This window comes from Saccopteryx leptura, chromosome 2 (genome assembly GCF_036850995.1).
Source record: "Saccopteryx leptura isolate mSacLep1 chromosome 2, mSacLep1_pri_phased_curated, whole genome shotgun sequence".
In the NCBI taxonomy this organism is placed as follows: Eukaryota; Metazoa; Chordata; class Mammalia; order Chiroptera; family Emballonuridae; genus Saccopteryx; species Saccopteryx leptura.
The window spans coordinates 75477179-75686828 of record NC_089504.1 but is presented as its reverse complement, the minus strand read 5'-3'; the positions used below and the strand labels follow the sequence as shown (position 1 = coordinate 75686828).

Here is a 209650-nt window from a genome sequence, read left to right as displayed (position 1 = left end):
TTGTTTGCATCTTGTCATTATCCAGTGCAGATGTGAGTTTTTCTTAGTCAATAGTAGAACATATCAAGTAGCTGTTTTTACCAATGAGATGTAGTTGCTTCACCAGCTGTGTTTATTACAATCAGAGAAAAGGACAAAGGTCAGCATCTGTATGTTTGGTATCTGGGGTGTTGTGAGGCCAGGGGCTGCTGCCATCATGGCCATTCACCTGTAGGTTCCCATTAGATTTGAGCAGATGGTAAAGAAACAGTGGAGCCAAAAATTGGTGTGCCATTCCTTTATTCTAGCCTCACACCAGCCAGCGAGTAAACACACAGCGGGAAAACACTTCCCTTTCCATTCAGGGCTCCGAAAGCCACTGACTCATCCTGTTTTTCCTAGAATCAAAGGCCCCCACCAGTCTCAGTCACCTCTGGTTCCCCATCTGCACACCTCTCTCTCTGCACAATTTGTTTCTTCCTCAGCACCCTGCCATCTTGGCTTCTTTCTAAAAAAAAAAAAAAAAATGGCTTTCTTCTTCTGCTTCTTTCTTTTTAAAACTTCTTTGGTGCCAAAAACCTCTCCTCCAGCCAACATTAGTATAACAGTGAGTGGCCCTTCCCAATCAGGAAGGTAATTAGGAGTATCACCTGGGCAGCACCATTCACATGGGCAGCGCCATTTTTAATTGTAAAAGTGAGCAAACTCAAAAATCATACTTTACAAACTCATTTGCCCAACAGGTGTAAAGGAAGTTAAGCTGAAGTTAAAGGAGAATTCAGTCTGTTAAACTGACTTGATAGCACTTTCATGTCTCTGCTACATGCTCACCACTGCCTCTGACTGGAGGAAGGCAGAAGTGGTGGAGATGTGGTCTTTGCGCTCGAGGAGGAAAGGCGAAGGGGAAGCAGTGAATGGTGACAAAAGTATTCCTGTGTTCTAGGCATAGTGCTAGGCTCTTTCTCTATGCCATTTCATAAGAACCTGGTGAATTGTATGCGACTATCATCACTCTACACATAAGAAAACGGATTCTCTTAATTCCTTATTCCACAAAATGAGAATGTTAATTGATTTTACCTCCTTTCTTGAAGATTAAATGAGTTAATACATACTAAGCTCTTAACATCATTGGAACTTAGTAAGTACTCAATAAATGTTAGCAATTATTGGTATTGCCCAAGGTTTCAAAACTAGCAACTGGGAAGAGAGAAAGGATTAAAACCCAAGGCCATCTGATTCCAGAACCCACGTACTTTCCTCTCTGCCTTGCAGCCCACATAGGGATTTAAAACTAACACCGCGAAGCTGCAATAAGAAGTTACGAGATGCAATACATAATGAAATATCAATGAAAGGTAGAAAAGAGGGCATGAGACCTGCACATTTGTACTAAGAGAAAGGAACCATTGAGTTTGGGGCAGAGAATGGAGAAATTAAAGTTCTGGAGATATGGGTGGTAGCCACTGCTGGACCTTGGCTTGTAGTTTGCAGAGGATGAGTTGCCTGCACAGCTTCCTGGAACCTAGCACGCCATCGCGGAGGCCCAGATGCAGGCCATCAAGTATGGGGGGGGGGCAGGCTTGTAGGTAAAACTTGCCTACTTCTCATTCTCAGTGACACAATTAAACTAAATTAAATCCACACTGTTCTTGACAAATCTTTGGCTAATATTATGGTAGAAGGAAAACTAGTGACTGTGGGCTAACAGGTACAGCTGGACAAGAAGATGAGAAAGAGGAAGGCTTTCCCTTATCCTCTGAACTTTTCTCAGCAAGTCTAATAATCTGATATAATGAGACAGAGTAACAAGAGAAAAAGGACCACATTTAATTATGTATGTGTGTATGGGACCTGCCCACAACTGTGTCTATGTGAGGACTTCAAACCTGTGGAGAATATTTATGAGTTTATTTGAGCCACTTGATGACATGCTGGGAAGCAAGATTGCAGCTGCTCTGGAGAAAGACAGTTTAGCAGTTTCTTTTATTTGGAATGAAGGAGGGAACGCAAGAAAGAGTATATACGCAGGTGGGAGAAAGCAAGGTCCAGGATAGTTAGCAAGATCCTTTGAGGCTGGCTATGTCTCTGAGCAAGTCTAAAGAAAGGGAATTATTCTGGCAATTCAAAGGTGTGTGAAGAACGTGGACAGGGCTTGCTTAAGGAAAAGATAAATCTTTTTACGGGCCTGGGATATGACTACTCACCATGACATGCCCAGTTAGGATTTTATCAACAGATCACCTTGTGAAATTATCTTAGGTCAGATTTATTACAGAGTCCCTTTTCCATCCACACATGAGAGTCAGAGGCCCTACATACACCAGAGGTTAGAGACAAAGAGTTAAAAGGAGGTCTTCAGGGCATTCTGAGCTAAGGATGAGGTAAGGCACCTAGGACTTCAGAGTCAGTGCAGGACGATCAGAAGAGCAGATGTTCAGTAATGATGTGTTTGCCCTGCCCTATCCCAGGTCATGAAATGTTATCTCTGGTAATCACCCCTATTAGTGGCAAGGCCTACAATTTAAATTCTTTAACAGAGAAGTAGAAGTTTCTTGGGAGCCTCCAGGTGCTCAATTGCCTTCAGCTCAAAATAATTCACATGCCAAAGCGGCAACCTTAGGGAGGTGTGCTCTAAACCCCTTCAAAGATGGCGACAGATCACCACCCCTCTCCTATCTGCAAACATATTCTTAGTTTGCTTTTCTCTTGTTAAGTCTTGCATCTTTTGAAAATGTGCATGCTGAGTGGTGTGCTGAAGTGCAACACCATTGTCTGAACACTGCCATCATCCTAGTGGGAACCGAACTGGACCTTACAGATGATGGACGTGCCTGAGGAGCTGCAGGAGAGGCTGCCTGCCATCACCAGTCCTCCAGGTTTAGCCACGGCTGGGAGCTCTGTGCTGTGAAACACCTGGAGTGTTGGGCTCGCCCACAGCAACGCCTCCAGATGGTATCTGATGACGCTTTTCCAGCTGTTCTCTCTTACTTCCCATCAAAAAGGAAAAGAGGAAATGCCTGCTCTTGTAAATGTCTGAACCCCTTCTTCCTTGCCCTAGTCCCCGTTGGAAACTTTGTATGAAACTGAGGGTCCTTATGACTTTGATGATTAAATTTAGCTTTAAATCCTAGCTCTAGAAATCACTTCTCTCTCTCTCTCTCTCTCTCTCTCTCTCTCTCCCCCTCCCCCTCCCTCCTTCCCTCCCTCCCTCCCTCCCTCCCTCCCTCCCTCCCTCAGAGACCTAGCCTTTTCCCTGGACAGTCAGCAACCTCGAGGCAGCAGAAGACAATAGCCAGGACCTGACAAATGGTCTGCAGTCTGGACCTCTGGCAGGCTAAAGACAACATCTGACATAAGTTAGGTTTCAGCTCCTGAGCCCTAAGGGAGACCACCGCCTGGCTACTTCTCCATGAAACCAGACAGAGGGACACTGGAACAGACCTCAGAACTGCCCTCAATACCTGAATAAATGATTTATTAACCTCATCCCACTTCCAACCAATGCTCTTTTTAATGATCTCTCAGTATGAACCTGAACCCCTAACCCACGATGCCTTGTGATTTTACTCTGTGTAATCTGTAACCCGAACTCACCATCAGGAAGTTTGGGCTTTTGAGCATTAATTTCCGTTCTCCCAAATGGCATCATTCATCAATAAAAAGCCGGTCTTTCTCCCCTGCAGCTGTCAGTGTGTCGTGTGTGTGCGGCTCTGCTAGCGCAGGGCGGACGAACCCTTTCTGTTCTGTAACGTGTACACTTTGCTCAGAAGTGGGGGTTGCCTTTGTTCTCAATGCCAATTTCTTGTTACAGATTAGTTTGTCAATAAAACTGTTTTGAACCAATCAGTAACTTTAAAGTTTTATTTGTTTAAAGTGTAAGAGTTCAAACTTTCACATTCTATTAAAATTTAGCTCTAAAATAGAAAAAAAAAATCTAGATTGAAGTCGTGCTTTCGCTATGTACTAGCAAGATGACTTTTGGCTAACTATGTCTATTGGCCTCAACTTTCTTCATTTACACAAAAGAGTAATAATAATATACCTATTTTGTGGTTTCTTTTTCTTGCAAAAGTTAAATGTGATCATCTATGTGAAAGGCTATGCTAGCTAAGGAATTAGTTGTAAGTTAGGTAGGGGAAAGAATTTGGGGCTAGGTGTTAAGAAACATGGGTCCTGGACTGACCTGTGGTGGCACAGTGGGTAAAGAGTTGACCTGGAACTCTGAGGTCTCGATTTGAAAGTCCGGGCTTGCCTGGTCAGGGCACATATGGGAGTTGATGCTTCTGGCTCCTCCCCCCACCCTCTTTTCCCTCTCTGAAATGAATAAATACAAATCTTAAAAAAGAAAAAAAGAGCCTGACTAGGCGGTGGCGCAGTGGGGGTCAAGGCACATATGAGAAAGCAATCAATGAACAACTAAGGTGTTGCAACGTGCAATGAAAAACTAATGATTGGCCCTGGTCGGTTGGCTCAGTGGTAGAGCGTTGGCCTGGCATGCAGAAGTCCCAGGTTTGATTCCTGGCCAGGGCACACAGGAGAGGCGCCCATCTGCTTCTCCACCCCTCCCCTTCTCCTTCCTCTCTGTCTCTCTCTTCCCCTCCCGCAGCCAAGGCTCCATTGGAGCAAAGATGGCCCGGGCACTGGGGATGGCTCCTTGGCCTCTGCCCCAGGCACTAGAGTGGCTCTGGTCGCAGCAGAGCGACGCCCTGGATGGGCAGAGCATTGCCCCCTGGTGGGCATGTTGGGTGGATCCCGGTCAGGCGCATGCAGGAGTCTGACTGCCTCCTCGTTTCCAACTTCAGAAAAAAAAAAAGAGAAAAAGAAACATGAATCCTAATGTTGGCTCTGTTATGACCAGCTATGTCACTTTGGGAAACCCCCCCCCACCCCCATGTCCTTGTTTTTAGTTCTCCTTTGTTAAGTCAGATCAGCAGGTAGCAAATTGGTAGGCATTCAGTGCATGTTAGACTATCTTTCTCCTTCTAGTTTCTTATAAAACAAGGTAATTGGAATGAGTTATTGGTATACAATTTTGGTATCAGAATCCTCCATGGAGCTTAAAAACAACAGCAACTTGTAAATCAGACCGTGTGTATTGAAAATCACCGAGGGTTAGGTGATTTCCTTCAAGATTTAATGATATCTTGTTTTTACCCTGATGAAGAAAATATGACTTGCGTTTAATTTTAAATTATTTGTTTATTCTCCTTTTCCTACAAATTATTTGAGTCCATTTATAATGTTATGAAATATTAATAAAAAGGAAAACCTGAGGATCAGGAAAACTTGAAGGGTTTTTTGGGGTTTGAAATGTGAGGATTCTTGGTACGCACTTAGCACAGTGCCTGGTCAAGGTGAGGCTCGGTAAGTGGCAGCTGTTATTTAATGCATCAACTCCGGCTCTCCCTAAACATCACTTTTTAAAACAGGTTTGCAGGAGCATCGGGTGGCTGACTGATGTTGCATTCTCCAGGACACAGGCATTCTGTATACTGACTGAGGGCAACTGGAGGAAGTGGAGGGTGGTGGGGGAAGGGAACACTCTGGGTAGAAGGTCCCAGGTTCTGACGTGGTGTGTCTGGGTGACTGAGGCGAGTCCCTGAGGGCAGCGAGGGCAGCTTGTAGAGGCCTTCGAGCCTGTGGAGAGAGCGTGAATTTGGTGTTAGGAAGGGACCTGTGGAAGCTCCACTTGCTGACCTGATGGCTTTGGCCCCTTCTCATATATTCACAGAGCTCCCTATAAGAACACCTTGTACTTCCATGTCCTTTAAGGACATGAGCAGGAGCTGGGAAGAAGGCAGCAGGAAGCAGGCCCATTTTTATTTTCCTCTGGGGGAAAGAAAGTAGAAAGTGTTCAGGACAATGCTCTCCTCTGACACAGTGTGTACCTAGAAAGGGTTTGATGTGAATTACTAGTCACCTTCTTTTTATGAGTTTGTATTGTTGACAAATCCTTTCCCCATCCCTGAGTTCCCCCAGATTCACAGAAGTCCACAGCTTTTTAATGATCCAGGTGCTGCGTGGGGCAGAAAACCCTGTGCAATTATTGGCTATTTTAAGCTAGCTGTTGGAAAGAATGTCGCTGCTCTGCCTGAGAACCCAATATGACTTGTGACAAACTCCCACATTGACCTGATTGTCCTTAATCTTTAAAATGAAATCCTTTATGTTACCATTTGCACAGCTTCAACTCAAACTATTTATTTTCAAGTGATTTGTAGTCTGTATTCACATCCCCTGCACACCTGTAGGGAGCATCCACTGGGCTTTCCCCCTCCCCCTTCTTTTTTTTTACAAGAGCCTTGAGGTCAAGCACTGAGCTTCACTCTCCTTCACCTGCCACCACCCCTGCCACTAGAGGTACGACAGCCAGACTGTGTGCGTAAATCTGGTAGCTGCTTCCACTGGCATTCTAACGGGGACTTGGGTAGACTCAGTGCAGACAAAACATACTGCCTTGCCATTTGTAGTGAGCACTGAGCTCTTCATTTGGGGAGGACTAAATCTGAATCCGCAGCCAAACTCTTGGGGGTGGTGATTGTATTTTTTCTTTCAAGAGGTTGTTCAGAGCAATGATTTTTCTGCAATCATTACAAATTCTACCCAGAAAGCTAAGATGGAAATCAGAATAGCAAAATGAAGGCATGAATGTGTAAATATGTGTAGGTCCTGTGTGTGCATGTGAATGGTGTCCTGTTTCCCGGCTAAGATTTTGCAAATACGTTGGTATTTTGTGAGTGTGTTGGTCAGAGGGATGGCCAAAACACTCACTGGAACTACTTACTCTTCTAGTCAAACCTTGTTCATTCCAACCCTACTTTGAAATGCAAATTGGAGTGGCAGTAAACATTACAAATGATGCTCAGGCTTTTTTTTCTTCTAAAGCCAGGTGGGATGCTCTCGCTCCTGCCCATGCCTTTCCCTTCCCCTCCCTTCCCCCTCGGCCCAGGCATGCATCTCCTAATATCTAAGGATCCCAATGAAACTCGCAACCAGGGGAGAACTGGGCAGCGGCAGCCTGTCCTGGGATAACCCCGAACCCATCCCCAAGGCCCCCTTCTCTCTGCCTTTCCAGGGACCTGCAAGCAGCCCGGCCTGGGCTCTCTCCTGTTACTCCTCTGCCCTAAGCCCTTCCTTGTTTCACTGTCCCCAGCTTTCATCAACATACTCTCAAAATAAAAAAATAAATAAAACCAGGTTGATTTATTTATGGTATACTCAGGATGATTTCTCTTGATGAACAAACACAATATGTCTCTTATTATGCCACCCTTGGGCAGTTTTTTTCATTTCTGGTACAGGCAGTCTCTACTTTCGTTCATAACATGTTCTTAGAAATGTGTTTTTAAGTTGAGTGCTTGAAAGCCAAGCAACAGACTCACATGCTATAAAGACCATTACATTCCCAGAGGCCTGAAAAATACAACGTTGATGTCAGGGCTTCTTTCCTTGGAAACAGGCAACTGGGCATGAGCTAGAGGCTTTAGGGCCCCTGCGAGGCAGGAAAGGCAGGAGAGGGAAAGGAGACATTGGGCTCAGTCCAGTGATGGACTTCCCAGAGCATGGCAGGATGGGGGCTGAGGGGGCAGAGTAAGCTCAGGGCTCCAGATTTCAGGCACTGTGGGGTCTGTGGTCCCTTCAGACAAAAGGTAGAGACTGGAATGTGATCATGATAAGACGTGGAAGAGGGATTCCTATGTTGAAACCATAACTGAAGGTAAGAAACTCCCTGACACCTTGCCTAAGGCTGACGTTCCATCGTGACAGTAACTTGGTCATTTTTATCATGTAATAGCTTGAAATCATTGGCCAGCTGAAGTAGGCATATGCTTTAGCAGTGTGAGTGTATTAAAGTCAAAGACACTCAAAGGCTGCTGTCTTATTAGTCAGTTTGGGCTGCTATAACAAAATACCACAGACAGGTGGCTTATAAACAACAGAAAGTCATCTCCCGTGGTCTGAGAGGTCCGAGACCAGGGTGCTGGTACAGTTGGGTGAGGGTGCTCTTCTGGGTTGCAAATTTCTCACATGGCAGAAGGGGCAAGAGAGCTCTGTGAGATTTCTTTCTTTTTTTTATTTTTAGTGCATGTGTACGAGTGCATGTACAAAAGAGAGAGAGAGAGAGAGAGAGAGAGAGAGAGAAGGACAGCCAGGGACAGACAGACAGGAAGGGAAGGAGATGAGAAACATCAGTTCTTCATTGTGGCACCTTAGTTGTTCATTGATTGCTTTCTCATATGTGCTTTGATGGGGATGGGGCAGCTCCAGCAGAGCAAGTGACTGCTTGCTCAAGTCAGTGACCTTGGATTCAAGCCAGCAACTTTGGGCTTCAAGCCAGTGACCTCTGGGCTCAAGCCAGCAATCATGAGGTCATGTCTATGATCCCGCGCTCAAGTCGGATGAAGCCTGCGCTCAAGCCGGTGACCTCAGGGTTTCGAACCTGGGTTCTCAGCATACCAGACCAATGCTCTATCCATTGTGCCACTGCCTGGTCAGGCTTATAATTTTTATTTAGTGATTGATTTGAGAGAGAGGGAGAGAGAGAAAGATTTGTTGTTCCACTTATTTATGCATTTATTGGTTGATTCTTGTATGTGCCCTTACTGGGGATAGAACCTACAACCTTGGCATGTCAGGATAATGCTCTAACCAACTGAGATACCAAGCCAGGGTGAGATCTCTCTAATAAGTGCACTAATTGTATTGTGAGAACTTCACCTTTAAGACTTAAGCAACTCCCAAAGGGTACCTCCAAATGCCATCCCATTGAGAAATAGGATTTCAACATACGTATGTTGAGAAGACATTCAGACCATAGCAGTAGAGTTCTTAACATAGTAACTGTTTTAATGCCCTTGTCCCTTAATATCATGTATATAATTTCTAAATCTGTTCCTATTGATTCATTATTTTACTTCTCATTTTGGATCATTTTTTTCTACTTTTTTGCATGCCTGATAATTTTCCATCAAATGCCAGATGTTGTGTATTTATCTTGTTAAAGTGTTATATAATACAGTACTATAAATATTGTTGATCTTTGTTCTGGGACACAGTTATGTTATTTGGAAATTTTGTCATGCTTACGGGTCTAGCTTTCCTTAAAATTTTTTTTAGGTTTATTTATTTATTTATTACTTATTTATTTATTCATCTTAGAAAGAGAAGGAGGGAGGAACAGGAAGCATCAACTCCCATATATGCCTTGACCAGGGAAGCCAGGGTTTTGAACCAGCAACCTCAGTGTTCCAGGTTGGTACTTTACCTACTGCACCACCACAGGTCAGGCCTGGGTCTTGCTTTTAAGCTGTGTTAAGCAGGGCCAGATTGTTTATTAGATTCCACATATAAGTGAAAACATATGGTATTTGTGATCTCTGACTGGCTTATTTCACTTAGCATAATACTTTCCAGGTCCATCCATGCTGTTGCAAAAGGTAAGATTTCTTTCTTTTTTATGGCGGGTAATGTTCCACTCTGTAAATGTACCACCACTTTTTATTCCACTCATCTGCTGATGGACACTTGGGCTGCTTCCAAATCTTGGCTATTGTAAATAATGCTGCAGTAAACATAGGGGTGCATATATTCTTTCAAATCAGTGTTTCAGATTCATTTGGATATATTCACAGTAGTAGAACTGTTGGATCACAGACAGTTCCATTTTAAATTTTTTGAAGTAACTTTATACTGCTTTCCACAGAGGCTACACCAGTCTGTGTTCCCAACAACAGTGCATGAGGGTTCCTTTTGATTTCTAGTTTCATACCATTGTGGTTGGAGAAGATGCTTGATATGATTTCAACCCTTCTTAAATTTATTGAGACATTTTTGGTGTCCTAACATGTGCCCTATCCTAGAAAATGTTCCATGTGCATTTGAAAAAAATGTATATTATGCTGCTCTGGGGTGAAATTCTCTAAAATGATCAATTAAATTTATCTGGTCTCATATGTCATTTAAGGCTGTTATTTCCTTGTTGATTTTTTGTTTGGAAGATCTATCCATTGATGTCAATGGGTGTTAAAATCCCCTACTGTGACTGTATTACTGTCAATCTCTCCCTTTATGTCCATCAAGATTTGTTTTATAGCCTGACCTGTGGTGGCTCAGTGGATAAAGCGTCAACCTGGAAATGCTGAGGTCGCCAGTTTGAAACACTGGGCTTGCCTGGTCAAGGCACATATGGAAGTAGATGCTTCCAGCTCCTCCCCCCTTCTCTCTCTCTCTCTGTCTCTCCTCTCTCTCTCTCCCTCTGTCTCTCCCTCTCCTCTCTAAAATGAATAATAATAAAAAAGTAAAAAAAAAGTAAAAATCTTAAAAAAAAGATTTGTTTTATATATTTAGGTACTCCTATGTTGTGTGAATAAACATTTACAAAGTTTATACAATCTTGTTGAATTGATCTTTTTATAATTTTTTTGCCTTTGCTTTAAAGTCTGTTTTGTCTGATATAAATATTGGAAAGAGCCGCTTTTTCAATAAATGGGGCTGGAGCTATGGGACATCCTTAGCAAAAAAAATGAAACTTGAGCTAAACACAATTCAACCTAATACATAAATTGACTCAAAATGGGTTATAAACTTGAACATAAAATTTTAACTATAAAACTCTTTGGAAAAACAAGTAAAAAAAAGGGGGGGGCTCGCTTCAGCAGTTTATATACTAAAATGAGAACGCTACTGAGAAGATTAGCATGGCCCCTGCACAAGGGTGACATGCAAATTCATGAAGCATTCCATATATATATATATATATATATATATATATATATATAATTTTTTAAGGGAAAAAAATGGTTTTGAGGATCTGAACTTATTGAAATTAAAATATTTGTTCTGTGAAAGCTCACGTGAAGAGAGTAAAGAGATAATCCATAGACTAGGAAATATAATATGGAAGCCTCATATCCAATAAAAGACATGTATCTATAATTGTCTCAGGACCCAAGAGTAAAGATACAGACAACTCATTTAGAAAATAAGGAAAGGCATGAACAGCTATTTCACCAAATAGGAAATATAAGGGGCAAATAGACCCATGAAAAGATGTTCAACATCATTAGCCATCAGCGGAAAGCAAATAAAAATTACAACGAGTTTGACTATATACCTGTCAGACGGCTAAAACAAAAAAATGTTGTCACTCAAATGCTTGGTAAGGGTGTGGAGAAACTGGATCCCTCAAACATGGCTAGTGGAAATATAAAGTGACACAGCTGTCATTTCTCATAAAAGTAAACATCCAATTACTATATGACTCAGCAATTGCACTCTCGGGCATTTAACTCAGATAAATGATAACTTATGTTCATAAAAAACCCGTACACAAGTGCTCAAAGTAGCTTTATCTGTGATGGCCAGAACTGGAAACAACCCAGATCCTTCAACAGGTGACTGGTTAAACCAACCGTGGTGTACTCCTTCCCTAGAATACTGTTTAGCAACAGCAGAATAATGGGATGACACATGCAAGAACTTGAATGAGTCACAAGGAAATTATGTTGAGTGAAAAAATTCACTTCTCCAAAATTACATGCTGTAGAATCTCACTTATATAACATTTTTGAAATGAGAAGATTTTAGAAATGGAAGACAGATTATTGGCTATCAGGGGTTAGGAATGGAGCTGGGTTGGGGTGACCCGCATGGCAGGAAGGTGGGGATAGTTATGAAAAGGCAACATGAAGTATCCTTGTGGCGCTGGATCTCTTTAATATCTTGACTGTGGTGATGGATTCACAAATCTACACATGTGATAGCATTGTCTAGAACAAAATACACACATAACACTCACAAAACTAGAAAAATCTAATAAGATCATTGAACTGTACCAATGCCAATATCCTGAATGTATTTTGTACTATATAACAGTTTAGTACATAACAGTTTGTATATAACAGTTTTGCAAAATGTTACTGTTGAGAGAAACTGGGTAAAGTGTACAGAGGATCTTTCTTAAAAAGGAAAAGAGTGCCCTGGCCAGTTGGCTCAGCGGTAGAGCGTCGGCCTAGCGTTCGGAGGACCCGGGTTCGATTCCTGGCCAGGGCACACAGGAGAAGCGCCCATTTGCTTCTCCACCCCTCTGCCGCGCCTTCCTCTCTGTCTCTCTCTTCCCCTCCCGCAGCCAAGGCTCCATTGGAGCAAAGATGGCCCGGGCACTGGGGATGGCTCTGTGGCCTCTGCCTCAGGTGCTAGAGTGGCTCTGGTCGCAACATGGCGAAGCCCAGGATGGGCAGAGCATCGCCCCTTGGTGGGCAGAGTGTCGCCCCACGGTGGGCGTGCCGGGTGGATCCCGGTCGGGTGCATGCGGGAGTCTGTCTAACTGTCTCTCCCTGTTTCCAGCTTCAGAAAAATGCAAAAAAAAAAAAAAAAAAAAAGGAAAAGAGTGCATAGTAGGGACGTTACTGAAAAGAGCCATGGTCTGAGGCTATTGGTATCAGAAAAAAAAACCCAAATTTTACATTACAGCATTTTGCACTTTGTGATATGGACCCTACATATGCTTTTAGGCTATCTTCCATGACATGCCTAGGTAATTCCAGCATTACCCTTTCAAGATAATCCCCTTTAAACTCCTTGTGATTTCCCAAAATGCTTACTGTATTCCAGTGTAATAGGGAGGGTGTATGGCTCAGGGCATTGGTCCTCCAACCTGGCTGTGTGTCTGATTCCCTCCTTTGTCTCACTTAGTAAAGTGTAGGGATCATGATATTTGCTTGGGTCATGTGATCACCAGGAAGTTGAAGTTCTCACCCTTAATTCTAGTAATTTATCAAAGTATTTTTTCCAAACAAAGAATATCCTCTCCTATTTTGGTTGTCAGTGGTTGAGATAAAAACAAAAAAGTCACTCTTTTTTGGCTTGTTTTATCCGTGGTTTCTCTGCTTGGCATTTCCTGACACCAGCTCCAGCCCTCCCTGTTCTTCTCTTAAAGCTACTTCTGTAGTAAAGATTTTTTGTCCATTCAGCTGCATGAAATTGCTTCCTTCTTTGAAATCCCAAAGCCCTTTTTAAAATATTCTCTGTGTTATATCTTGGTTATTCATATACCAGTTTTATGTTTCCACTCGCTTTGAAGTACTCGGAGTCAGAGTTCATCATCCGTTAGTCCCTCACTTTGCTGAGGGCTGTAGAGACAGACAGTAACATTCAAGCTAAGTCCTTGAATCCCTTGCAACCTGGTGGAGGAGATAGTTTATTTTTTTAAATGTTTATTTTATTGACTTTAGAGAGAGAAATAGAGAGAGAGAGACAGACAGACAGACAGAAAGAGACAGGAACATCAATCTGTTCTTGTATGTGCCCTGAACAGGGACAAAACCGGCAACCTGTGTCCTTCAGGACGATGCTCAAACCAACTGAGCTATCCAGTGAGATAATTTTTCAATAAAACCCTTTATTCTTCACAAACTGTGGAGGAGCCAAAAATCAGTGTCCCATTTCAATTTCTCCTGAGGCCCTCCCCCCGTCACAGTCAGAGGCAGATTAAATCTGCAAGTCTTGATTCACTTCACACATTACTTTGTGTCTTACTGCTTCACTCAAGTAGCTGAAGCTAGAAACTCTCCAAAGTAATGGCTATTGGGAGGAGAGATGTGGAAGGTAAAATGGCTGATTCAGGAGCTTCTTCCCATCTGGGAAGATACCAAAAATCCACAGCACTGATACATGAGGCAAAAAACTAAAGAAAATACAAACATGTACATTCATGTGTGTGCACACGCATGCGCGCACGCACACACACACACACACACACACACACCCCATCAATAAGAAAGGAAACTTCAGCCCAACCAGGGCAGTGGATAGAGCATCAAACTGGGATGCGGAGGACCCAGGTTCGAGACCCTGATATCGCCAACTTGAGCACGGGCTCATCTGGTTTGAGTAAAGCTCACGAACTTGGACCCAAGGTCGCTGGCTTGAGCAAGGGGTTACTCAGTCTGCTGAAGGCCCACAGTCAAGGTACATATGAGAAAGCAATCAATGAACAACTAAGGTGTTGCAACGAAAAACTAATGATTGATGCTTCTCATCTCTCTCCGTTCCTGTCTGTCTGTCCCTATCTATCCCTCTCTCTGACTCTCTCTCTGTCTCTGTAAAAAATAAAAATAAAATAAAATTTAAAAATGTTATATATATATATTTTTTTTAAAAAAAAAAAAAGAAAGGAAACTTCATATATTGTTGAACCATTTTTCTTTTAGATTTCACATTTGGTAACATTTTGCCAATAATCTAAAGTAATCCAAAGTCACAAAGCTTTGGCTAATTTTAGAAGCCTACTGCCATGGCCATGATGGGTCATGGAAGTAGTATATAGCTAAAAGTGTACTGTTTTGAACCTTACCATGCACTCAGAAGGAAGATGGTCCTTTCATGGTAAAGCAAGCCTGGTAGATTTTTATTTATCATTGAGACTTTTATAAAATTTCTTAAATTGTTACATTCTTCACCACAATAGCCATATGGATTATATTAATGTCTATAACACATATTATTTACCTATCCTGTGTCCATTCAGTCTTTTTTTTTCTTCTTGAGCTATGGAAAGAGCAAGGCTGAGTTCTTTTTTTTTTTAAGTTGAGTTCTTTTTTCTTTTTTTCTTTTTACAGAGACAGAGTCAGAGAGAGGGACAGATAGGGACAGACAGGAACGGAGAGAAATGAGAAGCATCAATCATTAGTTTTTCGTTGCGACACCTTAGTTGTTCATTGATTGCTTTCTCATATGTGCCTAGACCGTGGGGCTACAGCAGACTAAGTAACCCCTTGCTGGAGCCAGCAACCTTGGGTCCAAGCTGGTGAGCTTTGCTCAAACCAGATGAGCCTGTGCTCAAGCTGGCGACCTCAGGGTTTCAAACCTGGATCCTCTACATCCCAGTCCAACGCTCTAGCCACTGTGCCACCAACCGGTCAGGCTAAGTTGAGTTCTTGATGTTTAGCTTAAGCCTCTGTATCTAGCATGCCCATTACTTGATTTACCCTGGGAGTTTTAACTTATGTAGGTTACTAAACTTCTTATTTTGCTTAAGCAAACAGAAATTCCTTTGTTCCCATGTAACTAGAACTTTTGGTGTCGTCTGGTCTGTCTATTTTAGGAAATCTTATACATGTTAGGGTAAATCACTAGGTTTGAGCAGTGGACTTGTTTTCCAGGGTGTCAGAGAACCAACTCAGAGACTTCACAACCTGAGACAATGCCCATCATCATGTCACAGAGCTGTCCCACCGTACACACACACTGCAGCTGGTGCCGCTAATGCTATGACGCTAGAAGGACACTGTCCACCATCACTAAGACCGTTGCTATAGCTGCTTCTGGAAATGGCTGGCAGCCTGCTGGTTCATGTACAAACTTTGAATTTATTGGTTAAACCTAGGTCATAATTTGAATCTAGATGCAAGTGAGGCAGAGGAAGCAGGTCTGGCATTTTCAGGTTTTCAATTGGGAGGTAAACTTTGCCTTATATGTGGGAGTTTTCTGATGATAGTTTTAGATGCTGGGTAGCTAAAAACAATGACAGATGTCCCCTCTAGTGGCTCATCCTTCCACCTAGTGATCCCCAAACAGCAGAACTTTACTACAGGATTGAGGACAAAACTTTGTATGCCCTGAAGTTTGTCATTCAGAGAAATGGTTGATAGAAAAGGACATTTATTAAGCACTTACTATGGGCACTTAGCTAGCTATTTGGTGTGTAGTGGTGAATGAGAAATCATGGCTGTCTAAAGTTCTAAAGTTCAGAGGCCAGTACCTGAGGGAAAATTTATATAGGTTCATAAAATAAAGTGTTTGTATTTTAGTTCCTAACTGGGAAAATAGCTATACAGTCAATCCTCATTCTTTACAGATTTGGTATTTTGAATTCAGCTACTTGCTAAAAGTTATCATAACCCAAAAATCATACTTGTGCCTTCCAAGGTCTCTCCTGTGCTTCTTTGGGCCAGCATCACTATTCTGCTGGTTTCCTTTTTAATGAATTAAATAGATTAGTATGTGTTCATGATATATTTGTATTAATTCATGTTTTTAACTTTCTGACATTCTAAAATTACAACTTTAGAATTTTAATGTTATATGTTCCAAATCATAGTGTGCACTGTCGTGGAAAATTTGCATCATCCAATATTCACACACGTGGTGACACTGCCTTCTCATTGCACTCTCATGCTGTAAACCACTCTCTCTTTTGTAGTCTACTTATTGCCATTTTTCACATTTTTGTGCTTTTGTTGGTGAATTTACCAACTAAAATGGCTTCCAAGCATAGTGTAGAAGTCTTGTCTAGTTTCTGAATACAAGAAAGCTATGATGTGCCTTCCAGAAAAAAAAATACATATATAGATATGCTTTGTTCAGGCATGAGTTATAGTGCTGTTGTGAATTCAATGTTGATGAGTTGACAGTATATATTAAATAAAAATGTTGTCGTTAGCCTGGCCTGTGGTGGCACAGTGGATAAAGCGTTCACTTGGAACCCTGAGGTCGCTTGTCTAAAACCCTGGGCTTGCCTGGTCAAGGCACTTATGAGAGTTGATGCTTTCTGCCCCCCCCCCCCCCTTAAGATGAATAAATAAAATCTAAAAAAGAAAAATGTTGTTTTTAAATAGAAACACATAATACAAAAAATGTGACCAGAAGCTCACAGGAAATTAACCCTTTATTTCCTCTATTGGCTAATTCAGTGTTTGTGGCAACTTTATCGGACATAACTACGATGTATAATGAGAATAAACTATTTTTTTTTTTTAATTTAAAAAATAATATGAGTTCATTGTAAACTAACATAAACAATAGAGGAATGCATGAAGAAGATAGTAAATAAACACTCACTCTAAATTTCACCACTCAGAAAACCACTAGTGTTACTATTTTGGTAAAAATTTCAAAATAGCGTTCTATCAAACTTTTGGATCTTAGCTTTGAGTAGTTACTACGCAATTTAAAAAATTAAAAACAGTACTACTGTTAAAAAGTTTTTACAAAAAAAAAAAGTTTTTTCGTATATCTTTGCATGCTTGTCTGCTTATCTCTAAAGATAAGATCCTAGAGGGAAATTACTGGATCAAAAGCTTAGGCAACATTTTAAACCCTTGATTCTTTTTGCCAAACTTTTTAAAAAAGATATGCTAATTTTCTCATTCCCACCTACAATGCCTGAGAAGAAATTACTTAAAAAGGTTGTAAAGAACTTCTTTTCAGCCGGACCAGCCACCAGCGTCTCCCAGTAATTCGCCAAAAGGACTAACACAAAAGGAAAGCGGAGAGGCACCCGGTATATGCTCTCCAGGCCTTTGAGAAAACACGGAGTTGTTCCTCTGGTCATACATGCGAATCTACAAGAAAGGTGATGTAGCCATCAAGGGGATGGGCACTGTTCAAAAAGGAGTGCCCCACAAATGTTACCATGACAAAACTGGAAGAGTCTACAATGTCACCCAGCATGCGGTGGGCCTTGTTGTGAACAAACAAGTTAAGAGCAAGATTCTTGCCAAGAGGATTAATGTACGTATTGGGAATATTAAGCACTCTAAGAGCCAAGATAGCTTCCTGAAATATGTGAAGGAAAATGACCAGAAAGAGGAAGGAAGCCAAAGAGAAAGGTCCCCGGGTTCAGCTGAAGCGTCAGCCTGTTCCACCCAGAGAAGCACACCTTGTGAGAACCAATGGGAAGGAGCCTGAATTGCGGGAACCCGTTTCCTATGAATTCATGGCATGATAAGTGTAAAAACAAATAGAAGACCTCACTGTATTGGTTTAAAAAAAAAAAAGGTATAAAGAAGTAGAGAGCAGCAGCTGGGAAAATACTCTTTGGAATCAGAGTTTGAGTTAGATTCTTTTAGATTTTCTGAAGAGCATTGAATTATTATTATTTTTTAATCAGTTAACTTGGCTGAACACAAACAGTAAACACTCTTCCCCTTGGTGAGTGCCTGCTGACATTTTAGTTCTGCTCTTTGTGTTAGCTGGGCTGGTTTCATCAAGCTCACATGTGCATGCTTCACAGTGAGTCAGAGTCTTGGGTAAGAGTTCATACCCACAGAAGGTGAAGCCCCTGTACCCCTATCTCTCTCTGTCTCTGTAAAAAAAAAAAAAAGAGAGAGAAAGCAATCAATGAACAACTAAGCTGTCGCAACAAAAAACTGATGATTGATGCTTCTCATCTCTCTCTGTTCCTGTCTGTCTGTCCCTATCTATACCTCTCTCTGACTCTCTCTCTGTCCCTTTAAAAAAAAAAGAAATTAAAAAAAAGAAAAGAAAAGGGACTTAATGTGTGGTTTATCCCCACTAAGTAATGACTTTAGGCGAGTGAGTTAACATTCTGGAGCCTTGGATTTCTCATCTGTTAGATGGAAACCCTGCCCAGCTCACAGGGCTGTTGTGAAAGCGCCTAGGAGACAGTGAGCCCTTCACACAAACACAGAATCAGACCGTGCTGCTGCCAGGGGCGTACAGCACAGCTCCTGAGCCTGGCCAGAGGCTCTCTGACTGCGCCGAGGGCCACCACCCTGCAGCCTACTTCTCAATATTTATATAAGTTTCCAGATAAAGCTTTCTGTTGGGAAACAAATGGGGAATTCCGAGTAAGTTGGCAACATCACAAAGAGAAAATAGTATGTAGATAAGCTAAATAGAATAGCATAAATTATTTCTCTTTAAAAGTCTTTCCCCACCCCCAACATATTAGCTAGTACAACATTTTGGGGAGGAAATCACTTAAGATACCTGATAATTTGGGACTACATAAAGTCACCTACTTGGCTACTTCCAGTCACCACACTCCATTCTCGCTCATAATGGTAAATCAATGAGAGCTTTCTTCAGTTTAACTCTGAGATTCCCAGGATTGTCATTTTATAGATTATAACTATACTTTAACTCTCCATTCTATATTTGACAGGCACGCACACAAAAAATGATGAAAGCGCTGAAGTGAATTGTTCAAGATCACAAATCCAGGTCACAAGGAGCTAGGAGATGAGGCTTTATTACTGGTAGTCCAGTATCTGTGCTTTAGTCAGGCTCACTTGCCTGAAGATGTTGGGCAGATAAAATATATTATGCTCACTTTGTTAAAGATGGCGCTGGCCACATGGAGGCCCGTTGCCCAGGTGATATTACTGTGTGTTGGGGGTGGGCTGTGGGCAGGCAGGATCCTTGTAGCCTGGGGCTTGGTTTTAGGACTAAGCCTTTCCCACCCTTTTTGATGTGGGGGGTGGTGCAATCCCATTATGCCTAAAATAAGTGACTTTGTATCAGAGACTTCTTTATTTGTATAGTGGATTAAAGGTTTTGATTTCTACACTATAAAACAGCGCAGACCAGGAGCTTGCTCTCTCAGTTCCTGAGATTAGCATTAGAGAGGAGAGCAGAGAAATGCCACGTGGAGGAGGCCAGGAGAAGCAGCCAAAATGGTGAAGTGCTAAGTGAGAAGCCAGTTTGTGCAGAGTTTGTGCAGGGAGAAGAAAGGAGATGGGGAACAGAGGTGAATAAGTCTGGTGAGCTAGAAACCTTTGATTCTAGGAAACTTGGATAAGTCAGTAGCTTTGTGAGCACTGAATGAGTGGGTTTTGGAGCCCAGTGTGTATTTTTACTTGCCCGCCAGGTGCAAGCTAGGATTAAAGATGATGGCTCATCAGCTTTTGGCTCCATTGTTTCTTTACTGACTGTCCGAATCCATTGCGAACCTGCATGGGCCAGGCTGCTGTGATGGTGGCCGTGGATACTGGCTTTACACTTACCACTTAGGTTGTTACTGGAAGAATGTCAGGGAGAAAACTGTCACAGATTTTCAGTTAGATGGAATGTTAATGTTAAACCTTGCATGCTAAGTAGCAACCCAAGAACACTTCTAGTTTTTTCATCCTGAACTCTTACTGGGTAGGCTATATATACTGCTCACAAAAATTAAGGGATATTTCAAAATAAATATGAAGCGATAAAATATTCCCTAATTTTTGTGGTAGTATATATATCTGGCAGGTAGACTTCCTGTGTCCCAGGGACTCAAGTTGCTTACCATGGTTTAGAGTAGTGGTCCTTAGGTATGGTTCTTGAATTAGTAGCAGCAGCAACCACAACCAGCAGGCTTCACCGAGAGCTATTTTTTTTCATTTATTTATTTATTTATTTATTTATTTATTTATTTATTTATTTATTTATTTATTTTACAGAGACAGAGAGTCAGAGAGAGGGACAGATAGGGACAGACAGACAGGAATGGAAAAAGATGAGAAGCACCAATCATCAGTTTTTCGTTGCGACACCTTAGTTGTTCATTGATTGCTTTCTAACATGCGCATTGACCGCAGGCCTTCAGCAGACCGAGCAACCTCTTGCTCAAGCCATCGACCCTGGGTCCAAGCTGGTGAGCTCTTTGCTCAAGCCAGATGAGCCCGCGCTCAAGCTGGCCACCCCAGGGTCTCGAACCTGGGTCCTCTGTGTCCCAGTCTGACGCTCCATCCACTGTGCCACCACCTGGTCAGGCGCAAGAACTATCTAATCAGAAATTCTGGTGATTAGCAACCTCTGTAGGTGATCTTGATTTTTTTTTTTTACAGAGACAGAGAGAGTCAGAGATAGGGATAGACAGACAGGAAAGGAGAGATGAGAAGCATCAATCATCGGTTTTCCGTTGCGACACCTTAGTTGTTCATTGATTGCTTTCTCATATGTGCCTTGACCGCGGGCCTTCAGCAGACTGAGTATCCCCTTGCTGGAGCCAGGGACCCTGGGTCTAAGCTGGTAAGCTTTTTTTTTTTTTTTTTTTCTCAAGCCAGATGAGCCCATGCTCAAGCTGGTGACCTTGGGATCTCGAATCTGGGTCCTTCCACATCCCAGTCCAACACTCTATCCACTGCGCCACCGCCTGGTCAGGCTCTGTAGGTGATCTTGATGCATGATTGAGATTGAGTTTGAGAACCATTGCTTTAGAGACAATTAGAGCTAATCATGGTAGTGCAAAGTCAAACCAATTTTAGAATATAGATGTTACTACTTACTATGTATATGTTTTAGGGAAAAGGTTTGTATCTGTGACTCTTTTTTTTAGGTAAGTGGAGGAACTGCCTGATATAAATCCAAAGTGTCCAATGGATAGTATTGTAAATATTAGGCTAAAAAGAGGCTATGAGGATAGAATTGCTGAAAGTGACCAAAGGTAATTACAATATTGGTTTACTAAAAGTATTCATGAAATACAATGAGAATGTCATTTTTTTTTTTTTCTTCCATTTTTCTGAAGCTGGAAACAGGGAGAGACAGTCAGACAGACTCCCGCATGCGCCCAACCGGGATCCACCCGGCACGCCCACCAGGGGGCGACGCTCTGCCCACCAGGGGGCGATGCTCTGCCCATCCTGGGCGTCGCCATATTGCGACCAGAGCCACTCTAGCACCTGGGGCAGAGGCCACAGAGCCATCCCCAGCGCCCGGGCCATCTTTGCTCCAATGGAGCCTCGGCTGCGGGAGGGGAAGAGAGAGACAGAGAGGAAAGCGCGGCGGAGGGGTGGAGAAGCAAATGGGCGCGTCTCCTGTGTGCCCTGGCCGGGAATCGAACCCGGGTCCTCCGCACGCTAGGCCGACGCTCTACCGCTGAGCCAACCGGCCAGGGCCTGAGAATGTCATTTTTAAAAAGATGCTAGCCTGATCAGGCGGTGGCGCAGTAGACAGAGCGTTGGACTGGGATGCCGAGGACCCAGGTTCAAGACTCCGAGGTCGCTAGGTTGAGCGTGGGCTCATCTGGTTTGAGCAAAAGCTCACTAGCTTGAACCCAAGGTCGCTGGGGTTACTCGGTCTGCTGTAGGCCCGCAGTCAAAGCACATATGAGAAGGCAATCAATGAACAACTAAGGTGTTGCAATACACAACAAAAAACTAATGATTGATGCTTCTCTTCTCTTCGTTCCTGTCTGTCTGTCCCTGTCTATCCCTCTCTCTGTCACTGTAAAAAAAAAAAAGATGCTAGTATTCTTCAGAATGAGAAGATTATTGGGCTTGTAGGACAATAGAAGACTCTAGCAATGTGAGGGGAAACATGTCAGTAAACAAGGTACAGCAGAACCCAGGGAAAGAGGACTTGGGGGAAGTGCCCTCAGGAGAGAAGGTGTACAAGGGATGCAAAACTGTTCCACGTCAGCTACAACGGGCCAACACTGACTAATTCTAAATGCTTTGGCTGGAATGAGGGAAAAGGTATCTAAGAACCCTGAACATTGGCCCTGGCCGGTTGGCTCAGTATAGAGTGTCGGCCTGGCGTGCAGGAGTCCCGGGTTCGATTCCCGGCCAGGGCACACAGGAGAAGCGCCCATCTGCTTCTCCACCCCTCTTCCTCTCCTTCCTCTCTCTCTCTCTCTCTCTTCCCCTCCTGCAGCCGCAGCTGAGGCTCCATTGGAGCAGGGTTTGGCTGGGCGCTGGGGATGGCTCTATGGCCTCTGCCTCAGGCGCTAGAGTGACTTGGTTGCAACGGAGTGACGTCCCAGATGGGCAGAGTGTCGCCCCTTGGTGGGCATGCCGGGTGGATCCTGGTCGGGCGCCTGTGGGAGTCTGTCTGACTGCCTACCCGATTCCAGCTTCAGAAAAATACAAAATAAAAAAAAAAAGAACCCTGAACATCTGTATACATGTTACAAGTGTATACATTTAGATTTAGGTCTATTTGCATATAACTGATATCTCAATATAACAGTAACTTAAAGACAGTAGTAATTCATTTATCATTCATGTGATAGAATTCTGGAGGTTGGTAGCGAAGTACATGGGGTTAGCTCAACAGTCATCAGGAATCTAGAATCCTGTCTTTTTGTTCCAGTATTCTGATTTATGGTTTCCATTCTCAAGATATTACTTCATGGCCCAATAGGTGGCAGGAGCTCCAACCATCATGTCTGTTCCAGGCTGTGTGAAGGAGGAGATGCAGAAGGGCAAAGGGCACGTGCCTCTGTTGAGTCATTTTCCTTTAAATAGCTTTCATGGAAGTCAAATATACAGTAATATATTTCATTGGCCAAAATCTAGTTACTTTGTTCATTTCTTCTTGTAAAAGAGTCCTTCAAAATGCAATCTTTTAGGTGGCGACATGTAGCACAATATGTAATTCAGTTCTCTTACTAATGGAGAAAAGAGAGAATAAACAGCAGGTGGCAACAAACAGCCCCTACCACAGATTGCTTATTCACTCTTGTTTTTAAATCCTCAACACTCCACTCATGTTGTTTTATATTGTCCAAGTTAGTCTTTTTTTTTAAGTTTTTATTGAATTTTTTTTTCCAGAGACAGAGAGAGAGTCAGAGAGAGGGATAGACAGGGACAGACAGACAGAACGGGAAGAGATGAGAAGCATCAATCATCAGTTTTTTGTTGCAACACCTTAGTTGTTCATTGATTGCTTTTTCATATGTGCCTTGACTGTGGACCTTCAGCAGACCAAGCAACCCCTTGCTCGAGCCAGTGACCTTGGGTCCAAGCTGGTGAGCTCTTGCCCAAACCAGATGAGCCCGTGCTCAAGCTGGCAACCTCAGGGTCTCGAATCTGCGTCCTCTGAATTCCAGTCTGATGCTCCTTTCACTGCACCACCACCTGGTCAGGCAAAGTTAGTCTTTGTTTTGCTTTTCTCTTCTTGTGTCTCACTTTTCTCATCTGAAAAAGTGAGGTTAAAGTACATAGTAAAAACTAAATATTAAAGTGATTGAAAAGATTGTATATATGTATTTTTAAAAAGTGAACAAAGAACTGATAAACAGGGCAAAATAAATGTTTACCCAGGTCCAAATGCCTAGAACAGAAATATTCTTAAGTGAGGATTTCAGCCTCCACTAGATGAATCCCCCCCCCCCACCCAGCATTTAAACCTCTCCCAGGTATTTGAATTAATCCCCTTTAAGTCATTGAAGGACCTCTAAGTGCTTAGCTCTTGTATAATTCTGCAAAAATGAGTAGGTGTTAAAGATAGTAATCATGCTTGCTATATTACCCTAAGAAAAATAGTGTTCATTTTTTAGACTCTATGTAACTTGTGTTCTTTAATCTCCCTCATAACTAGTGGTTTTGGTCTGTTTTAAAAAATCATTATGCTAAAGCACTGGCATTCCAAGATCTAAACAACATGCTCTGTATACTATGAACTTTTTAATAGTTCACTAATTCAATCAATATCTATTTATTAACTATTTATTACATGTTGGGCACTGTGGTTTTGTTGTAAACACAAAACACAAGGTTCCTTCCCTTACGGAGTTTACATTATAGTATGTGTGTGTGTGTGTGTGTGTGTGTGTGTGTGTGTGTGGTGTTGTTGTTGAGGAAGATAGGCCATAAACAAGTAAACAAATAAATGAACAAGATAGTTTCACATAGTGATAAATCTGTGACGGCAGCTGGCAGACATGGTAGCATGGGATTGAGAGGGAGGAGCCATTTTATTTTATTTTATTTATTTTTTATTTAATATTTATTTATTAATGAATATTGTTTTTTTTTGTTTGTTTTTTTTACAGGGATAGAGAGAGAGTCAGAGAGAGGGATAGATGGGACAGACAGGAACGGAGACAGATGAGAAGCATCAATCATCAGTTTTTCGTTGCGACACCTTAGTTGTTCATTGATTGCTTTCTCATATGTGCCTTGACCGTGGGCCTTCAGCAGACTGAGTGACCCCTTGCTTGAGCCAGCGACCTTGAGTCGAAGCTGGTGAGCTTTTTGCTCAAGCCAGATGAGCCCGCGCTCAAGCTGGCGACCTCAGGGTCTCGAGCCCGGGTCCTTCTGCATCCCAGTCTGATGCTCTATCCATTGCACCACCACCTGGTCAGGCCAATATAATAAACCTTAAAAAAAAATGCAAAACCTCCACAAAGCTATTGGTGTGTGATTTATAATGAATACATACTTTATGCATATGAACATCTGAAAATTTTCATTTCTAAATGTTAAACCATTCTTTCTCCACTGCACAGATGATGAAAATGCAATTTTTATTTAAATCAAATATCAACAAAAAACCTTGCATTTGGGAATACTAAAAATCAGATTTTTGCAATATTAGATTTATTTTGAAACCCAAACACCCAGTAGGTGTGCCTTCAAAGAAAAAAATTCAGATATCACTCATGCTTAATCCCTGTGCTAGTTACTTTTGGGAAATGGAATATTTGAGTAATCTACAATGTTTATTATTAGGAAACAGGCAAGGGAAATTCTGTTATAAAAATGAATCTATCCTAATTGTTCTTGGAAAAAAATCTATTTATATTTGTGATTCATGATCTTGTAAAATCACACATGTGCAGGAAAAGAAAGTTGGCATTTACCAGAAGAAAAGCAAATTTGATTAGATGTTCTAGTGGCTAGCACCCATTTATTCATTCAGTGTTTATAATCGGCTTCCTCAGAAATATGAGTATTGCTCATCTAGTGTTGTGAATTTAAAACACACAGGGCTTCATATTTGATTCCTTTTTTTTATTAGCAAATGAGAGAGAGGGAGAGAGAGAGATAGACAGACAGACACAGGTAGAGGCAGACAAAAAGGGAGAGAGATGAGTAGCATCAATTCATAGTTGTAGCACCTTAGTTGTTCATTCATTGCTTTCTCATTTATGTCTTGGCCAGGGGCTCCAGCTGAGCCAGTGACCCTTGCTCAAACCAGCAACCTTGGGCTCAAGCCAATGACATTGGGCTTCAAGCCAGCGACCATGGGGTCATGTTTATGATCCTATACTCAAGCTGGCGACCCATGCTCAAGCTGGATGAGCCTGCGCTCAAGCTGAGAGGCTGATGCTCTCTCCACTGCGCCACCACCAGTGGTCAGGCCAGATTTGATCCCTTGTAGTAAAAGAAATAAGATACTTCCCTGCCTGGGTAGGTTGGTTGGTTAAGCATCGTTCTGAAGTACAGAGATTACTGGTTTGATTCCCAGTCAGGGCACATACCAGAACGAATTGATGTTCCTGTCTCTCTCTCACTCCCTCCCTTCCTTTCTCACTAAAATCAATAAAATAAAATAAAATAAAAGAAGTAATACACCAAGCTTCATCTATAAGAATAGATTTTTGAAAAATTAGACTTTTTTCTCATAACATAATCATGATAGTAATTAGAGCCAAGGTTCTTTCTCTTCAAAATATCTCTTCATATCGCTTCAAAATATGACGAGATGAAATTCATAAGTAAGAGAATAACAAAGCATCTGAGGGAGAGAGAAGCTACCAATGAGATGGTTTCATGTCAAAAGGATGTAATATTAACTTAAGAACCAATGAACTTTATAAAACAGAATCATACATGATTAATATAGAGTAGAATCTGGACTAGACAGGAAATCTGTACTCACAAAGTGAAGCATAAATAGGAGATTGTGGGGAGAAATAAAAACTTTCAGAGGCACTGGAATTAAATGATCTCTAGGTCCCTTCTAGCCCCATATAACTGATTCTAAGAGCACCCAAAGAGTGTTTTGACCAGTTTTGTTTTTTTGTGGGTTTTTTTGTGGCAGAGACAGAGTCAGAGAGAGGGACAGACAGACAGGAAGGGAGAGAGATAAGAAACATCAATTTTTTGTTGCGGTTCCTTAGTTGTTCATTGATTGATTTCTCATATGTGCCTTGACCGGGGGCTACAGCAGACCGAGTGACCCCTTGCTCGAGCCAGAGACCTTGGGTTCAAGCTGATGAGCCTTGCTCAAACCAGATGAACCCGCGCTCAAGCTGGCGGCCTCGGAGGTCTTGAACCTGCATCCTCGGCATCTCAGTTCGATGCTCTATCCACTGCGCCACCGCCTGGTCGGGCATTAACCAGTTTTTAACAAGGCTTTATTGAGATAATATACATAACCATAAAATTCACCTATTATAAGCATGCAATTCATGATTTGTGATAAATTCACAGAGTTGTGCAACCGTTACCACAATCTAACCCATTTTTAAAATATGTTGTTTATAGGGTAGAACCATTTTATTTTCCAGTATAAAGGTACATAGCAACTCATTAAAATTGTAGAGCAAGTTTCAAGGATACAAAGGTGATTTACTGAAAATATGTGCAATAGACATGTGCAGACAGAAGGGGAAATTCTTGAGGAGCTAAGATATGAACTTGAAACAAAAGACATTGCTCTACTGAAGCAAATAGGGAGAAGAGAGGGAAGGCGGCTAGAGGAAGTGCAGAGCAGTGGTTACCAGCCACACCCTTGAGTTAGACCAGTGGTAGTCAACCTGGTCCTTACCGCCCACTAGTGGGCATTCCAGCTTTCATGGTGGGCGGTAGCAGAGCAACCAAAGTATAAATAAAAAGATAGATTGAACTATAGTAAGTTGTTTTATAAAGATTTATCCTGCCAAACTTAGCAAAAATCTGACATAAAGTACTTGGTAAGTAATTATTATTATATACTTTAACTTGCTGTAACTCTGCTTTATAAATTTTATAAAGTAAAATTATTTCCCTACTTTATAAATCACCATTACTGTGGAACCGATGGGTGGTTAGAAAATTTTACTACTAACAGAGATACAAAAGTGGGCTGTAGGTATAAAAAGGTTGACTACCCCTGAGTTAGACTGTGGGGGTTCAGATTTGGGCAGCCCTATTTGCTTAATAGCTGTCTGACCGCAAGCAAGTCATTAAACTTGCTGAGCCTCAGTTTTTTCATCTGTAAGTTGATAGTATCTACTTCATGGGCTTATGGAAAATAAATGAGATAATATATGGAAGGGATTTAGCATACTCCTGGCACATAGAAAGTACTCAAATAAATGTCAGCTATTTTTGTAATTATCACTTGATGACATTAGTCTTCATGAGCAGACACAAAAGACCACATTATCTATGATTCAATTTATTTGAAATTGTAGAAAAGGCAAATCATGGTGGCAGATCAGTGGTTGCTGGAGGTCAGGGACTAGGGATAGGAAATTGAGAGCAAAGATGCACAGGTAATGTTTTTTTTTTTTGGTTTTATATTATGATTGGGATGGTGTTTTGTAAACAGTTGTCATCCAATTACACATTTACGTGGTGAACTTTATGGTATGTAAAATAAAGCTGACAAAATATAGCTTTATTTTGTATTGAAAATATAGCTGTTAATTTACCAGTTGGATAGTTTATTTTACAGGTTAGAAGCAAGAATCAATTTCTAAACTTAGGCAACACATATTTGTTGAGCACCTACTAGGTGCAGGGGCATTGTTCTAGGTGCTGGGGATCAAGCCTTGAAGTAGACAGACAGAATCCCTACATTTACAGAGCTTACAGTTAAAGCACGAGTAGACACATATGTTTGCAGTGACAAAAGGGGTCAGTGTGGGATGCTGGGGGACATAGTTCACAAGGTAGTAGCAGGAGCTCCAAGTAGTATAAATATCTGTCCTGTGGTTTTTCTTTGAGTTTTCACACATACACAAAAGGAGACCACAGGCCCTGGCTGGTTGGCTCAGTGGTAGAGCGTCAGCCCGGCGTGTGTAAGTCCCAGGTTGGATTCTTGACCAGGACACAGAGGAGAAGCGCCCATCTGCTTCTCCACCCCTCCGCCTCTCCTTTCTCTCTCTCTCTTCCCCTCCTGCAGCAAAGACTCCATTGGAGCAAAGTTGGCGTAGTCGCTGAGGGCGGCTCTGTGGCCTCCACCTCAGGCGCTAGAATGGCTCCAGTTGCAACAGGGCAACGGCCCAGGCCCGCAGAGCATTGCCCCCCTAGTAGGCATGCTGGGTGGATCTCCGTCGGGCACATGAGGCAGTCTGTCTCTGCCTCCCTGCTTCTCATTTCAGAAAAATAGGAAAAAAAAAAAAAAGGCAAACACAGCACCTCTGTGTCTGATGATGATGCCCCTGACTGACCTAGTGTCTGGACAGGTGTTATTACAGAGGCCTCTGGGTGACCGGTGACAGTGACACAAGGCACTCTGGACACACCATCTGTGAGATGTGGTGTCTACCTGCAAGGGAAGAGGACTGGCATCAGCCCAAGGATTAGGTGGACATTTTGTAGGCCTCAGGGGTAGCATGGCTTTGACCTTGGCCTCGTCAACCCAGCACTCTCTTGGGTACAGGTGATCACCAGTCCTCTGCAGAACTAGGGAAGCGGGGACCTTCAGGTACGAGAAGGTGGGCCAGCCCTCTATGTCTTGATGTGCAAGGTGACTCCGCTCACTGGATGACCCCGCCCACGTGGGTGAGGGTGGCGGCAGACACTCGGTTGCAGGAACCTGGTTGGCTGAACCAGTCTGAGCCGCGTGGGGGGGGGGCGCGGGGGCGGGGCGATGCCTGTGGGGGCGGGGCTGAGGGCGAAGAGGGACCCTGGGCGCCAAGTGCTCGCTTAGCAGCGCGCTGGCCCCGCCCGGAATCCGGAGCGAGGGCGGGGCCGCCTCTCCTCCCACACTGCCGCTGGGCTGAGCCCAGAGCGGAGAAACCGAGTAGCCTCTAAGCTGCAGGCTTGGTTTTCGGGTGGCGGCAGGCAGAGGACTAACATGGCGCTCGTAGGCAACGGAGCAGAGCTGGAAGCGGACGAGGTACTTGTCGGTGGGGGGTGTGGGCACTGTCCCTGGAGCACGGAGGGGATGGCCAACGTCCCGCCCCCTTGGTCCCAGTTTGGGACCGGCAGCCTCCAGCCTGCAGAAGAGGCTGGGCTGTGGGTGGGTGTTCTCGTCCTTGGGCGGGAGTGAGGAGAAGAGCATCTCCGCGGCGCTCGGAGCGGAGGTTCGGGCGCCGGCCCCTTGGGGCTGCGGGGATGGAGGACCCTACGTCCGGTCCGCGGGTGGAAGGTGCGTGGGCGCGGTAGCGCAGGACCCGCAGCACTGAGCCATTCCGAGCCTTTCCAGGGACATCAGGCTTTCTGAGCTCTGATCCCGGAGCCCCGACACTGCCATCCGGGTTTGGCGCAATCGTGTCTTGAGCTGGGAGTCAGTCTCACCTTCTTTGAAAGTTTCCTGTTGGAGAACCGAGAGGCTTATAGTCGATGAGAAGAGCGGGATGGCCGGAGGAAGAAGGAGCCCCAGGGCTGTCTTCAGGGGCGGGCGGGGCAGGGGCTGCCGTGGGGACCGGAGCAGCCGCCCATGAGTCCCCGGAGTTGGTGTAATAGGCTGAAGGAAGAAGCTACGACCGACTCTGGCATCCTGTCATCTCAACTGTGTTTAAGTAATTAGCCACTTCCTCCTATGGCAGGCGCACCTAGGTCTGGGCACCATCGGGCGGGCGCGCCGGACCTGTTGATTTATAGACTTTCTTTCTGTACTTGGCATTTCCCGGGATACCAGAGACGCTTTCTCTTGAGCTTGAAGTTGAGCCCGGCGGCAGCGCAGCAGCACCCACAGCTGCTGCTGCTTCCATTTTACCTGACTTGAATTTTACAAGTCGCTGCCTGAGGAGGCTTAGTTTCAAATGATGCAATAGTGGAAGATCTGGAGGAGGCGGGTTAAGATTCCCATCCCTCTCTTCAATGTCGGGAAACTCCTGACAAATGAACACTATGTTTTAAGTGTAGCCCATAAAGTGAAAACAAAACAATAGCCTAACTAGAGCTTTTACAGGACTGGCAGGCGAGAGGGCAAGCTGGGAGGTCCAGAACCTTCCTTAAAGACTGCCCCTTGCAATGAAGGCGCCAAGATCACAGACCAGTGAACTAGTGCTTGCTTAACTGCATCTATTTACTGTTGAAACCTGTAAACTACCCATAAAAGCAAATGATGCAATATTACACTTGTTGCTATTGTGACAATCTTTCTTCATCTATAGCTTCAGGCTGTCTTATTACTTTGTGATGAAGCCAGCTCTTTTTTTTTTTTTTTTTTTTTTCCGGCTCTTTTTCATTATTTAGTTCTTTCTTGTAATCAAGTTAGTAATACTTTCATGGTGCTTTGATCATACAATCACTCCATTCCTTAAAAGTTTTAATGACTCCCTGTTGTATAGTGAATTAAGATCCATGTACCTGGCTCTGTACAGTTTGGGCTCAATCTGATGTTCCCGTCTTGTCCCCAGCTGCTTCTCTGTGTGTGACCATTTAGTTTAATCTGTGTTATTCCCATATTATAAATGAGGAAACAAGATAGGGAGTAGCTAGTAAATGTGGAGTGAATTTTTGAATCTCTAGTCTGCTTGTTGAAAAATATAATTTTGTTATACTTAGGGCTATATAATTGTCTAGATCAGGGCATGGTTGAGAGAGATGCTATTATTAATTAACACTTGAACAACAGGTGTAAACTAGACTGTCCTGGGCATATTGAGACATATGGCCACCCTATCTATGCCCACTGCCTGCAGGATGAACTGATGTATTGACATACATTAGCTAGGGAGAAGGGCTCTAGCTCTGGGGGAAGTTAGGTTTGAGAGTAGCAGAGAACCCGGCACACAGATATTTCATGAATATATATTTGTTGAATGAATGAATGAATGACTGCAGAAAAGATGTTGCATAATAATTTCTCAGCTTTTGCCATATCTTTCATTCACCTTTTTTTTTTTTTTTTTTTTTTTTGCTGGAACCATATTTTTTTTTTTTCATTGCAGTAATGCTCATTCTTTTTCTTTTTCTTTCTTTTTTTTTTTTTTTTGTATTTTTCCGAAGCTGGAAACGGGGAGGCAGTCAGACAGACTCCCGCATGCGCCCGACTGGGATCCACCGGGCATGCCCACCAGGAGGCAATGCTCTGCCCACCTGGGGTGTTGCTCTGTTGCAACCAGAGCCATTCTAGCGCCTGAGGCAGAGGCCACAGAGCCATCCTCAGTGCCCAGGCAAACTTTGCTCCAGTGGAGCCTTGGCTGTGGGAGGGGAAGAGAGAGACAGAGAGGAATGAGAGGGGGAGGGGTGGAGAAGCAGATGGGCGCTTCTCCTGTGTGCCCTGGCTGGGAATCCAACCAGGGACTCCTGCACACCAGGCCGACACTCTACCACTGAGCCAACCGGCCAGGGCCTCTTTTTTTTTTTTAATCTCAGGTATTTATTCCTCTTTAATTTTTTTGTCCTTTTTTTTGCTTAATCTTTCATTCACTTTTTTAATTCAGTAACTATTACACACACCTATTTCGTGTTAGGTAGGTATTATACTGGTCCTAGGAGATGAGCCAAGTGCAAACAGAATTTTTTGTTCGTGCCAAATCCACTTTTATCCCTCGTAATATACCATTTCTATTGGTATAAGTTTTGCAAACATTTACTGAACATTTGCTCTGTGCTTAAACTTGGTAGATGCCTTAGAAAGAGAAGCCAGTTTTGGCTCTCTAAAATTCTCAGTCAGGGTAGGGAGATATGACATGTGTACAAGAACTCTAGAAAAGAGCTCAAGGCAGGTTAAGCAGGTGAGAAGTAGTGCATTGTAGACTGGGTATCATTTGTGGAAGTCCCTAACTTTCAATGGGCTGAAGTGCTCTACACACAAATGAACAAGACTCTGCTCTTCAACTTTACTGGTTGTGTGAAGTAAATAGCGTATTTCAGCTGGGAAGTTTTTCAAACACTTAATTTACATTTGGTAGTCTCTGTGGCCACTCTTTGATATTCCAGGAAAGTAAAGGGGTGTAGTTGGAAAAGTAGAACAAAGTGCAAAGTGGTGAAGTTGGAAAAGTAGTAGCGTAGGAATTAGGTGAACTGAACTATTAGCTCTGTTTGTTCCATAGCTATTCATTATGTGTGCAAACATTTGACTGTCTTATGTGCCAAATCCAGTGCTAGCCTGGAGAAACAACAGTGAAGTAGAGAGACAAGGACCTTGTCCATACTGGTGTGATTGACCAGTTTTCTCAACCTCTTAGGGCTCTTCTTTTAAAAGTCTTTTAAATAAGGGGGAAGGGATGCTCCTTTTTTGGAGAAGGGCTAATAATATGGGGATTCCGTCTGACCAGGTGGTGGCGCAGTGGATAGAATGTTCACCTGGGATGCTGCAGGCCCAGGTTCCAAGGTCTTATGCTTGAGCATGAGCTCATCAGGCTTGAGCGCAGGCTCCCAGCTTGAGCACAGGGTAGCTGGCTGAGTGTGGGATCATCAACATGATCCCATGGTCATTGGCTTGGCTGGAGCACCGCCCTTCCCCCATCATGGTATATGAGAAAGCAATCAAGGACACCTAAAGGGCTGCAACAATGAGTTGATGCTTCTCATCTCTCTCCCTTCCTGTCTCTCTGTTTATCTCTCTCTTTCTCAAAAAAGAGAAAATAATAATGTGGATCTCTTTTCTTTCAAAGTAACCAAAGAGGAGAGGGTAGTAGAAGAGCTCTCACAGTAGCTGTGGCATGCAGTGTTTCTTAGGTAGTCTGATGTTTTCTCTCTTTTTTTTTTTTCTGTTTAGGTTCTAGGAGGATAAATATGAAAACACAGAGGTTAGGACTTGCAATCTCAAGGATGGCAAAAATTGATTCTGGAGGGAGACAGAAACATCTTAGATTTTACAGTGGTGTGTGGCCCTTCAAAGCTTGGTTAACCAAATCTTATTTCTTAAGATTTAAATTTACCTGCTTGGGTTTTCTTGGGAATTACACAAGCAACATTGCCATCAAGTTCATGAAAGGTGTACAGAAATTGTACAAAGTCAATACTACGAACCTATAGCATATAGGTGGCTGTGACTGAAGGACCATCAGTTGCTTGATCCTAAAGTTGCTCTCTGGTGAACTCTTATATTTGTGGCATTGGCATTGCCTTTCTTGCTTATATTTGCCCCTCTGTGCTTTTGAGTGATTTGAGATTCCAGAATTAAATAAAAATAGTTTGTTTATATTTTATTATTTAATTCTATAAATACTATTTAGTTTAATAATAATTATGTTAAGAAGTACTAAAAAGAGGACATGTCGACAATATTTGAATGAATATCTAGCAACTAGTTAAGTTAAAAATTATTTTCTCATGTGGAATGAGTTAATTTCACTAAAAATAACTTTTAAGAAGATAATTTTTCAGTTATTTTCCCTTTTCAGGAAACATACAGCTTTGAATATCTTAAAAATTTTGGCTATATTTCTATTAGGTAGAAATTGGTTATTTGCATATGTAAGTTGATACATAATATTTTATATAAAATTCCATTAAAAGTTATTCAGCAAATATAGTTATAAAGTTAAATATTAATAGCTTAAAATTTGAATTTAAATTTTTATTCAGTTATTTTGAACCCATTATTGAACAAAAAGTAAATTGCACTTGCTCTTTTTATTTATTTTTTGCGGGGAGGGGGAAGGGAGAGAGATGAGAAGCATCAGCTCATAGTTGGTGCATTTTAGTTGTTCATTGATTGCTTTCTCACATGTACCTTGACTGGGGGGCTCCAGCTGAGCCAGTGACTCCTTGCTCAAGCCAGTGACCTTGGGCTCAAGCAAGTGATCCTAGGATCATGTTAATGATCCCACACTCAAACCAGTGACCCTTGTGCTCAAACTGGTGAGCCTGCACTCAAGCCAGATGAGCCCATGCTCAAGCTGGTGACCTTAAGGCTTTGAACCTGGGACCTCAGCATTCCATGCCTACCCATTGTGCTACCACTGGTCAGGCTGTAGTTGTTCATTTCATGTATATATAAAGCACAGATATGTTTCTGTGCCATTAACATTTCATGGGGGAAACATAGGTAGGAAAAAAATGTCTAAATGGGCTTCTTGGGGGCTTTAATGAAAAGAAAGTTGAGAAACATTGGGTTTAGCAAGGAAATGGCTTATGGAACAGATATTTTCATGGCCTGCTTTTTTTGGCCCAGGATCTTTTAGGTCTATTCTGATTTAGAAACTTTTTTTCATTGGAATTTTAGATGAAATTTAGATAAAATTGATTGCTATGGTTTCTTAGAATCAACTTCATTCTTTCATTCTACCAGTGTTCCTTGAGCACTTCTTAGGAGCTAATAACAGTCTTTAGATGCTGGTTGTGTACACCAAGGTAAGACAGCAACATAGCCCTGGAAGAACACTCTCTAGCCAAAGACACAGTTGCACGCGTAACTAACTCTGTCTTTGGGCCAGGGTAGGTTTTAAGTAGGAGGGCCACATATACATAATTTATTGTCATGGTAGGTACTATGAAAGTACATGGAGTGCTTTCAGTAGTTACTGTGGAACAACGGGGTGCGGAAAGCAATGGTTGACCAACCTAGTTTAGGGGCTGGCAAGACTTTAAGAAGAGATGGTATTTGAACTGGTGCTTGAAGGGTGATCAGGATTGTGATGGGAAGAACAAGTGGGATCAGGCTCAGACCTGGCTGGGAGCTGAGATGGCGGACGTGAGGGTGCAGTGGGGCTCAGCAGGGTATTCAGCCATAGGGAGGAGAGCTGGTGAGGGCTGAAACTGCACAGCCCAGTTTGGATCATGTGGTGCAGTGTCTGGAATGTCATGCTAAGGAGTTTGGGTTCTAGCTCCTAAAAAATAGGAATCTGGACTTTTTTTCATTTAGTCAAAGGTATCTATCTATCTATATCTATGTATATATATATATATGTATATATATATTTTACATTCAGTGTTGTACTAGTTTCAGGTGTACAGCATAGCGGTTAGACAATCATACATAAATATTTTTATAAAGTGTTGCCCCCGATATTTCCAGTACCCACCTGGCACCGTACATAGTTATTACAATATTATGACTAGATTCCCTGTGCTGTACTTTACATCCCTGTGATGGAAGGTTTTTTCACTAGGCAAGAGGAGGAGCTATTCAGTGACAATTCTTACCTCGGAGGAAGTGAATGGTTTAACCTCGCCCCCCTTTTTGGTGGGTGGGAATGGACCTCACTCTGCATAAGCTCACCCCTGTGGCTCTCTGTGATTTACAGAGAGCATGGCCATTTTATGTTAGTGGATGAAATAGAAAAAGTTTTTGTAATTGGTCGTGTACATATTACAAAAATTAGTGGGAGGAAATAATAGTATCAACCTACCATCAGCCTCAACTACTGCTTAGGTTAACAAACAGGCAGTTTCCCTGAAATGTTCAATCTTGAATCTCTGGGAGGCCCATCTATTCTTGGAATGCTACTTTCTCATCGAAAGTTGCTCTCATACCTCCTTCCCTCCCTCCATACTTGAATACCCCCTTCCTTCTTGTCAAGTCCAGGAGTGCAGGGATGTTTCTCAGGCAGCTCTCAATTCTCCCTTGAGTTAGCTGGTTTACCTTATCTTTGTTCCCTGCCCTTGTCTGCTGTTACTAATTATCCACAGTGTAAATCTGATACTGTGAATTCTGTGAGGCCCATGGTTTCCATCCAGCCATCTCCCAGCCCCCAGTCTCAGGGGCTCCAGCGGGCATCTCAGGTGTGCTCATGTTGTGGAGGTTGAGTACCTGCGGGCTCTTTGGACACTCGTGAGACTTCCTGGGGAGAGTTTTTCTTCATCAAGCCTGTGTTGGTCGCTGGTGCTCTCCTCTTCCACTTAGGAGCTTAGTGGAAATTGGTCATGTACTCAGAGCCGCTCTGGCCAGTGGGCTGAATTGGTTAGGTCACCCACCTCTTTAAAGGGACTCCTCAAGTGGTGAATGCCTTGGGAGTTCATCCTGCCATTATGCTTCTTACGTTCTTTATTTAAAGACTGTGGGTGTGTAGTAAATGCGTTTCTGCTGAGATCTGGGGACATATCCCCTTGAATGTATTGCTGATATTATGTGGATATATAAATAAGGTCTACATATTTTAAAATATTTCAATGAGATGATATATATCAAATATATCTATTTGTTGGGTCTGATTGTAACTAGTCAGTGAGAAAAATTATTGAGTCTAATTTAATGTGTTGGATTTTGTGCTAGGTCCTGGAGAGGTGACTATAGCTCTCGCCGTAAATTATGGTCTAGTTGGGGATAGGGACAGGTGTGTAGACAAATTGCTGTAATACTCAGTGCTGGGAATCATAGAGGAGGGATGCCAGGGACTTTGGGTGCACAGAGTACGGCACCTCACCTGCGGGTAGGATGGGTACTCAGGGATGGTTTTCTGGAAGAGGCAATGTTTAGAAATTCTGGATCTTGCAGGACGGGCGTGAGGGAACTGTTGAGGTTTGTCTCAGGGAGAAGAACTAGCAGGCAGAGGGAGAGATTGTGGTGCTAGGAGTGACAGGGAACAATATTGGAAGGGCAGGAAGGGCCATTTTACATCTTTCTTCCCAGATTGTGAAGATCAAGGTGTGTATTTCAGGTTTTCAGCTCAGGACAGTGGAGAGATCAAGCACTGTAGTTAGGTGGCTCTCTGGCAGTTCGTGGAAGCTGATTGGAGGGAAACTACACCATAGGTGGTTTTCTTTGTCCAGTGACTGTTAACAGCCCCCTGAAGGCCCTTTATATGCAAGGGTAGCTAAGTACTGGGATAATACGATAGGTAGGGTATTATTTTAATCCCTCTGAAGCTGATGGTCAGGAATGTGGACACAAACAAACAATGGTATCTTCAAGTGTAGGGGAGAGTCTGGAGAGAGGAAGCAGGCCAAGTGCTCCTAGAAGAAGAAGAAAGAGAGCTTTCACAGGGCTGCCACTGAAACATGGTAGGGTGTGCCCTCCCCAGGTCAGGTGGCTTGGTTTGCAGACCAGGTCTCTACTGCTCCGCCGTGTGACTTAACCCTTGTGGGCCTTGGTTTCCTCATAGGTGACAGGAAGGAATTCACGTTAATGATCTGTTTCTGAAGTTCTTCTCACCTTTGACATCTGTGATCAGAAGGTGACATTTGATCTGGACGTGGAGGGGTGGAATTTCAGTAGGCAGTGATGGAGCAGGTCACACCTCTGGTCCCTGAGGCAGTCTGCCCCGGAGGACACGTGCTCAGGCGCGGGTGAAGCCTGACAGGCCCTGGTGCTGGGGCCCCATGTGTGGGGTGTGTGGCCGGGGCTAGAGGCAGCGCTGGCTGTGTGCCCGCAGACTAGGTGGACCTTGAACCCTCAGCTAAGGAGCTTTTTTTTCTTCTTCTTGACAGTGGAGAGACATATGTAATCTCCCGTATTTGTGGAATGTTTTTCCTTTTCTCTCTCTCGCTCTCTTTGGGTAAAGAAAGCAATCATGATAACAGTTCTTGGTTTCGCTTTCTCCTTGCCCAACCCCATTTCCAAAGTACAGGTTTACAATGAGGACTGTGAACTGCAGTGCAGTGGTTAAAAGGACAAATGAGTCAGACATTTGCACAATTTTCTTGGCTTATGTTTTCATCACATAGACTTGTACCCTTGGCTATGTCCTGAGAATCAGAACCACCCGACCCAGCGGTCTGGTGTGGTCAGCGAGACCAGTCAGGGTTTCTCTGACGGCTCCTCAGTCCTCCTCTTCTCCTTTCCTGCTTCCTTAGACAACTTCTTGTTAGAGTTCTGTGGCCTCTGGTCCTTTTTTTTTTTTTTCTCATTGATTTGAGAGAGAGAAGGGAGGGAGAGAGCGAGATTGAGGGGGAGAGGGAGAAGAGAGAAAGAGAAGCATCAACTTTTTCACTTAGTTGTTCCATTTAGGTGCGTACTCATCGATTGCTCTCGCATGTGACCTGACCGGGATCTAACCCGCGATCTTGGTGCGCCAGGATGATGCTTTGTTCACTGAGCCACCGGCCAGGGTGTCCCTAGTCTTTTCACTCAGAACTGAAGGAAACTTCAGATTTTCACATCATTTTTCAGGCCACGTGGGTTACAATGTTTTAGAAAGGAGGTGGGTAGACAGATGACAGTGAGAGTCCTGAGGAGAGGATGAGGGAATGAGGTCTGACTCCAGAACATCTCCCAGAAGCACTCTGATGCCATCAACTGTGCAAAATCATGGACCATATATCGGTTGGCTAAGAATAGCCCTGGCACAGAGCAGTATTGAGCTTCTGAGGAGCGGTCGGCTTGGGTTCAGGTCTTAGGTTGTCAATTGCGGTATGACCATTGGTATTTTATTTGACTAGTCTGATGCTCTTCATTTATAAAATGGGAATACAGGGGGGTCCTCAGGTTACAACACAGTTTCGTTCCTACAACAGTCACGTAACCAGAATTTTGGTGTAAGTCAAAGCACACCCTAGCCTAACACAAACAGAACACTTGTGGTTTTAACAGTCCAAAATGGCGTAGGTAAGCGTACTGGGGGACGCCAACTCCCTCACTCACATGCCGCATTACTGTGTATTCTTCCACCATGCTCAACCAAACTAGTTCGCCCACGTAGTCCATAAGTATGATGCTAACCTCATAAGCTGAAACACTCATGTTTCAAGTTTTTAGTTTTTATGGGAATGAACATCGTAAACTCGAAACATCATATGTCAAGACTGTCCTAACCCGAGGACCCCATGTATACCTGCTCCACAAAATTGCTGATGAGGATGAGATACAATTCTATTTTACAAAGCTCCTGGCACATAGAAGTACTTTTCTTTTTTTTGTACTTTTCTGAAGTGAGAAGTAGGGAAGGCAAAGGGACAGACTTCTGCATGCGCCCTGCCAGGATCCACCTGGTAAGCCCACTAGGGGGCGATGCTCTGCCCATCTGGGCATTGCTTGGTTGCAACCGGAGCCATTATAGGAGCCATTATAGTACCTGAGGGGGAGGCCATGGTGCCATCCTCAGTGCCTGTGCCAGCTTTGCTCCAGTGGAGCCTTGGCTGTGGGAAGGGAAAAGAGATAGAGAGAAAGGAGAGGGGGAGTGGTGGAGAAGCAGATAGGAGCTTCTTCTGTGTGCTCTGGCTGGGAATTGAACCTGGGACTTCCACATGCTGGGCCCACACTCTACCACTGAGTCAACTGGCCAGGGCCCACATAGAAGTACTTTTGTGTGTGTGTGTGTGTGTTTTGTATTTTTCCGAAGCTGGAAACGGGGAAGCAGTCAGACAGACTCCTGCATGCACCCGACCGGGATCCACCCGGCATGCCCACCAGGGGGCGATGCTCTGCCGCAATCAAAGCCACTCTAGCACCTGAGGCAGAGGCCACAGAGCCATGCTCAGCGCCTGGGCAAACTTTGCTCCAGTGGAGCCTTGGCTGTGGGAGGGAAAGAGACAGAGAGGAAGGAGAGGGGGAGGGGTGGAGAAGCAGATGGGCGCTTCTCCTGTGTGCCCTGGCCGGGAATCGAACCCGGGACTCCTACACGCCAGGCTGACGCTCTACCACTGAGTCAACTGGCCAGGGCCTAGGAGTACTCTTAAAGGCCAGTTCTCTTTCCCCTTATGCTTTATCTTAAGGTATTGCTTTTACTGCTCATTAATTATGGGTTTGATGGAGAATCTGCCACAAGTTTTTTAGTGTATGTATATATAGTTTCACCTTATTTTTGCAGTCATTTCAGAAGAAAATTTTGCAGAAGTACACGTCCTGGAAGCAGTCAGGAAATGACTGGCCCAAAGTCACTCAGCTTGCCCAGGCACAGAATCAGGGTTAGCAGCCAAGTTTCTGACTCTCTATATAGTGCCCTATCCACTAGGTCAGGGGCAGTGAACCTCACAGGAAGGCCAAACATAACTTTCCTACCTCTTGCCTATTTTTGTAAATGAAGTTTTATTGGAACACAGCCCTGCCCATTCATTTAGGTGTTGCCTGTGGCAGCTTTCACGCAACAATGGCAGTGATGAGTAGTTGGGACACAGACTGTTAGGTCTACATAGCCTACTAAATAGTTATAGGTCCTTTATGGAAAAAGTTTGCTGACCCTTGTACTAGGTGATTTCTAAGGCAATATGTAAGTTTGTTTATAATATGTTGTAAGCCTTATGAATTAATTTGCTTATTTAATACTCATATAGGCATCAAAAACTAGGAGAAAATATAAATCTATTTGCCACATCTCATGAAGTGGTATCGTATAAGTTCTGGAGTCAGATTGACTCCCTGCTCCTCCATGTACAGCCTTGGGTAAATTAATCTCTCTAAGCTTCAGTTTCTTCATCTGTAATTGGAGATACCAGAACCTTCTGAGCGTTATGGTGAGGATTGAAACCCTGTAACATGTTTAGCATGTGGGATGCAAATGTTGGCTCTTAGCACTATTATTAAGGATGTAGGAAGTGGTTGGTTGACACTGTTTTTCTAACTCTGTAAGGAACTGGCATTCCATAAAGGTCAGCCCATCCGGGGTCCTGCACAACTCCTCTGGAATCTGGGAATATAGTTGAAGATACTTCTCAAGCTAACCCCAGACCCCCAACTTGGTCAAGTCTGCAAAATTATACCTTTTCCTCCCTGAGGGGAGATGGGAGAGGGGAAACCACTTAATACAAAAGACAATGGTAACAGGAGCTTGTAGGGTCACCTGTTTAAACAGAACAGTGTTAGTATTTGTCAGCAAGGAAAGTGGCAATATCAATAGTATTTTTTGAAAATGGCTTTTGCCCACCAACACGTAAATAGTATGTGTGGTAACCTCTGGTTTCTCCAAATGTTTATTGTGTCAAAGGCCCCCTTGTTAATATTAGTGAATGTAACAATAGCTCTTACAGTTTTTTCATGTATGACCTAGACCCATGATGGCGAACATTTTTATAAAAACCGCCCACTTTTGCAGTGCTGGTCAACCTGGTTCCTCCCACCCACTAGTGGGCGGTCCAGCTTTCATGGTGGGCCAATCACAGTGCCGTTTGGTTGCTGGGCTAACGCCCACCATGAAAGCTGGAATGCCCACTAGTGGGTGGGAGGGACCAGGTTGACCAGCACTGCAAAAGTGGGCGGTTTTTATAAAAAGGTTCGCCATCACGGACCTAGATGTTAGTTGGAGACTTAGACTTATAAAAGGTATGTTTGTGTTCAGTTACTTAGTGTGAGAGGTTAAAAGGTAGAGGAGATGACAATGTATAGTAAGTGCATTTATTTTTTTTATTTTTTTTTAAAATTTTTATTTTTTTCATTTTTCTGAAGCTGGAAACAGGGAGAGACAGTCAGATAGACTCCCGCATGCGCCCGACCGGGATCCACCCGGCACGCCCACCAGGGGCGACGCTCTGCCCATCCTGGGCGTCGCCATGTTGCGACCAGAGCCACTCTAGCGCCTGGGGCAGAGGCCACAGAGCCATCCCCAGCGCCCGGGCCGTCTTTGCTCCAATGGAGCCTTGGCTGCGGGAGGGGAAGAGAGAGACAGAGAGGAAAGCGCGGTGGAGGGGTGGAGAAGCAAATGGGCGCTTCTCCTGTGTGCCCTGGCCGGGAATCGAGCCCGGGTCCTCCGCACGCCAGGCCGACGCTCTACCGCTGAGCCAACCGGCCAGGGCCTATACTAAGTGCATTTCTGGGCCTTGGAGTGGGCTCTGCCCCAAAACAATGTGCATTCCAGCCTTTGAGGTTGTATGCAAACACCTAAGCATGTACGTAAGTCCTTGTTTAGGATCTAGCTTAGTGGATCTCACATGTTGTTGAGCATAGAGCAGCTGGTTAGGGGATTGGGTTGCTTTGTTAAGATGTATGTCCCTAGGTCCCACCACGAGCATTTCTGTATAGTAGGTCTGGGGTGGCTCCCAGGAGTTTGTGTTTCTAATATGACCTTTAACATCAACCATGCTTGTAGATGCCCATCCATACCTCATTTCCCAAAAGGTCGGTCCTTTCCCACTTCCCAGCTTTTTTATATGTTGCTCCCTCACTTGGCCAGTTCTCTAGCATTTAAGACCTCCTGTATGGCCAGGAGCCGCCATTGTGGCCATTCACATGCTGGTTCGCATTAGATTCGGACAGATGGTAATGAAACAACGGAGCCACGAACTGGTGGGCCATTATCTTTAATCCTAGCTTGCACCCAGCAAGCAAGTAAAAACATACACTGGGCTCCAAAACCGACTGATTCAGCGCTCACAAAGCCACTGACTTATCCGAGTTTCCTAGAATCAAAGGTTTCTAGCTCACCAGCCTCATTCTCCTTTGTTCCCCATCTCCTTCTCTCTACACAAACTCTGCACTAACTGGCTTCTCTTTCTGCACTCCGCCATCTTAACTGCTTCTCCTGGCCTCCTCCATGTGGCCTTTCTCTGCTCTCCTCTCTAATGCTAATCTCAGGAACCAAGAGAGCAAGCTCCTGGTCTGCCCCAGTTTATAGTGTAGGAATCAAAACCTTTATTCCAATATACAAACAAGGAAGTCTCTGATACAGAGTCACTTATCTGAGGCATAATGGGATTCCTCATGAGAGTGCACCACTCCACATCATGCAATCGGTCAAGGGTGGGAAAGGCTTAGACCCAAACCAAACCTCAGGCTACAAGGAGCCTACCTGCCCACATCCCGCCCCCAACACACATTAATATAATTACGCCCATTCCAAGCATAAGGGCAACTAATATCATCACCTGGGTGAAGGGCTTCCACGTGGGCAGTGCCATCTTTAACAAAGTGAGCATATATATTTTATCTGCCCAACACCTCCCTACAGTACCACCTGACCCCCAGCCTATCCGGATAGTTAGGCCTTACTTCCCTCCCTTGCAGCTGCTCAATAACTATTGAACATTCTTGGCTGCCTGGCAGGAGAAACATTTCTCTTTTGGAATACGTGCTGTGACACCTGGTAGGACTGGGATCTAGGCACCCTCGTGTTCCAGAAGGAAGGCATGGCCTCTCTTCTCAGTCACAGAGGAAACTTTACCTCCATAATCTGTTAAAATTATCTCAGTGTACTTAAAAAAAGCTGTGTTGAGGTATAATTTACATGCCATACAGGTGCAATTCAGTGATTTAAATGTGCAATTCAGTGACTTTTAGTAAATGTACAGTTATGTAGCTATCACTACAGTTAATTTAGTAGCATTTCTCTCTCCCCATTAAGATTGCTTCTGCCCACTTGCTCTCACCTCAGTATACTTTCACAGTTGAATTAATTGAAAAATTAAAGATCACCAGGATAAAGTAGAATTTCACAGGCAGAAATAAAAGCAAGCAGCCATGATTTATCATTAGAGGGATGAAGCAACAGTTAGGTATCAAGAAGCAATACTGGAGAGCAGGGTACATTTGGGTCAGTGCATGACTGGGCTCTTACACTGTGAGCTCAAGAAGATAGGTTTAAGAGCTATGTGAATTACTCCCGTCCAAAGGAATAATTTGTCCTATTTGCAAGAAAGCAGATGTGTAGTGTATAGATGATGGTTTTTCCTGATTTTCTAGTTCATTCCCCAGGGCAGTTGCTACTTATCTGATGTGTTCTAGCTTCTTGCTGGAAAGATATACAAGCAATTGCATTTCTAAGCCATTAACAGTTGAATAAAAGAGACCATCACCATAGCTAAAGTCTCGAGTAGGACAAAAGTCAACAAAATCAGCTTCTTTTCCAGCACTCCTGAGTTTCAGATGTGTTGTTTCTGTACCTAGGAAGGCATGTGGGAGAGAGAACATGGGTGTGCTTGCAGGTTAGCAGATATGGGTTGGGTTCTGCCACTTGCTGGCATTGTGACCTTGGACAGGTTTTTTCATTTCTTTGTGAACTTCAGTCTCTCATCGGTCAAATGGGGATTCTGATGCTTGCCTCATAGAGTCCCTCTGTGTAGCCCTGGCACCTTAGCTGGTGCCTGCCATATTATAATGCTTAGTTGCAACCATTAATTTGAGAAGCAACTATATACAGATATTTATTTTTATTAGTACATTCAGATGGCTAGAAAGCCATCTGAATAGTGAAGGAAAGAGTCGTAGTAAGATTGTATCAAATGCTGTAACTAGCCATGCTGAACATCTTTTTTTTTTCCCCCCTGAATTTGGAAATGGGGAGGCAGTCAGACAGACTCCCGCACGCGCCCAACCGGGATCCACCCGGCATGCCCACCAGGGGGCAATGCTCTGCCCATCTGGGGCGTCGCTCTGCCTCAATCAGAGCCATTCTAGCACCTAAGGCAGAAGCCACAGAGCCATCCTCAGTGCCCGGGCAAACTTTGCTCCAATGGAGCCTTGGCTGTGGGAAGGGAAGAGAGAGACAGAGAGGAAGGAGAGGGGGAGGGGTGGAGAAGCAGATGGGCGCTTTTCTTGTGTGCCCTGGCCAGGAATTGAACCTGGGACTCCCACACGCCAGGCTGACGCTCTACCACTGAGCCAACTGGCCAGGGCCCCTGAACATCTTGATATTAAACATTCATTTGCTGATATTAATTTAAGGTCTAATTTGGGGATGAAGGTTCTGTTTTTAATTTTCAAAAACAGACAGTGGTAGATGTCCTTTCGGAGAACTGGCTCAGGACAGTTTGCCCAGGGCAGGGCGCTTGGTGCCATAGCTTCCTGACTCCTGCCATGGGCTAAGTGAAGTAACTGACTCAGTCTAGCTGGGGAGCGTCCACAAAGTGAGGATGATTGTAATTTATTCATGCACTTAATGTAAATTCTGAAGTATTTACACTTCTAATAATTTGCTTATTTAATAATAATAACATCTGGTTCCTCCCAACTTTTCAAACTAGGAAAATTGAGATTCATGGCGTTCTTTTTCATCAGACATAAAGCAAACCCCCTCTGATTTCATAAATAGTAGGGATAACTTGAATAGGGTGTGAGATCTCACAAGTCTAATTATATCATTATTTATATTTATAATTTAAGAAGTAAAGGTAATAGCTTAGAATCTTTCTTTTCTTCTTAAGACTTACCTGTTTTTACTTCCCTTTGTACTTTATGAAGGAGGAAGTTACATTTTAACTTAAATAAGAGTCTCCTTTTTGATGTACACAAGCCCTGGCCAAGGCAGAACCTTAGGTCTACATGTCTGGGGGAGCAGGATTCACTTGAAAATAGATTAGGCTACTCTGATGGACAGGTGACATGCTTATGTGAATTCTTGTCTCTTTGTTAAAGACTTTAAAAGCATTACATTACAACTGTGGCAATTTGGAGACAGTTGTCCTTCCTATAATTATTTCAAGAGCAAACACAATGCTTTGGGGAAACAATTTAAAACAGTGTTGCTCAACCCAAAATGCCCATCCCCCCTTGCCTCCTTGATTTTCCCTTTCTCTTTCCCTCAGCTGATCCTCCTTTTGCTCCACATCTCTGTCATCAGCTAGTCCTGTCAAATCTACCTGCACAACGTGGCTCCCTACTGCGTACCGGTCCCTTCTGTCTACGTCCACCACCAGCTCCCCAGTGCTCACCCCCTCCTCCTGCCCGCAGCCCCGGGAGAGTATACTAACTGGTCTCCCAGGTCCCCTCTGCCTTCCGCAACTTCTGCAATCCACTATTCTATAGCCCAAATGCTGTGTACACTGATACAGGTTGCTCCCCTGCTTAAAACTGGTTAATGGCAGCCCTGTCTGGGAGGCTCAGTGGTTAAAGCATCGACCTGGCATGCCAGAAGTCGTGGGTTCGACCCCCTGTGAGGGCACGTTGGAGAAGCAATCAGTAAGTGCACAACCAAATGGAATAACATGTTGATGCTTCTCTGTCTCTCTCTGTCTCTCTCTCCATCAAATTAATGAAAAAATTAGGAAAAACTGGTTAGTGGCTTTCTGTAACATTTAGAATAAAACCCACACTATTTCCTGTGGGCTGTGTGGTCTGGCTTTGGCTTCCTTCTCCAGGGCACCTCCTGCCCTTCTCCCCCTCGCTCCGTCTGCTGTAGCCATGCTAGCAGCCGGCGGGTTTCTTGAACATGCCCGTTCCTTCCCACCACAGAGCCTGCACGGCTATTTCCCCAGCCTGGCAGACCTCACCAGCCCTTCACATGACTGGCTCCTTCTCAGCTTTCCGTCCTCACTTTAAAGATCAGGTTCCAAGTGCGGCTGTCCTCGGGTTCCATCTTCAAAGCAGCCTGTCTCTTTTCTCTGTTACACATCCTGTTTATTTCCTCTTAGATGTGATCACACTCTATATTATCTCGTGTGTTTATTTTCTTCTCTGTCATCTGTCTTGCTCCATCAGGTTTCAGTGCAGGAAGCGGAAACTGCTATACATAGTTTAAATCAGAAGAGTTTAAGTAGGGAAGCTGGTGTACACAAAATGCATGCAAAGGCTGAAGAGTGGTTCTAGGCTGGGCCTCCTGGAATGGCCCTTAGTCCCGTCCAGAACTGACCCACTTCAGGGAGGCGCTCTTACACTGTGGTTGATTGTAAAGCTGAGCTTTCACAGCACTTTGCAGTAGCTGTGATTCAGGGACCCAGAACCTGGAATTTAGAAGCTTCTGCAGCCGCTGCCTTTGTGTGCAGGACGTGGAGAATGGATGTTGGAGCACTGCTGTTGGAACAACTCGCTTTTCCAACCTTTCTTGACAGCAAGAAAAGGCAGGAAAATGACCTCAGCCTTTCAAATCTCGCACAGGTATATATCTCAGAGGGTGTAACCTAATTCTCACTCAGAGTCAACTCACTTCCTCTAGTCTACAGCCACAAATCTTTTAGGCTCATAGGAGCCCCTGTCTTTGTGAATTACACTGAAGTTCCTCAAATTTCTGTTGTGACTGAGTGTTGGGCAGATAAAATCTATTATGCTCACTTTGTTAAAGATGGCGCTGCCCACGTGGAGGCCGTCACCCAGGTGATATTAATGTGTGTTGGGGGTGGGCTGAAGGCAGGCAAAGATCCTTGTAGCCTGGGGCTTGATTTTAGAACTAAGCCTTTCCCACCCTTTTTGATGTGAGCTGGTGCAATCCCATCATGTCTCTGATAAGTGACTTTGTATTAGAGACTTCCCTATTTTGTATATTGGATTAAAGGTTTTGATTTCTACACTATAAAATGGGGGCAGAACAGGAGCTTGCTCTCTTGGTTCCTGAGATTAGCATTAGAGGAGACAGCAGAGAGCAGAGAGATGCCACGTGGAGGAGGCCAGGAGAAGCAGCCAAGATGGCGGAGTGTTGAGTGAGAAGCCAGTTTGTGCAGGGAGAAGGAAGGAGATGGGAAACAGAGGTGAATACGTCTGGTGAGCTAGAAACCTTTGATTCTAGGAAACTCGGATAAGTCAGTGGCTTTGTGAGCACTGAATGTGAGTGGGTTTTGGAGCCCAGTGTGTGTTTTTACTTGCCCGCCGGGTGCAAGCTAGGATTAAAGATGATGGCCCATCAGTTTTTGGCTCCGTTGTTTCTTTACCGACTGTCTGAATCCAATGCGAACCTGCATGGGCCAGGCTGCTGTGATAGTGGCCGTGGATACTAGCTTTACACTGAGCAAAACTCTGTTACAAGTGACTTTCTTTCTTTCTTTCTTTCTTTCTTTCTTTCTTTCTTTCTTTCTTTTTTTTTGAGAGAGAGAGAGAGAGAGAGAGAGAGAAGTATGAACTGAGAGTTATGTCACTTTAGTTGTTCATTAATTGCTTTCTCCTATGTGCCTTGACCAGAGGGCTCAGGCTGAGCTGGTGACCCCTTGCTCAAGCGAGCAACCTTTGGGTTCAAGCCAGCAACCTTAGAATCAGGTTGGTTATCCTGCTTTACTCAAGCCAGCGACCCCGTATCAAGCTGGTAAGCCCGTGCTCAAGTCAGATGATACTGCGCTTAAGCTTGTGACTCCGGGGTTTCGAGCCTGGGACCTCAGCATCTCAGGTCAGTGCTCTATCCACCGTGCCACCACTGTTCAGGCACAATTGACTTGTTTTGTTGTTTCTAGCTGTTTCTCTACTTCTTACTGTTGGCAGTTCTTTATTTTCATTATATCCTCATTTTATAAAGTCCATTTTGTAATGCATGTTGGTGGGTCAAGTTATGTAAGTCAGTGGCTACATACCTCATTTTTTATTAGGGGAATTAGAAAAATAATTGAGTCTTATTGTGAAGGTTAAGATATGCCTTAACCTTGTAAGATTTTTTGGCAAATGGAGTTCTTACAATAAGCAAGTTCTATGATTAGAATTTGCACAGAGGAGTAGGTAGAAATTTAGAAGTTGCACAGGCCAAATTTGTGATAATTTGATCATGAAAATAATTAAGGACAGTAATGTATAATAGACCTTAAAAAAAAACAACACAACAGGAATCCTTAAAATCCATATTGATGATAAGTAGATAGGTAAGTGGGGAAACTGAAGAGCTCTTCCTTAAACCAGTTTTCAGCTATCATAGTAAAGATTGAGTCAGGCGGCCAGCATCCCAGGGGCTGGCTCCAGGGGCTGGTTGGGGTGAGGGGCATGGTATTTACTTGGCCTTACACTATCTCACCACAGATTCCTTGTTACTTGCAAGACAAAAATAGTAACTAGGGCCTGGCCTGTGGTGGCGCAGTGGATAAAGCGGCGACCCTAAAACGCTGACGTTGCCTGTTCAAAACCCTGGGCTTACCCGGTCAAGGCACATATGGGAGTTGATGCTTCCTGCTCCTCCCCCTCGTGTCTCCCTTCTCTTTCTCTCTCTCCTCTCTCAAATGAATAAGTAAAATCGTAAAAAAAAATAATAGTAACCAGGAAGTAGAGAAATTGAACAGCACTTTGACCACGTAATCAGAATTGACATCAGCAGTGTGAGCAGCTGAACATGTCTGCCTCCAGATAGAACGACCCGGCAAGGGCACTGTGTCCCTGCTGTAGGAGTCTCACCTGACTCTAATCACAAGGAAGCAATGGAAAAACTGTAATTAAGGAAGGTTCTATTTTTAAAAAAAGGAGAAGAGGGCTGTACTCTCAAAAATTGTCAGTGTCCGAAAAGACAAAGGAAGGCCATGAAAGTTTTCTGGATGAAAGGAGGCCAAGGAGAGAGACCCACAGCGAAGGGCCGCGCTGACCCCGGCTGAGCTCCTGTGCCTTAGGGGGAAATGCCAGCGCGGAGAATTGTTAGGTTAGTAGATTTAATTGGAATATGGACAGTTGTTTAAAGTAGTTAAATTTACTGAACTGGTTATGTGAGAGAATGTCCTTATTTTTAGGAAATACATGCTGAAGTATTTAAAGATAAAGTGCATGCAATTTGCTCTCCAGCAGTTCAGAAAAATATAGCTAGCTAGCTACTAGTTATAGAAGAGAAAGGGAAGTGGAAGGGCGAGGAAAGAGCAGATTATAAAGCAGATGAAACAAAATGTTAACAAAAGAAGAATCTAGGTAAATGAAATATAACTGTTCTCCATACTGTTCTTATTCTGGTAACTGTTGCACTCGCCAGGTAAAACAAACACTGGAGACATTTGGAGAGTTTTAGACAAAGTTTTATGGCCAAGAGAAAAAGAAAAAGAAAAACAAACCTGCGCAGGGGTGAGCTCAGGTGGTAGTCACCAGAGTCACACCGAGCGCCTACAGTCTAGGGGTTTTTATAGCGTAGCAAGCAAGCAGTTCATACAGAAGCGAATTTTGCATTTAGCAATTGGCTAGGGAGGTCGTGTGCAGTTACGGGGGGGGGGGGTATTACTCAGTGGAGAATTTCAAACATAAACTTCTGATAAGGGTCTCTGACTCAATGCAGGATGTTGCTGAACTCTTTGTTCTCAGCGTCACAGGGACCTTGTACACTCTTGGCAGCCCCAGCATGTCAGTACTCCCTGAATCTAACATTTCCCCATCTCTTTTGGGCATAAATCAAATCCTTGATTCTTCATCAGTGGGGAGAATGGTATAAGACTGGGGCTCATGAGAATTTTCTACTTTAGCTGTAGCTATAAGATAATTAGGTCAGGGGTCCTCCCTAGTATGTGCTGGCACACTGATAGTGTGTGCCCTTAGTACTACAAGCTTTACAGACTAATTTCTTTCTGCCTTGCATTTTTCTTCCCTGTACTAACTTCTTAAAACTTGCACAAACCTTCTGCAACTTACACCCACCTTCTGCAACTTACACAAACCTTCTGCAACTTAAATAAACCTTCAACTTTTATGCACTTTCTTATCCAGAAACAACTGGCCTTCATAACAACTTGCTTTTCCTTTACTTTTCAAAAGTACCTACACCTTATACCTTCTATTATCAAAACCATACAATTCCTTTCTAATTTATCAGAATTCTTAATTCCTAAAAACCTTAACCTTCAGCAAAGACTAAGTTAGTACTAAGTAATCCTTTTTTAAAGATTGCTTTTTGGAGGTGTTCTTTTCCTAAGTAGCCTATTGGACACATGACCAATATTCACAGATTATTCTATAGTGGTAGCTATGAGCACATACATAACTTTCATTTACCTTGTAGCTTCTCTCTCAGCCAAAGGACCTACACCCCCTTTCTGTATGACTCATAGCAGTACATGCATCAAACCTTAAGATGACTTACTTGGCTTTCCTTTACCTTAGTTTCCCTCCCTCCCCAAAGTCTCCATGCGTGGACCAGTTAACTTCTGGTTTGTGGCTGAAGCAGGGCATGCGGTCCTTCTCAGGGTCAGCTTACAAGGGTTGGCAGGGTCAGTCTTCGCTGTCCACAAAGGTGTTTCTGCTGGGACTGCAAGCTTCAGCCGGCTGCGGTGGACCCAGGCGGGTATGCCTTCTACCTTGGCAGTAGTGGGAGTTGTCAGGATCATGGTGTCTGGACCTGTCTACGTGGGAGTCAGTCCTTGGGTGGTGTACTGCTAGAAGTGCCTCTTGGACAGTCTTTGAACAGTTTGCTGAGTAACCTATAAAACCTGTAAGTACTTAGGGAAAGGGTGTTACATTTCTACACTTTGCAGTTAGAGTTTAAGTCCTAGTGACCACTGCTTCTAGCTGGAATTAGCAACAGGTCCCAGCCTATAATAGGCATGGGGCATTGAGATAAGAGAAATAAAGGAGACACTAAACATAAAGCAATAAAACCAGACTGTCAATACCCACAGTAGAGATCTTTGAGGGATAAATAAAACTTAAATATTCAAGCAAGGCATAGTAGATGGCCCTTGTGTCTACTTGGAAGAAATACCTTAGGCTCCTGAACATGTCCTTGGGCCTTCAGTGGCAATTCCCAGCATGCTGGGCAAGGTCAGGTCACAGGTAGCTGGAGCAGGGCTAGAAGAGACTGAACCCTCCCTCCATGGAGCAAGGGGGCAGCTTACCTTCTTATGTCCCTCTTTCCACAGCACAGATGTGTCCCTTGATGGGGCCGGGAAGCCTGGCAGGCTTCAGTTCAATGACCTTTCTTTCCACTCTGGAGCAGGGCCTTGATGAAAGCTATGAAGCGCCTTAGGGCGCTGGAGCCAAAAGTTGGTATTTCCTGACTTATTTTGGGCCTTATTTGCCTTTTCTGTTACTTCCTTGGTCGTTTAGACCTTAAAAGCCATGCTCAGAAGATCTCACTGAGGGGCTTGACTAAGAGAGCAAAACTGGGTATCCTGTATTTAAAGAAGCCTAAGGCAGTGGGTTTAGAAGGGGCTGTATTCCCTAAATCTTCTCCTCGGGTCTGGCTTTAGATAGGAGGCGGGGATTCCCCGGAGCCAAAGCAGAGGAGGGCAGGGGCTGTAGCAAAGTGATGATAACCTCTAGCTTACTGTACTGTTATCTTTTGCCTGACCAAGCTGTGGCTCAGCCCTTGAGCTGGTGCCCAAGGGGGAGGGGCAAGTGCCTGAAACTGTGAGGGGAGCCTGCCGCTTCTCCTGCAGCTAGCTGCAGCCTGGCTGCCTTTTCTTTCTCTACCTCTGCTGCTATACTGGGCTGCATACTGACTGTGCCACCTGCCTGCAGGTGGGTGCTGGCGATAGTATGCTAAACTCTCTATGTTTTCTATGGGTCTAGCAATCCTTGGTTTGGCCAGTCTGCTCTTAAGTTGGCCATTTTAGTAGCAGAAAAACAAACCAAATATGCACACAAAACAAACAAAACTTCTAAACCAAAACCAAAGGGAGAAGGCAGCGTCCTGCGTTCCCCGACTGACCAGGTGGGGAGAAATCAGGTGGCGTCCCGCCTACTCCACTACACCCTTTTCTAACCAGAGCTCTGTTTCCAAATATTCAAAGAGGAAGCTTCCTTACCAAACAGTCTCAAGCCTCCAAATGTTTCAAAGAGGAAGCTTCCTTACCAAACAGTCTCGAGACTCCAAATGTTTCAAATCAGCCAAATTCCGTTTCAAACGGCAACTGCCGGAGGCTGGCCAGCTACCAACGTCTGCTGCAGCCCACTCCGTGAGGAGGGGTCTTACACGGCCAATCTCGGTGGGACCTCCATCTGTTACATCCCGGCGAGAGAGACTACAGCAGACCCAAAGTGAATTTTATAAGTTTTATTGTAGACCTGCACAGGGACTGCAGGCAACCCATGCAAGGGAGCACTGCAGCCCCCCAAACCAGCGCAGGGATGCAGGTAACCCACACAGGGGAACACTGCAGCCCCCCAAACCTGCGCAGGGACTGCAGGCAACCCACACCTCCAAAGAGACTGGAGCACTGCAGCCCCCCAAACCTGCGCAGGGACTGCAAGTAACCCACACAGGGGAACATTGCAGCCCCCCAAACCTGCGCAGGGACTGCAAGTAACCCACACAGGGGAACATTGCAGCCCCCCAAACCTGCGCAGGGACTGCAGCTCCGAGCTTCTAAAATGGCTCCTTTTTATAGGGTGGCTGTCTAGGATGAGCAAGCATCATACAGAAGCTGATGTGGCTGTTAGTCATTGGCTAGGGAGGTCGTGCGCAGTTACGGGGGGGGGGTATTACTCAGTGGAGAATTTCAAACATAAACTTCTGATAAGGGTCTCTGACTCAATGCAGGATGTTGCTGAACTCTTTGTTCTCAGCGTCACAGGGACCTTGTACACTCTTGGCAGCCCCAGCATGTCAGTACTCCCTGAATCTAACAGTAACTTCTCTGTAAGTTTGAAATTATTTCTGAATAAAAAGATTTTGCAGGCCCTGGCCGGTTGGCTCAGCGGTAGAGCGTCGGCCTGGTGTGCGGGGGACCCGGGTTCGATTCCCGGCCAGGGCACATAGGAGAAGCGCCCATCTGCTTCTCCATCCCCCCCTCCTTCCTCTCTGTCTCTCTCTTCCCCTCCCGCAGCCAAGGCTCCATTGGAGCAAAGATGGACCGGGCGCTGGGGATGGCTCCTTGGCCTCTGCCCCAGGCGCTAGAGTGGCTCTGGTCGCTGCAGAGCGACGCTCCGGAGGGGCAGAGCATCGCCCCCTGGTGGGCGTGCCGGGTGGATCCCGGTCGGGCGCATGCGGGTGTCTGTCTGACTGTCTCTCCCCGTTTCCAGCTTCAGAAAAAAAAAAAAAAAAAAAAGATTTGCAAAGAATTTTTTTTTTTTTTTTTTAGGTTTTACCACTAAAGACTGAATAGATAAGCGCTCTTCACTTATAGTGGGTATGAAAGGATTTGGGTTATAAAATAAATTTAGTTGAAATGTCACCTTTCTGTCTGACCAGGCAGTGGTGTAGTGGATAGAGCGTCGAATTGGGATGCAGAGGAACCAGGTTCGAAACCCCAAGGTCGCCAACTTGAGTGTGAGCTCACTGGCTTGAACGCAGGGGCACTGGCTTGAGTGTGGGATCATAGACATGACCCCCTGGTCGCTGGCTTGAGCCCAGGGTTGTTGGCTTGAGCAAGAGGTCACTGGCTCAGCTGGAGCCCCCCGGTCAAGGTGCATATGAGAAAATAATCAGTGAGCAGCTAAGGTGCTGCAACTACGAGTGGATGCTTCTCATCTCTTACCTTCCTGTCTGTCTCTGTCTATCTCCCCCACCCACCGCCCTTGCTAAAAAAAAAAAAAAAAAAAAAAAAAATGTCACTTTCTTTACTGTGCTTGAGGTATGTTGGATCTGCTTTTCCTGAAGTATGTTGTAAAGCCAGTGGCCACGGCCACTATCACAGCACCCTGGCCCATGCAGGTTCGCATTGGATTCGAACAATCGGTAAAGAAACAATGGAGCCAAGAACTGGTGGGCCATTAGCTTTAATTCTAGCTTGCACCTGGCGGGCAAATGAAAACACACACTGGGCTCCAAAACCCACTCACATTCAGTGCTCACAAAGCTACTGACTTATCTGAGTTTTCTAGAATCAAAGGTTTCTAGCTCACCAGACTTATTCACCTCTGTTCCCCATCTCCTTCCTTCTCTCTGCACAAACTCTGCACTAACTGGCTTCTCACTCAACACTCCACCATCTTGGCTGCTTCTCTTGGCCTCCACATGGCCTTTCTCTGCTCTCTGCTCTCTAATGCTAATCTCAGGAACTAAGAGCGAAAGCTCCCGTTCTGACCCCATTTTATAGTGTAGTTTCGTAACCCTTAATCCAATATACAAAACAGGGAAGTCTCTAATACAAAGTCACTTCTCTGAGGCATGATTGGATTGTACCACCCCACATCAAAAAGGGTGGGAAAGGCTTAGTCCTAAAACCAAGCCCCAGGCTACAATGATCCTGCCTGCCCACAGCCCACAGCCCACAGAGAGACACATTAATATCACCTGGGTGACGACTTCTGTGTGGGCAGCGCCATCTTTAACAAAGTGAGCATAATATATTTTATCTGCCCAACATATGTATTACTTTAAGCTTTTTATATTCAAATTGTTCATTTTTTTTTACATTAAGCAAATAACACAAAAATATTATTGTAGTAAAAGATTGAAATCATTCAGAAGCCAAAAATGATCTTTTTCTTTACCTTTTTCTCCCTCCTCCTCCTCAGAAGAAATTGGCATTAACAGTTCTTATTAATATAAATGTCATCTTAGACCATATACCTTTCCCAGGACTAGGTTTTTCTTTTAACATATCCTATAGATGTTTCCATTACTTGCTTTATTCTTTTTATAATGACTAAAGAGAATTGGGTAATACAGTTGTACAATAATTTATTTAACTACTTCCCTATTGAGGATCATTTGTGTAGTTTCTAATTTTTACCCAATACAATATATGCTATAATAGATGGATCCTTGTGCATGAATATTCTATAGTACAGGATCCTAAATGTATATGCACATAATTTTTTTTTATAGATACTGCTGGACTGGTTTCTAAATAGACTCAGGCAATAGTATATGTTGACTTTCCAGAATCCCTATTAACTATGGATAGTAATGAGAATGAATATAAATCACAGATTCTGAAGTTGGACTCTGTTGGTTCAAATACTGATTCTGCATTTAGATGCTTTGTGGGCAAGTTACCTAACCTCTCTGGGTCTCAGTTTCACTATTTGTAAACTAGAGATCATTTCAGAGGGTTGGTATGAAGAGCAAATAAATTAATATATGTAAAAGTGTGTAAAACAAACAGTACCTGTAGAAATGTTAGCCATTAATTTTTATGTTTACTTTTCCCCAAATTCTTTTAAAAACAACTTTATCAAGTCTTAATTTACATGCAATAAAATGCACCCATGTTAAATACAGATTGTTTTGTAAATGTATTTCCATCCCATTTAACTACCATTATCAAGATATTGAACATTTGCATCAGCCCCCAAAGTGCCCTGCTAACCCTCTGGTGTCACTGCAGACTCTTTTTAATGCATTTGCTTTATCAGAATTCTAATAGTTGTCTTTTAGCATGGTTAGAATTTTTACTTCATATTTTTTGTTTTAAATCTGTAATGTCTATTAAGTTTGAGATATTATGATATAATTTATTAACCTAATCCCTTTTGGCAGTTTCTTATTTTCTGTTAGTTTTGAATGCTTCCATGTTTAATTTGCTTCTTGTTAGAAATCAAATGTCAGCATTTCACTTATGATGGGACTGATTCAGTTACTTTGTCTTATAGTATAAGGTTTATTCCTCTACATAATACAAATGTGTAGACATTTAGCTTCTGGCTGAAAATTTCTTGCTCTTGGGCAAGGAGAGAAATGTTGGTGGGAGTGGAGGAAAATTAATGTTGACAGAAATGAATTTATCAAAGTCGTAGCTTTTTTTCCTTTAGACTGACCCAAAAAACATATTAGAGTTCTTCGCATCTCTGCTTTGCTGGCACCTAAAGTTCTTATGAGGGGAGAATGCTGAAAGGAAGGTGTTGTTTTACTAGTCCAATATTTGGACATACAATTCCATGAAGTAGTAACAATGAAAATAATAATTTAGTGAGAGCTGACCTTATCCAGTACTTGCTATGGACCAGACACCATGACAAACACTACATCCATCTAATTTAATTCTTTCAACCCCAACAATGAGTGGGAATCTTAGAGAAGCTAAGTAACTTACCCGAGACCACACATAGTTAATAAGTGATGGTGGTGATGGTGGGACTCGACACCCATCTTCTTAGCATTATCTTTGTCCTTCAATTTAACGACTGAAGGCCATTTTTTAAAATAAATAATTTGTTTTACATTTATTCACATCTGTTTCTTTATTCTCAAAACATCCAGTTGGGTTAGGGAAGAAAATTCAATGTTTTATCCATTTGTGCAAAGGTAGGCAAACTTTTTATGTAGAAGGCCAGATGCAACTGCTCAACTCGGCAGCTGTAACAGGAAAGCGCCTCAGACAGTGTTGAAGTGTTGAACGTGACAGTGTTCCAGTAGAACTTTATTTACAAAGACAGGCAGCAGGCTGGATTTGGCCGGTGGTTGTAGCTTGCTGGCCTCTGTGGTGGCAGAGTAATCTATTGGGCACCAGCGGGGCGTGCCGCAGGGGAGGCAGACTGTTAGTGCCCAGTGTTTGCCCTGTCCACCACCCGGCTTCTCCAGGCTGCAGCACATGCTCACCGGTGCCTTCAGGAGACTCAAGTCCCAGGAATACTAGTGAGAATTACAAACATTTTGCACTTGATGCTTCCTTTGTTCCATGTGCTTTTCACATGTGTCATTTAATCTGTGGACATGCTTCTGAGATGGTAAACTGAGGCACAAAGAAGGTTAATAGCCCAAGGTCACAAACTAGTGAGTGGTGATACTGGGACTTGAACCCAGGCAGGCTGATTCTGAGCTCAAGTCCTTTTACCTTCTCTCTGCTGAACTGTGAGTTTTCTCAGCATGAGGTCACCTTTGTATGTATCCTTAGTTGTCAGGAACTGACTCTTCGAAGCACTTGTATTAAGAGGCAAGATTTTATACTGTATTCTGGTTTTTATTTTATTTTTTTTCATTTTTCCGAAGCTGGAAACGGGGGAGGCAGTCAGACAGACTCCTGCATGCGCCCGACCGGGATCCACCCGGCATGCCCACCAGGGGGCGATGCCCTGCCCCTCTGGGGCGTCCAGAGCCATTCTAGCGCCTGAGGCAGAGGCCACAGAGCCATCCCCAGCACCCGGGCCATCTTTGCTCCAATGGAGCCTCTGCTGCGGGAGGGGAAGAGAGAGACAGAGAGGAAGGGGGGGGAGGGGTGGAGAAACAAATGGGCGCCTCTCCTGTGTGCCCTGGCCGGGAATCGAACCCGGGACTACTGCACACCAGGCCGACGCACTACCAGTGAGCCAACCGGCCAGGGCCGTTGTATTCTGTTTTTAAGACATTTACTTCGGAGCAGAGCTACAGTAAGGGAATGCTAACTGCCAATTTTCTGTGACAGCTGGAAAGATGATGCAAGAGGTTTCTTCTTGCTCATCCTTGGGCTGCACTGGAGCCTTTTAGCTAGAGAACCACTGTAATGATAGCAAAGAAATTACTTATTAGTTGTGTCATTACTATGCTGGGCAGTACATCATCTCATTTAAACCTCACAACAATGCAGTAAGTTAAGTGATAGTATTTCAGTTGCAATGGAAAAACTGAGGTTCATCTACGGGGTGGTGGATATGTTAATTAAGTCTTTATGAGTCTAAGTTTCCTTATTTGGTCATAACAGTAGTCTTATCTCATAGGATCATTATGAAGATTAAATGAGTTAATGAATGTAAGGGTTTGGAGCAGTTTTTTGCACTCCATTTTGTGACCTGTTATTATTATTATTATCATCATTATTATTATCAGAACACAGTAGTAGTAGTAGAGGTGAAATGCTCACTTTCTATGATTGTGAATTAGAAATAAGCATCTAAGTTTCAAAATTAATGCCTGGGTGTTAATAAATTGAACTTAGAGTTATTTATTCACAGGAAGAAGCTATAGGCTCTGTTCATTTTAACTTTAAAATACCTTTACTACCCCTGGCTGGTTGGCTCAGCGGTAGAGCGTCGGCCTAGCGTGCGGAGGACCTGGGTTCGATTCCCGGCCGGGGCACATAGGAGAAGCGCCCATTTGCTTCTCCACCCCCCCTCCTTCCTCTCTGTCTCTCTCTTCCCCTCCCGCAGCCGGGGCTCCATTGGAGCAAAGATGGCCCGGGCGCTGGGCATGGCTCTGTGGCCTCTGCCTCAGGCGCTGGAGTGGCTCTGGTCGCAATATGGCGACGCCCAGGATGGGCAGAGCATCGCCCCCTGGTGGGCAGAGCACCGCCCCTGGTGGGCGTGCCGGGTGGATCCCGGTCGGGCGCATTCGGGAGTCTGTCTGGCTGTCTCTCCCTGTTTCCAGCTTCAGAAAGATGAAAAAAAAAAAAATACCTTTACTAGTGACTATTTCAAAATTACAGTTTAAAGCAGTCTCTTGGTTCTGTTGCTGTTTGTTTTGTATAAAATTATTCTCTTGCAGAAATGGTGTTCCCTAAATATTCCTCTGTTAACTACAGATTAAGCAGAGTTGGCACTAGAGGACATAAGTGCTTGACATATTAAGTGATTGCCAACGTTCATTTAAAATTTTTTTTTGATTTTTTATTCATTTTAGAGAGGAGGGGGAGAGATAGAGAGAGATAGAGAGAGAGAGAGAGAAGGGGAGGAGCAGGAAGCATCAACTCCCATATGTGCCTTGACCAGGCAAGCCAGGGTTTTGAACCGGCAACCTCAGTGTTTCCAGGTTGACACTTTATCCACTGCGCCACCACAGTTCAGGCGCCAACGTTCATTTTATAACCATAAAAAGAGTGGCAGAGGAATATGTACAAGGGAGTAAAATAATTCACTTATTTATGTTAAACAAATTCAACAATACACAATTATAAAATCTTGTGTATGTACTCTTTATTACACACCATACACCAGCATACACATTTTATGTTTATACTTACCCATTCCTCCATGAGGTTGTATTTAAAACCATTTGTACTCTATTATAATGACAATTTAAAGTTTTTGTTCAATGTTAACTTTGATTTTCCTTTTAAGTATTAACCTCAGAATTTACTTAATCCCTGCCTTAAACTGAAACTCAACTCTGTATTTATAACAAAATGCAGGAAGAAAAATGTTTTCCTCCTTCATAAAGTTAACCATTTCATTTTCCTAACACAAGTTATCTGTGTGTTGGTTGAAACTAAAACAAAGCTGTCTAATGTAGTTGTTTTTTTGTGAGAGTGACATCTGGTGGTTCCTTTTTTTATTTATATAGAGGTGGGGGAGTAAGGGGGGTGGGAGGGAAAGGGAGAGAGAGAGAGGGAGAGGGGAAAGGGAGAGGAAGAGAGGAAGGGAGAGACAGAGAGAGGACTGAACCAGTGGCTGCAGGCTCAAGCCCGCAACCACAAGATCAAGCCTGTGTGGTGGTTCCTTTCTAATTCTCATGGTTCCTCTGTGCTTAGCTAGAAGTTGTTGCAAATTCCAAAGAATCATTTTGTGAACTGCTTTGCTTGATACCTAACACACTAGCTAGCTATTGAGGATCAAGTAAGTACAACTGATATGGTTTAAAATCTGAAAATTTTAGCAGTCCATTTAGATGAGATCAGGTGCGTTCAGGGTGGTATGGCCGTAGACTTTAGCAGTTCATTTAGATGCATTCTGTCTTAATGCCAGCCTTTTCCGAGTGTTTTTATTTTAGCATGTGTGATGGACAAACAGTTTTCTCATTGGGGATGATTTATGTTTAATTCAGAGATTTAGGTTTTGAGTAAGGATGGTAACTATGCCAGCTTGTCTGCTTATAAGGAGGCTGGAGCTCCTAGCTATTGGGTGTCTTAGCCAAGGTCACATTGTGTTTGCCAAGGTCACTCTGGTCCCCATTGAGCTGAGGACCTGGGCTCTGTGCCCACGGTTAACGTTTACCATGCTGGGTAACCCACTGAACAAGAAGGGTCTGGGCATTAAAGAATAAGAGGTGAAGGCATTTTAAGATAGAAGTAAAGACAGTTAACATTTTCGAGTACCTATTGGCTATGAATATTTCCGAATATTTGGCGAATTTTATGGTTTGTAGTTTTAAAAATTAAAAAAAAACCTATATTTGAATAATATTTAGAAATCTCCAGTTTTTTAATAAATGTATCCAAAAAAATCAGACTTTACAAATCTGGGCAGGTCAGCAGATGAACTCTGTCTTGCTCTTTTTTCTGTCTGCTGTATTTGAGGATTTATGTCTATCTTTTTAAACCCTGGGAAGGTTACATTATGTCCCCTGCACGGGCCATGTGGGGACTTGGAGTGTGAGTGCTATCTAGTGTATAGACCCCACTTGTGTTCCTTCCTTTTGATGAAGAGCCCTGTGGGCCAGTTGCAGTTTCCCAGAGTATGTGCTTTGATGTTACCCCACTGAGGGGAGACGAGTGGAGTTTGCTCCCTGCAGACCCAGTGAGGGTGAGGCTGAAGCTGAGTTTTCCTTGTGACTTCAGGGAGGCTCAGTGACACCCCATCAGACAATATGAAATTTAAAAAATGTAGCCTTACCTGTAAAAGGCAACTGGTGGAGCCCGAGGAGCTAGTTAGGGAGTTGAAATGCTCCAGAAGGCCATGGGCTGCTTTTGAAGCATCGCAAATAGATCGGACAGCTCCTTGACAGGTCAGCTCAGGGCAAACATATCTTTTAGAGAAAGTTCTTTGCCCAATCTTTCTACTAAAAGTAACTCCATGGACACATAACAAAGATGTATTTTAAATTAATTAATCCTGATTTAGAAAAATCAGTACTTTATGGAAGTTATAATGGGGAATGATGTCATTTAAGTTGACGTGTTTTTTATGTGATTCCTCTAACCAGCCATGTGCCCTCTCTTTTTATGTATGAAAGGGCTTTCAGCCAATATTTGAGGGATCTTCCTCATGTGACCCTATAATAGTGATGAAGTATAACCACTGATGTCAGTCTGGCATCCCATTTGCAGTCCTTAGGGCCCCAACATCCCTGGCTCTTAATCCCTGCCCTAGTCCTGTGGGAGTCTGGGCACTCGCTTCATGTCTCATCTCCCTGGAAGTGGTCCAGATGTGCCCCAGAGTCAGGAGTAGAACCTGTGACTTGTCACAGAGTTCTCAGTAGCTCCGGAGTTCTTGGAGCCCACGGAACCAAACACACAGCATCGTTGGGCAATAGAATGGAATGTTGGATGAAAGCAGTGAGGAGGGTCTGGGGCTGTGGGGGGGTGGGGTTCTCATTGAGGAGGAAGGTGTCTACAGAGCCCCATTAAACTTTGTCATCCCTTCCTAAAGAACAGTTAAATGAGAACATGGTAACATCGGCTCATAGACCCCATTAAGTCATCCATATGAAAGAGGGAGGAATGGAGAAAGAGACAGAAGAGGAGGAGGAAGAGGAGGAGGTAAGGGGAGAGAGGAAGTGGCTCTAGGGAGGGAAGTGAGTTGACTTTTTGAATTTTGGACCTGGTTTTAATTATTTTTTTTTGTTTTAATTTTTAATGGTGTTTCTTCCTACTATTTCTTCCTTCTTGGAATAATACTTACTATACATTCCTTTTCATACCACAAAGTGACTTAAAATTCAGATGGGGAGACCTGAAAAGTTTGTAAATCTATTTTGTCTCTGAAAAGTAATACAGACTGCCTGACCTGTGGTGGTGCAGTGGATAAAGTGTCGACCTGGAAACACTGAGGTCGCTGGTTCGAAACCCTGGACCTGCTTGGTCAAGGCACATATGGGAGTTGATGCTTCCTGCTCCTCCCCCTTCTCTCTCTTTCTATCCCTCTCTCTCTCCTCTCTAAAATGAATAAATAAATAAATAATTAAAAAAAAATTTCTAAAAAAATTAATACAGACTAATTAAATTATTGTTAATAGCATAGTTTTCATTTTATTCTTTTTTGTGTTTTTTATTTTAAAAATTTTATTTTTCAATTACAGTTTTCATTCAGTATTACTTTGTATTCATTTCAGGTGTATGGCATAGTGGTTAGACATTCATATACTTCACAAAGTGGTTCCCCCAGTATTTCCAGTCCCCACCTGGCACCATACATAGTTATGATATCATTGACTGTACTCCCTGTATTGTACTTTACATCTCCATGATGTCATTTTTATTCTTTGCCTTTCCCCCTTTGGGATAAAAATAATGTAAATATTTTTATCATTAGTATCTTTATTATTTAAGATTCTTAATTTAATTAAATCTTTATTAAGAACTTGCTGTCATTTCAATGTACTTTTTTGCATTTTTTTTTTTTTGACAAGGACAGAGTCAGCTAGAGGGACAGATAGGGACAGACAGGCAGGAAGGAGAGAGATGAGAAGCATCAGTCTTTTGTTGCAGCACCTTAGTTGTTCCCTGATTGCTTTCTCATATGTGCCTTGACTGTGGGGCTACAGCAGAGCAAATGATCCCTTGCTCAAGCCAGTGACCGTGAGGTCATGTCTGTGATTCCCATGCTTGAGCCAGCAACCCCGCGCTCAAGCTGGTAAGCCTGCGCTCAGGCCAGATGAGTCTGCGCTCAAGCCGGGGACTTTGGGGTTTCGAACCGGGGTCCTCTGCATCCCAGTCCAATGCTCTATCCACTGTGCCACTGCCTGGTCAGGCACTTTCATGCATTTTTATACTCAGAATATGACCAAGTTAACCAATTATCATGAAAATTGTTCAGAAAAGGTTTGATAGTGAATACAGCACCCCTATCCCCTTTCCTCACTTCTCTATTTTCATGACCAGGGTCCTCTATCCACCTGGGGGCAGGCTCTCCACTCAGCAAGGAGCAGGCCTGGGGTGGGGGTGGGAACTATCCTTGTATCCACAAGGTCTTCCAGGGAATCTTTCACCTAACAGGGTTAACCCATTTGCTAAATTGCAAAATGACACTGCTCAAGGTAAGGAGCATCCATCTCAAGACAAGGGTTCTCAGCTAGCCAGTCAGCTGCGGTTATTTGCTAAGAGTCTGTGAAGTTCACAGTACTGTGTTAGATTATAAAGTGGATTCAAAAGGAGTATGATAGCTCTTGACTCTACCCAGAAAGTCAAGATAAGCTCTTGGAAAAGGTAGCATTTTGAGGCAATGTATGATCAGTAGCCAGGTGTGGTAAGTTAAACATTGATTTTAGTACGCCCAAGGGAGCAGCTCCTCAAGGTTGTTTGGCCCCAGCATGGGGAGGGCAGGGCAAAGGCAGCTGCCTTCCAGGGAAGAACTACCCGTGGAGGCTTCTCTGTGAGCAAAGCCCAGTGCCACAGCATGCGCTTTCCTGTCTTGTGTTCCTTAAACTGGAAGGACTCTGGGAGCTTCTCTGGCTACATATATTTCATCTGGAGTCCACATGGTGTGCCTACACAATTCTAGGTGGTTTAAGGGAATCCAGTTTATGGTAATCATTGGGGAAATGAAATCCAGCACCGAGAGTACCGGGAAGTTGATGGTGATTATGGGGAAGCAGATAGACCAGAGGTAGAAAATTCTAGTTATGTGATGAATATATGCGGGCATACTTAGTGCCAGGCTAAGACTAGCACTAGGAGGGAGGCTAGACTATCAGTTCACTGCAGATCAAGTGTCAGACCTGGGCATCCTCTTGGGAACCCACAGAGGACAGGAGCTCCCCGAGGCCGTGGTAGGAAGGGGTAGAATTTGAGCTGGGTGTTGGGACCTAGTGAGTCAGAGGAAAAGGAAGCGTTGGTCCCTGGGTATATGTATTAGAGGTATGAGCAGACAGTCTCTTTTTGACTTTTGGTATTTCATCCCCCAGGTAGACCCTCATCAGTTTCCCCAAGAAGCTGGGAAACTGTATTTGCAGCTATCCAGGGAGAGAGAGTATGTTGTCACTATTAATATCAAAGCATACTTTTAAACAATTAGAAATATGACTCTCATAAAGATATAACATTTTACTTAGCCCATCAAGGCGGACACCAATGAGTTGGTAAACGGATTCAAAGTGTATTTGAGCAACTAGGTATTTATAGGCTTGAGAAAGAAGAATGTTCTATTAAGATTGCTAGGCTGGACATGAAACTGGGCAATATAACTACAACCTTTGCGGTTTTGCACCATTCAGAAATCTACACATTAACCTGTAACCTCACTGCTTCTGGGTTCTAATCTGATATTAAGTAGCAAAGTCAAACATAAGCACTTTCTCCTAGAGAATGAAACCGTTCTTGGAGGGCTGTTCCAGCAATGCCTCAGTGTGGCGTAAGGGGGTACGCCGCCCCTTCTTTCTCACTCCCTTTCCACTCCTGCCAGCGGCCACAGCTCCAAGCTGTGGATAGTTTTATTAACACTTAAAAACTACTTTGGAATTAAAGAAATCTGAGATTGAATGATAATTCCTTCACTTTTGCCAGTTGTGTAATATTGGGCAAGGTCATTACCTGCGCCTGGATTTACTTGCTGTAAATTGGGAGGAGCAAAGGAGATAGCTTTTGTAAGGGCACTGTACATAATAGGAAATCAGTAAATCTTAGTTCTGCTCTTTACCTTTCCTCTTTTTCTTTTTCTTTTCTTTTTTTTTTTTTAAGAGAGAGGGATAGATAGGGACAGAGAGGAACGGAGAGAGAAACATCAATCATCAGTTTTTCGTTCTGACACCTTAGTTGTTCATTGATTGCTTTCTCATATGTGCCTTGACTGTGGGGCTACAGCAGACTGAGGAACCCCTTGCTCAAGCCAGTGACCTTGGATCTGAGCTGGTGAGCTTTGCTCAAACCAGATGAGCCCGCGCTCAAGCTGGTGACCTCGGGGTCTCGAACCTGGGTCCTCCACATCCCAGTCCAATGCTTTATCCACTGCGCCACCACCTGGTCAGGCTCTTTCCTCTTTTTAAAATGAACAATTTCACCTTTCATCTGGTCTTCATAGACAGAGTCGTCCCTCCCTCCCCGTTCCTCCTTCCCTTTTGTCCTTCTTCATCTCCAGTTGGTTAGACTAATGTCCTAGACCTCCAGGGATTTTCTGCATTACTATTTAATTTTCATATAAATAAAAACAATAGACTTGAACATCTTTTAATTAAAAAAATTTCTTAGCTTTATTGCAATAATTAATATAAAACATTGTATAGTTAAAGGTGTATCACATCGTGGTTTGAGATATGTATTACAAAATGATTAACATGATAGGGTTAACACATCCATCACCTCACATATTTATAGCTTTTCTTTTTTTGTGGTGAGTTTTTAATTTATTTATTTTTTATTTTTTACAGAGACAGTGAGTCAGAGAGAGGGACAGACAGGGTCAGACAGGAACGGAGAGAGATGAGAAGCATCAATCATTAGTTTTTCATTGCGTGTTGCAACACCTTAGTTGTTCATTGATTGCTTTCTCATATGTGCCTTGACTGTAGGCCTTCAGCAGACCGAGTAACCCCTTGCTGGAGCCAGTGACCTTGGGTTCAAGCTGGTGGGTGCTCAAGCTGGCGAGCTCTGGGTCTCGAACCTGGGTCCTCTGCATTCCAGTCTGACGCTCTATCCACTGCGCCACCGCCTGGTCAGGCGAGTTTTTTTTTTTTAAGAGAGAGAGAGAAGGAGGGAGGGAGAGAGGTAGAGAGACAGAAAGGGAGAGAGATGAGCAGCATCAACTTGTAGTTGCAGCACTTCAGTTGTTCAGAGAGAGAGAGAGAGACAGAGAGACAGAGACGGACAGACAGGAAGGGAGAGAGATGAGAAGCATGAATTATTTGTTGTGGCACCTTAGTTGTTTGTTGATTGACCCCTTACTCAAGCCAGCAATCTTGGGCTTCAAGCCAGCCATCTTTGGACTCAAGCCAGCAACCATGGGGTCATGTCTATGATCCCATGCTCAAGCCAGCGACCCTGTGCTTAAGCTTGTAAGCCTGTGCTCAAGCCAGATGAGCCTGCGTTCAAGCCAACGACCCTAAGGTTTTTCACCTGGGTCCTCTGTGCTCCAGTCTGACACTCTGTCCACCGTGCCACTGCCTGGTCAGGCTCATTGATTGCTTCTCATACATGCCTTGACCAGGGGACTCCAGCCAAGCCAGTGACCCCTTGAGTAAGCCAGTGACCTTGGGCTCAAGCCAGCAACCATAGGGTCATATCTATGATCCCACATTCAATCTGATGACCCTGGGGTTTCAAATGTAGGTTTCTCAGAATCCCAGGTTGATGCTCTATTCACTACGCCACCACCTGGTCAGGCTGTGGTGAGAACTTTTAAGATCTACTCTTAGTAACTTTCAAATACATAATGCAGTGTTGTTGGCTATGGTCACCACCTTGTATAGTATGCTTTATTTAGAGAACCTTCTGCATATGAAAAAATGGAGAGCTATTACCTAATTAATTAAAAATGATTTCTTGATAATCGTATTTTTTCTGAGGGTAGTGATGGATTTATTTTTTGTTTAAGTGTAAATGTCAGTCTGGTCTTCTTTTAAGTGGAGAGCTGGCTTCCTAAGTTGTCCTTTCTGAAGTCCACTCAGTATTCAGTGTCTGCTGTGTGCCCTGCTCTGGGATGAGGTTTGCAAGGAGGGGGACGGATGCACAGAAGCCTTTTGAGCCTGTTCTTCACATTGCTCCTTACTTGGTCAGGGTCCCCGGAGTGGGATTAATAGTGATGTCAGAAGGATTGTGAGCAGGTGTCTGGTATAGGTAACTGATCATCACATCTGGATTTGGGTTTCGGGAAGACGGACTCTCCTCTTCTCCACACCCTTTGCACAAGAACCTGTGTGCTGGCATGTGGGTCACTGACATGTGATTCAAAAAGGCAAAGCTGTGACATCAAGAGCGTCTTCAGACTTTTGATTTGGAGAAAAGATTCTTTTTTACTTAGACATTTTTATAGAGGCTAGAGAAGCATCTTTTTATTTTTGGCTTAGGATCGTTTACTTCAGGACTGGTTCACTTCTCTGCTGGCAGATACTTGATGAGCTTCTGATGTTGCTCCAGGAAAGTGGGAATAAGACAGAACTACCAGCTTCCCTTGCAGAACATAGTATTAATGTAGATGAATACTATGGGGTCAGGTATCCCCCATTCTAAATTCTGTTTGGCCACCATTTGTCATATTATTTTTTCTTTTTAGTATTTATACAAGTTTTTCCTGTCATGCCTAAATGCAAAATGCAGTGTAGTTTAAACATTGTTCAAACTTAATGGCCACCCAAGGGAAAACTTCTGTTTCCTCATTTCTACATCGTCGCTCTCAATAAGGTGGTAAGATCAGTGCCCTGACAGTCTATGCTCAATTTACTCATTCACTAGGCAACATATATTCATTGTGCACAACTCTGTGTCAAGCCCTGGCAAGTTTTCTTTGAACACGATAAATAAGAACCTGCCCTGATGGAGACAGATTGTAGCCAAGTAAACAAGATGATTAGGGATTATGATAAGGTTATGAATGAAATAAATCGGATGATGAAAAACTATAAGTAAAACTGCTATTTATTTATTTATTTATTTATTTATTTATTTATTTTTAAGTGAGAGAGAGAGCGGGACAGACAGGCAGGAAGGGAGAGAGATGAGAAGCAACAATTCTTTGTTGTGGCACCTTAGTTGTTCATTGATTGCTTTCTCATATGCGCCTTGACCCGGGGCCTCTAGCTGAACCAGTGACCCCTTGCTAATTCAGTGACCTTGGGCTCAAGCCAGCAGCCATGAGGTCATGCCTATGATTCCATGCTTAAGCTGGCGACTGCGCTCAAGCTGGTGAGCCCGCACTCAAGCCGGCGACCTTGAGGTTTCTAACCTGGGTCCTCTGCATCCCAGGCTGATGCTCTATCCACTGTGCTATCTTACCTGGCCAGGCTAAACAGCTACTTTTAATAATTTTAATTAGGGTTGTCAGAGCCAGTCCTTGAGGAGGTGGCTTTTTGAGCTGAAAGCAGGAGGAGGGAGTGAGTCAGCCACAGGAAAGGGATGAGTGAGGAGCGTTCTATAAAAGAGAACAATTTGGAGAGGTGTGGGATGAGTTTGGCTTGTTCAAGGAACAGAAGGTCAGACCTGTGTCTGACATGGAGTGAGGAAGGGGCAGGTGGGTGGAGAGCAGGGTTCCCTAGGTCATGGGAAGGAGTGTGGGTTTATTTTCAGTGCAGTGGAAAGATCTTAGGTATTGATATAAAGCAGTGGATGGTATGTGCTTATTCAAAGAAGAGAAAGAAAAGAATAACCATGGCTGTTGTGTGAAGAATTGAATGAATGGTCTCAGCGTGGGTGTAGGGCAACTGGTACAATCCCTGTGTTTGGTTGTGGTGAAGGTGGGAGGGACGTGACAGAAGGATGCTCTGACGAGCGGACCAGGTTATGGTGGCTTCCAAATACCAGGATGAAGAACTTCGATTTGATTTTTGCAGCTATGAGGGAACTCTGTGTATGTTTGAATTATGAGTGTGTGTATGATTTTGAGTTTATGTGTGAGATTGTGGGTGTGTCTCAGTGTGTATGAGTATGGGGTACATGTATGGATTTGTGAGTGGATATAAGTATGCATTTGAGTTTTTCTCTTGTAGCTTTTGAACAGGTCATTGGCATGTTCCTTAAGGGCTGTCCTATGTCAGGTTTACAGATTAAACTAGGGGAAAGGCTGGTGGCAGTAAGACTAGCTAGGAGGTTATTGAAGTCAGGTGTGAAATAAAGGCCCAGAGGATGCTAACTTGGCTAGCTTTTGGAGAAAGAGAAGACTGAAGTGGGTAAATCCTGTTTTTTGTTTTATCCTCTATCTGGGATGAATGAGACAGAGGAGTGAAAGATAACTCTGTTAAAGAAGTCACAGTCTTTTAGATAACCCCACTTTGATTGCTAGCCAAGTATTTTACCAGTCTTAATTAAAAACATTTCTCCCCATTGATTTAAGCGAAAGAGAGAGAAAGGAAGTAAGGGGGGGGGGGAAGAAAGAGGTAAAGAGGAAGAGGGAGGGAAGAGAGAGAGAGAGAGAGGGATAGAGAGAGGGAGAACCATCAACTTGTTCCACGTGGTTGTTCCATTTAGTTGTGCACTGCTTAATTGCTTCTCGTACGTGCCCTTACCAGGATCGAACCTTGGTGCTCTGGTACGATGTTTTATCTACTAAACCACCTGGCCAAGGCCAGTTTTACTGATTAAAAAAAAATTAAACCTCACTTAAATTCATATGCTTGATTTCTCTGAAAGACATTTCTTTAGTGAGAGTTGGGTGATTCTACTGCATCCCACCCAAACTGCCCTGCACACACACTCACACTCACACTCACATTCGTGTTTACCTTTCACACTCCTTATTCTCGAGGAACTTACTGTATTTTTTGTTCCCCCTCAGGACGTTTTTGAAGATGCCTTGGAAATCATCTCTTCGTAAGTAGTAACATAATAAAAAGTGTGTAGTAAATAAAAATTGATGGCTTTCTTATGGAAGATGTAAATATTTCATTTTTGTTTTTTTGAGATTAGTGACCACTGTCAGAAGGAAGTCACTTTTCTGTTATTCAAGAGTTAGGATATGATTGTGCTTAAGAAAGGCTCTATCTAAGGTTACTATCAAATATATTGTATTTTTGATTATTATTCCTTATGACATTAACTAAACTAAAAGAAAAGAAAAGACAGTTGTCTAGCAGATTAAATTTTGTTTGTACCTAGCCCTTTTACAGGTTTCCCCCACTATCTGAAAGTAGAGATTTCCTGTGAGCCTTCTGTAAGCCAAAATGGCAGAAAGCAAAGAAGTAGTTACCACTAATTTATGTTGGAAAACATTTTGAGCATGCCCAGACCCCCAGAATAATCTACCAGTTCATACAAAATAACACATAAATATACTAAACACCAAAATAACTCTGATAGATAGTAAGAAAAGGAATACACAGAATGAATCCCAGACACAGCTCAGTGCTGAGAGGCCAAGTGTGGTTCCCGGGGAAGGAGCTCGCTGGGGCTGCTCTGGGTGCCGTGGGCGCATGCCGCCTCTGGAAGGGCTCGCCGGGGCTGCTCTGGGTGCCGTGGGCGCATGCCGCCTCCGGAAGGGCTCGCCGGGGCTGCTGTGGGTGCCGTGGGCGCATGCCGCCTCCGGAAGGGCTCGCCGGGGCTGCTCTGGGTGCCGTGGGCGCATGCCGCCTCCGGAAGGGCTCGCCGGGGCTGCTGTGGGTGCCGTGGGCGCAGGCCGCCTCCGGAAGGGCTCGCTGGGGCTGCTCTGGGTGCTGTGGGCGCAGGCCGCCTCTGGAAGGGCTCGCTGCAGAACAGACACTGAATGCTATTTCACTCTGCCTTTTTTTTTAAAAAGTGAAAATTCTCTTCTTTCTTTAACATTAGTGAAAACAATACTTTTGTACAAGTGAAGTGGTGTAAGGTGAACTTTTGAAAAGCCGGAAGATTCCTGTACATGCTGCTCATATTTACTTACATGATTCACTTCATATTGTAGTTTTTTGCTTTTGGTTCTCACTTAATTTTATTATAAGCATTTTCCATAAGCCTACACAGTTTTGTAATGTTTTTAAATGACATATTAGGTGAGATGGAACATCACAAGTATTTACGCATTTCTCCATTGTTACTGGTTTAAAACTTAAAACTAAGTAATGAATATTTTTTCATGTGTAGAGCTTTGTCATGTTTTTGAATTATTACCAAAGATTAGCTTTATAGATATAGAATTACTGGATTAAAAGCGATGAATATTTGTATTATTTTTTATATGTTCTATCTCAAATTGCCTTTCTCAGGCTACCATAAAAAATATCACAGACTGTGCTGCTTAAACAACAGAACTTTATGTTCTCACCTATCTGGAGGCTTGAAGTCTGACTCAGAGTGCTGTCTTGGTCAGGTTCTGGTGAGAGCACTGTTTTTGGCTTGCAGACGGCTACTGTTGGGAAAAAGGGAAAGAGATGTGAGAGAGAGGGAGAAAACACACTAGCTCTCTGGTATCTCTTTTTTTTTTTGTATTTTTCTGAAGCTGGAAACGGGGAGAGACAGTCAGACAGACTCCCGCATGCGCCCGACCGGGGATCCACCCGGCACGCCCACCAGGGGCGATGCTCTGCCCATCAGGGGGCGATGCTCTGCCCCTCCGGGGCATCGCTCTGCTGCGACCAGAGCCACTCTAGCGCCTGGGGCAGAGGCCAAGGAGCCATCCCCAGCGTCCGGGCCATCTTTGCTCCAATGGAGCCTTGGCTGCAGGAGGGGAAGAGAGAGACAGAGAGGAAGGAGGGGGTGGGGGTGGAGAAGCAAATGGGTGCTTCTCCTATGTGCCCTGGCCGGGAATCGAACCCGGGTCCCCCGCACGCCAGGCCGACGCTCTACCGCTGAGCCAACCAGCCAGGGCCTGGTATCTCTTTTTATAAGGGCATTAATCCCATCAAAAGGGCCGATTCTCAGGGTCTCATCTAAACCTAATTATCTCCCAAAGTCCTCTCTAACTACCATCGCATTGGGGGTTAGGGCTCCAACATGTGAATTTGGGGGCACACAGTTCAGTCCACAGCACTATCAGAAGAGTTTTTATCAGTTTACGTGACTAGAGTACTGTATAAGTGAAGTGGCTTAAGATGTAGTGTTAGCATCGCTGGGTATTATTTGAAGTTTTGCTGCTTAAATGATAGATACCTAATTGACTTAGTTTTAAAATATTTTGTTTATTATCATTGTTTGTTTAGTGCATTGCTTTTCCTTTTGTATCAGTACTATTCTTCTTTCCTCTGTTAACTTTTTTCTCAGTGTTTTGCATATATTTATGAAGTGTAAAATATATATACACTTTAATATTTTGTCATAATTGTTACAAGTATTTTCCCTTAGTTGTACAATCAATGAACAACTAAGGTGCTGTGACGAAAAATTGATGCTTCTCATCTCTCTCCCTTCTGGTCTGTCTGGTCCCTATCTGTCCCTCTCTCTGACTCTCTGACTGTCACAAAAAAGGGGGGGGGAGAGGATACCAGGGCTGGAGAGAAGGGTGAGAACAGGGAGTCACTGCTCTAGAAACTGCCACAGGAACCAATGCTGGGGTCGGATACCTGACCTGCGACTGATGGATTGTTGAAGGCTCAGTGTGGGCAACTCGGAGAGTTAAAAACCTCAGGGGGAGCCTGGCCTGTGGTGGCACAGTGGATAAAGCGTCAACCTAGAACACTGAGGTTGCTGGTTCGAGACCCTGGGCTTGCCTGGTCAAGGTACATATGGGAGTTGATGCTTCCTGCTCCTTCCCCCTTCTGTCTCTCTCTTTCCTCTCTAAAATGAATAAATAAAACTTTAAAAAAAACTTCAGGGGGACATAAGGAGACATAGTCACAGCGCAGAGGGTGTGCCTGTAGTATTGTGAAACTTACCTTCAGGAGTTTGCCCAGATATTCCCATTTGAAGCATAGGAGAAAACTCTCCTCAGGCTTCCAGTAGGGGAAGTAAAAAGGAACCACTTTGAAATATCATAGAATATACTGTTCTTTAAAAAAAAAAATTTTTTTATTTAGTTGGAGGAGGGGAGGCAGAGACAGACTTGGGCATGTGCCCTGACTGGGATCCACGAGGCAAGCCCACTAGGGGGCGATGCTCTGCCCATCTGGGGCCCTTGCTCCGTTGCAACCGGAGCTGTTTTTTAGCACTTGAGGTGGAGGCCAAGGAGCCATCCTCAGTGCCTGGGGCCAACTTGCTCTAATTGAGCCATGGCTGCAGGAGGGGAAGAGAGGAGAGAAGGAGGGAGAGACGGAGAGGGGGAGAGAGAGTATGTGAGAGAGATGGAGAAGCAGATGGGTGCTTCTCCTCTGTGCCCTGACCGGGAATTGAACCCGGACATCCACATGCTGGCTGACGCTCTACCACTGAGCCAACCAGCCAAGGCTAGAGTATACTGTTCTTAACAAGGCTTGTTCTCAGAGGAAACTAGTTAATGAGAATCTAACCGGCTAGGGTATTATCAGAGCCTAACGGACCTGGGTAAGAGAAATAACCAACTTCAGCTCACTGTAGCCATCTTGCCCACCAATGGGAGGAGAGAAAAACTGACAATTAACGTAGTTCACAGTCCAGAGGCGTCAGATCACTAAATGACTGAGACCTAATCGTAGGACTATAGAACACTTTCTCCACCCCCACCCCCCACTACGGACTACAGGCCTATTTATAGTAGTTTTCTTTCCTCTGTACATCATGTCCAGCTAGCAAGAAAAACTAAATGGTATACCACAAGGGAAGAAATACAATTTGAAGAGACAGTGCAAATATCCAAACCAGATATGGGAAGAGTTTGGAATTACCAGACTGGGAATTTAAAACAACTTTGAGTAATATGGTGAGGGGTCTAATTAATAATGTGGACAGCATTCAGGGACAGACGGGCAATGTAAACAGAGAGATGGAAATACTAAGAGAGAAGCAAAAAGAAATGCTAGAGGTAAAAATAACACTGTTAACACAAATAAAGAATGCCTTCCTTTGGTGGGCTTATTAGTAGACTGAGCTTGGCTGAGGAAAGAATCTCTAAGCTAGAGGACATATCAATAAACTCTTTAAACACTGAAAAGCAGAGAGAACTAAGACTGAAGAAACAGAGTAGAATATCTACGGTGGGACAACTGCAGTAACTGTAATATGTGTGTAATAGGACCACTGGGAGGAGAAGACAGAGAGAAAGGAACAGAAGAAATATTTGAAACAATAATGACTGAAAATTTCTCCAATTAATGTCAGATTAAAAAAAATCATAGCTATTATAGCTCTAGGAAGTTCAAAAAACAAGCAAGAGAAGTGTTAAAAAAAAACCTATATATCAGCATATCATGTTCAGGCTACAAAAAAAATCAAAAATAAAAAAAATACTGAAAGAAACCATGGGGAAAAAACCTCAGTTTACCTGTAGGGGAGTGAAGTTAAGAAGAATTACATCCAAGGCCTGACCGTGGTGGCACAGTGGATAGAGGATCGACCTGGCACACTGAGGTCCCAGGTTCAGAATCGTGTGGTTGCTGGCTTGAGCCCAAAGGTCACTGGCTTGAAGCCTAAGGTCATTGGCTTGACTGAAGGTTCCGCCTCTCATCAAGGCACATATGAGAAGCAATTAATGAACAACTAAGGTACTGCAACAACAAGTTGATGCTTCTCATCTCTCTCCTTCCTGTCTCTCTCACTAAAAAAAAAAGTTACATCTAACTCCTCAGAAACCAAGCAGAAGGGAGTAGAGGGAAATATTTATATTTAAAGTACTGTGAAACAAAATAAAACAAACACCAACTTAGAATTCTGTAGTCTGAAATTATTCAGGTGAACAAAAATTGAGGGAACTTGTTGCAAGTACCACATGCCTTGGAAGAAATACTTTAAAAAGTTCTTTTTTTTTACAGATAGAGTCAGAGAGAGGGATAGATAGGGACAGACAGACAGAAACGGAGAGATGAGAAGCATCAATCATCAGTTTTTCGTTGTGACACCTTAGTTCATTGATTGCTTTCTCATATGTGCCTTGACCACAGGCCTTCAGCAGACCGAGTAACCCCTTGCTCGAGCCAGCGACCTTGGGTTCAAGCTGGTGAGCTTTTTGCTCAAACCAGATGAGCCCACGCTCAAGCTGGCAACCTCGGGGTCTCAAACCTGCGTCCTCCGCATCCCAGTCCGATGCTCTATCCACTGCACCATCGCCTGGTCAGGCTAAAAAGTTCTTTAGAGAGAAGGTAAATAATATCAGTCAGAAGTTTGGATCCAATAAAGAAAGGAAGATCATCAAAGAGGGAATAAATGAGGCCCTGGCCATTTGGCTCAGTGGTAGAATGTGGGCCCGGCATATAGGAGTCCGGGGTTTGATTCCTGGTCAGGGCACACAGGAGAAGCGACCATCTGCTTCTCCACACCTCTTCCTCCTTCCTCACTTTCTCTCTCTCTCTCTGCTCCTCTCCTGCAGCCATTGCTGGAATGGTTCAAGCGAGTTGGCCCCGGGTGCTGAGGATGGCTCCATAGCCTCTCCTCAGGTGCTGAAATACTCGGTTGCCAAGCAACAGAGCAGCTACACCAGATGGGCAGAACTTCGCTCTGTAAGGGCTTGCCCGGTATATCCCATTCAGGGTGCATGCCTGTCTCTCTGCTTCCCGGCCTCCCTGCCTCTCATTTAATTAAAAGAAAAGGGAATAAATGAAAGTAAAATAAAGTCTTTTTCTTATTCTTAATTTAACAAATAACAGTTTGTTCAAAATAATAATACCAACAATAAAACCAGTCATATATGCATCTTATATGTATATGTCTGTTTATATATTAATTAAATGAATGACAGCAATGATGCTAGGGATGGGAAGGAGGAATTAGGATTATTTTGCTATTACAGTGTAATCACACTGTGAAGTGGCATTATACATATATTTGAAATTGGTTTTGGATTAGTTGTACATGTGCATTTTAAACTGGGGCAACCACTATAAAAGGTAAAAAAATGAATATCACTGATATACTAAGAGAGGGGAGAAAATGGAATCATATAAAATGCTCAGTTAAAATCACAAAAGGCCGGAAAAGAGTGGAAAACAAAAATAGGAACAAAGAACAACAGCAACAAATAGAAACTTGTAATCCAAATGTATCAATAATCACTCTGAATGTCAGTGGTCTAAATGTGTCAATTGAAAGACAGACTGTGAGTGGATCAAAAACACCACCCAACTATAGGTTGTCTCTAAGGAACTTACTTTAAATATAAATATACATATAGATTAACAGTAAATGAGTGGAGAAAAATACACCCTGCTAACACTAATCAAAAGAAAGCAGGAGGTAAGCTCTATTAACTTCAGAGAGCAGAATTCCAAGTAAAAAAAGTTATCAGGGATAAAGGAGGACATTACCTAATGATGGAAGGAACAGTTCTCCAAGAGGATTTAACAGTTCTTGGTGTGTATGTGTCTAACAGCAGAGCGTCAGACTACATGAGACAAAAACTGATAGAACTACCAGAAGAAATCGATGAACCTGTTATCATTCCTGGTGACCTCAACACAGCTCTCAGAAATGGTCGGATCCAGCAGGGAGAAAATCAGTAAAGGACAGAGTTGAATTAAAAAACAAACTAACTCCTGAAATTGACCCAACTGAAGTTAATTTAGATGCCTTTCTCATGCAAATCCTTAACTTGCTAACCCACTTTTCTAATATCATTTGCTAAATCTGTGAAGGAAAGAAAATTTATGTATGATATCTCCTTTATCAAATGATTTCATTAAAATAATAACACTCCTTCTGGACTTCCTATTTTGTTCCTTTGATTTATCTGTCTATGTTTGCACAGAAATGACTGGAGTATATTTACCCCATGTATAAGACGCTTCCATGTTAAGAGGCACCTTAATTTGGGGGCCCAAAATTTGAAAAAAAAATGTATTATATAAAGTTATTGAACTCAAGTTTTTTTTTTTTCGTTTTTTTTTCCCTGTGACTGAGACAGAGAGAGAGACAGATAGGGAAAGACAGACAGGAAAGGAGAGAGAGAGAGAGATGAGAAGTATCAATTTTTCGTTCTTTCAGCTCCTTAGTTCATTCATTGTTTTCTCCTGTGTTCCTTGACTCGGGGTGGGTGCGGGGCTACAGCAGAGTGAGTCCCCTCTTGCTCAAGCCAGTGACCTTTGGGCTCAAGCCAGCAACCATGGGGTCATGTCTATGATTGCACACTCAAGCCAGTGACCCTACGCTCAAGCTAGATGAGCCTGCTCTCAAGGTGGCGACCTCAGGGCTTCGAACCTGGGTCCTTTGTATCCTAGTCTGATGCTTTATCCACTGTGCCACTGCCTGTTCAGGCAAACTCAAATTTTATTCATCATAAAATTCATACAATTTCTCATCACCGTCAAATGCAAGTAAAAAAAAAAAATCTACAACCACTGTATAACACGCACCCAGTTTTTAGACCTCAAGTTTTTTAAAAAAAAGTGCATCTTATACATGAGGAAATACGGTACTCTGTTCAGTGGTTTTAGGTGAACAGTATTAAAAAGTGGCTCCTGTGGTGGAGATGTTTTTGATTCGTGACTGTCAGAAATGCTTCTTTAACTTGAAAATGCAGAATTCTTGTGTCCTGGCTACTTTTAGTCTAATGTCAACCATGTTACAGTTTTTCTTATTCTGAAAACAGTATCATTAACGCTCTGTCACTTTCTAGTTTCCTAACATTCTCTTTCCCATTCAGCGCCTCTTTCAGTCTCTCTTAGGCTGTATTTATCTGCTGTTGACAACATTGTCTTCTGTCTTTGGATTTTAACTTCCTGTTCTGCTCTGTTTGAAAAACCAAAGGTTTTAAAATTTTCTTGCTCTTTTAGGTTTCCGAGTGCATTTTTTATTGTGTCTGTTAAGACTTATCTCAGGAACAGTTTTGTATTTCTTTTTATGTGATGCCAAAATGTCCCTAGTATGTGCTTTCCTCACGGTGGTTGTGGCAACACGTTATAGCAGCATTCACCCAATAGAGAATCTCACGTATTTGAAATAGAGCCCAAAGCCAAGGCAGGCAAAGTATACTGCTCACAAAAATTAGGGGATATTTTAAAATGAATATGAAACGATAAAATATCCCCTAATTTTTGTGAGCAGTGTACATATTAGTGTCCATGCTCTAAAATCTTGTTCTTTACTTGCAGTAGAGGCCTCCATCCAGAGGCTATTTCTAATTGATTCTGATCTGATTCTTTATTTGTGGCATAAATTTTTCAGAGTTTTGACGTAAGGTGAGGGGGTGGTTTTAGAAGCCAATTTAGTTGATAGTGGCAAAAATGCCAGTGAAAGAAAAAATGACATACAGTCATAGAACTCAGTACCACAGCCACATGGTTTTATTTTATGTAGGTACACACAACTGGATGTACCTTCCTGGAGACAGGTCCTTGGACTTGACAGGTGGACTTGAGCTGCAGTCCAGCCACTATTTACTGGCTGGGAGGCCTGTGACCAGTTTCTCTTGGGTCTCAGTTTCTTCATCATCTCATAGATTTATTGGGAAGATAAAATGAGATTTAAATGTGATCCATTATGGGAGTAAGGCATATAATATTTGCTCAGCAAATATCGGTACTTTAACTGTTTCTCCCACGCCAATCGCTGTCAGTCTCCACTGAGAAAATCATGTTCATGATGCTGTCTCTGAGACACTGGGAAAAGGTTAAATTAAATTATACCTGGTATATTTCCATTTAAAAAGGTAGAGAATTGTATCACATATGTTAAAAAAAAAAGTTTCAGAATAACCACAAATATTTTAGAATCCTATTTTGAAAGTTAGTAAGATACCCTTCATCCACAGGAGAACTCACTGGGGGGTTCCCCTTCTTGCCCCAACAGAGTGTGTCCTTCCTGTGTTGATGCCTTTGGCATTAGTGACCTAGTTTTGGAAATAAAAAAAGGTTGCAGAAATAGTCTGTTATTCAGTGTTTTTCTTTAAAAATTGTGTATGTTCTCTGTACATATTCATTGTAAAAAATTCTTGAATTGTTTTTCTGTGGATTTTTAGTTTGACCTAGTTTCAGGGTTTGTCAGTATTTCTTTTTCATCTCTTCAGCTTGTGATGCCACAACATTCCCCTTGTGATCCATTAGCTGCTCAGCTCAGCAGGGTTCTCTTTCGTTCCACTCATTGAACCACATGTTCTGGTTTTGTGTTTCTAGTGCAAATAGCTATGCTGCAACTTCTCTGTAGCCGGATACGGTCCTCTCACCAACCTAATGATTAATTTCTTACTGGGAATAATTTCTCCTGAATTTCTAATGAAAAGATGTGAACTAACAGATGAGGGAGGCCTTAAATTGTTTCCACAAAACAAAACTATTTCCTACTGTCTCATTCTGCTTAATGGATTTACCACTGCAGACGTAATTTTTTTTACTTCTGAACTTTGTGGTAAGCACTAGGTTATTTTAACTGAGTATTTTGGAAAGTTGCTAGGTTTGCAAACTCTGATAGGTCATACAAACTTCTCCACCATTTAGAACTTGAGGGAAAATGAGATTTTTCTTTAAATGGTGACACATGAACCTGTCCTTTATTAAAATTAAAAATTTTTATGAATTTTCTGACTTGCTGGGGAGAGGAGGTGACCTGTAAATTAGACCCATCTCAGGAACTATAGAAATTTGCCAGATTAGCTGTGCTGTTGGCCTTTGCTTGCTCCCTCCCTCCCTCCCTCCCTTCCTTTTCTCCTTCCCTTCCTCCCTCCCCCCTTCCTTCCTTTTCTCCCTCCCTCCCTCCTTCCCTCCCTCCCTCCCTTCCTTTTCTCCTTCCCTCCCTCCCTCCCTCCCTCCCTCCCTTTCTTTTCTCCTTCCCTCCCTCTCTTCCTTTTCTCCTTCTCTCCCTCCCTTCTTTTAGAGAGAGAGAGACAGACAGGGACAGACAGACATGAAGGGAGAGAGATAAGAACTATCAACTCATAGTTGTGGCACTTCAGTTGTTCATTGATTGCTTTTCATATGTGCCTTGATGGGGGGCTCCAACAGAGCTAGTGACCCCTTGCTCAAGCCAAGGACCTTGGCTCAAGCCAATGACCTTGGTTCAAGCCAATGACCTTAGGCTTCAAGCCATTGATCTTTGGGCTGAAGCCAGCAACCATAGAGTCATGTCTATGATCCCACACTCAAGCCAGGCATCCCGTGCTCAAGCCAGGTGAGCCTGCGCTCAAGCCGGGCAACCTTAGAGTTTTGAACCTGGGTCCTCCTCAGTGCCCCAGGGCAACACTCTATTCATCGTGCCACCTCCTGGTCAGGTGTCCTTTGCTTTTTGTTTTAATAACTCCATGCTGACATGGAATTCTTGGTGCTGTATTGACTGGGTATCCTTCTTTCTCAGTGTTTGTGTACAACTCCCATTTCTGACTGTGTTGGCAAGTGTAAATGAAGTATGTTTAGAAACTAACTGTGATAGACATATGAAGAATAAAGAACATGTTCAGGGGTTCCAAAGAGAGCTCTTTCTGGTTGGGATAGAGGAGCAGCTGGCATTGGTTTTGGGTTTTGGTGGGGTGCCAGGGTTACCTGGGATATGTGGAAAGAGTAAAGTTATGTCACAGGATTCCTGGCCTTCATCGAGTCGAGAAAGCGGGCTACCCACTTGGAATCATTGTGACTTAGGAGTGTTTTCAATGAACCTTTTCCCATATAAACCACAGTAGACAATGACACAAAAATCTGATTAGTTGATGGGCCTGGTTGGAGACTAATCAGGATTTCCTTTTTATGATGGTTTAGACCAGGAGTCCCCAAACTATGGCCCACGGGCCACATGCGGCCCCCTGAGGCCATTTATCCGGCCCCCACTGCACTTCTGTAAGGGGCACCTCTTTCATTGGTGGTCAGTGAGAGGAGCATAGTTCCCATTGAAATACTGGTCAGTTTGTTGATTTAAATTTACTTGTTCTTTATTTTAAATATTGTATTTGTTCCCGTTTTGTTTTTTTACTTTAAAATAAGATATGTGCAGTGTGCATAGGGATTTGTTCATAGTTGTTTTTTTTATAGTCCGGCCCTCCAACGGTCTGAGGGACAGTGAACTGGCCCCCTGTGTAAAAAGTTTGGGGACCCCTGGTTTAGAGAGTCAGAGGAGACAGGTTGAATTTATGTTCCAAGATTGGTAGAGCAGACACAGGTTTGATGTTCTCAGCAGTGCTCTCTCATGTTCCGTAGCACCTTATCCAGTTTTTGAATTTAACCTAACATGCAAATTTGTATTTGTTTAATTCAGTCCCAAGGTGGTGTGAATGCAATGGGGATGAATGTGTTTTTTGAGCAAGAACTATGGTGAACTTGTCTTTTACCTCTAGAAGTTGAAAAAAGTGATAAGGTGACATTTTGAGCCAGGTGGTAAAAAGCTTACAATGAAAGTAAAAATATTTTGTAGTACTGTATAACATTTCTCATGGACTTTGTCCTTCTTCATACCTTCTATTGTGGACCATATATTGTAGATTATAATGTGATAAAGCTTCTAAGGCCAGTTCCACCCCCTCATCAGCTTAGATCAATTATTTATGATATAATAGTTTGTCCTGTTTTAAGTTTATTTAGAGTGAAAATCAGCAAATGATAGTTGAAAAATATCTAGTTAATATTTTTCTTCATACTGGTTAAATCATGAAGAGTAACTACTGGCAGAGTGGATTTATTTTCATTTTTCTCTGAAAAAAAAACTTTGGGGGGGGGCCAGCTTCCCTCTCTATGTAATTCAAATGTTGCTTAGGTTTGACGAGAGACCCTCTTCACAGCCCCTCCCTCACCCCCAACCTGACTTTTTTTTTTTGTATTTTTCTGAAGCTGGAAACGGGGAGGCAGTCAGACAGACTCCCGCATGTGCCTGACCGGGATCCACCGGGCATGCCCACCAGGGGGCAATGCTCTGCCCCTATAGGGCATTGCTCTGTTGCAATCAGAGCCATTCTAGCGCCTGAGGCAGAGGCCACGGAGCCATCCTCAGCGCCCGGGCCAACTTTGCTCCAATGGAGCCTTGGCTGCGGGAGGGGAAGAGAGAGACAGAGAAGAAGGAGAGGGGGAGGGGTGGAGAAGCAGATGGGCGCTTCTCCTGTGTGCCCTGGCTGGGAATCGAACCCGGGACTCCCACACGCCAGGCCGACGCTCTACCACTGAGCCAACCGGTCAGGGCCAACCTGACTTTTTAAAAAAGTGCCATTGACAGTGTTATCTCATATACCACTAAGAAAGCTAAAACACAATGGAGAATGTTTTAGGAGTCCTTTCATAAGAGAAGGGGAAATCAAACTGTCATGCAGGAAGACACAGAAAGAAAGCTTGTATAGGCCCTGGCCGGTTGGCTCAGTGGTAGAGCGTCGGCCTGGCGTGCGGGAGTCCCGGGTTCAATTCCTGGCCAGGGCACACAGGAGAAGTGCCCATCTGCTTCTCCACCCCTCCCCCTCTCCTTCCTCTCTGTCTCTCTCTTCCCCTCCCGCAGCCGGGGCTCCGTTGGAGTGGGGTTTGCCCGGGCGCTGAGGATGGCTCTGTGGCCTCTGCCTCAGGTGCTAGAATGGCTCTGGTTGCTGCAGAGCGACGCCCCAAGATGGGCAGAGCATCGCCCCCTGGTGGGCATGCCGGGTGGATCCTGGTCGGGCACATGCGGGAGTCTGTCTCACTGCCTCCCCGTTTCCAACTTCAGAAAAAAGAAAAAAAAAAAAGAAAGAAAGCTTGTATATTTCAATCTTGGTACTAAGTGGAGGGAAGAAACCTCTCAGGAGATTTTCTGCCCTGAGAATTTTTATATATATAAAATTATATTTATTATAATTTATATATATAATAATGCTATATATATAGCATTAATTTATAGCCCTTAAAATCCCTGTTATAAGTTTATAATTCATTGAAGTTTAGTATATTTACAGAATTATACAACCATCACTACAGTCTAATTTTAAAACTTTTTATCGCCTGAAAAAGAAACCTGTGTCCCTTTACAGTCACTTTCTTTTTCCACCCTCACCCCTACACAACCACTAATCTAATTTCAGTCACTACAGACATTTCATAAAGATAGAGACATTTGTGTTCTTTTGTGTCTGGCTTTCAAGGTTCATCCACGTTGTACAATGTGTCAGAACTTTATTCCTTCTTATGGCTGAATAATATTCGAATATGTGGACATACCACATTTTGCTTATTGATTCATAGGTTCCTGGACATTCAGGTTGTTTCCCGTTTTTGGCTACTGTGAAGAATGCTTCTGCAAATAATTGTGCACATGTCTTTTTGTGGATATATATTTGCAATTCTCTAGCACGCATGTCTAGGAGAGAATTGATGGGTCCTATAGGAAGCCTATATTTAACTTTTTAACATTCTAAAATTTTGAATTAGAAGCAGGTTTATGGTTTGAATCTTAGTTACCATTGTGGCCCACATAGCTTTAAGCAAGTTATTGAATGTTAAGTGAATCACTTTTTTTTTTTTTTTTTTTAATTTTTTAAATTTATATTTATTTTTTACAGAGACAGTGAGTCAGAGAGAGGGACAGACAGGGACAGACAGACAGGAACGGAGAGAGATGAGAAGCATCAATTATTAGTTTTTCGTTGCACGTTGTAACACCTTAGTTGTTCATTGATTGCTTTCTCATATATGCCTTGACCGCGGGCCTTCGGCAGACCAAGTAACCCCTTGCTGGGGCCAGTAACCTTCGGTCCAAGCTGGTGGGCTTTTTGCTCAAACCAGATGAGCCCGCGTTCAAGCTGGGGACCTCGGGGTCTCGAACCTGGGTCTTCCGCATCCCAGTCCGACGCTCTATCCACTGCGCCACGACCTGGTCAGGCAAGTGAATCACTTTTGTGGCTCTCTCAGGTAATCGGTATGGAGATCCTTTCCCCAAGAACTTCACTTTGATCCAGATCAGTCAAAGTTGCTGGCATTTTAAGATATATTCTGGTTTTAGGGATATTACATGATGAAAACTCTTGTGTCATAGTGAAATATAGTAAAGGGAAATACAGTTCTCTTTTCTTTCTCCCCTATTACAAATTAACTCCAGGTACTTTTAGATTTTGCCTGGATTACTCTAGTAAAAATTTTTTTTATTGATTTTAGAGAGAGAGGAAGAGAGAGAAAGAGAACCATTGATTTTTATTTTTCCACTTATTTATCCTTTCAGTGGTTGAGTCTTTCATGTATCTTGACCAGAATTGAATGTGCAACCTTGACATTTATCGAGATGTTTTAACCAACTGAGCTACCTGGCCAGGGCCTTTGCCGCGATTACTTTAAGAGCAGCCTAGTGTATTTTCTTTTTTTTAATAAGTTTTTTTTTTAAAGTATTTTTTTATTTTTATTTATTCATTTTAAATTTAAAAAAAATTTTTTTTTTTTTTTTGTAATTTTCTGAAGCTGGAAACGGGGAGAGACAGACAGACTCCCGCATGCGCCTGACCGGGATCGACCGGGATCCACCCGGCACGCCCACCAGGGGGGACGCTCTGCCCACCAGGGGGGACGCTCTGCCCACCAGGGGGCGATGCTCTGCCCCTTCGGGGCGTCGCTCTGCCGAGACCAGAGCCACTCTAGCGCCTGGGGCAGAGGCCAAGGAGCCATCCCCAGCGCCCGGGCCATCTTTGCTCCAATGGAGCCTCGGCTGCGGGAGGGGAAGAGAGAGACAGAGAGGAAGGAGGGGTGGGTGGAGAAGCAAATGGGCGCTTCTCCTATGTGCCCTGGCTGGGAATCGAACCCGGGTCCCCCGCGCACCAGGCCAACGCTCTACCACTGAGCCAACCGGCCAGGGCCTATTTATTCATTTTAGAGAGAGTGTGTTTGTGTGGGGGGGGGGGAGAAAGAGAGAGAAAGGGGGGAGGAACAGGAAGCATCAACTCCCATATGTGTCTTGACCAGGCAAGTGCAGGGTTTTGAACTGGTGACCTCAGCGTTCCAGGTCGATGCTTTATCCACTGCGCCACCACAGGTCCCTAGTGTATTTTCTTGCTTCATTTGTTCTCTCTCCTTTCACATTCCCAACTGTACCCTACTCATTCTTCACACAGCAGCCAAAGTTATCTTATGTTAAAAGAATTTTAATGTGAAACATTATAAATATATACAAAAAGTAGCAAGGGTACTAAACTAAATTCCTGTGTATTCATTACTCATCTTCCACAGTTGTCAACTCAAGGACTATCTCATTTCATCTATAATCCACCCCTAGGGTATTTGGAATCATATTTTATACATTCTAACTTATTTCTACCTCTAAATATTTTAGTATGTACTTCTTAAAAATGAAGGTCTTCTCTGAACATAATTACCATACAGATATCAAGGTTGGGGAATTAACATTGATATAGAACTATTATCTGGTCTATATATCAAATATGCATCATTTTAATCTGTAGTTTAGTATGTAAATGTAAAAGGTAGGTCTCTCTTTTTTAGTGTGTGTGAGAGAGAGAGAGAGAGAGAAAGAGAGACAGGTGGGAAGAGAGATGAGAAGCATCAATTCATAGTTGCAGCACCTTAGTTTCTCACTCATTGTTTTCTCAAGTGCCTTGACTAAGGGGCTCTGGCCAAGCTAATAACCTCTTGCTCAAGCCAGTGACCTTGGGCTCAAGCCCGTGAACACGGGGTCATGTCAATGATCACATGCTCATGCTGGTGAACCTGTGCTCAAGCTGGTGAGCCTGTGCCCCAGCCGATGACCTCGGGGCTTTGAACTTGAGTCCTCTGTGTCCCAGGCCAATGCTCTATCCACTGTACCACTCTGGTTAGGCTCTCCCACCCTTCTTAATGACTCCTCCTAAATAAGTTATTCCTCTTTCATTTCTCCATCTTGGCTCCCACTTCGTTCACTGCATTTCTCATGTTGTAGTTAATTGTTATTTGTTTTTTGACCATCTATTCTTTTGGGCTTTAAGTTCCTTGGGGATGAGACTTGTCTGTGCTGCTCATGGTGTATCCTGCATCCAAGCACCGTGCTCAGCACATAGTAGGTCCTCAGTATATATTTGGATTCATTGAATGAATGCACTGCTCAGAAAATATAGATGAGTAATCAAAGGGTTAAGAAGGGATGGGATCGCCTGACCTCTGGTAGCACAGTGGATAAAGCGTCGACCTGGGAACACTGAGGTTGCCAGTTCAAAACCCTGCACTTGTCTGGTCAAGGCATATATGGGAGTTGATGCTTTCTGCTCCTCCCCCTTTCTCTCTCTCTCTCCCTCCCTCCCTCCTCTCTAAAATGAATAAATATAAAAAAAAAAAAAGAAGGGATGGGATCAAAAAAGGTGAAGGGATTAGCCACGCTATATATACATAACACACAGATAGAGACAACATGGTAGCAATTCCCAGAACAGGGGGGATGGAGGTAGGGGTAGGGGGCAGACGGGTAAAATAGGAATGGAAAGAGACTTTGCATGGGGCATGGAGGGCGCTGTGCGGGGGGCAGAGGGCTTTAGGTTGAGTGGGACATTTGAAACCATATCAACACAATAAGTTAAAAATAAAAATTAAAAAAGGAAAAATGGTAGATTACAAGAATTTGTGGTACATTAAAAAAATTCAATCATTTATTACTTATTAAGTATTGCTTATTAAGTATAGGGCACAGTCGTAATGCTGTGATTGTTCAGAGGGAGAGTGAGATAAAGGATCTTTTGGGATGTGTATGTTAAAAAAAATGATGTTACAGCTAGTTGTGCTAATCAACCCGAATACATACATAATTAGGTAATGTTCATTTGTTTGGGCCTAGTAAACACTATTCAGGATTTTGGGTGTCTCCTTTACTATTTCTCAACTAAGGGCTGACTCACTTTTTATCTGAAGTTTATGTAAATAAGCTGTCAGAGTCTCAAAGGACATAGTGAGCTTCACTGCCTTTTTTTATTTTTTAACTTTCTACCATTGTTTTTGCCTTTTTTTGTGATACCTTTATCTATCTCTTAATAAAAATAGCCCAAAATGAATAATGAAACTTCCAAAAAGCAGACAGTACTTGGGAGCTTTGTCTTTAGAACTATGTCAAACTTCTCCATTGGTTATACTTTGAAAATGGATCAATCTCTCTGCTCTCTCCCCTTCTTCCTGCTCTCCCTTATTTGTGTCATCATATTTGGAGAACATCATGGGCAGAACTTCTCAAAGATGGAGTGATATTTGGGTTAGGTACATTTATGAATAATGTGTAATTCAGTAGCATGTATCACATGCATTTAATTTAATAAATAACCTCAAGACTTAATAGCCTCTAACAAATCTAAGGGCTCTGAAATGCTTAAAAGTGAAGTGGTATTTGGGGGTTTATGTATGACTTTTATTTTTATGTAAAGTAATTTTTATGTTACTTATTTTACTTTCATTGTCCAGAGTGAAAGTATTCAAGCCAGCAAGGAGTATTTTTTTTTAATTGCCTATAAGCAGAATGTTATAACTAGAACTCAAACTGTTAAGGCTCCATGTAATTCTGATTAATTAATCTTTTTAGAGGGATAGGCGTAGTTTGGTCTCCCCCACAAGCAATACAAGTTATAAGCTATGGTTTCTATTTATTTTGGCATGTAAGAAAGTTTTCTACCTGTTTGACTTTATTTTTATGCAGTTAAAAAATTTTATGTGTATAACTTTATATAAAGTTCTGCATCAAATCCCCCAATGATTTAAGAGATTCTTTGCCATTTAAAGATTTGGCCCTGGCCAGATAGCTCAATTGTTTAGAACATTGTCCCACAATGTAAAGATTGCAGGTTCAATCCCTGGTCCGGTCACATACAGGAACAGATCAATGTTTTGTTTCTCTCCTTTCCTTTCTCTCTAAAATCAATAAATTCATTTTTTTTTTTTTTTGCGTTTTTTTTTTTTTTTCTGAAGCTGGAAACAGGGAGAGACAGTCAGACAGACTCCCGCATGCGCCCGACCGGGATCCACCCGGCACGCCCACCATGGGGCGACGCTCTGCCCACCAGGGGGCGATGCTCTGCCCATCCTGGGCGTCGCCATGTTGCGACCAGAGCCACTCTAGCGCCTGGGGCAGAGGCCACAGAGCCATCCCCAGTGCCCGGGCCATCTTTGCTCCAGTGGAGCCTTGGCTGCGGGAGGGGAAGAGAGAGACAGAGAGGAAAGCGCGGCGGAGGGGTGGAGAAGCAAATGGGCGCTTCTCCTATGTGCCCTGGCCGAGAATCGAACCCGGGTCCTCCGCACGCTAGGCCGACGCTCTACCGCTGAGCCAACCGGCCAGGGCTAAATTCATTTTTAAGAAAAAGAATTTGGTGCCAATTAAGAAGAAGCTAGACCAAAATGCATTGTTTGCTTTGATTGAAATAATTCTGTGTATTTACTACAAGAAAACGAATTTCATGGTCAACTATTAAAAGCATATATATATATATATATATTTTGAAAGAACATTCTCATTGTCTCAGTACAACTGTATTGTTTGGCTACATATATTTTCAGTAGAACTTAAAATAGTATAATTATTTTGTAACATGTCTTCATGAAAGTTTTTATTTGAATGCATTTTTTAAAACTGCAAAGTATAAGCAGGTTTAAATGTACAATAATATGTACACCAATTAATAGAGTACAATGTCATCTTGGGAGCATTGCTGTTTTTGTAAAGGCACTATTCCTCTCAAGGTACAAGAAATTTTGATAGAGTTATTTTCATGCAGTCTCACAATGGCTACCTCAAGATATAAAGCATTAAAAAAAATAAAAGTAAAAACATAGTAAAAAAGAAAAGATTTTGTCAAGTTAACATCTATTTGAGATACAAGAGTACCTATTATCCTTGGCCATTTCCCTGTTTCTGAGACCTACCTCATCAGCCGAGGGATAAGGTCAGCATGTGTACTTTGCATGGTTTAACAAATGTTTGTTGAGCATATTTTCCACATCAGGTGTTAAGTTAGTCTGAGGGGAGAGGCTTGAGAAAGGGAGCGAGTGGGTATGCGGGAAGTCTCCAGTCCCCTCCTGAGCACTGTTATTCAGCCACATCTTGGTGTTAGTGTTGGTCTCGGGGCTGTAGGGTGGAGGGACACGTGTGGAGATGTGTGGCTTTGCATGGTTTTTCAGTAATAAAGGAAAAATAGTAAAGATTTTATTGCTTAAATATTAAAAGCCAACTAAGGCAAATAATTCTGTATTCTTTGGGCTGGAAATTATGTATTAGGCCTGACACTAACTGGAAAAGAGATGAATGGTTTTGACCATTTTAACAACACCCTTGTAAATCCAGTTAAAAGACAATTAGCTAGAAAAAAACTTGAGCATCTATGAAAGAGGATTAATACCGGAAAGACAGATCAAGAAAGGGAAGAACAAATCGGGAAAAGGATATATTTAGGTAACTGAAGAGAAGAAACGCAGGTCAGTATGACTGCTGCCCTGGTGCTCTGTGGCTGCTGTGCAGATTTCCACGTACCTGGTGGCTAGGGCAACACACATGCGTTCTCTTACGTTCTGGAGGCCAGAAGTCTGAAATGGGTTTCACTGAATCAGAACCAAGGTGTCCCATGACCACGCTTCCTTGGAAGATTCTAGGAGAGAATCTATTTTCTTTTTGATTTCCAGCCTCTAGCGCTGTACTTTGCATTCCTTGGCTCATGGCCCCTTCCTCTGACTTCGAAGCCAGCAGCAACATTATATTTTCAAATGATGCATATTTGATACATAGACTAGATAATAGTTCTATATCGATGTTAATTTCCCAACCTTGATATCTGTATGGTAATTATGTTAAGAGAAGATCTTCATTTCTAAGAAGTATATACTAAAATATTTAGAGGTAGAAATAAGTTAGAATGTATAAAGTATGATTCCAAATACCCTAGGAGTGGATTATAGATGAAATGAGATGGTCCTTGAGTTGACAACTGTGGACCCATCACCTTTTGCTTTCTCTGTGCCTCCTTGTTATTAGGATGCTTGTAATTGATTGCATGTAGGGCCTACCTAGATAATTCAGGATAATCTCTCCATTCAAAATTCTTAATTATACCAGTAGAGCCTCTTTTCTGATATAAGTTGACATGGATAGGTTCCAGAGAGAGGGAGAAAGAGAGAAGTGAAAGAAATTATTGTTCTGATTATTTATGCATTCATTTGTTGATTCTTGTATGTACCCATACTGGGGATCGAACCCGCAACCTTGGCATATGCAGATGACACTCTAACCGACTGACCCAACCAGCCAGGGCTGGAACAGTTTTAGATTTACAGAAAGTTGAGAGGATAGTACAGTGAGTTACCGATATCCAGTTTTCCCTGTTATCAACATCATACATTAGTATCATAATTTATTATATTTAATGAACCAATATTAATACCTTATCACTAACTAAAGTTTATATACTATTCAGATTTCCTTATTTTTTTACCTAGTTGGTTATGACAGTTTCTATCAGGCTTTTTTTTTTTCCCTTTTTGAAAGTTTTGAGGAGTACTAAGATATTTTGTGGGGTGTTCTTTTAATGGATTTTGTCTGATGTTTTTCTATGGTAAGTCTGGGTTATAGGTTTTTGAGGGACAGAGCAGAAAGATAAAGTGCCATTTTCATCACATGTCAAGGGTGTATACTATCAAGATGGTTTATCATTGTTGATGTAGGTCTTGATCACCTGGCAGAGATTGTGCATCTCAGGCTTTTCCATTGTCAAGATACTTTTCTTGGGGTGGGGGGAGTTATGTTTCTGCTACACGAGGGCAGGGAATCTGCATAAATTATTTGGATGTTTGGTGTGGTTTTTTTTTCTTTAAGATGTTCATGTCTAAAATCCATGTCAAATTGTTATGTGTATTTCTTTCAACATTCTCATAGGAATCTTTTAGCTGTTATGAGATTCTGAGCATGGCTAAGTTCATTACAGGTTGAAGAACCCTTGGAAATATGTGTTAACTCATAAGGGATATCTGAAATTACTTGGGCACCTACCTTTTGTAATTTCTCAAAGATTTTGTTCAAATACAAGTTAGATAAATTCTCTGACATACTGCACATTATTCACAAAAAATATAGCTGGATTTAAAGTTTATTTTGATGTAGGAAAAAGAGTATTAGATAAAAGATATTTATGTTAATGAGAAAATATATGTGTGGAATATACTGTACTGATAATTTTGCAGTTGGCCTTGCCGTTCTCTTTTCCTTCCTTGAGAAACCCTGACCTTTGCCAGACCAGGGCTCACATATTTATAAGTGTGCTGTAGCTCCCCTTTGAAGTGCAGAACCTATCACGTTTGGCATCATTTGGTGAATATCTGGCTTCCCCACCGGGCAGAGAGCTCCCTGGGAGCAGGGACCATGTGTGCTCTGCTCACTACTGTATCCCCGGTGCCCAGCGCATAGTAGGCACACAGATACCTGTTGACAGACTGTCATATACGGTTTTGAGCACTTTTAGAAATACACGTTGTTAACATTGGGTCACATTATGCTGTTCGAAGATGATGCTGTTTGAAAAGGTAATATACAATATAGAATTAAAGAAAGATGGATATATAGAGACAGAGGAAGAGATGAAGTAAATATTGCAAAATACTTACAGCGGTTATCTCGGTTATAAGATTTTGGCTGCTTTCAATTTTCTTTGTTGTTTTTCTGTTCTCTCCAAGGAGTTTATTATTTTATAATCAGGAAATATCAGAACACATCCCCTAAAACTTGTAATCAGATAAAATGGGAGCTCCATCATAAAAAAATGGTTCCGTTCCAATATGCGCAAGAACCCTTAAGGCAAACAAGAAAGTTGCCAAGTCACTGTCCATCTCTAAGGCTACTTAAAACAGTTTCATTAAGACCAGCTCAAATATTGTTTATCGATGATTAATTTCAAAGTGCTGTTTCCAGTGGTATCAGTGTGACTATATCATGTGTATTTAATTCAGTCCACAAATTTAACTTTTGTGCATTTAACCTGTTAGACTAAAAACTTCAGAGAATGTGATTTTCCCTTATTTTGTGTTTTTTTTTTAAAAACTCCATGGGATATAAAATCCAAGTCAAACTGGGAGTATCAGCCTGCTTTTATATTTTCCTTGAAACAAAAGAAATTCATTCTATTCTGCAACTGGCCCTTTTTTTGGTGTAGGTAAATCCCTGGATTATTTGAAAAATCTTTAGAAGACCCTGTATATTTTATAAATCCAGGTTATTTGTGTTTTTATTTCCTGTTTCCCTAGGACAATTAAACAGTGATGGATTAGCATTAGGGTGCAGCAGAGACTAGGGAGAAAAATCTCCCGGCATCCCTCCCTGCAGAAGCATCAGCTCTGGGCAGTGAGCGGACCTGCCACTTTAACTGACAGGTCTTCAGTTCTGCCCTGGGAAGCTCTGGGATGCTGTCAGCCACCTCGGCAACTTCTTTTCTCCTGCCTGGTGATTGAGAGTCTCACTGGAGACCAGGAAATAAAAACAAAATTGAGGATTTTTGTTGGTTTTTATATTGAGGACTGCCTCTTCTTTTTGTTGGCTTTTTAAAAATCTGGTGGAAGAGAGGGAAAGGCACCTTCACAGTGAGGCTAGATTCATTCCTCCAAAGTTACAGCTGGTCTAAATCTGTGAGTATGTTGCATTTATTTAGCTGTTCCTGGGGGTATGATAGCAACGTTCTCTTTAGATCTGTGAGGATTTAATTCAAGGAAAGCGATGACCATTTTAAAAATCGGAGTTAAATTTCATTGGGGATCTGCAGTTTTTGTTAGTTGACTTTATCTTCATTGAAGGCTTCCTGTCAAACTTGCCAGGGTTTTCCTGCATCCTCCCCTCCCCCCTTTAATCCCCTAAGGGCGAGCGCTGAAATCAGAGAAAATAACAAGTCTGGCTGCTGCAGAGACTGCGGTGTCCCTGGATGCCGTGGCTGGATTATTGTTGCTGCAAGGTGTGCATGGGGCTGCAGAACAATGGAAGGTTTGCAGTGACTCACTTTGTGTCCGCTGTGTTTGTCTCGTGTCCTTTGTGGGCTTCATTACAGGTTTTGTTTTGCTAGGGTGCCTAAAACCTTACAGAAAGATTAAGTATAGGGTCATGCTCTTGGGTTGATAGACTGCATCCCTCGCCTTGCTGTGTCAGCTTCAGCCTGTCTCTTTGTAGCAAGATTACAGGAAATGGGAGTTACGGAAGAGTGAGCTTTGCATGATCACCCTTTTCTAATTGTGCATTTGAAACTGTGCCATTTTTTTTCTGGTGACGCAGACCCTTTAGTCTAAACATCTGCTCTTAGTCATCGTGTCCCACTTTTCCCCACTGGAATTCACAGGAGGCTAGAACTGTAACCTTGCTGAGTTATTACGATCAGTTTTGAAAATTTTGTATAAAGGTTAAATTATGGTTCCCACGTAACCCCCATATGTTCTTGATTTGCCTTTGTTAAATGAAAGTCTTTAGTGAACTGATTCACATTGTTTGGTTGCTGATCTCATTCCTTTATCTTAAAAACACATTACCTAAATCAATTTCTAAAAGTTGATATGTTCAGAGACCAGTTGTCAAAATACTTTAAAACACCAACTGGTAACAGTCATCTTTGTAAATATAGAATATATTTAACTTATATGAGCTTTGTGGGTGCTAGTATTTTGGTGGATTTACTGAAACATAAACTAAATCAAGGATTTTGAAAAGAAACTCCACCACACAGAGATGAAACAGCTGCTGTTTTTATTTTTAAATCTTTTGTCGTACTTAATTGCAGAAACTTTCTATTTAATTAGGAAAGATTCCTAAAATTGGAAGTTCTGCCTTAGCTAGACTTGTAAAAATTTATATTCATTCATTCATTCATTAATTTCATTCATTCATTCAACAAACGTTTAAATTTGCTGTGAAGCTTTTGCTAAGCTCTTGGATATGATTCTAAACAAGATATTATACCTGTCTTCATGGATCAGTTATGTTTGGCAGATGAGGGGGCATTCAAAAGCTACCTAATTATTTCATTGCAATTGTGGTAATTTTTCAACTGTAGAAGTATAGGTACTTTGTGGCCAGACATATTCAGAACGTACAAATACTTGCAACTGATTTTGTCCCTGATCTAAAGCCACAGATCCTTAGAATGCTTGTGTTGGAAAGAGATTTTGGAAATTATTTAATTAGTGTAATAAGTATGTGATAGGCTATCTATCTATCTATCATCTATCGAGATCACATCATAGTTAAAGTGGTTTCCTGATTTTCTAGTCACTGTTCATTTCATTACAGTACCTTAGATTCTAAGGCAGGGATCCCCAAACTTTTTACACAGGGGGCCAGTTCACTGTCCCTCAGACCATTGGAGGGCCAGACTATAAAAAAAACTATGAAAAAATCCCTATGCACACTGCACATATCTTATTTTAAAGTAAAAAAACAAAACGGGAACAAATACAATATTTAAAATAAAGAACAAGTAAATTTAAATCAACACACTGACCAGTATTTCAATGGGAACTATGCTCCTCTCACTGACCACCAATGAAAGGGGGTGCCTCTTCTGGAAGTGCGGTGGGGGCCGGATAAATGGCCTCAGGGGGCCGTAGTTTGGGGACCCCTGTTCTAAGGCTTAGAAGACTATAAGACACTATAAAGCCAATAGCTGCATCCACCATCATAGCCTCCTGGCCTGTGTAGGTTCGCATTTGATTTGGACTGATCGTAGAGAAACAACAGAGCCAAGAACTGGTGGGCCATTTTCTTTTATTCTAGACTCATACCGGCTAATGAGTAAAAACAAACACATGGGCACCAAAACCCATTCTTTCCGGTTTTTCCCTAGAATCAAAGGCTTCATCAGCCTCATTCACCTCTGTTCCCATCTCCTTCTCCTGCACAAACGGGCTTCTTCTTCAGCATTCTGCCATTTTGGCTATCTCCTCTCCTCCACATGACCTCCCTGCCCTCCTACAACATGGGCTCCTCCTCTCTACAAGAACGTGGTCACTCTCTCCAAAATGGCCTCCTAGATCCTCCTTTTAAAACTTTTCGGTGGGACAACCCCCTTCTCCAGCACCTATTAGCATAACCAAGCCTTTTCCCCAGCATGAAAGGTAATTAGCTGTATCACGGGAGAGCATCACCACAGGAGAGCAGCGGCCATCTCTAACAGAGTGAGCATAAAATAACTTATCTGCCCAACAGACACCCAAAACAGAACAGGAAGCAAACAACAGACCAAAGTCAACCTACCAACCAAACCAAACCAAACCAAACCAAGCCAAACCAAAATAACAGCAACAGGAGTCTGGATCGGTAAAGGTATTTGGCTGGTCTCGGTTCTAAAGAAGAAACCCTGGCAGACCTCCCCCGCTTGCCCTGACATCCCCAATTTAGAGTCTCCCTCAGCTGCCCGGTGGTTATTACTTGAGAGTGAACTGGTTAGGATTTTTTTTTTTTTACAGAGACAGAGAGTAAGAGTAAGTCAGAGAGAGGGATAGACAGGGACAGACAGTCAGGAACGCAGAGAGATGAGAAGCATCAATCATTAGTTTTTCACTGCTACACCTTAGTTGTTCATTGATTGCTTTCTCATATGTGCCTTGACCACAGGCCTTCAGCAGACCAAGTAGCCCCTTGCTGGAGCCAGCGACCTTGGGTCCAAGCTGGTGGGCTTTTGCTCAAACCAGATGAGCCCGCACTCAAGCTGGCAACCTCGGGGTCTCGATCTCCTCTGCATCCCAGTCTGACGCTCCATCCACTGCGCCACCGCCTGGTTAGGCTGGTTAGGATTTTTTTTTAACAAAGCAAATATCTTGGCTTATTAAGTAATATTCATTCAGGCTCCTACAGTTTGTTGGGGAATACAGACAAACTGTCTTTGGTTCATTAGTGGGGTAAACATTGTGGTATGGAGAAGGTCAGGGTTCTGTGGAAGCAAAAGGCGGGCGACCAACCTACTCCTGGGTAATGGACAGGAGTCTGGTGAGATGCTCACCTCCTGGGGCTTTCTGGAGGAGGAGATATCTGAATGTAGGCAGATACTGCTAGATACCTGTGCAATTGGGTCTAGCGGGGTGGGGGGGTTATTAGTAAGTATAGAGACCCGAGATATGAGAGACCGTTGTAGGAAAGGAAAAACTTTTTCCTCTACTCTTAGGTTCATTTCTTGGGCCCTGCAAATTAAATGCACAGAAGACAGATTAGCAAGAGAATACAAAAACAAGTTAAATTACATACACACACAAAGTTAGCAGAGTTCCCAAAGAAATGTGCCTCATGGAAGTGATTAGAATTTGGGACTTATATACCATCTTAACAAAGGATGACGAAGCCTGGAGAAGAGGCTAGAAAAGAAAAGGGCTTCTGGGCTTCTGGATGAGGTAAGCTATGGGAAGGTGACTGGGAAATGTACAGCACATAAGGATTGTTTAGTAAGGTTTGTTATACAAATAAAAATCTTTTTCTGGTGCCTTGGTCATTCTCTTCCTAGTAAGGGAGAGGGGGACACCTTTATAAAGGGAAATTTATCCCCTGCTTTTAGATAGAAAGGGGGAAGGCAGAAAGCTAATTGGCTTCAAAACAATCTTTCTGTCCAAATGGCATATTCTGGGGGCACATACTCTGATGCCCACTGCCACCATCTCTTCAGTGTTTGCCAAGAAGCTTGGGAGGTCTGCAGTTCAAATAAGGATAGGCAGATGCCAAGGGTGCCTGTCAAGAACTGTGGCAAGGGAAGTGACAAGCTGCAGAAGTATTTTCATGATGAAGATGACATGGATTTGTACTTAGAGAGGACTTCCTGGCCACAGTCCAGGGGCTGGTAGAGGGGAAGTATGCCTCAGTCCTGTAATATGATGCCTTGCTCCTGGCTCTAAGACTTAGGCCAAAATTTTTAATAATTTAGGTCTTAGATAGGCTTTTGTGGCTTAGGTTGAGAATTTAGCATGTTTGCATATTTATATGCATGTATGTACACATAATATGCATGCATCTGTGTATCTCTGTATCTATCTGTAGACATGTTGGCAGTGAGAAAATGGCACTGGATGTTAGACCGGGGGAGTCAGACCAGACTTCGGTTCAGCAACCTCAGTTCTTGAGTTCTGGCTAAGAAAGAATTTAGAGCCAAGACTCAAACTATAAGAGAAAGTTTATTTAGAAAGTCACAGAGGTAGCCTGACCTGTGGTAGTGCAGAGGATAAAGCAGCGACCTGAAATGCTGAGGTCGCCGGTTCGAAGCCCTGGGCTTGCCTGGTCAAGGCACATGTGGGAGTTGATGCTTCCTGCTCCTACCCCTTCTCTCTCTCTCCCTCTCTAAAATGAATAAATAAATATTAAAAAAAAAAAAAAAAGAAAGTCACAGAGGTAGAAGAAGTGAGCTGTAGAAGAAAAGAGCTCAGGAAACAGGTTACAGAGGCCAAAGAAGGACCCTTTGACCTTAGGAGAAAGAGAAAGGTCAGGGCAATGCACCTAAGGGGGAGGGGAGTCATGGCCTGCTCATCAGAGGAGTGCTGGGTCTTCTGTCCCTAAGGGCTTCTAAAGGGTGGGGACTTCAGGGGAGGTCCCAGGGAAGGCTCTTAATATTCATCAGCTTTCCAGGTGTGTTTTTTCAGGGTCATGGTCTCCATTGATTGGTTGGCACCAGGACAGATGGTCATTAGTCATTGCAGCTGGTTCTGCTATCAGCCATGGCATCATTTGTCTGGTTTTGCTGCCTTTCTGGGCCTGAAGCTGAAATACAACTGCGTCCTTGATGTATTCAGTGTGGCTCAGACCCTCATTGTCTTGGGGCTTACTGCTGGCCCCCGTGTGTTCTCTAAGGGAATTGAACCTGCTTGGCTAGCAGCACGCCATGGAGGAAAGGTCAAGGGAGAATCCAAACGGCCTGAGCAGTGACATGAAAGTTCAAGGGGTCTAGACTGCATGACCCAGGGATATTCTTGGGAAGGAAAGATCACCTGGGGCTGAGGTCCCTGTTTCCCAGTTTTGCCTGTTGCTAGGCAACCAGGGCTTTCCACCCTGGGGACCTTCCATACCTGGCCCATTGTCCATGCTCTGCTCACGTGTGCCTAACTGCCTACCACAGATATATTTCAGTTATTGTTTTCATAGAAAATATGCATCAACTAGTAGTTGTGTCTCATACATGCCTTGACCTGGATGCTCCAGCCAAGCCAGTGACCCCTTGCTCAAGCTAGTGGCCTTTGGGCTCAAGCCAGCCACCATGGGGTCATGTCTATGATCCCACGCTAAAGCTGGCGACTGTGCGCTCAAGCTCGTGAGACTGCACTGAAGCTGACGACCTTGTGGTTTTGAACCTGGGTCCTCAGCTTCCTAGGCTGATGCTCCATCCACTGCGCCACCACCTGGTCAGGCTAGAAGATATGTTCTGATTTCTAACCAAGTGACTGATAAACAAACTTATATAGAAAATACCCACTTACAACTTGTGTAGTTTTTAATCTCTCATTTTCTTTTTACATCAAATCTCTCATTTGATTAGCAGAAGCCTCTGAGGCCTCTCATGAGATAGGATATTTTGAGGCTCTTAGCCAGTGGTAGTCAACCTGGTCCCTACCGCCCACTAGTGGGCGTTCCAGCTTTCATGGTGGGTAAGTAATTATTATTATATGCTTTATATGCTTTAACTTGCTGTTAAAGCTTTGTAAATTTTATGAAGTAAAGTTGCTTCCCTACTTTATAAATCACCATTACTGTGGAACCGGTGGGCAGTTAGAAAATTTTACTACTAACAGAGATACAAAAGTGGGCGGTAGGTATAAAAAGGTTGACTATCCCTGGTCTATGCAGTTTCCTGAACAAAGCGGGGAGGGGAGGAGGCTTAGCACCCTTTAGCTTTGTCGTCATTTTTGTATCTTAGTTGAGAAGAGCTGGAACTAGAATCTTTCTAGAATGTGTTCTGTGCCGGGCCTAGCACCTATGGTAGTCTGTATCTTCTATAACTGTGCTAATTGGTCTTGTTGCTCCCGATATGGATGAGGAAGATGAGCGCACAAAGGTTGAATCAGTTGCCCAAGCTCATTCAGTGAGCCGACTGTACCCCATTGTGCTACAGGTTGGCAGTTCTGTGCCTGAGCTGTTGTATTGTGTCCATTAGCCACAGGTTGACTGGGGGAGTATAGCCCCCTGTCCCCCTTTTAAAATCCTCAGTGCACTCCTGGAATCCTGTGTCATAAAAAATGCTTAGTGTTCTTGGGCTTCATGTCCAGAGGTCTTCCTAACATTTTGCAGTTGCTTTCCCCTTTTTGACACCATATTTACACTTACATCTTTGGCTCGAGTTAGAAAGGGCAGGGCTGCATATATGGGCAAAGTACATGAACATGAATTTGGTATGGATTTCCTGCATGGGTTACTTTTCCTCTGGTATTTCATCAGTCTGCAGCTGTGGAAGGCCTTTAGTGACTATTTGAGTGGTCGGAATGGATTTCTTTGGTGATTGTTTTAGAAGAGCATGTTACAGAATACTTCATTTCAAATCATTGCAGGTGACTATGTTTTTGAAAACAGGGAAGTGTGAGACCAAGACTTGAGCTTCTCTTGTGGATTTGGGTTATAGCCATTATCTTTTTAGTTAGTGGATGAAGCAAATTTTGAGCCTTTCCAGTATCCAGCACACCAGGCCCCATAGAACATTTATGTGCCGTCACCCCTCCTTAATATTAGCTTAGGTGTTTGTTGTTTTCTTTTCTAAGCAATAGCATCTCGGTGTAGCAAAAACATTTTGTGTGTCTTCTAGATATCATAGGTTGAATAAACACAGCACACCAACTACGAAAACAGCTGCACATTGATGATCCACAGAAAATTAAAGTTCGGCATTTAACTACTTGAATATTTTTATATGCTTCCCCTTCTCTTTTGTTTGTCTGACCTAATAGGAAGGGAAGTCCTTGTGTTTACTGAAAGCTGCTTGTGGCCCTGGCCGGTTGGCTCAGTGGTAGAGCGTCGGCCTGGTGTGCAGAGGTCCCGGGTTCAATTCCCGGCCAGGGCACACAGGAGAAGCGCCCATCTGCTTCTCCACCCCTCTCCCTCTCCTTCCTCTCTGTCTCTCTCTTCCCCTCCCGCAGCCGAGGCTCCATTGGAGCAAAGATGGCCCGGGCGCTGGGGATGGCTCCTTGGCCACTGCCCCAGGCGTTGGAGTGGCTCTTGTCGCAACAGAGCGACACCCCGGAGGGGCAGAGCATCGCCCCCTGGTGGGCATGCCGGTGGATCCCAGTCGGGCACATGCGGGAGTCTGTCTGACTGTCTCTTCTCGTTTCCAGCTTCAGGAAAATACAAAAAAAAAAAAAAAAAAAAAAAAGCTGCTTGTTTGTAAATGAAGGATTCTGTGATAATATATTCACGAGTACTTTCCATAATCAACATATACCACATAAAATGCCAAGTATCATGACTGTATTTGGCACAAGGGTGCTTATATAGAATCAATAAAAATGCCATTCATTCATTAAAAAATCATTGAGCATGTCTCATCTGAGCCGGAGTTTCTCTCCTTAAGAGGCTCATAATCGATTCACCACAACTGAAAAGTAATCCAGTCATTATACTATGATGAGTTTTAAATTCTGACCAAGGAACCCAGAGGAGATGCACATTATCTAACCAGAGAAAATGACTTAAGTAGCCTTTATTTCGAGAAGTAAATGGAAGGAAAACTTATTTTTAGCACTGATTTTTGTTTTTTGCTCCTCTTTGTTTTAGGTTTCTGATGTTTTAAAAGTAATGATACACCTGTCCAAGGCACATATGAGAGTTGATGCTTCCTGCTCCTCTCCCTTCTCTCTCTCTAAAAAAACTGAATGAAGTTAAAAATAAAATATTAAAAAAAATAAAAGAAATGATACACCCCCTCCCCCCTTCAGTGTCGCACTGCAAACCCACGTTCGCACTGCATTCCTCCTTTGGTGGACTAAGGAGAATGGCACAGTGCTGCTTACGCGGCCTCTGCTCGGGACTGCAGGGAGTGCTGGCTTACTGAGCAGCAAGAATATAATAGTCTGTCTAATGGGAAGGTCTTGGCCTCAGTCACTTAAACTATTCAACAACGTCAGCACCACCTTTATGTGATGTTTCAGTCTAAAAGTGATTCTATTAAATAGAATGCATTTCCTCTCATTACATCCCTGTGAAGTAAACAGGGCGGCATTGTTATCCCTCGTCTGGCTTGTGTGCACTCCACCCCCCCCATTTCTTTTTTATTGTGGTAAAATACACATAACATAAACTTAACCATCATGTCCGTTTTTAAATGTACCATTCAGAGGTATTAAATACATTTATAGTGAGCAACAATTGCCACTATCTACCTCCATAAACTTTCTCCTTGTAAACCTGAAACTCTCTACCCATTAAACAGTAACTCCTCCAGCCCCTGGCACCCTCCCTGATATTTTATTTGTATCTGTTATTTGTATCCTTTCTGTTTTTGCAGGCAAGGACACTTAGGCCCATAGAAGTCCCCTGCTTGCCAGTGATGGGCTCCCCTACGGTAAAAGCCCAACATTCTGCCTTGTGTCCCAGCACGCTTGCATTTCAATCACACTCCTGTAGGTTAGTAAAATAAAGACAATTCATAAATTAGATAGAAGATTTCTGTTAGAAATAAGAGAGCCCTCTAATAGGGGAGATTATTTTTTAAACTAAAAAGAATCAGCAAAGAGCCTGACCAGGTGGTGGTGCAGTGGATAGAGCATTGGCCTGGAACTCTGAGGACCCAGGTTCGAAACCTTGAGGTCACCAGCTTGAGTACGGGCTCACTGGCTTGAATGTGGGGTCACTGGCTTGAGCATGGGATCATAGACATGACCCCATGGTTTCTGGCTTGAGCCTAAAGGTCATTGACTTGAGCCCAAGGTTGCTGGCTTGAGACTAAGGTCGCTGGCTTGAGTAAGGGGTTACTGGTTTAAGCAAGGGGTTGCTGGCTTGGCTTGAGCCCCCTGGTCAAGGCACATATGAGAAAGCAATCAATGAACAATTAAGGTGCCATAACAAAGAATTATTGCTTCTCACCTCTCTCTTTTTCTGTCTATTTTGTCCATTTCTCTCTCTCTCTAAAAATAAATAAATAAATAAATAAATAAATAAATAAATAAATAAATAAATATCAAAGAAAAGCAGAAAGTGAAATAGGAGCTGTACCCACTTCTTGCCAATCTAACATCCCATTGTTACTCATTTTGAATAATGTGAGGAGTCCAGTTTGCTTTGCCTAAGGAAGGAATTTGAAGGGCAGAGGCTCTGGTTTTATTTTCCCCTCCGTCAATGATTTGCTGTGGCCGTGGGCAAGACAAACAGCATCTGTTGGGATAGTTTATTTTTTCCTAAGAGACTTGAATCCTACTCCTCATTTTTTTTGTAAGGTTGGAGACACACTATATTTTATACATAATGAACTTTCATTCTTTTCAGTTCTCAATTGGCTCTGAAACTCTCATCCCCATTAAGGACGGAAGAAAAAAACATTGTCAATTAAAGATGATATGATCTGCTCAAATTTCAGTCAGTCTCTTTTGGAATGACTTAGGTTTTCTTGGGGGAGTGGGAAAGGCAAGTGCCCAGTCAAGTAAATCTTTAAATTCTGCAGCGGGCCTGTATCACCCATCTCAAAGGTTTCTCCTCCCTCCGCCTTTCCTTCCCAGGTGCCGCCTGGTGGGGGCGGGAGGAAGGGGTGTGTGACGGAGCATGGCTCTGGGATTGCTGTCTGGTTGATGGCTGTATCCTGTTGTGTTTGTATTCATCTCTGTCCTTGCTGCTGTTACATAGGACAAGGGTCTCAAAGTCTAGCAGTTTTTACTAAATGGTATTCTGCTAAAAGTTAAAGTGTAGTATAGTATTTTGCAGATGTAGCTGTAACTGAATGAACTTAACCAGAACCCAACAGGGATAACTTTAATCAACTTCAAAGAAGAAATCAACATGTAATAAAACATATAGTGTTGTATAAGCAATGCCTATGCATCCCTTCAGGTGGACAGAACTCTTAATGTGAATCTCCTCTACTTGCTGCAAGTAATTAAAACCACCTCATGACCACATGTCTCATCCTTGAATAGAACACCCCAAGCACCAAACCCATTGTGTTTGGTTCCCTGCCTCTGCCAGCCACGCACCTGTGATGGCTGGACTTGTTGGTGTGTCCGTGATCCTCAGGGATTAGCATTCTCCGCTGGCATTGGCTAGTTCAGTGCTTGAGGCCCAGTGACCACTCATTTGATCCCTGTTTCTGCCCTTTGCTAGAGGGACACCTAATCTGTCTTTTAAAAACATTTTCTTACTTTGTAATAATTTCAAACTTAGTGAAAAAGTGTGAGAATAATGCAGAGAACTCTTACTCCATTTTTAACAATTTTGTCACATTATTTTGTTCTCTCTCCTTATACACGTTATTATGTATTTTATGGGGTCATTTGGATGTAGGAGCTCCAGAGAAGGTGGATTAGAAGGATGAATTAGAGAGGGAGATGTCTGGAAATAAGTTCCATGTTCTTTTCTTTTCTCTGCTTTCTTCCAACTCTTCCTTTCGGGTTAAGCTTCTCCACTTTCTTGAAGTCCTCCTTTTGTTGATCTGGCTGTGAGTCTTTCCTCTTCTGGCTGTTGGCTTCTAGTTGTATTTCCAGTTGTTGGTTGTCTTAGAACAGTATGTCTAGGACATCAGATAGTCCAGGTGGTTGATCTGACCAGACGAGAGGAGGGACAATTCCTTCCAATGAAAAATAAAGCAGTGCTGTCCCCCATTCGCTCCTGGTCTGTCCATTTATTCAGTCAGTCAGTCAGCAGTCTTATGGAAGGCTTCCACTTGTAAGGCAGGCAGATCTGCCCAGGTGGACACTTGGCAGGTGGCTTGCTGATGTCACACTGGCTTGCTAGGAGCTGTGATACAATCCTGCCTTCCAGGAGTTTATACTTTGATGGGGAGAGAAACTACATATTTTAAAAAAGTCAATAAAACGAAACTTAGGACAGACTATCACTTTCTTCTATCGAGATGTTCTGCATCTATTAATACAGCTTAAGTTGCCTCGGTTAATATCCTATTATATTCATAAGTTCACTTTTAAATAATTCACCATTTTTTACTGCCATATTGCTTTTTTTTTTTTTTTTGAGAGGAGGGGAGATAGTGAGGCAGACTCCCAAATGTGCCTCAACTGGGGTCCATCTGGCAACCCCTGTCTGGAGTTAGTGCTTAAATCAACTGAGCTATTTTTAGTGCTGGACCAACCTCAATGCCCAGGGCCATGCTCTAACCAATTGAGCCACTGGCTGTAGGAAAGGAAGAGTGAGAGAAGGGGGAGATGGAAAAGGGGGAGAAGCAGATGGTTGCTTCTGCTGTGTGCCCTGACCAGGAATCAAACTGCCGTATTGTTGACTCATATCTTTTTTATTCTGCTTTTAATTAGTTTTGTGATCCAAATTTAGGAATTAATAAGCAGGATAAAAATAATGTGACTTAGCAACATAGTAGTAAAAAGTTGTGAATGATTTAAAGTTTACATTTTACCTTCAGGTATCACCTTTGAGAGCATGAACTGAGTGATTTCATGTAGCTAATGCCTGATACAGAGTCTGTAATATGGCATTCCCAGGTGTTTGTGAGTGAAAATTATACTTTCGTTTACTAATTTAACTCATTCATTTAGTATATCATCTTTTAAAATTATGGTCCATTCCCAGCTTAATTTTTTCTCTGCAGAGTTGATTAGCTTGTTTTTTCTATCTTAATCTCAGTTTCTGATAAAAATATAAAATTGGACAGGGTAAAGGGAAGTCCCTGGCATAAAGCTGTTTAAAGAGTTATGAACCCGTCTGTGTTGACGGACCTGTCACTCCTCACCTTCCGGGTAGGGCTGGGAGAACTCTCGCTGGCTGACATGCACGCAGGCCCTGGTCTGCCAACACTGCTAACGGGGCTGGTGTCAGGAACTCAGAGTGTGCCTGCTCACTGCCACCTGCAGCCCCTGTGAGGGCCACTTCCTTCCGATAAAAAGAGAAAATCTCAGTTCATTTTCTGCAAAGGTAGATACATTACAAATCAGATTGAAATTATAAATGTATGTATAAAATAATTTTGAAAGCAATTCAGGAATTTAGTATTACAGCTATTTTAGATTCAAAACAAAATAACATTGAAGTGTGTTTTCTATGTAGGAAATAAAAAGGTAAAATAAAAAAAACAAAACACTTAAGACATGACTTTTTCAAAGTAGTAAATATTTGGAAGTGTTCTAAAACGTCTAAAGTCACATTAGAAACACATTGGATAGTGATGTATTCTAACTTATACACCTAGAAAGGACTAAAAATAGTATACTGTTCTTGTTTTTTTTTTTCTTTCTTTTTTTTTTTTTTACAGAGACAGAGAGTCAGAGAGAGGGATAGATAGGGACAGACAGACAGGAACGGAGAGAATGAGAAGCATTAATCATCAGTTTTTCATTGCAACACCTTAATTGTTCATTGATTGCTTTCTCATATGTGCCTTGACCATGGGGCTATAGCAGACTGAGTAACCCCTTGCTTGAGCCAGTGACCTTGGGTCCAAGCTAGTGAGCTTCGCTCAAACCAGATGAGCCCGCGCTCAAGCTGGGGACCTCCGGGTCTCGAACCTGGGTCCTCCGCCTCCCAGTTCGACACTATCCACTGCGCCACCGCCTGGTCAGGCTGTTCTTGTATTTTTTTTAGGAGAACTATTTTAAGTTATGTGTGATATAAAATGATGATCAGAAGGTGTTTTCTTAAATTAATATTTGAATATTCCCTTCACAAATTTGAACTTAAATTGTTCAAAATATATATTAACTATATTTTATCCTGATTATAAAAAGTAGTGTATGATCATTTTTGAAATTTGCAAAAAACATAGAAAAGCACAAAGAATATAAAAATCACCCAAGCCCTACAGATAATACGGAGGTTTGTAGTTCTGGTTGAGGAAGTCTAAGCAGAGGGTATTTAGGGGCAGGTTATTTAGTTTGTGAATTGAGAAGTATTTCCTTAAATAGAATAATTATATCATTTGTTTGTGCTGGTCCTTTGTCCTTTGCCAGCTTTTTAATTCCCACCTTCTGAAGGAGCAGGATCGGAGTGGTGAGCAAATGTTGAATTCCTTTCCTTGGATTCTGATAGCGCTGGTGAGAGGCCTGGGCTGAAGTTGAGAGTAAGAAGTGTGTGTGGAGTACCTGTTAATTTCTGGCTGTTCTTGCTCTCCCAGCGACAGCTCCAGCATGTCCACACTTCCTCTGATCAATGGTCATGAGAATGGCTAATTGAAGCCATTGCCTACTGGGCAGAATTTGGTCTGGTGAGCAGCAGTTTTCTTTAGTAAGAAAGACTAGCTGATCATATATGGTCAATATTAAGCAATAGATTTCTTGGAAACCTGGTGGTAGTATCACTGGAGTCCTATGTTCATAACTCCGGGGGACACCATTCAGACTGTAGATTATATAAGTGGTGCCTCTCCTAGCAAACAGCTGGCCTAGCTCCGGGCATTCCTTTTCTCCCTTTAAAGTGAGATTTTACCTTTGATGAAAAAGCTTGAAGGATACTGGTTTTTATTTATTTATTTATTTTTTTAATCAATTTTGGAAATTTTACTTCACTTTCTTTTTTTTCAAGATAAGCTAGCTTTTCATTGTGCAGGAACACAGCACATGGTGTTGAATTTACTTGGGAAATTAACTTTGAATTGATTCTGATGACTATGATTTGAATGAGAGAAGAAATTTAAACAAAGAGCGGAAAACTTTTCATTGGAAAAATAGTTCTACCTTGTGATTAAAAATTAGAGCAGTACAAAATACAAAAATAAAAAGACAACTCAATTAACAAATGGCCAAGGAAACTGAATAGACATTTCTCCAAAGAAGGTATACAAATGGCGAATAAAGACCTATACAGAGGCTCACTCTCATTAGTCATTAGGTAAATACAAGTCAAAACCATAATAAGATACATTTACATCCACTCGGATGGGCAATAACAAGTGTTGGCCAACCTATAGAGAAATTAGAACTCTCATATGTTACTGGTAGGACTGTAGAATCACACAGCCACTTTGGAAAATGGCCTGACAGTTTTTCAAAATGTTAGCTATAATAGAATAATAGCATAGATATAGAATGTCAGTAGCAGCATTACTCATAAATGCCAAAAGGTGGAAATAATCCATATATCCGTCAACTAATAAAACAATAAACAAAATGTGTTATATCCATATGATAGAATATTACCAATAAAAAGGAATGTAGTACTGATAATACAATGACATGAATTAATCTTGAAAACATCATGCTAAGTGAAAAAAGCCAGTTATAGGCAAACTATAGATACAAAAATTGTATTAGTGGTTACCTAGGACTATGGGATTGATTGCTCATGGTTGAATACAAAGTATCTTTTCTGTGACAAAATATTTCAAAGATTAGATTGTGGTAGTCGTTGCACACTGCTGTGAATATGAATATATTTTATATTAAAAATCATTGATTGTATACTTTACATGGGTGAATTGTATGTTCTGGTGAATCGTACCTTGATAAAGCTTTTTTAGAAGCTTGAGATAATTAGAGCAGTGAAAACAAGGCCACGTAAGGATATCTTTTCCAGCACACTAGCACCTATAATTGAAATAACACTTGTTTTCTTTAGCATTTAACAACCAAATAATATTTTTCACTAGCTAAAAATACATTTCTTTTAATATCTCAGTGTAATGTCTTGTTTATGTGTAGCTGTGGAACAGACTAGTCATTCTATTTAAATTTTTAATAACTGCTTTCTTTGGTGGTAAAGATTCTAAAACTGAAGCAATACAAGGTACGTGTAGCATGGCTGTTGTGCAAAGATGCATGGACCCCAGTGCCGCCAGCGTTCCATATATTACAAACCTTTATTGATGGAAGGAAGAGAAGACCTGAATAAAAGTGTATAGATGTGAAAATGTAATGTTATAAAGACAGCAATTCTCTGCAAAGTTTGCTAAAAACCATGGCAGGACTTTGCTTGTAACTTAACTTACTCTAAAATTTATAACTAAGAATGAGGGTAAAATAATACCAATCCCTTCCCAACCCCCCCAAAAGGAACATTTAATAAAGTAGAGAGCTTGCTCCATTGGCGTCTAAAGAAAGTCATGATAATGAAAATCATGTGAGGGGCAGAGAGAGGCAGATATACAAGTAGAACACAAGAGTGCCTGGAGACAGACCTGCACACACGTGGAAACTTCCCTGTGTTATAGTGATAACAGTGTTATTCAGTATGTCGCGTATAAAAATTCCAGCATGAACAAATGTCAAACATCTATTTATCAATGAAGTAATCAGCAAGGTGGTAAAACTGGTTCCAAGAATTTTTGGGGAACTGAAGAAAGAATGTTAGAATAAGACTTGTTATATACAAAAACTGGTTGGTCTCTTACAAGGCAATAAAACCATAACCTTACTAGACAAATTATTTGGATATTTACCAGATAGAAAAACCTACAAGTTAACATATAATTTTACAGAGTATAGGCCTCAGTCGAGAGTAAATAGCAAATCAGGCCCTGGCCAAGCAGCTCTCAGTTGTCTGGAGGGTCACCCCCATACAACAAGGCTGCAGGTTTGATTTCTGGTCAGGACACATACAAGAATCAACCAATGAATGCATAAATAAGTAGAACATCAAATCAATGTTTCTCTCTCTCTCTCAAATTAATTTAAAAAATAGTAAATAGTAGATCAAACAAAGGTGTATACCTTTGGCTGGGCCTGTTAGACAGTACTCCATGGTGACATTGAGAGGACACTGGTTCTCTTGTCTTATTTCCAAGCTAAGGCGTAGCTGAAGAATGAGTTATTTATTGGTGTTGGGCTAATTTCCTGTCCACGTGGGAAACAAATATGTGCAGCTCACACTGTACACAAAAATGAATTCCAGATATACTTGCATGTTATATTATTTTCTCCATGTATTTGAAACATTTCTCATAAAAAAATTATTTCTTTTTTTTTTGTTTGTTTTTTATTTTTTAAAATTTTTTTACAGAGACAGAGAGAGAGTCAGAGAGAGGGATAGGCAGGGACAGACAGGAACGGAGAGAGATGAGAAGCATCAATCATTAGTTTTTCATTGCATGTTGCAACACCTTAGTTGTTCATTGATTGCTTTCTCATATGTGCCTTGACCATGGACCTTCAGCAGACCGAGTAACCCCTGGCTGGAACCAGCGACCTTGGGTTCAAGCTGGTGGGCTTTTTGCTTAAACCAGATGAGCCCACGCTCAAGCTGGCGACCTCTGGGTCTCGAACCTGGGTCCTCTGCATCCCAGTTTGACGCTCTATCCACTGTGCCACTGCCTGGTCAGGCAAAAAAAAAATTATTTCTTGATGAAACACTAGGTAGTTGTTTAAGTGAGTGAATTAGAACTATATCAAAATACTACTAAATAAAATCTTGGTTTGTAGCATGATATACTTATTGTGATATTAATATAAATTTAAGATACTATAGAATTTCTAGGACATTGTATACATGTATATAAAAGCATAAAGGACTAAAGGCATCTAGCCCAAACTGTTATACCTCAGAAAAGATGTATAAAATCTAAAATAATTTTATTAATAATTATTAAGTTCTGTTAAATTCAAGTCTATTATGCCAGGAAAAGACATTAGACATAGCTTTGAAACATGCAACACTTAACTGGCACAAGATACTTGATTTTAGCAGAAAAGATGAGGGCTTTTAAAAATTATCTTGAGAAAATGACCAGAGATTAAGAAACAAATTTATAGCACTATCTTATGCTGTGTGCTCAAATTATAAATGGATCAACAAATTAAATATGAAAAAGTAACAAAATCAGTACAATGATATTAGATAATCTTTGCGCAGGGAAGTTTCCTTAAGTAAGCCCTCAAAACCAGCAATGTTGAAGGAAAGAATGATTAATTAAAAAAAATCTTTTTTTGATTTTATTAATTCATTTTTAAGAGACACAGAGAGAGAAACAGAAAGAGAGAGAGAAGGGGGAAGAGCTGGAAACATCAACTCCCATATGTGCCTTGACTAGGCCAGTGCTGGGGTTTGAACTGGCAACCTCAGGGTTACAGGTCAGTGCTTTATCCACTGCGCCACCACAGGTCAGGAAAGAATGATTAATTTTGATTAAAAAAAAACAACTCAAAAATTTCAACACTGGAGAGAATTTTATAATTAAAGCTAAAGACAAATAAGAAACAGAGACATCTTTTACAGTACATTTCTCTCTTTTTTAAAATTTTTTATTTTTTTGTGACAGAGACACTCAGAGAGAGGGACAGATAGGGATAGACAACTAGGAAGGGACAGAGAAGAGTAGCATCAATTCTTCGTTGTGGCACCTTAGTTGTTCATTGATTGCTTTCTCAACATTCTCTGCATCCCAGTCCAATGTTCTATCCACTGTGCCACTGCCTGGTCAGGCTACAGTACATTTTTGATACCATCTTTTTCTTGTCCTTATAAGTGAATCTATAAGAGAACAGATGGGCAAAAATGGTCCAAAAGGGTAGACGGCCTCTTGAATCTTTATTTTTCCAAGTCTGTGAAAAGAGATGGCAGCACTGCCCAGAGTCTTGCTTATGTAGTGCTTGGTGCTTCCTCTGCTCCAGTAGAAAGTTCTTGTGATGGAACATAGCCTGACTTCAAGCTACATTCCCCTTTATCTGTGGTATTGTTTTCCCTACCACCACTCACACCCAACCACTCTTAAGAAGTATCTTGATTTTCCCCTATCCTGATGTGTAAAATTTAGGGAACTTGATCTATTCAAGGTAAGATGAATGTTGAATGTAAAAGTTAGAGGGTACTAGGAAGCTTGAAAGGTGGAATATAATCTTACTCCACTTAATTGAAGGCATTATATATTTTAGAATTAAAAAAAAAAAAGCCTGACCAGGCGGTGGCGCAGTGGATAGAGTGTCGGACTGGGATATGGAGGACCCAGGTTCGAGACCCCAAGGTTGCCAGCTTGAGCATGGACTCATCTGGTTTCAACAAGGCTCACCAGCTTGGACCCAAGGTCGCTGGCTCGTGCAAGGGGTTACTTGGTCTGCTGTAGCCCTCCGGTCAAGGCACATATGAAAAATCAATCAATGAACAACCAAGGAGCCACAAAAAAGAATTGATTTTTCTCATCTCTCTTCGTTCCTATCTGTCTGTCCCTATCTGTCCCTCTCTCTGACTCAGTCTCTGTCACAAAACTAAAAAAAAAAAAAAAAAAGGTTTCCATCCAAGTACTAACCAGGCCCAGCCCTGCTTAAGTTTCAAGATCAGACGATGCCAGGTGTGGAGGGGACTTGGGATGGTGAACACACAGTGCAGATGATGTGTTAAGGAGTGGTACACCTGAAATCCGTATGATTTTTTTTTAAGTGAGAATATGGGAGATAGAGACAGAGACTCCTGCATGCACCCTGATTGGGATCCACCCGGCCGGCAACTCTGTCTAGGGCCAATGAATGAATCAACTGAGTTATTTTTAGTGCCTGAGGCCAATGCTTGGACTAACTGAGCCACTGGCTGCAAGAAGGGAAGAGAGAGAGAAGGGGAAAAGGGAGCGGAAAAGAAGCAGATGGTTGCATCTCATGTGTTCCCTGACCCAGGATCAAACCCGGACTTCCTTATACCTGGCCAGTGCTCTATCCACTGGGCTAACTGGCCAGGGCCAGAGATCTGTATGATTTTATTAACCAATGTCACCCAATAAATTCAATAAGAAATTAAACATATAAAAGAATAATAAAGCTTCCCTAAAGGGATAGTCAATAATTCATTCTTCTTTATAGGAAGTCTGCTCTTAAGGTGAACGAAGCAGGAGATGGGGCTTCTGTTGTAATTCAGGGCAGGCTCCTCTGTGGACATTTCCTTCTCTTGAGTGGCTCTGGGTTAATCAAGTAGCCTAAGGTTCTGGAAACCAGATCAGTGTCCGCCTCATCTATGTCAGTTCAGTACTTTGTGGTATATAGACAATCGGACACGAAGCACTTCATTAAAAACAAGATATCTTACAAAATATATGCCCTTTAATTCAACAATTTCTCTTCAGGAAATACTCAGGCAAAAGTGTGTGAAGGGACATATTACACTATTGCTTGTAGTCACAAAACATTGGGAGCAACCTCCATGCCCCCAAATGAGGCTCGGGTAACAAATTATGCTACTTCCTTCCATTCAACAAAATGCTGTGCAGACACAAAACAATTCTATTTATTGAAAAGAAAAGTTTCAGGATAAAATAAGGTCTTAATGAAGGAAGTCAGCGTATGTCACCCCTAAATATGCCTCTTTGACATAAAAATTATTTTGAACTGAAGGCAATTAAGCAGTAAAAGGCAGAAAAAGCTCTCTTTCTGCATTAAGGCAGGAAATAAATTCTTACACTGGAGACAGATACTTATCAGACCACAGAATCTGCCAACAAACCTTATTAAAGTAATCATTCTGTTCCTGGTTACTTCTTCACCATTTACTACTCCTAGTCTAAAAGGTATAAAAGCCTGCTCTTTGCTCATTTGTTTGGGTCTTTATTTTCTTGTGAAGGCTCCCAAGTACCTGTAGTAATTCAATAAAAATTTATATGCTTTTCTCTTGTTCGTCTGTCTTTGTTACTTTTGAGACCCACTCAGGGTCTAAGCCCCCCCTCCCCAAGAGGGTCAAAGAAAATTTTTTTCTCTACTATAATATTCCATTTTAATAAAATATAAAAACGTTATGTATAAGTTTATTTGAGAAAAGATCTGGAAGAATATATACAAGGTACAATGCTGTCTTTGGGTAGAGAACTATAGAGGGTGATTTCAGTTAATTCCTTTTTTGTGTGTATGAGAATAAAAGAAAAATAAGTTTATTTTGGAGGGGCTGTATTTCAGGAATATTCATCGCATAACAGTAGATTTTTGTTATTACTTGGTTTTCCAAATTGCTAAGAAATAAATGTGAGAAGTACCAAATAATTGAAGGGCTGTGTGGTGTGCTTAAATTTATGTGGACTTTTCCCTGTAAGACAAAGAAAAACCTCACTTTGTCTTTTTTTTCTTCTTCTTTTTATTATCAGGCCTTTCTGCGCAGATATGGCAACAAGCAGCCATCACTTAGCATCATTAGATACAAAACGAGCCTCTGGACATCACCGATCATCGAATGTGAGCAGGTCAGAAAGGGTGTACGAGCATTCCTGGGGGCACCAGCGCAGCCCACTGGCGAACTGTAATGCTGATGTTAGAACAGGGATCTGTGTTTTATGGCTTGATGGGGAGGGGAGAGGCCCAGGCGGGGAGGAGAGAGGCCCAGGTGGTAAGGTGTCCGTTTCACAAATTAGGGAAGGAGGCTGAGGGACTCAGTGAATAAATGTCACTGTCACATAAAAGCAGAAACAAAACTAAATTCAACTTTTGGGGCACAGCTCTCTTTGTATCTTTTTTATCTTAAAATTTTTTAACCATTAATTTTTTAATAAAATAATATAACCACATTGCCAAGCGTCGGGGAAAACGAAGGACAGGAGAAACATAAACTGTAGTTATGACACGTTAATGCGACTGTTATGGTGTATTTCATCCCAGTTTTTTTTCCTAGGCATGTGTTTCTTAAGATGGATATAACCACAGCGTTTTCAATCAAATTTGTATTATGGTTATTTTCCTACTTATAGTCTTCTTGTTATCTTGGGTTAAAAAGTACATTTAAACATGTTTATTGTAGAAAATTCAGGAAATATAGAAAATCATAAAGAATAAAATATATATTACTATCACTATAACTATCATAACTATTTTGAGGTGTGTATTTGTTTTTCTCTTCATATCTAGAGATACTTTTTAAATCATTGCTTAATTGGGATCATATTAAATATGCTATTTAGTAACTTGCTTTTTAAAATTTAGTAAAGCATGACATTTTTTCTTTGCATTATTTTTTATAATATCACATTTAATTGCTAAATATTGTTCCTTTCCTGCCTATTCTGGAATTCACTAGTTGTTTCTTTTTAAACATGTAGGGTATTTCTTTATCATTTATTAAGGCAACTCTATTAAAGCTATTTTTTTTTTTTTTTGTATTTTTCTGAAGCTGGAAACGGGGAGAGACAGCCAGACAGACTCCCGCATGCACCCGACCGGGATCCACCCGGCACGCCCACCAGGGGCGAGGCTCTGTCCACCAGGGGGCGATGCTCTGCCCCTCCGGGGCATCGCTCTGCCGCGACCAGAGCCACTCTAGCGCCTGGGGCAGAGGCCAAGGAGCCATCCCCAGCACCCGGGCCATCTTTGCTCCAATGGAGCCTTGGCTGCGGGAGGGGAAGAGAGAGACAGAGAGGAAGAAGGGGGGGGGGTGGAGAAGCAAATGGGTGCTTCTCCTATGTGCCCTGGCCGGGAATCGAACCCGGGTCCCCTGCACACCAGGCCGACGCTCTACCGCTGAGCCAACCGGCCAGGGCCTGCCTATTTATTTATTTATTTATTTTTACTACCACAAGAGAGTGGTTTTCATTATCCTTACGGGTTTATTGAACTTTAAATTATATAGCAGATCTTTAGCATTTTGGAATTTGCATTTGAAACTTTAGCTATTTATGAGTTTCTCCACAATATTCATGGACTTGGCAGTTTGGCAGTGTCAGAAAGGGGTGCGGTAATATGAGGATTGAGGAATGGAGGTGAACTTGAAAATAACTTGAAAGGCTCTTAAGGCATTTATTTTCTGCATTACTATTTTACTCCATATGTCCCTGTTCATGGAAATATGAGTTTTCTTCAGAAATGTGTGTCCCTCTTTCAGAGGTATCTTCTAATTTATCTGATAGTTTCCTAGGTAACTACTGCATCAATATTTATAACACTGAGTTTGAAAGCTGTAATAGAATAGCTAAAAAAAGGTATTGAAAGCAATAATAAATAAAGGGTATGATATTTAGAGAGAGCTGTGAGCTGGATATATAGACTAGGACTCTTCAGCGTCTGTGTAGTTTTGAAGTCATGAACCACAAATGCTATTTCTAAGAGAGAGCAAAACAAATAGGAGAATGGAGGAGGGAACCTTTGGGAGCACAGACCTGAAGGGATGGCTGAGGGGATGAGAGTGCAGGCAAGAGCTAAGAGAGAGATGCGTGGGAGAGAGGCGGCCTCCATGGGACGGTGGCTGTGGGGCGGGCAGGGCTTTCAGGGAGGGGTGATTTGGAAATTCAGTCAATAGAGCCAGGTGTCGCAGAGGTCTGCGTACATATAGGTTGAAAAATATCTTTTGCAATTGCAGTTAGTTATCAGAGACCTTTAGTTTGGAGGGTTTCAAGCAAGTTGGGGCAGGAGCCAGGCTGTGCTGGCTGAAGGTGAATGAGGGGGTGGGGCAGTGAAGAAAGTGAGTGTCAGTTCCTTTTTGAAGCTCTGGCCCACAAAGAAAAGGAGCAGGAGAAGTTGTGTTTTAAGAGAGAAAACAAGAGTGAGGGAAAGTTACCTTTTCTTACCAGTTTAACTTTAAAGAGAAATAATTAAGATCTGTGTGAGTTTCTGAGTTGAAAAGGGGTCAGAGAAGAGGAGGTTAGAGATATATAAAGGAAGTTCCGGTCAAGATGGTGGAGTAGGTAAACTGTGCTTGCCTTCTCCCACACCACATCAACATTATGACTGCATTACAGAACAGCCACCCTTGAGAACAACCTGAGGTCTAGCTGAACAGAGGTCATGTAAAGAAGGCTGTAAAGAAGCAGCCAAGTTGAGGCTGGCAGGAGGGGTGACCACAAAACAGGCTACGCCCACATGTGCTGGTTAAGAATCAGCAGGGATATCTTGGCTGTGAAGGTTCCCCCTGGGGAGGAGAGATTTCAAGACCCACACTGGGCTCCCCAGCCTGGACCACCAGTGCTGGGAAGAAGAGTCCCCATAACATCTGGCTGTGAAAATCAGCAGGGATCCTGTCCCTCCTGGTAAGAGGAGAGGTTGCTGGAGTCCCAGGCGTTTCTCTTACAGGGCGTGCACATGGACTTACTTGCTCTGAGCTCCAGCACTGGGGCAGCAGCTCAGAAAGCACCAATGACAGGAGGGGCAGCTTTCTCCCAGATGAAGTGCTGGCAAATAGCCAAAGCAATCTTGAGAAAGAAGAACAAAGTTTGTAGGTACTGTGCTACCTGATATCAAACTGTGCTATAAGGCCATAGTAATCAAAACAGTATAGTATTCGCATAAAAACAGACACACAGATTAATGGAACAGAATGCAGAGTCCAGAAGTAAAGCCCGACCTATATGGTCAGTTAACCTATGACAAAGGAAGGAAGAATGTACAATGCGGTAAAGAGAGTCCCTTCAATAAATGGTGTTGGGAAAACCCGACAGGGTTATGCAAAAATAAAGAAAAAGAAACATCTACTTTCTTACACCATATACAAGAATAAACTCAAAATCGATTAAAGACTTAAATGTGAGACCTGAAACCATAAAACGCCTAAAAGAAAACATGGGCAGTAAACTCTCTGACTTTGATCTTAGTAATATTTTTTTGGATATGTCTCCTCAGGCAAGGGAAACAAAGGAAAAAATAAACAAATGGGACTACCTCAAACTAAAAAGTTTTTGCATGAAAAAGGAAACAATAAATGGGAAAGAACGTGCTGACTGGGAGAAGATACCCACCAGTGCTACATGCAGTAGGGTAATAGCCTATTAGAAAATGGGCAGAGGATCTGAATAAGCACTTCTCCAAAGAGGACATACAGATGGCCAATATGTATGAAAGGATGCTCAGTGTCACTAATCATAAGAGAAATGCAAGTTAAAACCACAATGAGGTATCACCTCACACCTGACAGAGCCAAACAAGGATTGGTGAGGATACTGAGAAAAAGGAACCCTCGGGCACTGCTGGTGGACATGCTGATTGGCGCAGCCACTGTGGGAAACAGAATGGAAGTTCCTCAAAAAATTGAAAATATGTAGAATTACTCGATGACACAGCAATTTCATTTCTGCATATTTACCCAAAGAAATCAAAACACTAATTCAAAAAGATACATACACTCCTGTGTTCACCACAGCATTATTTACAATAGCCAAGATAGGGAAACAGACCATTGATAGATGATTGGATCAAGAAGTGGGGCGCCCTGGCTAGATAGCTCAGGTGGTTAGACTGTTGTCCCAATACACAAAGGTTGTGGTTTCGATCCCTGGTCAGGGCATACACAGGAACAGATCGATGTTTCTGCCTCTCTTTCTTCCTCTCTAAAATCAACAAATACAAATTAGAAAAAAAGAAAAAAAGAAGTGGGACAGCCTGACCAGATGGTGGCGCAGTGGATAGAGCGTCGGACTGGGATGCAGAAGGACCCAGGTTCGAGACCCCGAGGTCGCCAGCTTGAGCGCGGGCTCATCTGGCTTGAGCAAAGAGCTCACCAGCTTGGACCCAAGGTCGCTGGCTCCAGCAGGGGGTCACTCGGTCTGCTGAAGGCCCATGGTCAAGGCACATGTGAGAAAGCAATCAATGAACAACTAAGAAGTCGCAATGCGCAACGAGAAACTGATGATTGATGCTTCTCATCTCTCTCCGTTCCTGTCTGTCTGTCCCTGTCTATCTCTGCCTCTGTAAAAAAAAAAAAGAAGTGGGACATACATACAATGGAATATTACTCGACCATAAAAGAAATCTTACTATTTGTGACAACATGGATGGACCTAGAGGTTATTATACTAAGTGAAATAAGTCAAAAAAGATAAAGACAGATACCATATGATTTTCCTTATATATGGAATGTTAAAAAAATAAACAAAAAAAGCAGAAACAGACTTGTAATACAGAGAACAAACTGATGATTGCCAGAAGAGGGGGCTTTGGGGCTGGATGAATAAAGTAAATGAATTAAGAAGTACAAATTGGTAGTTATAAATAGTCACAAGGACATAAGGTACAGCATAGGATATGTAGTCATTAATATTGTAATAACTATGTATGGTGCCAGGTGGGTACTGGTCTTATTGGGAGATTACTTTGTAGGTTATATAAATGTCTAATTATTAATACTATTATATCTGTTTACCCGAGTGTCATATAATATTGCATGTCGACTTTAATTGAAAAATAAATAAACAAAAGATATATAAATGATGAAATGGAGAGAAATGTAAGAAATTATTTATAAGCATAGTCAGTATATTGTAATAACATTTGCAGATTTCACAGCCTTTTCCTTTTTAAAAAATTAAACAGTAAAAACTCCTACTCTGCCTTTTAGTGTATTTGTAAAAACAAACAGTTGTAAAGATATTCTGGAGCAGCCTAAACAGACATCTCTAAAGTGGAACAAATCTACCCTTTTGGACAAGTATGTGGGTAGTTAGATTATGTAGAACAAAACAGCACCCTACCTAATCTATCACTCCTCCTGTGAATCCTTACTCCACAGATACCCAATTATTTATTCCTCAGCACAAAGTTGTGAGGCAGTCAAGGAGGGTGTTTGGGTCACTATTTGAGAAACAAGAAATCCTGGATATCAAATGACATACCCAAGGTGCTATGTCCAGGCAGTGGTTGAATTGCAATTTGATGCTCTGTCGTCTCATTTCCAGGCCAGTACACCTTTCATGAACCTCCCTGATTATAACCCCTGTCGTTTATTTAGTCTTACAGTGCTTTGACAACCATGGTTTCTTTTGAGTGTTTTTCAACTTGAAAGAGCCAGCAGAGAATCTTCCCTTATAAGGATCACAATGCCTTGTAACACTGATATCCTTTGAGTTTGAGTTTATTGCTCGTGTCCTTACAGGGCACCGTGACACAAAGCTTCAGTCATTTGTAAGTTTTGTGTTCATACTTCAAGTCTGTTGACACATTGGTTGATGAAAGAGCTGTGTTAAGATCACTTTTGGAAAAATGAGGAAAGACTTGCCACCTTGGCTCAGGGATTTCCCATTACCTCCTCCTGCAACACACTTCTTGATTATTTGAGAGCCATGTTTGGTCTTTCCATAGCAAGTGGTGTAATGACACAGTTGCCCACTTTAAAATCCTGAGATACAGTGTGTTTTGTCTTCTCAATCTACTTGAGAAATTTGTTAAAAGCAGGAAGCAAAACAGGGATCTAGGGTCTGAGGAATAAAGGAATGGAGAGGAAACCTGTTACAGACTTCTGCATCCTTCCCTTACCGAGCTGAGATTGTCAGCTGAGTGTGGCACCGACCATTGTAACCTTAGTTACTTAAGGAAGGTTGGGAGACTCCCGGGGTTCTGCAGGGAGTTCTGGTCCCTTAAGAGGCCGAGTTCCAGAGACTTCAGTGAGATAATGTTTTCCAGAGACTAAATCATTTAAGGTTATGGCCAAATTTTGACTAGGGGCTTGTGAGAAAAGAGGGGACCCTCGCTCTTTGCTTGGTTAGTAAAGGGTGAAGGGTGGAGGAAATTATTGTTTAATCAGTATAGGGTTTTGGTTTGGCAAGATGAAAAAGTTCTAGAGATTGGTTGCACAACAATGTAAATATACACTTAAAAATGGTAAATTTTATGTTACGTGTATTGTGCCACAATTAAAAATATTGTTATAGAGTTCAACCTAGCTTTCTTTGACCTTTTTATCTTAGAAGGGTGGTAGGTATATTTCCCATGTGGTTAAGACATCTATACCATCCCTCTTGGAAGGATCCCTCCTAGTTTGAGAAAGAAGGCGGTGGGCTGAGCTCAGAGGAGCTGAGGCAGGGTTTTTGTACGCTTCTCACCTTCTTGTACTTACATTCTTCTCCGTGGCTCTTTCTAACCCATTTGGCATTAGCCTATGGGACTTTTGCTTTGTTGCTTATTGTCCAGGATCTGCACAAGTAGGGTAAACTAGGAGTAGTTACCACTCTTTGCCAAATAGAAGCCATTTCAAAGTAAGTTAATTTTATTAGAGACCTATTGGGCAATGCTAAATTATTACCATATTGATGAGGTAGTAAAGAGCAGATTATAACTGTTCTTATTGACAAATCAGGGTAGTCAGGAAAGGCTTGAAAGCACAAGTAATTTACATGAATTTGATATATGATATTCTAGTTTTGTATACTAAATGCTTTTTAAGAAAAATTGATAAAAACCCCAGTCTTCCTGTTACCAGAATACTAAAACAGACATGATGTGAGGTACTGTGGCACCGTAGTGGTGGCTCTGGGTCAGAACTCTGCTTTTCTATTTGGGTCTAAAGGACAAGCATGCAGTTCACATGAGAGACACTATCCACTTATATTCTTTTCAACAATAATAGTATTTACCTCATTCATTTAGTGCATTGTTAGTGGCGTTTTTACTTTGTGCTATCTTCTGTGTTCCTCATAACAGCAATGTTAATACTTGCTGAGTAGGTATTGTCCTGTCCTTATATTCTTTTTATAGTTGAGGAAACAGAGACTTAGAGAGGTTAAGTGACTTGCCTGAAAGTCTCACCATCCAACACAGCCCAGTATACATTATAAACTTATTGGGTTCTTCCTCTCCTTTGGGTCATTAACAAGAAGGTGTGCCAGGAGTCTCTGTGGTCTGGTTGTCCAGCTATGGGGTACCTCTGAGCCTCTGAACTCACAGGGCTGAAATGATTGACCTGAGGCACATTGGCCTGGAGCTCCTGAGGACGGGAGACCTGTAGTCCTCAGCACAGATTGGATCTTGAATGTGGTTGGAGAAGAACCCTGGATGTTCCCACATGTGTTGGTAAAGGTCTATGAAGAGTAAATTGTAATCCTGCTACCATCCTGTGCCTACAAATCCTTTGATTAGTTTGTGCTTTGAAAGAACTGTCTCTTTTTTGGCCTAAGTCTAGAACCAGTTGAGATATTGGTGAAGGGGTCAGCTCTACAGAGATCAAACTCTCAGCCTTATTATTCTTAAAGGCTGTCTTGGAGGGTTATGACTTAGATGCATGGAGAAATGGGCTTTTGACACACCCCTGCATGACATTTTTAGGCACTGAAGTGCAAGCTTCCTTTGTGAGGGTGGTGATGGTGGTGGGGGAGAGCCCGTCTGTTTGGCTCACTGTATCATGGAGAGCATAGACTGTGATGAGCTCCCCTTCCCTGTGGGAAAGGGGCTGGACCACTCGTGCCCAGTTTTTCTTTCCAGTATACCAGTCAGATAATTCCTCTCCGGAGGAGGAGTGAAAAGGGAGGAGAGTCCAGGTGTGTTAATCCATGAAGTCCCCCTCAGGTGAATCTGAGAAGTTGGAAGAAATGTTCTTCCCTCACAGTTGTTATCTTCTAACTCTTCTGCAAGTTTTCTTTTTTTTTAAATTTATTTATTTTTTTAATTTTTATTTATTTTTTTAATTTTTATTTATTTATTCATTTTAGAGGAGAGAGAGAGAGAGAGAGAGAGGGAGAGAGAGAGAGAGAGAAGGGGGAGGAGCAGCAAGCATCAACTCTCATAAGTGCCTTGACCGGGCAAGCCCAAGGTTTTTTGGTTTTTGTTTTTAAACTTTTTTTTTTTTTTTTCAATTTTTATTTATTCATTTTAGAGAGGAGAGAGGGAAATAGAGACAGAGAGAGAGAGAGAGAGAGAGAGAGAGAGAGAGAGAGGAGAGACAGAGAGAGAGAAGGGGGAGGAGATGGAAGCATCAACTCCCATATGTGCCGTGACCAGGCAAGCCCAGGGTTTTTTTTGTTTGTTTTTTTTAATTTTCTCTTTCTGAAGCTGGAAACAGGGAGAGACAGTCAGACAGACTCCCGCATGCGCCCGACCGGGATCCACCCGGCACGCCCACCAGGGGGTGACGCTCTGCCCACCAGAGGGTGATGCTCTGCCCCTCCGGGGCGTCATTCTGCCTCGACCAGAGCCACTCTAGTGCCTGGGGCAGAGGCCAAGGAGCCATCCCCAGCGCCCGGGCCATCTTTCCTCCAATGGAGCCTTGGCTGCGGGAGGGGAAGAGAGAGACAGAGAGGAAGGAGGGGGTGGGGGTCGAGAAGCAAATGGGCGCTTCTCCTGTGTGCCCTGGCCGGGAATCGAACCCGGGTCCCCCGCACGCCAGGCGGACGCTCTACCGCTGAGCCAACCGGCCAGGGCCTAATTTATTTTTTTAAAATAGAGAGCTAAGTTTCCTGTTTTGATTCACATCAATGTTTACAATGTTCATTTATCCTTAGTTGAAAACCTGATTACTGTCGAGCCTTTAGTACATGGAGGTGGATTTAAAATAAGTTTATATTTGAGATGCTTTTGGAAAGTTCTAAAATGTTAATGACTAACTGTTCAATGGGGTGTGCAATTATTTTAAACAGTTGATTTTATCGAGTACAGGAGGCTACTGAAAAAGTAAGGACTAATTTAGAGGAACTCAGAAGTACTGCATTACCATATATTAGTTTTTTAGACTTTTGTTCATTTTAACACAAATCATAAAAGTCCCCTTTCTACCTTTTAATCAACAGGGCTTATGAATCAGATGTGGTAAAAGTAGGTCATCAGATTCCGAGCCAAGTGCAGAGAAACTGCCTGGTCAGAAAGCGTGAATGTGTATGTGGTTCTTATCCGGTGAGGCCGGGCAGTTTGACATTCCTGGAGAATTACACTCAATATAAATAGTGCTCATCCTGTTATTTTCAGGTGCTTACCTAGTTTTTATTTTTTTTTATTATTTATTTATTTATTTATTTACTCATTTTTTAGAGAGGAGAGGGAGAGACAGAGAGAGAGAGAGGAGAGACAGAGAGAGAGAAGGGGGGAGGAGCTGGAAGCATCAACTCCCATATGTGCCTTGACTAGGCAAGCCCAGGGTTTCGAACTGGCGACTTCAGCATTTCCAGGTCGATGCTTTATCCACTGCACCACCACAGGTCAGGCTGCTTACCTAGTTTTTATAATTACCTTATACAGTAGTAACCGCAGGCTTGCCTTTTCCCATCTTACAGATAAGGAAACAAGCTTAGAGGTAATGTGGTTGTTCAAGGTTATAAAGCTGGGAAATGGTGCAGATAATACTTTTCATTTTTTAAAAAAACATTACTTTTGTGTGTAATATACAAATCAGTATTTTTCATAAAAGAAACATGAAAAAATTTCAAATAATTTGGAAAGAAGAGAAAAAAGCCACCAGTTATCTCTCTACCTAACATAAGTCAGTCTACATTGTGAGTTCTTAGAGGGTAAAAACGAGGTCTCCAGGTAAATAATTGGAAGTGGTGTTGGGCGTTCGAGATCTGGTCTCCTAGGACCACAGTGTTGAGTGCGATCAGTATAGGAAATTTCTGATTGTGGCTGTTGGTACAGAGGGGCTCCTGGGCTCTTGGCTAAAGCAGGAACTTTCTCTGGATGCACTTAGCAAAGAATCTAAAATTCCTGTTTCCTTCTTCTGCCTCCTTGATCCATAATAGCCCTCCTCTTCCCTCACCACACACACATCCTCAAATCGTCATAAATAAACTTCTGACATGTTCACTATCTTTGTGTGTGTGTGTGTGTGTTTGTGTGTGTGTGTGTGTAAGACCTTTATGCCTTTGTTTCTTCTGCATATATTGTGAAACGGGAGGGCATTTCAAAGATGAGGCCATGGACTGTGGGAGGTTAAGTGACTTGCCAAAGATCACTTGGCTAAGAATGGCAATGCTGTTTCAGTTTCCGGTCCAGGAATTTTCCTTCTCTCATGTCAGGCTTGAGGAGGACGCCATGATGATGAGCCTCTTGCAAGATAGTTGGCTGTTTGTAAATAACTATCCTGTTCACTCTGATCGAATAGACAGGGGGGTGGGGCTGGGCAGAAGTGTTTGAACTTCTCTGGTCGATATGGGCAGCTATTTTAGGTTCTGAACCTCAGGAGGCAGTAAGGTTGAATCTGTTTTAGGAAGAGTAGTGTGAGAGTGGTGTCCAGGATGAATTAAAGAAAAATTAGTATTATTTGGGAACTTACTGGGCCCACTCCCGGCCTATACTGAGTCAGGATCCCTGGTGGTGGGGTCCAGCAGTGTGTTTACTAACAAGCCCTCCAGGGAAGTGTAACATACGTACGCTGAAGTTGGAGAACCATCCAATCAAAGCAATAACAGTCAGGAAGGTGTTCTGGGAGACTTTCAGAATTCAGACTTGATATGATAAGAGTCTCAGTTAATGAGATGGCAGAGGAAATGGAGACCAGTGACACTACTTGGCAGGCACCGAAGAATTATATACTGTAGAGGGGTGATCGTCACAGGTACAAGGACCTGAATTCTACCAGGTACAGGAAATTGCTTTACATGCTTGACCAGGTCAGAACAATAACTGTTCCAGAAACCAGCACGTAACAGGAGGCCGGGGAGGTGCTGGTTTCTATCTGAGTAAACATCATTTATTTTTATGTTTCTGTTGACAACTTGCTCTCTCTTGGTCATTCCTTGAAAAACACATGGTCATGCTGGTGTTCTGCCTGTGAGTGTGTTTCTTATTTTCCTGTGAATAACTTGGTAAAACCGCTTAGAAGAGGTGAGTTCACTGTGTTTGAAGGTGCTACTGTCCCACTCGTGTTACTCCCTGTAAGCTGGGAACTACATCCTCCCAGGTGACACTGGCCTGCTGAGAGGCACAGGTGATGGCTTGTTTGGCAGAGGGAGCAGTCTCTTCACAGCCCGTTTCCTTGTACTAAAACCTGAGCTGTAGCCAGAGAGAGCTGGTGGGAGTGCCGATGAAGGGAACAGGTGAGAGGCAAAACTGAAACACCCAGAAGTTGAAGGGTTGATTCGAAAGGGACTGGAGATTTCTGAGCTAAAACTTTATTTTTGTTCTTAGAGTAAACCCCATCTTTTCTGCCATGGTGGTTTCTGGTTTCTAACTGCTTACTGCCTTTATTTTCTTCCACTCTCTTTCATTTTCTTCCACTCTCTGCCTTGCTCACCACATTCTCAGCTTAGAATCTTCCCCTCACACCCCTTAACCTAGATATTCCCATGTCTGGATCCGTGTTCTAGCACTCAGAGGTCACCCTTAAAGTGTTCCATGACCATCTCATTAATATTGGGCCCCGCCCCACCCACCTTCCCAAACCAGTTTCTCTCCCAGATCTTTAACCCAGCCTGGGATGAGCTTAGTCAGCTGCCCACCCTGGGAGAATGAAGGCTGCTCTAGAGCCCTGGCCCTGTATGTCTCGCCTATCGCTGTATCCTCAGCCCCTGGAAGGGTGCCTGTTGCAGACTCAGAGCTAAATGAATATCAGCTGAATGAATTCTAAATAGAGATTTGATTGGGGTAAGGGGTAGATCAGTGGTAGTCAACCTGGTCCCTACTGCCCACTAATGGGTGTTCCAGCTTTCATGGTGGGCGGTAGCGGAGCAACCAAAGTATAAATAAAAAGATAGATTTAACTATAGTAAGTTGTTTTATAAAGATTTATTCTGCCAAACTTAGTGAAAATCCGACATAAAGTACTTGGTAAGTAATTATTATTATATGCTTTAACTTGCTGTAACTCTGCTTTATAAATTTTATAAAATAAAGTTACTTCCCTACTTTATAAATCACCATTACTGTGGAACCAGTGGGTGGTTAGAAAATTTTACTATTAACAGAGATACAAAAGTGGGCGGTAGGTATAAAAAGGTTGACTACCCCTGGGGTAGAGGAAGGAGATGGGGTAAAATAGGCCTGCTGATACCCGGCAGCCAGTGATGGCTGTGTCGGACTGGGGAGTAGAGGAGAAGCAAGACCAATCCAAGAGGTGTTCAGGAAGTAACACTGGCCAAATTGGGTGACGGATTGAAGGGAAGTATCAAGCCACTTTCTTGTGAAAAATCTTCCCAAGAAAGGTTTGTGAATGCCTGGCATTCCTATTTGGCCTCTTTAGACTCTGGAGACTTAAGGGCAAAGCAGTTCTGGGTCATTCAGGTTTCTCCAGAGAATCAGGACCAGTAGGATCTATAAGAGGAGGAGATTAATCTTGGGAGTTGGCTCATGTGATCATGGAGGCCTAGAGGTCACACACCTGTTGTCTGCAAGCTGTAGAACCAGCAAAGCCAGTGGTGCATTCAGTTTGAGTGCGAAGGCCTGAAAACCAGGAGCAGAGGGAGCAGAGTATGGATGTCCCACTCAAACAGAGAGTGCACACAAGTTCCCGTGTCCCTTGCTTTTGTTCTATGCCAGCGCTCCATGGATTGGATGGTGCTCATCCACCTTGGGGAGGGCCTTCTGTTTTACTCAGTTCACCTATTCAACAGCCAGTGTATTCTAGAAACACCCTCACAGACACATCCAGAAATAGTGTGTTACCAGCTGTGTGGACATAACTTAGCCCAGTCAAGTGGACATGTAAATTAACCATCTCAAATATTTAGCTCTTCAGCTATCCCTCTGCCGATGGCTTGTCTCATTTCAGTACTGCCCTGCAGCAAAGGTGCTGTTAAGCCTGAGGCATGAGGAATTCTCTATTTCTTCCCAGATGAGCTTTACTTAACCACCCCCAACCCTCTCAACAATATCTATTGAGCATGTGCTATATTATAGGTACCACGAAGGCACTGGTGGCACAGCAGGGACCAAAACAACCTCTTTGCGTTTATGTCCTAGAGAGGGAGGATAGACAAAGACAAACTTGTCCATCAGTGCTGTGGGGATACTTTGGTGGTAATAAGTGGTAATGGAGTGAAAAAATGGTGAGACGCGATGGGGCGGCGTGAGCGAGACAGTTCTGAGTTGATGCTTCTTGAGCTCAGAACTGAATAAAAGAAAGGAACTGGCCACGAGAAGTTTTGGGGACAGGGGATCGCTCCTTGGAGAACCTTCAGAATCCAGTTCTGGTAGATAAGTAACTGGTGTGATTTTGTTTTCACGCTTGAAAGAATGAATTTGGAGAGATTGGAGCATGGAAATTAAAATTTAAGTACTTTTAAATAACCTTTTACTGCTCATTTACTTATTGAAATGTTTTTTTTGAAGAGTTTTTTTAAATTAAATATTGTTACGCAGAACGTATTAGAGATGGTTCTAGTTTTAAAGAGCAAAATTTCTATCAGTTGTAAATAATTAACAGATAATTTTCCAACAAGGGTAAAAACATGACTGTCATAGAGATGTAGAAATGAACACTAATTAAAGACTTAACTCATTAGTCAATGAGGGAACTAGGCGCCTGTTACAGCGTTCATAGGAGAAATGTAAATAGCACAAATTTATATAGAATAAAGGAGTGTTGAAGTGAATGTGCAAATTCAGGGACTAGTTTCTTCCACGTTGGAGGGAAGTCCGTTGAACTCAACTGGCCAGGACTGACTTGACATGCCTATAGGCAATTATTTTGCATTGCAGTCAGTAACTTAAAATTTACAGAGTTGTAAGATAGCTCCCATAAAATCAAAGCAGGTAACTTGGAGGGGTCTCTTCTAGACAATTCAGTTTGCCGCTGAAGCCTATTTTTTCCCCTTATATGATCAAACTAAAACAAAATAACCTCCACTGCCCCCATGAATAGAGTTAGGCCCTATGCTTGTGGTCTTTGGAGTGGTGGGTGGGTGGGGTGGGGACGGTCATTTACTCACTGCCTGTTAGGGGCCTTGTCATTTATTCCATCTTCACAATAGCCTCATGAAATAGGTGGCAGCGTTCGCATTTTACAGGTCAGAGAGGCAGCTTCCAGAGGGTCAAGACACTGCTAGTAAGTGGCAGTTAGAATTCGAGATTATCTGTCTGTCTTGAAAGTGTGTTTACATACCCTTCCCCCCTGCAACAACTTGCTAATAATATTAAATGCTATAGAAATTCTGTATATATTTTTCTTGATCTTTAGGTCACCATCAGCCAAGGTTGACCTCAAGAGGGGCCTGGAAGAGTGTGAAGTGGCGTTGAAATTATTTCTAAGTAACAGATTTAAAGATGCCTTAGAATTGCTTCGACCATGGTAATTGACTTTAGTTCTTTTAGATAAAATAACTTTTTGGGGGGATTTTTTGATGATTGTCTTTTATGTCAGTCTTGTCAGTTAATTTATTTGTATTTTTACCTTAATATTTGGTTGTGACTGCTTACTCTTGGTTATTTTTAATATCTAGTTAAGAACTGTCTTTTCACCTTTAATCAGTAGAAAATTTCTGATTCTCCTATTTTAATTTCTATACTTGTTTGAATAGTGTCATTTATGAAGTTTTGTAGAGCTTTATTTTGCTTTTTTCAGTGAAGTGATTTTATGGATGTTCCTGTTAAGGTTAAATATAACAAAATTTTTCTTTGAAAGGGGAATGGGAAGAACTAGAATATGCTCATTTCAAATACTGAAACACTGAAGATAATATAAATATTACCAGGACTTGTTTATGTGATAAACAACTTGAACAACTGAACTCAATTAATAGTACCTGTTAATTTTTAAAATGTGGCAGCAAAAACTGTGCTAAGCCTTCTTATTAGGCTTCACATGGACCCTATGTCCCCAGCCCTACAGTGTGACTATGTATTTTTATTTTATTTTTATTTATTGTGTTTACATAGATTCTAGTGTCCCCTTGAATGCATCACCCCTCCCCCATATTCCCCACAACATCCCCCTTTTCCCTCTCCCCGCAACGACCTCCCCCTTTCCCTCCAGCATTAGCTTTTCTGCTCTCTATAATGTTGTGTTATATCTGTATAATTTCACCAATTTCTTTCCCTTTTCTGATCCCATCCTCTCATCCTCTTTCCCTCTGTCTGCTTTCCCTCTGGACCCATTGATCCTGCCTCTGTCTCTATTCCGTTCCTCAGTTCATATTGTTCATTGGATTCCTCAAATGAGTGAGGTCATAGGATATTTTTCTTTCTCTGCCTGGCTTATTTCACTTAACATAATAGTTTCCAGGTCCATCCATGTTGTTGCAAAAGGTAAGATTTCCTTATTTTTCATGGCCCCATAGTATTCCATAGTATATATGTACCACTGCTTTTTAATCCATTCATCCACTGATGGACACTTGGGCTGTTTTCAGATCTTGGCTATTGTGAACAATGCTGCCATAAACATGGGGGTGCATTTCTTCTTTTCAAACAGTGCTATGGTGTTCTTGGGGTATATTCCTAAAAGTGGGATGACTAGGTCAAAAGGCAGTTCCATTTTTAATTTCTTGAGGAATCTCCATACTGTTTTCCACAGTGGCTGCACCAGTCTGCGTTCCCACCAGCAGTGCAGGAGGGTTCCCTTTTCTCCACATCCTCGCCAGCACTTATTCTGTGTTGTTTGGTTGATGAGCGCCATTCTGACTGGTGTGAGATGATTTATCATTGTGGTTTTAATTTGCATTTCTCTAATGATTAGTGATGTTGAACATTTTTTTATTTGCCTATTGGCCATCTGTCCTCTTTGGAGAAGTGTCTATTCATTTCTTTTGCCCCTTTTTTTTTTTGCCCATTTTTTGATTGGATTATTTATCTTCCTGTTGTTGAGTTTTACAAGTTCTTTATAAATTTTGGTTATTAACCCCTTATCAGACATATTGTCAAATATGTTCTCCCATTGTATGGTTTGTTTTTTTATTTTGTTCATATTGTCTTTAGCTGTGCAAAAGGTTTTTAGTTTGATATAGTCCCATTTGTTTATCCTGACCTTTATTTCCCTTGTGTGTGGAGATAAATCAGCAAATATATTGCTGCGAGAGATGTTGGTGAGCTTATTGCCTATGTTTTCTTCCAAGATGCTTATGGTTTCACGACTTACATCTAAGTGTTTTATCCATTTTGAGTTTATTTTTGTGAATGGTGTAAGTTGGTGGTCTAGTTTCATTTTTTTTGCAGGTAGCTGTCCAATTTTCCCAACACCATTCGTTAAAGAGACTGTCTTTACTCCATTGTATACTATTATCTCCTTTGTCAAATGTCAATTGTCCATAAAGTTGCGGGTTTATTTCTGGGTTCTCTGTTCTGTTCCATTGATCTATATGCCTGTTCTTATGCCAGTACCAGGCTGTTTTGAGTACAATGGACTTGTAGTATAATTTGATATCACGAAGTATGATACCAGCCACTTTATTCTTTTTCAAGATTGCTGAAGCTTTTTGTGTTCTTTTTTGGTTTTATATGAATTTTTGGAATATTTGTTCTATATCTTTGAATTATGTCATTGGTATTTTAATAGGAATTGCATTGAATTTATAAATTGCTTCGGGTAATATAGACATCTTAATGATGTTTATTCTTCCTAACCATGAACATGGTAAATGCTTCCACTTGTTTGTATCTTCTTTAATCTCTTTTATCAGTGTTGTATAATTTTCCAAGTACAAGTCTTTAACCTCCTTGGTTAAATATACTCTTAGGTACTTTATTTATTTTTAGTTACAATAGTGTAGGGCAGGGGTCTCAAACTCAACTCAGCATGTGGGCCGCAGAGCAAGATCACAGCCGTTTGGCGCGCCGCACTAGGTCTACAAAAGGCAACTGTTACGCAACACTTTTCTCACTGCAGTTGAAAACAAAAAAAAAATCAGTACAACAACACAATCGTACATGCAGTTTACTCAGTGTCACAAAACGACCAGAAACTGTAGTTCGCATCACAACTGCTGTTAACTAAGCTAATATCTAGCTAGGATGCTAAAGAAATGAAAAATACAAGTAGGCCCCTAGGCTTACTTAATTTTATCCAAAATATTTTGAACTTCGTGGATTAGTCTGCGGGCCGCACAAAATTGTTCGGCGGGCCGCATGCGGTGAGTTTGAGACCCCTGGTGTAGGGGATTGTTTTCTTAATTTCTCTTTCAGACAGATCATTGTTGGTGTATAAAAATGACTCTGATTTCTGAGTATTAATTTTATATCCTGCCACCTTGCTGAATTCATTTATCAGGTCCAGTAGTTTTTTGACTGCGACTTTAGGGTGTTCTATGTATAATATCATATCATCAGCAAATAATGATAGTTTTACTTATTCTTTTCCAACTTGGATGCTTTTTATTTTTTCTTCTTGTCTGATTGCTGTGGCTAGGACTTCCAGGACCATGTTGAATAAGAGTGGTGGAAAGGGACACCCCTGCCTTTTTCCTGATCTTAAGGGTATTGCTTTTAATTTTTGCCCATTGAGTATGATGTTGGCTGTGGGTCTGTCATATATGGCCTTTATCATGTTGTGGTTTGTTCCCTGTATTCCCACTTTGCTGAGAGTTTTGATTATAAATGGGTGCTGGATTTTATCAAATGCTTTTTCTGTTTCTATTGATATTATCATGTGCTTTTTCTCCTTCCTTTTGTTTATGTGATGAATCACATTGATTGATTTGTGAATATTGTACCAGCCTTACCTCCCCAGAATAAATCCCACTGGATCATGATGTATGATTTTTTTTATGTATTGCTGGATCCGGTTTGCTAATATTTTGTTGAGAATTTTAGCATCTAAATTCATCAAGGGAATTGGCCTATAGTTTTCTTTCTTTGTGTTGTCTTTGCCTGGTTTTAGAATCAGAATTATACTTGCCTCATAAAAGGAGCTTGGAAATCTTCTCTCCTCTTGAATTTTTTGAAATAGCTTGAGAAGGATAGAGGTTAGTTCTTCTTTGAATGTTTGGTAGAATTTGCCTGTGAAGTCATCTGGCCTAGGGTTTCTGTTTGTTGGGAGTTTTTTGATAACTGTTTCGATCTCATTTGTTGTAATTGGTCTATTTAGGTTTTCTGATTCTTCCAGATTGATTTTTGAGAGATTATATTTTTCAAGGAATGTGTCCATTTCACCTAGGTTGTCTAATTTTTTGCCATACAGTTCTTCATAGTATTTTTTTTTACAATCCTTTGTATTTCTGCTGTGTCAGTTTTTACTTCTCCACCCTCATTTCTAATTTTATTTATTTGAGTCCTCTCTCTTTTTTTCTTTGTGAGTCTGGTTGAAGGTTCATTGATCTTGTTTACCTTTTCGAAGAACCAGCTCTTGGTTTCATTGATCCTCTGTATTGTGTTTTAGCCTCTGTGTCATTTTTTTTCTGCTCTGATCTTTATTATTTCCTTCCTTCTACTTCCTCTGGGCTTTACTTGCTGTTCTTTTTCTAGTTCCTTTAGTTTCAGGGTTAAGTTGTTTATTTGAGCTTTTTCTAGCTTCTTAAGGTATGCTTGTAATGCTATGAACTTTCCTCTGAGGACTGCTTTGCTGTGTGCCATAAATTTTGAGTTGTTGTATGCTCATTTTCATTTGTTTCAAGGAAATTTTTTATTTCTTCCTCGATCTCATTGTTGACCCATTCATTATTTAATAACATGCTGTTTAGTTTCCAAGTGTTTTGAGTGTTTTTTTCAGTTTTACTATTGTAGTTGATTCTTTTTTTTTTTTGTATTTTTCTGAAGCTGGAAACGGGGAGAGACAGTCAGACAGACTCCCGCATACGCCTGACCTGGATCCACCCATCACGCCCACCAGGGGCGACGCTCTGCCCCTCTGGGGCATCGCTCTGCCGTGACCAGAGCCACTCTAGCACCTGGGGCAGAGGCCAAGGAGCCATCCCCAGCGCCTGGGCCATCTTTGCTCCAATGGAGCCTTGGCTGTGGGAGGGGAAGAGAGAGACAGAGAGGAAGGAGGGGGGGTGGGGGGTGGAGAAGCAAATGGGCGCTTTTCCTATGTGCCCTGGCCGGGAATCGAACCCGGGCCCCCCACACGCCAGGCCGACGCTCTACCGCTGAGCCAACCGGCCAGGGCCCTATTGTAGTTGATTTTTAGTTCCATGCCAGTGTGGTCAGAAAAGATGCTTAATATGATTTTAATCTTAAATTTGTTGAAACTCGTTTTATGCCCTAACATGTGGTCTATCCTAGAGAATGTACCATGAGCACTTGAAAAGAATGTATATTCTGCTACTTTAGGGTGAAAGGTTCTGAAGATATCAATTAAATCCAGTTGATCTAGTGTATCTCTTAATTCTGCTGTCTCTTTGTTAATTTTCTTTCTTGAGGGTCTATCCAGTGATGTTAGTGGCGTATTGAAATCCTCTAGTATTATCGTATTGCTGTTGATCTCGCCCTTTATGTCCATCAAAGTCTGCTTTATAAATTTTGGTGCTCCTGTATTAGGTGCATAGATATTTATAATGGTTATCTCTTTCTGTTGGATTGCTCCCTTTATCATTATTAGTGATCTTCTTTATCCTTACTATAGTCTTTGTTTTAAAATTTATTTTGTCAGATATAAGCATTGCTACCTCAGCCTTGTTTTCATTTCCATTTGCATGAAATATTTTTTTCCATCCTTTTACTTTCAGTCTATGTGTATCTTTTGTTTTGAGGTGTGTCTCTTGTAGATAGCATATGTACGGATCCTGTTTTCGTAACCATTCAGCTACCCTATTTCTTTTGATTGGAGTATTTAATCTATTAAGGTTATTATTTATTTGTCATTGTTTATTGCCATTTTTTTCTTTAAATCTACATTCCTCTTTTACTAGATTTTTTCCTCACTTTGTTTTGTCTACATCAGGCCCCTTAACATTTCTTGACGTATTGGTTTGGTTGTGATGAATTCCTTGAGGGTTTTTTTTTTTCTTCTAGGAAGGTTTTTATTTCTCCTTCAATTTTAAATGATAGCCTTGCTGGATAAAGAAGTCTTGGTTGTAGGTTCTTGTTCTGCATTACTTTGAATATTTTTTGCCATTTCTTTCTGGCCTCAAGTGTTTCTGTTGAAAAGTTTGATGTCATCCTTATGGGGTCTCCTTTGTATGTGATTGACTGTTTTTCTCTTACAGCTTTTAGTATTGTTTCTTTATCTCTTAGCTTTGGTATTTTGATTATAATGTGTCTTGGTGTAGGTCTTTTTGGGTTCTTTTTTAATGGAGCTCTCTCTACTTCTTGAACCTGTATGACTCTTTCCTGCATCAATTTAGGGAAATTTTCAGCTATAATTTCTTCATTCAGGTTCTCTATGCCTTGTTCTTTCTCTTCTACTTCAGGAACCGCTATTATGCGGATATTGTTTCTCTTCATGTTGTCACAGAGCTCTCTTAGTGTTTTCTCAGACTTTTTGACCCTCTTTTCTTTTTGATGTTCTGCTTCTGTGCTTTCACTTAGCTTGTCCTCTAAGTTGCTGATTCAATCCTCTGCTTCATCCAGCCTGCTTTTCCTTCTTTCTAGTGTAGTCTTCATTTCTGATAATTGTGTTTGTCATTTCTGTCTGATTCTTTTTTATGATTTTAGTGTCCTTTTTGATGCTTACAATTTTTTTAAGTCTATCCATTGTAGCTTTGAGATCCTTAAGCACCTTAACAATCATTATTTTAAACTCTGCATCTGTTAATTTGATTACTTCCATTTCATCCAGATCTTTTTCTGGAGATTTTTCTTGCTGATTCATATGGCTTACGTTCTTCTTTCTTCCCATTGTTTCTGTTTGTGGTTTGCAGGCTTGTTCGAGTTATGATTTCCTTAACTAGTAGAGCCACTTTTCCCTTTTATGTATCTTAACTGGGTCAGTTGTGAGGAGCCCTTCCTTAAGATGTCACTCTAACAAGGGTTGTTAGGTCCTGAATTGATGCTCTTTACATCTGGCCTCTGGATGTGCCCTCCCTGGACCTTCTTGGCTGTAGCTTGGCGCAGGCCAGTGGGGGTTACTGCCTATGACTGGCCCTTATCTATCTTTTTGTAGCAATAGTCGATCCAGATCCTGTGGCTGCCTCTGCTGAGCCCAGGTGCCATTGTTAATATCAACTGCAGTCTTAGGCTGGCTTTTATCTACTTTTGGCCTGGAGGATGTTCGTTTAAATCAGGGGTCCCCAAACTTTTTACACAGGGGGCCAGCTCACTGTCCCTCAGACCGTTGGAGGGCCAGAATATAAAAAAACTATGAACAAATCCCTATGCACACTGCACATATCTTATTTTAAAGTAAAAAAACAAAACGGGAACAAATACAATATTTAAAATAAAGAACAAGTAAATTTAAATCAACAAACTGACCAGTATTTCAATGGGAACTATGCTCCTCTCACTGACCACCAATGAAAGAGGTGCTCCTTCCGGAAGTGCAGCGAGGGCCGGTTAAATGGCCTCAGGGGGCTTCATGCGGCCTGCAGGCCGTAGTTTGGGGACCCCTGGTTTAAATGTTTAGGTTACCCTGAGATCCGCTTTCTGCCACATCTTATTGCTGGCTACTTGTTGGGCTCAGTACTAAAAATCAGGGGTTAGGTAAGGTATTGGATGTGGCTTGAACCTTAGCCTCAGGTATCGTTCTATCCAACCTTCTATTTTTATTTTATTTTATTATTTTATTTTATTTTATTTATTTTATTTTATTTTATTTTATTATTTTATTTTATTTTAATTATTTTATTTTATTTATTATTATTTTTTTTTGTATTTTTCTGAAGCCAGAAACGGGGGAGGCAGTGAGACAGACTCCTGCATGCCCCTGACTGGGATCCACCCAGCACGCCCACCAGGGGGCGATGCTCTGCCCATCCAGGGCGTCGCTCTGTTGCGACCAGAGCCACTCTAGCACCTGAGGCAGAGGCCACAGAGCCATCCTCAGTGCCTGGGCCATCTTTGCTCCAATGGAGCCTCGGCTGTGGGAGGGGAAGAGAGAGAGAGGAAGGAGATGGGGAGGGGTAGAGAAGCGAATGGGTGCTTCTCCTGTGTGCCCTGGCCGGGAATCAAACCCGGGACTCCTGCATGCCAGGCCTATGCTCTACCACTGAGCCAACCAGCCAGGGCTATTTTATTTTATTTTATATACAATACTTTATTTTCTTTTAAGCCCTCAGAAGGGTGTGGCCATAGGAGTCCAATGGGTGTGGCCTTTGTGGTCCGAAAGGCCTGTCTGTTGTAGGCCTGCCCCCACTGCTGCTGCCCCCTCCGGCGTTCAGATACCCGTGTTGCTGGCAGGGGCCCACCGCTGTGGTCACTGCAGTTTTCGCCTCATCTCCGCTGGTGGAACTGCAGGCGTGAGCCCTGTCTGCAAGCTGTGGCTGGCCCCTGTCCTCCACCTCACCCCTGCGGGTGTCCAAGCTGCAAGTCTTGGCCAGTTCCTGAGCCTCCACCTGCCCTCACGGGCAGGACTGCGTTCACACACTAGGCTTCAGCCTCGGGCTCCTGGCTTCCACCCCTGCAGACAGGACTGCGCTTCCGCATTTTGCCACAGCCCACCCTCTGGTGAGCACTCAGCAGTGTGGGGGTGGCATTATAGCTCAGGCCTCAGCACTCATTATTGTATCCCTGACGGGTTCCCTGCTTCTAAGTGACTCTGCTCTGAGTGCAGCAGGAGAGCTTCCGTTTGGTTGGTGACCTACTTTACTTCCCTTTGCTGGTATTGCTGGTACCAGGAAAAATATTCATTTTAGATTTGGGGAGTGACTCAGCCCAGGGGTTAGGGTGGCTGTCCCTCAAAGTGTTAGTCCCTGTGCCTTCTAGATTACACTCTCTTCCTGCTACTCCGGTCCTCTCAGCTCTCCCGTCCCCCAGAGTCCCGGGTGAGTGGTTGTGAAAGAGTTTCTGTGCAGTGCCTTTAAGACGAATTCTGGGTTTGAGAAATCTTTCTCTGTGTCACAAACAGTATCCTGACTTGTTTCACAGCTAAATACTGTCCGTAGGCCTCTTCTAGGTGTGGGGCTGCGGGCTGGGGCTTCAGTCCGGGTGCCCAGGACCCTCCCCTCTCCGGTAAAACCCCACCACCACGCGAGTCCCTCCGGGCCGCCGCTCGCTCCCGGGAGCTGGGCAACCCTCTCCGCGTTTCTGCTTTTCCTACCAGTCTCAGTGTGGCTTCTTCTGTGATCTTTGGTTATAGATTCCTCTTGGTTTAGTCCGTAGTTGGTTTTTCCAGATGATTGTTCTTAAAATTAAGTTGTAATCCACTTTGGTTGTAGGAGGTGGAAGTGGGAACGTCCGCCTACTCTATCACCGTCTTGCCGCCCCCTGTGACTATGTCTTTCTTGACAGGAGTACTTACTCTTACATTGTGCCTTTAAACACAGTCGCTTACTTAGATGAAACTAAGACCTCATGTAATAATTTTCTAGAAGATTAGCTGGACACAGAAGTGGGAATCTCATCATTTGAGACATCAATAGGGTGATGTGATTCCAGTCCTTCACTTTGAATCTTAGAAATGAATTGACCTACTGGGATGCTCCTATGGTGATTCTCTTAATAGAAGACCTTTCCCTATTAGCATTTCAGAGGATAGGAACATATGCTAAAATAGATGGTGAAGCCCATAGCCTAAGGAAATTGTCCAGTGTGTCTCCAACACTTGTCTCACAGCCTCTCCCTTGTCTATTTCTGGTCCTTTCCCTCAATGCCTTCTCCATCTCTCCCTCCTCTACTTCCCTCTGCCTTCCTCTCTCTCTGTCCTTTTTTTCTTTGTTTCTTCTTTCTCAGCCTGCTTTTTTAGTCAAACATGTCTCATTTTTCTCTCTGCCACTGACACCCTTCTAAACAAAATATGGAATGAAAATAAATGTATTAGTATTGTATTTAGTGGAGTTATATGTATATTCTCTGGTCTTTATATATGCTTGACTTAAACGTTTTTCCTACTTGAATACTTGTTTTTCTCTTGGAGGACCTTTTGGTTTAAACATGAGGTTTGAAACCACAATTACTGATTAACTTTGGGCTGTCCTTTTTTGTGGTCCTTTTGAAAGCTAGTACTGTTACTTTTTAGAACAAACTGCAAATTACCAAAGGATGTTTAGACTATTTCTATGGGGGAAGTTATAAAGGGGCTTGCATTTTTTTTTTTTTTTTTTTTTTTTGCTGTTGTGATTACATTTGAGTTAAAAACAAAATTGTGCATTGATATTTTAAATTTTAGAAATATTTAACATAATTTAATAAGTTTTGAGAAAAGTAGTTTTTGTTACAGCCTGAGAATCTGAGATGTCTGTTACACATGAGGTGAGCTCCTTAACACTCTAAGTGATTCTCATTGATAACTTGATAATTCGAACTATCAAGAACTTTAAACAGGAATCTCGGATAATGAAATTAGATTAGAGAAAGTGTTTAAAATGCACTTTTGTCAGGGCCCTTTCCTGCCTACATCACTTTATTGCAAAAATCTTTCTTCCTCTTGGTCCCTGGCTAGGAGAGGAGAGAGGAGGATTGTAAGGGAGCCTTTATCTTTCAAAAAACATCAGAATCTGTCTATCACAAAATATATAATATTTCAGTGGCTTTTATTTTAGCACTACCTCCCTCGGAGCTAAAGACAATACACTGTTCCTTGTTCAGATGATAAAAAAATGGTTTGCTTTGAAAGGTTTTCTAGGAAATGAATCCGCACGCTGCCCCCTTGTGCTGAAACAGGAAAAAGCACTTTGTCTCGTGTTTGAACCTGGAATGTTTTGTGCTGCCTGTGGGTTGGAAAGTCTTTGATACTTGAGTATTTTAGGGCCTGTCTTTTACAGTCCATATTATTTCAGTGACTTGGATAAAAGAGTAAAGATTATAATTGAAAGTCAAGATATGCTCTTACTAGGATTTCTCATGATTGCTATCAGGTAGTGCTAGAATGCTTTTCAGTTGAATTGAAATGTGCTAATTTCCTGTGTTGCCCCCAGCGCCAAGGACAGCATGTACCATGCCTTGGGCTACAGTACCATTGTGGTGTTGCAAGCCATCATGACCTTCGAGCAACTGGACATCCAAAATGGCATTTCTGCCATGAGGGACGCCTTACAAACCTGCCAAAAGTAGGAACTGCGTAATTATATGCTTGAGATGTGACTAGAAACCTTTGTGTCTGTGTGATAAAATGAATGCGGTTTGCCAGACTGAGAGCTCTGTTGGAAGTTGTCCACAGTTGTAGAAAAAGGACTTGAGCTGCAAGGCTTTCTGGGCCTCATGTAGTTTTACAGAATAGAGACAAAAAATTCCTGTCAGGAATTGCAGTATGCGTCCCGTTTGAACAGACACTTGGCATTTATGCCTGACACTGTCCTTTTTGTTGACGACCTACAGAGAAGGGCTGAGGGAGATTTCTGTGGGTGAGCAGAGGGTCTCCAGGGTCGTCCTGTGGCAGATGAGTTCAGGTACCGCATCCCACACCTGGCCACGCAAGGCACAGGCTTCTGTTTGTGGGAAATGCTGCAGATCAGAAGGGAATGTTTTATTTGTTTAAAAAGAATGTGGCTGTGGTAGTGCAGTGGATAGAATGTTGACCTAGGACGCTGAGGTCGCCAGTTCGAGGCCCTGGGCTTGCCTGCTTAAGTCATACATGGGAGTTGACGCATCCTGCTACTCCCCCCTTCTCTTTCTCTCTCTCTCTCTTTTCTCTCTCCCCTCTCTCTTTCTAAAAATGAATAAATAAAATCTAAGAACAAAACAAAACAGAACGTGGTTGAACACTATGGTCGGTGAAAATAAGATGAATTTTTGTCTCATCAGGCGGTGGCACAGTGGATAGAGTGTCGGACTGGGATGCAGAGGACCCAGGTTTGAAACCCTGAGGTTGCTGGCTTGAGCGCGGGCTCATCTGGTTTGAGTGCGGGATCATAGACATGACCCCATGGTCACTGGCTTGAGCCCAGAGGTTGCTGGCTTGAGCCCAAGGTTGCTGGCTTGAGCAAGGGGTCACTCGCTCTGCTTTAACCCCCTGATCAAGGCACATATGAGAAAGCAATCAATGAACAACTAAAGTGCTGCAACAAAGAATTGATGCTTTTCATCTCTCTCCCTTCCTGTCAGTCCCTCTCTCTGTCTCTGTCACGCACACAAAAAATCAGATGGACTTTCAGTTTATTTTAATCCTTGCTCTATGTGTATAGGAATACCCTAGCAAAAGCTGTTAGTTAGCGTTAGTGAATTTTAACATTGGTGGAATTATATACTCATGTAATTATATATGTTCCAAACCCCACGAGGAGAGAGCTTTTAAACATTGCATTCTTAAGTTTTTTGTTTTTTTTTTTAAAGTGAGGTTGAGGGAGAAGAGGGACAGACAGACAGGAAGGGAGAAAGAGTTTTGGCACCTTAGTTGTTCACTGATTGCTTTCTCTTATGTGCCTTGACCAGGGGGTCCAGCTGAACCAGTGACCCCTTGCTCAAGCCAGCGACCCTGGGCTTCAAGCCAGTGATCTTTTCAGTGACCATAGGGTCATGTCTGTGATCCTATGCTCAAGCCAGCGACCCAGTGACCTCAGGGTTTCGAACCTAGGTCCTCAGCGCCCCAGGCTGATGCTCTACCTACTGCTCCACTGCCTGGTCAGGCTTAAGTTCATTCTTTACCTGGTGACTCTTACCTCAGAAATACTGATTTCAGCCATAGAGATCAGGGAAGGGTGCTTGGCAGGGTAGGTATGCACTGTTTTGTGTGGGTTTGTTCATGCACGTGTTCAGTGAGTGGGAGCTGAGTGCCCACAGTGTGCCAGCCAGTGCTGGGAGACGGGGATATGGTGTAGAAAGGGTGGTCTCTGCCCTGTGGACTTCAGGGTTCAGCTCTGCCTTGGCTACTCTTTGGTGTGATTGTGATTGAAGTGAATGGTCAAATGAAAATGAGCTCAGACTAATATATTGGTATTTTTTTCTATTTCCTTCCCTTCTGCTTATTCTATGAAGATATAGGAAAAAAAACACGGTTGTAGAATCTTTCTCAAGTTTTCTTTCTAGAGGATCATTGGAACAAATGACTGAAGGTAAGAATTATTTAAAAGATATTTTTTTCCTTTCTTTAAAAAATTGAAATGGAACCATGCTCATAAAATTTCACACTTAAATGTATCATAGGAAGTAAATGGAAATGTTTTTTTCTCTTTCCCATCATACTCTCCAGAAGTAACCATTGGTTTTGAAGCTTTGTAGAATTTTCTGTGTGTGTGTGTGTGTATCTTTATTATATGCGGCTTAAGTGTCTGTTTGTTGCCAATAGCTTATTGGTTGCTTGCATAACTGTACTAGCCAATGGGGTGAAGTTGCCACGGCTGAACACAAATTGAGCGGGTCAGGGGGAAGGTGAACATTTGTTTGCATTGGCAATCATCTGCCCTTTTTTTTTTTTTGTATTTTTCTGAAGCTGGAAACGGGGAGAGACAGTCAGACAGACTCCCGCATGCGCTCGACCGGGATCCACCTGGCATGCCCACCAGGGGCGATGCTCTGCCCACCAGGGGGCGATGCTCTGCCCCTCCGGGGCGTCGCTCTGCCGCGACCAGAGCCACTCTAGCGCCTGGGGCAGAGGCCAAGGAGCCATCCCCAGCGCCCGGGCCATCTTTGCTCCAATGAAGCCTTGGCTGCGGGAGGGGAAGAGAGAGACAGAGAGGAAGGAGGGGGGGGTGGAGAAGCAAATGGGCGGTTCTCCTATGTGCCCTGGCCGGAATCGAACCCGGGTCCCCCACACGCCAGGCCGATGCTCTACCGCTGAGCCAACTGGCCAGGGCCATCTGCTTTTGAAACAATTTAAGGCTGAACGCAAATTGAGCGTGTCAGGGGGAAGGTGAACATTTATTTGCATTGGCAATCATCTGTTTTACATAAAAACTACATCTTAACGTAATTTCTTTTAAGAATGCCTCCTAATCACCTTTATTTATTGAGCTAGCGGTGGCTCTTAAGAAATGTACCACCAGTGGTTTCCTTCATTGCACTCTACTTTAAGCAATAGGCAAGTAGAATGGGGAAACCTCGTGGGGCACTAAGCAAAGGGGCATCCTCGCTGCCTGCCCTGGGTAATTCAGTTTGAATTAGCAGACACCTTTGCACAAATCATTTTAATTACAATTTATAATATCTAGAACAGTGGTCATTTCGTATGACTGCCAGACTTTCTAGTATATATATATATGAACATATGCATAAGGTACATATGCAGTTTTTGTAGGTGTTCATTTATTGTTTATTCTTACAAGCATAGAATCACATTATATATATTGTTCCACAACATAATCTTTTTTAATTTAAAATTTTTATTTGAAATTTATTGTGTTGACATGGTTTCAAGTGTCTCACTCAATATAACACCCTCTACACACTGCATCGTGCCCCCATGCCCCATGTACAGTCTCTTTCCAGCCCTTTCACCCCCTCGGGCCTTCCCCCTCCCTCCACCTGGATTGTTTTTTTGATGTTGACATTTTCCCTGACAACACATATAACCTGGACTTCATCCTGTTTGCTGGCTATGTGGTATTCCATAGGATGGGGTACCATAATTTACTTGCTTTTTCTCTATTGAAGGACAGGTACATTGTTTTCATTATTATGAATTATGCTGTCCTAAAATTCTTATACCTATGCATTTTTGTGTTTCAGAGGACTGAGTCTTAAAATGGAATTATTGGAACTTAGGATTTGAAAATTGATAATATTTATAGGTACTGCCTATGTTTTTCCCCAAGAGTCAGGTCAGTTTGTATTCATCTTTTTTTTTTTTTTTTTTTTTTTTTTTTTTTTTTAGAGAAGTGGTAGGGAAAGGGACAGACAGGGACAGACAGACAGGAAGGGAGAGAGATGAGAAGCATCAACTCATAGTTGTGGTGTCTCACTTGTGGATTGCTGGTTTTCTCATATGTGCCTTGACCAGTGGGCTCCAGCTGAGCCAGTGACCCCTTGCTCAAGCCAGTGACCTTGGGCTTCAAGCCAGGGGCCATGGGGTCACGTCTATGATCCCACACTCAAACCGGTGATCCTTCACTCAAGCTGGTGAGCCCACGGTTAGGCCATATGAGACTTGTTCAAGCCAGTGACCTCAGGGTTTCGAACCTGGGTCGTCAGCATCCCAGGCCAGTGGGTCAGGCCAGTGTGTATTCTTATCATCCATGCATGAGAGTTGTTGTTTCTCTATAAGTGATTAAAATTTTTTTCAAGGTAAAAATAATTTTGATACTTTGAAGACCATTGATAGTGTTTCACAGTATAAAAGATATTTGGTTTGTGGACATTCAGGAAATATTCAAGAATCCAGGAATGGTTACAGCACATTGATCAGCTAGATAGGAGGAAATGAGTGTTTTTGTTGTTAATTGCTTCACACTCCCACTGAAATCAGGACAGAATCCCATGATCAGCTCTGTTTTCTAAGTGTTACACACTAATCAGCACGATTTATAGGAAATAAACATCCAGATACCCTGCAGAAGAGGAAATAATGTTCATCTGTGGCCATTCTAGAATTAAGCTTCTGCCATCCAAGGAGAATCTGTGTATTTGTTGTCATCGTCAAATATACTCTCTGGAAGAGGCAAGACAAAATAATAGAAGTACCCTTGGCTGATTAAGGCCCAGGCAATTCTGGTTGCTGATGGAGACATTCTTAGTCTTACAGTTGATGGCAAACACATTTCTGAATGTGTTTTATTATGGAGTTTTATTTTTCTAGAAGAAAAAATCCTCACCTTGCTGTAGACATTGAAGAACTTGTGACAACATTTGCATGATGTAAGGCTGGACTACTGATTATAGGAGAGACTTGCTCCAAAAGGGCGTGATACTGGCCCTTCAACCATGATAGAACAGAATGGCATTTCAGGGTCACTCCAGGCAGTTGGAGCCCTTCTTCTTTTTCTTCAGAAAATGGCCTGTAAGAACCCATAAGAATTCTCTTTATCCCCTCAATTTTGAGTAGAATATGGCTTAATAGTTTCCATTGTTGGGCATTGAAGTAAATTGGCCCCAGTAGTCCTAAAGTCCACTAAAGTAGGTCAGTGGTAGGTAAAATGGGCCTCAAAGAAACATGACTCTTATTATATTCTCCTTTCTGTTTTCCTCAATACAGTTTCTCTCCAGGGGCCTATTGACCCCTGCTTCCCTTTTTCTTTGCAATGTGGAGACTTACATTTGAGATTATTTTGTGTGTGACAGAGACAGAGAGAGGGACAGATGGTGACAGACAGACAGGAAGGGAGAGAGAGATGAGAATCATCAATTCTTTGTTGCGGCTCCTTAGTTGTTTATTGATTGCGTTCTCATATGTGCCTTAACTGGGGAGCTACAGCAGAGAGTGACCCCTTGCTCAAGCCAGTGACCTTTGGGCTCAAGCCAGTGACCCTGGGCTTCAAGCCAGCAACCTCTGGGCTCAAGCCAGTGATCCTGTGCTCAAGCTGGGTGAGCCCATACTCATGCCGGCTCTCTTGGGGTTTTGAAAATGGGTCCCCCATGTCCCAGTCTAACACTCCATCCACTGTACCACTGCCTGGCCAGGTTGAGATTTTTTATAAACCTTAGTTTTGGGAAGAATAACATGGTAATTTTACTGTAAGTATAAATAATAATAATTTTAAAAGTAATTAGTGATAATACCGTATTGTATCTATGTGTCAGACATAGTTCTTGATGCTTTTCTTTACATTATTCAGTCTAATCTGTGTAACCTGCCTTTTATGGACTAGGAACCGATGTTCAGAAGATTAGACACATGGCCCAAGATCGCATGCCTAGCAGAGCAGGGTCCAAACCTGAGTTGCCTTTCCTTAAGCCTTAGATCTTCCCATTGTACCCAGGCTTCTCCTGTAGGCGTGTAGAAAAGGACGACAACTGGGTCATATGCGGATAAGGGAGATGCTGAATTGTTCCTGTGTTAGATATCTTAAAAATAGGTGGTACTGTGTTTTTTATCTTTTTATGACGTCTTTGGACATAGCACTTTAGAAAATCTGGAATAGGTAGAAAATTACTTTCTGCTAAATATTAAAAAATAAACAAGAATGGGATATTACTACATATTGAGAAGACTGTCCAAAATCTGGAACATTGGCAACAGGAGATGTTGCCAATGGTGTGGAACAGGAGGAACTGCCATTCATGGTTGATGTGAGTGCAAAATGGTACTGCCATTTTGGAGGTAGCTTGGCAGGCTCTTAGGAAACTAAGTATACTTTGCCATACAATACAGTAATTGCTCTCTTTAATATTTACTCAAAGAGCTGAAACTTATTTTCGTGCAAAAATCTGCAAATGAATGTTTATATAGCAGCTTTATTCATAATTACCAAAACTTGTAAGCAACCAAGATGTCCTCCAGGAGGTGAGTGGATAAGCATCCAGACAGTAGAATATTATTTAGCACTAAAAAAGAGCCATCAAGCCATGAGAATACATGAAGGAAGCTTAAATGCACATTAGTAAGTGGAAGACACCAATCTGAAAAGGTTACATACTGTATGATTTCAACTCTAGGACATCCTGGAAAAAGAACAACTGTGGAGACAGTAGAAAGGTCAATGGTTGCCAGGGGATCATGTGGAAGGACGAATCGGTAGAGCAGGGAGGATTTTAGGGCGGTGAAACAGTCTCTCTGTATGACCCCATACTGGTGGATACACGTCATTATACACCTGTCCCTCATAGAGAATGTGCACCATCAACAGTGAAACCTGAAGAAAACTGTGGGCTTTGGGTGATTATGATGCCAATGGAAGTCCATCCACTGTAACAGATCTATCACTGGGCGTGGGGGGCTGACAGTGGGAGAGCTGCGCATGTGTGGGGCAGAGGGCGAAGGGAAAATCTCTGTACCATACACTCAATTTTGCTTTGAGCCTGAAACTGCTTTAAAAAATAAGAAAAATAAATGGACTGTGGCTATGGCCTATTCTGAAATATAGGTCTATTTACACTTTTGTATCTAAAGGCATATTTAGCTAACATTTTGGTACAAAATGAAGCTATTTCCTAAAATGAACTAAGGAATTGTGAAGAAATGAAGCTTTTGTAAATTAGGCTGCATTTTACTCCTAATGAGTTCGGCTGCCGCTGCAGCCCAGACAGACATTGTGTTCACGGGAGCACATCAAATGTCGTAGCTTGCGTGTGTGATTGGTTTTTCCCCTTGGTGATTTTCATGTGCATCCTTGCGTGGATGGCTGTGTGAATATATTTAAGCTTTTCATAGGTTTAACATGGAACACACCTGTTCTCTCATGGCTGCACATGGGCCTAAATGGCTTTCAAATTGCCTTTAAGAACAGGTATTCATATGCAGTGCTTATTATGTGAGAGGGGTTTAATACAAAGAATATGTACAGATGGTGTACAGAGTTCAAACTTTCTTGCCTTTTATCTCTGCTTTCTGCTTATATCCGTTAGCTGCTCTTAGATTTGTCCATCTGTAACTTAGCCATGACTCTTTCACCCTTCTGCTCAGCTCTCTGCAAGGACTCACCATTGCCTACTGGGTCAAGCCCAGACTCTGACATTCAAGGTTGTCCGTAATGTAGCCCTGACTTACATTCCCAGACTCATTGGCCCCTCCTCACTTTACACCTTGAGCTTCAGGCACACCCACGGGCGACCTCCGTGCCACACTGCGTCACCCCTTGGCCCTACCCCACGCCCGCTGTCTGTGTCACTGAACAGCTTTCAAAGGGAGCAGTTCCTAACAATTCCTGCTTTGTTACAAATGCAGGTAGGGAGAGAGCATTCAGGTGACTCTGTACAAATAGAAGTTACCAGTTTTTATCCCACTGGATACACTGTGAAAACCCAAAAGCACACTTTGAGTTGAGGTGTGTGAAGGACTGATACCCTGTTGGTGCTTCCACGCCTCAGATTTGGCCCCATATGTGTGTGTGCTCTTGTGGGATCTTAGCTGCATAGTTGCTTTTTTACAAAGTCAGTCTGTAGAATATGAGCATGACAGGAAGTTGAACTGATCTGTGAGAACAACCAGTGGGCCTCAGGAGGGTGTGCACACATGTGTAAGTGTGTGTGTATGTGTGTCAGGCGGGAGGTCTGGTGTGTAAATGAAAGAAATAAAGCACTAGTTCTTATCCAGTTGGATTGAACAGCATTTCCACTACCACAGAAATACCCTGTTTTTCAGTTACATCACAAAAGATAATCTGCTTTCTGAGCTTTTCCAAAAAGCATGACCCGGCCCCAGGGCTGTAAGCTTAGTGAAAGTAGACAGCAGGTTTGGGCGCTTCTCTGAGAGGTGAGCTCCCCACACAGCACCTCCCTGGGCTCTTCCCCTGTGAAGTAGAGACGTTATCTCCAACCTTTGGAAGTGGGGAAACCAGCAGAAAGGTAGGCTTGCTTTCTTGAGGTCCTGTAAGCTAAGTACTGGGCTGAGCCTTGCCTCCAGCCCAGGCTGTTCAATACCCCAACTCCATTTACTTAAATAAAACACCAATTTGTATTTCATGGATAAAACAGGAATCTGCTGATGTTTTTAATGCAGAAATGCAAAGCTTGCCCCCTTCTCCCCAGTCTCTGCAAGTGTAGTGGCTTGTTTGGGAAGGCAGGCCACGTGGTGTGAGGCACCTGCGTGTCCCTGAGATGCGCACGGCTGTACGTTTGCCTGGGCTTTGTCCCTGTGCTCCATGTCGCAGCGATCAGACCAGCCTGAAACTGCGCGAGGGTACCTTTCCCGTCAAGTCTTTTGTGTGTGAGGAGCCATGACTTGTGCATTCAGACGGTTCTTTTCCAACAACCTAGAGAACTGCTGTTTTCTCTTCAGGTTAATAATGTGTCTAATCATTGCCATGGTTATCATACCTTCCTATTTTAGAAGTTAGAATTCATAAATTTAAGTTTTTTCAATATTTATAACTGTGTTAAACTTGCATATTACTGTTTAAAAAATAAGTTTTAAAAAAAATGCTTTTAACTTTTGGTTTCCTTTTGCAAGCTAGTTTGGGTCTTTCTGACACCAGTCTTGTCCATTTACATTTGAGTGGAACCATAAAATGACTTGCCTGAACCATTTCACTCGTTCTGAGAGAGTCTTGCTGAGAGACTGAGAACTGAGCTCATTATTCCACTTTCACAGAAACATCAGAGCAACTAGGTTTCGGTGTCTCTCTTGGGCTCATTTATCTACTAGTCTTTTCTGAACATCTCAGAGCAGTTATCATGGACATGGGATTTTCCTTAATATGATTTTATTTGTCTTTAATAGAGGAAATGCATGCTGAAATCTGTTATGCCGAGTGTCTCCTACAGAAAGCAGCACTCACGTTTGTGCAGGTAATGAACCTTCGCCTTCGAGTCGGTATTGCTGGGGAAGCCTGCCAACGCTCCGTAGGAAGCATGTGGCTCATTCTGTGTCCGTGCTTCAGTTCTTTTGACTCAGGGTTGCAAGAAAGACATTTGCTATTCTGATAAACTTGGGCTGAAAAACAATTCCAGGGAGCTTTATTCCTGTTCAAATGCACTTAGGGTCTGTTTTAAACTTCAGTCCACTGGGAACCACTGCCTTTTAAAGAAACTGTCTTGCAAGTACCACACCTAATTTCAGGACGCTTCTCTGTGTAGAAACGGAGCTTACCTCTCGCTGTGCTTGCTGTCATTGGTAGAGGACTGGACACACAGCAGTGGCCTGGGCATAAGAGGCTTCCCTAATCCTTGGCCATTCCCTTCTTGCACCAGATGCTTCAGCAAACTCAGTTATGCATGCATAGAGAGCAACACCCCTCATGTAGACTTCGGATTCTACCCCCCCCCCCCCCCATTTTCATTCTCCTGTGTTGCTGTTAGTTCTACCTTTGGAAGAGCATTTTTAAAAAGTCACTAAAAACCCGATGAACCTTTTCTTATGCAGCATTTTAATTGCACCTCTAAGAAATGGCACGTCAGTACCTCACCTATCATTGTATCTTCCAATGCTTTGGAAAGACGGTTAAACATCACGTCTACACGAGTAACAGTGATGGATTCTGTGAGGTGGAGATTGTAAGGGGCCAGAAAAAAACCTTAAATTTATTCAACTTTAAAGTAGGAAGTCTTCCTCAATCTCGGTGTTTCTCATGGTATTGAAAGTTGCTCTTCTCTTTTTCTGGAGGTTGACCTCTTAGGTCGGATTCTGGGTTAGTAAAATTGAATCAGTCTGGTCTATGACCCTGTTCCCTAAAACCCAACATATTATGAAGGCTGATTGAAACAAGTCTGACTGCCTCAGTAAACATAATGCTGGACATGGAGGGCTTCAGTTGTTTTTTTCCTTGATATGTTTTCCAGATTTTTTGTCGGGGACTTGTAATTAAACATCTGGGAGATATCTGTGGCTTTCTTCTTCCTCGTGCCTCCATATGCAGTCAGTTTCATGGTCATGCTTCTTTTACCTTTTGAAGATTGAGCAGCTGCACCTCTTTCTCTTTCTTCTGCCTATAATTGTTCCAGTGGAAGGCTCATCAGCCCTCCCCGAAACTGCAGAGCAACCAGTGACTCTCTCTCTAATTTTTCTTACCTCCAACTCCTTCTCCGTTATGTAACTGAGCACCCTGACGACGATGAGCATGTCACCTTGTCCGTTCACTGCTTCAGCACTTAGTACCTCTAATGGGCTGTTGCAATGGCTCTGTATTAGAATATCAGAAATAGGGGGTGCTTTTTCAAACTAAACTGTTATCTCCTTCCAAGTTCCCTACTTCCCTCTTAACTGATGTCCTCAGAGGGCAGGTATGTTGCACAGTTGGGCGGCATGGGTAGAAGTGACTTTCTTACTCCTTAGTCATTCCCTTCTTTGCTGTAGATTTCTGCAGTAGTGGTGAGTTACACAACACAGATGGCAAACCACACCATGATATGTAATGCTTCCTTACCTTCCCACCCGGTTTACTTGCAAAGTTTACATCACATCTGCTTTGCATTTCTTCACCAAGCCACTTACCAATCGTGTGTGTGTGTGTGTGTGTGTGTGTGTGTGTGTGTGTGTACTTCCAGGATGCTTTAGTGGTTGCTTCACGCCCCCCAGCTCTCCCACCTTTGTGCTCTCACGGTCTCCTGCTGTGCATGCCTCCATCTGTGCATTCCTCGATTCCTTAGCCCACTGCATAGCTTTCGTCCAATTTTTCATACAGGTGTCTGGTATAAAATAGGCATTCAGCCAATGTTGGTGAATCATGAAATGAGATATTCTTATTTGAGGCAGATTTAATCTAACTTAAAAAATTCTTCCCTAGCCATTATTGCAACTTGTGTAGTCATAAAATTCCCTAAAATGCAAAGATAAAATTTAAGTTGCATAGGGAATTTTGTATTTATTGATTGTTATCATATAATTGTTAAATATTTAAGTAGTTAATGAAATTAGCACACTGAAATCAGTCTTTCTCTTGCTTCAGAAGGATGTTCAAGTGCACAGGAAATAAATACCAGAGCATCTTCCTGATATTAATAGATTAGAAAAATATTCTTGAAAATGTGAAACTTGGGATCATGTCTCTTTGCATCATATATTATCCAGTAGTAACTTTCTGCAGGCAGTTATTTGATATACTTTATTAAAAGACTCTTTTGGAATCCTAGAATGCTGACCCTGAAGATGTCATTCATGTAAGCCAACTGCTTCAATTTTAAGGTTGATGACCATTTATTAAAGAGAAGTACTTTTTCCCCCAAAACAAATTTTGTATTACTGACAACAAATTTAGAATCCAGAACAGTTATTTTTAGTAATGTATATAAATGAAATTCACAATGTTAAATAGACTTTGCCTACTAAAATGCCCTGTGAAAAATTCATTTACTGGAGTATGACAAACAGGGACAGGAAAGTTAAGCCTTAGAGCAAATTCTTAAAGCCAACAATTTTGGATTCTATTGAACCCAGAAGAAAATTGCTCAGGCGATGAGGATGCTTATTAAAGTAGGTTTGAACTAGCCTATATGGCCCCTAATTGCTGAGGATTATTTCTTTAATTACTTCCTTAAAGTAATTAAAGGATTTTAAAAATGTTTCCTCTTTTGTATCCTTTAACTTGGAAGAAAAATGACAAAGTATTTCAAATGTAAAACAAGAATGTTTTAATTAAAAGATTATGTACTCAAGAGATAGTATCTTGTTCTAATCATGCAACTATGTAGCTGTGGGGAAATCTCAAGAAGCGCTTGCTAAATGATCTAATTATTTAATTGAATTGTTTACAGGATGAAAATATGATCAACTTCATCAAAGGTGGACTCAAAATTAGAACAAGCTACCAAATATATAAGTAAGTTAAAAATTAAGATGTGGGTATTTAAAATCTTATAAGTGGAAGTTTGTGCCTTTTTGACCATGATCATGTGTTTTTTAAAGGATTCCTATACTGTGTACCACTTTGTACTTCAAAATTCTCATTAAATATTACTAGGTTTTTTATTTGGTGTTGGTAAAAATGCACTTGATTTTTGGCTTATTGACTAAATATATATTCAGTGCTCTCAGTAAGGACAACAGAATTTAAGTTTAAATGTATTATAATATTGAGGGAAAAATAGCTAGCATAATTTTATGGTTAGATAATTTAGTACCTCCTAAAAACAATTTATAAATTTAAAATAACAGGTATATCTTTGGTCTAGCTTCTAGGGCAGTATTGTCCAATAGAATTTTCTGCAGTGATTCAAATGTTCAGTTAAGGTGGACCATGGTATTGTTCATATCTTCTATATCCTTCCTGATTTTCATCTAGTGGTTTTATCATTTATTCACAGTGTTAAAAATTCATTTCTCCATCAATGTTTGCATTGTATATTCAGAACCTCTTTGTCAGGTTCATATGTATTTTAATTGTTTCATCTTTCTAATAAATTAACCTTTTTATCATTATGAAATGTCCCTGCTTAACTCCTTGTAATTTTCCTTGTCTTGAAATCTATTTTTTTCTGATACTAATACAGCTGGGTTTTTTAAAAATTTTTTTAAGTGAGAGAGACAGAGAGATTGAGAGAGGGATAGATAGGGCAGAGATGAGAAGCATTTGTTTTTCATTGCGGCACCTTAATTGTTCATTGATTGCTTTATCATATGTGCCTTGACCAGGGTGGGGAGGCTCCAGCTGAGGCAGTGACCCCTTGCTCAAGCCAGTGATCTTTGGGCTTAAGCCAGTGATGATGGGGTCATGTCTGTGATCCCACATTCAAGCTGGTGAGCCCACGCTCAAGCCGGATGAGCTTGTGCTCAAGCCAATGACCTCAGGGTTTCCAACCTGGGTACTCTGTGTTCAGACTGACGCGCTATCCACTGTGCCACTGTCTGGTCAGGCTGTTCATGCTTTTTTATAATTAGCGTTTGCATGGCATATATTCATAATATCTTTTCAAAAATATTTAAATTGCATTTCTTGTGGATGTACATAATTGTGTCTTGCTTTTCTATTCAGTATGACAATATGTTTGCACTTGTGACTACCATTTTGTTTTTTCTCTTCACCTCATTTGTTTCTTCTTGAATTAAAAATATATGTACATGTATATTTTAGTGTAACCCCTCAATTTTCTTAGTTATAGCCATCTTTAATTTTTTTTTTAAGTGAGAGGAAGGAAGATAGTGAGACAGACTCTGCATGCACCTGGCCAGGATCCACCTGGCAACCCTGTCTGGGGATGATGCTCAAGTACTGTGCAATTTTTAGCACTTGAGGTTGATGTGCTCCGACCAACCAAGCTATCCTAGGTGCCCAGGGCTGAAGCTTGAACCAATCGAAGCCACTGGCTATGGGAGGGTAAAAGGGAGAGAAGAGGGAGAGGGAAGGGGAGAGAGGCAGACAGTCACTTCTCCTGTGTGCCCTGACTGGGAATTGAACACAGGATGTCCATCTGTCAGGCTGACTCTCTATCTGCTGAGCTACTGGCCAGGACCCATCTTTAATTTTTTAAAGGTTGCTCTAATGATTACAATATGCTTACTATTATTGTCAACTTAGAATAAATATTGTACCATTGTACATAAAATATAAGAACTTTGCTAAAGTAGAGTTTCATTTATCACTGTTGTCTTTTTTTAAATTATTTTTATTTATTTACTCATTTTAGAGAAGAGAGAGAGAGAGAGGGAGAGGGAGAGGGGGGGGGGAGCAGGAAGCATCAACTCCCATATGTGCCTTGACCAGGCAGCCCAGGGTCTCAAACCGGCGACCTCAGAGTTCCAAGTCGACGCTTGATCCACTGTGCCACCACAGGTCAGGCCACCACTGTTGTCTTTTATACTGTTCTTATGATAGTGCATGTATATATAAACTCCACAATGCAATGTCAAACATTTGCTTTAAATTGTCTTATAGTATGATCTTCATTATGTATCCATATATCTATCATATTTGCTCTTCTTCATTCCTGTATACTTTCAGACTGAATAATTTTTTTTAGTATTTCTAATGGTGCATGTTTGCTTTCAATAGTTCTCTTTTTTTCATTTATCTGAAAATGTCTTTATTTTTGCCTTCATTTTTTAAAGCTAGTTTTGCTCAATATAAAGGTATTCTGAGTTACAGGGTTTTCATTTTCTTTTTCTTACCCCCTTTAAACTGTTAACCAATTGTATTATGGCTTCTATTGTTTCTGATTAGAAGTCAGCTGTTACCTGTATTATTGTTTCCCTGGCTATAATGTGTCATTTCTTCTGGCTGCTTTGAGAACTCTTTTGTATCTTTGGTTCTTAGCAATTTGACAATGGTGTGCTAAAGTGTGGCTTTGAGAAATCTGTGGCCATTATTTCTTCAAATATTATTTTCTGCTCCATTCTTATGCTTCTACTTCTGAGACTGCAATTACAAGTTAGCCTGATTTTGTTTACCAGGTCACCTAGGTGATGCTCGTTTAAAAAAATTTTTTTTCCTGTTTGGATATTATCTCAACATTTGGGCCATCATGGGGTCTGTTTCTATTGCCTGCTTTTTCTCTTGAATATATGTCATAATTTTCTGTTGTCATGTCAATGTTTTTTAAATTATATACTAGATATTGATACATTGTAAAGATTGTAGGTTCTGTTATCTTTCTAAAAAGTGTGCTAATTTTTGTTCTAGGAAGCATTTAACTTGACTACACAGACTCCAAACTCTTACCTTCTGGTAGTGGTAGCATCTGAAATCTTGGTTACATTGTTTTTTCTCTCTTGCCTCTGCTTTTGTTTGGAACCTCCTCAGTGTTCATATAGTTCATGGGTCAGCCAGTAATTGGAGTGAAGTTTTAACACTGATTTTGGTGCTTCTTTCATATGTGGTCCTCTTCTATCTGAAAATTTGTCTATTATCTACAGCCACTTTGGCAATCTTAAGCTCTGTACTCTTACTTTGTACGTAAAGTTCTGGGCACCCACATTGAGTGGACACTGGGGAGTACTTTCAGGTGACTAGTCTTGTAAATAGAAAGTCTACTCAAGAGTTATTCCTTTTTAAAAAAAGTCAACTCTTCCCCAGCTTCTGGCTACATTTTTTTCTTTCTAGTTCCTGCAGATATATTTACAATATATATTTTGAAATTTTTCTAAAGTTTAATAATTGTTATCTGTGGGAGGGTTAATATGAACCACCCTGCTGTTAGTAGAAGCAGATCTCCATTAGTGGAAGCAGAGCCACAATTTAGTATGTCAAGAGATAACTTGACCCAAAATGATTTCATAATATTATACTCCACTTAAAAATTCCAGAGAGACAGACTTTGGGATCCTGACATATTGTTTTTAGTTTTCCTCTCAAAATATTTTTAGAAGATATAAAACAATATTAGTATTGGTTGCTTCTAGTCATGAAAACTTAAAAAACTGAAGAAATTAAAATAGTCTTATAATGGCACAGACTCATTTGTCAGTGGGACAGAACATAGGGTTTGAAACAGATATATTATGTGTGTGCATGTGCACATGTGTGCACACAATCATATGTACTAAAATATACTAAATTCTTATATATCCATAGGTCTCTTTCAAAAGAGTGGAGAAAGATGGGAACTTTAATAAATGGTTTAGAAAAATTGGTCTTCATTTTGGGAAAAAGACTAAACAAAAATAAATTTATATAGATACAATATTAGAATATTTTAAAAAGAGTACTAATGAAACATAGGAAAGTATTTTTTATAGTCTTAAAGTACAATGACTTTTATTTAAAAAATTTTTTACTTTGAAAGAATTTCAGAATTTTTATAATTTTCAGATATCCTTCACTCAGTCACAAAAATTAACACCTTATATTAAGAACCACAATACAATGATTAAGTTAAAAATTGACATTGATTCAGTATATAAATTACTCTATTATTGTCTTTACTCAGTTTACTCTAACTGTCCCAACAATAACCTTTTCTGGTCCAGGATTCAAACCATGATTCCGAATGTTGCATTTAGTTGTTATGTCTCCTTAGTCTTTATTAATCTGGAGGAGTCCCTCAGTCTTTCTTTGTCTTTCATGACCTTAATATTTTTTGAAGAATACTGGGAAGTTATTTGTAGAGAACATCTCTCAGTGTGAATCTGTCTAATGTTTCTTCATGATTAAATTCAGATTTTGCATCTGGCAAGAATATCTCAGACAGGATTGTTGTGTTCCTTCTCAGGGCATCATATCATTAGGACGTAATTTCAATTTCAGAAGCCTTCTTAAGCATGAGATAAAATGAGAAATCATAAATGATTAACTTGACCAAATGAACGTTTAAGTTGTCATCAGGTCAAAGTGCACCATACTAAACACCGCAGATGGAAACATGGTGTAAACGGCTGAGGGGCAATGACAGCAAGACCCTCAAAGGTTGCTGGTAGCTTTTCTAGAGGGCTCGGGCAGCACACATCAAAATTAACAGTGTGCATCACAACTGATCTCAGAAGTTCATTTTTCAAGAATTTGTCCTAAGGATAGTTAGTATACCGTAACTATACTTATAGTACTTGGTGTAGGAAAAGGACTTGATGAATATACAAGAACATCATGGTTTGTAAAATGAAAAATACAAAAACAAATATTTAACAATAGGAATTTGGTTAAACAAAGTCTATAGAATATAATATTAGTTACTTGTTAAAGAATAAGTTAACATTCGTGTATTTTCATGGAAACTTGTCAATATAACAGTATATACTCTATGATCGCATTTGAATCTTTTTCTTCCTTTTTTTTTGAGAGAGAGAGAGACAGGAAGGGAGAGAGAGCAAGGGAGGAGAAAGATGAGAAGCATCAACTCATAGTTACTTCACCTTTGTTTATTGATTGCCTTTTTTTTTTTTTAACAGGGACAGAGAGAGAGAGTCAGAGATAGGGATAGACAGGGACAGACAGACAGGAATGGAGAGAGAGGAGAAGCATCAATCATCAGTTTTTCGTTGCGACACCTTAGTTGTTCATTGATTGCTTTCTCATATGTGCCTTAACCACGGGCCTTCAGCAGACTGAGTAACCCCTTGCTCAAGCCAGCGACCTTGGGTCCAAGCTGGTGAGCTTTTGCTCAAACCAGATGAGCCCGCGCTCAAGCTGGCGACCTCAGGGTCTCGAACCTGGGTCCTCCGCATCCCAGTCTGACGCTCTATCCACTGCGCCACCGCCCGGTCAGGCTGATTGCTTTTTATATGTGCCTTGACCAAGGGGCTCAAGCTGAGCCAGTGACCCCTTGCTCAAGCCAACAACCTTGGGCTCAAGTCAGCAACCCTGGGCTTCTAGCCAGCAACCTTTGGGCTTTAGTCAGTGACCTTAGAATCATGTTGATAATCCCATGCTCAAGCCTGTGACCCCACCTTCACTATGCTCAAGCTGAGGAGCCCACGTTCTAGCCGGCGACCTCAGGGTTTCAAACTGGGGCCCTTAGCCTCCCAGGCCAGTGCTCAGTCTATTGGAACACCATTGGTCTGGCAAAGATCGCATTCTTAGTAAAGCATAGAAACATCCAGAAGAGTAGGTACTAGGTAGTTAACAGTGATTATCTCTCTGTGGGGCGGTTTTGTAGGGACAATTATGCTTTCTACATATTTGAAAATTCTGTAACAATCATCTATTACAGCAAATAGAACATTTACATTTTGATTAAAAATAGGAAAGAACTCAGAACATCACATCTACCTCCTGCCATTCTGTTGATATTTTGACATTTGAATTTTTAATGCACGTATGTAAGCATATATAATTATCTATTTATATAATGAAATTATATGTTTTGTATCATTTTGTAATTTTTATTTTTACTTCATATCTGAAAATTTTAGGTCATTAAATATTTTTAATTCATCATGGCCTTTAATGGCTGCACAGTATTTCATTATGTGGACGTACCACATGTGTGTGTATGTATAAATGTATGAATTGATGCAACTGTGCTCTTAACCTGGTGTTGCCTAGTTTGTTTATAAATTTTTATTATAGATAAGTAATACAGTATTGCTCATTATAAGTAAAATTTTTTGTGTGTATCCATGCTATTTCCTTAGAATAAAGTTGAATTTGTTGGGTCAAAGATATGCATGGGTTTAAGATTTTTGATATGTACTACAAAATTATTCTGAAGAATAATTGGGTTGGCAGACTTTCTTAAAAGACCAGATAGTAAATGGTTTAGATCTGTGGGACATAAGATTTCTATTGCAGCTACTGAGCTCTGCGACTGAAGTGTGTAAGCAGCGATGGACGATAAGTAAATGAGTGAGTGAGGCTGTGTTCCAGTAGCACACTGACCCCTGTACTTTTTACCATTTTACCAGAAGTAGGTGGATGTATCTATTTTCTCTTACCTCTGCTAGCCCTAGCTTTTTATTTAAAAATGAAAATAATGCTTTAATTATCACAAAGTATTAAATATATTTTAGAAAATAAGAAAATGTAGTTAAGCAAATATACTGCTCAAAAAAATTAACAAACACAAACACACACACCCTGTATACACTGTACTCTTACCATTCAGTGATTATAGTTGTTAACATCTTAGTATATGTCCTTTAAGAATATATTTCATATACATCTAAAGATACATGTATTTTTTTAACCAAAATGAGATCATACTGTACATACTTTTTTGTAACCTGCTTTTTTTCAGTTAATTATTTTTTCATGTCAATAAGTCTTTATTTTGTGTAATATGCAGTCCATCTTTAGATATCCTAGTTGGCCTCAAATTTCTTTTACTGGTGGTATGTCTACCCCAGGATCCAACCCAAGACTGTCTAGTGCACATCTGATGCTAATTTCCATTAAATATATTTTATTTTAGAAGAGTGTCTGTATTTGTGACAGCTGTTGAACAGCCCAGTCCAGTTGTCCTGCAGAATATCCAGATTTGTTTGGTGGCTTCCTTGAGTTTACATTTACCTTGCTCCTCGTTTTAGCTCAGGCTTCCGTGACAAAATGATCTAGACTGGGTGGCTTAACCAGTGTATGAGAAGTATATTGTTTCATAGTTCTGAAGTTGGAAGTTCATGATCAGGTGCTGGTGAAGACTCTCTTACTGGCTTGCAGATAGCTATCTTCTCACTGTGCCCTCACATGGCAGAGAGACCTATCTCTTTCTCTTCTTTTCAGACAGACTCCTGCATGCGCCGGACCGGGATCCACCCGGCACGCCCACCAGGGGCGACGCTCTGCCCACCAGGGGGCGATGCTCTGCCGTGACCAGACCAGAGCCACTCTAGCGCCTGGGGCAGAGGCCAAGGAGCCATCCCCAGCGCCCGGGCCATCTTTGCTCCAATGGAGCCTTGGCTGCGGGAGGGGAAGAGAGAGACAGAGAGGAAGGAGGGGGGTGGAGAAGCAAATGGGCGCTTCTCCTATGTGCCCTGGCCGGGAATCGAACCCGGGTCCCCCGCACGCCAGGCCGACATTCTACCGCTGAGCCAACCGGCCAGGGCCTCTCTTCTTCTTCTTAAAAGGCTAGCTGTCTCAACCAGATCAATACCTCACCCTAATGACCTCACTTAACCTCCTAAACTTTCTGTCACCAAATACAGTCATATTGGGTGCTTAGAGTGTCAACATATAAATGTGTGTGTGTATATGTGTGTGTGGGGGGAAATAATTTAGTTCATAGCCCTTTATATTTCTTGTAAATTTATATCTGTAGAGTTATTAGATTCATATTAAATACATTTGGCTTAAATACATCATAAATGAAGGTACATGCTTTATAATTACATCACACCAGATGATACATAATATCTGGCTATTTTTTTAATACTTTAAGAAACATTTGTCAATTTGATAAGCAGTTCCTGATTATTACTAGTTTTTACGTCTTTGTCATTGTGTTTAATTTGCATTTCTTTTTTGAAGATGTGGAGGGAAAGGGAGAAATGCACAGAGAAGATAGTAAAGTGAGAAATCAGAAAGATTTGCGTGGATGGAACAGGAAAAAATAAGACAAATGAGGCTGTTGGGATGGAATTTGTTTTCCTCTTTCAGTCTTTCCTAGTCACAAGCTCTCATTAATTTCATCTATTTGATACCATGGTGATCACACTGAAACTCAAATTTTTTGTCAGTAGTGCCTCAGTTACTCAGTGGAAAGTGGGCGGCTGAAGTGTGCACACAGGAGGAATGGACCACACCTTGGAAGTCCCCTCTAACTCATTGCTGGGAGGCTGGGAGATCACGGTGCTGTCGTCCGGTGTCTCCTGAGTATACTTGCTCGTGTTTGAATCCATTGTTGCTCTAAGCCCAGGAGGATTGGCCCTGATAAATAGTGTAGAAACGGTGTGTCATTTTTTCTTAATGGTAATTACCAAGTAGCCTTAACTGAGCACAGCAACATACACTCTAGTATTTTGTCTGATGACAATTATTTTATGGTGTGTAAGTGTGGAATTGGACTTAACAATAGTTTTCAGAGTCATAATAAACTTATGCTGTAATTTTTTTCTTCCATCCAGAGAATGTCTTTCTATCCTGCATATAATTCAGAAGAACAAAGTTGAGCAACAATTCTTCTCTGAGTTTGAAGGGGGTGTCAAACTTGGAATAGGGGCCTTTAATTTGGTAAGTAAATAATTAAATGCCTACCAGAACCTTTTTTTTTTTTTTTACAGAGACAGAGAGAGAGTCAGAGAGAGGTAGAGATAGGGACAGACAGACAGGAATGGAGAGAGATGAGAAGCATCAATCATTAGTTTTTTGTTGCGACACCTTAGTTGTTCATTGATTGCTTTCTCATATGTCCCTTGACCATGGGGCTACAGCAGACCGAGTAACCCCTTGCTCAAGCCAGTGACCTTGGGTCCAAGCTGGTGAGTTTTGCTCAAACCAGATGAGTCTCGCGCTCAAGCTGGCAACCTCGGGGTCTCGAACCTGGGTCCTCCACACCCCAGTCTGATCCTCTATCCACTGTGCCACTGCCTGGTCAGACCCACCAGAATCTTTTGTAACAGCATTGTAGGTTTTCAGTGTCTTTGAACCTTACCCTGAACATCTGCCTGGGTTTGGTTGGTAAGTGGCTAGATTGGGATCAGTTTTCTTCTGTTGTGATGCAGTGGAGGCTTTGGTCAGTATGTGTTGTAAAGTCCTGCACATTCTCTGTATGGTTTTAGATTGTACAATCAGGGAAGCATATATAGCACTCTGAATGGACTGGTAACATTTTGGGGTGATAAGGAGCTTGGAATCCAGTTCAATTTCCACACCAGAAATATTGTTGCGACAGTAGCAGCAGCTCTGGAATTGAAAATAGGTGAAGGACTGATACATCTTGGGGAATGATTTTGATGCTGTAGGAGAGATGAAGCATTTGAGTAGATATCTGTCAAACTGTGTTATAATTGAGATTTTTGAAATTTTAATAAGATTTGACTAGAACTGTTGAGAAAATAAATTGGTAAAGGGGTTTTGTGCACAAGTATATATGTCACCATGGCCACTGACAGAAGTTGCTGAGCAGAGACTGACTACTGTCCACAGAATGGGTCACCCTATCCACTTGAGTACTAAAATCCTCCCTTGCTGAAGTCAACCTTTAGTGAACATTCAGATGGGACACAAATATCTTCACGTTTTTTGCTCATTCAGAGAGGTCTAGCTACACATCTCTTTCCCAGACCTCTTATCATCAATTTTCCTATCATGTTCTCTCTGAATCCCTGACCATAGGCTACAGCCCAAGAACTGGTGTATAATTACACATATGGCTATTTCTCCTCCCCAGTAGCGCGTCATCAGGCACAGGGCTCGAAGTTCTCCACTGGAAGGCTCTCCCCTGACCTCTGCTCTTAGGGATGCCCTGTGGGGGCTCTAGTGCTACAGCTGTCCACTCCTGGGTGTGCCTGCATGTCATGCACAGTCCAGCAGACTTGTGCTTTCTGGAAGAAGATGCTAAAAGAAACCATGTTTGGAAAGGTGGGCACTGAGGAATTGCCATCTTACCGTTTCATCACTACACAAGAAAGGGGCAAGTATTCTTTAGAGCAGTGGTCCCCATCCCCCAGGCCGTGGGCCGGTACCGTCCATGGGCCATTTGGTACCGGTCCGCAGAGAAAGAATAAATAACTTACATTATTTCCATTTTATTTATATTTAAGTTTGAACGATGTTTTATTTTTTAAAAAATGACCAGATTCCCTCTGTTATATCCGTCTAAGACTCACTCTTGACGCTTGTCTCGGTCACGTGATACATTTATCTGTCCCACCCTAAAGGCCAGTCCGTGAAAATATTTTCTGACATTAAACTGGTCCGTGGCCCAAAAAAGGTTGGGGACCACTGCTTTAGAGAATGCTGAAAAGGCTAGGTTTTTTTTCCTTTAACATTTTGTAGATTATTGTCTTAGCTAAATGAAATGAATTCCTAAGTAATGATTATATCATGTGCAGTATATGATGGTTGAGACATGTCTCATGATTTAAACTTGGTTCTTATTTTTCATATTACTGAATCACTAAAACTTTAAGTTGTTTGGAGCTTAACATTTATCTAGAGTTGGTTACACTAAATGTGAGTACACTTGTATGTTTTTTTCTTACAGATGCTGTCCCTTTTACCAGCACGGATTATCCGACTACTAGAATTTATAGGATTTTCTGGAAATAGGGTACAAATTTAATTTTATCTTAATTTTGACAGTGAAGATAAAACACTGTATGTTGAACATCAGAACAATGAAACATGTCCTCATAACTAACATGACTGTTTGCAGGACAATAAAAAGCCATTGGCTCTTGATCATATTTTTTCAAGATGTAGAGATGATTTTTCTACTGAAAGTTAAAATTTTTTGTCTTTGTTAACTAAATTCTAGGGTTACATTTTTTCTTTTACTAATACAGGGTGAGGCAAAAATAGGTTTCTAGTGATTCATATGGAAAATAATACAATAATAAATAATACAAGAGTCAGCTGTGCTTCACGAGCTCACAGCTGTAACCCTGCTTTTGCCTACCCCTGTTTACTGCCTGCTGGGCCTTAGTACACTTGTGTGTTTCAATTTTGCTTCCTTCACATGTTTGCAACCCCAGAGTCTCCTGTAAAACCAGGACATTGGCTAGATTTCCAAGTCTAATATTTTATGATTCGTATAGATCAAGTCTAGTTGCAGTATTTTGGGTTTTCTTGTGTTTTTATAAGATTCACTATTTAAGCAAGGAAATTTGTTTTCTAGGAGTTTTGCTTATTGTATTTCTGTGTGGTTGTTTTGTTAATGATAATGTTTATTAATCATAATACTGAATATGCTATTATCAGAGTTGCCTTATTGCAAAACTGTCCCTGTTAGTTTAGAGAGCAGGTTTTAAGAAATGTATGAGAGCATGTACAAGAACCTATAATTTTTTCTCTCATTCTACTGTTTAGATTCTTCGTAAGCTATTGTGTATTGATGGTGACCTCTTCATGATGTGTTCTGCCTATTCAGACCCTGTGTAATGATTGCTGTTTCCTTTGACCACTCACCTTACATGTGGCACTCACTCTATTCGAATAAAATCGTGTGCCATAAACTGTCTTCTCTATTTGATGGAAAAATCTTTGAAGACATAAAATCATATTTGTTCATACTCATCTCATCATAGTGCCTTCCAGTTAGATCTTCAAAATGTTATTTTTTAAATTTTTTAGTGAGCAAGCGAGTGAGAGAGAGGAGACAGGAAGGGAGAGAGATGAGAAATATCAACTCATTAATTGCTTCTCATAGGGGAACTCCAGCCAAGACAGTGATCCCTTCTCAAGCCAGTGATCTTGGGCTCAAGCCAGCAACCATGGGATCATGTTGATGATCCCATGCTCAAGCTGGTGACCCAGTGCTCAAGCTGGTGAACCTGTAGTCAAGCCAGATGAGCCCACATTCAAGCTGGTGACCTCGGGGTTCAAACCTAGGACCTCGGCATTCCAGGTCAATACTCTATCCACTGCACCACCACTGGTCAGGCTCAATATGTTTTAATAAGTTAACATTTATATCAGCTAGGTATGGCATTTCTATAAAATGAGCTCTACTTTTTTCTCTTCATAGAATCACATGATATAAAACAATTTGTGAGATTGTCATATGCCGTTTTAAAATATAAACCTTGTTTCTAGTTAGGAATTATAGCTACGTTAAGCTCTTGAAAAATAAACCCACCTTTGTGGAGGTGAGGATATATGAACTAACACTTTAAAGTTTCTGACTATGGTTTTTCAAACATGCTCTTCTCATTCTTAAATGCATTTTGTCCCCACAGGAACTGGGCCTCCTACAGTTACAGGAAGGTGCAGAAGGAAAAAGCATGAGGTCTCCACTGTGCTGCTTAACTATACTATCTTTTCATACTTATATCTCTCTAATACTTGGTAAGTACTGGATTACATTTTATGTCATTGACAGTTGATTATCTTTTATCTGAGTAAGTAAAAATTTAGAAAAATTAATAAGTGCTAGTAGTGTGTATTTGTTTATTTATGAAGAGAGATGGAAAATTGTGACATTTGTCATAGTAAGTAACATTTGTCAGAGGTGGGTGGAGGGTTTCTCTCATTGAATTTATCTGTTAGCTAAGAATGTCTATAAAACTTGTTTAAGATGATCTATCTTAGCTTCTTCATATTAGATTTCTTTCAAAATTAGATTTTGGGCTAAAATAAGTTAATATTGCTATTAAAACCAGAAATTCCAATTAGGAATCTAAGAATTAGACTATCCTAGAGCTTTCTTAAACAGAAGTCACAGATGAGACATATTATTTTCCAAATGTAAAAATGACAGATGAGCAGTTTTTATCTTTTCTATGAATAGGCATTTGCTCTATTGTAATGAAATTTGGAGAATTAATTAGAAGCATCTCCCATGTTTCATGAAGACTGAGGCTTTTCCTGTTGAATTTCAGGTACAGGAGAGGTGAACATTGAGGAAGCAGAGCGCCTCCTTGCACCCTTTCTCCAGCAGTATCCAAATGTACGCCCGTACTTTCAAGTGTATGTTTCAATCATAATCAGTCAACCCGGGTTGACCATTGAACAACCTGTTTTCTTCCTTTTTCCACAGGGCTCACTCATGTTGTTTTATCATGCCCGAATAGAGCTGCTGAAAGGGAACATAGAAAAGGTAACTTATTTGGGGAGAGTCTTTTGGGGAGTTGTCTGTGTGGTGGAGTTGCACCACATACTCATTCAACATCAGTAAATTTGGTTATATGCACTAGACAATAACAAAGAAAAAAATCTGTAAGTAAAAGCCAAAGTTAAATTTTATGTGTGCATTCTATGATATGTAGTAGATTACTGATTATAGTCTATATTTATACATAAAATACATGAAACAGTTCACAGTAGAGTATACAAAATATAGGTGAACAATTTAAGGAATTAAAAAAAATTGACTATCTTCAATTTCTATATTATATATTGACTTTTGAAATGTAGCCCCTGCATAAGATATAATTTCACTGTACTACATGTGTGCTACTCATCAAAGGAAATTGCTCACTAATTCCCTTGAAGAAGAAGGTGAAGAGACTTTTATATACATATTCTCACAAACCATTTTCTTTTATACAAATGGGGTCAAACATGTATTTTTCTTTGATTTATTTTTTTTCTACTTAATAATACATCTTGGATTTCTTTTTGGTTCGGTGTATTTAAATCTCATTCATTCTTTTTGATGGCTGAGTTTCATTTCATGGGAAGGATGTGCTATACTTATTAAAGTGGTTCACTATTGATAGACATTTGACTAGTATAAACAGTGGTGTGTAAACATGATTATGTGAATATTTCTGTGCATAGATGTATCATTAATAGGTGAAAGATGTTTGCATTTTGATAAATTCTGCCAGATTGCCCTCCTAACTTAAGGCTATTCTATTAAACTCTTCTTGTAAAGATATAAGAATACTGTTTCCAGTGCTCTTTATCCACTCTGGACATTGTTTTATTTTTACCACTGTCCTTGCTGAAATATGATAACCTAATTTTAAAATTCATATTTTCAGTTTATAATTTTCTTCATATGTCTTTTTTTACTTGTCTGTCTTATTTACCTATTCATCTTTGACAATTTTTCTGTTGAGTTGTCTTTTTCTAGAAGATTTGATAAAATTGTTGTATGATAAGGGTTAATCCTTTGCCAGTTATATAGAAGGTCATATCTTCTTCTAGTCTGTTCATTGCCTTTAATTTTGGTTAAGAAGTCTGAAAGTTCTTAACCTCTGAAAGTTCTAACTTTTATTGTCAGTCTTTTTTAAAAGGACTTCTACATTTTATAGCTTATGGCAACATTTAATATCTTACTACTTTTTATAACTTTCCTATTACCACATTATAAAATTTCACGGCCCCCTAACAAAGTGAAATAAAGGGGCAGAAATTAACTGTATCATTGCACATAATACAAGGAACATAGCATTTTATTGAGTGGTTTAATGAGTGATGATTTTGTTCTTTTTGTACAAAGTGTTTTATGTATTTTTCCATTAGGTTATTATCTCCTTGTGTAATATCTGGATGATCAGCTTTATGCAATTGACTTATAGGCACAAGAGGTATTTCGAAAATGCATTTCAGTTCAAGAAGAATGGAAACAGTTTCACCATCTCTGTTATTGGGAGCTGATGTGGATTAATATATTCCAACAAAACTGGATGAAGGCATATTACTATGCAGACCTGCTTTTCAACGAGAGTAAATGGTCCAAGGTAAAGTGCAGTATTTTTATTAATGCTCACAAAAATTAGGGGATCAGGGAATGTGCAGATACTCCAGTACTTTCAGCCTTTTGTACAGTGCATTTTTACCAATGAAATAAAAATTGGTTTTGCATCTCATTTGCATAATCAAACAACTTTCTTTGACTTGTCATTTGCTTTTCTGATGTTCTAGTTTAATTTAAAAAATCAAATGCTTCTTTTTTAATCACTTCATATTCATTTTGAAATATCCTCTAATTTTTGTGAGCAGTATATTTGCTAAGAAGTATACAAGATGATTTGCATTAAGGACTGTTTGTTTAGTAGTATGATAACAGCATGGTTTTCTGAACTTAGAGATCTATCAAAGGAGTAAATGTACAGCTAGTACCTATTAAACAGTCCTTTTCAATAGAGGCTTTACCTCTGAAGAGGAACTTTACTTATATTTAAAAGTTACTAAATTTCAGTGGTTTGAGGATTTTATTTTTGTAGATTTTCCAATGTTCTGGTGACAAAGCTTTTCCTAATAATCAACATTGATTCTGATCCATTTGTGAGAAGTCAAGAGGAATGAGATAATGATCCTTGTTCATCTGTCCATTTTCTCACCCATGAAAACTATACTTGTATAATAGGAAAATGACCAGAATTAAGTGAAAAGTGTTCATCTTATTTAGAACACGTAATTTAAGACTTCATTTTCTTTTATCGCTTGATGACTCATGTATCATACCTGGAAGGTGTGTAGGTCATTCCTGATTGCAAAGTAGAAATATTGTGTACCTAGGAGGACCCTTCTATAACTAGATCTTTTTTTCTCTTCCTCAAGGCAACATATGTGTTCTTGAAAGCTGCAATATTGAGTATGCTTCCAGAGGAGGATGTTGTAGCAACTAAAGAGAATGTGATAGCTTTATTCAGGTAAGCAGCACCCTGCTTCTGTATCCAAGACCTTGAATATACAAAGGAGCACACAAATACAGCTTCTTTTTTATTCCTCAGTGCTCTCCTATTCTTCACCTCTATATTTCTTTCATTTATATCTCATTTCATACAGGAGCTCTTAAAAAATACATTTAGCTAAGAGTCAAAATGTCATCCTGTTAGCAGGATTTTGCAGATATGCTGGCATGATTGGAAATTTTGAGAATATTTTTTTGTTTTATTATTGGAACTGTTTCTTCATTTTGAATAGTTTCCTAAAATGGCATTGTTAGCAAAAGATGTTAATCATTGCTGTGAATCAAAGATATTCTGTGGTCAGATAAACTTAAGAAACAGTATAATATATCCTTAGTTTTCATTAATGTGTCAAAGATTCTAAGTACCTCTGCTGTGAAGTAATCTGGTTAGCTTTGTTTTTAGACCAGTATCCTTCCCTCCTTCCCTCCCTCACTTCCTCCATCCCTCTATCCACCCACTCATCTGTAACCTTTTTGTTTGAGCACCTACTGTGTGAAGAGTACAGTGTTATGTGGTGAATAAATAGGCATAGCTCCTGTCCTTACAGAATTTATAATCTTATTATGGAACTAGACATAGTGAAATATACAAATAATTGCAAAATTACATACTTCTTTCATCATTCCTTCTTAGTATCTTTATAGGCCCATCCTACTTTAACCAGCTATTGAATATTGGTGCTTTATACACACACACACACACACATATACATATATATGTATATCTACATGTATATGTGTGTGTATATAAATATACACACATATATATGTATATATATTTTTTTAAGTGAGAAAGAAAGAGAGACAGAAAGGGACAGATAGGAACAGACAGGAAGGGAGAGAGATGAGAAGCATCAACTCATAGTTGTGGCACTTAGTTGTTCATTGATTGCTTTCTCATATGTGCCTTGACCAGGGGCCTCCAGCTGAGCCAGCGACCTTAGGCTTCAAGCTAGTGACCTTTAGACTCAAGTCAGTGACCGTGGGGTCATGTCTATGATCCCACACTCCAGCTGGCGACCCCGCGCTCAAGCTGGTGAGTCTTTGCTCAAGACGGATGAGCCCACACTCAAGCTGGTGAGCTTTGGGTTTTGAACCTGGGTCTTCAGTGTCCCAGGTCAATGCTCTATCCACCGTGCCGCTGCCTGGTCAGGGGAATGTTGGTGCTTTTTATTTCAAAGGTTAGAGCTACCACCTTAGGAAATCTCGTCCCAGCCAAATTTAAATCTCTAGTTCAGACCTCATGACTGAGCTCCAAACTCCTATATCGACCTCCCATTTGCCACCTTTACTTGAGTATGTCAAACCATTTTACACTCATCATGTTCAGTCTTTCCTAGCAACCCAGTGTGCTTTCTCTCGGTGGCTGGGACCACCAGTTAGCAAGTCAGAAACCAATGATACTTGCATCACCCACTGTCCCCTCACTGCCCAGTGGGAGAAGAGGTATTTATAGGAGCATAGAAGGAATAATGGTGGAGCTGAGTTTGGAAGGTGAAGTAGAAACTGCCAAGGCAGTGGGGAATTGTCATGATGCAGTGTCAGACCAAGGGAGCAGCATGTGAGGGGACCCTGCTGCATGTTAAAGAACTAAAAGCCGGTATTGGACAGGACATGATGCTACATTTTTTACATATAGGTCAAAGGAAAAGAAATGTCAAGGATTACTCAAAAATATTCCACAGAACCCAGAATTTCACTTTAAAATAAGACAAAGTATGTATTTAGTGACACAGAGGTCTTTGGTAACCCTGGCAAGAGCTGATAGGTAATAGGGTGGAGGTGGAAACCATATTGGAGCTGGCTAAAGAATGAATGAGATTTGAGCATAACTATATCCCTGGACAAGAGAGGGAGAGAAAGAGAGAGTGAGAGAAAATTGGAGGGAGATTTAAAATCAAAGAGTATTTTAATGGGACAGATGTGAACATTCTGAAAAACCATTTGGAAGGATCCAGCTGTGAAAGAGAAGTTGCGCATTCAAGTGAGAAATGGAATAGAGACAGGTGCAGAGCCCGTGGTGGGAGTACAAGGTGGCGGTCTTCCTACCTCAGAGCTTCTGCTTTTCACTGTGATGTAGGAGGCAGGGGTTCTGTTGGGAATGAAGGGGAAGGTCTGAGGGGGATGGAGAATGTTTGAAGTCTTCATTGCACAGGGTGGGACAGTGAAATGGTGAGTGACAGGGTGGGGGCATGGCCGGCAGGCAGGGCCCACGTGAAGCTGGCTCTGATGAGCGTCTCGCAGTCTGCTCTCAGTGTAGGTGCAGGCAGGGTGGACACTGAACTTCATCCAGGGTTGTGTTTGGACCAGCTTAGTGTGGCGACTAGGCCGTGGACAAGGACCAGAAGGAGAAAAGGACCGGGCAATTGAAGCAGGGATGTGAAGGGGTGGGGAGAACAGAGCAGGTGCTGAATCGGGAGAAAGTTGAAAGACAGGTGGACTGAAGTCTTATTAGACAGCCAAGTTTGAGTGAGGAGAAGGATGTTCAAAGGGTGGTGTGTTTGAACTCGTGATTTGAGGTGAAAAGTTACGGGTGATGAAGTGGTCTAAGGATAAGACGACAGGGTGGGAGGTTGTGGTAGTGAGCAGGTGCCCACTGGAGAACAGAGACTTTAAGGAATGGAGAAACCCCACTCTTTCAAACCTTGATAACAAAAGTATTTAAATGCAGTATAATATTCTGTGACCATGTTATGAGAAATAAGATCTTAGGTGACCCCTCAGACTTATCAGAACAAATCTGAAGGTATGACCAGAACATTTTTTTTTTTCAGTTTAGTTGTTCATTGCTTTGCTTCCAGAACCATTTTTTCATCTCCTTTTTAAGATCTCTTTTTAAAAACAGGGCCATGTTTTCTAAGTAGAGAGTCAACATCAGTAGAAGCCATAGGATGGTAAATGCTACCTCTTACTGATCAAATGCATTTCTCATCTCACATGAACAGTGATGAGTGGGATGGAATGCAATACTGAGACACATTCAGATCTTCTACATCTTCTGTTTCCTCTGCTTCGGAATAGATTTTTTCCATATCAAAACAATTTCTGTGAAACACGTAACGTACCTTATTTTCAGGACAAGCTTGAGGTCTGCTGTATGCAGCACCTAATTTGTTGTGATAACGATGGGAGAGTCCCCAAATGAATGTTTCTTTGTACACACTCGTGATCATTAAACCATGAGGTTTCATGTCCAATACGTGCTTCTGACCCTTCTCCCAACCCCACCTCACATTTCCATTCCCGCTTTCGCTGATGTTATTGAACATCAAGTACTTCTGGAATATTTTTTTCTCGTTTTATCTTCCTATTTCAGTGAAATCTTTCTCAGCCACATGTGTGAAGCATTTACAGATTTATGTGCTATAACAAAGTACTTTAGAAACATGCTTCTCCCATCCTCTCATTTCTGTGCTTGTACAATTTATTAATTGTAATTCCTTAGAATTTTGAGAGGAAGTTTGTAAACATGGTGTCTGTCCTTCGCTGGTTATTTTCACAATCATTTATGCTTGGGAAGCATTTTCTCAAATTATACATTAATTGACAGCTGTTTGAGCCACATTATTTTATAAATCTTGTCATACTTGCAGATAGGAATATGAAAGGTGCCTGTAAACTCTCTTAGCTCTTGCTGAGTATTCATGATGTAAGTAAATACTTTGGATGCTTTCCTGATTACTTATGGAAATTGCCAATTTTATATCTAGATTTCCTGGACTGTGTCTGGTAGATCAAGACATGGGCTCAGTTAACTAGGAGGAAATATGTGTCAGTCAGTAGTGCTCAAACTTGCGCATGCAGCAGAATCACCTGGCAGACTCATTAAAATCCATGTTGCTGGGCCCAGCCTTAGGAGCTGCTGATTCATTAGCTTTGGGGAGGAGCCTGAAATTTGCATTTGGAACAGGTTTCCAGGTAATGCTGCTGCGGCTGCTTCTGCTGCTGCTTCTGGTATAGGGAACACGGCATGAACATCACAGGTGTAAATACAGTGTGTCCGTAAAGTCATGGTGCACTTTTGACTGGTCACAGGAAAGCAACAAAAGACAATAGAAATGTGAAGTCTGCAAAATAAAAGGAAAACTCTCCCAGTTTCATACCTATTCAGTGTAGTTCGATGTGGGCTTACGCACAGATTTTTTAGGGCTCCTTAGGTAGCTATCCTGTATAGCCTCTACAGACTCGTCACTGACTGATGGCCTACCAGAACGGGGGTTTCTCCACCAAACTGCCGGTTTCCTTCAACTGCTTATCCCACCGAGTAATGTTATTCCTATGTGGTGGCGCTTCGTTATAAACGCGCCGATATTCATGTTGCACTTTGGTCACGGATTCGAATTTAGCAAGCCACAGAACACACTGAACTTTCCTCTGTACCGTCCACATCTCGACTGGCAAGGCCGTGGGCTGCTCCGCTGTATACACGGTGTTACGTCATCATCTGCACATGTGCACATGCTGCCACATCATCCTACAGAAACTGGGAGGGTTTTCCTTTAATTTGGTGCAGATTTCACATTTCTATCGTCTTTTGTTGCTTTCCTGTGACCGGTCAAAAGTGCACCATGACTTTACGGACACACTGTAGTGTCTGTATTCTAATAACCTCTCGCTGGGGCTGGGGCTCTTCACAGACAGGTGGATAGCTTGAAGCAGAGGATTGCGGGGAAATCTATTCCTACTGAGAAGTTTGCTGTGAGGAAGTCTCGACGCTACTCTGCCTCGGTGCCTGTGCCTGTGAAGCTCGTCTTGCCTGCTCTGGTACCTGCCTTCATTTTACTTACTGTTTGCTAGAATGAAATAAATTTTTGGCCCTGGCCAGTTTGCTCAGTGGGCAGAGCATCAACCAGGCATGCAGACGTCCCAGGTTTGATTCCCGGTCAGGGTACACCTGAGAAGTGTGTCGCCCTCCTCTTTCTCTTCCCCTCTCCCAGCCAGTAGCTCAGTTGGTTTGAGCTTCAGCTCCAGAAGGGGGTTACTGGGTGGATCCCAGTCAGGGTGCATGCGGTAGTCTATCTCCCCTCCTTTCACTTAAAAAAATAAATAAATAAAAAATACATTTTCTATTTATAGCAGCAGGGAGCACACCTAACTTAGGTTCTGAAATTTAGCTCCATTAAAATTCATTTAAGTGTGTCTGTAAGGTGAACACTCATAAATAATTAAAAATTAAATAAATATTACAGCTAGTATTTTTTGACTAGTTGGTATGTTCTAGATGTTATGATAAAAACTAGTTAAAAATATGTCATTTAATTCTTACAGTAACTCTGTGAGGGTAGTTTCTCTTTGTTGCTCTGTTTTACAGATAAGTAAATTCAGGCACACTGGGGTGAGTTGACTTAATTGAAGTTCAGTTGAATTATAATGCAAGCCACATATGTAATTTTGTCTTTTCTAAGTGGCTACATTAAAATGAAAAGGTAAGAAATTGAAAAGGAAAAGGAAAGATGAAAATGATCGAAGGGATAGATTTTGTTTAATCCAGTATATATAATGCCTGTTGTTGTTTGAACAGGCAGTTAACAAAAATTTAGTGAGATGTTTGACATTGTTTTATATTGTCCTAATTCTATGAAATGTGGTGTGTCTTTTCCTCTTGAGTGCATCCTGGTTGGACGGACCGCGTGTCCCGAGCCCCAGAGCCCTGCGTGGCTGGCGGCGGCGGCATCACTGCCGGGGCTCTTATTCTTCGTTGTTAGACCATTCAGGCTAGACTTCATAAAAAACATCATTTCAACTTAAATTTTTTTAATGAAGATTTCTTTTTTATTGAATTTATTGGGTGACATTGTTAATAAAATTATATAGGTTTCAGGTGTACAGTTCTATAATATACCGCTCACAAAAACTAGGGAATATTTCAAAATGAATATGAAGCGATAACAGCCCCTAATTTTTGTGAGCACTGTATATCATTTGTATATTATATGTTCACTGTCCCAAGTCAAGTCTCCCTCCATCACCATTTATCCCCCCTATCAAATTACTGTGGCTCTTGGGGCTTTGTGTTTTTATTTTTTTAAATGTATTCAATGATTTTTAGAGAGAGGAGTAAGGATAGAGACAGACAGAACATCCATTTGTTTGTGTATGTGCCCTGACCAGGGATCGGACTGGCAACCTTTGTATAAGATATTGGGATGGGGCTTTAACTGATTGAGCTATCTGGCCAGGGATCCTTGAGGCTTTAGATATGCCTGGGTAGCCAGATTGCACTAGAAAGCTGTTTATTTCCAACTGACCCCTGAAGTCCTCCACTGGGGTTTCCTGAAATTTTTCATTTTTATTTTTTTGTATTTCAGAGTTCGTTCAACTATTTCCCTTTTAAAGTTATTCAGTTTGTTTCCAGTTTTTACTGTTACAAATATGCTACAATGCATATTCTTTTGTATATTTCTTAAATTTTTATTAAGTTTAATTAATGGTGTTAACATGAATTCAAAGCCTGACCTGTTGTGCGCAGTGGATAAAGTGTCGACCTGGAACACTGAGGTTGCTGATTCAAAACCCTGCACTTGTCTGGTCAAGGCACATATGGGAGTTGATACTTCCTACTCCTCCCTCCTTTCTCTCTCTCTCTCTCTTTCTCTCTCTCTCTCCTCTCTAAAAAATGAATAAATAAATTAACATGGATTCAAGTGTCCCACTCAATATAACATCCTTACCCCCACCCTTTGGTCCCCATTATACCCTCTTTGCCCCCCGCCCCCTAACTCCCTACCCCCTTCCCTGTACATGGGCGTATAAATCTCTGGGAAAGCATTCTAGAAATGTAATTCCTAGTTATAGGTATATGCATTTAATATTTTGACACTGCCCAATTTTCCTCCAGAAATGCTGAATCTACAAACGGTATTTTACTGTTTTAATTTGCATTTCCCTATTGGTGCAATTGAACATCTTTTTGTGTACTGTTTTCTTTCTTCTTTTGTGAATTGTTCATATACTTAATTTTTCATTGAGTTGTATTGTTTCATCATTGAATTACAGGAGCTCTTTATATGATATATGTTGTGAGAAAGAAAACTATAGCCCTACCAGTGAAAGAAGCTGGTCTGCACCTAGTACCTAGGTCCAGGTGTTCCCTGCTTCAGATAAACACTCTCTTGGAGCAGCACCACTAGAATAGGCTATTCTCTGCCTGCGATAGACAAACTGTGACCACTCTGTAATCAGAGCAGAGCACAGATAAAAATAAGAAAATCACTACGTAGCCACGAAAAAGAAGGAAATCTTACCTTTTGCAGTGGCATGGATGGACCTGGCGATCATTATGCTAAGTGAAATAAGCCAGGCAGAGAAAGAAAAATATCATATGATCTCACTTCTATGTGGAATCCAATGAACAAAGTGAACTGAGGAATGGAATAGAGGCAGAGGCGGGGTCACAGGGAGCAGAGGAACAGCTGTCACAGGGAAGGGGGCTGAGGGGATGGGATCAGAGAAGGTGAAGGGATAAATGAAATTATATATACATAACACATAGATACAGATAACAGGATAGCAAGTCTCAGGGAAGGGGGCAAAGGGGGTATAATGCGGGACAAGGGGGTGGAGGTGAGGGTGTTTGTTATATTGAATGGGACACTTGAATCCATGTTAACACAATAAATTAAAATTAATAAGTATTAAAATAATAAAATTACAAAAAGAACTGGATATTTCTCTTTCCTTGCTCATGTGGCAGCCTGCTGCTATTTTACCAATTATAGCTTTTAGCTCCAATCCTGATTCATTTCTATCTGATTTGTGCTTGGAAACTTTTTCTTTGTCACAGAACTTTCCTAAAAATTGTCTGGAGCACCATAGTCCTCTCTCTGTCCTAGAACATATATGCTAATTATTTCTCACTTTGATTAATAGGGACCTTAGTAAAGGTCAACTCACTGCACTTATATCTCTAGATCTAAGGGTATAGAATTGGCTTGAATTGTGGTGACTAGGTTTACCAAAATCCTATTTTTCTTAAAATCTCAGATATGAACTTGCCATCTTCTGGTAAAATATTTCATCAATAAAAACAAAATTTAAAAAAGATTCATCATTAATTAAAATAAATATTTCATTAGTTATTGAATTGAGTTGGTATGCTGTTAGCAACAAGAAACTGCTAGATGTAAAATAAAAGGTAGAGTGTGGTGATTCTAGTAGTTTTCAGTGCTTATCACGTAAGGATGCGTTCCTGTCACTCTACTTGAATGTATTTTTCTTGTTTCCACTGCTTCCCTGTAAGAGGTTGTTCAAATAATATCTTTACCATATTTTAAAATGTATTTATTTCCAAGAAAATACTAATTAATCATATTATTTCATACTCTTAAATATATGAACTAGGAAGATTAGAAAAATATTTTCAAGCAAAAGCACATTTGCTTTTGGTTCAAAAAAAAATTCTCATCTGTTAGCCTATTAAATATAATTTGCAATGAGAAATCATTAATTTACATTTTTAGAGGCTGTCATCCAGCCATATGGCCTTCAAACAAGTCCATTTTCTGCATATTGGATTGCAGCACTGGACTGTCACATTTTTAATGGTATAAAAGGAACCTGAGCCGAGGGAAATATTTCCTGTGTTCATTTCCAGTGATGTCCTTGGAAATGATTTATGTAAATAATTGGAAGATATTTTAAAATGTTTTTCCTGTACTTAAATGTAACAACAAAAATTTATATTAAATAGAATTGTTCATGGTATCAGTTTAGAATATTATATTTATTTATCTGTAATTGATTATCTTTCAAAAGGATTGAATACCAGTAGGTTCTTCATAGATATTTCTTAGATAAATGAAAAAATTAATTTTTTTAGTAAAATCATACTATAGTACATATATTGAATTACTTCACAGTATAAAAGGCAGAAGGCACATAATAAAATGAGAAAGGAGGAAATGATATCACTAAACTCCACATAAGATCCCCAGCAACCAAGGTAAATACACGACGTTCGTAGTTTTGTTGTCATAAAGGAGATTGAATAACCTTACATAATGGCAAATGGTTTTTTATTCTTCCTCCTTAGGAAATGATGTACATCTGGAATGGTTTTCCAATAGTGAGCAAAAGAAAAGACCTTTCTGAAAATCTGTTGTTAACTATTGAAAAGGCTGAGGCAGCTTTACAAAATGAAGGTAAGGATGAAAGGTGAAAGCCTGGAAATCTTTACTGTTATCACTCGCCCGAGCTCTCCCTGTGCACCTCTACCCCCCGTGATTTTCTGTGCATCGTAAGGACAAGGGAGCTTGGGCTGCAGGTGTCTGGGTGACTGCAAGCAAAATGAAAGGAGGAATGCTACATGCTGCACACATGAGTGAACCTTAGAGATGTTAGGCTAAGTGAAAGAAGCCAGTTGCAAAAGACAACATGTCATATAATTCCATTTATATGAAATATTGGCAGTAGGTAAATTTGTAAGGACAGAAACTAGATTAGTGGTTGCCTAGGGATGGAGAGCTGGTATGGGGGTGATAGTTAAAGGGTATGGTATTTCTTTGGGGGGGTCATGATAGGTTTTTGTAGTCATTGTTGTACAACTAATATACTCAGTGAGTTGTATATTTTTTATTTTTATTGAGTTTATGGGGCTGACACAGTCTAACAAATTATGAAGGTTTCAGGTGCACAATTCCACAACACATCATCTGTCCACTGTATTGTGTGTTTACCATTGCGAGACAAGTTCCTGTCCATCATCATTCACCCCTCTGTGCTCTACCCCACCTTCCCCAACCACCCCCGCCCTGGCAGTCACCATACTGTTGTCGGTGTCCAACCCAAACAGCTGTCAGCCTGCTCTCTATCTATGATTCCATCTCTATTTTGCTTGTTTGTTCGTTTTGTTTATTACATTCCACATATGAGTGAAACCATACAGTACTTGAGCACTTAGCGTAATGCTCTCCAGGTCCATCCATGCTGCTGCAAAAGGTAAAATTTCCTTCTTTTTTACAGCTGAGTAGTATTCCATTGTATAAATATGTCACAGCTGTTGTATCCACTCATCTATTGATGAACACTTGAGCTGCTTCCAAATCTGGGCTATTGTAAAGAGCACTGCCGTGAATGTAGGGGTTCATGTATTCTTTTGAGCTAAGTGTTCTGTGTTTCTGTGGATAAATTCCCAGAAGTGAAATTACTGGATCATAAGGCAGTTCCATTTTTAATTTTAAAAAAGTTTTAAAAAATTGATTTGAGAGAGTGGTAGAGGGAGAGAGAGAAACAAACATCAATTTGTTGTTCCATTTATTAATGCATTCATTAGTTGATTCTTATATGTGCCCTGACCAAGGACTGAACCTACAACCTTGGTGTATTAGGATGGTGCTCTAACAACTGCGCTACTCAGCCAGGGCCCATTTTTAATTTTTTAAGGTAACTCCATACTGCTTTCCACAATGGCCACACCAATGTGCATTTTTTTTTTTTTTTGTATTTTTCTGAAGCTGGAAACGGGGAGAGACAGTCAGACAGACTCCCACATGCGCCCGACCGGGATCCACCCGGCACACCCACCAGGGGGCGATGCTCTGCCCCTCCGGGGCGTCGCTCTGCTGCGACCAGAGCCACTCTAGCGCCTGGGGCAGAGGCCAAGGAGCCATCCCCAGCGCCTGGGCCATCTTTGCTCCAATGGAGCCTCAGCTGCAGAAGGGGAAGAGAGAGACAGAGAGGAAGGAGAGGGGGAGGGGTGGAGAAGCAGATGGGCGCTTCTCCTGTGTGCCCTGGCCGGGAATCGAACCCGGGTCCCCCGCACGCCAGGCCGACGCTCTACTGCTGAGCCAACCGGCCAGGGCCCCAATGTTCATTTTTACCAGCAGTACATGAGGGTTGCCTTCCACATCCTCTCCAACATTTATTGTTTGTTGATTTATTGATGATAGTCATTCTGACAGGTGTGAGGTGATATCTCATTGTGGTTTTACTTTGCATTTTTCTGATGATTAGTGGCTTTAAGCATTTTGTTTTGTCTCTTGGCCATCTTTATGTACTCTTTGGATAAGTGTCTACTTAGGTCATTTGCCCATTTTTCAATTGGATTGTGTGTTGAATTGTATAACTTTTTAAATTAGTTTTAGATATTAACCCCTTATCAGATGTATTGGCGAATATTGTTCTCCCATTTAGTGGGTTGTATTTTTATTTTTTTGCTTTGATGTGCAAAAACTTTTTATTTTGATGTAGTTCCATTTGTTTATTTTTTTCTGTTTTCCTTGCCCAAGGAGAAATGTTTGAAAAAATGTTGCTATGAGAAATGTCCAAGGTTTTACTGCCTATGTTTTCCTCCAGGATTTTTATGGTTTGAGTCTAACATTTAAATCTTTAACCCATTTTGAGATTATTTCTGTGTATGGTGTAAGAAGGTGGTCTCGTTTCATTTTTTTTGCACATATTGGTCCAGTTTTTCCAACATTTATTGAATAGATTATCTTTACCTCATTGTATATTTTTGCCTCCTTTGTCAAATATTAATTGAACATAAAAGCAGGGTCTATTTATGGGCTCTATTCTGTCCCATTGATCTGTATGTCTGTTTTTACGTCAGTACCATGCAGTTTTTATTTCCATGGTCTTGTAGTATGGTTTATATCAGGTAGCATGATTCCTCCAACTTTGTTCTTCTTTCTCAAGATGCCATAGCTATTTTGGGTCTTTGTGGTTCTATATAAATTTTGGAAAGTTTGTTCTAATTCTGTGAAATATACCATTGGTGTCTTGATCGGAATTGCACTGAATGTATAGATTGCTTTGGGTAGTGTGAACATTTTAATGATGTAATTCTTTTACATGAACACGGCATATGCTTCCATTTATTTGTATCTTCCTTGATTTCTTTTTTAGTGTCATAGTTTTCTGAGTGCTCTCAGTCTTTTACAGTATTGTTTAATTTATTCCTAGGTATTTTATTCAAAGCAGGTGTGAATGGGATTGTTTTATTAGTTTCTCTTTCTGCTAGTTCATTGGTGTGTAAAAATGGAACTGCTTTCTGCCTATTCATTTTGTATCCTGCTACTTTATTAAATTCACTGATCGGTTCTGGTAGTTTTTTGGTGGAATCTTTAGGGTTCTTGATATACAGTATTATGTCATCTGCAAATAATGGCAGTTTTACTTCTTCCTTTCTAGTTGGATGCTTTTTATAACTACTTCTCCTCCTCCTCCTTCTTCTTCTTTCTCCTTCTCCTTTTCCTTCCTTCTTCTTTTTTTGGTCTGATTGTGATGGTTAGGACTTCTAGTACTATGGTGAATAAGAGTGGTGAAAGTGGACATTCTGTCTTGATCTTGATCTTAAGGGAAACACTTTTAGTTTTTGCCCATTGAGTATGATGTTGCCTGTGAGTTTGTCAGATATGGTCTTTATTACATTAAAGTATGTTCCCTGTATTCCCACTTTGCTGAGAGTTTTTAACATAAATGGGTGCAGGATTTTATCAAATGCTTTTTCTGTATCTATTGATACATTCATGTGGTTTTTAGCCTTCATTTCGTTTATGTGATATGTGTTTATGGATTTGCAGGCATTGTACCAACCTTGCATCCTCAGAATAAATCCCACTTGATCATGGTCTATGATCTTTTCAATGTCTTGCTGGGTCCAGTTTGCTAATATTTTGTTCAGGATTGTAGCATCTATGTTCATCAGGGATACTGGCCTATAATTTTTCTTTACTGTAGTGTCATTATCTGTTTTTGGAATTAGGATAATGCTGGCCTCATAAAAAGGGATTGGGAGCCTTTCCTCTTCTTGAATTATTTTGAATAGTTTGAGAAGGATAGATGTTATTTCTTTTCTGAATGTTTGGTAAAATTCGCCTGTGAAGTCATCTGGTCCAGGACTTTTGTTTTTGGGAGGTTTTTTGATTTTTGCTTCAGTTTCACTAGTTGTAATCTGTTTATATTCTAATTCTTCCTTATTCAGTTGTAAAGATTGTATGTGTCTAGGAATTTATCCATTTCATGCCAATTGTCCAATTTGCTGGTGTATAATTGTGTGTAATGTTTTCTTAAAATCCTTTGTATTTCTTTGGTGTCAATTGTTATTTTTCAATTGTTTCATTTCTGATTTTATTTATTGGAGTTCTTTTTTTTCCCCTTGATGAGTGTGGTTAAAGTTTTGTCAGTCTTGTTTATCTTTTCAGAGAACCAGCTCTTGGTTTCATTGATCTTTCATTTTGTTTTTTTACTCTATTTTGTTTAATTTGGCCCTGATTTTTATTATTTCTTTTCTTCTGCTCACTTTGGGCTTTGTTTGTTGTTCTCTTTCTAGTTTCTTTAAGTGTCAAGTTAGATTGTTTATTTGAGATTTTTCTTGTTTCTTGAGATAAACCTGTAATGCTATGGATTTTTCTCCTAGGGCTGCTTTCGCCATGTCCCTTGATTTCGTCCTTGATCTCATTGTTAACTCATTCATTGTTTAGTAACATGTTATTTAGCCTTTATGTCTTTGTGTATTTTTCAGTTTTATTCTTATGATTGATTTCTAGTTTTATACCGTTATGGTCAGGGGAGATGCTTGATATAATTTTAGTCTTCTTAAATTTATTCAGACTTGTTTTGTGGTCTATTCTAGAAAATGTGCCATGTGCACTTGAACAGAATGTATATTCTGCTTTGGGGTGAAATGCTCTAAAGATATGAACTAAATCCATATGATCTAATGTGTCATTTAAGGCCAACATTTCCTTGTTGATTTTCTGTCTGGAAGGTCTATCCACTGGTGTCAATGGGAAGTGTTTTTATTTTTTTTAGACAGATACCTAGAGTAGAATTATTGGATCATATGGTAGTTCTTTTTTTGCCATAAATTTTTAAATTGTTGCCAAGACTCCCTTAGAATAATTTCAAAAGCTTTATAGCTCTCCATGGAGCTAATGTATTGTAGTTTAATCAACTCTTACCGTACATATTATTGAGCATTTAGGTTATTTTCCATATTTAAAATAATTCTAGCTTTAGACTTCAGTCAGTCAGGAGAAGACATCTGAAAGAATGAAAGCTGAATCTGCTAACAAGGCCGAGGGTTCAGGTTCGGTAGTTAAGGAATCCAGTAGAACAGAGAGCAAGGCTGTTTTGAGGCCATAGACCCTCTCCCCTATTAGCCATTTTGCAAATACAAACTGGTGGTGACAGGGAGACCAGGTGAGTGGAATATTCTACTCCACTAATTGAAAAACAGTCACGTGGAAGGCTCATCTGCTGATGGAGGGTGAGTAAAGTAGCCTCCCTTTATTGGTGGTTTTGCTGTCTATGATATGTTACCTATGGTCAACTGTGGGTTAAAAATATTAAATGGAAATTCCAAAAATAAAGAATTCAGAAATTTTAAGTTGTGCATCATTTTGAGTAGCATGATGAAATCCTGCACTGTCCTGATCTGTCCTGCCAAGGACATGTGTTGTGGCAACAACGAACCACTCGGGGACCAAATGAAATGCTCTGCGGGGCCAAGGAGAGGCAACAGCTCAGTCAGCAGATCTGAGGACTGAGGCCTTCCCTGTCCCCAGCCCTACTCAGATATTTATTAGCCAGTAAAAATAACTCAAGAAAGCAGATAGAAGAAGTTTTCAGGGGGTGAAGTAAAGGATAAGGGACATGCTGACTTCTAATCTCTGTTCTGAGAGCCTAAACATTTCTGTTTCTGAATCTTATCCTGATGTTTTGCTGTTCCCAGCATGGGTCAGAGAGGCCCCTGGACTTGCACCGTAGAGGCTCAGGGCTTGCACCGTAGCGTGCCTTGCTGTCTTTGATTGTTTACCTAACTGTGCAAATCTTCACAGATATTCCTATAGACATGATTATTCCTTTGTCCAATATATTCATCTCACTTTATATCATTATATAGACATAATATCCTCTCATATCATCACAAAAAGAGTGAGTACAGTATATACAGCAAGGTATTTTAAGACTGAGACCACATTCATATAACTTTTATTACAGTATAATAATAGTTGTATTTTATTTTTAGTTATTGTTAATCTCTTAGTGTGCCTAATTTGTAAATTAAATTATATCATAGATACCTGTGTCTAGGAATACACTAGTGTATATAGGGTTTGACACTATGTGCAGCCTCACACATCCACTGGGGTCTTGGAGTGTATCCTTTGCAGATAAGGGATAACTACTATAATGTCACTATCCCATAGTAAAGGCAGCATTTTAATCAAAGAACCATGATATCAGTATCATTTTTCTTCTTTTCTCCTTCCCTTTTGCAAAAAGTTGTAACATTTAAACCTGATGATGAACTATAGATTAGGTTGAGAAGCCAAAATATTGAGGTATTTATCTTCACAGACTGATAATTTCCTTTGATTTCTGGGTACCCAGGGAAATCAGCAAATAAGAAGTCTCAAGATTCTGGGAAAAGAAGGAAGAGTCAAAACTGTTTTCTCTTTTGCAGACATCCAAAGGATTGTATGTATGAGTATAGACTACGGACTTGCTACATGGACATTTCAGACTTTCTTTGTGTGTTGTTCTAGGAGTTCCATTACTAACATATTTTCTATATAGCTTTTATTAGTATAGAGTTGTGATAAACTTTCTTACTTTTTTTTTTAACAATTATATCTTTTTATGGTAGCAAAATATACATAAAATTTACCATGTTAACCATTTTCATTGTACAGTTCAGGAATGTTAAATACATGCATATGGTTCGGCAGCCAGTCTCCAGAACTTTTTCACACAGTAAACAGCAACTCCCCATTTTCCCCTACACCTAGTCCCTGGCAACACTATTTTACTTCTCGTTGCTGTGAATTTGACTACTCTAGAGCAGAGGCAGATTTAACGGCGGGCACACCAGGTGTGTATCCTGAGCCCCCACCTCTGAAGGGGCCCCACAAAACCCCAATTTTACACTTTTTTCTAATGACACCAAGTTTGGTTTCATATGTGCAATTTTAACATTAATAGTACATAATATTTTTTATTTATTTAAAAATATGGTTAACTTCTATTTTTATTCTCCCTGTCTCTCTCTTTTTTTTTTAAGGGGTCCAATATTTTCTCCTGCGCCCTGGACCTCAACCGAGCTTAATCCGCCTCTGCTCTAGAGTCGTATTCATATAAGTGGCTTATTTCACTCAGCATAATGTCCTTCAAGGTACATCTACGTTGTACCATGTCAGAATTTCCTTCTTTTTTAAGACTGAATAATATTCCTTTATATGTATGTACCATATTTTGCTTATCCATGTATCCACTGATGCACATTTGGGTTGCTTGTACCTTTTGGCTATTATAATACTTCAATGAACATGGGTATACAGATATATTTTGAGACCCTGCTTTCAGTTCTTGTAGATATATTCCCAAAAGTGGAATTACTGGGTCATATGGTAGTTCTATGTTTAACTTTTTAAAGAACTACCATATTGTTTTCTGTAGTAGTGGCACCATTTTATATTCCCACCAACAGTGTACAAGCGTTCCAATTTCTCTACAATTCTTGCCAACACTTGTTATTTTCTGTTTTTTGTTTTGTTTTAGTAGTAGTCATCCTAATGGGTGTGAAGTAATCTTTACTACTTTTCATATGATATAATTTCAAAAGTGAAAAGTATTTTGTTTTGAGTAGAAATCAACATAAAATCACATCATTATGAATTTAAATAAAATGAAACCCTATGAAAGTTTACCTTAAAAATGAGATTTCACAAAATGCACTTCTGTAAAATCCATTGGGGCTTTTAATTTTCTTATTTGGAAACTCTGTAGATTTCCCTTCTAGAATTATGATAGGCAGAGAAAGCACTTATTTCTACTATTAAGAGAATTACTTAAGATTAAATCCCACATATCCACAAACTAAATGGTAAAAGGACTATTTTTTAAGTAAGTGGATATGTGAAAACAGGGAGGTAAAGGAAAATCTCTTTTTATTAAGTAAAAACATTTGTAGTGTGTTCTTGTTCTTTCTCCTAATGAAGTAGGCCAGGGTTTGGGTTTTGTGGAATACATTTTGATGGTTGAATGTCCATCCTTTCAGTATAACCTAATATGTACCACCGGAATGGGGCCTTTGTATATTAAAAAGTCCTGAAGGACCATTGGGTTTTCTCTGTTTGAGCACACTCATAAATTTATTTTGCCCCTTCATTGGTTTTGGGAAAAAATTAAAGGAGTAATATATGTATCAGGCTATGTATGTAAATTTCAATCGAGCTTTAGAAAACCAAGACACTGTTTCCATTCATTCTTTCCTCTTTTAATGACATATTGAGGCGATAGGCTAGAGATGTTTAAGCATGGCCCAGGGGAGCTCAGACAGACACACTGTACTTCGTAAAATTCTGTCTTTGTATGTCTTCCCCTTGGTAAAAAAATTGGTTTCTTTTCTGATGATCCCCTTTGCCAGATGTTACTCATGAAATTTATGATCATCTCTTCTAGGTCCATTGTTTTATGCAGGAAGGTTACCCAACACACACACACCTCTCCCCTACCCCCCCTAGCCACTGTTACAACTTTTGAGTAACTAGGTTTCTATCCTTCAGCGTGAGGGGAAAGAAATCCAAAATTGGGAAAAGGAATGAACTTGTCAACCTGATGTGACTTCATCTCCATCGTTCCCCCATTGTTAGGAATTGAATGAATTTTTGCTTCTACCTTTGACAAGTGTCTTTAAAGTAAAAGATAGTAGAGGCTACAGTGGACGTAACTCTTGGCAGTGCCGTAGTTCTGAGAGGCTGGTCAGAGATACAAATGGAGCAATACTGTTTAAAGAGAAAAAATACGTGGTGTAATATGGCTGGAGTCAGTGTTTGCTATTAATTCCTTAGTGTTTCATTTGAAATCGAACTAAATTCAACATGTAGCCAGGAGTTAGTACAGTAGCTCTATTTTTTTGTTTGTTTGTTTTTTGTTTTTGTGGATAATCTGCTTGGTAAAATTGCATAGCAAGCATAATCAGAGTTACATACAAGAAAAAGTGTTATTTACTTTATGACTTTCCACTTTCTAAATCTATTTTCACGTTTTTCTTTGGTGCATCTCAACTAGCTTCTAAAATACTCAATGTTGGTATTTTTGTAGTTTGGGCCTCTAACTTCTTTTTCCTCTGCCTAGCCTCTGTTTTATTAAGTGCAGATCTTTTGTGATGAAAATATGCTTTGGCAGCATCATCGTTATCTTGGAATGTGACATGGAAACTGTGTTGAAATGTTCATCTATGAACTCACATTGGGCCGGAGAATCATGACAAACATTCACATTTTAAGGGAAAATAATCCTCTGACATGTAGAGCTCTGTGGTCTGAAAAAACTATGGTTTTGCTTTCTAGGATTTTTAAAGGAATGTTGATGTTTTTGAACCTATTTTCCATATTCCTAACTTATCTAAATAAAAGCTAAGTGTGGCTTTACTGGTACTCAAGCTCTGTGTGGTGTTATGTTTGTTTCTCTCAGCAAAATTGTCGTTCACTGAGCACCAGAATTGTGTGATAACACGAGACTATCAGAAAATCCTGCATGGAACTCAGTAAAATGCAGAAATAAGATACTAAAAAGTAGCATCTAGAATGGATCCGAAGAGTTTGATTCTAGGCTTGGAAAGATACTGCTTCTTGTATGCATATATCAATGAGCATCCATGATTAGAAGCATAAATTGATTTTTTTTTGTTTTGGTAGAAAAATGGTCCTTAAGTAATAGAAAAGGTAATGTGGCAGTGATATCTGTGGTTTTCTTGGCGAATGACCTAACAGAGCTTAGAAGTGAGAGGTGAATTCAGCTGTCCTCAGCATCTTGAAGCAAAGGGACCCCTTCTAGCTGGTCACGTAGCATTGTTACCTTCCCATAGACAAGCAGTTACTCACTCACACAGCAGCATGTGTTCATGGCAATTACTGAGGTTTGTTCTGAAAGCAGGAGGATGTCGATAGGAGGGACTCCCAGGGCCTCATTAGTTTGGTTTACAGGGCACCCCCCACTGCCCACCAGATCCCTTACCCCTCAGTGTTGTCACAGCCTGAAATGTGTAAATTATCATCTGTCTTGGGATCACTTTTTAATTGTACCTAACTTGCAGAAAACCCCAAATTCAAAAGTGGTTGCTGTTAAATGGCTACCTTTATCAGGTAGATATCACATAATATGGCTCCTTCTGTTTAATAATCCACACAGCCTTGTGCTGTAGGGGCCAAGAATCACTTTCCAGAGGGACGACCTGGTGAAGAAAAACCTTTCCATTAGCCTCAAGCAGTTGGAAGTGTGTGAGGATCTGAGGTAGCTAGCGTGTACTTCAGAACCATTTTATCTAACTTTGTAATGTAATATCCCCCCAAAAGAACATAGCCTGGGAGGATTGATAAGCTACAAACATAATGATCTGGAGAGGGTATTCTGCTTCCTGAATTTTTAATGGATAGAACGCCATCTGCTTCTCCATATGGAAGTGCTGTCCGCACCCACATGGAGCCAGCACAGCGAGAAGCCAGAACCGCAGGAGGGGGCAGCCTTCCTCCTCCTCATGGCTTTACCTTTTATAGAACTAATGAAGCACTTACCTCATTTAGAGTTCTGGTATTCTCCTGTTATACATACTAAGGTTGCATAACTCAGAATATGAGCCCCTGAAAAAAATGTTTACATGGACAGACCGACCCCTTAATAAGATGGGGTACTAAACTAAGGTTAGTGAGTTCAAGATCCAGTTTAAAATAATTTCATTGGATTTTATTTAGTAATGTACAGCAAATGCTAAAATGTTTTCCTGATTTTTAAATGACCCCTCTGAAACCTAATAGCTATTATTCCTCTCAGTTGGGATTTTAATAAAAGTGATTTTGTTTTGGTGTGTGACTTTTGTTTGTTTGTGTTGCTTTAAGACTTCAGCGACTACTCGGTGGACGATGAGTGCTTGTTGAAGCTGCTGAAAGGGTGCTGCCTGAAGAATTTACAGCGGCCCTTGCAAGCGGAGCTGTGTTTCAATTATGTCATCCAAAGGTAAAAACACGCAGGGAAGCCAACCCGAGGGCACATTGTGGCTTCTGGGGCACTGCCGCGAGGAAGTAGTTTCTCTTGCTGCTACCAGAAACGGAATCCAGGAGTGTGTTCTCTGAGAACAAAATTGTAACTGAAGTGGAACATGGCTTTGTACATTTTCCACTTGGCATTTAAAAGTGACACACAAAACTAAATTTATGGCCCAGCTAACAGGTGTCTATCCAAACTGGCAGCGATGTATGGAACCTCTGATACTTTTTTTGATTCCTGCATTTGTTTTTCACTTATTTACTCTGCAGCTATCTGAGCACCCACGACATGCCAGAGATGGTGCTGGGTCCTAGGGATTCAGTGCTGAGCAAGGAGACTTGCAGTCATCGTGATGGCAGTTTGGCAGGGAAGAAAGGCGTGGGATGCACAGTATAACTGCTGCTCTTTTGGCAAAAGGCATTTCTTCCCTGCAGACGTGCATTTTTTTGTTTCTTTTGTTTTGTTTTGTCCTAATAGCATTGATGATGGTGTCCTGTACCTTTACTACAGAGAGTTGGGTCAAGGCTCTGATGGCTGGCTTTCTTCTCCGTATCTGGAGTCACAAATGCACATACCTGCACGGGCCAGACCAGAAACCTTCCTGAGTGACGGCAGGAAGAGGGCTTGGTGGGCACCGTAGATTCAGGGGCGTGTGCTCTCTAAGAAATGCAGCTGCTCCTGAGCTCTCATTGATTACCACTCTCTACAGGCCCAGGAACACTAAACCCTGCATTTTTTCATGAAAACACTAGAATCTGGATTTTATGTAAAATCTCCTGATTTTTAAATATTGGCAAAAAGTTTTTTAAAACAGTGTAAGCTGAATGGATGGCAGCCACAGGCTGCCAGCTGACGTCCTGTTTTACATCACGTGCTTGCCAGCCAGGCCGTTCTTCCTCTTCTCTCTGAGCGTGTAGGAGGGCTGGTGTGCTTATAAGAACAGGAAAGAGACCCTGTCTATTCCCAAATGAGTAACATACTTATAATTTTAGTAAACATGTTAAAGAAGTATCAGCTGAGTTCTGTGTTATTGGTGTTTTTATAAGGATCAAAAGGGTTATTAAAAGGATTACCCATTTGTGCTATTTGTTGTGTTTTAACAATAGTGAATTATTTGTTTCTGTGTTTTATAATTTTGGATTTTGAGGTTTTCTTTGTTGGCATTTATCTTTTTTTTTTTTTAAAAAGAGAGACAGAGTCAGAGAGAGAGAACAGACAGGGACCGACAGACAGGAAGGGAGAGAGATGAGAAGCATCAATTCTTTGTTGTAGCACCTTTAGTTGTTCACTGACTGCCTTCTCATAAGTACTTTGACCAGGAGGCTCCAGCAGAGCGAGTGACCCCTTGCTCAAGCCAGCAACCTTGGGCTTTAAGCCAGTGGCCCTGCGCTCAAGCCGGATGAGCTGGCGCTCGAGCCAGCCACCTCCAGTTTTGAACCTGGGTCCTCATCATCCCAGGCCAATGCTCTATCCACTGTGCCACGGCCTGGTCAGGCGACATTTAGTCTTGAAACTCCTATGAGGCTAGGATGAAAGAGGAAGAGTCTCTCTAATGTCGTTTTGCTTTTCTTTCTGCTAGGTGCTCCAAAGACTTTTCCAGCCCAGAATCACATTTGTGTTAATTTTATGGCTTAGAGGTTCTTTGATCCTTTGGGCAATGTAAATTTGAATTGAAAATTCATGTGGGGACAGGCCCATTGGTTATTAATTTTCAAGAAATGTGTTTTTACTTCCCCCTGCAGCACTGGCCAAGGAGCCAACTGCCCAGGTTTTCTTCCTGTGCTGGAGATTGGGCTTTTTCTAACCTGCCCTTTCTCTGATGAAGCAGTCTTCCAAGGAAGGGCCCACCTTATATGGAAGTGTCGGTCCTGCTCCCTGTCCTGTGTGGGCCCAGGGCCTCATGCCCTCCCTGGACACCGGCACACAGAGCTCCCGTGGATTCACACTGCATAGACCCCAGGACTGCTTGGCACCATCCTCACACTCAGAGTTCTGGTTTTGTTTTGTTTAGAGTTCCAGAATTTTTCTTCTATTCATGTGAGCTCAGCTATGCGTTTGAAAGTGTGTTTTTCATATTTTTAGTATGTCTAGATGTTCTGTCAGAGAGTTCTCATAACATTGCTGAAAACAAAAGTGTTGACCACTTTTTTTTAAAGATTTTTTTGTTGTTGATTTTACAGAGAAGAGAGAATGGGGGGAGCAAAGAGTATCGGCTCATAGTTGCTTCCCTTGAGTTGTTCATTGCTTACTTGTTGTATGTGCCTTGACCAGGCAAGCCCAAGGTTTCTTTTTATTTTTAAAATTTTTTTAATTTTAAAATTAAATTTAATGGAATGACATTGACAATAAGAGTATGTAGGGGTTCGGTGACCATCCGTATAGCATTCAAGCTGTTGCTTGTGTTGTGTGCCCACCACCCCAGTCACATTCTATCACTCTGTATTTGTCCCTTTTGTCTCCACTCCCCCTCCCCTCTCCCCTGGGTAACCATCTCACTTTTATCTATGTCCATGAGTCTCAGTCTTATATCCCACCTATGTGTGAAATTGTATAGTTCTTAGGTTTTTCTGATTTACTTATTTCACTCAGTATAATGTTCTCAAGCTCCATCCATATTGTTGTAAATGGCACTATGTCATCATTTCTTATGGCTGAGTAGTATTGTATTTTTTATATATATATATCAGATCTTCTTTACCCAATCCTCTTTCGAGGGACATTTTGGTTGTTTCCATGTCTTGGTCACTGTGAATAATGCTGCAATGAACATGGGGTTGCATGTGTCTTTGTGTACCAATGTTTTTGAGGTTTTTTGGGTACATACTGACTAAAGGGATTACTGGGTCATATGGTAACTCTATTCTTCATTTTTTAAGGTACCATCATATTGTCTTCCTTAATAGCTATGTCAGTTTACATTCCCACCAGCAATAAAAAGGGTTTCTTTTTCTCCACAGCCTCTCCAACCCTGTTATTATGTGTCTTGTTGATAATAGCTAATCTAACAGGTATGAGGTGGTATCTCATTGTAGTTTTGATTAGCATTTCTCTAATAGCTAGCAAAGAAGAGCATCTTTTCATATATTTATTGGCCATTTGTATGTCTTCCTGGCAGAAGCCCAGGGTTTCTAACTGGTGACCTCAGCATCCCAGGTCGACGCTCTGTCCACTGCGCCTTTATAGGCTGGGCTGTTGACCAGTTGTTTATTGGCATAGTTTTAGCATTACAAGACTTCACAATGCAAATCAAAGTGAACCTTACAAAAAATAATCCAGCATTCTTATTTTTAAATGGGACACATTTATGTTCTGGAGGATGATCTTGTCCTTTCCAGAGTTAACCTTTGAAGGTCTGCATGTATGTGTTCATATACCTAAGGGGCCGTAAACTGTCCTCAGCGCTGGTCTAATTTAGATTAAGGAATAAAATATTAACATATTAAAAGCATATCATTTATTGCCATAGTTTATTTGATTCTTTGAATAAATTTTGTATATTCAAACAGCTTTTCTCTGTTAATAGTGCTGCCAAGCACCTGTTTTATAAGTTGAGAAGTATTTATGTTGAAAAGAAGGATCCGGTTCTTGTTCTGTTAAGACTTAATTACTTCTCATTCATTCGTTTAGTGAGAAGCTACTGAAGTTTGATCACTACTTAGTGCCATTTACTCTGTTTGAGTTGGCATTTTTGTACAAAAGCCAAGGGGAAATTGATAAGGCCATAAAGACCCTGGAAACTGCAAGGTAGGTGGTGATGACAGCTTTTCCTTGACTGCTATGGAGTTGGGAATGTCAGTACCATTATACCAACAGTAATAGTGTGTGTACACTCAAAAGTTAAAACATTAATAGAAATTATAGTACTGTTACTTATGCTTAGTGTATGCTCATTGCTGTTTTTAACCTTCTGAATGCCTGACCCTGTGACTGTTTACAGATGTTGTGATTGTGGGCCTCTATATGACAGATATCTAATCTAATCCATTCTATTCTATATCAGAGGTCAGCAAACTTTTCTATGAAGGGCTAGTATTAAGTTTTTTTGGCTTTACAGTCTAAGGTCTTTATTCAAGTACTCTATTCTATCGAAAACAGCCTTAGAAGACAATGTATAAATAAATGGATATGTCCAGATTTAGCCATACTTTTAAAATTAATTTGCTGACCTTTGGTATATCTCACTATATTTCTCATTTCCTTGAGGACACGCTGATTTGAAGACCTTTGAATCCTCCCCTGACTTTCTTCTGTCTGTCTACCATGGCAATTTCAAAGCACTTCACATTTCTGCTAGACAGTGGCTCACAGACTTGTGATCCTGGTTTACTTAGCAAGGGGAGAAACCCTGTGGTCTCTTTGCCGTGAGCACTTCTTGCCGTGCATAAAGAATGCCATTTTTAGCTCTAGACCATAAATAGCTTAGTGGTTCATTTGTTTGTTCATTTACTCAAACTCAGCAGGTGTTCACTGAGCACCACTCATGTGCCAGGCACTCAGAAAGCTCTAGACAGACAACTGTACACAAATAGGCGGTATTTCTGCTCTCTTAGTTGGAGGGAGATATTAAGTAAAAAGTAAAGAAAATTAACAATGGTATGTGCTTTGCCGAGATTTACAATCTGATACAGAGTCCCTGGCTGTTGCCTTAGATTGGGTTGATTCTGGAAGGTTTCCTTGAGGAAGTAATATAGTGTGGTTGATATTTGCGTAATGAAAGGCAGTCCTGAGATCGGTCAGCAGAAGACTACTTAGGGAAGATCCCTGGCTGAAGCCACAGCTAAGTAACCTCTAGACTGGGGGGTTGAGCTGCTAGATCGATAATGACGCTTTTTACTGAGATGGGGGATATTTAAAGGAGCAGGTTTAGGGAGAGAAAAAATATATAATTCTGTTTGGACCATGATATTTTAAGATGCCTACTAGTATCCACATGGAGATAGTGAGTGGGCAGTCAACCCTAAAAGCATGGAGTTCACTGGAAAGATAAAGGCCAGATGTGGAGACTTCAGAGTCACCAGCACAGACACAGGGTATTTGAAGCCATGGTACTTGATGAGGTCGTTTTGGGAAACTTGGCTAAAGAGAGAGTGAGGTCCAGCAGAGGACCTTGGGATATGCTGTCATTTTAATGAGAATAAATAGAAAGAGTAAGAAGAAATGCCCACTGAGTGAGGAAGACATCCAGAAAAATCCAGTGAGGAAAGTGTTTCAGAAAGAAGACAGTGGTCACTTGTAAAGAGCTGCTGAGAGGTCAGGCGAGATGAGATGAGACCAGAGAGTTATACTCGGCTGCATGCAGAGCACTGGTGACCTTGACAAGGGAGGTGAGAAAGTACAACCAGCTACTTCAGGTAACTCTTTCAGGATGTTCTGCTGTGAATAAAACCTAGTAATGGGATAGAAGCTTCAGGAACATGATAGAGTTAAGAACGCCTTCTTTATTCTTCTTCTTTTTCCTCTTCCTCTTCCTCTTTTGCTCCTCCTCCTCCTCCTCTGCTGTCTTCTTGTTATTAGGAGATATGAGAACAAATCACCTTTAAAGTTAATTTGAAATACCACCTTTAAAGTTAATAAAATGAATATGAGTGATAATGACTCACATTTCAACTGACATGTATGTGTCATGAAATGTAGCTGATGGAAAATTAGGGACTATAAATACTGTTGTTCCAAGTATTTGTTATTTGGACATATTTAGTGTTACCTTAGCAATGCACAATAAGACAAATTTATAATGATGAAAATAAAAGAATAATAATTCGCCACTATGAAACAAGACCAGCAGTGATCAAAAGTCACCACTAACTCTAGCCAGTGCTGATGATGCCAACATAAACATACTCCCCAATAATTTAATGACTCAGTTGTCTGCAGTTTCCCTTAAGTAGTAGGAGCTTTGCAGAGTTGTCAAAATTAGTGGCTAGGCATTTAGGAAAATACTCATCTACCTTCTTTGGTAAACTCTAGTAAGGTGATGATTTAGCTTATGAATAATAACTCTTCTCAAGGTTACCAGTAAGTAGTACTTAATCTGTAGAAAATGAAGGGCTATCAAAATAAATAAATACACTGCAAAGAAAGAAGTGGCAGCTCATCCATGAGACAGAGCAGGAGCCCAATGTCAAAGCCATTCCGTTTTGATCATTCGTAATAATTCTCTTAAAGAGCAGTCATGAATGATCTAAGTAAAAGTTTTTCAATAATCTGGATTTTAATGGCCGGGCCCTTTCTGACATTGTGACACAATAATTATTGGCCAAGCCATTGCTATTTGCCTGTGAGAATTGGAGTAAATAATTTTGCTGTCTTTGTTGAGGTTGTTATTTCATGGGAGTTTGAAGTTAATTGTTTTTGGGGGTGGGTTGCTGTGATCAATCATGTTCACTTTGTTTATACAAGGCTGCCTTAACATCTCCAGTTTAGAAAAGGAGTCAACTGTTTAAGAATAGTTCACAAAATTGTCAAACATCCTCACAACCTTCTGGCTGTGCTTGTGAATGGCTTGGAAATTAAATATAACCTTGGTACTCAATGTATGACTCTAGATGTTCACTATGAAGCTTCTAGAAATAAAGAATATTACCATCCTTTTCCCATAGGACATAATCTACATTTATGTGTACATAATCCACTGTTATGTGTATTCAAATTGGACAGAAAATAAGGAATGAAGATGAAAGGAAGGGGAGGATGGTGAGAGTGCTGTGGCAGACAAGAAATTTTGACCTTATGATTTTATTCTTATTGTCTTCAGAAACAACTACAAAGATTACTCCATGGAGTCTAGACTACACTTCAGAATTCAGGCAGCTCTTCAACTGTGGAAAAAACCTTCCTCAGACTGAACAGAACATGAAGGATGGCACTTCCCTTCCATTAATACCAACATCTGCTACAGATTAGACCTTGTATTAAAGTGGAAAAGTGATCTTGTGAATGAGAGACAAAAATTAATTTTGTCAATATTTTCTGTCATCTGTGTGGTTTACTGTTGTTCTATGTGAATTTTTTTGTTATTCCCTGTGGAATAATGTTTAATACTATCCAGATAATTCTTGTATTTTGCCTCTCCAAAAAGAATTTCATATTAGATTTCAGTTGGAGAGTGAAGAAATCTTTTAAAGGACTCACAGGTACAATAAAATCTAATTAGATTATTTTTTTTAAACATGGAAATTAATATTGTTTAAATAACAAATGACTTACAAGTTGAGCCATTTTTAGAGTTGTTAGTCAGCTAAACATCAGAGTTATTTTTGTTTCCTAGAGTTTACATTTCAGAGGGGAAATAAAATCACAATCAAAATGGCTTAATAACCTTCTGAAGTCTCCTGGAAAAGACAGGCGGTGGGTGGGAACAGGGGTGGGACGATGTAGTTAATAGTTTGAAAAGACCATAGCTAGCAAAGATGGTGTAATATTGTTATTGTTTTTTTATTCTTCATGTAAGTTAAAAGCGGTAATGTTTTTGAGAGACTGTCCTGTTTTTGAATGTACTTATCCAATCTATTATAATAACAAAAAATTAAAAAATGTGTATCTAAAGGGAAGAAAATGTGATATTTTAGACATTATCCTTAGCAACGAGAGCCTAAAATAAATACATTTGATTATTTTTCTTATAGGATGCAAAGTTCCTGCTGCTTTAAATGTATGTAAACTATCAGTAATTTTTACACTCAGATGTTGGTGAGTAAGATCTAATTTTCTAATCTCTCTAGCACTGTGATGGTTTCTTAAAATATCTGGACTGTGTTTGATCCTTTTCATTGGGAAACACAACCAGGACACTGTGGAAGAGAGCGCGACTGTGGTCCTGGCTCTGCTGCTGGTTAGCAGTTACCAGGGTGACCTGGATGGACCCCCCGCTCTCCGCATCACCATATTCTCCTCATCTGTGAAATGGGAAAAAAGGCAAATGATTACCAAGATATCTCTCAGTTTTATAACTGTCAGTATTTTAGGTATTTCTTTTCAGCAATGTTAAAATGTTTAATCCAAAACACTGCTGCTTAGAGTATGTTTTTTTGCCGGTCATCACTGTCTCTACCCTCTTTCCCCCAAATATGTATGTTTTGTGACTAAGGACCAGTTTGCATCCAGAGTGAGGAAAAAATTTGTGAATCAATGAATCAGAATTTTGTCCTATTTCTGTTTCTTTCTTGAAGAAGAACTTGTCACGGAGGCCTATGCAGTTTAACAGAAGCAGCCCCAGACTGGGAGTTAGGAGCCCGTCTCAGTTAATAGTTCCTCAACGTGCAGCAAGTCGTTCACCTTCCCTGGGACTCAATAGGGATAGCAGCATAGAGCTTGGTGCTTGTGCAGCTCTGTTAGATAATGCACAGTCATATGCATAGCTTTTTGTAAACTGTGAAAGGCCATATGAGTACGAGTTGAGCCAATTATGCATTTTATGCACTGATTACAGTATCCGCACAGAGGTAGTGGCTGAGTCTGTGGTCTCTGATGTAAAATGAGAGAAGCATGGAAATTCAATCACCCTTTTGATTTATTCATGTATTTGGCACTGATAGTAGCCCAGCTTATGAGCTTATTCCTTGCTATTTATTCCCTGCTACACGAGCTTGTCCCCAGCAGGTGTTTGCCTTATTTTCTTTAAGGTATTAATTCTTGACTAATACAGAGGATAGATTTCCAATAGGAGATATCAATACAATTAGAGTCAGAGTACCACCCCTTCAGATGCTATGGTGGAAGATAATCAGTATGTGCTATTAATATGAATTATGTAACTTTACTGCAGGTCCAGACTATAGGGGAAATAAACTGTCATTACAACTAGTAAAATATGTTTAATAGTTATTTTTTATATAGCCTGGAACAAAAGGTTTATAAATTATTTAGAAGAGCTTTGGTAGCATTTTTTTAAAGTATAAACATATACATTGTTTTTGTGAGAAGTTGCAAGTCAGAGCAAAAGTCAGTTAAAAATATTCTCTTTGGTATAAAATGAAACCAATTTAAGCTAATAGTGTTTATTTTTATTTTATTGTAACTCCGTACTTTAAACAAGTATGGGGCAATTCATATGTATTTAAAATTTCACTGTTATTTTTCTTATTTTGTTTTTATTACTATTTTCTTTCTTTTTTTTTTTTTTTTAGTTGCCTGGTGATATGGATAACGCAGCCAATAGGGTTTAAAGTGCTGTAATAGCACTAATGCTACAGATATTAATCTGTTACCTGCCTTGTTTAAGATATTGTGGTGACACCAGTTTCTTGTGACATCAGCTCATATAGCCTTTTTGGAGTTATTTTGTGATGCAGGGTGTTCTGTGTAGAATGAGTACTGAAGTGACAATGTTTTATCTAATGCTTTGAGGGGCATATGTGGTAGGGTTGAGCTGCCAATGTGTCTGACAGTTTGTGCAATTTGTGTAGTTCTTGGTATAATTGCCTTTTTTATATAAAAATGGAGAACTAGAGCTCTGGTTGGTGCTGTAAATTTAAGACTCAACTAGAAGTTATGCTTTGTAGGACGGTGACAGTGAAGTCATGAGTCTGCTTTATATCTCATTAAAGAGTCACTACATCAGCTCGTTTAGGGACATATATTTTGATGTTTCTGTGCTTTTCCTGCATATAAGAAGGTCCCAAGTTACACAGGAAAAGGGAGGCCATTGATTCCCTGTCTCTTCTGCAAGTGGGTCCAAACTGTAAGAAGGTGAATTCCAGATCCATCAGCATCAAAGGGGATATCAAATCATTGAAACAATCCAACAGTGTAGCCTTCTCTTTGGCAAAAGTGTAGTTTAGCAGAGCTATGTGATTGTCATTTCTACCTGGCCTGAAACCTAATGGTTTAACCTTGAGGTTAAAACACTCTACCAGTTTCTGATTAGGACCTCACATCAGTGGGATGTGTGTAAAGATGAAAGTTGCCCCCTTTCAAAGCAAAGTGTTTTCTGTTTTGAAGCTACTTTTAGAGGTACAATGTGATATCCACTGATTGCCCCTGCTGTTAATACTCATTATGGTTCCAGTTCTCATCCATTCCTTTAAAGTGAGTATGTTAATGTTTCAAATAGATGCTTTTCTTCCTTTGGACATTATACATAACAATTAAAAAAAAAAGATCTTTGTAACTAACAAAAATGTTCTGGAATTACTCATTAATACTTCATTGATTTTTTTGGTCATATTTTTATTTGTTCCTATTCTCTCCATATTTATGAATCATAAATTCAAATATATTTAGTTAAAATGAATTAATGAGGACTCCAGTGATGGTTTTGATGCCCAAGATTTTGTGATTCATACGGCCTAGAGTGGGTCTTGAGAAATTTTCTTGTCCTTCCTATCCCTGAACTGCTGTTTTCTCCTTCAGTCCTGCTTGGTCCAGTATGGTAGCCAATGGCCACAGGTGGCGAGTGAGCACATGAAACATGGCTGGTGGCACATGTTGGAATGATGCTGAGTGTCAGGGAACACTCATTTATACATGTACATGCTGCCTCCTAATGTGCTGCTTAGAGTTCTGGCTTTTACTTGATGACGACTATGATCAGCCCGCCACCATAGTTGCATTGTCAGTTGTGGTTCTAATATATATCGGTAGGATTTGCTTTTCCCATTTCAGTGCCTATAAACATTCATTTCATCAAGTTCTGCAGATGAGTAAGGTCATTTGCATATTTGAACATTCTTCCTTCCCACCCTAGAGCTCCTTGTATACTAAACCAATTTATTCTCTCAGAGAACTATTTTCATCTGATTTTAAAGACATTCCTTGCTTTTTCAGAGGTGACAGCACAGACTGTTAGAGTTGTAGCGGAAGTGACTCATCTTTGAGATGTCAGTAGATTTTATGATTAAAATAACATTTTATAAGTTTAATATTATTCTGAAAATTTTTAATTCCTTGACCTTTCAATCCCTTTTATAGTATTGATGTTTCAACACTGACTCTGGTAGGCCAGTGTTACTATTTTAAGATTTTTAGGCACTAGTTATCCACTTACAGAATAATTTGGCAGATAGTTTATTTAAAGTTATATATTTTATGCCTTTGCTGCCTATTATTATTTTTACTGTGTATGATACCTAAGTGAAATGCATATATGTAACTGAGATATTTTTAAACTCTTGAGACATTTCTTGATCAAATACATAGGCAAATAAGTAGAAAAATAGTTTACAAATATTAAATAGACAGTGCTTTACACTATTCTTTCAGAAGTAGTACAGGATTTTCTTCAGATAGTTTCTCCTCCCCCAGACCATTTATCTACATATTTTTCTTTATTTGTCAAATTGCTTGGTGTAAAACCCTATTCCTACTTCTCTTTTTGTCTTTTATACATCTTCTGTTAGATTTAATTACTTCAGAATGTTGAACGTGAAATGCAATCCAAAGGATACATTAGAAGGTATCATGAGGGAGAATATCTTCTGTGTTCAGAACTTGGTATCTGACCTTAATGGTGCTGAAGCCCGTGCCAGTCTGTTTCTACTGTCATAACTACAGAAGGAAATGGTGCAAGGGCTCTTTAGTTGATTGAGAAGACTGAGCAGGTTCTTGGTCTGATCCTAAGGGATATGGGGATCTAGCTTTGGAAGAAGTCCAACCCTTCCATTCTGAACAGTTTACAAATGGGTCAGTACAGTAATAATGTAACACGACATTGTATGGAAAAATCAAAACAATGGCCCCACTGTGGTTCACTAACAGAGAATTCATACAGATACCTACAGCTTGGATATTTAATAGGAAAGCTCAACATACTTGAATACCAAGCTTCAATAAGTGAGACTTGTTGCATATTAATATACAATACAACTTATATGTCAATTCAGTAGTTAGAAACACATAATTTAAAAGATGAATATAAGAAATGCTAGCTTATTATGGTGGGAAATTTTGTTTTATTGCTACTTAATATTTTCTAGTATATTGGTTCTAATTATTGGTAGTCTGTTTGGCATTAATTAGGAAAAAAAGTTGGTCTCAGTGTAACAGAAGTGATAGCCAGAGAAGTTGGATAGAATGAACATATTAAAGAATATTGCTTATTTCAATTCTAAAGGAATTACATTATTTTGAAATGCTGGAAGGTCTTTCTTATTTAGAAGAAATGACTCTTCCTGCTTTGGAAATTATGCAGATATTTCTTTTTTAAGAAATATTGGGGTGACATTGGTTAATAAAATTATATAGAATTCAGGTGTACAATTCTATACTACATCATCTGTATGTGGTGTGTTCACCACCCCAAGTAAAGTCTCCTTCCATCACCATTTACCCCCCTTTGCCCTCTCTGTCTCCCCTTCCCCTCTGGTAATCACCAGATTGTTGTCCATGTCTGTTTTGTTTTTTTTTAAATCCCTTCACCTTCTTTCACCTAGCCCCTAAACCCTCTTCCCTCTGAAAACTGTCAGTCTGGTCTTTGTATTTTATGTGGTCTGGACTCTGTTCTTTGTTTGTTTGTTAGTTTATTTTGTTAGTTTATTTTTATTAGTTTCTTTATTTAAGTGAAATGATATGGTACTTGTCTTTCTCTGACTGGCTTATTTCACTTAGCATAATGCTCTCCAGGTCCATCCATGCTGTCACAAGAGGTAAGACTTCCTTCTGTTTTGGGCAGGGTAGTTTTCCACTGTGTAAATGTACCACAGCTCCCTCCCCCCCCCCCCCCCCCCACACACACTCATCTACTGATGGGCACTGGGGCTGCTTCCAAATCTTGGCTATTGTAAGTAATGCTTCAGTGAACATAAGGGAACATATATTGTTTTGAATCAGTGTTTTGGGTTTCTTCAGATATATTCCCAGAAGTGGAATCACTGGGTCATAGGCAGTTTGATTTTTAATTTTTTGAGGAATCGCCACACTGCTTTCCACAATGGCTGCACCAGTCTGCATTTCCACCAACAGTGCACAAGGGTTCCCTTTTCTCCACATCTTCACCATAACTTGGTTGTTTGTTGGTTTATTGATAATAGCCATTCTGATAGGTGTGAGGTGATACCTCATTGTGGTTTTATTTGCATTTCTCTGATGATTAGTGTTGTTGAGAATCTTTTCATATGCCTTTTGTCCATTTATAGGTCCTCTTTGGAGAAGTGTCTATTCAGGTCCTTTGCCCGTTTCTTAAGTGGATTATTTTTGGTGTGAGTTTTATAAGTTCTTTATAAATTTTGGATGTATCATTAGCAAATATGTTCTCCCATTCAGTGGGTTGCCTTTTCATTTTGTTGATGATTTTCTTTGCTGGACAGCTGACATTTTAATTCACTCTTATCTTAATTGGAGCCAAGTGTTCAGTTGGCAATTTTGGGCCTAGTAAATGAATTTAAACAGTTTTCATTAATTACTTCACTTTTTTTCTGAAGTGATTTTATTATTTATAGTACATAGTTGCTTTCTGCACAGTGATTTGTTTTTTAAGAAAATGATTTACATGGAACGAGATTGTGGTAAACATTAGAAACCTTAGGCTACTATTGGCTTCTGTTTCACTCAGATTTGCAGAACACGTGTGTTTCACTGATATGTGCTGTCCAGAAAAATTAGTTAATTCTCAATAATATTTTGCATTCGCATGATGTGTTAGAGGAAAATTTTATAACTAAGTAGTTTATTATTTTTCTTTTGCTCACTATTGACATCCACACACCTGAATGACTCATTTGTGTACTAGTGTTTAAAAATATTTATTTGCAACTGTTCATAAGGACTCTTGAATTTTTTTTATGTAAGTTGCAAAATCATAGGTAAAAGAAAAATATATATTTAATAAGTGAGAAGTATTATTTTATTACTAAAATTTATTTCCGAAGCAAACTTATTTTGTAGATACACCACTTGGGATACTTTGCTTTGCCTTAAGACCCACAAACAAAATAAACCTGTCTTGTGATCTAATCACCGAAAAACCTTTGTGTTATCTTGTCATGTAAACAGCTTTTGAAATTCTTTGATAAAGTTTATTTTTCACTTTTATTTGAATTAAACCAAAAAAAGTTAGAGGCCATAGTGTTTCGTGAATCAATATATGGTTTCCTGTTGAATCATCAAAGCAACCTGTATGTGTTTTGTAATTCAATATTTTTTTTTAGAAAAAATTGTCCTTATTGTATCTCACTCTTTCTCATTCCGTTTGAACTTAGTCTTCTGTCTTTCCCACTCCCAGCCGTCACAGTTTCAGAGCAAGGCGCTTTTAGCAATTGAAGATGTGTGAGTTCTATGTAAGATGAATGTGTTAGTAGCATCCATCTGCTGATCAAAAGGAGCTGGTACCGGAAAATGAAATAAATTGTAGCTATAAAAGCATTTTGTCAATATAAGTCAAGAAGGAAGAAGGAAACTGTGAAGTTCTGGTATTTTTAATTTAAAACTGTGTTCCCAATGAGTATTCGCTGGCTGGTTTTGTGTTAGTGTTATCATCTATGATTTGTAAGCTAATGCTGATATGAGATCTAAATTTTCATCATGAAGATAACAGTCTCTGTAGCCTATTTTTAGCATTAAGACATTTTTGAAAACAGATGTCATCTTTAAAATTGTATTTTTAAGTGCAAATAAATCATCTCAACTTGAAAGTCAGTGTTTTATTTTTCATTCCTTAGTATTACAGGATACCCTGCATTATTAGATGCATGTGTAAGTTGCCAGATAGTCTCAGAACCCTATATTTTCATATTGCTACAACTGGTTTACCTACAACATGCAATTGTATTGTTATATAAATAAATTACACTTGATGGAATTACAGTCTTATTCTGGTTTGTCTACATTTGAAGGATGTACACAAGATATATTTTGCTGATCTTTAATTGCAGTGTAATATACACATGAATTTTTGTTTCTCAGTAAGCTTTAAAAAAACCCCAAAAAACCTTTACAGGCAAACCATTGAAGGCCCTTCTTTGTGCCATGTTCTTGGCTGAGCACGGGGCATGAAGCAATAAATGAGATGGTACAATTTCCTTCCTTCCTTCCTTCCTTCCTTCCTTCCTTCCTTCCTTCCTTCCTTCCTTCCTTCCTTCCTTCCTTCCTTCCTCCCTCCCTCCCTCCCTCCCTCCCTCCCTCCCTCCCTCCCTCCCTCCCTCCCTTCCTCCCCTCCCCTCCCCTCCCCTCCCCTCCCCTCCCCTCCCCTCCCCTCCCCTCCCCTCCCCTTCCTTCGCCAGTGACCTTTGTGCTTAAGCTGTGAGCCACGCTCAAGCTGGGGACCTCTGGGTTTTGAACTGGGGGCCTCAGCATCCCTGGTTGACGCTTTATCCACTGCACCACCACTGGGCAGGCTGATACAGTTCTCTTGAGGGAGCATTATTTTCTTGTTCACCTTTTCATAATCTATCTGATAGTTCTGAGGTTTAGATTGACTGCTAAGAGGTTTAATTTAAGGAAGTGTCATTAGCATTTATTGTAACATAGTGGGGAAAAAATTTGATCTCTGGAAATCAGGACATCTGTATTTGCGACTGAACTTGGCTGGGTAGTGGCATGAGTCTTCCTTCCTAGCAACTTCCCTGAACTTTTCCTAACCCTTCTGTAACACGGGGACAATTCCACCATCACATTCAGCTCTGCAGGAGAGTCAAAGGAGGAGGTATGCAAGAAGCATACAGGGTTAATCCAGCAGAAGTACTTCCCTCACTCCTCCCCTACAGGAGTTAGGGTAAACTACTCTCAGTCGAAGGTCTGGTGCTCCTGCCTGCCCGTGGCTTTTCATGTTGTGTTGCAGTAACCGAGGTTCTTTCAGGCTTGTGGTTCCGCTGTCTTCAAAGCATCACCGCTAAGATCACTCTCTGCTTGTCTGCATCAAGTGGCTGAAGCGGGAAAAGCATGGAGGGTTGCGTGAGGGAGGTGGTGCCTGTAATCTGTTCAACTGCCGTTGGTTCAAGCTCAGGCCTTGCTTGGCCCAAGGGAAAGAGGCAGAGAAATGGAGCCGGGCTGGCTGGCTGGGGAAAGGAGAAGGTAGGTGTGGTCCCAGCTTGTCTGCCGTATCCCCATCTGGGCTGGCTCCACCATGGTTTCCCCCAGATTTGTCCCTTTTCTTGCTCTCACGTTTGTCCTTTGGCATGAGCAGCTTGGTGGCTTTGGGAACACATTAGTTACAACTCTTTCGGTTGAAAGTAAAGAAATCCACTTGAGCTAGTGTAAGAACAAAAACCCGAGGAGGACTCTGTTAAACAGATAAAGGGAGAAGTGGTGGTGAGTGTGCCGGGTGGATCCCTATCAGGCGCATGCGGGAGTCTGTCTGACTGTCTCTCCCCATTTCCAGCTTCGGAAAAATAGAAAAAAAAAAAAGGGAGAAGTGGGCCTTGTGGAATCCATGGGCAGGAGTGGGGGATAGAGAGGATGATATTAAGCACCAACTTTAAAATGAGCTCTTTCTATAAAACAAGAGTTTTTATCTTGCTTTTTGCAGACTCGTATTATTACATCTAGAAGGTAAATTGTCATTTGAGTTGTTTTTGGGGGAAAAAAAAGCCAAGCACATATTCTGAAATTTTAATTAAGAAAATTTGACAATGTTAAACACGAAGCAGCTGTGAGGGGGAAGATTTGTGTGCATTTTTAGCCCTACTTTGAAAGGCTCAGATTGTCTCTGGAGCAAAGCGCAGCAAATTGTCACAAATCTTGTTTTCTGAGAAACCAGTTATATCAACATTACGGCATGCCACTGCTGCAGCCAGTATGCCAAAAATAACGAGCGAAGAACTGACTGCAAATCTATTTAGAATTAAGCCAGTAATTATTGTGTTTGTGATCATTTCCAAGAATGGTTCCTTACCCAAATATTAAATGGAAAAGAAGAGCTCATTCTAACCCTGAAAGTTCCCATTTTCTTTTTATTTCTTCACTTAATGGTTTATATTAATAAACTATTAATAGTTTAAACAGAGCACTTCTATGTTGAGATTAAAAGCAGTCATTTTAATAATATTTTAGACTATATTTTTTATTAAAAGATGAAATGCCTTCATTTTATTTATTTTTTCCTGTGTCTGAAGTATTTTATAACACTACAGCTTGTTAAAATCCAGATTAAAAGTATATGATCTTTTAAAGTCCTGAGATACGAACTATTTCCTGACTTCCCTTCCATTATCAAATAAATAAATCTTATTCAACAAAAGATCTACTTGGCAGACTCTTTCTGAGCACGGACATAATGGCACCAACGTAGGGTTGGAGTGAAACATTCTTCCTTTTGTCCATAAAATGGTTTCTCTGAAAAGATATGGAATGCTTCATTCAAGGAAAATAAATTAAAAAAAAAAATGATGACACATAATTATTTAGAAAATCTCTTAGAATTTGTCCAGCTTCTCCCACTTTTCTCATGTTCCTCCTACAAGTTAGATCTGTGAGCAGACGATGTAAATATTTATGGTGCTCATTAATCTTGTATGAAATATGTATATTCTGACATTTTAGGGCCTTTGGGGATTCTTTCTTTCTAATCCTTGTCAGATTTATGCATAACTTTCATTGAGTAAGAACAGGATACATTCCTCCTGCACCCTTTCTCAACCAGGTGATCTTCCTAAGGCCAAATCAGGCAGGTTGACCTCAAAAGGTGACCTGCTGACTAGCTGGCAGAAAGATAAATGCTGCTTTTCAAAATAGCTGCACAGTGTATCCTATCGCTGAAACTGTGGCTCTTGAAATGAAGCCTTATGTTTGGAAACTTCTGAGAAGGTTCACGTCATGTCTAGAATGGAGACAGTTACCGGTGTGATGCTCTCTTAGACATTTAGTTTCATTTTCAGGACCAGAATCTGTCCCTTTAGACCAGGGGTCTCAAACTCGCGGCCCGTGGGCCGCATGCGGCCCGCCGAACAATTTTATGCAGCCCGCAGACTAATCCACGAAGTTCAAAATATTTTGGATAAAATTAAGTAAGCCTAGGGGCCTACTTGTATTTTTCATTTCTCTAGCATCCTAGCTAGATATTAGCTTAGTTAACAGCAGTTGTGATGCGAACTACAGTTTCTGGTCGTTTTGTGACACTGAGTAAACTGCATGTACGATTGTGCTTGTTGTTCTGATTTTTTTTTTTGTTTTCAACTGCAGTGAGAAAAGTGTTGCGTAACAGTTGCCTTTTGTAGACCTAGTGCGGCCCGCCGAACGGCTGTGATCTTGCTCTGCGGCCCACATGCTGAGTTGAGTTTGAGACCCCTGCTTTAGACATTTATCAATCTGTATATGGAGTACTGGCCATAGTGTGGGTTAGTATCGTGGTTGTCAGCTTTCTACATCTTATATTCTACAAATTCTTTTTTAAATTTTTTGATGGGGAAGAGGACAGTGCGGAGGACACACCAATTCTATATTATGTTGTCTAAGTAGAAAGTGAGATGGTAGGGATGGTGTTTCAGATTGGTGCCCCTTTGCTGCCTCCAGGATGCCCTCCTTTCTCGATGAGTTCTGTATCCCTACAGTTAGTTTACTCAGAGTGTCCAAAATTCTGATGAACAAAATCCATGGCTAGATATTCAGTGTTGGGTATATCGCTGTATAGAATGTAGGAATCAAGGGAGCACACATTCCCAGTAGTTGATGTTAAAACCCTGTGTCTGCCATTAGTTATCAAGCAATAAGCCAATGCCAGGTCCATGGGATCTCTAACACACGTAATCCATTTTCATGGCTCTTACTTATTCAATATCCAAACCACAGGAGAGCACACACTCAACACTTGTTCCATCTTTCCTTCCAGATGAACTTTCTTTTTCCATCTTCCTCATACTGATTATTTCATTAACATTTGATGCTCAATGTTCATTTCCCCTTAAAGTGATCACTAGATAGCTTCCAGAATTTTCATAAGCACGATAGATTTGATTTCATCTTTCCTTTCTCACCTGTTCCATTATAAAGTTAGTTTCTTGATTTATTGGAGCAATTTTTTGCCCTCTGAAGAAAGGGTCTGTAAAGCGTGGTACAAAACAGGCGTCCCTAAACTACGGCCCGTGGGCCGCATGCGGCCCCCTGAGGCCATTTATCCAGTCCCCCGCCACACTTCCAGAAGGGGCACCTCTTTCATTGGTGGTCAGTGAGAGGAGCACTGTATGTGGCGGCCCTCCCAACGGTCTGAGGGACAGTGAACTGGCCCCCTGTGTAAGAAGTTTGAGGACCCCTGGCAAAGGAACAGTCTGCTTCACCCCAGCTGTGCCTTTCTTCAGGTGGCCTCTAGCAGCCCGCCAGCTACCTACTGTCCTTTCATTACCGCCTTTTGTTGGTTCTCTCTTGAATGTGCTGAGCAACAGCTGACCATCCAGCTGCTTTGATCTCATGTGCGGCTCCTCCCTGGGGAGGACCTGGAGATGAAGCTATGGCCACTTCCTTTCCTGTCCTTGGACATGTAGCTGCAGAAGGGCACAGGTAGTGCGCAGTCAGAGCTGGTGATTATCCTCAGGCTGGAAATGAGCTTGTACTTCCTTGTTCTGGGCCGATTTTCAGAGATTTATTTAATAAGAGCCCTGAACACAGAATTTCACAGAACTAACACTGTTAGCCCTTACCAGGCGCTCACATTTATAAAGGTAAGTTGTGCTTCCTGTCTTTCCAGGCGGTGAATGATGCAGAGAAGAAAAGCTGGGAACTTCCTAGGGCCTTTCGTCCCAGCCTTAAGTCCAAGGGTTTGGAACTTCAACTTGCATCCATTGTAGGTCACCGATGATTGCGGTGGCTGTTATTTTTGTTGTTAAGCAAATGTACACTCTTCTCTGGGATGTGTTTTGTTTTATATACTAAATTATTCAAATAATGCTGAGTATGAATGACCAGACACCTACTGAGACAAGAAGGGTTTTAGGCAATTATACAAAATCAAAGGAATAAAAATAGCTGTTTACAGAAGAAAACACAAATACCAAAGATGAACTGATGCAAGAAGAATAGAAAGTCTACAACTAGGATGTTCTATCTTTTGATTTGGGAAGAGATCTAATGTTTTCTATCAGTTGTCTATGGATATAAGTGTTTGTCCCTTGTCCCAAGGTTTTTTTTTCTGAGCAGGCCTTACCCAGAGAATCCAGCTGATCAGAAAGAAGTTAAATAAGACAAATTTTATCATCATCTACCTTCGCCTTTTGACCTGATGGCGAAAGTGAGAAAGTGAGAAATAAAGATTGCAGCACTGGTCAAGGCCAAGCCCTGCACTGCAGAGATCTGTGGGGGGAGGGGCTGTCACACACAAAACTGAGGTGTGCGTTATCAGCCCCATCTTTTCAGGGTGACAGTTCTGCCGGTGGGACTTCGTGCAGGTCACATGGTAGCATTGACCAGAGTGTGAATCGGTGTCTCTGATATCTTTGTATACTAATGTCTATAGACTTAAATTCAGAAAATAGTCTTTTGACTAAAGGGAAAAAGGCACATTGCCTGGTAGCATTTGCTTGGAGGTCCAAGGCTCCATATAGATTTATTTTCCTTCCTAAGATCGCTGCCATTACAAAGCACATACATGTTTGTGTTCTTGGGTGCGCAGGAGTACACACACTGAGAGCCTCCTTGTCTTGAACAGAATTGCTCTGATCATTCCAAGACTGAATGGGCTCCATGTCTTTCCTGCTTTACCACCAGTCTGAAGGCTGCACGAAGCTCACCTCCAGGAGGAGCTGTCCTACTGGAAGCCTCCCTTTTGGATCTTGAGCTGCAGGAGAGAGGCTCAGGCAGGCAGCTCCGCCCTCTCTGTCAGGCCGTCTGCCCAACTCCAGCTGGGGCGAACTCTGTGTGCCCTCCCTCTTTCAGAGTCGACAGAGATCTGATCTTCAGGGACAGTTTGGTCCCCTACGTGATTACCTTAATGCTGGAAATTGGCTGATGTGAGGTTTTTCAGGTTTTCAGGACTTTTTAAAAATAGTCTTTTACAAGCAGCCCTGGCAAAGCATGGGCATTCAGCTGATTACTGGTTTAGGAGTTCTTTACTGGACTTACCTCCGCTCAGTGGACGTTAGGTTGGGTTGCCATCTGGGAGGACTTTGTAGAATAGCTGGACAGAGAAGCTGAGAAGTCTCCTTCAGACTTGACAATGACTGAGCCTGAGTATGGAAAGGGGAAGGTGGTAAGAGGAGGCACTTTCTCTAGGACAGTGGCCAGGCAAATGGTTTTACTTGGCAAGGTGAATAGTTCTTATGGGGATTGCTTAGGAAATAGACCTATTCTGGTTTTCCTGTGGTAGATCACATTTTTTGTTGTTTATTTAAATGTCAGTTGGAGTCCACAGAAATCACTCTAAGTACTTCGAAAGAAAGGATTTGCTACATGAAGGTAGGTGCTTACACAATTATTCACAATCATTAGAAGGATTGGACAAGTAGGTTCTAGGCTGGGCCTCCAGGAATGACTCCAGAACATGGAAGAAGTGACCTACTGGGGACATAATCAGGAAGGCGGAGAATTTTTAAACTTTCAGTTAAAAAAACTAACATGCTATGTCATTGAATCTGGTATCAGAATGTCATTTGCCCTTTAGATTTGGTACACAGAACTGGCTGCAGAAATATCCCATGTTGCGCGTATCTTTGCTGGCCATGGGAATAGCCAAAGTTGCAGGAAGGTGAAGCCTGTTTCACTTCTGTTTTCAATTCTCTGGTTAGGGGATCTACCTAAATTTGCACCCAGATCTATAGCGGCAAGGGTGTCTTGGAAATGTCATTTTTTAGATTTCAAGTTTCAGTTCAGAAGGGCCACTAGAAGGAGGTAGGTTAGAACTGAGCAACAGTTGTCTAGAATTCAAAACCTATCTGACTGGGGGCTTGCCCCCTCAGCCTGGCAACGGCTCAGCTTCCCAGCCAAGCGAGAGGGCGTGAGCTCACTGGGCTGTTCGTGGGCACATGTGCCTGCCGTGGTTACCAGGACTGATTCCTTCCAGCAACCCAACAGCTGGGACAAGAGAGAGGATGATAGTTAAGCTGATGACTGCTGTGAAGGTGGCGGCATCTGGCTGGGTAAGAAGCCACACAAAACCCTGGAAGGTTGTGGGCAGTTTCAGTGATTTCCAGCACCTTTCTTGGTATTGGAAGTCCTCATCTTGCAAAGCTGCTCTTTCTGGTAGCAGCTGTGAGGGAGAAGCGTGGACAAGCAGTTGGGAGGAGGGTATTTGCCGACTAGCTTCTCTCCAGAAATATTGGCTACTACAGTCATTGTGTGGGCTTTTACATTAGTGTTTATGAGGGTGGATGGGGAACGGGTATCTGGGACCTGCAGTTCTCTCTGGTGGTGCTGATGGCTTCAGGGTCAGTCATATCCATGTGTGGTGGTGCGTGACCTATGGGGGGCTACTGGGGATCAGGGGTCCTGCTGGGCCCACTTTGCGAAGGTGAGTGTTTTTGAGCTGGCTTCTCGTTGCACCCTGACATTTCCCTCTGGCTGTTAAATCTTGGCCCTGGCATGGGCAGAAAGCTATGTGATCACATCGAGAGAGTCACTTCCTAGTTGGACCAAGAGCAGCTACCTTCACACAAGATCGTGTCCATGCCTGCTTTAAAATCTCCTGTGGCTTCCTGTTTGCATGAGGCCAGAGTCCAAGCTCCTTATACGACCAAGCTCCTTATGCTGTGGACACTACCAAGCCTGACTCTAACGCCTTCTAGCTTTCCTTGCTCTGTGTGTCCCAGCTGCACTCACTGCTCCCTGTTGCTTCCATAGTCAACCTGTGTTTACCTCAGAGCCTCTGCTCTCATCTGCTGTGCTGGGGGTAGCCTTCCCTTGGGTCCATGCTTGGTTAACTTCCTCTCATCACCTGGGTCCTACTGTCATCTCAGAAGTTACAGAATCTAATTATTCCCTTAAGAAATGGGTGAGGAGAGTCACACCATTTTAGGGGAAGATAGAGGAAAAGATTTAAAAGAAAAGATACACCATGTTTATGGTGTAGAGAAAGATATAGAAAGATAAAATATTGCAAAAATTAATTTTCCACCAACCAAAATACCAGCATGACAAAATAATTTTAAGGTTAATAGTGAAAAATAAGGAGGCAATATTGATAATAGTTGAGAAGTTAAGAAATTTTTAAGAAATTTAAAAATTAAAGATGGCTTGCCCTATGAAGTAATCAAACATAAGGCTACTAAAGTTGAAAATGTTTGGTATTTGCGAAAAAAGTGACGGGACAATGGATAAGATTAGAGAACGCTGAAACCAATCCTGCTATAAATACGAATT

The 209650-nt window shown here is 41.3% G+C and overlaps 1 protein-coding gene, 1 non-coding gene and 1 pseudogene across 3 annotated transcripts; all 3 read left to right on the top strand.

Annotated features, from left to right (window-relative positions):
• Window positions 1–10624: 10624 nt before the first annotated feature.
• Window positions 10625–10731, top strand: LOC136396502 (U6 spliceosomal RNA). Its single transcript, XR_010749787.1, has one exon. It is a non-coding gene; the product is annotated as a U6 spliceosomal RNA (small nuclear RNA).
• A 6488-nt stretch (window positions 10732–17219) lies between these two features.
• LOC136393824 (large ribosomal subunit protein eL21-like) lies at window positions 17220–17707 on the top strand (annotated as a pseudogene).
• Window positions 17708–29358: 11651 nt separating this feature from the next.
• Window positions 29359–194122, top strand: TTC39B (tetratricopeptide repeat domain 39B). Of its 2 annotated transcripts, XM_066368199.1 has the most exons (20): window positions 29359–29484; window positions 69964–69998; window positions 113086–113181; window positions 127722–127832; window positions 138424–138555; window positions 140420–140496; window positions 147693–147760; window positions 150662–150726; window positions 159333–159438; window positions 161414–161479; window positions 163107–163215; window positions 163749–163816; window positions 163907–163966; window positions 165396–165557; window positions 166381–166472; window positions 171151–171277; window positions 175545–175653; window positions 186355–186472; window positions 190130–190246; window positions 193257–194122. In XM_066368199.1, the coding sequence occupies exons 1-20, from the start codon at window positions 29443–29445 to the stop codon at window positions 193345–193347; spliced, it is 1851 nt and encodes a 616-aa protein (XP_066224296.1). In that variant the 5' UTR covers window positions 29359–29442; the 3' UTR covers window positions 193348–194122. The 2 variants fall into 2 exon arrangements, with proteins under 2 accessions (XP_066224296.1, XP_066224297.1); XM_066368200.1 differs by lacking the exon at window positions 113086–113181.
• The last annotated feature ends 15528 nt before the right edge of the window (window positions 194123–209650 follow it).

Coding starts and splice junctions, on each gene's coding strand:
- TTC39B (XM_066368199.1), top strand. CDS start 29,443: ATGGCGCTCGTAGGCAACGGAGCAGAGCTGGAAGCGGACGAG. Junction 113,182..127,721: donor CGATCATCGAATGTGAGCAG/GTCAGAAAGGGT, acceptor CTTGATCTTTAG/GTCACCATCAGCCAAGGTTG. Junction 175,654..186,354: donor GGCAGCTTTACAAAATGAAG/GTAAGGATGAAA, acceptor TGTTGCTTTAAG/ACTTCAGCGACTACTCGGTG.